We start from the raw sequence: 288,358 nt of genomic DNA on the forward strand, positions 1-288,358 counted from the left end.
TCATCCAATGCCCTTCCCTCTGAAAGCCAAACTTTGCCCCTGCCGACATACACGTCCTCCCTACCTTTCCCACTAATGTCTACTTAAAGCAGATATATGATGTGACATCCTTGCGCTGAGAATTTTTCTGCGACCCCCCACCCCGCCGGCAACCAATGTTGAGCGGGGACAAAGAAACCTTGGGTACAATGACATTATGTTGTGATTTGTGTTAACTGAACATTACCCAGAGATGTGAGTCAGAGGCATTGTAGGCAACATTATTGCTTACAGGTGTACACATTGTAGGCAACATTATTGCTTCTTTCAGGTGTACACCTAAGAAGTGTTAAGCACGAATTGGAGGTGGCTATGTTTGAGAATGCTATCACAAAGCTGTTGATTGGCTACAGCTCCCTTTGGGGTGTGTACTCAGCTTCCAAATAATATGTGAAATAGGGCTGTTGAAATTTTTTTTGTTTTAATTTGGATTCGGGGTTATGGCCTTTTTTTCAGGGAACCCCGAATTCCCGTATACCGGTTTAGGTAGGAATTCGGGTTTAAATTCGGGATTCCTGAAAACTTCGGCTATTTAAAGCCATTTAAACCCATTCGCGGATTTCTGCAGCTCTAGGGGGGGCATCATTTGAGCTGGAGGCCCCACATTTTCAGGGTAGCTTGGAGGGATCCTCCTTGCAGGAACCCCCAAATTTGGTGAAGATTGGGTCAGGGGTTCCGGAGTTATGTGGTCTGGAAGGGGTCCCCCCCATCCACCCATTGGAATGAATAGAAGCCGGTTCCATCCCATGCAAGAGGCTTGGGTTTTAAAAGGACATTTTCCTGTGTGCTTAAAGCTGGCTCAGTCTGCATATGAATCGCAAGGAGATTGCCTATTTTGCATTTGTATATGTCTCCAGGTTACTCTCTGCAACTAGCTATTGAGAAACTGCCTTCCAACTAGCTGAAGAAAGGTGAGGCAAACAGATCTCCCTGCAGTTTGAACACACTGCAACTTTTAAATCAGGAGAAGAGACCACAGGCCAGGCCTAACTCTGGCCTATGCCAACTCCAGGCCACAGCAGGGATTAGAAAGCCAGAAGTCTTATTGAGAGACCAGTGCCCACTGCCCAGCCCAGCCCACAGAAGTTCAAATCGTAAATTGCCCTGGAGGGGAGCTTTCTTTGTTTCAATTTGGCCAGTAGAAAGAACTTAACTCCCTGGTGTCAAAGAAAGCAGGAAGGCGTGGGGGATTCCCCCGAACTCGCAGAATTTAATCAGCATTTCCCCGAAGCTGCTTATTTCGGCTTCGGGAATCTCCAGTGGTTTTTGTCTTCGGTTCATCCCGAACTTGGAAGACACAAATCAAACTGGATTCGGCTGATTTCTAGTTTGGGATCAACTGAATCGACAGGCCTAATGTGAAATTGCCCCGAAGTAAATTGGGTTGTCTGAATGTGGACCACTAGCATTTGGGAATCCCCCTAACTTACAACTGAAAAAATGAAAAGCCCATGGATTCCAGGGAGCAGTCCATTTACATGGAGTGCACAGCCATGTTAGGGGCATGCACCGGATATCAATCGTTATTCATTCATTGCCTTGTAAATGGTCTTCAGCAGCCTCTCTCTTTGCATCCTGATCATTCCTTGCTTCTCTGTTGGAAAAGCCTCCCAGAAGGCAATCCCAACTCCTGATTGATACAGGAGAATGATATCCCATGAGTGGCTGTGAAGGTCCCAGGCAGTAACTATCAGGGTCTGTGGAGTCTTAAATCCAAAGCCTGGGGCCAGCAACTCCAGAACTTTAAGTATTTACCAGTTGCCCTGCCTGGTTTCAAGGAGATATGCTGGCCACCAGCATCTTCTTGTTATTAGCCAAGTGTCCACTGACTAGTGTCCAAATTTTGCACTGGCATAATGTATGACTGGACATGAACAGACGTGACTCCATGAACACTGACATAACTTCATGAAAGGTTTGTGCTGTTCATCTGCGTGGCTTCTATGCAGTCCCACATTGGGACTGCGCAGGCGCAGGCCAGCCACGGATAAGATTTGTCAGCTTCTAGCAAAAAGAAAAGTGAGAGTGCTCCCCCTCCCCTTGGGGCATGTAGCCTACTATTCCGACTCCAGACAAGCGGCGCCCACGGCCTCTCGGCACCCACGGCCTCTCGGCGACCACGGCCTCTTGGAGCCTACGGCCTCTCGGCACCCACGGCCTCTCGGAGCCTCGGCGACCTTCTCGGCGCCCACGGCCTCTTGGCGCCCATGGCTTCTCGGCGCCCACGGCCTCTTGTGGAGTTTTCCTAGGCTGTAGCCCGAGTGAGACCAATTAATCTGGCTTGCCCCACCCAGGATTCTTTCTTTCTTTCTTTCTTTCTTTCTTTCTTTCTTTCTTTCTTTCTTTCTTTCTTTCTTTCTTTCTTTCTTTCTTTCTTTCTTTCTTTCTTTCTCAGACTAGGAGCTTGTTTTTAAACAGGATAATTTTTGTTAAATAAAAAGCAGGGTGTCTGAAGCATCTTCAAGTGGAATTCTTGCAAAGCCCTTCCTCCTCTGAGTTCACCAGAACTGCCCCCACCCCAATCTCCAAGTGGATTTTTTGACAGGCTCTTTCATCCGTATCTTGCTGAAGTCAGTCTTGAAAACAAATTTCTCTTGAGTCTTCATGGCTGTGAAAAGGGTGTGTGGTCGGTTCCAATTGACACTGATGGGCATGGCATGCTCCTTATAAGTAGGTAAAAGATTTGGAACCTACAAAATAATTGTCCTTATTCAGAATTCAAAGACATTAAGATGCAGAGGATGCTGGCCTTGGTAACACAGCAGAATGAGGGGCAGAACCTGGAGGTAGTAGAATGGATTGTCCCACTTCAGGCTGCAGGAGATTACATTTATGGATGGTCCCCCAAAGTGGACCTTCCCTGTGAGTAGAAACCTAGCCAAACTGGCTGGAAACTTTCTCACAGTTGTACTTAACTTGTGCCTGTAGTGATACAGTCCACATGGTAGGGCTGGCAACCTCCTTGTGGGGCCTGAATCTCCCAGAATTACAACTGATCTCCAGTCTCCTGGAGAAAATGGCTACTCTGGAGCATGGCCTGTATAATTATAACCTGCTGAGGTTCCTCCCCAGGTTTCACCTTCAAATCTCCAGATATTTCCCAACCAGGAGGTGGCAACCCTAGTCACTCAACCACTTCATGATTTTAGTGTCTCTGCCTGCATAGGCCTGGTTTTAGTGAGAAATTCTTCTTGAGAGCCAGCATGGTGTAGTGGTTAAGAGCGGTGGGCTCTAATCTGGAGAACCGGGTTTGATTCTCCTCTCCTCCACATGAAGGGTGGGCCACTGGGTGACCTTGGGCTAGCCACAGTTCTCTCCAAACTCTCTCAACCTCACCTACTTCACAAGGTGTCTGTTGTGGGGAGAGGAAGGGAAGGAGATTATAAGCTGCTTTGAGACTCCTTAAAGGTAGAGAAAAGCACAGTATAAAAACTAACTCTTCTTCTTCTTCTTCTTCTTCTTCTTCTTCTTCTTCTTCTTCTTCCCAGTTGCATGATTTCTTTCAGATGCAAGGTGACTGGACTCCAAACCATCTGTATTTTTGATGTGAGGCTCCAAAAATCATGTGGCATTTCTCAGCGCATCCTAACGTGTTTTTGTCCTGCTTGATCTCAACATAGCTGGGGGGGGGGCATGAACATCATTTTTCTGAGGCATAGGCATAGGCCAGCTCCTAAGGACAGGAAGGGGGCTGCTGTCTCTGGAGCGCATGCCAGCGCACGAGTGCTCCTCCTTGTCACCTGCTCTCCTTGCCTCCCCCAGCTTTTTGTTGTTTACTGTTCTATCTGCTAAGACGGCTCGTGACATTCTGGCTCGGGGCACACATGGGGAGGATTGGAGATTAAAAATATACGTCGAATAAAAGGTCAACACTGTTCCAGGAAAGTATAAATTTATCATCTTTAAAAATGTGCAGTTTATGAAAAGCAAATTAACCTTTTACAACGTGAAAAATCCATTCTGACAGAAGCTGAGCTTAAAATAAAGATGCCAAAATCCCATCATCACCAGAGCCGCCCTGAATTGGCTTCTCCTGATTCAGACCTTGAGACTCTGAAGCTGAGGACGCACAGGTCGTGCTTAATCTCTGCAAAAAAGGCTGATTTGGTGAGGGTTTGGAAAGCGATGGATGAGGACTGTCAGGTCAAAGGTTTCTTTTGGATTTTAAGGAAAGAAGTAGCATTGTTTGTATGGGTAGCTTTTAAAGTTCAGACTCAGTTGGCTTGTGGAAGCCCTTCCTTGTGATGTTGAGAAAAGAATAGGGTATATATGCATTTTTAAAGGAGGTTTAGACAGAACCTCTGTCTAAACCTCTGCTGGTTCTATGACCTTAGGCAGATCATGAGAGGGAGGGCATATAGGCCATCTTCTGAAAATGGAGTAGGGGTCACTAGGGGTGTGGGGGGAGGTGGTTTTCACGGCTCTGTACAGTCTCTCTCAGGGGGGCTCGGGGGCAGGGGTGGCCGTGTGAGTGCTTTGTTCACATAAATTAGCCATCCGACCTCTCTTTTCAACAGGAGAGTTTAAGAAAGGAAAACTTTCCTCTGTGTTTTTATTTTCATGGGGGCCAGCTAAGCAAGCAGGAGTCTGAGCCCCCTCCCCCACCCTGCTGCTGCCATGCTCTAGTCTAGGGTCTCGTTCAACCACTTAGAAAAAAATAGAAGGCTCCTCCGACTATCTTGTGCCCCCCCTACCCCCGTGCACACTTGCTATGAGACTGTTTTTTTTGCAGAGATCTGTTTGGTAAAAGATAAGGAGAGAAGCCAACCCCTCCTCTCCCCCTCCCTCCCTGGGTTGGCTTTTTCCAAATACCCAACTCCGCCTCTTTGATGTATAGACCGTGTGAGCCCCCGCCTTTCTTTCTTTTGCTACACTTCTCTGCTTGGGGCAAGATCTGGTTGAACATTAGCACAAATAAACTGGGGGTGGGGGGCTCACAGCCCCCTGTCTTTGTCTTACAAATTCTCTCTCTGCAGACCGTGTCACTCTGTCTGTCTGGCTGCTAAAAAGCTTCTCAGGAAACTTTCTCTTTTCTCTCTCTGTGGCTGTCTCTCTCAGAACGCGTGGCTCTGACTCTCCAAAAGAGTGGGCGGGGGGGGGGAGAGAATAGGCTGGGCTCTCCCTACAGCCTGCCTGCCTGCCTCTTTCAAGACCCAGGACCTTGGCTGTGTATTCTATATGAGGGGGGAGGCTATTAATGTGGCTCCAGCCCCATAATCTCTCTCTCTCTCCCCACCCTCTAGTTAAAAGGAGAAAAAAGTTGCTGAAAATCTCCCCCCTGTGTGTAAGAAGCTGTAAACGGCTGTCATTTGTCTCTTGCTAATTTAGATGTTTTCTAGTTAGTCGTTACCTCTTCTACATAGCAAGCTTCCTGTTGGAGGGTAACGTAAAACTGTAGCTGTGCTAGCCACGCCTGGAAAAAAAAGTTTGGGGATTCTCAGCCCCCCTCCCTTCTCCCTCTGGGGACTAGTCCTATCAAATTCTTAAAGCCAGATCAGGTGGTAGGGCAGGGAGGCGTTTCCTCCATTTGTATAGACGCTGGGGGGCAAACACAGTTTTGCTTCCTACAGAACTTTTCGCCCCGGTAAGACCGGTTTAAACTAAACAGAGACTCTGACCACACACATTTCTCTCTCTCTCTTGCTTAAATTATGAAAAATACACGAGCACCCTCACCTCTCTCTTTCCCCCTCTAGGGGAAAGGGTCTTTCTCTGCCTCTCTGTGCAAAACGTGCCTAGAAAAGCTGCAAAAGTTTTAACTTCCCTGTGTGCCCTGCAGCCGTTGTAAGGGGAAAATATGCTCTCTCTCTCTCTCTCTCTCTCTCTCTCTCTCTCTCTCTCTCTCTCTCTCTCTCTCTCTCTCTCTCTCTCTCTCTCTCTCTCTCTCTCTCTCTCTCTCTCTCTCTCTCTCTCTCTCTCGTTGAAAAGATACTAGGTGGTGGCCAGAGACAACCGGCTCTTTTGCAGCTGGGGGAAAGGTGGAGAGGCTTTCAATGCAGAGCTTTAGCTGGGTATTCTAAGGGGGGTATAGCTAGAGGAGAGGGCACGATTTTAAAAGCAGTCTGGCTCTCTCTTTCTGTCTTGGGGGCTGAAAAAATGGCAAGCAGGTCTGACATAGAAAAAAACAGGACTTTAGGCTGCCTGTTCTGTAAGGGGGCTCTGAAACACGCTATTGCGTAAAGCACACTCTGTGCCCTAAACACAGGGTGCTAAAAAACCCCTCAGGCATGTAAAAAACAACATGTTTGGGTAATCTCCTGGCTGGAGGTGGCATAGGTTAAAATAACCACTCAGAAGTGCTCTACAACCCCACCGATTGGGGAAAACTCCCAGCCATCTTCCCCCTCCTGCACAGAGAGCTATGGCCACACACACACACACTGCCTGCCAGCAGCTGAAACACGTTGCCCCGCCCCCTCAGTCACACCAATGCACACACACACACACACTCACAAGCCTGCCTGCAAAAAATGACATGTCCTGCCCCCTGTTTGAAAGATAAGAGCTCCCCTTATATGCTACTCTGTATCCCTACCTCTCTAAACCTAGTGGTGGGGTTATTGTGTTGTGAGAACAGGAGATACTGTGCAGTGGTTAGAGAGTCAGGTGTGGTGTAGTAGTTAGAGTGTTGTACTAGGATCTGGGATGACCAGACTCGAATCTCTCTCTGGACAGGGAAGCCTGCCAGGTGACCTTGGGCTAGGGTTGCCAAACTCCAGGTGCTAGCCGAAGATCTTCTGAGATTACAAGTGATCTCCTGGTGACAGGGATCAGTTCCCCTGGAGAAAATGGCCAATGTGGAAGGTGGACTCTCTGGCATTATACTTTACTGAGGTCTCTCACCCTCCTCAGGCTCCACCCCCATAATCTTTCCCAACCCGGAGCTGGCAACCTTACCTTGGGCTAGGGTTGCCAGGTCGATCTTTGCCACCAGCGGGAGATTTTTGGGGCGGAGCCTAAGAAGGGTGGGGTTTGGAGAGGGGAGGGACTTCAATGCCATAGAGTCCAATTGCCAAAGTGTCCATTTTCTCCAGGTGAACTGATCTCTATCGGCTGGAGATCAGTTGTAATAGAAGGAGATCTCCAGCTGGTACCTGGTGGTTGGCAACCCTACCTTTGGCCCGTCACAATCTCTCAGCCTAACCTACTGTAGTGCCCACCTAAAAAGGTATTTTACCTATGGCACTGTGGAATGCTCCTGTGTAGATAAACAGAGGGCAAATACCCCAGAAAGCTTTGCTTTCCTCCATTTTCCCTGCCTGTCTGCTGTTCATTTTCTCTGTCTGCTTGTTAAATCAAACAATGTCAGCATAATCACAATATACTGTACACACATTAACTGTGCCTTAGATGTTGCAAAGCAAGGGACATTCGCTCCTCTCAGCTGCAGAGCTGGTTCCATCTAGCATTGCTTGTCTATTGTATGCTAGAAGATCATGCCATGAGAAAGGTATCAACTGAATATGCTCTGAACAGAATCGTATAAAGCTTACTGCCTGTAGAACAGAAAGTTTGATTTTTATTTTTGCAGTCTGACTTTTGTAGGTGATTTATTCTGGTAGTAGCTTTGTCTTGTAATTTTTGTTTTGTTCTTTTAACAGCTGAAGAGACTTTCTCTCAGTGTGTACTGTTAAACCTTTTGAACCTTTTGACTAGTAAACTGGTTTGAAAAGAATTCCTAATCTCCAGTGCACTATCTGTGATCTGACCTAATCTAGATAGTGTTTCCAGGCGCAACACTACCCTCACAGTGTTGTTATTGTGGGGATTAAGTGGAGGAGGGAGGAATTATGCAAAAAGTCACTTTGAGGCCCCAATCAGCGAGAAAAGTGGGAGTTAGATAAAAAAATAACCATAAAAATAATAAGTGAGATACAACTGTGTTTCACATGGACTAGGGTTGCCAGGTACCCCTGACAACCAGTGGGGAGTGGGTAGGTAGAGGGGACTTACTAGCAGGCCTGCATCGTAGTAGACAATGCAGCAACATCAATTGCAGAACTGCCTGGGAGTGATGTCTTCATGTCACTGGTGACACAGGGGGTATTTGGGCAAAAACTCTATGTTAGAAGTCATTTTTACCATAGCTATTGCCCAAATACCAGAGCATCCCTGAATCACCGGCAACATGACAACATCACTTCTGGTGCACACAGGAAGTGACATTGTTGTATTGTCAGCGATGCAGAGTGGGAGATCCCCTGCCCCGGGGAACCTGGCAACCCTACAGTGGAATTATTTACCAAAAAATGGACTGGAATTGTCTGGAATTACAACCAGAAACAAAATACTGCAAAACAACTTGTTCACAACCCAAAAGACTCGGAAGATCTTTAAAGCTACACAACAGATAACATTCCCTATTTCTCATCTAGTTACAGGGAAAATGTTGGGGGCATGGAGACCCCAGAAGAGGATGGCAAAAGTACACTTCTTCCAGTTTGCTCCACATTTTCAAAACTGGTTTTATACAAATATATACATACATTTATATAATTGCTTGTCTTTCAACTATCTCTCCTCCTGTGCCCTTTGATGTAGTAACTGAAAGCCCTGTGTATCTTGCTGCTTCACAATGCTGGAAAATTGCTGCAAAGCTGCTGTTAAGCACAGCACACTGCTAAAAACGAGCTAATATACAACAGGAGTTAAGGAAGTGTCTGGACTCTTTCTGGGGCTACTGCTGAAATGCAAAATTCGACTCCTAGTTCCTGGCCTTTTCAGGAACCTGATGCAGGGCAATTCAGCTGGCTGAACATGTGCTTAGGGCTGCTAGCTCTGGGTAGGGAAATTCCTGGTGATTTGGGGGTAGAATCTTGGAGACGGTGGAATTTGGGGATAGGCGCTCAGCAGGCATGTGATGCCATAGAGGTCACCTTCCAAAGCAGCTAATTTATCCAGGGGAACTGATTTCTGTCATTTGAAGACCAGTTGTAATTCCAGGAGATCTCCTGGAGGTTGGCAACCCTACATGCGCTACTGTGTATGGCTTCAAATAATAGAACTATGGTTGCTAACTTCCAGATAGTAGCTGGAGATCTCCCATTATTACAACTAATCTCCAGCTGATAGAGATCAGTTCACCTGGAGAAAACAGCCGCTTTGGCAATTGGACTCTATGGCATTGAAGTCCCCCCCTTCCCAAAGCCCGCCTTCCTCAGGCTCCACCCCAAAAATCTCCAGGTATTTCCCAACCCAAAGCTGGCAACCCTAAATATAGCCACATCACAACTAAGGTAAGATTGCGCATCATCTCACTCCCCAATCCAGGAGCTGTCCTCAAGATCTACTTTCAAGCTAGTCAAGCAAGCCAGTCTATGCACTAACATACAATCTATAAGTCACTGGGCTAAAAGCAAAGCAAATTGAGTGTATTGAAGCAGTCTATTTGAAGCAGGATGTTACTTTATAATTATCATGGGAATAAGCAAATGCAAGTGTGTGTCTGTTAACTGCCGTCAAGTCTCTCTTGACTCATGGCGACCCTATGAAGCAATGTCCTCCAGAACTTCCTATCGTTAACAGCCTTGCGAAGGTCTTGGAAACTGAGGGCTGTGGCTTTTTTTGAATGAATCAGTCCATCTCGTGTTGGGTCTTCCTCTTTTCCTGCTGCCTTCAACTTTTCCTAGCATTACTGTATTTTTTCAGTGAGTCTTGTCGTCTCATAATGTGACCAAAGTATGATAGCCTCAGTTTGGTCATTTTAGCTTCTAGGGAGAGTTCAGGCAGGCAGGGTTTGGAGAGGGGAGGGGTCTCAGTAGGGTATAATGCAACCATCTCCTCCAAGGGAACTGATCTTGGCAGTCTGGAAATCAGTTGCAATTCTGGAAGATCCCCAGCCCCAGGAGGTGGCAACCCTGCTCCTTACTCCCTTCCCATTGCTGTTAGGGTCTCTTTTCTGCCCTGCATGGGGAACACCATTTCAAGAGAGACAGAATGGCTGGAATCAAGTGTGCAGCAGAGGAGCTTATACCTGGAGATTTTGGGGGTGGAGCCTGAGGAGGGAGGGATTTGGGCAGGGGAGGGGCTTCAATGGGGTATAATGCCTTAGAATCCACCTTCCAAAGCATCCATTTTCTCCTGGAGAACTGATCTCTATCACCTGACAATCTGTTGTAAACCCAGGAGTCACCACCTGGAGGTTGGCAACCCAGGCCCTCCCTGTGATTCCTGGCAGAGGAAAGCTGCTTCAGCTGGTGAAGCACCACAAAACTTCTGCATTTATTGTGGCCTTTGGCCAGCCAGGGGGGATAGGCATCTCCAAGTTTCATCATAACTCTGCATTTGCAGAAAGAGCTAAAACTGCTGCTCCATCGAAATGCCCCTAAAAGTGATTGTTTCACCTTGCTTCACCAGGGGGATGATCCTGACTAGCAGGTAAGTGCACAGTGCAGCATGGGACATGGAGTTCCTGGGAAGGAGAGGCCGGCATGTCTGGGCTGACTTGGCTTTGAGCATCAGGGTGGGGTTTGGCTGCAGGATGCAGAAACTAGCAGAGAGATAGAAACAGAGGGGCCAGTGGCTCAGTGGCAGAGCATCTGCTTGGCATGCAGAGGGACCCAGGTTCAATCCCCAGCATCTCCAACTGAAAGGAGCCAGGTAGGAGGTGATGTCCAATGTCAGAGACCTCTGCCAAGACCCCGGTGAGCCGCTGCCAGTCTCAACAGACAATTCTGACCTTGATGGACCAAGGGTCTGATTTGGGGTAAGGCAGCTTCATGTGTTCACCGCCCCCACTGGTTTCCACTTTGATTTGGGAAATCCATTGATCTCTGCCTGTGCAGCAGTAAAAAGAGGGAAGTGTCCTAATGTGGTGGGTGTGTACCCTCAGCAGCTCTTTAGATGTGATACTGCAATGCATCTGTTGGACAATGAAGAAAGATGACAGGAAGAAAGTAGGTTTCTTTGAAATGTGGTGCTGGAGGAGTTTTAGAGATACCGTGGACCGCCAAAAAGACAAATCAGTGGGTTCTAGATCAAATAAAACCTGAACTCTCCCTAGAAGCTAAAATGACTAAACTGAGGCTATCGTACTTTGGTCACATTATGAGAAGACAAGAGTCATTGGAAAAGGCAAGAATGCTCGGAAAAGTGAAGGCAGTAGGAAAAGGAGATCGAAACAGGGGGGCCAGTGGCTCAGTGTAAGGCAACTTCATGAGATTCAGTCAAGGAAGCCACGACCCTCCTTTTCAAGACCTGACCAAGGCTTTTAACAAGAGGAAATTTTGGAGGTCATTAATTCATAGGGTCACCATGAGTTGGAAGCAACTTGACCATGCTTAACATACACACACACACATAGGCAGGCCACCCAAGGGTGCCAGCTTCTCTTGGGTTCTCCAGAGGATTTCCAGAAGCCCTTCCCCTTTTGATGCAGCACCTGTCATGCTATTTCACTGTTGTGTGGCTGAAGCACCAAAACTAAGAAGCGCTTGCAAACTGCATGGTGTTTGGCTGCACCAGACTGAAACAAAGATGCCTCCAACCTTGTGTAAGTCAATGGGGAAAGTGTTGGGGTGCTCAAGTAAAATACACTTCACATAGATATCTGTTCCCAGAGGAGACTGAAATCTCAGGAAGGTAGAAACATGATTGTAAATCCAACTTCCTGGACCTTCAGTCAATTCAGGAACTCAATACAAGCACATTCACAGCCGGTGTCCTGCCTTTCACATATGTGCTGAGTATGGCTCAACAACTTTTATGTGGCATGTGTGAATTTGGTCACTGATGTGGAAAGGTACTAGCTCATCCTTAAGAGTGCAAAATAGCTACACAACACAAAAGATTGCAACCTCATGTATTTGATCGTAACTCCCATTGAAATGAGTAGGATTTACTTCTGATTTTCTCTCTTTTTTATGCCATTTATACCTTTCTCCCCAGTGGGAACCCAAAGTGGTTTACATGGTTCTCTACTCCATTTTGTCCCCACAAAAGCCCTGTGACTGGGCCAAGGTCACCAAGCAAGCTTCCATGGCAGACTGGGGATTCGAACCTGGGTCTCCCTAGTTCTAGATGCTAACCTCTACACCAGAGACTGGCTATTCTGAGTGAAGATGCATTAAGAATCTTGTTCTGTCAAATGAAAGTGTGTATTTAAAATAAAGAGAAACTGAACAGATTTTATGTGACAGAAAGTGTTTGTATTTATTTTTCAAAAGCATATAGTCATAGCTTTCGATAAATTCCTGAGGTGTAATAATTGTGGGGGGTTAGTTCACATTTAGCTGTGTTAATATTTGCATCCAAGACAGAATACACAGCTGAAGATATTAAAACATTACTGTCCTGCAGTCACAAGGCTATACTTAGAATGATGTATGAAAAACAACTTGGAAAAATGAAACAGTGGGGGAAATCCTACTAGCAATACTTGGTGTTTGAGCTTTTCAAGAAACCTTGCTGTCTTTTTCTCACAGTGCAGAGAGTGAATTCACATCATCACCCAACTGCCTTGTCTTGGCCATTGATTCAAGACAGACTTGGCTAAATGTGGAGAGGACTTTTTGTTCTGGTGTGTATGCTGTGGTGTAACAGATGGCACAAAGGAGGCTCAGGCTGTATAAATATAGACTCCTCTTGTTTATTTTTTGGTTAACAATTACAATACATTTTAGACTACATAACAGAGCAGATTTTTCAGTGCATACATTCTTCGGACAAAAAAGGATGGGGCTCATCATAAATGCAGGGGTGTCGGGAGTAGAAGGTGGCATTGGCTAGCTTGCCCTCCTGGTGGACTGGGCATGCAGGCTTGTATTATGTACTTGGACAACTCAGTAATATAGGAAAAAGCAAAACACAACAATCAGTCAAGCCCTTAAAATTTCTGCTCAGTGACTTTCTAGTTAGGTTCATAACCCAGGTCTACCTGTTATCCTATTGGACTGATGTACCAAAAATTGGGGCTTAGTGGAGCGGCCAAAGAGACCTCTGCTTAGGTATGACTGATACATAATGGCTCAAAAGGCCTGGGACTATGCCAGTGTTCCTTTCCAAAGGTTTTAACCTTTTTATGAAGCCCAAATCCTCTCTTGGCTCTTCTGCTTTCATCAATACAACCATTGGTCTTGCCTGGTGAACGGCCAGATTAAAAAAAAATCCTTATACTAAATGGCATAATTTTTGAAAGAGTTTGCACACTAATTGGATTCTCTTCCTGGTTAGAAAGCACAATAAAGATCATAGGATGTGATTCGGAAATATGACAGAGGGGTTTCAAATGTAACCTGCCAAATGGGGAGTCTGTCTTTTCTATTCTTGCAACCTACTAGTTTTAAGCAACGGCTCCTTCAGTCACCACCAGTCACAGCAGCGGAAACATTTTCCAGTCACTTCCACTGAGATGGATGGGCCAAGCTAGCCCAGTCTCATCAGAGCCCTGGAAGCTCAGCAGAGTTGGCCCTGGTTAGTACTTGGATCGGAGACCTCCAAGGAAGTCCAGGGTTGCTATGCAGAGGCAGGCAATGGCAAGCCACCTCCGAACGTCTCTTGCCTTGAAAACCTTACGGGGTCGCTATAAGCTGGCTGCGACTTGATGGAGCTTTCTACCATCACCACCATTGACATCCCAGTATAATATTACTGGCAGAAGGAGGAGGAGGAGGAGCTGGGTATGTTTGGCCTAGAGAGGAGAAGACTGAGAGGAGATATGATAACCATCCTCAAGTACTTGATGGGCTGTCATACAGAGGATGGTGCCAAGCTGTTTTCTGTTGCTCCAGAAGGTTGAAATTAAATCAAAAGAGTTTCAATCTAAACATTAGGAAGAAGTTTCTAACAGAGCAGTTCCTCAGTGGAACAGGCTTCCTCGGGAGGTGGTAAGCTCTCCTTTCCTGGAGGTGTTTAAGAAGAGGCTAGATGGTCATCTGTCAGCAATGCTGATTCTATGACCTTAGGCAGATCATGAGAGGGAGGGCATCTTGGCCATCTTCTGGGCATGGAGTAGGGGTCACTGAGGGTGTTGGGGGAGGTAGTTGTGAATTTCCTGCATTGTGCAGGGGGCTGGACTAGATGACCCTAGTGGTCCCTTCCAACTGTATAATTTTAAGAAGAGTTGGTTTTTATATGCCAACTTTCTCTACCACTTAGGGAACAATCAAACCGGCTTACAATCACCTTCCCTTCCCCACAACATACACCCTGTGAGGTAGGTGGGGCTGAGAGAGCTCTTAATAGAACTGTAACTTGCCCAAGGTCACGCAGCTGGCTTCATGCATAGGAGTGGGGAAACAAATCAAGATCACAAGATTAGCATCCGCCACTCATGTGGAGGAGTGGGGAATTAAACTCCAGATCAGAGTCCAAGAAGCCAAAGGGCAACAGAACCCACCTCCATCATCCAAGGAGAGGTGAGTTCTGTTGCTCATTAGCACTTTGCAGTAGCAAAATCTTTTACATGGTTTCCCTAAAAAAAACCACACAAATTTGAAATATCCTTCAGGATGAGGTATACTTGTCAGTGGGGGTGGGGGTGGAAGACTGTTATTAGCGGTGACTCAAATGATACGCCCTGACCTGGATGGCCCAATCTCATCAGAGTCTTGGAAGCTCCACCCACCAAGGAAGGCCTGGGTTGTCATGGAGAGGCAGACAATGGCAAACCACCTATGAACGTCTCTTGCCTTGAAAACCCTACGGGGGTCGCCATAAATCAGCTGTCACTTGATGGCACTTCCACCACCACCAAGTGATACAGGGGGTTGCAGTGGGCTGATCCCCTCAGCAAGTAAATTACACTACTTCATAAGCGCTCCACACAGAACTGCTCTTAGACAGAAGCGTTTTCTGGCACATGGCAGCCATAATCTTGTCCCAGTTCAAATACTGTGGAAAGGGTTACAAACTGAGGCATCTAAAGTGCCAGCTCAGGGGAGGGAACTCATTTAAATCCTAGAGTACATTTTCTACCAAACTTTACACTTGCCTGGAGCCATTTTTCAGAGAGTTGAAGGTTGTGTGCTAGAGGAATTGTTTCACTTCCACTGGTATAAAAACTTTGTTCTTCCCTCCACTGTTATTGCTGGTTATAGAGTTCCTCTCAAGAGGTCTTTGAAGAGTTGTTCCTCAAGACTAGATGGGCACTCTCAACAATGCCTTTAAAAATACCTTTAACTTCCCCCAAGCCAAAGAGAGAAGAGAGGAGCTGGGAATTGATGTAGACGAAAGCTGTTACTGGCTGCATCTCAATGGAGGAGGATCAGGAAAGAGCGGGACAAGGAAGAGGGCCAGTCCAAGGGATTTTACCTCCCCAACCAAGGTTCTCAGATAGCTGCCAGGATCCACGCTGCTGCCAGCAAGGTCCCAGCCATATAGGGTTTCCAGCTCCGGGTTGGGAAATATCTGGAGATTTCTGAGGTGGAGCCTGAGGAGGGCGGGGTTTGGGGAGGGACTTTGATGCCATAGAGTCTAATTGTCAAAGTGGCCATTTTCTCCAGGTGAACGGATCTCTATTGGCTGGAGATCAGTTGTAATGGTAGGAGAGCTCCAGCTAGTACCTGGAGGTTGGCAGCCTTACAGCTGCAGGGCCTTGGCCTGGCCCTGACCAGCGGTGGTGCGGGTCAGGAGGGAATGCCAGTCACCTGCCATGCTGCTGATGGCGGGGAGCAAGCCAAGCCTCTGAGCTGGATCAGTGGCTTCCTCACTGTGCTGTACTTTGGTAGCTCGGTTGGAAAACCAACCTTGACCAGAAACATATTTGTGAAGAACTGGTTCAATGAAACAGTGGGTTGTGGACAGGCATGAGTTTATTCTTTTGGGAACCTATGGTCTTACTCCATAAGGGAAGAGAACACATATAAAGCTGACAGTACAGAATTCCCTTCCCTGGGAATTTGGGATTCCTAAAGGGGAGAAAAGGAGCCCCGTGGCGCAGAGTGTTAAGCTGCAGTACTGCAGTCAAAAGCTCTGCTCATGACCTGAGTTCGATCCCAACGGAAGTTGGTTTCAGGTAGTCGGCTCAAGGTTGACTCAGCCTTCCATCCTTCCGAGGTCGGTGAAATGAGAACCCAGCTTGCTGGGGGTAAAGGGAAGATGACTGGGGAAGGCAATGGCAAACCACCCCGCAAACAAAGTCTGCCTTGGAAACGTCAGGATGTGACGTCACCCCATGGGTCAGGAATGACCCGGTGCTTGCACTGGGGACCTTTACCTTTACCTAAAGGGGAGAAAAGGAGAATGTATTGCTTGGGGGAGGGGTTTGCTCTTGAAATGGGGAGTTTCCTGCTCTTTTGGACTAAGAAAGCATTATAAAGGTTGTCACATAAATGAATTTCTATACAGAGTTGCTTCTACTGAGTAAAGCCAACAAGTGCAACCTAACTCAAGTCAGGCGCCTGCAAGTCCCCTACAGGAGAATGTTTGGCACCCATGCAGCTCTCTTGCCATGAAGCGCTTCGTTTGGGATTGACTTTTCCCTGTGTATATGTTTGGATATCAACATAATTGGGAGAACATTACGGTAATTAAATTAAGGGGAAGGGAAAGGAGAGACAGAATTATTAGTAAATAAAATACAAATAGTATATATGTATGTGTATATATATCAGGCAATCCTTCTGCTGGTTAAAAAAAAATGAGCAAAATGAAAACTGCCCCTTTGGGGATGGTGGATGTGTCTGTGTGCAGGTGTACATGGCTTTGGGAGGAGCCATTCTAATTTGTTTCAAGCAAGTCCATCACAGATCCCCCAGGAAATGGTTTGATGACTGGCCACAGGAGGGCGTGCCCCCAAAGGGAGTGGGGCTATACTTTCCAACCTCCCTGAAAGAAGGGAGACATCTGGGAAAGTTCCTCTATGGGAGAAATATGGGGTAAAGATCTATCCTCATGATTTCTTGCCTTTCCAGTGAACTGAATGTAGGGACTACCATCCACATACACACAGTAGTAAAGGAAATAAGCTGCTGCTGATGTAAGCACTGCAAGGAATAACAGCTCAACTGGAAAAAGCAGGATAGTCTTCTGCAGGCCCTGAGACTTGTTAGAAGATTCTGTGTTATTGGAATTTGGTTTCAGGATTGTTGTCTCGGGCCAGAGGCAGCTTTTGCCATAGGCTGAGGTCCAATCTTGCAAAGTAGGAAGCTTGTCTCTCTCCTGGGCCTCTGGCAAGACTTATCCATCAGAGTGGCACGGTTGCCACTCCAGTAATGCACATTTCCACAGCAAGGAGCAGTGGGCAGAAGTTTCTGAAGAACTCATATACATAGAACACCTCTGACCTGCAGAAGGACCTGGGTTAGAACGCGCACACCTGAATACAGCAACCACCAGAGATGCCTGGCTCCCCCATCGACATGCAAAAAAATTGCCTTGGCCCACAGTCATGCCTTTAGCAGCCACCTGATCTGTAGGAACCAGCAGATAAAGCTGTTCACAGCACGGAGGTAAATGAGGGTCCCAGCTAATTGCCTGCAGGTCAAACTGCACTTCAAGGCACAGATATGGCAGCCAGTTCAAAAGTTGGCCACTCCAATGGCTCTTTCAGCACCCTGCCATTCTCTAGCCATGTCAGCAAAGTCTTTGCAAGGAAAGGTAGTGAAACAGGTGCTGGAGATGGGGACCATTAGCTGACAGTAGCAACATTTCCTATTTTCTCTTGCATGGGAGAGGATAAATTTCTGCACTTACAGCTTTTAAATCCCTCCTGCCCCCACCTCAAGCTTCTGGCAAATTCATTTTCACAAGCAAATGTTTCCATACACTCCTTTGTTCATAAGTTAAAAGGTAAGGCACAATATCAAAAGATGAATTCACAGCAAAGTCATCAGCAAGAGTTAATCGAACAAATTATTCATGAATGTGAAAAGCTAAGTGCTTTTAAAGCGAGCGTCTCCTGTCCTATCTATAGCTCATCTAAGCAGAGACACAAATAAATGTATACATGGTTAACTGATGCTCACTGGGTATTCTAAGGACATTTGTTATTGCATAAAGACAATTCCATTTTTTCTATATTAGCTGGTAAACCAGAATATAGAACTAGACTGGCCATTCTGAAGCTTTGTGGGGTCTTGAGTTTGCCTTCCGACGGTCCCTTCCCCCAACACAACTCTCCCTGAGGCTTCTTTTAGCTTCATTCTGACATCTTTGTAGCTAGCTATTCATTGTCATCTTATTTCCAATTTTTTCATCCATATTTAAAAGTCCTTCCTCTCTTAGCTGAATAACAAGAATGGTTGCCATCGGTTGCCAAGACTGCTTTCTTTCTTTCTAAGTAAGAAATTTAAAATAACTTTCTTTGGAGGAATGTATAGCTAGGGCAAATCTGCAGGGTACACTTGGAACTGGTTTCATAGTCATTCTGTGATCTCAGGAATCCTGGGAACTGTAGTTCTGGGAAGATGCTAGGAACCTCTAACCAAATTCTGAGTGATCTCAACCAACTCCCAGGATTCTTCGGGGGATGCCCTGCGAGTCATGCCAACTGTTATAAAATGGACAGATGTTTGTAGAATAGAGTCCTCCCCATCAGACATTTAGCTGAAAGACAGAAGGAGGGGAGACAGGATTCATCTTGGAAGAACTAATGAATTTCATTTTCCCTCAGCTTCATTTTGCTGCTGTTGATCTCCAGCCCAAATCAATTGTGCTAACTGCCACAAAATGTGTAGGGGCAAATCCAGTTCTTCCATTCATTCATTTTTCAGTAATCATAGCTGGTAACAAAAGCCAAGTTTAAAAATCTTCTTTATACCCAAAATTGTAAAGGCAATCCCTGAAGAATTTAAAAACAAACAAAACCCCTCTGCCTTTTCAGTGAGTTCTGAGCAACCAGTGAGGGAAACGAGGCGTGGCTCTGTCCCGTTAACAGCAGTGCTTTCCTCTGGAGCAAGCAGCCTTCCAGAGACACAAGCAGCTCATAGAGTAGGAGGCTCCTGGCGATGGAGAACAGGACCACCGTTAGCGGAATGGAACCGCAGGGTCTAACCCATGACTGGCATTGCAAAGCTTGGAGAGAGACACAGAAACAAGATGGTGTCTGTGCAATTGCAGCCCCTCATTTTTTCTTTTAAAAAAAATTCTGTAGCTTGGAAGGGTACAAACTATAATGCAGCTGGCTGCTCCTAGAGGATTCCCATTTGTATCAGGGATTCAGCATGGAGGACAGAGGAACCAGGACACTGTGCAGCTGCTCTGCCTCTTGAAAACTAGTTCCTTTAAGCAGGTCAGAGAAATGGGAGGCAGTGAGAATACTGAGTGGAAAAAGAGAGGCAAAGGGGTGGGTCAGCTACACAGACGGGGCAGCAGAATACTGAATGACGGAGTTGTAGTCTGGCGGGGGGCTGTGGCACTCCAGGGTCAGATCCAGGGGCAGGAGGACAGAATCTTCCAGGGGGTCTTCATCCCTCTGCGTGGCCAACTGGTACTTCACAAACCCACGTTCGTTCTCGGAGAACACAGACTCCTTGCTCTTGCTGATGGCTTTTCTCCTAGAAGGGGAGGGAATGAGGATAGCAAATCGTAAGTCTGTCCCAAATGCTTCCCATCCCACGATGAGTGTTTTGCTTGTATGTGCCAAATCAGGGAACTCCTCAAAAGGAAACCACTGGGTTAGACTGCTTTATTTTAAGCAACCGAAACACTGGAAGAACCTGCCCACAGTCAAGAGAAACGCAACAGGTGGAGACGCCTGATACTGAGGCAGTTATTTGGTCCTGCCCAGTGGTGCAGTGCTCAATAACCAAGCAAAGGTCTGGGAAGGCTCAGATATACAGGTACTGCAAAGCTGCTGAATCCAGCAACCAGAGCTGAATTTTCATCCTCCCCTATCAGAGGAAGAGATTTGTGGGGATTTGCTTCAGTATCTCTGCCATTGGCTGCTTCCCAATCACTTTGTTAAATTCTCCCTGCAGAATATTCAGTCTTCTCTGCTGTTGGTTTATGTATTTTTCCCTCTTTTTATTTGTGGATCACTTTGCTTTTTGTCAGAGGAATCCACAAATCCTCTATTAATGTATCAGGGATTCAAGCAGTCAGTGGGGATGGGGAGAAGCATGGAATAACCTGCAGAACTTGGCTCTCAGCTAGCATAAGCCTTGCAGGGCCAGAGAAAAGAACCATAACAAAGTTGAGACTGGTGCTTTTTTGTAATAAAAAGGTGTTGGTACTCATATATCCAGCAGCACCCATTTTCACCAATTCCCCCCTCAGGATTTGAGAGAGCCCTCAACAAAGGTGCCAGTACTCAGTGAGGGGTGAGGACTAGGGTTGTGGAAAAACCCCCAGTAAATTTTGGGTTCGGGTTTATTGGACCAGATTTTTTCGGTAAACTCGAAATAAGCCAAATACCTATACCGGTAAATATAGGTCTTTGGCTTATTTCCGGGCTAACCGAAAAATCTGGGTCAATTATAGTTTATGGGGATTTTTTTCGAAGCTCCTGTGGGGACATTTTTGGAGGTAGAGTCACCAAATTTGCAGCGTGGCTGCAAGGGACTCTGCTTAGATGGTCACCGACGTTTGGTGAACTTTGGGATGGGGGTCCAATTTTATGGGCCAGCAAAGAGGTCGCCCCCATCCTCCAGGCATTTGTGAGCCGAGCTGTCCACTGGTTTTCAGGTTCAGAAGTTCAGCATTGCCGAGGACTGGCAGAAAGAGCCAATTGGCAGGCTGGCGCCTTAAAGTCTGGGGGCTCCCTTAGTATCTGGGGTGCATAGCATGATGACCATGGAAATTAGCTTCTGAACTGAGGAAAAAGGCTTAAATGCAAGAAAAATAAGGCATGGGAAACATTTGTTTGGTGGCAAATGACATCCTGTGAACAGTCCTTTATTACGGTCATCAAAAATCTGATTTCAAGAGATGTTCATGGTGGGGGGGAAATGAAGCCTCTATGCTGGCCGACCTTCTTTTTGAAAGTAGTTTTTCATTTGGGGGGGGGGTGATATCGGAGCCAGCCGAAGTCTTGACCATGGTGGCTGTCTGAAGGAGCTTGCTCATCTGTGCGGGTGAGGAAGTCTCCTTCAGAAGCCTGGTGGTATGAGCAGCTGTTGAAGCTGGTTCTGTTTCAGTTGAGGGTATATTCCTCTAGACAGGACTTGGTGAGCCCCATCTTTTAAATAAGCTTATGCTTGATCCAGATTAATCCACTGAAAGGTGATGGTTGGTCAGACCAAGTTAGCTCCGATTAAATGACCCTGACCTCAAAAGGGTTGACCTTGAATGGGCCCAGTTACAGCCTCCCTCTTTGAACAAAATGGATTTCAGACCCTGATTCTGTAGTTTGCCATCAGAAATTGTGGCTTTTACTGAGATTGCAGCAATAAAGGCACCAAGTGATTGTCGTGCATTCCTTGAGAAATATCTAACCACAAATAGCTGTAAACACTGGAAAAGCACCTCTTCGTATTGAGAGGAAGCGTTTGTTAAGGAGGGCAGCTTGCCTAAAGTTGATGCACATGCATTTTTACAACAGAGGACCCCCTCCCATGAGAAGACAGGGTTATCAATTCCTGCTTGGGAAATTCCTGGAGATTTTGGGGATGGAGCCTGGGAATGGCGGGATTTGGGGAGGACAGGGATCTCAGCAGGGTATAATGCCATAGATCCCACCTTCCAGAGCAGCCACATCATGATGGGACGCTTTAGCACTGAACCCCCCTCCCCCCCAAATGGGGGTGACGTAAACCCGGAAGTGACATAATTGAGTCGCATGCAGTTGTGATCGCCGCTCCTTGCAGTCCGGAACCAGCCACCTGGCAACCCTAAACACTTGGGAGTCTGCATCTTCATTCTGATTGTCATGTACCCACCCATAAAAAAGAGAGGCCTCCTGCTTAAAGGGGACCAAATTAACACCTCGGAAAGCCACATCCATCAGCTACTATGGGGCTCTGTAGGCCAGCTCAAGTTTCACTATGCACTTCTGTCTCTATAAGCCTCTACAGTTCCTGCCTGTCTGTTCTTTTAAACCCAGCTGTGAGGGCCATCTGGCTTTGGCTCTTATCTGTTTCTATCTCTACCCCTTTGAACTCGTACAAGCAGTTCGCACCTCTGTGTATCTTCCTGAGTTCCCCACCTCGTCCTTCTTGCCCAGGTGCCACCTCTCCTCCCCTGCTGTGCTTTCTGCCTTCACTCCCTCGGGCTGAGTCCGGCCTTGAAATGCAGATAGCCCTCACTGTCTCTCTAGGACTGTTTGATGTTTTATGCTGCACCGGTTTGCCTTGTAACCTCCCATGCCTCCCATGCGTGTGAACCTTCATGCCCTGTAGTAGATAAATACTGTAACCCCGATAAGCGAGTCACTCGCAACTTTGAATCCATGAGCCTGTCTTCTCTATCTGAAGCCTTCAATAAATCTTTTGTTTCTGCATCCAAATCTGAGCAATTGATTTGGCGAAGTTTGCCCAGCTAGGTTGGGGACTCTCACATTAAGTTGCGAAGGGCTTCTGAAACCCCTGGAGATCCCCACCCGGCCATGGGAAGTGATCGCCATGGATTTTGTCACCGATCTACCCCCCAGCAGGGGCAAAACCGTACTGTGGGTTGTTACAGACCTCTTCTCCAAGCAGGTCCACTTTGTCCCCTGCGCTGGACTCCCGTCGGCGCAGGGGTTGGCCAAAATGTTTGTCACCCATGTCCTCAGGCTTCACTCGATCCCTAGGAAGGTCCTCTCCGACAGAGGGGCCCAGTTCGTTGCCAAATTCTGGCGGGCCTTCCTGAAGCTTATGGGGGTGGGGGAACAGGGTCTCTCATCTGCCTACCACCCGCAAACTGATGGCCAAACCGAACGGGTGAATGCCGTGGTCGAGTGCTACCTCCGATGTTATGTCAATTACCATCAGGACGACTGGGTGGACCTGTTACCCTTCGCCGAATACGCATACAACAACGCCCCCCACTCCTCCACGGGGTTTAGTCCTTTCCGTGTAGTATACGGAACCGATTTCGGCCCTTTCGGTGCCGCCCCCGTCTCCCCCGAACTCGAGGCAGTGCCCGAGATGCAGGAATGGGTACAGGCGGTCAGTTCCACTTGGCCCTGGCTACAGAAGAACCTTGAACGGGCCAAGCGGAAATACAAGGAACAGGCTGACAAACACCGGTCACAGGGATGGGAACTCCGGGTGGGAGAACAGGTTTATCTTTCCACGAAAAATCTGCGTTCCCTCCGACCCTGTAAAAAACTCAGTGACCGTTATGTGGGCCCCTTCCCCATTACCCGGGTGATTAACGAGGTAACTGCGGAGCTGGATCTTCCCAAAACTCTTCGCGGGGTACACCCCGTTTTTCACATCAGTCTGCTCAAACCGTTCGTCTCCGCTCCCCAGTTCCACCCCCCTTCCAAGCCAGAAGTGCCCACTGTTGTGGGTGGGGATACCCACATGGAAGTATCCAAGGTCTTGGATTCCAAGTGGAAAAAGGGAAAGCTGTTTTACTTTGTACGGTGGAAACATCTAGGCGCCGCGCACGATGAATGGGTTGCAGCCCCCCATATGGCCGCCCCCCGGCTCGTACATGAATTCCATTGCGCTTATCCCGAGAAGCCTCGACCTCCCGAACCCGCGGGAGGGGGGCCTTAAGGGGGGCAGAATGTGAGGGCCATCTGGCTTTGGCTCTTATCTGTTTCTATCTCTACCCCTTTGAACTCGTACAAGCAGTTCGCACCTCTGTGTATCTTCCTGAGTTCCCCACCTCGTCCTTCTTGCCCAGGTGCCACCTCTCCTCCCCTGCTGTGCTTTCTGCCTTCACTCCCTCGGGCTGAGTCCGGCCTTGAAATGCAGATAGCCCTCACTGTCTCTCTAGGACTGTTTGATGTTTTATGCTGCACCGGTTTGCCTTGTAACCTCCCATGCCTCCCATGCGTGTGAACCTTCATGCCCTGTAGTAGATAAATACTGTAACCCCGATAAGCGAGTCACTCGCAACTTTGAATCCATGAGCCTGTCTTCTCTATCTGAAGCCTTCAATAAATCTTTTGTTTCTGCATCCAAGTCTGAGCAATTGATTTGGCGAAGTTTGCCCAGCTAGGTTGGGGACTCTCACACCAGCAACAAGTGAGCTACTTGCAAAATATGGCCAGATTTTCTAGGAAGGGGAAAGCTACATACAGTAGACTCCTTAAAACATCAGTACATAGCCAGAATTACATCTACCATCGAGAAACCCATTTTAAAGATAAATTCCTTGCACGCTGGGGAAATCAGGGGCTAATTAAGGCAGCAGGTCACTATTGGCTTCTGACACTGAATGAGGACACAGCATGCTGTCCATGGCACTTGTCCTATCAAGTATTTTTACTACCAGCCAGCTGCATTTGTCAGAGCTACAGCAGATGTTCTTCAAAAGTGCTAGTTCAGTTCCTCTGATGCTGTGAAGCATCTTCTGTTTTCTGAATGGCTTCTTCCAGGTGAGAGACAAACTGGCTGAACTGATCCGTCCATCCTCTCCCGCTTTTGTTTCCACTTTTGCTTTGGAGCTGTGGCATCGAGATTCACACTGATTAAACAAGAAGCTGCTAAAATGGCCTTGATCCGGCCACCCCATGCACTGAAGATGGAATTTCTCCACTTTCCTCTGTGTTCCAATAACCCTTTCCTGCTCCCAGAAAGAGCATTCCCACAGTCGTGGGACCTCTGCAGAAGACCAGGCACGCAGATTGGGGGGGGGGGAAGGAGTGAGGAAGGACATGGGCTGAAATCAGTCCTCTCCTGAGGAAAGGGGTCAATGTCATCCCCTCACTCCAGCCATTGACCTACACTTCTCTTCCTCCCCATGAATCCTGCAATGCTAGGAATTATCTTTATGGGGATTGGAAAGGATGGATAGGAATGTGGGGATGGTGAACAATGCAAGAAGACTTCAATACACAGAAGGGCCACTTTTTCTGGATGGTTTCTTTCACTGGAAGAAGACTCTACAGTTAGGGCAGAGTGTGCTTAGCAGGCCCTGACCTGGATGGCCCAGACTAGCCTGATCGTGTCAGATCTCAGAAGCTAAGCAGGGTTGGCCCTGATTACTACTTGGGTAGGAGACCACCAAGGAAGTACACAGTTGCTATGCAGAGGCAGGCAATAGCAAACCACCTCTGAATGTCTCTTGCCTTGAAAACCCCATGGGGTTTGCCATAAGTTGGCTACAACTTGACAACACTTTCCACTGCCACCCATACTGATATATTTGCTCTGACCTGGATGTCCTAAGCTAGCCTGATATCATCAGATCTTAGTACCTGGATGGGAGATCACCAAGGAGGACTAGGGTTGCTATGCAGAGCCAGGCAATGGCAAGCCACCTCTGAACATCTCTTGCCTTGAAACCCCCTTGAGGGTTTGCCATAAGTTAGTTGAAACTTGATGGCACTTTCTGCCACCATGCTTAGCTGAGTGGGGAGTGTCACTCCCTCTGCACGCCCTCCTCCAATGGATTAAAGCTATAATATGAGAACTGCCCTTGACTGAGGTCACTCGATGTAATTAATTAATCACTTTATTCGATTATTATGTAGCCTCATCTAAATTGCAAAAGGTCACGCATAAGTAGCACTTTATACTTTGGTTAAGTGGGAAAGCGGTGCAATCCCCCAGTGGCACCAGAGCATAAAGCCCTGTAGAGCTCAGTCTTCTGCATACTAACTTGGTAGCAAGCCCCACTGTGTTCTATCGAGCCGCTTCCAGATAACCGTGTGCGGCTTGCAGCCATAATAGATTTCCATGGTATTTAAAAATTCTGTACACAACAAGCAGTGGCGCTTGAACAAAGACGTCCAAATCAATTTGCGGTTTGCAGCAAGATATACCTTTTGCCCAAGTCTTGTAATAATTGCATAAGTGAGCTGCAGGGGCTTGTAATGGCCTTTATAGGTGTTTAATGAGGCTTTCCCCCCCAGGGTAACAGTGTTTAAAGCCCTTGATGGTTTTAATAATGGTTATGAGCCTGAATTACAAGGCATTGTAGTGAATGTAGCTGTTGAAATAAGAGCGTTGGCTGCTTTGCGGGGCAAATAATGGGAGCGAGAAGGGATGTAAAAGATTTAGGTGCTCTTCATCTGTGTATGATGCATTACACAGGTGATGCAGAAATGGAAAGTAAACTATAATGCCATCACAACAGGCTAGATGGATGGCCAGGTACTTCCATTGATTTCAGCTGGCTTTGATTTTGGCTTCCTAGAATTAATGTGTGGTACTCAATGAGAGTCTATGTTACTATGGAAACAAGGCTAATTTTAAAAAGGAAGGAGGTGGGCAGGTTACTTAGCAAGCATTCTGTCAATGGATTATTCAGATCACCATAGGCATTTAATGGTGACAATATGTACATATCAAACAAGCTAGCCTAAGGGAAGCCAGCATGCAATGGACAGATCCAAGGACCACATGTCATGTTGCTACTAAATGCCATGTGAAAATATGACTGCATCAAACCTATCCAGCTATGGTGGAAGTAAATATTATGTGGAGATTATCAGAGGAGTCGGGTGCTAAAAGACAAATACAATTTTGAGAGGTTTTTTTTTTTTGCCATTAAGTCACAGCTGACCTGGCGACCCTGTATGGTTTTCAAGGCAGGAAAGGTGGTTTGTCATTACCTGCCTCTGTGTAGCCACCCAGGCATTTCTTGGTAGTCCCCATCCAAATACTAACCAGGATTGACCCTGCTTAGCTTCCAAAATCTGACAAGATCGGCCTAGCCTAGATTTGAGAGGTTACATTGTCAAAAAATAAAATTATAGATAAATAAATAAATGAAAATGCCCAGTCATTGACTGAATCTGCTTTCTGGCAGGGCTACTCACTGAGGAAACCAGAATAAGCTATGTCAAGAATTATTTCAAAAAACTGCACATTGGAAAAGCCCTAAAATACTATTTCGGATCTCCGTGCTACATATTCTAGAGAAACTAGCAGTGGATCTTTCCCTATCTCAGGACTGCAAAACGTGGGACCCTCCAATCAGACTCTGGTCATTTATGCATGGGTACTTTCACTCATGTTCACCCCCAGTCTGACTCAGTTGTTCCTTGGAGTTATGCGTGAGTTTTCTGTCCATTAGAGATGACCTCGCGCCCAGCCCCTACAAATCCCGGTTCCTATAATAACCCAATTCTTCAATCTCCTCTGAGATCAGCCTGGTGAAATCTCCATACATAAGCCAAAGCTCACAACAGGGGAGTGGGGGGGGGGGTTAACAGAAAGCACTACAGCCAATTACAAACAGCTTTTCAAGGGAAGGGAACTCAAATGCTTCCTGATTTCTCGGTGTTCTTTCTGAGCACCCTCACACAAGAAAGGATTTTAAAAAGACGCTTGGGTTTCTCTTCCCTTGCCCCCGTTCCTTTTAGAGAGCTCCATTTTTTGAAAAGGTTTGTAAAACGGCACTTGGGTTTCCTCCGGGGGGAGGGAGGAAATGGATGTTTCTCTCACAGAAAGCACTGCAGCCAATTACAAAGCAGCATTTCAAGGGGCAGGGACTCAAATGCTCTTTGAGTTAATCTTGGTGACTGCTGGTGCAAAGATTCCCAACAGGAAAGTGTGGGTCAAGCAACCTTCTAGCCCCAGGTAAAACTCCCATGCATACACGACCTCTGTGCCACCAGCCACATTTCGTGGCCTGCAGCTGCTTGATAACACTTCTGCTCTGCAGTCTTATGGAAGACACCCAGAAGAAGCTCCCTTAACCCATGATTGGCCACTAACCATGTTGGGCCACATATTGTGTCAGGCTGCCCTATTCTGATGAGCTTACAAGTTAGCAACTGGAAATCTAGGCAGATGGGGGTGCCATAACACAACTTACGTTTCAGTCAGGATTTCACTGTCTGTAAGACATTGGACTGGAACAAGAAGGACTACAGCTGATGAGTGACATGATTGTGTTCAAACAAAGATGTCCAAGCCAAAGGCAGTGTCCTCAGTCAACGGCCAAAGGCCAAAGCGCCTCCACTGAGGCCCCAGTGGGTAAAGTTGCGCTTCTTCAGCCTAATAAGATCTGAGCTCAACTGAATAAACAAAACTGGGCAAAGCAAACCTGTGACAGAAAAATCAGAGCTAACTGAAAAGAGTCTCCAGGATGGATTTAAAGTGGACCCAAGCCCCCCCAGGCTGTGAAATGAACCCCAACCCTGAAGTTCATAGAATCATAGGTTGGAAGGTACCACCAGGGTCATCTAGTCCAACCCCCTGCACAATGCAGGAAATTCACAACTACCTCCCCCCAATACCTAGTGACCACTCCTCCATGCCCAGAAGATGACCAAGGTGCCCTCCCTCTCATGATCTGCCTTAGGTCATAGAATCAACATTGCTGACAGATGGCTATTTAGCCTCTGCTTAAAAACCTCCAGGGAAGGACAGCTTACCGCCTCCCGAGGAAGCCTGTTCCACTGAGGAACTGCTCTAACTGTTAGAAAAGTCTTCCTAATGTCTCTAGACAGAAACTCTTTTGATTTAATTTCAACCCGTTGGTTCTGGTCCGACCTTCTGGGGCAACAGAAAACAACTTGGCACCATCCTCTATATGACAAGTATTTGAAGATGGTTATCATATCACCTCTCAGTCTTCTCTTCAGGCTAAACATACCCAGCTCCTTCAACCTTTCCTCATAGGACTTGGTCTCCAGACCCCTCACCATCTTTGCTGCCCTCCTCTGGACAAGTTAGCACCACTGAATCCTCTGCAAAGATCCCCTCTCTATCTGGCTTCTTAACTCCTCACAAAACAAATGACTGTTGGGTATCCAAGAGAATTTTCAGTCCCAGAGTCTTATATTTGTCTTCTGCAAATTTTTGACAGCAGCATTCTACACTTCAGCCTTGCCAATTTTTTTCTTTAACTCCAAAAAGGAAGGAAATACAAGAAAAATTATCAGCTAGGGATGAGAGTCTCTACGAGCTCCCTTGGCTTAGAAAACACACTCCATTTTGGGAAGGAGAACACTTGTAATGGATCCAGAATAAATGTTTTTGATAAGGACAGAGATACAATTAACAAGCGCAATTCCTTTCTCCACTGCTAGCCCCAGCAAAATACTCAAGCTATTGCTTAGCCAGTCTCCAGAATGGTTCTTCAAGCTTTTTTTCATGCTGGGATTTCTAACACCAGGGACAAATTCATGTCATATATGAAATAAGAACAGGAGCCAGGGGTTAGGCAGGTGGTTCTGGAAAGCCTAAGCAATGAATTTCTCGGTATATGAGTAAGTAGCAGGTTGGGGGGGGGGGCTGGTTAAATGATGGTAGCCCTCAGGGGAAAACTCCATGAGGAAATGGCAGCTAGGATAGGTCAGCCACTGCTCTATTCTAAAGCCAGATTTCCCAAGGAATAGTTTTGCTGTTTTTTTAAAAAAAAAAGCCACATGAGCTTTGTCACACATATTAGCTGTGGATATCCTGCAAGTCTGTTGATTAAAAAGAAGGCCACCAAAAAGCTCTCATGGATGCAAAAGATGCACCATCAATATAATTTTTCCCTAACTCCTTCTTTTGTACTTAATACCCAGGATGATGAAGATTTTTAGAGAACCTGAAAACGTATACACATTATTTGGGGCTAGTTTGGCCATGTAAACACGATTGCTGTTTTTGGATTTTGGTGAATGTTGATACCTATATGACTGACAAGGCAACCCTAAATACAGTTAATATAATACCGTATATACTCGCGTATAAGCCGAGTTTTTCAGCCCAAAAAAAGGGCTGAAAAAGCCGGCATCGGCTTATACGCAGGTCAATACGGTAGGGGAGGGGAGGGAGGAGGGAGGGGGGAACTTACCACTGCCACCGCCTTTTCCTGGCCGGGAGCGGCCTCCAGAGGCTCCCTGCGGCCGCAGGGAGCCCGCCCAGCTGCCCCCGCCGCCTTCTCCCGGTCGGGAGCGGCCTCCAGAGGCCCCCTGCGGCCATAGGGAGGCCGCGCCGCCGGGCCCGCACCACTTCCCGCCGCCAGGAGCGGCCTGGGGGGGCCTCCTGCAGCTGCAGGAAGGCTGCCCCCGCCAGATCCGCTGCTTCCCGCCGCCAGGAGCCCGCCGCCAGGTAAGCCTGCGGGGGGGGGAGGGGTTGTAAGCTGACCCTCGGCTTAAACGCGGGTGCCTAATTTTTCCCCATTTTTGGGGAGAAATTAGGCACCTCGGCTTATATGCGGGTCGGCTTATACACGGGTATATACGGTAATAACAACTGTGTTCTGTCAAGTTGCAACTGACTGATGGCAACCCCTCATGGGTTTTTTGAGGCAAAAGATGACTAGAGGTGGTTTTCTCTTGCCTTCCTCTGCATAGCAACCCCAATCTTCTTTGGTAGTCTCCCATCCAACTGCTAACCATGGCCAACTCTGCTCAACTTCCAGGCTCTGATGAGGCTGGGCTAGTCATGGCTAAAACACCCTTCAAATCCATTGAAGTCAATAGGCATAGAAGGGCATAACTCTATTTAGGATTGAAATTTAGTGGCTGAAATATAGATATCAAGATTCACCAAAGTATGTTTGAAAAGTGTGGCAACCCTTCCGGGAATGGACTCAGACACCGCGGTCTCTGCCACAATGTCAGAGTCCACCCTGGCCTTCAAAACCAATGACCCAAGCATGGAGCCTTCCTGGCTTCCTCTGCCAGCCCCTACCAGAAAACCCCAGCCCCACTTACCTGCTGGGGAGCAAGAGCAGTCACCCACAGCACCCACAGTCCAGGAGGGTCATAAAGGGGCAGCTGAAACCCTTGCCCGACAGAATCACCCCCTTCGAGCAGAGCCTTCGGTGCCCACCTCTAAGAAACAATCGTGGCATTTCCTGCACAGACCCAGCCAGCAGGTAAGTGAGGGAGGGGGTTAAAAAAAATGGCAGTTAGGCCAAAGTGACTATTCGGGATCTGCGTTTCGGCTCCCTTTTATCGCTGCTTTTTTTTCAGTATGATTCCCCCACTGAAAAATACCGAAAAAGCTAGATGGATGGATGGTGCTTCCATTGATTTCAGTTGGCTTTGATTTTGGCTTCTTAGAATTAATGTGAGGTACTCAATGAGAGTCTATGTTACTATGGTACTAAGATATTTTTCTGGGGGGATATTGTTCAGCTTTATATGATGCACACCCCTGAGCAATATAGCACTTTAGAGACTAACAAGATTTTTGCGGCATAAATTTTCAAGAGTCAAAGTGCCTTTTGTCCAAACTTTGACTCTTGAAAGCTCATACCCCCAAATTTTGTTGGTCTCTAAGGTACCAGACCTGAATGTACTGCAGACCAATACAGTGTTAGGTACTTACGCCAGAGCCATAATCCCATAGGGCCAGGAGCGGATTTCCAGCCTCTTCCGGCTTTTGATTTCATCCAAAGTCAGCACCATCCCACTATCTGACTCGCATTCCTACAGAAAGGGGAGGGGAGGAAACGAGAGCTTCAGCATCCTCACAAGAGCCCCATCCACATCAAGCTAGAAATACAACCACAAGGGAGAGAGGGAGAGTGACAGCCAGCTCAGCCTGCTGAAGACAGCCAGGGCAGACAGAAGTCAAGCTGTTCACTTTTGCTAACTCTTCTAAATGGCATTTTTATGATGCAACAGATTGTCTTTATTTATGGCTGCAGCACATCTGGCACGGCAGAACCCACAAGCCTCCCTAGCCCTATTCTGAAGGGTCTATTACTAGTGTAATATAGAGTATATGATTTAGTGCAAACCACAGTTTGTGGTTATAGCCAAACTGCCAAACTATGGTTTTGCTCCTCCTCTGAGCCAGAATTACAAATCAGAATCAAACAGTGTTTTGCAATGTGGTTTAGAAGTCAAGCACAAAATAACCATTTGGCAGTTTGCATGTAATGCCAAACTATGATTTGTACTGCAGTGGAAGTCACTAACTGGCTCTGATCACACAAGGGGATGGAGAAAGGAAAGATGGGGCACACAAGCACCTGACACATGGAACATTTCTGCATGGGTTATTTGCCCCGAGTTGGATGCTGTTGAGAAGTGGGGATTTTTCCCCCTGCTTCCACACAGCATTGTGATGCATTTGGGCACCACCAGTAGTTTCCCCAGCCTTTCTCCAATCTTTCTCAAACTTGCTTTGCTCCAAAGTTTTGGGAAAGAATGCAGAAAAGCCTGGCAGGCTGCCATGTGGGTTGAAAAGCTTGCATTGTCCTGGTCCCACCTACACAGCAGCTGTTTCACCTGCAGTAGCCATTTCTTCTCCCTAATGCAGAGGGTTTTCCAGTGATTTAATAGTATTATATTGGTAGACAGTTGTACCAAAATATACATCAGATTCTCTACGTTCCCAGATTTCATTTTTAAAAATAAAGCAAGTCTCTAGCCTTTTTCCTTGCAAACATATAAAAAAAAGTATCTCCACAAAAAACGGGCTACTGACTTACTTACGAACTGGCCCAAGAGACATTGTGAGGGGCATAAGACCAGAAATCGGGGGGGGGGAGACATTCCCCCCCCCAAAAATCTGACTGTGTCCCAGAGGGATTAAGATGGCTCTGATCTGGTAAGAATCCTGCCCATCTCTACCTTGCATTCAAGGATATTCCTCGCAGAAACCCGGGGGTGGGGAGGGGTCATGCCACCCTGCTCTGAGCCACCTGGCTTGCAGCTGCCTGCGGTTCCATTTGATGTTGCTGCTTGGTGCTCAGCTTGTAAATGATTTCCTCTGTTAGTTTTATGAAGATAAACGAGTTTTTTTATGGGGAAGTTTTAAAAATCCATATAAAATTAATATACACAGATGGTATGGCGAGGGAGGGAGAAATGTATAAAAAGCAAAGACAACTTTATCTTTTTTGTTCTCGTTCTCTCTCTCTCTCTCTCTCTCTCTCTCTCTCTCTCTCTCTCTCTCTTTTTTGATTTTCCAACATTTTAAATTCTGGATGCACCCAGCAAAGATAAGAGTCCTTTGCTTTTTAAAAAAGTCCACTGTTGAACATTAAATGCACCGAATAACTAAATTCTGTGGATAGGCGTTTATTAGCATCTATTTCATTCAGATGACTTCTGAGATGTCAACTCCACAGAGTTCTCTCTGTGCCAAGAGCAGCATTCGTGGCCAGCAACCCATGTGGGGCCAGAATCTGACAATGGGGTCACCTCATCATCAGCAATGGCAACCTCAATTTGCACAAGGGGGTTGAGAAGGTCAGGAGGCAACATGATGGTATACATTTGGCTTTCCTAGGCACCAGGCCCAAATTCAGCAACTCTTCTCTTGCTTGCCACTTCCCCTTAGTATTCTGCTTATGCCAAGTAACCTGGGGAGAGTGGGGGGGGGATCTCTAGCTTTGTGCCAAATGCCAAACAAACCTCTTTGTCCTCTGCACTTTGTCCCCTTTAAGGAACAGAAATCTGTGGCTATCAGGGCGAGAATCCTTTCTACGATGGCCCCCTCATCCTTATGGAATTGGCTACCAGTTGAAGTCAGGCCTGCCTCTTTTCTCACGTAAGCTCATGCCCTGCCAAAAAATTTGTTAGTCTTTAAGGTGGTGCTGGATTCTTGATCTTTTTTACTGCTGCAGACAAACATGGGCTACCTATTGTGATCTTTTCTCACCAGTCCAGGCAGCCAAGTGAGACTGTATCAGTTAGACAGGCCTTGTCCTTACTGGTTCTAATGGTGTTTAATTTCGTTAATGTTTTGTAATGTGTCCGGTTTCTGGTCAGTTGTAATCAACTTGCTCTGTTGCCGCTTTGAGCAGCAAGGAAAAATGGTAGATAAATTTTCATGCCTCAATACTGCCTCAAGTCCTCAGCAACACAGAGATGACTACAGTGAAGGGGAACCTTCCCCACCCCACAGATGCCTCCTTTTCTTCCAGCCTCACAACTTGGAGATGTCAACAAGTCATTGAGCTTTCATGCCAGGGAAACCTTCACCTCCTGCTATTGGTTGGTTTAAATGCTATGGGGCCTCCTGGGACAGAAATTGGCCAACTGAACTGACATGTGAAGGTTGTTTGTGAAATTGCTGTTATCTGGGGAGGCACCTTCAAAGGTTTAAAGTCATGCTGAGCTAATATGTTTATGTTGTTATTTCAAACTAGGCTGAAGGATGTGTAGCTGCCAGTGAATACAGCAGCCCTGAGTCCTCTTCCTCCTCCTCTCTCCTGGATATAACATTTAGTAGCCCTAAACACATGGGATGTCCTTTTCCTCCCAAGTTTCCTCAAGACCATTCCTTGGCTGCTGCTTGTGTGAGAGGGGAAATTTGGAGCATGATGGTTTTACATCATGCTTTTCATGTTACCTAGGTGTGAGGGATGAGCCCCGTGGTACACAGCAGTAAGCTGCAGTACTACAGTCAAAGCTCCGCTCACAACCTGAGTTTGATCCCAACGGAAATCAGTTTCAGGTAGCCAGCTTAAGGCTGACTCAGCCTTCCATCCTTCCGAGGTCAGTAAAATGAGTACCCAGCTTGCTGGGGGTAGTGTAGATGACTGGGGAAGGCCATGGCAAACCACCACACAAACATAGTCTGCCTAGTAAACATTGGGATGTGACATCACCCCATGGGTCAATTAAAGACCCGGTGCTTGTGCAGGGGACTACCTTTACCTTTAGGGGAGGGGGAGACCCAGATGCAGGGCTCCTGTTTTTGGTGGCAGCTACATGTCCAAACAAGGGCGGCAGGCTTAGATAGTAAGATTTCCATCCAAAGTTTGCTAGCGACTTGGGGAGTCTTCCTATTGACTTCACTGGGTTCTACATCAAGACTATTTTCTTGTAAGGATCATCAGATGCACTGAACACTAAATATAGCACGCACACAGGAAAAGCACTTTGAACCTTCCCAAGGAGCTCTTCGAAACAAGGATACAGAATTCTTTTGACATGTTGTACTGATACTAATCTGTGAGTAGTACTCCAAATGGTTGGTCAGAAGACTGTGCATAGCACAATGCCCTTAACACTTCAGCTTTAATTAGTAGTTCCATCATTTGAAAATGAGTCACCTTATCTAAATGTGAAGGGCTTTGGTAAAAGCTGCCTCTCTTTATGAAGAGGATAGCAGAGCCAAGCATGGCAGGACCATTTTAAATCAAGGTGTGGTAAAATGTTTTGCCCACATCCAATCTCTTAAGGAGAAGGTAAAGGCCTTGGAAGAGACAGATGGCTTTTGTCTCCTGGGCATTGCTACGTTCAAAGGTTCCATCGCTCTTGTGAAGTTGTTACCGCTCTCAGTGATACCAGTTTTAGATTCAGGACAACAAAAAAGCAAATACTTCTTTATATAATGAGTGATTAAAATGTGGAATTCACAGCCGGAGGATGTAGTGATGACCACGGGCCCAGATGGCTTTAAAAGGGGATTGGGCAGATTCATGGAGGGTAGGTCTATCAGTGGCTACTAGCCATGGTGATGAAAGGGAACCGCCATGTCCAGAGGCAGTAAACCCTCTGAATACCAGTGGCCTCCATGCCCTGCTGTTGGCCCTCCAGGGCAACTGGTGGGCCACTGTGTGACATAGGAAGATGGACTAGATGGACCACTGATGTTCTTATCCTGACCACTCAGCTTGTACGGCAAAACTTGGCTTCAGGTTTGGACTACCCCAATCTCGTCCGCAACCATTCACTGATGTTTTACTTTAGAATTTTTAATAAAGCACATTGTGGTAGAAGCAAGTTAATGTCACTTCTCCATAGCTAAATGCTCTATTTTTATTTATTGTATTTAGATATGCATATGGATAAAAGGCGGTGGGAAGCAATGCATTAGATCAAGGGTAGCCAACCTCTGCAGCATGGGTTCCAAAAGTGTCTTGCTGTACAAATGCTCCAAAAACCAACCATTCTATCAAGCCGCTCGAGCTAGGTTTCTTTTCACATGTACAGGGCTCAAGGAGAGAAGCTGTGGCTCAGTGGAAGAGCAGAGCCTTTGCTCGGCATGCAGAAGGTCCCATGTTCAATCCCTAGCATCTCCAGTTAAAAGAACCAGGTAGGAGGTGAAGTGAAAGACCTTTCTCTGCCTGAAACCCTGGAGAGCTGCTGCCAGTCAGAGTAGACAATACTGACTTTGATGGACCAAGCGTCTGACTCAGCATAAAGCAGCTACATGTGTGCATTTGTAGATGTTGTGTGCTGTAGTGAATCCACTCACCCCAATTAAAAGATCAATATTACAACCATCTTGCATCTCATTTTTAAATGGCTCATTAAATTACGTCCAAAATCACATCTCCCCAAATGCCCCCTTCCCTGAAAGAAGCTCTTGCAGGTTCCTGTGACTGCAAACCCACAAGAGGGGGGGGGGCGTCTGAAAGCAAGCAAGCGAGTGATGCTTACCTCCTGGGTAGCTTTGCCCATCTCCACGGGCACCTCATCAAATGTCTTCACGCTGAGTGGCCGATTCTTGGAGTTAATGCTGAAAACAAAATGAGGTTGGAGGCTGGTCAGTCATGATTTATCTGATTTATTGTGCTTTTTTTTTTTAATGTAAGAAAATAGATGCCATATACAAAAAATCCTGAGTGAAAATATACAAAATAGAAACGAAATGGGCCATTTATGCTTTGGAGGGTTTTCCGCTCTGCAGACGCAGTTTTCTGATCCAAACTGTCAAAACCGTATGCATGGGGACTTATAGCCCCAAAGAAATTGCAGGAGTAGCAGGAGTAAATTTTATCAATCAAGCAATCACCACAAAAATGCGGACTGTCAGAGCATCTCCTCCCCCTGAAAATGCTACTCTGATTAATTGGCTGCCAAGGGGTGCCAATAGTCAGCAGGTCGCGAGCCATGGCAGCAGTCGCCCAGCACCTCTTGTTGGCTCCTGGACAGCAGAGAGGATGCCTATGAGGTGGGGAGGGGGGGCATGGAACAGGCAGCGGCAGCCATGGGTCGAGAAGTCTCTGGTGGGGAGCCGCTGTAGTGTTTTTTTTGTTTATTCTACATTGCTGTTTTAACGATAAAATGGTTAATTTATTAAGAAGTTAGCATTTTATCACTAAAATATTAATAAATTCAGCATTATATCGTTAAAACAGCATTGTAAAACAAAACAAAACAAAAAACACAGGCTGCGGCTCGCCACCGGAGACTTCCCACCTCATGGCTGCCGTTGCTGCCTCACCAGCCCAGCAGCCTGCCCATATATCACCAGCCTCCCACCAGCCAGCAGCGGGATTCTTTCATTTGATTTCCGTAGATGTTAAGACACTGCTGTAACTGATGAGAGAGGACGCCTATGCGGGTGGGGGAGCTGGTTTCCTTCCCGAGATCTTTACACTCCAGACAAAAATGGCTTCTCTGGGAGGGCTTGAATGAGGACAAGATGATGGGAATTTTACCCTTAATAGAGGAAATGGATCGTTGAATATTAATGGAATCACCGGCAGAAGCTAATTAAGGTTGCACGCACACAAAGAAAGACACGCAGTCATTTCTCTTAGTAAAAATCACCTTTACTTACTAACTTCAGGAAAGGGTAACTTGGATGTAAAATAATAAATCTCTTTCTACATTCTAAGTTTCCTATCACATCCCAAAGTGGGAGTTCTATAGTTTACATCTTCACATGGTCAGATCTAAAGTCTAATTCTAATGGCGGAGGCTTCTTCTAGGTAAGACAAAGAAGAAGCTCCTGGTATGCAAATACCTTTACAACTGTCCTGTTTAGCCAATGGCTATTTGACACATACTGTAGGTCACATCACCTTTGATCTGGTCAGCTTGCTTACAAACAGTTTAACCCTTGAGTGACTGAAATACAATGAAACTCGCTATCCAAAACCCAACAAACCCCTTTTCGAGTTTACATAGTATTCAGGCATACAAACATAAAGCATCACGCAAATATTCAAATTGTTGCTTGTGTAGTGGCTTTGTCAAAATGTCCGCCACCATCTCTTTGCTCTCACAGTACTTCACTTTCAAAAGTCCTCTTTGTTGCTTGTCTCTCACGGAGGCAGTCTTGTATTGAAGAAATCTTCTTCCTTTCCTGGCGCTTTCGCTGCTCAGTATTGCTATGCAAGCTTGATTGTCCTCAAACATTGTTACAGGTGTCAGTCCATCTATTCCGAAGTCACGTAGTAGTTCAAGTATTTCCTCTAGTTCCGCACACGCGCTGCTGGCTGCTTCACATTCAGCATCTGTTGAAGAGGTTACAACATTTTGCTGTTTCTGGCTTGTCCAGGAGATTAGGTTTCCTTCAAAGAAGAATAAATATCCACTTGTGGATTTGCAGTCTGTTCTGTCTCCACCTAAATTAGCGTCCATGTATCCTACGAGTCTTGGTTCATCGCTTGGAGTTATCTTCAATTTCAAGTCGATTGTTTTCTTTAGGTATTTTGTCAGGTGTTTTATCGCGCTCCAATCGTGTTCTGTAGGTGCGTTGGTCTTTCTGCTCAGAATTCCAACTGCAACAGCTATATCTGGTCTACTAACATTACTCAGGTATAGTAGTTTTCCAATTGCTTCTTTGTATTTGTGATTGTCCTTCAATGGTTCACTTCCTTCCAGACTCATATATGATGGGTCAAGTGGAATATTTTTGGTTTTGCACTCCATCATATCCATAAATTGTAGGAATTTCAGTATTTTGCTCCTTTGGCTGATTGAGAATCCATTATCTTGATCTCTTTCAATTTCCATTCCAACATAATTTTTCACTTCTCCAAGTAGTTTGACTTCTACTGATTGGTTCAGTTTGTCTGCTATTTGCTTAGCAGCTGTTTCTGTATCACAACAGATTAGAATGTCGTCTACAAAAATTAAAATATATTGCCATCGATCATCTACTTTCCTGCTGAATAAACATTTCTCTATGTTTCCTTGTTTGAAGCCTTGAGCTTCCAGTAAGGTTGTAAGTTTGTGGTTCCATGCTCTTGCAGATTGTTTAAGTCCATATAAAGTCTTTTCAAGTTTACAAACTTTATTCTCCGTATTACTGTCCATTAGTCCAGGAGGTATTTCCATGTATATCTCCTCTGTTAATTCTCCATTTAGAAATGCTGTCTTGACATCCAGTTGTAAGACAATTTTGTTCTTAGATGCAGCTATACTCAGCAAAGTCTTTATAGCTGTTTGTCCACTAACAGGTGCATACGTTTCTGTGTAGTCAGTCCCATATTTCTGGGTAAATCCTTTTGCGACTAATCTTGCTTTGTACTTGTTGATCTTTCCATCAGCATTTTCCTTCAGTTTGAAAACCCATTTACATCCCACTGCCTTCTTTCCAGGTGGGAGTGTGGTTAATTTCCAAGTTTTATTTTTCTTCAGCGATTCTAGTTCATCTCGAATTGCGTCAAGCCATTTGGTCCGCTCACCATCGGGAAGCTTTTCCAGCTCTTCCCAACTTGAGGGCTCCATCTGACCTTTCACTTCCGCATAGAGATTCAGTTTAGGCGCTGGTATTCCTTTTGTAGTCCTTGTGGATCTTCTTAGGATTGGAGAGGGTGAGGTGGTTCCATCAGCACCGGGGTCATCCCCTTTTGTTCCTGCAGTCTCTGGGTTGTCTGCAGAATCAGGTGGTATGATTTCCCATGCTGTAAACGGAATCCCCTTTTCTTCCTCTTCACTGTCCTCTGGATTAGATGAGTAGCTGGTTTGCTTTCCATTCATGACATCTCTCTCATCTATGTACACTGCATTCAATGCTTGAACTTTGAATGTCTTTGGATTCATTACACGGTATCCTTTTGGGAGATATCCTACTAAGATTCCAAGTTCTGTTGTAGGACTTAGCTTTCCCCTTTTCTCTTTCGGGATGTAAGTATATACATGACTTCCAAAAGCTTTCAAATGTCTTAGACTAGGCTTTCTGCCATTCCATCTTTCATATGGAGTCATGTTAATGGTACTAGAAATTGACCTATTGTAGAGATAGGCTGCTGTACTAACACATTCTCCCCAGCAGGGGTCAGGCAATCCTGCCTGCAACAACATACATCTCGCACTTTGCATCAGAGTTCTATTAAATCTCTCTGAGAGTCCATTGTGCCGTGGGCTATATGCAACACTGGTCACATGTTCAATTCCTTCAGATTCAACAAATTCCTTCATTTGACTATTAACGTACTCAGTTCCTAGATCTGTGAATAACACTTGAATTCCTTTATTAAATTTGTTCTTCACCATGGCAGCATACATCTTAAACTTATCAACTACTTCAGTCTTTGATTTCAATAAGTAGACATATGCATATCTTGAATAACTGTCTATAAAATGCAGAACATATTTAGATCCTCCAGCAGAATCTTTGATTGGCCCAATAAGATCAGAGTGAACTTCATCAAGAATTTCTGCCTTAACATCTGTGCCTCTCTGCACGTGCTTTGGGGCAGTTCCTTTCCCTCTAATGCAAACGCTGCATCGCTCCTGGCTGGCAAAGCATTCTTTCACTGCTATATCACAATCATTCAGCAGTTGCTTCACAGATTTGAAATTTCTATGCCCTAATTTCACATGATATCCATAAACACAGTCCTTATGATCACATTCCTTAGTTTTCATCTCATTTGATTTTCCATTATATGCAGCTAAATGCTCCGTTTCTGAATCGCAGGCCTCATCCTGCGCTTCCTGCAATGCCTCATCATTGCAATCTGAATCAGAAGTGTCTATTTCATCTGCTATGTTAACCAAACAGTAATGAGATCCTTCTGCTTTAGTTGGATAAATCCGTCCTTTAGGGTCAATTAACCAACATCCATCTTTCTCCATAGTCACTTTAAAATCTGCATTATTCAGTTTCCTTACAGACATCAAACATTCTTTGGCATTAGGCACATGATAAACATCAGTCAAATTCAGTTGCATTACATTTCCACATAGGCTCTCTATATACACAGTCACAGATCCCTTTTCCTTGCAAGTGATTGACTCTCCATTGGCAACTGTAAGTTTCTCATTGCATGCTTCCATATGGTTAAAACATTCTCTGTTAGACCATAAGTGGCAATCCGCTCCTGAATCAAGAATAATGTCTCTAACATGCTTGGATTCAGTTTTAGACTTTAAATCAATACAAGAAGTCTTCTTAACCATAAGCGTGGTCATCTCATTTGGCCTTTTACTTGTACTCTGGTTCCCTCTTGTGGCTGGTTGGCGCGATTGCTGCCTTTCCGGCCTTTGTTTGGATTTCGCGGGCTTTTGGTGAGAAGAAGAAGAGGGGGAGGGGGATGAGGGGCCCCCCTTCGCCATGTTTTCTCGGCATTGAAAACTTTTGTGACCAATTTTCCCACACGTAAAGCATTTAAAAATCTTTCTTTCATGCACATTCATCACTGAGATCCCACTTGATACTTCATTTAAACGTTTCTGATCATTTTCAAACTCTTTCAGTGCACACACAAGATCATTAAGGTTCAGGTCCTTTCTCCCTAGCAAGTTTCTCCTTTCAGACTGAAATTTGGGATGAAGACTGGCTAGGAAAATTGTTATAAAGTCTCTTTCTGACACTGTTTCGCCTGCAATACGAATTTCAGCGGCCAGGGTCTGTAATTGTCTTAGATGCTCAGTCAGAGAAATATTTTCTGGCATCCTGCTTGAGAATAAGTTTCCTTTCATTGCCATGAGCTGATTTGAGGAAGTTACAGAATACTTTGCAGATAGCTCTTTCATTATATCTTTGGCCGTTTCATTATTTAACAGAATATCAGATTCACTTTGGCTTAATGCTCCCATTAAGAGGCAGACTGCTTGTGCATTTGCCCTCTTAAAATCAGGGTACTCTGGGTCATCTCTTCCTGGCTTTTCTTTATCTAAGACCCATTCAATATCCATAGCTTCAAAGGCAAACATTACATTTCTCTTCCATAAAGCAAATGGTGTTTTTGCTATGGGAGGTATAGTCACAGTTTGGGGACCTTTTGCACTCACGACTCGTGGAGTTGCGTTGGGAGCGGCTGGAGTTCCCGTGCTCGTTGTAGCTCTGTCGTCTGGGTTCGACATCCTCGCAGCTTTCCTCCTCTCAGATTACAGCACGCTGGGTCTGAGTTCCTCAGGTCTCACACGAATAAACCGCTGAGCTTTTGCAGAGAAAAAGATCCCTTCTGGCGTTTTGTAATCCGTTTGGCTTCCCTGGAAAAATCCTAACTTAAGCTGTGCGTGTTTTGGCTTCTCCAAAATCCATTAATAATTCATATTAATATTCCAAACCGTCTGATGCTACCAATTTGATGGGAATTTTACCCTTAATAGAGGAAATGGATCGTTGAATATTAATGGAATCACCGGCAGAAGCTAATTAAGGTTGCACGCACACAAAGAAAGACACGCAGTCATTTCTCTTAGTAAAAATCACCTTTACTTACTAACTTCAGGAAAGGGTAACTTGGATGTAAAATAATAAATCTCTTTCTACATTCTAAGTTTCCTATCACATCCCAAAGTGGGAGTTCTATAGTTTACATCTTCACATGGTCAGATCTAAAGTCTAATTCTAATGGCGGAGGCTTCTTCTAGGTAAGACAAAGAAGAAGCTCCTGGTATGCAAATACCTTTACAACTGTCCTGTTTAGCCAATGGCTATTTGACACATACTGTAGGTCACATCACCTTTGATCTGGTCAGCTTGCTTACAAACAGTTTAACCCTTGAGTGACTGAAATACAATGAAACTCGCTATCCAAAACCCAACACAAGACAAGCAAGAATGGGCAGGGGAAGAGAAACCCGAAGTTGAGTCTATTCAGGGAAATTGCCTCAATTAGCTCTGCTTTGGGATCGAGGCAAAATTTAAATTTGTGATAAAACAGGTTCCTGAAACCACAAGTCAAGTGCGGGGCAGCCACAAGATGACCCCTGAAGGATGGAAAAATAATGAATAACTCAAAATAAGTCCCTGGGCAGTTCCACAGGAATCACGCAGTTAATAGCATAAATAGCCATGGTCTCTATGATGGGGTTGGAGAATGTAAAAAGTGTGTGTGTGTGTGTGCATGCATGAGAGAGAGAGGAACAGACAGAGGTGGGGGAGTGGACTGGGGAGTGGACTGGGGAGAGCACTGATGCTGAGCCAAGCTCACCTCAACCTCATGGGGACCCAGAGTAGGGAAACAACGGAGATTTCTAAAAGGAACTTCATGACCCATCAAATCTACAGCTATGCAATCTGAAGCAAGAATTCTATCTAAAGTTTCCCTAGGTTGTCTCAGCACTTCTTAAAGTGACTGTGTTTGCTGTGGATACACTGATGTTGGATGATGGAGGGACTGTGGCTCAGTGGTAGAACATCTTCTTGGCTTAGCAGAAGGTCCCAGGTTCAATCCTCAGCATCTTTACTTAAAGGATCTGGCAGTAGGTGATGTGAAAGACCTCCACCTGAGACACTAGAGAGCCACTGCCAGTCTGAGAAGACAATACTGACTGTGAGGGACTGATGCTCTGATTCAGTATGACGTAAATTCATGTCTGTTCATATGACAGACACATACCTCTGACTCCAACCTGCTCTAGATGCCCCCGTGCTGTAACCTCTCCAAGCAGCCCTACCTATATTAATAAGGGTACAGAGGGAGGCAGGATCCAGAGGTGCAAACTTGCATAGAACTGCTCCACTAACTTTCTCATGCCGTGCATGATCTTTCCCTAGCTACCTCTCTATTTAGAACATTTTTATCCCGCCCTTCCTCCAAGGAGCTCAGGGTAGCGTACGGGGTTCTTCCTTCTCCATTTACGGTCACAGCAGCTGTTGTCTAGCCAGCCACCATACCGCATGCCACTCAACATGTTGTTGTGCTCTGAATTGCATGGAAATCACTGAGGGGTGTGTGTCACATGAGGTGCTCAAATCAACACAAAAACAGGCAATGCAAACAAGGCAAGTATAAATGTTGATTGTGGCTTTTTACGGAATTCTTAGCATCCCTGGCCATAAACGACTGGCAGATTGCTGGTAAAAATGAGTGCACGCTTTGCTAAGTGAAAGTGTTATATGTATGACACAGAAATATTTCAAGGGGAGCTTTGTGGGGCTCCAGGTCCAGCGGCAGCTTCTTCCAAGAGGCAAATCTCCCAAAGAGCAAATCCTTACCCTGCTTCCACTGCACTCCAGCGATTGATACAGTCGCTCAGCTTCTCTTCCAGGATGCAGATTTTAGGGTTGGAGTCCCCATCTGAGCACAGAGTAATGTTCAGTGGGATATAGTCTTTCCCGTCCTACATATTTCAAATAAAGTGGAAAATAAGAGACAAAAAGGCTCATTTTTCTTACTGGATCTGAGACCTTCATGACTCTCAAATTCTGCTGGGTCCATTTTTAGTAGGCTGCCTAGACCTGACGCTCCCCAGCAACTACTGCTTTACATGTCATCTGCCTACTACATGGATGTGAACTGCTCAGCAAAACGCCAGCATTAATAGCTTCGTCCAGACTCTTCTCTGCCTATCCTAGCACTACATAGTGAAATTCATGGTCAAGGTGAGATTTGAACTTGGAATGGTCTAGGTAATGGCCTCCTCACCACTCTCCAACAGCTCTTACACTTCTTTTCAATGCTTTGGGTTTGCAGAACTTTACGCATTGACCAAATCTCCAACCCATCTTCTCTCCCCAGGACTCAGAGTGGCAAAGATGGAGCTAAAACATTTTATTCTCACAAAAACAACCCATGAGACAGCTGGGAATAACATAAGAACAAAGGAAAGGCCATGCTGGATCAGACCAAGATCCATAAAGTCCAGCAGGCTGTTCACACAGTGGCCAACCAGGTGCCTTGAGGAATCCCACAAACAAGACAACTGCAGCTGCATCCTGCCTGTGTTCCACAGCACCTAATATAATAGGCATGCTCTTTTGATATTGGAGAGAATAGGTATGCATTATGACTAGTATTTATTTTTACTAGTAGCCATGGATAGCCCTATCCGAACATGGAGGAACTGTGACTCAGTGTCAGAGGCCTGCATAAAGCCCTACATGGCTTGGAACTGGGACATCTGAAGGTCTGTCTTCTCCCATATGTTCCTGCCCAGGTACTAAGATCACAAGGAGAGGCCTTCCTATCCTGACCATAAATCAAAAAAGTTTGCTTGGTGGATATGCAGGAGAGGGCATTTTCACCCTTTTCACACCAGGAAGGTGTGCATTTGATTAAAGCAGTCCTAAATTGTGATTTTAAAACTTTGGGTGTTATGTATTTTATGTACTTCTATGTATTTTGTTTACATTGTAAGCCACCTTGAGCTCCAAAGGAAGATAGGTGACCCTTAAATGTTTTAAATAAAATGAAATGCTTGGCATGCAGAAGAGGTGCCAGGTTCAACCCCTGGCTCCTCCAGTGAAAGACTCTTGAGAGGCAGAAGGTGAAAATGTGGGCCAGTCTGGCCCCCACATTGCCAGCCGAATAGAACCTAAACAAACTATGCTTTGGCCAAGCACACAAACCCCTCCTTCAACAGACAGAAAAATGGATTGACTTTCACGTGTATTTACTTAGCATTCAAAATGCACAATAGTTCACGATGGGTAGCCGTGTTAGTCTGTCTGTAGCAGTAGAAAAGAGCAAGAGTCCAATAACACCTTGAAGACTAACAACATTTCTGGCAGGGTAGGAGCTTTCGTGAACCACAGCTATCTGAAGAGATGAGCTGTGACTCACAAAAGCTCATACCTTGCCAGAATTTTTGTTACGACTTTAAGTTGCTACTGGACTCTTGCCCTTTAAAATGCACAATGTAAAAATAAAAATATTTCATTGATTTATTTAAAAAACGTTTTCCAGTATTCCTGCACTGTTTTACAAGTACAGTATGTGATGCTTTTGTTTATAAGAGATAATGTGCTGCGATATACACACGTGCTCACATACACACATATGCTTTGAATAAATTCACTTCCATCTAACTGGGTGCGTTGTGCCATCAAGTCGCTTCTGACTTATGGTGACTCATGTAATTAGGCACCTCTTAAATCCCGAGGCCATCGGCAGCTGCTAAGTGTGCATGTCTGCTCAGGCTGGCCCTGGGCAGAGGTGGCATGGAGTAGTCAGGCAGGCAGTGCAAGGCAGTAGTGGGCATCCAGGGAGTGAGAAGGGACAGGGGGAGGTGAAAGTTGGCTGTTGAGGGGGTGACCTCAGTTGTCACCCTTCGCTGAGCTCCCACTGGGAAGAAGTACTGCCTGAAAGTGGGTGGCGGGTAATAGGGTAGCTAGATCCGAGTCCAGGGCCACCTTAGAGACCAACAAGATTTTTGGGGTATGAGCTTTCGAGGGTCAAAGCTCCCTGCACTGGGTAACAGGGTTGTTTGGGAAACTGTCAACCTTTCATCCAAAGGAAATGCAATTTTCCTCTGTGATCTGCTTGGAGGATTTTTGCTTACTTTCCCTCTTTCTGAGGCTTCACACAGTCCCTGTCCTTTACATGTCAGCAAAATGATCTGAGAGAAGGTGAGCAGACACACTTCAGCACTTTCACAAGTCTGAATATTGCACTTCCAATGCCCTTTAGCAATGTTTGAAGGGGGATTTTGCCATTTCACACAGTAGAATCCAGTTGCAAAGTGCATTCAAAGTGGATTGAAAGTGATTTATTCAGCATGTGTGGAAGCACACTCAACTGGTAAAATGTTACCCTTGGCAGGAGAAACGGCAGGAGAGACATTTTTGAGAGAATGTTGATGCGGAACATTCACAGCTGTTCCCATCCAGAGTACGCTGCTTATTTCCAGTTCCGATTCATCACCTGCTGCTGCTTTTGTGATGAGGAATCCACCCAAGAGGCTCTGATGTCACCAAGATTTTGATATCCTCATGTCAGAACTCCTCCTTGTAAGAACCCGTCTAATTGTTTAAAAGATGGGGACTTGCATTATGGTAGATGCCAGCACCTGTAGGTATCCTAGTGGTTGTGACAAGAACACTGGCTCCAATCCAGCTCTAGCTGTGCGCCCAACAGTTGGTGGCCCTGGATGGGACTGTGCTTTGCCATCTGCATCCAAAGATGCAGCCACACACTTCAGTGGGGGGTGGGGTACGATCTCTGTATTCGGAAGGCTGCTGTCATACATGTCTGGACTTGTTGGGGCACAAAAACCTAAGGACTGGTCATTGGTGATGAATAAACGGAATGTGGTTTGGTCTTTTGTGGTTTTGTGTCAAATTAAAAAGACCCCAGTTTGCCTCCATGGGCACAACCCGGATTCATCAATCATTCCCTGAGTGCCAGAGTTCCTTGCCGCCCCTCTCTTTTGGACAGCGTTAGAGATTCTCTACTTTCCTTCTCACCAACTTTTCCCATTTCATTTTCTGTCTTTCATTTCTAATTAATGCTGTAGAATCCAGTAGTGCCCCCTCTCAAAAATCTATGAATTCTCAGGAGTAAATCCCAAAAATTAGCAGGAACCCTTCCTCACTTTATCCATGAGAAACACTTGTCATTTTTACCCTTGAGTCTACAGTTACTTGTCTTGACCCTTTATCATCATTCTTTCTTCCTTTCTTGCTCCCTTGGGCTATATTAGGAATCCCACAAATTATTCTTCATGGCAATCTAAGTCTCCTTCAATGGAGCTTCACTCATTTATTTGTTTTACCAAGTGGAATGCAAGAGGAGAAACCTGAATATGGAGGGTTATATAACTGATCTGTCCCAAAAGCGGAGAGAAAAAGTTGATTAAGCTATCATGGAACAGGCAATTATATAATTGAGTGTGTAAGTCATAAAGCCTTTCATTTTGAGTTCCTCAATGCCGTGATGAGTTTAACAAATTATACGCATCCCAATGTATGTGATGAAACTAAGTGTAAAAGGGAAGCACAATATTCCCTTTCTGGGTTACTGAAAACTAATTAAAAGTATTTGTATGTTAACGAACCTTTGTTCCTCTATGGGGCGAATGAGGTTTTCAAGCATTATTCAATGAGGCATTTTTCCTTGTTAAAGACAGATGAAAGTGGGTTTGTGAAATGAGTGTTAGACTCTTACACACACTCATTTCACTCAGTCACTTTTGTATTAAATTAATTTCCTATAACTTGGCCTTATCTCTTAGCACAGGACCCCAGAAATCATTTCTGCACTGACAGACCATCTTTCTTTACCTGTTGCACATTTGCCTGCAGGAGATCTCCTAAACGCTCCACCAGTTCTGTGAAGGTGGGTCTCTCTGTCGGAACTCCATGCCAGCAATCCAACATGGTCTGGGAGCTGTGGGCAAAGGAAAAGCAGGCTTTCAAGCATCCCAAATGTGGCTCGTCTCCAGGACTCTGTTTTTCAGCTGATGTGGATTGTTTGTAAAGTTTAATATATTTTAGAGGCTTGACATGGTCCAAAATCACTCCTCAACTCTTCTTTGCTGAAGCTCACCTGGTCCCCGTGGGTACCACGGTGCCTGCCGACATCCTTACCTGGTGCCCGTCAAGTGCTTTTACAAAGTGGGAGGGGCTAGGTGGGGCATTTGCCCAGCAGGGCTTCTGATAGGCTATGCAGATTAAAAGGCATCTTGTTAAACAAGGCTTCTGCCTAAAATGTCAAATTGTTACTATTAGTTTCATATAATCTTAACAATTTGTGGTCCTCCTGCAGCAGCCATTTTGTGATTCCCCACATCATGCAGCAGCCATTTTGTGATTGTTCCCACTACTGTGTCAGAATTGTAAAGGTGCCTGCGGACTCAAAAGGTTTGGGGACCCTTGCGCTAGAGCTTCTCTGCTCCTCTTGGCTGCAGTCTACCTATCAACACAAGTGCCTAGAAAGATGGGCAGGTTCCCTTGAGAGGGGGCAAAACAATTTGCTAAATAAATAAATACAAGAAGAAGAAGAGTTCATTTTTATACCCCAATTTTCTCTACCTTTTAGGATACTCTAACTGGCTTACAATTGCAGAGAGAACTGTGACTGGCCCAAGGTCAGCCAACAAGCTTCATGTATAGGAGTGGGGAAACTAACCTGGTTCACCAGATTAGAGTCCACTACTCATGTGGAGGAGAGGGGAATCAAACCCGGTTCTCCAGATTAGAGTCTACTGCTCTTAACTGCTACACCACACTGGAAGAGGGGGCAGGAAGGTTGGTCCCTCGGCTCTACTTGCATCTTGCTTCTTTTCATTGTCCTCTCTCTCCTTGATCCTGCAATGCCAACCAAGTCCTGGGACCCTCTATCACAGGGATGGGGAACCTCAGGCCCGGGGGCCATATGCGGCCCCCGGGGACATTTTTTGTGGCCCTTGGGAGCTCTGGGGCCCTGCCGCGGAGGCGGGGCGTTGGCGGCCCTCTCCGAGGGTGTTCCTAGGGCTGCGGCTTACAGGGGTGCTGTGGTGCCCTTTGGACCTCCTCTCGTCTACCGTTGGCTGTTGGTCAGCGAGAGGGGAGGGGGAGGGACGCTTCCCCCAAGGCTGCCTCCTACAGCTGCTGTCGGCTGTTGAGCAGCGAGAGGGAGGGGGGGGAAGAGGCAGTCGTCTCCCTTCGGCAGAGCATGCATGTGGGAGCCTATTGGGCTTCGTGGGGGGGCTATTGTGGACTCTGGGGGGGAGGGCATGGAGACTGGGGCCCGGTCACGCAGGGCTCCGTGCGCCGCCGGGTGTGGGCGGGGGAGGCTGGGGCCTGGTCGTGCGGGGCCAGTGTGCGCGGGTGTGTGTTGGGGGGGGGGGAGGAAGGCTTTTCTCTCTTTTCTTCCTCTTTTTCTGTCACTCTTTCTCCCTCTTTTTCTGTCTCTTTCTTTGTCTCCCTCTGTCCTTTTCTTTCTTTCCCTTCCTCTCTCCATTTTTTTATCCCTTTCTCTCTTTCTCCCTCCCTCCCTTTTCCTCTTTCTCTGTTTTCCTTCCTCCCTTGCCGATTGACTGTGGGCTGTGCCCCCCTGGCACCTCGTTTGCTTGGGCCCACCACTGGCTGCCCTCCTGCCTGGGAGGGGGAGCGGGGGCGCCCTGCAGGCCTTCTGTGTGGCCTCCTCTGGGGTTGCCAACCTCCAGGTGGTGGCTGGAGACCTGGCAACCCTAGCCTCTCCCCCCCACTGGGTGATCTACACCTAGTATGGCCCCTGAATGATGTCATAAATGTGCAAATGGCCCTTGGCAGGAAAAAGGTTCCCCACCCCTGCTCTATCAGAATGAACCTGCAGTTCCTGTGCTTTTGTTTTTGCTATGAGCTGCATAGATTTTTTTTAATTAAGTGGGCTTCAAACGTCTAAAAGCCATCAATTCTGAAATAGGTATTTTTTTTTTTCAAAGATCAACATGGTAGAGTTCTGACTGGTATATTACCTAGAAAGCCTTTAGATGCCATTTCGGAGGAGTGTTAGTCTGTTGCAGCAAAAAGGCTCCAGTGCCATTTTAGAAACGAATACGCTTTTGTTCTAGCGTAAGTTTTCCTGCACCCGAACAAGTGGAATCTAATCCATAAAAGTGTATGCTATAAGTATTAGTTTCTAAGGTGCCCTGAGACTCCTGTTATTTTAACTCAGTGTTTCATTAAGCTCTTTGGTTTGAGAATCAGTGAAACTCTAAACAGTGCAATCCTAGTCATATATTCTCAGCAGGTAATCCCACTGAGTTCAATGGAAGGCCATTTATGCACGGCTGTTTCCTCGTGGTCACCCTGCCGACTACTTCAGGGCTTTGCTTTGATTATGCATGCATTTCCTGACCATCAGAGGTCACCTCGCTCTCCTTGTGTGTTCCCATGTGTTTTCACCACTTTTTCTGTAGGCTGGCTAAACACAAAACCAGAAAATGTGGGCAAAATGTGCAGAAAAGCGTGGGGAGAGCTAGGCGACCTCTGACAGTCGGAAAATGCAAGCATAATCAAACCATAGCACTGAAGTAGTCAGGCAGGGTGACTGCGTGGAAAGAGCCATGCATAAATGGCTGGAGTTACTCCCTACTAAGTATATTTAGGACTCTAGTCTTAGGCAGCAATCTTAAACCCACTTTCTATGGAGTAAACCCCACTGGACTGAGCTCAGTGGAACTTACTTCTGAGTCAACTTTGTTAGGACTGCACTCTTAGCAATTCTATATGGGTCTACTCAGAATTCTACTCTGGTCTATTCAATGGCACTTACTCCCATGGAAAGTGTTTGTAGGATTGCATTGTAAAAGCTGCAACTGTACTACAGATGTAGATTGGTGTAACAGCAATTCCCTCTCCATAAAGAACTCTGGGGTTTCTAATCTAGGGGTTTCTACAGTTCCAAGGATTCCTTGGCAGAAGCATGAGAGTTACACTGGGATAAAAACAACAGCATTAGTGTCAAACAGCCTGACATTCAGATTCCTGAACGAATTACATTTTTAATGGGAGAAAGTGAGCAAAGCCACTGTGCATTTTCATCCGGCTTTGGGAGTGGGCCAAGACTTGCAAAGGTCTCATGTACCAAGGTCTGGAAAACCTAAACTGTTTTCAATCTCACAATCTCAGCATGAAAGGAAGTCTATCATAAACTGGTCACTAAATTCTCCTCTTGCAAAAGTCAAATGGTTGGTTGAGTTGACCATACTGAAAAATGACTTCTGAACTTAAATAGTGTCAGACTCAGGCGTCTGTCCCTAGCATCCCAAAAAGCACACACGCCCAGGCAGGCGATCCTAAGCAATGCTACTTTATTAGGAGCAAAAAGACAGATTAGAAGAAGCTGACTGCCTTACAAGCAGGTAAGGCTGCTAATGACTTTCGGTATGCGAGGTACAGGTTAAAAGCATTCAAGGCAGGGAAAGCAAAACAGTGAAGTTACTTCGAGATAGCGATTCCCAGGGAGAGAAGCCATAACATCAAATGACTGAGATAATCAGAGGAACCGGAACTGTACACAGGATTTATGAGTATGAGAATCAGACCTTGAGAAGCAGCCCGGCTCTGGCCTTGAACGGAAGCCAGCCCCTGGCCTGCATATGTCTTGAGCCTGTATTCCAGTAGGAAGCACGGACCTGACATTCTGCCCCCCTAAGCCCCCTCCCCGGCTACTTGTATGCGATTGAGGTTTATCGGGATAGGCCTCGTGGAACTGGCGAATTAACCGGGGGGTGTTCGGCCACCCACTCATGGTGTTCGGCCACCCACTCATCATGACTTGGACTCAAATGTTTCCAGTGCACCAAGTAGTAGAGCATTCCCCTGCGAACGCGAGAATCTAATATTTTTGACACTTCGAAATGTTGTTCCCCCTCCACCAACACCAGGACCTCCGGTGGTGATTCGGGATACCATTCTGGAGCAGGGATATGTATCTTTAAGAGACTGATATGAAATACTGGATGGATCCCTCTCAGGGACTTTGGCAGACTGAGTTCTACTGTGACTTCATTTATATGTCGGGAGACTGGGAAAGTTCCTACAAATTTTTCACTCAGCTTCTTACTCGGGCGTAAGGAGGGCAGATTCTTTGTGGACAGGTATACTTGGTCCCCCACCTGAATGTTCCATTCTGGGCAACGGTGTTTGTCTGCTTGTGTTTTATACTGGCTTTTGGCCCGTTCAAGATTCTTTTGCAACCAGGGCCAGGTGTTTCGTATCATATCCACCCAGTCAGCCACCTCAGGGAAGCCCCCCTCCCTGGAGAAATCCACATTACCAAAGGGCCCGAAGTCCTTGCCATAGACCACTTGGAACGGGCTGAAACCTGTGGATTGATGAACTGCATTATTGTAGGCATATTCTGCAAAAGGCAGGTAATCTACCCAATTGTCTTGGTGGTAATTTACATACCAACGTAAATAGCATTCTAACACAGAATTGACACGTTCAGTTTGTCCATCGGTTTGGGGGTGGTACGCACTAGATAGTCCTTGTTCCACCCCCACCAGCTTAAGGAACTCTTTCCAAAATCTAGCCACAAATTGACTACTGCGGTCCGAAATCACCTTGCGCGGAAACGAGTGATATTTGAAGACATGTGACACAAACATTTTAGCCAGTTTCTGGGCTGTAGGCAGTCCCATACAAGGAACTAAGTGCACTTGTTTAGAAAACAGATCCGTGACCACCCAAAGTATTGTCTTGCCCCGGCTGGGGGGAAGATTGGTAATGAACCTGGAATACAGGCTCAAGACATATGCAGGCCAGGGACTGGCTTCCAGTAGGAAGCACGGACCTGACAAATAGAAGGAAACCATTACAGCTGCATTACTGAAATTTTAACACAATATACCTGCTCTTGGGATGTGGAATGGTACGGTATAGCCCGATCTCATAAGACCTTGGAAGCTAAGTGGGGTTGGTCCTTGGATGGGAAAGCAGCAAGGAAGGCTCTGCAGAAGAAAGCTAATGGCAGACCACCTCTGCCTCTCACTTGCCTTGAAAGCGCCTTGCTGGGGTCGCCATATGTTGGTCGCAACTTGACAGCCCATAGATACAACTGTTCTCGCATAATCTCTGGGTTTTTAAAATTTTTGAATTCAACTTATTCTTTTAAGTTCTATTATTTAAAATGTTGACTGGTAAATGATGGATATAATTCCTTTGCCACTGCTCTTGCGCCATGCACTGGGCAAAGCAGAGGCCTTCCAGTCCTACAAGAGAGGGACTAATGGAGAAGGGTGAAAGGAAGGACAACTTCCAGTGGGGTAGATGGACTGGGGAATTACTAGAGGAGGAAGGAACAGATGGATGGCTTTCTTAATAGCACATTAATATCTAGAGAGGCTGTGAGCAAAACATGCATTCCCTGAGGAATCTGATTAATAAATTCCATCTGCCAGATGGTCAACAGAGATGGGGGGACATTCTTACATTTCTGGAGTTGAATATTCTGGCGATCTCATCCGCGTTCCTTCTTTGAGACGTCGACAGAAGTCCTCATCAATCTGCACCCCTGGGTATGGAGAGGCCCCTGCAGGTACACACGAACAATGAATGCCACATCAGGCACCCCAAGTTTTACCTTCACTTCTTGCAGTAGCAGCATAAGAAGAGGGGAGGCAGAAAGAGAGAAGAAACTCTGCATCACTGGCATGTTGCACAGCAGGGTTCCCTAATGCCCTGCCCATGGGCGTCATGGTGTCTGCCAGTGCTTCCCCTTGTGCCTGTTGAACTTTCCAGAAGGTGGGCGGGCCACTGGGCACTGGTATTGGTGAGCACCGCAGTGACGTGGACATCATGTTAAAGAACCCCATTCTAGTCACAGAGTCCATGGAGCTGGGCTGTTGTAAGAGGAGAGATACGTCTTCAGGAGTGAAAACCCACCCCCTCCTCCTCCATGCTTGTTGTCCTCTCAGAAGAAGAAGAAGGTTTTTATATGCTGACTTTCTCTACCACTGAGGGAAGAATCAAACTGGTTTACAATCACCTTCCCTTCCCCTCCCCACAACAGCCACCCTGTGAGGTGGGTGAAGCTGAGAGAATGTGACTAGCCCAAGGTCACCCAGCTGGCTTCATGTGTAGGAGTGGGTTGTTACTGTAAATGCCAATAAAGGTTCTGTATTCTGTATTCTGTGTAGGAGTGGGGAAACAAATCCAGTTCACCAGGTTAGCATTCACCACTCATGTGGAGGAGTGGAGAATCAAACCCGGTTTTCCAGATCAGAGTCCACCGCTCTTAACTACTACACCACACTGGCTCAGTGGCTGGATCATGCATCCAACCAAAATATAGATAGCTGTACCTCCTTCAGAGGCCATTTTGGGTGATGCTCACCGCTCCTTCTCAAAAATCTAAAGGTGTGCACAGGCTCAAAGACGTTGGGGATCCCTGTTGTATGGTATACAGAATCTTCCAAGTCAGCTCAATCAGATTCTCATATTGCACTAGGAATCCCGATTTTGTGTACCTGAATAGGCATTTTGAGGAATTCAATTATCATCTCACACTGATTGCTGTAAGTGCTGTGAGCTCAACTACTCTGCACTTTGGGTTGCCACTGAATTCTACCCAAAGTGGAATTTGGATCAAAATTCAGGATTCCTCTAAGGCAGAGGAAAGCAGCCTTCCTGGAATACATGTTGCTTCCACCAACTTCCAACCATTTCTCTTTGCACTCCCACAAAGTGAGAAATTACGTATTTGCTCACTTCACAAATAAATGCATTGCTTCACTTGTCTATATTTGTTACATAAGCCATGTAGTTTCACTTTCATCCATTCTTCCCTGTCCTTTGTGTATTGGGCTGCAGACAGGCTGTGTGCATGATTGTATTCTTGCATAGTATCTAATAGATTTAGGTACTTTATGAATGAATCAATAACTACAATAATACTTATTTTGTAAAAGTATGGGGTCTTGTTTATGCTGCAAACACAATACCTATGATGCAGTGTAATTGTCAAAAACACAACACCTATGATGCAGTGCAACAGTGAGCAAAGGCTGCATGTGTAAGGACATTCAGGACACATCTGAAGTGAATTTTCCATTGAACTGAAAAGCCCCAGACAAGGTAAATAAATCTTATGGTGGAATTCTGCACGGGGTGGTAGGGAAGGGATTGATTCAGATCCCTATAGTTGATCGTGCATTTAAGAGGAACAAATGCAGTTTTTCCCTTGCAGTGATGGAACAAAGTGGAGATAGTAGGAGGTGGTGTGTCCTCTAACCCCAGCTCCTAAAAATGCTCATTCAGGAACACACAAAAACTCAGAAAAGCGGCTCAAACACTTGCTTCTTGAAATGTTGAGGGATAAATAGATACGCTGAATGGACAGGACATAGAATGCAGAGGAAGGCAGCCTTCTAACCCACACCTTGTTCTCTTGAGATACCCTGCAGGGGCTTTGCCTCCTCTGAGGACATCTAAACTACTATGACAAGGAAACTGAAATGCACAAATAAATCACACAACTGTCAGAGCAAGGGAAGTACGCGGAGCAGCTCTCTAATAGACATTGATTTCCTCGAGACAGTAGACTGCACACCCGAGCAGAAAGTTCATGTGCTTCATTTGGAGAAACATGATTCTCCTAGACTCTGCTTCAGTTTTTTATCTCCTGTTTTCTTCTGCCCAGAGCCCATAGAAATGGCAGGCTGAAGACAGCCAGAGAGCCGGGTTGCCAGCCTCCAAGAAGTGGGTGGAGATATCCTGGGATTACAACTGATCTCCAGGTGACAGAGATCAGTTCACCTAGTGAAAAAGGCCACTTTGGAAGGTGGATTCCATTATACCCTACTAGGGATGCCAGCCTCCAGGTGGTACCTGGAGAACCCCCGGAATTACAGCTCATCTCCAGACTACAGAGATCAGTTCCCCTGGAGAAAATGAATGCTCTGGAGGGTGGACCCTATGGCACTGTATCCCACTGAGGTCCCTGTCCTCCCCAGGCTCCAGCCCTCAAATCTCCAGAAATTTAGGCTAGGGTGACTCCTCACCCTTCCATGGTGCACAGGTGGCTGTTTCTGGGGCTATAAGTAGCGCTCCATCAGGTTTGGCAAACAGTAGGCCTCATTTGGCCCATGGGCCACCAGTTGTTGATTCCTAGCCCAGAAGGACTTGACTCAGAAGGAATTCACTCCACATTGTGGCAGTCCTGCCTTTACGATCCTTCCCATTCTTTCTGGTCTAGCAGGAGGGTGTGCTCTGACTGGGTCCCTTCACCACACAAGGCAATAGGGCTCCCAGGTGCCCGTTAATGGTGGGCAATCTCCCGAGGATTCCTGTTGCTGCCCACTGACACTCAGTTGTGCGGCGGGTGGAAGCAGGCTGACTGAAAGGGGGGGAGCGATCGGCGTCCAGGTGCAATGACGTCACCTCTGGCGCTATGTGGAAGCGCGGCATCACACCGGGAAGACACTCTATCACTTTCCCCAAAACTATATGGAAATCATAGAGTTTGGGGGCAAGTACTAGGCGCCCCCCTGGTGTGATGCCGGCACTTCCGCATCACACCGGAAGTGATGTCATTGTGCACGGACACCAATCGCCGCCCACGGACCTGCCTCCCAACACCTCCCGCCGGTTGCCAGGAAGGACTAGAGCAGCCAGCAGTTACTGCTCTGCCACTTTGGAAGCCATTAAGGCCCTCTTAATTGCCTGTGGAGAGGGCAGCGAAGACCATCTTATTCACTCAGGCCTTCTAAAACCAAAACTGCTTTTGTGCACAGGGGCGCCTTCACGTTAGTGATCTTTTAACAATAATTCAGGAATTAACTTGTGGAAACTGCAGTAACAAGAAAGGATGAGGACTTAAATGGTTTTTAAAGGGTTAGACAAATTCATGGAAGGCTTAACTCTTCATCTATCCTGATGGCTAAATGGAGCCTTCCTGTTCAGAGGCAGTCTACCTCTGAATACCTTCTGCTGGGGAAAAAATAGCAGAGAGAAACAGCAGAGGAAAGAGCGCCAGCATGGTGTACTGGTTAGTGTCAGACTAGGATCTGGGAGACCCAGGTTCAAATCCCCATTCTGCCACATTCAAATCCTCATTCTTGCTGGGTGACCTTGGGCCAGTCACACATTTTTAGCCTAACCAACCGTTCAGGGTTGTTGTGAGGATAAAAGGAAGGAAAAGAAAATTATGTAAGCCACACTGGATTCCCACTGGGGAGAAAGGTAGAGTATAAGTGAAACAAACAAACATACGAATGAATGAATGAATGAATGAATGAATGAATAAATAAATAAATAAATGGGAATAGATACAATCATGGAAGGCTTAACTCTTTCAACAGGTATGTGTCCTGACGACTAAATTAAGCTTTCCTCTTCAGAGGCAGTCTACCTCTGAATATCTACTTGCTGGGAAACAAACAGCATGAGAGGGCTATTACCTTCACGGCCAGTTTTTGAGCTTTCCAGAGCTTCTCGCCAGTTGCTATCGGAAAGAGGAAGCTGTCTAGAGGAACATCTGGGCGGATCTAGCAGGATTCTGTTTATGTCCTTTCTGGTTTTATTTGAATTAATTTGGTAGTTGTACACTGCCTTGAGGAAGGTTACCAATATGTGGTATAAATAAATATGTAACAAACACTAAGAATTTATGGCAGAGGTCCTAGCATTGTGCCTGTGGGCCCTTAATTTTCAGGAAGGGGAGGGTGTGGGGCCAAGCACAAAATGCCTGCCATTGAGTGGGGAGGGGCAGGATCAACTCTCTGCTTTAGGGAAAGAGACACTGTTTCTTCTCAACTAGATGCGAGTCCAGTAGCCCCTTAGAGATCAACAAGAGTCTGGGGGTATAAACATTCGAGATTCAAAACTCTTTGGGAGCTTTGACTCTCGAAAGCTCATACCTTGAAAATCTTAGAATCATAGAGTTGGAAGGGACAACCACGGTCATCCAGTCCAACCCCCTGCATAATGCAGGAAATTCACAACTACCTCCCCTGCACACCCCCAGTGACTCCATGCCCAGAAGATGGCCAAGATGCCCTCCCTCTCATGATCTGCCTAAGGTCATAGAATCAGCACTGCTGACAGATGGCCATCTAGCCTCTGCTTAAAAACCTCCAGGGAAGGAGAGCTTACCACCTCCCGAGGAAGCCTGTTCCACTGAGGAACTGCTCTAACTGTTAGAAAAGTCTTCCTAACGTCTAGACGGAAACTGTTTTGATTTAACTTCAACCCGTTGGTTCTGGTCCGACCTTCTTGGGCAACAGAAAACAACTCGGCGCCCTCCTCTATATGACAGCCCTTCAAGTACTTGAAGATGGTTATCATGTCCCCTCTCAGTCTTCTCCTCTTCTGGCTAAACATACCCAGCTCCTTCAACCTTTCCTCATAGGACTTGGTCTCCAGACCCCTCACCATCTTTGTTGCCCTCCTCTGGACACGTTCCAGCTTGTCTACATCCTTTTTAAATTGGAGTGCCCAAAACTGAACACAGTACTCTAGGTGAGGTGTAACCAGAGCAGAATGAAGCGATACCATCACTTGGCATGATCTGGACACTTGGCATGATCTGGACACTGTTGATATAGCCCAAGATCACATTTGCCTTTTTAGCTACCGCATCACACTGCTGACTCATGTTCAGTGGTCTACTAAGACCCCAAGATCTTTTTCACACACACTACTGCTCAGACAAGTCTCCCCCATCCTATAATTATGCATGTAGGACTTTACATTTATCTCTACTGAAATGCATTTTATTAGTTTTAGCCCAATTCTCCAGTCTGTCAAGATCATCCTGGCTCTGTCTTCTACCATATTTGCTACCCCTCCCAATTTAGTATAATCTGCAAGTTTAATAAGTATCCCCTCTATTCCTTCATCCAAATCATATATTGAACAACACAGGGCCCAGGACAGATCCCTGAGGAACTTCACTAGTCAATCCTCTCCAAGTGGATGAGGAACCATTAACAAGCACTCTTTCGGTGCGATCTGTCAACTAGTTACAGATCCACCTAACAGCAACAGGATCTAAATCACCATTTTCCAATTTGTCAACAAATTTGGTCTCTAAGATGCCTCTGGACGTCTATCTAGCTGATCAACTCCAGACCAACATGGCTATCCTTTGAAACTGTTTCTTCTCAGCTGCCAAGAAAGGGAAAGGATTGTTCCTTGTGTGGCTACAGGGAGAGGTTGCCAGTCTGAAGGTACTTGGCTGAGACAAGCCTACCCGGAATTAGCTCAATGGTCTACTGGTCAACCTACTGTTAAAGAGCAACTGAAAGTTCCCTTTTTTGTGCCATTCAGGATCCTTTGGGCTCAACCAGCAAGCAGGTGGAGGGAAATACATTGGTGGGTGCTGTGTTAAGGATCACTGGACAGTTCCTATTTTCATTCAGAACACTTTTCTTGGGTATGCATCAAACCTTGCCTAACCCTGGTGATCGCAACTAGATCCATTTTACTTCTTTGTTTACTGAAATACATACTTTTGTGATTTGGTACCGGACAAAATATTTCTGTTGCATACATGGGGAGCTTATTCACGTGCTCCTAGAATCATAGAAACGGAACAGATTGGCTTTAGAAGGGGTTGGTCTGTCACGGACCACTGTTTAGTGCTCTCCCATCTAGCCGAGAAATATTCCTCCCCCCGAAATGGCACCCTTTATGCGGGTTTTATGGATCTTAAGGGAGCTTTTGATACCATCCCGAGGGAGAGGCTATGGTTGAAACTATCACATCCTACTATGGATAGGAGGTTACTATGGCTTATTCAGCAATTTCATACTGACCTCACAGCTCAGGTTCGCTGTGGCAACCAAGGAGAACTAACCGAGCCCTTTGAACTGGTCAAGGGAGTTAGACAAGGTTGCCTCCTTGCTCCTCTCTTGTTTAATCTATACCTGAATGATATGGCAACCAATTTCTCAGAGTTTTGCCACCCCCCCCAAAGCTTGCAAGTCATCCCACCCCAATTCTACTCTATGCTGACGATGCAGTTCTCCTGTCCCGCACAAGAATTGGTTTGAAAAGGTCTTTGCAAACTTTTTCTGAGTACTGCTCTAGGGAAGGTCTTAAAATAAACCATCATAAATCTAAGATTATGATCTTCACTAAGAGGAGAAAAATGCCTCTTTTTCGCTGGATATTAGATGGCTTTGAGGTTGACCAAGTCAAGGAGTTTGTTTACCTTGGCATTCTGTTTTCCCATAACCTAAATTGGAATGCCCATCAAAAAGCAGTGTCCAACAAAATTAAACCTGGGGTTGGTGCTATTGTCAACTTTTTTCACACCAGAGGTGGCTATTCAGGTTTTTAACCTGAAAATTACCCCAATGATCCTCTTTGGTGTTGCCATCTGGATAACAGTCATCAATGAATCTATAGATCTTCCACTGCTTCAGTTCTTACGAAAACTCCTAAATGCCCCTCGATGTGTTGCTGGCATTACTCTTCGTTCCGAGTTTGGCCAAATGTCACTTGAAGCTAGGGCGTGGTTGGCCGCCTTTAAACTACACCTTAAATTGTGCTTTAGCACTGAGGGGTTCCTAGCTTCTCTGAAGCATGACCCTTTCAAATCCTCATGGCAAAAAATCTTAGATGAGAAACTGTCGTTGTTGGGCTTCTCGCAGGATATGTTATTAGATCTTGGGAAAACTGAAGCTTTTACCAAAATTAAAAAGCGCATTAAAGAGCTTGATTATAACAGCACTACTTTTCGTGCTCGTCGCGTCTGTTCATCCCAGTTCTTCGGAATACCCCCTGGTCTGCCTGCCTATACGTATTATCTGACAACTCCTCGTCTCTGTAGAGCTTTTTGCTTGGCTAGATTGAATGCTAACCCTTCAATGGTAATGCAGGGCAGAATTCTGAATATACCATACTCAGATAGCATCTGCCCTTGCTCTTCTGGCTCTATTGACTCATTAGCCCATGCCCTTTTGGAATGCAGCTTTTACGAGGAACTTCGATAGCACTATATTTCCCCCCTTTTAATATACAAATCCAATGCCTCTGTGACTGACATAATGCCTTTTTTACTAAGCGATAGGGACCCCAAGGCTACGTTGTCAGTGGCAAGATTTGTTTCAATCCTTATATCCCTCCAACACTAGATATATGCTGCTCAAGATCAATTGATCAAGGGGCTTCTAAGGGATAAAAGGAGAATCATAGAAACAGAGAGTTAGAAACAACTTCCAGAGTAATCAAGTCCAACACCCTGCACAATACAGGAAATTCACAGCTATCCCCTCACACCCCGTGACCCCCGCTCCATGCCCAAAGATAGCAAAAAAAAAAAAAAAAAAAAAAAAAAACCCACTCCAGGATCCCTGGCCAATTTGAATGGGAGGAAAATTTCTTCCTGACCCCAAAGTGGCGATCGGCATTACCCTGGGCATGTAAGAAAGGGCCACAAGAGCCAAACACTGACGTAACCCTTCCTGCCCTTCCTCTCATGATCTGCCTAAGTTCACAGAATCAGCATTGCTAACAAGTGGCCATCTAGCCTTTTGCTTACAAACCTCCAAAGAAGGAGAGCCCACCACCTCCCAAGGAAGCCTGTTCCACTGAGGAACCGCTCTAACTGTTAGGAAGTTCTTCCTAATGAGTAGCCGAAAACTCTTTTGATTTCATCCTTTTGGTTCTGGTCCAGCTTTTGACTTGCAACTCTTCCCTGCTGCCGAGAACCTGGTGAAGCCTCGCTACAAAGCAAATCTGTTGGTGAGCTCTTGTTGAGTTCACCACAGGCCGAAGGGAAGTGGTATCATTTCAGCCTTCTTTGGAACACACATGATTTATGTGACTGCTATCTGATTAAAGCCTTTTACTTGATGCATCATCTAACAAGCTAGTTGAATAATTGTTTTTTTTAAAACACCCAAACCATCTTATCAATATTTTGAGACACTGAAGTAACGTGAACAATACGGTATTTATAATTTACTATACCAAACTTAGATTCAAGTCCAGTAGCACCAACAAGATTTTCATGTTATAAGCTTTTGAGAGTCAAAGCTCTCTTTGTCAGAGATTCGAGTCTACTGGATTCTACTCTACTGCAGACCAGCATGGTTACTCTCTGAAACTCAACCAAGCTTGTTTCCAGACTGGATGTTTCTGTGGATGCCAGGGTTGCCATCCATGGAAAGCAATTTTCTCACTTCGCCCTTCTCACAGCAGCCTGCAATACTCCTTGACGCTGTGTTTTGGGGGTTGCATCTACCCCAGGAACAGGACTTGAGGGGGGCATTTCAGGCTGCTATGGGAGTGGGGAGGCAAGAAAACCAACCCCTGTGTGCAGAATACCGCCAGTACCCATGGAAATGTTAGTCTGAATACAACCCATATTCTGCTTATCATAGGATGGAGATCCAAATAACAATGGACTTTTATCTCTTCGAGGGAGAGCTGCTAATGCATTTGTGTCCCAGAAGCCCAGGCAACCTTAGATCTTTTTGCGTCTAGCATGGTTGTCCTTAATAAGTTCTGCACAACACATCCTTTGCTCCACTGGAAGAACTGTTACAATTTGCAAACTGGCCCAGCAACACATTTTTTCACTTCCTCTATCAATTCTTCTGTTTTGTCTTTTGCTTCTCATCCAGCCTCAAAATCTTTATCACTATCTTTGAGATATTCCAGTTGACCCTACTAAAAGCATAATGGTGCTGCGTTTTGAACTTTTCTAATGGGCCAATTTCCCCCCACTTTTTATGTGTTTCAGTCATTCCACATCCTTCTTCAGAAATACTTAGCTAGATTTTGCATAAAAGCACATAAGGAGTGGGTTCAATTATCACGCTACAAGTTTCTTGATCCCTTCATTTCCCAAATGGACTGCAATGTGTAACTCTTTTTTTTTTTAGTAACTAGGCATCCTTGAAGTTTGATGAAGAATTTGAATGAACACATAGTCCAGTTTTAACATAGGGGAGTTAGTGAAATCTGAATTGCAGTCCAGGTTTCAAGGCATCTCTGTACACTACATCCTATCACATTCCTCCTTGATTTCCTATTTTGTTCAACTCTGGCATGCCAGCTTGCACTGTGCCCTTGGGAACAGAGTTATGCAATGCAGAAACTCAACTGAGTACTGAAAAAAACAACCCTTCCTTAAAACAGAGTTGGATAACTTGGGCTTGATCACTTGACCCATGTGATGCCAAGAATCCTCTCCCTTGACAAAGAAGTTTTCCAAAAATAGTGACAGGGAAGTTAAGAAATACTTTTTGGCTGTACTGTATCATTCAAAATAGGAATGTAATCTGAAATAGAGGATACAAATAAAATGTCCTCAGGGACATTATCCCAGCTCCTCTTCCTCCCTTCTTGGATAAGAATTCCCTCCCCCTCAAATCCTCCACCAGCTTTAATCATATGTTAAGGTTTACACTGATGCTAATCAGGATTTATGCTAATCCAGAGTTCCCATCTCAGCCAGGATTTGGGTTTGAAGTAGATTTGGTTTGGGGGTAACTTGATTAGTATTGATTAGAGTTAGCAGACATAAGTATAAGCCATGAATTTCAGGCCAAGAGTGTAAGGCAGAGAGGAATTTGGCCTCACAGCAGATGTAAGAGAGGTAACGAAGGCGCATCCCTTACTGAGGCCACCATCCAGTTTGCAGGACAGTTTTGCAAACCACAGTTTGCAAAGGAGCCAGCAGCATCATGTCTGCACCAGGCCGTGATCACAGATGGGTAAGTGGTTGTGTGCACACTGTCATCCCAAGCCTCAGTTGTTTACACAAATATTTTTGGTGGCTTTGCAAAGCCTTGCAGATTTAAATTCTACCTCTTTGTATTGTACAGGCTTTTTAACTTACTGGAAAATTCCTGGTGGGCTGCTGCTCTGTAGGCCATTGGCAGCCAGAAGGAAAATGAGCTGAGCAGCCCCTGTGAAGGCAAGGGAGTGGAGGTGGAGGGTGAGCTTGCCCAACACCCCCTCCCACCCTGCCACCGGCTATCTCTGAGCAGGTTGATCAGCTTCAGCCAGGAGAGGAATGGGAAATGGAAATTGCCTTGGAACAAGCCCAGGTGAGTGGCCCTTGCGGTGCTACAAACCAGGACCTTGGGGGCCCCTGAATTCTATGGCACCGACAATGGGCACTGGCTCACTTTGCACCTCATCCCTCAAAATGGCAGCAGTGCCACTGGCCCATTGGGGCTTGGCCACCAATGGCCCTCTAGCGCAGTGGCCCGCAGGGAAATTTCCCTGTAAGTGAAATGGACAATCCGCCCCAGCTTGGAACCCAGCCAGTGGCTGCATGGGAAATGGCATGGGGCAACCCTATGCTTTTGTTTTGTTTTCATTGGCCAGTAGCCCTTCCACTCAGCATGCTCTTGACTGCTTTAACATCCCCACCTGGCCCAGCACTGTTTCATGCAGCTGATTGCAAAATACACCAGGCACGACCTGGTGCCTAAATAATTGGCTATTCTCCATGTATGGGTAGCAAATTCAAGACGAAGAGCAGCAGTCTGCCAAAACCACAGAACTCTTCCTTTTCAGATACAGCTGGTATGAGGCAGAACAGCCACTGGAATTTTACCGGTTGATTTTTTTCCTCTTTTTTTGGGGACTGGACTGGTGGCTGCCCATAAAAGTGGTAATTGTGGAAAGGAACCAAAATGTGCCCTGTAGTGTATATAAATGTGTTCTCCCTCTTAATGATGCAGGTTCTCTGGCTGGTACAGCTCATTAGTTAAATATTTAGCATGTGCACTGAAGATGTACTGGTGCCAAGCCAAGGACATGCCTGGATGATCCTCCTGAAAAATCTCTCTTTGGAAGAATGAGCAATTCTTGAACCAGGGCCACTGATTGGGAAATGGGAATTCTAATCCTGTGTCATCATAAGGGTATCGGATGTTGTCCATGGGCCAGCCATGTGGTGAAATCTCACACATTCATTTGCTAAAAGAACATTCCATTGTCTCTGTTGAGCAGTTTGATTTGGAGAAAAAGCTTCCTAAATGAAAGCAATTCTGGCAGCTCATGCAGTCCATGGGGAAAAGATATATTTGCACAGAATGTTATTAATTTAAACTAAAACTGCTCTAACAAAAGGCTGGAGATGTCAATTCTGCCAGTTAACCCCTTTGGGGCTGCCTGTAATCAGAATCGGATTCTGGGATTAAATCACTCCCCTCCAGGCTGTTCTGCTGATTCCTTGTACCTGTCCAACTAGTTACTGTTAAGGTGTAACATATGCTGGCTGTGTCACAGAAGTGGTATTTTTGGAAAAAAAAGAAGGTTCACATTCTGGGCAAGTTTTTTAGGCTTTCTGCCTTCAGGGAACATCTTGCATATGTTGCCTGAAGAGAAGCCATTGAGCACTGCAGAGGATTCTGGTTGCCAGGTGGATGGATTCAGCAGGCAATTTAGGGTTGCCAGGTGGATGGATTCAGCGGAGTTGAATCTTGGACTTCTGGGGTTTAATGGAATTATTAACAGCTGATAAGCTGGTAGCTGCACGGAGAAGTCTGCAAAGACGCCAATTTCCCCTCCCCACCTCAAATAAATCATCACCATCATCATCGTCATCGTCATTATGGGGCTGACTGAGAATACCAATTGGACAAACTTCCTTAAAAGGCAGGTTGACACTCCCCCCAAATCTCCCCGCTCCTCAAGAACAGATATTTGCTGAATTCTGGCCCAATAAAAACTGAAGTGGAATCTCTAAACCCATGCAAAAATCCAAATAGCAACAAGAACCTAATTTCTTAATTAGGATCAACCAGAAGTCATAAACTAATGTGCAAGGTTTAGAGTTCCATGGAACTCTTACTCAGGCTAGATGTAAAAGAGGATAAGAGGAGAATAGATATTGATAATAAAGGGATCGTTGGAAGACCCATAGGTCAAGGTAAGATGGCAATCTGTCAGCAATGCTGATTCTATGACCTTAGGCAGATGATGAGAGGGAGGGCATCTTGGCCATCTTCTGGTCACTAGGTGTGTGTGTGGGGGGGAGGTAGTTGTGAATTTCCTGCATTGTGCAGGGGGTTGGACTTGATGGCCCTGGTGGTCCCTTCCAACTCTATGATTCTACGATTCTATGATTCTATGAAGGTGGGAATTCTGGAAAGCCTGTACAGTTTTAGGACAATCCTATGCACAAATACCCCCATTTAAGGCTGTTAAAGTCAATGCGCCAGGAAAGGCAAAACTCTGCTTAGGATAGCACTGCTCATAAATTACCTTGAGCTCAGTGTAAAGTTCTCAGGTGGCACCAAAGCATTCTGGGAGAAGACACAACAGCTAATCTCCTGTCAGAATGCAAATGAATGTGGGTTCACTTTTCCAAAATGCTCTGTAATCTAGAACTCACACAGACATGAACAGAAGGTAAATATTTTTCTTCTGTGGCTTGCATGAGCGATACAGTCAGGAAAAAGATCCCTTCTATCTGTGTCTTGCCAAAAAAGCATGCAGACAGCTCCAAAATTTCTTGCTGGGGTCTTCAGCCAACATGTGGTCTTGCGGGTGTTTTACTTTTCTAAGGGTCAGCATTTTAGATGGAATTTTCTAGGAATAAGAAGTAGCACTGCAAATATTAGCATGTAAGCAGACTACCCTGCTGCTGCTTGTAAGGGTTGGTTCTCATACTGATAGTATCAGGTACAAAAGACATCAGTGGGGGGATCTTTAGCAGGAAACCTCATGAACTGAGCTGAATTGCTCAGCCAGGGGGAAAACATTGTCTCACGGGAAAGTGTTTTTTCAGAGCAGACATGGTCAGAGTTTTCCCTTAGATTTCCTGATTACCATTGTTACAAACGTCAATTCCAGCTCTAAAAAACATTCATTCTAGTCTAGAATTTCAATTGGTTGTATCAGTGTCTATCTAAATATAATTGCTATCTTAAGCAGAGTGACACCTGATTTACATTTATCGAAGGGTAACTAGCCTCCAGAATTTTGTGAGGGGCTTAACTCACAGGTTTGCTAAGCTAAGCGCACACTTTGCCCCACAACAAGTCCGGTTGCCCTTATGCCAACTCAGCCCTCTGTTCAATCAAGATCACCACTGTTGACAATGACTGGAAGCATCTCTTCAGAGTCTCCTTAGCAAGACACCTTTCCAAGAGACCCTTTGACTAGCAACGCCAGGGATTCTACCATAGGACCTTCTACTCTGTCACTTACCTGTGCACCTTCTGAGAAAACAATAGTCCCTCCAAATCTCAGTGCACTATTTGTACTATAGAATGGTCCCATTTTATCCCCACAAATAACCCTGTGATGTAGATTAGGCTTCAGGATGGGCCCACAGTCACCATGAAGAGAGGGGATTTGAATGCAGGCCTCCATTGTCCAAGCACAACACTATCAACCACTCCCAAGCCCAAGAAAGTACTGGTTATAACCTTTAAAGCTCTACGTGGCTTGGGACCAGGGTATCTGAAGGACTGTCTTCTCACATGTTCCTGCCCAGGAATTAAGATTACAGGGAGAGGCCCTCCTGACTGTCTCAGCAATCAAAGAAGTTCATCTGGTGGACACAGGTGAGAGGGCCTTCTCAGTGGCAGCCCCACAATTATTGAACAACCTCTCCAGGGAGGTGTGCCTAACCCCTCACTTTCGATCTTCAAGAAGCAGTTGAAGATGGTTTTATTTAAGACTGCATTTGATTAATTTATTAAGAAGTCTTAAATTGTGGCTTTAAATTTTTTAATGTATATACTGTATTTTGTGTGTATGTCATCATGTTAGTCATGGGATGGGACTTGGCCAGGAGAATGAAACTGCCCCTGTTCCATCTACCCATCTCTTCCGACTGGCAGTAGTTGCCAGGAGTCCTAGCCGTTTTCTGCACACTCAACTTACTCCTGATTTTTTTGGCAGTCAATCCACAAGCACTGGAATTGGTTTCGGCATGGTTCTTCTGCACCTCTGCCCTCCCTGTACACTTTTACAGTTGTGGAATCAGTTTGTTTTTTTCCACATATGCTTTAAATAATGAAGATTTTAAAGGGATGGTGCACTCTTTTTTGGTAGCGTTAATTATCTTAAAATTCAGTCTAAAATACAGGTCAATGCAACCTTACCTAGAGAGAATATTTCCCACAGCAGCACACCAAAAGACCATACATCGCTCTGGGTGGTGTAAATTTTGTCAAAGATAGCCTCTGGAGCCATCCATTTCAGTGGAAGTCTAGCCTAAGGAATGAAGAAATTAAATTGACTTCTTTATTAAAATGCTTCCTACTCCAATGGGTGAGGATGGTTAATATCATCAGGAATACCCTCACATGGAGTCATTTTACACATCACAGCACTCAGTTGCTTGCACTTACGTCGCCTTTCCGCACATAGTCGGGATCTTTGTAAATATCCCTTGCCAGTCCAAAGTCACAGATCTTCACTACATTGTTTTCAGACAGTAGGATGTTCCTAGCTGCCAAATCCCTATGAATGCACTGGAAGAAAACACAAGGACAGAAGAAATCACTGAGTTTTCCTGGATGATTGTGAGCAACCGGAGTCAGGAAGTGCCAGCTGTCTCTACTGTGCAGATGCAGCCAACCTGGCCACACTAAGCCATGCTTTTGTAATCTCATGGTTGGACTACCTACACTATATGGGACTGCCCTTGAAGACAACTCGGAAACTATAACTGGTACGGAATGCTGCAGCCCAGTTATTGCCAGAGACTAGACAGTTACAAGGGATATCGGTCTTTCAAGTTCATTTTAAGGTGGTGGTTATTACCCTGAAAGCCCCTTCATGGCCTGGGACTTGCGTATCTGAACTACCACTTCTCTCCATATGTTCCCACAAGCCAATTGTGTTTATCAAGCCGGCTTCTTCTCTTTGTGCTCCTACTGAGGGCTGTCCACTCCTTCTCAGTGGCAGCTCCGGCTCTGTGAAAGAGGCTTCCCGGGAGGTAAGGAGGGGGCCTTCCCTGGAAGCCTTTAAGAAACTCTGCAAAGTGATGCTGTTCCCCAAGGCATTTAAAGGACCACAAGCAGTGGGGTTTTTATGGCTTCATTTGATTTTGTCGCAGCTTTTAATGGAAGGTTGTTAGCCACATTGCACCCACATGGGAAAGGCAGGGTATAAATATTTTAATAAATAATTGATAAAATAAATAAAACAAGATTACAAAAGCAGGGTAATAATATACTACATATCTCTTTGCACATGTACATATGCATGGGAGAGGATTTCCACTGGGATTCTGTTGATACCTCAATTGTCATTGGGTATCCAGTCACTCTGTCAGGTGCACATCAACCAATATCAGGAGGCTCTTTCATGTTTCAGAGAGTTGTGCAGCTGCCTTCACAGGTCGCCACAAAGAGTGTGAACATTTATTTGTTTACCTCATTTATATTCCACCTTTTTCCCCAGTGGAGACCCAAAGCAGCTTACATAGTTCCTCCTCTCCTCCATCTTTCCTCACAACATGGACATGTTCATGGAGGAGAGGGCTATCCATGACTACTAGTTAAAATGAATACTAGTCATGAGGTATGCCTATTCTCTCCAGGATCAGAGGAGCATGCCGAATATATTGGGTGCTGTGGAACACAGGGAGGACAATGCTGCTGCAATTGTCTTGTTTGTGGGCTTCCTAGAGGCACCTGGTTGGCCACTGTGTGAACAGGCTGCTGGACTTGATGGGCCTTGGTCTGATCCAGCATAGCCTTTTTTAAGTTCTTATATTCTTAACCCTGTGAGGTAAGTTAGGTTGAGTGTGCGTGTCACTGGCCCAAGGTCACCCAGCCAGTTTCCATGGCACAAGCAGGGATTTGAATCTCCCAGACACTAATCCGACAGTCTTAACCATTACACCATACTGGTTCTCAGACCTATGGAAGGGGGGAAAGCTGGGAAGGAAAGAACTGTTGGATACTGTTATGAGGGAAGGAAGTGCCTCTCTTGACTGGTAATGGCTGTATTCCCGTAACAGTTACAGTGAGGGGAAAAAGTATTTGATCCCTTGCTGAATTTGCCCGTTTGCCCTCTGACGAAGAAATGACCAGTCCATAATTTTAATGGTAGGTCTATTGTAGCTGTGAGAGACAGAATTACAACAGGAAAAACCCCAGAAACCCAGAAGACAAAAGTCAGATATTGATGTGCATTATAATGAGTGAAATAAGTATTTGATCCCTTTGCAAAAGATGACTTAGTACTTGGTGGCAAAACCCTTGTTGGCAATTACAGAGGTCAGACGTTTCTTGTAGGTGGCCACCAGGTTTGCACACATCTCAGGAGGTATTTTGTCCCACTCCTCTTCGCAGATCCTCTCCAAGTTAGTAAGATTTTGAGGCTGATGTGTAGCTACTCGAACCTTCAGCTCCCTCCACAGATTTTCGATGGGATTAAGGTCTGGAGACTGGCTAGGCCACTCCAGGACCTTAATGTACTTCTTCTTGAGCCACTCCTTTGTTGTCTTGGCCATGTGTTTTGGGTCATTGTCATGCTGGAATACCCATCCTCGACCCATTTTCAATGCCCTGGCTGAGGGAAGGAGGTGCTCACCCAAGATTTGATGATACATGGTCCTGTCCATCGTCCCTTCGATGCGGTGAAGGTGTCCTGTCCCCTTAGCAGAAAAACACCCCCAAAGCATAATATGTCCCCCTCCATGTTGGACGGTGGGGATGGTGTTCTTGGGGTTGTAGGCAGCATTCCTCCTCCTCCAAACACGGCGAGTTGAGTTGATGCCAAAGAGCTCGATTTTGGTCTCATCTGACCACAACACTTTCACCCAGTTCTCCTCTGGGTCATTCAGATGTGCATTGGCAAACTGCAGACGGGCCTGTACATGTGCTGTCTTGAGCAAGGGGACCTTGCGGGCTCTGCAAGATCTCAGTCCCTCATGGCTTAGTGTGTTACCAATTGTTTTCATGGTGACTATGGTCCCAGCTGCCCTGAGATCATTGACAAGTTCCCCCCGTGTAGTTCTGGGCTGCTTCATCACCATTCTCATGATCATTGCAACTCCACGAGATGAGATCTTGCATGGAGCCCCAGACCGAGCGAGGTTGACAGTTAGGGTTAGGGTTGTCACCTTCTCACCAAGCTGCTTGGCAATAGTCTTGTAGCCCAGTCCAGCCTTGTGCAGGTCTACAATCTTGTCCCTGACATCCTTGGACAGCTCTTTGGTCTTGGTCATGGTGGCAAGTTTGGAATCTGATGGATTGATTGCTTCTGTCGACAGCAGAACCCTAACCCTAACCCTAATCTGGCTGGTTGATAGGGGATCAAATACTTATTTCACGCATTATAATGCACATCAATCCCTGACTTTTGTCTTCTGGGTTTCTGGGGGTTTCCCTGTTGTTATTCTGTCTCTCACAGCTACAACAAACCTACCATTAAAATTATGGACTGTTCAAACGGGCAAATTTAGCAGGGGATCAAATACTTTTTCCCCTCACTGTAAGTGGATGTGTGTTGCCAGCTCCGGGTTGGGAAACACCCTGAAATTTTGAGGGTGGAGCCTAAGGAGGGCGGGGCTTGGGGAGGGACTTCAATGGGACAAAATGCCATGGAGTTCACCTTCCAAAATGGCCACTTTCTCCCGGGGAACTGACCTCTGTCACCTTGAGATCAGCTGTAATCCCAGGAGACCTCCAACCACCACCTGGAGGTTGGCAACCATAGTGTGTGTGTGTGGGGGTGAACTACAGTGATACGTAGCATCTGAGAAGTCTGCACGATCTTCAGTTCTTCTTTAAAATAAGAGAGAAACTGGTTGTTAACTAGCTCTCTGTACATGTTTCTTTATAACACAGAAGCCCATTTTAAATTTGGAAGGACTGCAATTTGCTAATGAAATGTTATTAAAACTTATGACCCCCCAAATCTTAGTCAGAAAGAGGTGGTGGTGAAAAGGTATACCCTCTGGCTTCTCCATGCTCTGTGTTTTGCAGTCGTGACCATATGTCTGTCTAGAGCAAGAGTCCCCAACATGGTGCCTGTGAGCATTATGGTACCCTCCAACACCTTTCTTGGCACCCACCAAGTGTTTTTGGAAAGTGTGCAGGGTCAGGTGGGGCTTTTGCCCAGTAAGTCTTCTGATTGGTCACTGGAGATTTGATTGGCTGTGCAGACTTTTAAAAACATTTGGCTGGAGCTTCCACCACAGCACAAGGCCTTCACTGTGTGAGTGAAGGCAAGCTGTGGCAGCCATTGTGTGCCTGGCTCCACCTCCTGTAGCAGCCATTTTGTAGTTGCGCCCACCATGCTGTGTCAGAATTCCAAAGGTGTCTGCATGCTCATAAAGGTTGGGGACCCCCGGTCCAGATCCTAAGGGCTGAGCTTTAGCCACTCAGCTGCTTCACTGAAATATTAGAGGAAAACAATTCAACAGCTGACCAATCAAGCATGGCCCTTGAGACAAGGAGCAGTGGAATTGACAATGGGCCCTCTGTATACAACTGCATTTGTATGTGGAAAAAGCAGAAACACCTCTGAGCGAGGAAGAAGCAACTTGGCCCACTTACTTTTCTTGAGGCCAGGAACTCCATGCCTTTGGCCACCTGGAAGCTGTAGCAGATCAAGTCCTCCAAGGTCAGGGGGCGCTTATATAGGTCTTCAGCATCTGGAAGAGACCAAGCAGTCACCAAGGATCTTTCCCAACACTGCAAGGAAAGGCATCTCCTTTCACTTCCCCAGCTGGGTAGGATAGTCCGAGCCAGGCCGGATTCAAACCTGATGCTTCCTTCTCACTCTGAGCACCAGAGTCTCTTCTGGTGAGCCACTTAAGACGGTAGTGAAGGGAACAGAAGAACGGAAGAGGAGTCCTGCTGGATCAGACCAATGGTCTTGTTTCCAGCTGTGGCCACACAGATGCCACAGAGAAGGCCACAAGCAGGCCTCCCAGACAACAGCCCTCCCCTGCATTCTGCTCCCCAGCAACAGGCTATGATTTTGCCTGTGAACCTGCAGGTCTCCTTCGGCTGTCATGGCAACAAGAGACCTATCTATCATCAATCTGCCCAACACCCTACAGAGGAAAAGGGGTATTGTGTGGGTGTAAAGTGCCGTCAAGTCGCAGCCGACTTATGGCTACCCCAGCAAGGAGCTTTCAAGGCAAGAGACTGACAGAGGTGGTTTTGCCATTGCCTGCCTCCACGTCACGACCCAGGTATTCCTTGGTGGTCTCCCATCCAAATACTAACCAGGACTGACTCTGCTTTGCTTCTGAGATCTGACAATATCAGGCTTGCCTGGGCCATCCAGGCAGGGTTGCCAGCTCTGGGTTGGGAAGTACCTGGAGATTTTGGGGGCGGAGCCTGAGGAGGGCGGTGTTTGGGGAGGGGAGGGACTTCAATGCCATAGAGCTGACAACGCTAACTCTGAGCTCAATCGTTCAGCAACCAGAAAGAGCAGGAAACTCAGGGAAAACTTGTATTTAGCTAATAAACTTAATCTGTATCCAGGTGTTGCAACAAACTTGTTTGTAATGGAAATGCATGCAGCTTGTTATGCTTGCTCGCTTCCTCCCCTTCCTCCCTGAAAGCTTCCTCAACCAGGGAGCCTCTGACTGAACTCCAGTTTTCCGTGACATCCAAATGAAGATGCTTTGGCTAAATGGAGTTTGTTCCCTTCTAACCAGCTAGGATTCTAAATCTATCTCCACATCCCTGCTTCAGAAAGATTAAATAATTTGGAACTCTTCCATTTAGGAAAAAACCCAGCTAACTGGAGAGTACAGTAAAAGGCTTATGAAATTATGAATGGAGTGAGCAGACCAGAATAAAGCTGCATTACCCACTCAAGTTGATTAGTAGTTGACCCAGGAAAAAAGAGGTTGTCATGGAATTCAATGCCACAAGATATTTTGGTGGCCCCTAATTTAGATGGCTTCCCAAACGGCTTAGGCAAATCCATGGCAGATAGATCTACCAAGAACCATGATTAGTGGCTGCTACATTAAAGGCAGTGTACCTGGCAATACTGGATGTTCAGAAAGGGGGAAGCCCATCCTTTTCATGACCTGCCACTGAGCTTCCAGTGGCAACTGGCTGGCCGGAGTTTAAGCAAGAAAGGGAGTAGTGGATGTGATGATCCAGCAAGGCAATTCTGCTGATAAATGAACTAAGAGACCTAGATCCTGCAGCAGCTCAATTCCTGTCTCATCAGAAACTACACAGTATCTTGAGCGAGGGCATTGAAAGCCCCACCCAGTGTGTTCCCAGAGGGGAACATGCACCTCAATCGTCCTCCTACTCTTGCAATTTTTTAGGTGGAAGCAGCAACGGCATACAATGTTGTCTCCCAAGAGGCACGGGACAGAATAGTCCAGATGGGTTCATTTACCTTCCTCCTCCTCTTCAGAATCTGTGTAACTTTTATCTTCAATGAATCCTGAGCTGGCAGAGCTTCCTGTGCTGGCCACGCTCTCCAGGCGCCTCTTGATCAGCTCCGTTAAGTCACTGATAGACTCTTCAAGGCCCTTCTCACCAGAATCGGAATGCTCCTGGGGCTTAAAAAAATGCACAGATGTCTGTCACCATTGTGCAATTTCATACATAAACACATACACACAAGTCAACCTCCTTTCAAAATTTTGGCATCAAGAAGGAAAATGCAAACTGCATGCCTAAGAGCAGAACTGTCTCTCAAAGACTGGGTTCATCAGAGGCTTGAGCTGGGTTTAACTCCCCCACCCCCAGGGTATCCCTAAATGTACCTTCCAGCTCAGCAGTCAGGGACAATGGTGACAACAGTTCTTAAAAGTAATTTGATTCAGTTCCTTAGTCCACACATAGCCAAACAGACCATCTTTTGTCACAAAGACGGGAATTCCAGCTGGTCCCAGCCACGTGGTTTGGGACCCTGTTATATGAAGGACAGTCTTCTCCCATAAGTTCTTCTCTCAGTTTGGAAGTCATTTGATGATATAATAACTCCCAGGAATTAAGATCATAGGAGCAGGCCCTCCTGACTGTCCCGCCCACATTTGGTGAGTACATGAGAGAAGGTCTTTTTGGTGGCAGCCCCATGCTTATGGAAAAACCTCCCCAGGGAGGTATGCCTGGCCCCCTCACTTTCGATTTTTAGGAGGCAGCTGGAGACTGTTTTATTTGTGACTGCATGTAATTAAAGCAGTCTTAAATTGTGGTTTTAATTTAGTTTTTATGTTTTAATATGTATTTCATCTATGTTTGTAAGCCGTCTTGAGCTCCATAAGGAAGAACATTTTAAACAAACAAAAACATTTTAAACAAACAAACAAATAAACAGTGATGTGGATTGTCCTCCACCCAAGCGCAGTTCCCCTCCTGGCCATTTGGAAGGTGGTGCAGAGTAGCAGAAGAATCCAGGCCGGCAGCAGCCCTAATGGCTTTCTGAGAAAGGCCCTGAAGGATCCACACCATGGTGCCTGACACTTCCTTCCACGAAGGCATGTCTGGCAACAGAGAGAGTGCACCTAAAAGGCCTCTGGGACCAACTCAGCCTCAGATAAGCTACCTTTAGACCACAACCTGGCTGCCACTCATTCCTAGGGGGAAGAAGCAAAGGACCGTTTTAGCTGATCCTGTTATTGTGAGAACAAAGCCTGCTCTCCAACTCCGGCAGTTGGCTGGCCTGGCCCACCCTGACAGGTAGCTCACAGGTAATTCCACCTCAACACCCCCAGCGTCAGTCCTAGATTAATAGAAGTCTTCTGTCTGCTCACGGCCAGTCATATTAGCAGGCATTTCTGAGCATGTGAGAGACTATCTCTGGATGCAAAAAGGAGAAGAAAACTCTTCCAGGATAATGAAGTAGTGATAGCTTATCCTTGATAAAACTACATGATTTAAAACTAGTGACCCTGTGTGGCAGAACAATCTTGCTGGGGGACACAATCTGAGGTTGACCGAGACAGGGAAATGAATGCTAAGCAGCGTTTGACTGAAGCAAAGAGAAAATAACGACACATAAGCTCAGGATGAGGTCATGTTGCAGACTAGGCTGCAAGCAGGAAGAGATGGTGGGATCTCGAGTCTCTGAAGATACTCTTATGGCTTGAGTGTCATTAACACAGGTGCTGATGCAGTCACAGGACTACCACCACCAGACTGGGTTTTCTGAAAGCTCAGCATTTTGTGTCCATTACTCTTCAAAAACGGGGGCTCCTGAGGATCACTGCAAGACCAGATGAGTCCAGGTGTGAGCCTTTCTTCTGCACAGGCATGACTTCTGAGTGTTGAGAGTAACCCGTGTAGTAAACACAGAGCTCGCTTCTTGGGAGCCCCCTAGTGGGTAATGCTGAGATGGCACTTGAATAATGCAGCAAGAAGGGGAAAAAATACTTGCAAATGATGACAGGTTTGGATTGAAACCAGAGGAGACGCTGCAAGGTCTGTTAACGGAATCTCCAGTGTAAACAGCAATCATGGAGAGTCCCAGTTTGGGCTGCAGCTGCATCACATAGGTGTGGGGAAGGTTTTATTCAATGCCTTCCTCTCACATTGTTTTCCTGACATCTAACGGTCCCTTTGAAACCTGTTTGAGCTGTTGGGGAGTGTACAGGTTGCCTCAGTGTTGCCTCTCTGACCTCTCCAGTGGGGCACACAGCAGATCTGGGCAGCCTGTTTGAGGTCAGGAAAACCGCCTAGGGGGAAAGAGTTAACCCTTGATACATGATGCAACCCCAGTCCAATCAGGTGAGGGAGGGTGTGGCTCAGTGGTACAGCCTCTGCTTTACATACAGAAAGTCCCAGGTTCAAGCCTTGGCATCTCTAGTTTAAAAGATCAGATAAGAGGAGATGCAAAAAACCTCTGCCTGGAACCCTGGAGAGCTGCTGCCAGACACCAGCAGTCATTACTGGGCTTGGTACACCAATGGCCTTGGTAGACCAAAGGGAGCTTCATATATTTGGAGGGCAGGAGCATTTGAGAGATGGAAATTGGGGAAAACAGAATTGCATGATGCTCTAGGAATTCCCCCACTCTCTATGGTAAAAACCATAAAGATCAGGTGAATTCCTAGAGAATTGCACAACACTGTGATGTCATTTCTGGAACTCACCCAAGCGAAGTCACAGTATTGTGTGATGTCATCCCCTCCCCCACTTTTGGTTATTATTGTTGTTAACAACAACAATTATACAAAATGTTCAATGAATCCAATATCTTAACAACAGATAGTCAACAGATAATCAACAAAGTAGCCCTCAACTGCAAAATTACAAATCAAACGTGCCTAAAATTCATTGAGCACATTTTTAATATAATCGAAAACTTTTACCTTTTTGTTCCAGTAATTTAGGAACAGTTTCCAGCAAGGTGTATATTCAAATTGAGCTACTCTCCTTCCAACCCATAACCTTTTATACACTGTAATTTTTCCATATTTATAACAAACTAAACCATACAAAGCCATATCACAACACTGTAGTTTTTCCATAGTTGTAACAAACCAAACCTTAGAAAGTCATATCACAACACTTGGTAACACAGCTTGCCTCCAATACTGTTCTACTGAAATCCTAGTCACAACTAATAACTTACTAACCATCTGTCTGTGGGCCTGGTCAGTCTAATTTTGCAATTATGATTGCAAACCTTTCAACATTTTGTCTAGATTGGCTTTTAGAAGCTGGAAGGGAATGAAAAAGTACAGACAGACACATTATTTTACTCATAGTGGTATTGTCATTTGCAAAATGAACCTGACTTTGCAAATTACATGACAGATGTCATACCACAAGGTCATATTACTTTTTCAGGCTTTAGCCTCTTTCTTTGTGCTTGTGGTGGTCTCATTGCCCTTATTTCTTTATTTTTTATTTCATTTTACAAAAAAAAACCAACCCTCAAACATGTACAAACATTTGCAACATTTCTTCAGGGATTTGGGAGAAGGAGGTGAGCAACATCACCGGTAGTAGCCAACAGGTACCTTCCACAGTTGGCTTTTCCCCATTCAAGCTGAACTGCTCAGAAAAGTGCCATATCATTTTTTCAGGAACTGGCTCTACAGAGTAAACAAATATACATATATATTTGCTTACTATAACATGGAGCTAGTAACAGACCTCCTTTGCCATTCCCAATACCCAATGTCTGTGTTCACGCAAAAGGCAATCCTACAAGAAAAGAGTTAACTTTCCAGTGGCCTTCTTTTTCTTGACAAGATACAGAAGGGCTTTTATGCTTGGCTGTTTCCCTTGTGGGAAACTTCCCATGACTTCGGATCTTTGTTTTGATTATGCATGCTGTTTCCAACCGTCAGAGATTACCTCTCTTTCCCCCTGAATTTCCCCGATTTTGCTCGAGTTTTCGAATTCGAGACAAAACAGGTCTATGAAAACGCGGGCAAAACACAGGGAAACACAGGGGGAGAGCAAGGTGACCTCTGATGGTCAAAAATGGCATGCATAATCAACACAAAGACCCTAAGTCGACAGAGGGTGACCACAAGGGAAACAGCCAAGCATAAAAGGCCAAGGACAAAACAGAATTTATGCACATCTGCAGGAAAGCGAAACCTATGTTCAGCAGGAAACAAAACCCATCAGCAAAACCTGCAATGAAGGATGCCTGATTTCCTGTGCCCCAGAAGTTCCTTATGTGTTACCTTGGAGGCAATGAAGTCCCCTCTTTTTCCTCTTAAGTAATTGGACAGATTTCCATACTTGCAGTATTCTACTATGACCATCAAAGGACCTGCAAAAATGACAGAAGAGAAATTTATAACACATTAACATATAAATAATTGCACAGGTTGTAAGGGTCAAAAGAGATGAAACGCCAGAGGATCTTCACAGCATTTTTGAAAGAGCATTTGCAATCCAGGGCTGCAATTCAGATCAAGGCCTTGAGTAGAAAGTGTGTGTGTGTGTGTGTGTGTGTGTGTGTGTGTGTATGTGTGAGGGGGTTATCCCTATCAGCCTACTAGGGTTGCCAAACTCCAAGTGGGGCCTGGAGATTTCCCAAAATTGCAACTGATCTCCAGACTGCAGGGCTGCATTGAAAATGGCTGCTTTGGAGGGTGGACTATCTGGAATCACATACCTACTGAGCTCCCCCACCTTCCCCAAACTTTGCCTTACCCAGGCTCCACTACTGAATCTCCCAGAATTGGAGCTGGCAACCCTAAGCCCCACACAATTCTGCTAATCACCACCTCCCCTCACCCTGCCTTTTTAAAAAACCACAGAGGGGTGCCTGCCTCTTTTTTTTATCTCAAGGGCTAATAACAGGACAAGGCCTCCAAGTTTTGATTACTGAAATCTTGTGGGGGGTAGAAGCGTTAAGCTCCCCCTCCCCTCCCTGCAATATCCTCGATCTGATTCAGAGCACACGTGGGCCAATCAGCTCTTGACAAGATAAAGGGAAGTCCGTGATCTCATCTAATTTTAGGCTTGCCAGGCCCCGCAGCTCCACCGGCGGGAGCTTTGCGGGGCTGTGGCAGATGTGTGTGTTGCGTGCACACGCCTGGCGCGGCACGCACACACACCACGTGCGACGCACCTACGTCACTTCCGGGTCTACCCGGAAGCGAAGCGGACGCTCTAGCGATCCTATCCAAAACTCTATGGTTTTCATAGTGTTTCAGACGAGGTTGTCAGAGCATCCGTGTTGCTTCTGGGTAAACCAGACAGTCAATGCATTTACCTGGGCTGAATAAAGACCTTGCATTCATGGCTCATTACCATTGCTGATTTCTCCACACCCATCTGTCCCCTGGACATCACAGACTCTTCTGCATACCACACCTAATCCCATCACACCTGCTATTCACATTTACATAACTGTTAACATTTACATACTAATGCTTTTCTGAATTCACTCTCCTCTACTTAAAGACAGATGGATTCACTTTCTAGCTGTATCTGAAGAAGTGAGCTGCGGCTCACGAAAGCTCATACCCTACCAGAAAATATTTTTGTTAGTCTTTAAGGTGCTACTGGACTCTTGCCCTTTTCTACTACTGCAGACAGACTAACGCGGCTACCCACTGTGAATATTCTTACCAATAAAGTGCTTATCTGTGGCAGGCCAAGGAAATATGGGTCAAGGAGTGTAATCCGAGTGTAATTTGGTTTGATTTGTACTATGGGGCTTCCCCCCCCTCCCCAAATGCACATCTTAACATCTATAAGTACAGGAAGGGCATTGCTGCAAAAACATTTGCTCTTCTGATCACAGACATAGGACAGTTTACTTCTTCCTTTATTTGGGGGCAAAGGAGGGCTCCATTTGCCATAATGGTTCCTGAAGTTGGAAGGAAGTGGGACACAATTTCAGGCATGCAAACAACTGCTTTTGTATTATAGTGAAAGTTGGAGGAGAATCAGGCATCTTCGGTTCTAAGCGGTCAGCCTGCACTTTACTGCTACTGTACAGGAAAGAAAGAAAGAGAGAAAGAATACCTTGGAAATGTATCTGGAGACGATTCAGTAGGATTCGACTGAATGTAAATTGCTGTTATTATCCATCATAAGCAGCTGGCCTTTCATATCTAGAAACACTCTTTCTTCTCGTGAAAGCTTCCATTTTATAGCTGCTTTTTATGTTTACAAAGAGGGGAGGGAGGGGAGCCAGACACTCCGCAAGGTGTGTGCTCATGTTTATTCACTGCATGTGGCCTGCAAGCAAGGCTACCAGGAGGACTATTTGGGCCCAGCTGGCAAGGAAGAAAAACACTTGGGATGTGATCAAGACCCCACAAGAACCTCTCTGAGCTGGCCTTGCCGTGGGTTCCCACGCACTGTTCTGCAGCCTTGCCTGTAACGGCTTCATCAGACTGGCAACAGGTGGTTTTTATACATCTTTCATACCACCTACTGCCTAAACCCTTTAACTTGAAGCCCTTTGCTCCTTTGCCAACAACTGTTATCACATTTAGGTCTTTTATGCAAGAACGTTTCCCCGTGGTCACCCCTGTTGACTGCATCAGGGCTTTATTTTGATTATGCAAGCCTTTTCCGTCAGTCAGAGGTCGGCTTGCTCTCCCTACACATTTTGCCCGTTTTTTCCGGATGCTATTTTAGCCACAATCTGGAAAATGTGGGCAAAATGCGTGAGGAAAGTGAGGCAACCTCTGATGGGCGGAAAAGGCATGCAGAATCAAAAGGAAGCCCCGAAGCAGTCGGTGGGGGTGACTGTGGGGAAACATCCCTGCCTTAGTCACACTACAGAAAAGGTGATCAAAATTAAGTCTAAATCAGAAAAAAAGAGGTTGACAGACTGAGTAATGAGCTATTTTATACCCAAGCAAGGGGAAGAAAAACACTGTAGGCAGGGGGAGTATGGTATTATTTATCATGAAAAGGCTGCAGTATGCTGCAAAATTGCTCCAGTACTGGGAAGAACAGAAGCTTCTACACCTTCATGTCCTCATTGGCTGTCAAAAATTGCAGCCTTGAACCATCTATTCCCACAACAGCTTTGCTCATCTGAGAAGGATCTTCCGTGGGTGCTGCCCTGCAAATGGGCAAGATTGACAACTGCCTGTACACATGCCTTGTAGAATGGTCAGTCTGAGGAGGCCAGGATGGCTCTCAAGCTTCTGTCAAAATTTGTAAAACTGGACTGTTCAGAAGGGCATTTTTAATGATCTCTGTCCTCTGAACAGCAGTTGTAATTCCAGGAAGACCTCCAGGCCCCACCTAGAGGCTGGAAACCTAGGTTGATGCACAGGCACAATGTTAAGTCAAGTGCCACCAAGTGCTTTCTTTCCGCTTCCAAGAGAAAGTATTGTGGTTTTTGAGTTCCCCAATCTAAGGAAGCACACTGCAGTATGTATGAGTGCTAACCACGGAGCCTCCGATACTCTGAGAAGGCATTCCAAGGCATCCTTGCAGAGGGAGAAGGCAGAAAGTTGTCGAAATGTTGTATCTGAATGCAGGATATGAATTTTTAGGAAGGTTTCTCAGATGTCACAAGGCAGGAGCAGACTCTGGGTTTAATGAGATCTTTTATCCTAGATCTTTGAAGCTCTAGGCTATTTTTCCCGGGCCTGCTGTCTATGACTTCAAAGGAGCCTTTAAACAAAACAAACACTGACGCTTGTTATGTCTCTGCAAATGCTGACAATGTTTTGTTTCAGAGGGGGCAGCAGATTGTGCTATATTGTATCTGCATAGCATCACGGATTCTTTTCCGGTTGGCATAAGGGAAAAGACGCTACATTCCCACCCCTTACAATCTACCCTTACTAGGTTATGAGAAACATCAGTGTCTCTGGGACGCCTGCAAAGGATGCTCTGGAGTGCACAGCTTTCCCAGTATTATTTCTTGTCTCGCAAGCATTTATGGAATGCGGGCTGGGACTAGGGTTGTCAGGCACCCACTGGCAACCAGCGGGGGAGAGGGGTGGGGTGTCTTACCAGGCGTGAAATGTTGCCAGCGCAATGACGTCACTTCCAGAAATGACATCATCATGTTGCTGACAACAAGGGAAATGCTCTGGTACTTGGGCAAAAACTCTATGATAGAAGCTGTTTTTGCCCAAATACCAGAGTGTCTCCCTCGTTATTGGTGCTGTGATGACGCCACTTCCGGAAGTGTTGTCATCAACAACATCGGGGCCTGGGCCTCATTTTATGCCTGGTAAGCCTGCCACCGGCCGGCTGAATGATACTGGGGGAAGGGGCCCAAATCAGGGGATCCCCTGCCCCGGCAGGGGTCTGGCAACCCTAGCTGGGGCACTGAAATAGCCCTGAGCGAAGTGGCCCCCACAGTGCTGGCAGTGCCGTGGGGTCTGCTTGGCTCAGCCCTGGGCCGCTGCAACCATGGCAATGAGCCAACAAAGCATAAGAAAAGCCATGCTGGATCAGACCAAGGCCCATCAAGTCCAGCAGTCCGTTCACACAGTGGCCAACCAGGTGCCTCTAGGAAGCCCCCAAACAAGACAACTGCAGCGGCATTGTCCTGCCTGTGTTCCACAGCACCTAATAGAATAGGCCTGCTCCTCTGATCCTGGAGAGAACAGGTATGCATCATGACTAGCATCCATTTTGACGAGTAGCCATGGATAGCCCTCTCCTCCATGAACATGTCCACTCCCCTTTTAAAGCCTTCCAAGCAGCCATTTGTCTCAACCTGATCCCTGCAGCTTGTGGTGCCACAGGGTAGCAGCCTGCCAAGACCTTCTAGGGACAATCCGTCCCATGTATAATCCTGTCCAACCTATGCATAGTGAACACTGAGGACCACTCATTGCACTCCAGATAGGGTTGCCAATCTCCAGGTGAGGCCTGGGGGTCTCCTGGAATGACAACCAATCTCTAGACTACAGAGGTCAGTTTCCCTGGAAAAAAATGGATGCTTTGGAGGATAGACTGAATACCCTGCTGAGGTCTCTTCTCAGGCTCCACTCCCAAAATCTCCAGGTATTTCCCAACCCTAAGTTGGCAACCCTAGCTCCAGAGCTTGAGCTATGCCATACATGGAAGAGGGCATAGATTATTTTTCTGCTAATCCAGATGGTAAGACTAAACCGAATGGGCTTAAGATACAGGAGGGTAGATTTTGATTGAACATTAGGAAAAACCTCCTTATGGAAAGAGTGGTAATGGAACCAGTTACCTTGGGCTGTGTGGGTTCTCCCTCTGTGGAGGTCTTGACATAGAAAGTGGACAGCACTTAGCTGGGATGCTCCTACATTGAGGAGTTTGGACTAGATGGCCTTTATGAACTCTTCTAAATGTAGGACTCTGTGACAAAATGAGGTGGCAGAATTCTGGACTGTCCCACATCAGAATCCAAAAGGAAAACTGAAACTTTGAGTTCTCACCTACATAAAAAATCCCATCTGCATGCAGAAAACTAGAAGTACAAGGAGAAACGCTTAGGGCAGTACTCTCCTTGATGAGCTAATTTACTGCATGCATAGAGCTTTTCGTGTGGGGAAAAGTAGAAGGCACATGGCCTGCCCTTGCAGTCTGCAGCCCTGAATCATCCCACTTAAGTTTACTGCCTTGTTCTGTATAGAGTGGTGGAAAGTGTTGCCAAGTCGCTGCCAAACCCCGTAAGGTTTTCAAGGCAAGAGATGTTCAGAGGTGGTTTGCCATTGCCTGCCTCTGTGGAGCAACCATGGACTTCCTTGGTGGTCTGATCCTACTTATCTTCCAAGATATGATGAGATCAGCCTAGCCAATGTCTTTAATTGAGGATTCAGGACCAGAGAGAACTGTTATTTCTGTTTGGCAAACTGCTAAAATACAATCAAATTCTGAAGATGATGTTTTAAACAGACCAACAAATACAACAGATCTGAATAACGAGCAGCCGCTCACCTCCCGGCTTAGTACAAGCTCCCAACAAGTTGACCACATTGAGGTGGTGTCCAATATGGATGAGGATCTTCAGTTCAGACATCAGAGCTTTGCATTCGTTGGTCGTTGCACACTCTGCTTGAGATAAATGGGACAAAGCTACTTTTACACAACAGGACCTTGTCAAAGTGGAAGACAACATCCTGTTTACACTTGGAAGGGAGGAAAAGCATCACCATAAAGAAAGGCACAAAAGACCATCTGGATCCCCTTTTGGTAAATTTGCGTTTCCATCTTCTAATCAAATATGGGATGTCTCCACCCACAGCGTCTTGACCTTCACAACACCATGGATGGAGTCTCCCTTCCTTCCTCGACAGCTGAGGTCTGGCAGAACCCTTTCCATCCACATCTCCCACTGCAGGCTGAAGAAGCCACAGCTAATCTCTGAGTGCTGCTAACAATACAGAAACAATGCATCAGTCTGTAGACATGGACTATATTTTCCCCAGGATTTCTCCAGAAATATCTAGATGGGTGATGAAGTGCGGTGCCGGGTGTTCCATATTCCAAAAGCACGAAGGATAAAATATCGCAACTGGCCCTAGGGAGGGGAACCTGAAAATGCCATCAGCCAGAGCCCAGAGTGACCAGTCTAAATGGGCCTGGGAAGGAAATGGTCCCCTACCCTCCTAAGGAGATGGGCACTCAGGAAAGGAGGCAGAGAGGAGGCTGGCCAAAGTCCATGCTAGGATCTAGGAGAAGATTTGGCATTGTGAAGCAAAAGAGACACCAAAGTCACGTGGCAAGAAGGAAAAGGGAGGAATCAATTCAGTCACTTGCAGAGTTAGAGCAAACGCATTTGTGACACCAACCAAACAATAAAAAATGGCAATCCATGCAATCAGCATGCCAGTAAAAGCCTTTTAGAAGTACCATCTGCCCCAAGTAGCTACACTGCATAGGGACTGCATTTCTTCCTTTTAATCATGACAAGCCAGTTACCCTTAATTTGCTCCCCTGGCATCTTTCCTTTTCACGCCCTTGAACTCCTCTCCATCTGGAAGTCCAAGATCAAAGGTTTATATCCAGTTTCAGACTATTAAATTCCATTGTGTCACATAATCTCTTTCCCTCCTAACCCCAGAGATGGAGAGGCTGTCACTCTGTCTCTGCTAGGAATACGAGGCGTAATTAGTGGCTGAGGACAGAGCCCATTGTTATTCCCTACACATTGATATATACACTATGCAGCTGACTTAATTGCTCCCATATGGCAAAACCTCTGTTCTCTGCATATGATGAATCTGAAATTACACATTAAAACCAACATGGAATTGCCAGCTAAAATGGTAGCCCCGGGTCTATTTCTTTCTTCCCCTTTTAAAAAATGTGGAGTCCAATTTCCTTGAAATCTGCATGCCATCACATTGTGCATCTCCCACTCCCTGTCAGTAACTTATGTGGAATAGAGGTAGGAAAATGCACACCAGAATGATCAGAAATGGACCATATTTCTGAGAGAGTGAAGATCCACCTTTACTTAGCCCTCAGTGTTGCAGAACATGTTTTGAGAGGAACCTTTGGAGTCTCAGAGGAGTGTACCTTTAAGCATTTTAACGGCAACTGTTTTGCAGGTTGAAGATTTATCTATGCCAAAAGCAGACGCTTCCACCACCTTCCCAAAAGCACCATGACCCAGAGTTTTACCTAGAGAGGCAAAAGGAAAGAGTGAGCCAGAGACAACTGACAACCGTTTGCATCAGACATAAGTCGGGCTGTGTGCTGTATGTGTAAAAAAGATTCTGCAACAAGGAAAATTGCTTTCTGTGCCTTCTATAAATTATACAAAACACATCTGCATATTGATTCTGTTTTTGGCATAATATTTTCCACTGGGTTTGCGTTTTTGCATAATGTATTCTTCTTTTGCTATTCATGGGCAGCAGCCTGGAGTTATGCAGGGCACTCCCATACAGTTTAAAGGGTATCTTTGCAACTTGCAGAGTCTGAATCCTTCCCCCAAGTACTGCAGTCTGTGGCTATTCTGCATTTGCATGTAATTGCAGCATGCACACAGCCCTGGATATAAGAGAGACATGCATTTTGTTTGCTGAGCAAAGAGAGCAAAACATCAGAGCCTTGGTCACATGCATCAGAGACAGGCAGTTCATAACAGGCTTGTATCACATGCTGAAACATATGCATAAACTGAACAGAACTTATGAACATATGTGGTGATACAAGGTTTTTAAAAATGACATCAAAGACAGCAGACACTGCAGGAAACATAAAGATTTCAGGCTAAGAGTGTGGATGTTCCAGAATGACGATTGTATTCAGAACCTTGACAAATTTGACAAAAAACAATCCACCAGGCTGCCCACTGACCCGGGTCACAAGCATTGGCTGCTACAGTTTTCTCATTCATGGAAAGAATTCTGCTTTAATCCACTCAATGCCCACTGCCAAGTAAATCTGAACTGAGACAGGAGGCGCTGTGTGCGGAGAATGATCTAAAACACCACATATCATGGGGTGGGCTTTGTAGTGGTTGACCAGAATATGGAGAAGAATGCTTCTCTGTCATCACCTGGAGTAAAATGAACATGCAGGTAAATTTTTAAGAAAGGCTAAACAATCAGGAAGTTTCCAAAGGAAGTTTAATCTCACTCACTGGCATTTTTTTCAAAACAAAAGAGCCAGACCGATATAGAGAACCAATCATGTACTGCAGACTGCGGGGCTGGATGTATCCTGAAATTCCACAGTTAGTGCAAGAATGTACTGTTTTCACAAGAAATCAGTAAGGAGGAACTGAGGGCACCGTCTTGCTGTTCCCTTCTGCAAAAGACAGGGGCTGGATCTGAAGATGCTTCAGGGGATTTTCAATCCCCATGTCAGGAGTTTAAGGGCAATGATGCAATGTCCTGCTATGCTGATCCCATCCCATTTCCCATCAAGGCACTGAGTTGGGAATCAATGAACTGTACAGTATGTCTACAAGATAGGGTTGCCAACTGCCCACGTATGGTGGGCAATCTACCACCCATCACTGCTGTTGCCCGCCAACTCTCAGCTGGTCGGTGGGCGGAAGTAGGTGGGGGAAGAGAGGGGGAGTGACCAGCGTCATCTACGTGATGGCATCACTTACAGTGTAACTGGAACTGCCAGCGTGAGGCTTTCCCTGACTTTTCCTGTTCCTATCTTAAGTTTACAACGAGCTGGTTTCGCTCCCCCCGCCCTTTGCTTTGCCTTCACGGCTTTCCTGACACCCCAGCCTGTGAGCTTTCTTTGCCGTACTCTGCCCGGTGTCCCAGGTTTCTCAGGCAGCTTTCCTTCCCGGCTGCTTTCCTCCGCGGTTTCTCGCGAGTAGCACCACTCGCTACTCGCGGGTAGCACTACTCGAAACCTCACACTGACACTTCCGGTTACACTGTAAGTGACATCATCACGTAGATGACGCTGGTTGCCGCCCCCAACCCCACCTCCCTAAATCTCCCGCCGGTTGCAAGATGGGACCTGGCAACCCTACTGCAAGACTGTTATCCTTGTGGCAGGAAGTTGGGAGTTAACAGGACGCTTAATCAGGGGTTTCTCAGTGAGAAGATCAGCAATGGCGCCTGAGACACCCATCACCACTGTTCTTCCACTACAGCATCCAGAAACAAGAGAGTTAGGAGGGTCTTCTAGGAGAATAGGGTTGCCAGCCCACTGCTGGGGATAGGGGATACCCTGATTTGTGCCCCCTCCATCTGGTGCTGTTCAGCCAGCCTGCAAGGGTCTTACCAGTCGCAAACTGAGGCCTAGGCCTTGATGCCGTCGGCATGTTGATGTCACTTCTGGAAGTGACATCATCATGTCACAAGAATGTGGGAGATGCTCTGGTACTTGGGTAAAAACAAAGAGTTTTTCTCCCATGTCCTTCCAGAAGTGATGTCAACATAGGCTTGTCAATTGCCCAGTGGGTGGGCAAAAACCAATCCACCAGGCTGCCCACTGACACTCACATCGCACATCTCCAGCCATGCCCCAGCAAAGCTCCTGCTGGTGGAGCACAAGGACCTGGCAACCTTACGTCAATGTGCCAAAGACGTCAATGCCTAGGCCTCAATTTGCACCCACACCCACCCCAGTTGCCAGGGGGTACCTGGCAACCCTATAGAAGAAAGGGCTGTGGAGGAGCACATGTTTTGCATGCAACAGGTCCCAGATTCAGCCCCTAGTGCAGGAGTCCCCAACCTGGCACCTAGGGTTGCTAGGTCTCTCTTTGTCACAGGCGGGAGGTTTTTGTGGTGGAGCCTGAGAAGGGTGGCCTTTGGGGAGAGGAGGGACTTCAGTGCCATACAGTCCAATTGCCAAAGCAGCCATTTTCTTCAGGTGAACTTGTCTCTATCGGCTGGAGATCTGTTGTAATAGCAGGAGATCTCAAGCTAGTACCTGGAGGTTGGCAAACCCACTGGCACCCGTGGTTGCCATGGCACCCACCAACACTTTCCTGGCACCCACCTAGTGTTTTTAGAAACTGGGTGGAGCCAGGAGGGACTTTTGTCCAGCAGCACTTTTGAGTGGCCACTGGAGATCTGATTGGCTGTGTGGATTTTTAAAGGACACCTGCTTCGGCAGCAACTGCCACCGCAACACAAGGATCTTCACTGCGTGACTGAAGGTATGCAAGAAAATACTTTTAAACAGTATTTTCATTTTAAAAGGCATCCTCTTAAGCAGAGCTTCTGCCTGAAATGTCGAAGAGTTACTATTAGCGTTATGCATCACCTCACTCCCTGACAGTCTGTGGGGGGGGGCTCCATCAAGTCTCCTGCAGCAGCCATTTGGGAGTGGAGTCGACCTCCCGTGGCAGCCATCTGGTGGTTGTGCTCATCACCCCGTGTCAGGATTCCAAAGGTACCCATGGGCTCTAAAAAGCTGGAATCCCCTGCGATAGTGTCTCCAATTGAAGGATCTTGGGTAACAGGCAGTAAAAAAAATCTGCCTGCCTGAGACCCTGAAAAATCACTGCCACTGAGAGAGAACCATCTTGAGTGAGATGGGCCACTCTCCATAACGCAGCTTCACATATTCATTTGGTGCCCTCTCAGTTCACAGAGGACAGCAATAAGGCCCAAAAAGTCTGGACCAGGCCTGCGTAGCGTTTCCAACCTCCAGGTGGTCGCTGGGGATCTCCTGCTATTACAACTGATCTCCAGGCGACAGAGATCAGTTCCCCTGCAGAAAATGGCCACTTTGGAAGGTGGACTTTATGGCATTATACCCCACTAAAGCCCCTTCCTTCCTCAAACCCCACCCTGCTCAGTCTCTCCCCCGAAAATCTCCAGGTATTTCCCCACCCGGAGCTGGCAACCCTAGGTCTGACTGAGCTTTGTGTATGCTTTGGAGTTTGCTGTAGGATCCTTTTGCAATGCACAGAGTAGCTGATGCAGGAACGGTTCCGTCTGCATGCATGAAGGTTGAAAACCACTTCACCAGAACATCAACCTGGTCAAAAAGTCCCAAAACTACTGTTGCCAACCGCCAGGTGCCAGCTGGAGATCTCCTGCTATTACAACTGATCTCCAGCCGATAGAGATCAGTTCATCTGGAGAAAATGGCCGCTTTGGCAATTGGACTCTGTGGCATTGAAGTCCCTCCCCTCCCCAAACCCTAGCCTCCTCAGGCTCACCCCAAAAACCTCCTGCTGGCGGCGAAGAGGCACCTGGCATCCCCACCCAAAACGTTCACCACGATGCCACCACAACTGATGCAAGGATGTGTCTCACTTACCCAGGCGCAACCTGTCTCTGGGGAATTCCCATTTGCTGCTATCATATGGGAGGCGCTCACATTGTTCATCCAGAGGCATCTCCTCAGGATCCATTATGATGGACAGGTACCCTGTTTTAATATCTGTGGCATCAGGCTGCAAGGGGGGAGGGAAGAAACTTTGTTAACAGATTTAAAACTGTGAGACCCCAAAGAACAGAGCAATTTTCTCCTGGGGAACTGATCTCTGTAGTCTGGAGATCAGTTGTAATTCTGGGAAATCTCCAGGCTCCATCGGAGCCCATATCAGTACCTGCCCGTATCCTGCCCATATCAGTAGCCACCCATATCAGTACCTGTATGTTTCTCCTGTGGCCAGGAAAACAGCATGGAAAGTTTAAAAGCCCTTCCAGCGTACCATGGATCCAGTCTGAATTGGGCACCCATGTGCCTAATTTTAAAGTGCAATCTCATATTTGCCACTTTCACACATGGAAGGAATAATTTGAATAATGAGGGGTTATGGTCAGAGACAGTGGTTTGGGCTGGCAAGAGACCTGCTTTCCTACTTATTAACTTCCCCCTGGAACTAAAGAAGCTCTTGGAACCATTGCAGAGAGGCCTAAAAGTAAATGAGCCACAGAAATGAGATGGGCTTAGTTGGCCAAGCCAAGGTCTTAAGAAACCCACAGAGTTGTTTACTCATGATAATAACACACAAGCTATGGAGGGATTTCTTTTTTTAGCTTCATAATATGTTAACTGTACCAAAAGGTGAAGAAGACTTGGGAGAGGGACATGAATGTGTAACAATGCAAAGCTAAACAGAGTCACACCCTTCTAAAACCACTTAAATCAATGGGCTTAGGAGGATGAAATTCTGTTTAGGATTGCACCATTACTTTTTAAACTAGCACAGGCTGGATCACATTGGTTTTTATCACGTTCAGATACATAGTTCATATATGCAATCCCTCTTGAAGGCAAAGGTAAAACACTGATGTCATTCGAGTGTAATTGGATGGCACTCACAATAATTTTTTAGCTATTCTGTTAGAGTGGTTGAGTCAAGACTACTTACCTATTTTTCTGTTCATTTTTTTTGTCTCAAAAAGTACCTGCTTTTTTGGAAATTTCTGACACACATTATGAACATATTCGTACAATTTTAATGCTGTTAGGTACCCTTTTACTCTGGACTGTTAGTCTTAGTCTGATAACTGGCCCTAGTAATTCTTCTAAAATGGGATATCTACACATAAACAGGCATGCTAGATACAGATGAACCTGTTTATAAAAATCTGACACCAACTGGAATTTTTCAGAGACAGTTGTGTATATAGTTAACTGTATACTTTAGCCCCATTGAGTTCAACAAGGATTAAATTAATTTATCCCTCTGGGATGTATTAATTTAAATGTTATGTAATAGTTTGAGAGGCCTTTAACTGCCTTTTAAGGGGGAAAACCTGTTAAGAAATGAAGTCTACAAAAATGTCTATTCTTTGTTCCAAGTTTTTCTAGGTACTAGAAGATTGTTGAGCTCTAATAAAAAATAAGACTAGTTACTTGTGGGAATTAATACCAGTTACTTGTCATTTCATGGGAGAAACTACGCAGATCTTCAGAAAGCCTATATCCCCGTTATGCCATGAACGTAGTTGGTAAATTACTGAAATGTGCAGAATCCCTTCACAAACCACTTTGAGGGTGACTGGAAACACACTTGATGGAGAAAGTGTGAATCCATCATTTTAAAAAATGTCTGAGATTACAGAGTAAAGCTGATGTGCCATAAGGAAAAACTGAAGGATTTGGGAATGTTCTTTCTGGAGAAGAGGAGGTTGTGGTGGAACATGATGGCTCTCTTTAATTATTTGAAAAACAGTCACTTAGAGACGGAAGGGAGCTGTTTATGTTGGCAGTAGAGAATAGGACTCACAATAATGGGTTTAAATTATGCAGTGGAATCAGCTTCCTAGGGAGGTGGTGAGCTCTCCCTCTCTGGCAGTCTTCAAGCAGTGGCTGGATAAACACTTGTCAGGGATACTCTAGGCTGATCCCGCATTGAGCAGATGACCTGTATGACCCCTTCCAGCTATAAGATTCTATGATTCTTTCCTAATCCTAATGTTGGATCAACTTCAGATTTAAGATATGAAGCCAAGCCCTACAGCAGTAATGACTAATGGGTTGCCAAGGGGTCCTTCCAAAAATGTCTTCAGGTTCTACAAAATAAAATTTCCATACTTTGATGTCATGACTCAAATGTGCATTTTTTAAGCAGTGCTGCATCTGAGCATGTGCTTCATTACAGCAAGACCTGTACTGTTAGACAGGGATGACTGTATTAAGAAGATGATAACTCTCACCTCAGACTGTTATGAGGAGAAACAAGAGGTTCCCCATGTCCACCCAAGTCCTTCCTATTCTAAACAACCTCCGTGCCCATTTTTAACATGATGGTGATCCTCTTACTTTTCTCAGCTTCCGTATAAAGAGGGTCAGGAGGAGCCAGAAGAGTGTGGCTGCTAAACCGGTGCAAACCAAAATGATGACTTCGATGTTGGATTTCTCCTCAGAGCCTGCAATGAAAGACGTGATTAGATTTCAGCCCAATGCTTTTGCGCTGAGAGCCAAGCTGGGTTCTGCAGTCCACACATCACACATCTAATCAGGACCAGGGGAGTCAGCCACAACAGTCTGTGAAAAGGCACTCAGTAGAAAAAAGAGCTCACTTACACAGAACCCGCTATGTCTAATCCAAGAGACCAGTTCTAGACTAAGGCCTTTCATATATGGCTGTTTCCCTCAGGATCACCCCTCTGGCAACTTCAGGACTTTGTTTTGATTATGCATGCTGTTCCCGACTGTTAGAGGCCGCCTCGCTCGCTCGCTGCATTTCTGCATGTTTTGCCTGCGTTTTCAGGAACCTGTTCTATCTCAAATTTGAAAAGAGGGCAAAATGCAGAGAAACACAGGGGGAGAGAGAGGCGACCTCTGACAACTGGAAATGGCATGCATAATCAAAATAAAGACCCGAAGTCGTTGGAGGGGTGATCGCGAGGGAAACAGCCAGGCATAAAAGGCCTAAGACACTCCCATCAGGGGTCAAAGCAAAGAACACCTATGGATTGGAAATCCATGAGAGTAAAAAAGAAATCTTTATACAGCACCTAGTACTTTTAGGTGCCATGGAAATCAAATATGAAGATATACCATTGGCCTTTTGAAGATGACTTTTCCACCATATGCCATCAGTTTTAGCTGTTACGGATCATATCCTGTCACTTTCCCCCTGCACATCATATGCTGTTGTGTGAAGAAAAGATTTCCTCACACCAAGCTCTAAATAGTACTTTTAGATCTCCCTCTCTACCCCCACAGCTAAAGTTGGCATTGAAATTTTGTGACAGAAAGTTTGAACGTCCATCAAAATGGAGGAGAAGAAGAACTGAAGCAGCCACCACAATAACAACGTTTTGAAAACTTTCCTGACATGGGTGTGTCAGGCAAAGAGGTCCATATATCCCTAAGCTTCACCAGAGGCAAAATTTCAAGGTGACCCTCAAAGTCCTTGCTTGGGCAAAACTTCTGATGAATTTTGAGGGAAGCACAAAGAGTTTTGATAATACTAGTAAAAATAATTTGTATGGAGTCTCTCCTATTAGGAGAGAGTATGGGTTTGGAATGACCATTTCCTTTCCCCAAAAATCCTCAGCCCCTAACAGGAACCTTCTGTTCCCTAAATATGCTGATCCCAGAAGCTACAGCTTTTTCCTTGGATCATGTCCTACAATTTCAGAGGGTAAGAAGTATTTGTTGGATGCAGCAAAACTAGACAGGAACCTTGAAGACTAACAACATTTTATTTCACCATACGCTTTTGTGGCCACTGGAGCCCACTGGGAACAATGGTATGAATGAATGAATGTTTATTAATACAGCACAAGCCAGACAACATATATATGTACTCTTATAAAATACAAAATTGTAAGCCACCTGTCAACCTTATTGTATCAATTAAAATTCCTTGCATGGTGGGAAGTTAAAAAGTTAATACTCCATAAAGGGAACAATGGTGTTCAATCCTGTACCTCAAAGATGATGTGAGAAGCCCAAGGCCACATGGAAAGAGCTGCAGGCCTCACATTACCTGGACTGTACTGGAAGAAACTGCCCAACGATGGCTTCCTCACCATCAGCATATTGTAAGATGGGGGTCCCATGTATTTCTCTTCTTCCATTGGTAATGCTTTCTGAATTATCCCCATGACTAGTTCCACAAATCCCATCAGGAGTCGAATGTTAGTTACGATGGTGGGTATCTCATTCCATGCACACAACCCAAAAGATTTCAAAGTAATTGGTGTAGGATGCCGAAAAGAAAAGGAAGAGGGAAAGGGAAAAGGAAAAGAAAAGGTGGTTTTCTCTACCTTTAAGGAGTCTCAAAGCAGATTACAATCTCCCTACAACAGGCACCTTGTGAGGCAGGTGGGGCTGAGAGACGTTCTGCGAAAACTGTGACTAGCCCAAGGTTACCCAGCAGGCTTCATGTGGAGGAGTGAGGAATTGAGCCTGGCTCTCCAGATTGGAGTCTGCCACTCTTAATTACTACACCATGCTGGCACAAGGGAAAGAGAAAAGAAAAGACAAGGGAAAATAAAAGGGCAAGGGCAAGAAAAGAAAAGGCTGTGAAAGGTTTTGCTCTGTCCATGTAGATAAGCCCTGGCTGTTCTCAGCCTGCCCTTTTTAAGGGCCTTTGGATTTGCAACCATTTTGTCCTCCTGATCAAGGGTCTTCAGAAGGTCGAGGTCTTTGGAGCTCATAAAAATGGAAGAGGCATCACATATTTTTGCAAAGAGCAGAATGAGCTGGGAGGTTTAGCATTCTTCCAGGGTACTGGCAAGGAAAAGCCTATCCTATTCCTATCAATAGGAATCCCAAAGACATGTCTGTACTGCAGAAATGGTTCACTCGGAAACGCAGACAGACGCTTATGTTAATTTGTACTACACCTAACCTTTTCCGTGTCTTTTAAAATATATACAGGATATATTTAGAATATTTTCAACCAGCTGTCTAATCAAATGCTTGTGTTTCTCCCTAGCCTCCCCCTCACCTTGGATCCTGATAAATGCCCTGGCGCTGTCTTGGCCCATTTCGTTGACTGCTTTGCACTCATAGTGACCCTCATCGTCCTTCTTCACTCGCTCAATCACCAGGGTGTTGTTCTCCATGGAAATCCCTGAGGAAAGGATTGAAAGTCAATTTAATGCAGACTGCCATGTTTGCGAGGAATCGAAGTTTCCAAAATGTAATTGGTAGCAGGGTTCCCAATTACTGACTTTGCCTCAGCTATTGTTATTATTTTAATTTTATTTATTTAAAACATTTATCTCTTGCAGAGGGCTTTAAGGGCTTGAGTCTAAATTTTATAAACTAAAACAACACGCATATAACAATAAATGGTGGTTAACAAGCCAGGCATATTCTGGAGAGAGGTTCAGCTTTAAACTCTTCTGGCCCTATTAACTGTAATCTACTGTAAGAGCACAGACTGGCCAAATGAAAAGCATTCATCTTATTCTATCTATAAAATGCCACCAGCAGGTTCCTGGAGCCTCAGTTTGTCTTGGGGCTATGAAAGGAATGGGAGAGAGGGTGTAACACTCCAACCTCTACTCAGGGTTCTTCTTTGAAGCCGGGATCTCAGTGTCACTATAAACATTTTAAAGGAGGGAATTGTATCATTCCAAAGGTCATGTCTTTTCTTCTTCCTTTCCCTTTCCTTCTTTGCTCCTATGATCCATAGGTCCTGAGCAATTATTTCTTAGCGGAAAATATGATGGAGAGATATTTGGCCACGGCCAATGTTATATTTGGAGCTCTATCCATCAGCAAAAAGGGGACTATTTTGTCTCTTGTTATGGGGGCAGGAATTCTCACCAATATGGGGGTAAAAGAGGGAACATTCCATCATCTTATGAGATAATGTGTCAATTTTCTTTGAATTGCATGGGCAAAGTCTGTCAGAATATGGTAGATTTCTCTTCTTCCGTTTAATACTGCTGAGGGTGCTGCATTTAAACGGGCAAGCATAAAGGCTCTTCGGAAGGAAGGGACATCTTTTCTTCTTCAATATGGTAGTAACTTTTTTTAAAGTGTAAGACCCAAACATGCCACCTATCCAGGAGCAAACAGTTTAGGAGACCCAGGCTCACCTGAAGCAGGGGTGATAGCATAGCCATTCTTCAGCCAAGCAATTGTGGGTTTCGGAGTTCCATTCACTTTGCACTCCAGAACGATCGTCCCACTGATATTCACCTCTAAGTCTGTAAAGTTCTCCATAATGCGAGGTGCTGTCTTCACTGCAAACAAAAAGCAAGAAGCACCCTTAAAGACATATCTTCCAACAGCCTACATTTTCACCCACATCGCAAACATTTTTTTTTCTGAAATCACGGGAAGCAAAATAAAACCCAAACAAAACCCATTAAAAAAAAAAAAAACAGCCAGGAAAAGAGGTATAAATATTGCATCAGGAAAAAAAATAGCATAACCTGAAGATTAGTGCACTTAATTACAGAAATCCAATCAAATGGGAAATGGTTTTCTAAAGTATGTACTCCATCAGGCTTCCAACAGTGAGATGAAAGCAAATCTCCAAAAACACTGCTTTTAAAAGAATGCAAAGGAAAGCTGCTAGTCCTCATGGATGCCAAGAACAGATTGGCGCATGTCTGTAGAGGATGCTAAACGCTTGTGCATTTCCTCCATTCCACAAATGCAGCCCCCAAGCCACTTTCAGTGGATGCTTTGAACAGTCCTTGGCCATGGCCGGCTCTGGCCATTTGACTCTCCCCCATCCTTGCCACCCCTGCAAAAGTGCTCAGGACCTGAATTTCAAGGATGTGCCGGGTTTTCCAGCCCTTCTGGGAGATTCAATCTCCCTATCCCAAACCTGAGACCCTGGAATGAATCCTCTTCTGGAAGCCTGACTGAGAGCTGAGTAGGACTCTTGCATGCACAGTAAACCACACCAATAAAAGCATTCAGCCAGGGATGTCGAACTCAATTGTTGCAAGGGCCAGATATGACATAAATGTCACTTGGTTGGGCCGGGCTGAGCCATGACTTGCCAGCCCAGACTGAGAGTGGGGTGGTGGTGGCAGCTGGCTTGCGGGCCGGATAAGAGCTCTCAAGGGGCTGGAGCCAGCCCTCAGGCCTTATGTTTGACACCCCTGCATTAGGCTTTATTGAAAGGAATATTAAAAGGTTCAGGTACAAATATAAGGCAAGTGAGTAGGTGCAATAAGATAAAAACGTCTAACTCCTAGAGTACACTCACATACATGAAGGTAGATAGACTGGTATAAGGGAAGCATCAAAAGGACAGCGCTGGCAATATGGTTCTGATCCTTTGCTGTGCATGATGATTCTAAGGACCCATCACAAGTGTTCTCTCTTTGTGTTCTTTCTCTCTTTGTTCATACTATTTTTATAAGAACTAGCTCCCCTACCCAATTTGACCTAGCTGTGATCAAATACTATTGACCTGTTTGTTTGATTTATCCGAGTGTGATCATCTCTTGACACTGAGCAGCAGTGTCAAGGGCGTGGGGAAGGACAACAGGGGGCTCCTCTCCCATCCTCATGCCACCACAAGCGGCTTCTTGTCCCTGACCTTTGCTCAAAATGGTGGCAGTGATGACGAGTGGTTAAACAGGTAGCTGATTCTGCCAGGTAGCAATCTGGAGTGAAAGCCACTGTTGAATACTAATTCAGATTCATTCCAGAGGGGAGTCTGTTGCGGTCCAAAAAAACAAACAAACCAGGACTCTTGTGGCATCTTAAAGACTAACATAGTCCATTCATTTATTTCTGGCATGAAAAAGAATCAGAACAGAAGAAGGTTGAGGAGGAGGTGTAAGTTTCAAGTGCCTGGGGTCAATTTTTCTCGCTCTTGTTCAGTTGTCTCCTCAAACACATTCTTGATTGCCTGTGTCTTTGGAAGTGCTATTCCCTCCCCGAATCTAACACTTTTCACCATACTACATTCTGCTCAAGGACTGAGGAGTCAGCCTGTGCTGGGGGGGACGGACCGCATTCCCCCCTGAAGGAGCAGGGGGCTCAGAACTCAAGGGTGCTGCTGGATCCTGGCCTACTGCTGGAGCTGAGTGTCATCACTCAGTGCCTTTTAACAACTTCAGCCCATTCTTGAGAAGTATGACTTGGCCACGGTGATCCATGCTCGGATCACATCCCGGCTGGACTGCTGTGATGTGCTCTATGTGGCGCTGCCTCTGAAAACTGTTCAGAAACTTCAGCTGATCCAGAGCATGACACCCAGATTATTGTGGGCACTGCATACAGGGATTGCATCACCCCTGCGCTGAAGGATCTCTACTGGCTACCCATCTGTTTCCAGGCACAATTCACAGTACTGGTTCTTACCTATTAGGCCCAAAGTCTCTTGGGATCGGGGCACTTGAAGCACTTCCTGCCTTTAATAGTATAGCTCCTAGCCAATAGGCTGTGAGCTAACCACACTGAACTGCTAAGCAGAATTTTTCAAAAATATTTCATTTTGTATAATTTATTGGATCATACTTATGTTCTTTAAATTCTCCTCATGTCTCTTAAATTCAAATAAACCCCAAATAAACTTCACTTCTGGAACTGTGATAGCTGGATCACAACCACCCAGCAGAAATTGTAGCTTATTAGCTACAGGCATCAGGAATTAATGGATTAATCTGCAGTGTTCTTAATTGCTTATATCTTCTACAATAAAATAAGACATGCTCCATGGTCCTCATCCACATAGAGTAGGGCTTTTTAGAATAGCACCCACTCAAAATGGCTGTAAGTAGTGCATTGAATCTGGCTAAAAAGAAGGCTCTTCTGTAAACTGGGATAGTTAAGAAATCAATATATGGACAACAAGAATTTGAATATGTAAACCCCCCAAAAGCAGAAGAGCACACACGGCAGGCACGGAGAGTAGTGCTATTTAGGTCCTACTGGAGCAATCTTTTTTTCACCAGACAGCAGGCATATAGTTGACATAGTTCACAAAAAGGTATTTTCCAGTCCCAGCCTCTGAAGTTTAGCATCTATATACTCAAACCAGGGATTAACATAGGAGTCCTTGGATGAAAAACTTAGAAGTCTGCCCTCAGGAAGAGCAAAGAGAAATCTTAATCAATAGCTGAAGATTAAAGGCCACACTTTTGCCTCCAGGGAACATATCCCCAACTCAGCTCTAATAGCAATCCCTGCTATGCGATAAGGAGCACCCAGTAACTTTCTTAGAAACTTATGCAGAATAGCATCAAGACGCTTGCCTACTAAAGCGGCCCACAAAGGAACAGCATAAAGAAGCTGGATAGCTTTTTTTGCTACTTGAAGCAGTGCCTTCTCCTTGACTCTCTTGTAGGGTTGCCAGGTACCCGCTGGTGGCGGGCAAACCCCTGGCAATTGACCCCTCTCCCTGCCGACCACCTGAGGGTCGGTGGGCAAATGAGCACGCACGCGTGCATACTGCGCTCGTCACTTTCTGGTTTCGAACCAGAAGTTCCGCCTCGCGAGGGGCCTTATACCTCTTAGTCTGAGTGGTAAAGGGCCACTTTACCATTCAAACTAAGAGGTAAAGGCCCTTTGCGAGGCGGAACTTCTGGTTCTAAACCGGAAAGTGACGCACATGTGTCGGCGCACACGTGCACACTTACGCAAAAAAGCCTGCCGCCGGAGGAGAAGAGGGACCTAGCAACCCTACTCTCTGGCCTACCAGTTAAGATTGTGTTCTCAGTCCTGGTCTCTGCACCAAGCCTTTATGCAGAGGTAAGGAGGGTGGAAACCAGCAACCAGCAATTGGGGTTTTTCAGCATTGGTGCTTGCCTATGTGATGCCTCCCCCTTTGAGTCTCACCAGGCACCTACCTTACTTTCTTTTAGGCGCCAGGCCAAAACATCTCTATTTACCCAAGCTTTTAAGCTAAACCCTTCAATCTTTTTAGCTGTTTTATGGTCTGCTCTAAGCCTGAGACATGTTGTATTAATATCATTTTAAACTGCTCTGTTTTATCTCCTTTCATGCCATGGCTTGACTTCTTTCTTATTGCCATGTTTTATGGATCTTGTTTGTATTTATTTATTTTATTTGTTTGGCCATTTTAAAGTCTGATTTTACTGTCCGGTTTGTTCTATTTACTTGTTTTATTGTCGTGATTGGTTTCATTTTATTGTTTGAGTTCTGAGCTGCTCCAGGCAGATCACTGGAGGTGGTAGACATATTTCCTAAATAAATAAATGTACAAATTCTAGCCTCCCGAAGAGGAGTGAGAACTAGAAGCGCTCTCATATTACCCACCAATAAGTGGGCTGATAGGATAGCCAAGCCCCCACTAGGATGGGGCATTCTCTGCCCCCCACCGCTGATCAGCTGACCAGTGGAGGGAATTACCAGCAGTGGGGGGAAGCCAGCAATGTGGCAATGTCACTTCCAGCACACACCAGTAGTGACCTCATCGTGTTGCCAGCAACATTGCTGCCACAATGGGCTAGGTTCCCTCCTGCTGCTGCTAAGTCACCCCACCCTCTGGTAATTGCCCGTGGGGACCCGACAACCCTATGAGGAACTGGGACCATCTTTACTCATCCTAGCCGGGCTGGGCCTCCAGTCGAGCTATTTAAGCGACCTCTTGGGGTGGCACAATGTGGAGGGTGTGGCTGCACCTCTGAGGCTCTGCTCACTCCAAGCCCTCAGTGGCATGGGAGGGAACAGGCACCCCTTATTGGGTCAGGTCCAGCAAGAGATGAGTTATTCATCTACACTGCTGAGCCACAGCAGCTAAAGACCTGAGCATTCAGTTTCAGATTAAGCTGTCTGGACTATTTAAATACTTTCCTCTAACAGAGGAAAGAGTCAGTACCTTTGCAACGCCTTCCACTATGCAGCTAGAATCTTGCAGACCAAGCAAATGACAGCAGTGGCTCTTTTCAGCTGAAGTGTTTTCTGCACCCTAGTTGCAGATAATAACATCCTGACAAGACAACTGCTGCTTTCTCAGCTAAAAAAATCTGAAACTGGCATTTCCGTTTGCTTTGCCGGAGTAATTCTCTCTGACCCAGAGAAAGTTACAGTAAATCCAGTGGCCGGGCTAAGAAGCTGCTCCATTTTTTACTCTGCGTTTCTTGTTTTCATCCTTGTGGTTTTCACTGTGGGGGTTTGCTTCTGACTTTCATTATCACAGTTTTGCAGTTTCAGCAGGCTTGGGGAAATTTATTTGGTAATAAAGACTCTGTGGTGATTGATAACGAACTGGGGAGAAGCATCTAATTTGCATATTCCCCACTGATTACCATAAACATGGTGGACACCAGAGGGCAACTGAGTGCACTTTCGTAATGTGCGGTTCTTGTGTGAGATTATGAGGTCCTAGATTTTCTGTGAAATCAGAGATTGCTATTTTTATATTATTTGAATATCTTTGTTCAGTAATTTAGTGCCAAGAAAGATGTTAGCATTGAAGTGTGTACCATTTCATTCCCAGGAAATTATTTTTGATATATTAGGAAGTCTGACCAACTGCCAGTTGTGCCTTCTTATATGGATTACCTAACCAAGAACATATGGTGTGGCTTTTAACTCTCACTCTTCAGAAGTCCTCTTAAAATTATAAAGTAAATATTACAGGATGTGAAAACAGAATTGATTTGGAGTTTTCTTTATCTTTGCCTTGGTTTCTTTCTTTGCCTTGATTTCTTCGGGAAATCCCACCATTGTACTTCTTCTCTTCAACCATGAGGACTCTTTTCGAAATACATCTATACTTTTCAGTAGTAATGCTTGAACACCCACCAGTTTGGCTTACATCCTGTTCACTAGTTGTGAACAGGGAGCCAATTTTTTGAAGGACTGTTCATCTATTAATAAACACATTTTTAGAAAATGAGTGGGGCTTTTGCCCAACAGAGCTTCTGATTGGCTGATTGGTTGCACCACTACACAAAGATCTTCACTGTGTGACTGAAAGTAAGCTGTACATATGCAAAATAATATAAAAGGCATCCTGTTAAGCAGAGATTCTGCCTGAAATGTAGAAGCGTTTCTGTGGGTTATGCATAAACTCAGTCCCTGACATTTTGTTGTTGGCTCTGTCTTCAGTGGCAGCCATTTTGTGGTTGTGCCCCCAAACCTGTCTCAGAATTTCCAAGGTGCCTGCAGGCTGAAAAAGGCTGGGGACTCCTGATCTATATTATATCCATGGGAGGGAAGGAGGCATGGTATAGCCCGATCTCGTCAGATCTCAGAAGCTAAGCAGAGTCAGTACTTGGAAGGAAGACCAACAGAGAAGACTGCAGAGGAAGGCCATGGCAAACCACCACTGCTTCTCACTTGCCTTGAAAGTCCCTTGCTGGAGTCACCATAAGTAAGCTGCAACTTGTCACTTAACACACACACACACACACACATCCATGGAACATTTTGAATGTTTCAATGTGCTCTGCCTCAAAACTCATTTTTTTTCAGACAGATGAGTTTGAGGTGGAATGCCAGGCTTTGTGACAAGATGCTTCAAATCACCCCAACCTGAGCACCACAAGATTTAACATTTTTATAATTTTCGCCCACTGTTTCGTCTGTTTGGGGGCCTATTTATGGCCTTTCCTGCCAACTCTACCAATGTCCTGGTGATGCAGCAGAGACAGCCAATGAGAAACAGATGATGCAGCTAGCCCATATGCCTGCTCTGGGTCAGGCTGAGCTGACCTGGACCACAGAATCATCATTAACCAACTGCATCTTCTTCCACTTATTCGGCTAGCCTTCTTGCATTGTAGCAGAGAGGAAAGCATTGGAAGGGAATGTGACTCAGTGACAGAGCATCTGCTTGGCATGCAGAAGGTCCCAGGTTCAATGCTCAGCATCTCCAGTTAAAATGACCGGGCAATAGTTGACATGAAAGGCCTCTGCCTAAGACCCTGGAGAGCCATTGCCAGTCTGAGTAGACAACAGTGACCTTGATAGACTGATGATCTGATTCAGTAGAAGGCAGCTTCATTTGTTCAAATGGAAGGTATGAAAACGAGCCTTTCAGAATGCAATAAATCTGTCTGAATATTCAGCTTGTGCAATACATCTCCAGCTGCCGTTGAAGGGCCGGTCTGCACAATCTGCAATCTATCAAGATGAACACAGCCCACAAAATGTGTACGGTGGTGCTCAGGGCTTGACAAAACTTGCCCAGAACTGGCAGGCCACACTACCATATAATCCAGCTGTCGCTATCTACCAGGGGCAGTGCCTATTTTCAGCTCCCTACACCTCTGTGCAGGAAGTGAATACATTTTGTACACATGCATATATATGTACATATGTGTTGCACACACTGCCAATTGAGCATATATTGCAAGACTATTATGTATTGCTTGTATATCTTAAGCCCCAAACAACTCCCCACCCCAGCTTTTAAATCAATGAAAGTTGGCTATTACAAAGTAAAGCAGCAGTGCAGCACAGAGCATAGAAAACAGCAGTCAGGAAGTTATTCTGTGGGGTGGGGTGGGGGTTGAGTGGTGATCCTTGGCATGAAAATGTGGGTGTTGCAAGTAGGGTTGCTAACTCCAGGTTGGGAAATTTCTGGAGATTTGGGGGTGGGGTGTGAGAAGGTGGGGTTTGGGGAGGGACTTCAGCAGTGCATAATGCCATAGATCCCACCCTCCAAAGCAGCCACGTTCTCCAGGGCAACTGTTCCTTGTTGTCTGGAGACCAGCTGTAATTCAGTAGACTTCCAGGCCCCAGTTGGAGGCTGGCAACCCTAGCTGCAACCACATTTCCCTTTTAATCTGTGAAATATTGGAGTATGTGGGACCTGGCTGGCGGGTTGCATTCAGCTTGGGGGGTGGGTGTCCCAAATACTGCAAGCCTGGGGGGCTGTTGGCTCAGCAGCCAGGATCAAGCCAAGTGGTCCTACAACAGTGGGAGGGGCCGCTCCTTGGCTCAACTTGCTCCTGGGCCTTTCCAGATCTGCCCCCGCTCCCAATCTCCCAGACTCACCTTTGATGTGGAGCAAGGTGCTTTTTTCCAGCTCCTCAGTGCTGGTCAGAAAACTTCGGGCTCTGCACTTGTACAGCCCGGCATGGGCTTGAGAAACATTCTTTATATCCAGTGTCAAGGAAATGGAATAGTTGTCGACTCTCTGCCGTGTTGAGGCGAATGGAATGGCCTGCGAGGTGGGATCATACCAAGACAGGTGGTTGTAGATGTACCTGTTGGCTTTACAAGTCATTTGGACGTTGCTTGCCACGATGGCCGTGATCTGTTCATCAGTCTGTAGCTTGGATGGCATATCTGAAGTAGGAGAAAAGGACACACAACACAGGACTTGACGTGCAACTGAGAAGATCAAAGCAGGCTCGCTTTATTGTTGGAGGTCAACAGGCTGGATTAATGTAGGCACAGGAGGTCTGAAAACATGAAGCTGCCTTCTACTGAATCAGAACCTTCATCCATCAACTCAGTATCATCTACTCAGACTGGCAGCAGCATGGTGTAGAGGTTAAGAACGGTGGAGCTGAGAGAGTTCGGGGAGAACTGTGACTAGCCCAAGGTCACCCAGCAGGCTTCATGTGGATGAATGGGGAAACCAACCCAGTTCTCCAGATTAGTGTCCTCTGCTCATGTGGAGGAGGGGGGAATCAAACCCGGTTCTCCACTCCTAACCACTACACCATGCTGGCTCTGCTGCATGTGTATGTTGCTGGGCAGCCGCAGCCCCTCTGGAGAACCTGGTTTTAACCATTTCAGGTACGTCAGCTGCCTTTTCAACGGTTGAACTGAGATGAATACATTTATACTGCAATGGAGTTTCTTCCATTACCATCTGAAAACTGCAGTAAAGTAGGGTGTTTGCCAGTCCATCTACTTGAAGCACCTTCTTTCCCTTTTTTGTTTTTGATATCCAGCCTGTAACTGAGGTATATTCACAGCTGGGTAATGCTTGGTTCACAGGAGACACTGGCCAGGCTTCAGCCTTGAGTTTCAAAGAGACAAGATGCAGATGACACATCTTCCTCTGTCCATAAAATACAAATTGCAGGTTCATGAAGCCTCAGTTTGCCTCAGGGACATGCAGGGACAGAAGAGGGAGGTTAACCCATAAACCTCCCTACACCCCAATTATTAGCATTTTAAAGGAGAAAAGATGTGTCCTTGGGACATATGGAGAGAGCCCAATTTTGACTAGCAAAACCCAGCACCTCCAATTCAAAGAATCCAGCAGTAGGAGATCTGAAAGGCCTCTTCCTAAGACCCTGAAGAGCTGCTGCCAATCTGAGTAGATAATACTGACCTTAATGGACCAAAGTACTTATTCAGTAGAACGCAGCTTCATGTATGTTCATGTGATTGAAGGATTAAACTCCCTAAACCCTTCCTGCACAGCCCCAAGGCAAACTGAGGTTGCATGAGCTGCAATTTTGATTTTATGGTCATCTAAGATTTTTTGCCATGAGGATTTAAAAGGGTCATGCTTCAGAGAAGCTAGGAGCACCTTGGTGCTAAAGCAAATTACATCTGCAAGTTCTTTGAGTATCCTTGGATGCAATTCATCTGGCCCTGAGGACTTTGTTTCATTTAAAGAAACTAGATGTTTGTTCACTACTCCACTGCCAATCCTATGCTGCAACTCCTTTCCCTCATCATGTGTTGTGTTTATGCCATGTTGAGCACAATTTCCCTCGCAAGAAAAGACTGAGGAAAAGTAGGAATTGAGCAGTTCTGCCCTCTCTTCATCTCCTATTACAATTTCACTTCCAGGTCCCTGCAATGGGCTTATCTTGTTCTTGTTCTTACTCTGTACATAGGAAAATAACCTCTTTTTTTGTGTGTGTGTTTAGCATCTCTCACAAGCCTGAGCTTTAACTTTCCTAACACTCTCCCTACAAGCACTAGTTATTTGTTTATATTCCTCTTTGGTTATAAGGTCCTCCTTCCACTTCCTAAATGAGTCTTTTTATTTCTCTAAAAAGCTGTTTATGGAGCCACCCTGGCCTCTTTAGGCTCCTCCCACTTTTCCTCATAAGAATGGTTTGGGATTGCACCTTCAGTATTTAATTTGTAAGAAACTCCCACCCTTCTTGAACTACCTTCTTAAGTATTTCTGACCATGGGAATCTACTCAGCATAAGTTTAAGTTTGTTAACATTTGATCTCCTAAAGTCCAACCTATATGTCTGACTACATACAGTTTTTCCTTTCCCCAAAATTTCAAGATTACATGGTCACTACTACCCAGAATGCCTACTACTTTAAACTCATCAACCAGTTCTTCCCTATTGGTGAGAATCAAATCTAAGGTCATTTTTTCATGAGCGGCGGACCCTAATCTGGAGAACCGGGTTGTATTCCCTACTGCTCCACATGAGCGGTGGACTCTAATCTGGAGAACTGGGTTGGTTTCCCCACTCTTCAACATGAAGTCAGCTGGTCTAGTCCTTGGGATAGTCACAGTTGGCTAGTCACCTTGGGCTAGTCACAGTTCTCTATGAACTCTCTCAGCCTCTCCTACTTCATAAGGTGTCTGTTGTTGGGAGAGGAAGGGAAGGAGACTGTAAGCCAGTTTGATTCTCCTTAAAAGGTAGAGAAAATTGGCATATGAAAAAGCCAACTCCTCTTCTTCTTCCCCTCCTTGGAGATCTTCAGGAGGCGCTGCCAGGCCTGCCTGTTTGCCAGGGGTTTTGAATTGGCAGGCATCTTTCAAGGGGGGAGGGAGGGAGGGAGAGATTAGGGGTTTGCTATTTTATTTTGGTTTTCACTGAAAATGTTTTTAACTATTATTGAAAGTCACCTTGAAGCACGAGGAAAGGAAGGATATAAATGCTTTAATAAATAAAATAAATAAATAAGATGACCCCATAAAGAATGTTACACACACAAAAGTTTTCCAATGTTGGCCATAACGGTAACTTGTATAAGAATTTAAGACCCACTCTCTTTTTTTTGATGGCATACCTGGGGAAAAATTGAGTAAATACTGTAACGATTTTTAAAAGTTCGGCCTTTGTGTAAGACCAGCCAGCTAGTCATTGCCCAGATAGGCTGTCCTCAGTCTTTCATCCCCCTAGGGCCATGATACACGGTTTCTGAGTTATGTTTTGCTAAGGAGATGGCATTATGACGCAGGTGTAATGCTCTGGGACTGGCAGCGGAAGGGGTTATATTTGGGTCTCACACTGTGACCTGACTACAAATCCTGCCATTGTTAACAGACGTTGTACGCGAACGTTTCTATGCAGGGTACTAAAATATTTACCCTTAGGTGTTCTCCCCACCACTCCAGATATTTTATTTATGTTTCTGTTGGCTGGATGAGTTACATGCTTGTCTTTCTGGAATTATTTATGAAACTTCAGCAGCTGTAAAGAGTTTCTGCCCAGATCAGCTGGACCTGAATTATAGATGATCCTTCCTCTCTCACCCAAGAAAGAAAATGAAAGAAACAGCCACTTGAGATGACTGAAAGTAACACTCCTGCATCTCCAATGATAATTCCTTGCACGTGCCACTCCATGCCCTCATACTTCCTTGGCAAAACAGGTTTGGATATATACTTTTACCAAGAGAGTATGCCATCTTCTCTGACCCTCAGCTTTTAATGAGGAATATGGGCAAGGGGTAATATCTGGCCTACCTTATGGGTAGGCTTGCCAACCTCCAGGTGTTGGCTGGAGATCTCCCGCTATTACTACTGATTTCCTTCTTTGATTGAGAGATGAGCATACTGGGTCGTGGGAACGCCATCAACATTGTTTACCTTGATTTCACTAAAGCTTTTGAACAGGGTCCCCCATAAGCTGGTGCACTGCAGACTAGACTCTAGGATAGTTAGGTGTATAGGAACTGATTAGAGAACAGCACCCAAAGAATGGTTGTCAATAGCATTTCATCTGATTGGAGGGAGGTGTCCAGTGGGGTGCCACAGGACTCAGTTCTGGGCCCGGTACTTTTCAATATTTTTATAAATGATCTGGATGAGGGGGTGGAGGGACTACTCATTAAATTTGCAGATGACACCAAATTGGGACGAGTAGTGAACATCTCAGAAGATATAGAATTCTACGAGGTCTGAACACACTAGAAAAGCGGTCAGATGTGAACAAGATACAATTCAACGATGCCACCACCAGAAAAGCCCAACCCCCAAATCCGCCAGACAGAGCAACAGAAAGAGGAGACATGGAGTCAGCAGATATCGAAGGACTTCACCGCAGGGAACAGGGGAAGGGATGCCTTAGATGTACAGGGTCCAGCATGTCTTCTCCTACAAGTGTACATAGAATGTTTTGCCTTTTTGCCCCAAAATTACAGCAACTGGTTTTTGTTTACACTAGTGATGTATGAACTCTCCTCCACCTGATCACAAATTGCAACTGACATTCCCAAACAACAACAAAATCCTCACTTTTTATCAAATGTTCTAAATTGGATTACAAATACTTGGCATACACACATTCTTGCACTTCTCATTGGGAACTGAGGTTCTGGGTATGGGCGTGAGGTATTGGTGCAATGATCTAAGTACATGTCCCATGATTCTAAGCACGTGCCAATGGCAGATGTCAACCAGTTGGCTAGCGTGATGATCAACAGTCTTGACTGCATCGATGCGACAGCGGCACATACTCTCAAAACAAATATTAGACAGATACTAGAAGAGTGATACCTCCCCAAAGAAAGGACACTGTAACATTTGCATGACTATCAATGTAGCCGCTCTATCAAGATCTTCCTGAAGATCGGAGACCAAAGACAATGACACTCCCCTTCACACCCTGAAATTAGTCTGGGAATGGGCTAATCCCACCTTTTAAATTCTTCTTCCTATCTCACCCACCTGCACCTGGCAGACTGCTGATATCAATAATTGCTCACTACTTGCCAGACACTATTATTCTCTGGATTGTCAGCTCTTGTCTTTTCACCCTGTGATATTTCTGTACTTGAGAAGCAATCATACCTTTGTGCACCCTGACCACCCATTCTGGTGAAGTAATCTTGCAGAATTTTAGTATAAATATAGCCACCCTCACATTGGCAACTTGTACTCGTTTTCCTGGATCCAAATGACTGCCCCGTGCCATAGTACGGTCTTATCGTGAAGCGCTGGTCACTCATCAATTCCGTTGCTGCAGCCTCTCTCCTTGGAACTTCTCGCAAGACCTCTGAAGATAGCTAGTCAAGTTCTTTATTGTTAAAGTCTACAACCAGTATAGGTAGCTATAACTTCCAATCACCCTATCCCAGTTAGGCATCCGCGTGTGTTTGTATTGAATTATTGTGTTCTTTCTCTCTGTGTGTGTACCCTTTTCATTCCCCTTAATAAAGAAAGCCTGTTTTACTGTTTATTTGCTTTAAGCTAGTTTATTCTTTCCGATTTGCTCATCCTTCATATACATAGGTGAAAGACCTCGCTTTAAATCAAGCCTCTCGTTAGAGCTCTAAATTTAGTCTCCAATAAGCTAATCTCCCCATCTAAATATTGGAGACCCCAGCAATCCCAGTAACAATGTTGCCAGCAATGCAGGGGGTGCTCTGGTATTTGGGGGAAACTTTATGGTAAAAAAGGCATCTACCATAGAGTTTTCACCCAAATGCCAGAGCTTACTTCATTGCCAGTATCGCAATATCCACTTTTGGTGTGTGCCAGAAGCAATGTCTCTGCGTTACTGGTGACATCACTGCGACACCAGCCTAGGCCTTCCCGCACTGCCGGTAAGCTCCCCTGCTGGGACCTGGCAACCCTACGATTTCACTAAGGAGATGACGAAGCATTTTGGGGTGGGGGACAAGAGAGCAAATTCTCTGGAGGGAGGCAGGGATTTTCACCGGGTCCTTCTCAAATGTCCTGCCCCCCCACATCTCCCCATCAATTTCCCTGGGCTCAGTCACTCTGCACGCAGACGGACTCAGCCCAGGGCCCAGATGTGATTTTTCTGGGACCTGTACAACCTTGTAACACAGCCTCCTGAACACACAAGATTCTATCATGTACCAAAAATTCAATTTTATTTCTATAGTATCATCTACGGACCATGTTTTGCTAACAGACTTGCAGGGTGGGATCCTACAGTACCTTGAGTGCTGGTAGAGTGCCACTTCTCACACCCATATCCCTTATGCATAGGGTTGCCAACCTCCAGGTGTGACCTGGAGATCTTCCAGAACTATAACTGATCTCTAGACAACAGAGATCAGTTCCCCTGGAGAAAATGGCTGCTTTGGAGGGTAGACTCTATAGCATTATACTCTGTTGAGAACCATGCCCTACCCAAACCTTGCCCTCCCCAGGCTCCACCCCCAAATCTCCAGGAATTTATCAACCTGGAGTTAGCAACCCTACTTATACAGCAGCAGGTTCCACTACAAAAGCTATAGTATGATGCAATCTAATGCCGGTTGGAGCGGATGGGGCAGTGCCATGTTAACACACTGTTGGGAACAAACGAGAGAATAAACACTGGGGCCAGAAGAGCTAGATTCGAGTCCACTAGCACCTTAGAGACCAACAAGATGCTCAAGGTAGAAGCTTTCGAGAATCAGAGCTCTTTTCATTAGATAGAGAGCTTTGACTCTTGAAAGCTCACACCCCAAAAACCTTGTTGGCCTCTAAGGTGCTACTGGGCTGGAATCCAGCTAGTCTACTGCACAACGACAATACCACCCTGAAACACTGTATGCATAGTTGTTCTGGGCCAGTTCAAGCAGAGAGGCGGTGCTCCCAAGAAGCATCACACTGCCACCGTTGGGATTAGAGAGACAATGGTGTGGTCAGGGATGTGCTCTGGGGTGGAAATCTGGGGAACAGGCCCCAGGCTCAGCAAGCAGGCCCCCAAATCAGGCTGTGGCTAGCAAGCCATATTAAGCATAGTTACTTCTGAGTAAATATACACAGGATCAGTTTGTACCAAATGTGCTTATCGGTGGGGACACTAAGATGGGAATGAGGCCAGCTTGCTAAATGTTCATTTTGTGCTTCTGACTTGAAATATATGTTACTATCGTGTGTGTGTGTGTGTGTGTGTGTGTGTGTGTGTGGTGGGAGATAAGAGAAGTAGGTTTGTTAACCTCCAGGTGGGGACTGGAAATCTCCTGGAATTGCAAGTGATCTCCAGGCAACAGATGAAAGGTCCCCTGGAGAAAGTGGCTGCTTTGGAGAATGGACTCTATAGGTGATAACACGTGGCTGTTTTGTCTTGCGATTCTCCTGCAAATGTAGCAAATCTCCATTGTCTCCCACCTGTGGGTCCAACCCATTTCCGTTGAGAAACTTTCGCTGGTTTTCCAATCCCAGTTTTGTCCCGAAAGTAAATAAAGAATTGCCACAGTTCCGAGTGCTTTGCTGGTACGTGTTTCGGCTCGCAGGTCGACGCCCCTTCCTTCTGACACTCCCCCATTGCACTTCCCCCCTCCCACTCCTCCTCTCATTTCCCTCTTGGGGGAGCTCTGGAACATGTCCACCATTGCCTGGAACGCCCGTAGATCTCCTGAGCGCTCCTTCTTTCTTAATTTTTTTAAAGGAATTTTTTTTGACAGTATGTTGGTATACCAACGAATTGGATTGGCGGGCATGTCGTGCTTCGGTTTTTGATAAAACAGCAGTAACAAGAAACTCGGAAGTGGGGCAGTGTGGCTGGGAACTTTGCCATTGCTCCCCTATACACACACACACATGCATACATCCCTCTGCTGCAGCAGCAGCTGCTGCAAAGGGACACGCAATGCGGGAAGAAACAAGAGTAGGGCTCCGCCCCCTCCTCGCCAGGAACGAAGAGGCAACCCTCCTCCAAGGTCTGTGGGACACCCCCCCCCATCGGAGCTCTTTCACTGCCCAGGGGAATCAGCGCCCACCCGCCTGCCTCTCTGGTTTCATTTTGCAAAGGCAGAGAAAAACATTTCTGAGAGGAGGGGGGGAGAGGTCTAAAACCATGCTTGCTAAAAAAAAAACTTTTTTTAATGCTGATATGATGGCATACTGGCATGCCAGTATTTTAAAAAATCACCCGTAAAAATAAGCCCTTGGTGTTAGGTCAACTCTTAACCAGCATCAGCCAATCACAATGCGGTGATGAAAATAATGACCACTCCCCTTCTATCCCTTGGCGCTGCACATGGTAACATTCCTCCCTGATCATTTGCGGGATTGATACAGGGCGGAGTTCACCACACGTTCAGTTTTTTGATCTCGGGATAGAAAAGCATGAGACATGAGAGGGACAAATCAATGGCATACTAGGCATGCGTAAACGGCCTATGGCATCATACCTTACTGAGGCCCTTCTCCCCAAAACCCTGCCCTCCACAGCCTCCACCCTCTAAATCTCCGGGAATTGACCATCCAGCATTGGCAACCCTAAACCAGAGTCTAAAATTACTTATCTGCACCACTGTAAATGGACCAAAGGTCTAAACCAGCAGGTTTTTTCCTAATGTTCTTAACATCCTAGCATGCCATGTCATTTTATCCCCAACTCAACTTTTCTAACAAATTTCCCAGTTTCTTAGCCTCAGTCTTGAAAGTGTCACGGATGCTCTTCCCTTAGGAGCACCAGCTGAGGTTTTTTTATCCTTCTGCCGAAGCTAATTTATTTATTTTGTGTTTTCATTGAGCTTTCTGCAATTTTATTCCAACTATTTTTCAAGGAAAGTCTGCTGGCTGTAACTGGGAAGAGAAAAGGTACTTCTCTCTCTATGTACTTCATTGTAAGATGAAAAATTTGCCTTTGAGAATACATTTTTATTTTGCTTGTATTTTGCATGACTTTGTTTATATGCTCTGGACATAAATGCAATTAGCATCCTTATTCTGAGCATATGCAAAACTTCTAAAAAAATCCCCTGTAAATATATGCCATGTGGCATTTTCTCTTCTGTCAACAGCCTCTGTATTTTTGTCTTTGTTTTTTATTACAACTTAAGTCATTTGAAATGGCTAGGAATTCCCTAACGCAAATGGGGAAATGCGCCGTTGGGAAAGGTAAACTGTCAGCATAAATCAAAAGGAAGTCTGGTTTCATTTGTATTTACAAGGAATTAATTGGTTTTAATTTCCTGTCCTTTGCACAATACTCTGTGTAATTTAAAACTGATGTGCTTTTGCGCGCTCCACAGCTGAGCCTGCCAGAGGAGGCTGGGTTGCTTGCAGTCAGAACAGACCGGAGAAATCCACTTGCCAATCTGAAACAACACAGGCCCTTTACATGTCCCCATAAACATGTCTGGAATGAACACACTGCCTGGGGCAACTGTTTGTAACTCCCCCTCTTTGGGAATTTGGCACCAAGTTTTATCAAGTTTCACTAAGGTATGACTTAAAAGCTTTGTATAAAGATATCCAGTTGTTCCCAAAGGGCAACATCTAGATAGAAGTTCTCTCACACAAGCACAGGCTTCTGTTTCTTTCCATGGGGTTTGTGCAGGAAAGCTTCCTGCTGGGTTGCCCTAAAGGCCCTCAAGAGCTAGAGATGGGGCTCTAATCATTATTACCAACCGATTTCTAAAAATTATTATGATGTCTCACTAAACAGTAGTGCTCTCAACAAATTAAAAATGTTGAGTAAAGTAACTGCCGTTTCGTTTCGTTTCCAGAACTGCATCAGAACCAAATAGCCTCCAGACATAAGCAAGTATCCCCTTGATTTGACTGATTCGTATTTACCACTGTTGATGAACACTGGCCCCTGCCAATTTAGCAGGCTAACGTTTTAATAGGACTGCATGAATGGCTGCAGTCCTACGAAACACATGCTGTTGCCTTGTACTAGCCTTCTGAACAGGAAATGACACATACAATTAATACAGGGGAGGGAGGAGACTGTGCCTGTTGGTCAACACACTCCCCATCACACAGGGACAAAGTAGCTCTTTAACTCACCAGGAAAGCTGCTGACCTGGAGGACTGCTGGTAGCCAAGAGCAAGCCACATGCCACTGACTGCACGGCTGGATCCACTCAGGTTGGACCCGGCTGATGCCACTGTTGGCTGGTGCCACTGCCTACACATGCAGAAGCTCACTTGAGACCAACCCATGGAGAGCAGAAGCAGAGTTCAACCACCCTCCAAATGTTAACTGTAAATGGTATATATCATCAGCACAGGGCTCCTGAACTGAACCGCTGGTCCATCTCACATACTGTAGACTGCTCTAGCAGTTCTCCAGGGTCTCAGGAGGAGAGAAGCCTTTCTCCTTTTAACTGGAGATCCTGCAAGGCAGATGCTCGGCCACTAAGGTGCCTTCAAGTGCAGTGTAGTTGTGGAGGTGCTGCACTGAAATGAGAGGTACCCAGGCTCAGCCTCCAACACTACCACCATCACGCTAATTTGGCCATAAAGCCTTCTGGGGATTCTTAGGCGAGTCCTTCTTGCTCAGCCTAGCCTATCTCATAGGATTGTTGTGAGGATAAAATACAGGACTGGAGAATCACATAGGCTGCCTTTCCTACAAAAAGACCAGGGCAGCAAAATAATGTGATTTTAAAAAGGATCCCTTTTTATGATTTTTTTTTTAAAGCTGCAACTGCCTGATACTTATACAGCAAGAACATGACACCGGCATAGGATATAGCTTTACCAGTATTAAATCAGACCTATTGTAACTACAACACTGCGAATGAAGTGTGATGCTTCTAAATCATCTGTAGATCAAGAGGGCTGGGATTGCTTCTACTGACGTATGACCTGACAAGTCCCCAAAGTCACAGAATCATAGAATCATAGAGTTGGAAGGGGCCATATAGGCCATCTAGTCCAATCCCCTGCTTAATGCAGTATCAGCCTAGAGCATCCTTGACCAGCCTCTGCTTAAACACTGCCAGTGAGGGGGGCTCACCACCTCCATAGGTAGCTGATTCCACTGTTGAACAACTCTCACTGTAAAAAATTTCCTCCCTAATATCCAGACGATACCTCTCTACCTGCAGTTTAAACCCATTATTGCGAGCCCTATGATCCTCTGCTGCTAACAGGAACAGCTCCCTGCCCTCCTGTAAGTGACAGCCCTGGATACCTTGGCCTCTGCCCTGATCTCTCTTCCCCTGAAATATCCAGAGAAACCAGTTGGCAAAGAGCTCCATTGTGGCACATGGAACACAGAAGTAGAAAATGGTCAGGAGAGCAAGTCTGTCCCACTTGGAACCCACCAAGCTGAACACAGTGTTGGGTGGCTTGCCAGGGGCTTGATAAGTTTTGAAACCAGTTTGGGACTGCCAAAAGGGGGGGAAGGCAGGTTTATTACACCTCTGGTGGACTGAGTCCTGGGTTGCACAGGCTGGCCTGTGTGCAAATAAAAGCGAAGGGCTATTGGCGCGTCACACAGGTTAAGCACATGAATGGTCAGAAACTGCACCTGACAGAAGAAACCCCCATGGGTGTCATGCAGATGTCTTACCTGAGACATAGAACTTGATGCTTCTTTCATCTGTGCCAACCTTGTTAGAAGCAATGCAGAAGTAGATCCCTGATACGTTGCTTGCAGTGATGGTCAGGATGCTTAGGATCTGTCAAGTGGGGAAAGAAGAAGACAGATGGTTGCCTATAGACAGCTGCTGGGAGGGTGGGGGCGGGGAGAAGCCTTTCTGTATATACAAAAGATGAAATTATTTGTTTTGGAATAAAACAAGAAGGGGAGCCAAGCAGACTTGCGAGGAAGGAGAAACCCCACTGCCCTCCCTGTCATCTTCTTGCCCCTGCTTCCCTCCCACCCTTGCTGTTCACTGTACCCCCAGCTCTCTGTTCCCCCTTACAGTCATCTCTTCTCTCCCTGCCTCACGCAGCCCGACATCATCTTTCTGCCTTCTCTTCCCCACCCCAACTCCACCCCCTATACCTCCTGGTTGAGGCCACGGAATGTCACACACCATTTTGGGTCGTCACAGCAACCCAAAATGCCACCCAAACATTGAAGGTCTTTGATGCACAGCTGTTTCCTTCGCCATCACCCCTCTGACAACTTAGGGTCTTTGTGTTGATTATGCATGCTGTTTCTGACTGTCAGAGGTCACCTCGCTCTCCCCCTGCCTTTCCCCATGTTTTGACCGTGTTTTCAGGGAACTGTTTTATTTCGAATTCGAAAACACAGGCAAAACATGGGAAAATGCAGGGGGAGAGCGAGACAGCCTCTGACAGGTGGAAATGGCATACATAATCAACACGAAGACCCGAAGTTTTCAGAGGGGTGACTGCGAGGGAAACAGCCATGCATAAAAGACCAGGGTTTTCACTGCAATGTCTACACAAGCAGAGACCGTTTTTACTTGGGGGGGGGGTTAACCCCCATTTTACTTTTAGTTTTCCTATTTTGGGCAAAGCTGAGGGTGTCCCGAGACAGGGCCTGGCTGGATCATCTCGAGCCCTTCCCCCTCGCCGCAGTCCTTGCTGCAGCCACTTACCTCTCAGCCGAGGGGAGAAGGGAAAGCCTTCCTCCCACGCTTCCCCTTTCCTCCGCAGGGCACGCTCCAGCTGCAGGAGGAAGATGCCAGCAGCAGGGCAACCCTAGGAGCAGCGACGGGGAAGATGGAGAAGAGCCGACGGGAAGCTGGTGAGGTGATGCTCCCATTCCGCGGCACTTCAGAGGGCCCGCCGACCAGCTGGTAGTCGGGCGGGCCCGTGTGGGGTTTGGCTGAGGCCAGTGAAACCTCAGCAGGGAGCACAAGACTGGCGTGGGCTGATGTAAGCCCTCCTACACCCTTATATGGACTCGGGGCAGTCCTAAGGGAGGGAAAGGGGTGGAGCCCAGGCCCCATCCCAGCATAAAGGCCAGTCGGAGCTGAGGCCGGGCAGGAAGAATGCCACGGGGCTGTCAGGCTGCTCCCAAAGCCGAGACCCTGGCTTCCTCTGAGGGAGAGGCTAATTCAGACTCCCCTTCAGAGTGGCCTGAGGCTGAGGAGGCTCCACTGGAAGGGCCACTCCCAGCGACTGAGGCAAAACGGGCAGGGCCCTTGGAGTCTGCAACCCACAGTGGGTTACCCCTATTTTGCAGAAAGATATACGTTAGTCCTTCCCCATAGAGGGATATTTAAAATCCATATAGTGGGGAGACCTATCTCTGTTGGATAGTTTGGATATTTGATTTGGCAAAGAACAGACTGGCTGGCGCAATGCTATCTCTTCCCATCTTTTTTATTCTTTAATACCCCTCAAGCCTGCCTGAACACTCTCTCTTTGCTGACTTCTCCGCAACCAAAAGAACTCTGCAGAACCTCTTCGATCCTAATTGCTATAAAATGTAAAATTTCCAGGGTATCAGGAAAATATACATGGAGATTAATTACCAGCTCTGAATATAATTCACAGTGGGTAGCAGTGTTAGTCTGTCTGCAGTAGTAGAAAAGGGCAAGAGTCCAGTAGCATCTTAAAGACTAACAAAATATTTTCTGGTAGGGTAGGAGCTTTCATGAGCCACAAAAGCTCATACCGTACCAGAAAATATTTTTGTTAGTCTTTAAGGTGCTACTGGACTCTTGCCCTTTTCTACAGCTCTGAATATATGAGTTTTGTGTGTGCCTTTGTCCCTTTGTCTCATTCTGGGACAAAGGAAGTTTGCTTCTGAAGCCAGAGTTAGAAAACCTTTTTGTTTAAATCTTAATTCTGAGTGATTTGATTTCCTAATAATAAATCTTCTTTATCCAATGCATTACGGTGCCTTATGGATTAGAATGTCTCTACTTAGCTTTGTGCTTAAATGCTGTGCTGCAAGACAGTGACAAATTGATACTTTGATTTCTATGGAGAGTTTTAAGGCACAACCCAAATGCCAAGGAAGCAGAAAGAAGAACAGGGATCTATTACTAACACCCATTCATAGTAGTGGCAGCTGATTAAAAAATCCCCCAAACTTGTAATTTAGAGACAACTGGCAGCAAATGCAAGGTTATGAGGCTTGGCCCTAGCACTGCCATGGAAAGAAATACATAAATATGTAACTCCCAATGTCTGAGGCAAAGAGAGGGCCATTTGTGTAAATTATCATCTTAGGTATCAACAGGGAATTGGCAACAGGGAGAGTGTCAAGAGAGGGCCGAAGAAGAGGTTGGTCCACACAAGGCAAATAGCTCATTCCGATTATTCTTTACAGATCCCCAGAAGTTTCCAGTGTAAATGCTGCAGGTCAGCTGCAAGCTGAATCTATTTCACTTAAAACACTGATATGCAGGAAGCAAGTGGTATAGAGAAGCCCTGTGTTAGGGAAACGACAAGTAGAAATCTTCCAGATGTTCTCTACTTGAAATTTTGGGTTTAGGTTTATTGGGCCCGAGTTTTTTTTGTAAACTCAGAATAAGCCAAATACCGATAAATATCGGTATTTGGCTTATTTCCAAGTTTACAAAAAAAATTCAGGTCCATCATAGACTGTGGGGATTTTTTTTGAAGCTCCTGTGGGGCCATATCTGTAGGTAGAGTCACCAAATTTGCAGTGTGACTGCAAGGGACTCTCCTTAGATGGTCAACAAAGTTTGGTGAACTTTGGGATGGGGGTCCAATTTTATGGGCCAGCAAAGGGGTCGCTCCCATCCTCCAGGCATTTGCAAGCTGTCCATCGGTTTTCAGGTTCAGAAGTTCAGCATTGCCGAGGACTGGCAGAAAGAGCTGATTGGCAGGCTGGCACCTCAAAGTCTGGGGGGTCCCTTTGTATCTGAGGCACATAGCATGATGTCCATGCAAATTAGCTTCCAAATTGAAGAAAAGGGCTTAAATGCAAGAAAAATAAGGCATGGAAAAATGGCATCCTGTGAACAGTCCTTTATTATGGTCATCAAAAATCTGATTTCAATAGATGGTCAAGGTGTGGGGAAATGAAGCCTCTACTTGGGGAGACCTTCAGTTTCAGAGCAGGTTTTTTTTTGGGGGGGGGGATGATATCAGAGCCAGTTGAAGGCTCAACCATGGGCCTGAAGGAGATTGCTCATCCTTGCAGGTGAGGAAGACTCCTTTGGAAGACTGGTGGTGTGAGCAGCTGTTGAAGCTGGTTCTTTTTAGTTGGAGGGTATATCCCTCCAGACGGGACTGGTGAGCCCCGTCTTTTAAACAACCCTTAGGCTTTATCCAAATTAACCCACTGAATGGTGATGGATGGATAGTTGTGTGGTTGGATGGTTGGTCAGACCAAGTGGGCTCTGATTACACGACTCCTACCTCAAAAGGGCCCCAACTATGGGGCCCTGACAAAACCAGTAAAAAAAAAAAAAAGACAGAAAAATGGGAGAAAGCACAGAGCCATGCCTTTGAGCAAAGGCGAATAGCTGAACCCAAAAAAGCCGAATATTTATTCAGCTTTTTCGAGAATCGCATATTTGGCTTTGGGGAGAACCCCAGGTTTTGACATTTGGTAAACCCGAAACCCAAATATTGCTGAAATGGCTAATTTCTGGTTTATTTTTGGTTCGGGTTTATCGATATGCACAATCTTACTTAAAACAAAAGGAAGTGGAAAAGGAACAGCCCACTGGTGTCTCTTATATAGGATTGCCAACCTCCAGGTGGTGGCAGGAGAACTCTTGCTATTTCAACTGATCTCAGGGTGACAGAGATCCGTTCACCTGGAGAAAATGGACATTTTGGCATTGTACCCCATTGAAGTCCCTCCCATCCCCTCACCAAACTCTGCCCTTTTCAGGCTCCACCTCTAACATCTCCAGGTATTTCCCAATCCAGAGCTGGCAACCCTACTCTTATAGATTGCTTCCAAAAGGTGTAATCTGATCAATAATTACAGCTTTTACTAAACTATGATTAGCACCTTAGAGACCATCAAGATTTTGGGTTTATAAATATGCACAACCCTACTTAAAACAATAGGAAGCAGAAAAGAAACAGGCCACTGGTGTCTCTTATATAGGATTGCCAACCTGACAAAGTGAGCTTTGACTCTCAAAAGCTTATACCCCCAAAATCTTGGTCTCTAAGGTGCTCCTGGGCTTGAATCTAACTGTTCTACTGCAGACCAACATGGCTACTGCAGACCAACATAGACCAACAGCTAGGACTGTTATGTCTAACCAGTAGACAAAAGCAGGAAAAATGTTTTAATTAACTCTAACAATGCTAATAATGCATTAAAGCAAACAACAGAAAGTTCCTGAAGGCAGTAATTAAAAAAACACACACTTATATTGCACTAGCCCAAATGGCTCACAGCAAATAGTTCTAACAGTAGAGAATCCTTGGAAATCAGAACTGCAAACAGTGCTTGGAGATGCAGAAACAAGTTAGTCTCAGAGGGACAGAAGCAACTGGTGATGCACAAGAGCCCTTTCAATTACATCAGTCCCAGAGTAGGGCTGCCAGAGTTCAGATGGAGCCTGGAGAGCTCCTAGAATTACAACGGACTTCCAGATGACAGAAATCAGTTCCCCTGGAGAAAATGGCTGCTCCAGAGGGTGGGCTCTATATCACTATTACCCTGCTGAGATCCCTCCCCTCCCTAAATCCTACCCTCCCCAGGCTCCACCCCCAAAATCTCCAGGTTGGCAACCCTCCTGAGTTGGCAACTCTATCCCAGAGGCTTCTACACATAATAAATCCTCTAGTTAAAGTGTACACAGACATAATTCCAAGAGCTAGTGCTCCAAAGAAAAGGAAAAACATTTCCTAAAAGTTACTTCATGCCCTGGTGTAGGGTTGCCAACTTCCTTGATTGTCTCACATCAAAGTTCTGATCCTGCTTAGTTTTCAAGATCTGATGAGATCGGGCTATACCGTGCTGCCTTCTCTCCCATCTCTTAAAGTAGGGTTCCCAGACATGCATAAAGAAATGCGTAAAGATGCACAGACATGAGTATATGTCTCCCACACTTTATGTGTTTGTTCATGGAAATTCCAAGGTACGCACACCAACATGCACACCACATAAAGCACGGAACTGTCCTTTCTTGGAAACTGCTTGGAGCACAGAAATTCATGGGATTTCAGTGGGGAAATGAAAAGCTCAAGTGATTATCGTTTAATACGAAGCATCCCTTGGAAGAGGTAAACCCCAGTCCTTTGCTGTAGCTGTCTTCTCTTGGGTAAATTCCTGAGATCAAGGTCAGTTTTACCTTGGCAGTGTCTCAGAATAAAAGATACAATGGCTGATTGTCCATTTCCTCCTTCAGCTTCCAAGGAAATGATGCCATATATCATCCCAAAAGCATACTGAGGTAACACATACACCTGTGTGCACAGTGTTTCCAGTCCCAGCCCCCAAGTAGTGGAGAATCAGTAGAATGGTCCAGATTCAGAACTGACAGCATGCCTGTGAGCCAGGCACTTTATTTTTACATTTATTTCATTTATACCCTGTCTTTCTCCCCAATGAGGACCCAAAGCAGCTTACACCATTCTCCTCTCTGCCATTTCATCCTCACAATAACCCTGGGTGGTAGGCTAGGCTTAGAGTGTATGGCTGGCCAGAGGACACCCAGCAAACTTCTATGGCAGAGTGGGGATTCGAACCTGGGTCTCCCAGAGTCTCTGTTCTGTCCTCCAATTATGCAGTTCAGTCTAAACAGAGGTTATGGGATTTTGTGCCATTTTGTCTTAATGAAAGGGCATCCAGGAGGCTCTCGGGACCCCAGAAGCTACCCACTAGTAAATGTGTGGGTGGGTGTAAAGTGCTGTCAAGTTGCAACCGATCTACAGTGACCCCACAGGGTTTTCAAGGCAAGAGAGGAGCAGAGGTGGTTTTGCCATTGCCTGCCTCTGCACAGAGACCCCGGGCTTCCTCGGTGGTCTCCCATCCAAGTACTAACTCAGACCAACTCTGCTTGACTTCCGATATCTGACAAAATACACATTGGTGGATGATATAGGCAAGTAGGTTATACACATTTCTTAGTTACAAGGTAATTATTGATATTCCTTTCATTTCATTGGAGCTCAACCTGGAAATGAGACAACTTCATAAGCAAGGAAGGCCGGTACGGCCCTGCCTAACCACCTTGCTGCAGATGCTCCAGACACCTACTGAAGATTTTAAAAACTGCACTCATGAGGACTACACACTTATGCAGAAAATAAAATAAAATCTGATGCCCCTACCAAGTGTGCGCGCTCAGGCTAGGTCCTGTTCTTAGAGGCCTGAGTACAGTGTAAATGTGAAGGGCTACATCCTATCACTGCAAGAAACCTACAACAAATGGTTAATTTTTTTTAAAGCCTATATGAAAACGCTGGTGTTTGATCACAAGGCGCAGCTGTGGACTAGGGGCTGATTGCTTTACATCTCATATTTTAAAACTGAAATAATCTTAAGGCACACTTTTTTAAAAAAAGGTGTCAAGAAAGATGAAAACACTAGGATAAAATTAATCAAACAAACATGTAAGACTCAATCCGTCATCTCACACTGGAAGTCCTCTTGGGGTTCCAGGGGGGATTAAGGGAAAGGTACTTGTTTGGGAGAAAGTAAGTCCAAATAAATCACTCTCGAATGTGACTTTCAGCATTGCTTCTCTGAGCTCCCTGTCAAGCCATTTTAGATGTCCCCTGAATAATTAAGATGCCAGGCTCTTTCCTGTGGCATTACATCATGAGGTCAGCCGCTCACCTGCCCTCCGCCACAGCTTGCTGTGCAGCCATTGCCAGCACTCATCCCGCTAAAACTGACCAGGAACAGTAATGGAGAGGCCCTTTGTCAGTTTGACCTGATGCCCAAACCAGGAGCCAGTCTTCAGTCTTTGTGCTGAGAATTTTGCGGGGCCCGCGACACATCAGAAAGCTTCAGGCACGAATGGCAAAGACTAGCAGAAGTTCCAGGTTCCGTCTTGGCGGCCAGGGCTAGCTCCCAGATATCCACTTCTGGAGACCTTCATTTCTGGAGCACTTCAGAGGAGATTTCTGGTTCTACCCAGAACATTTTCAGAGGAGACATGGGACTCCTTCTTTCCTATGGAACGTGCCCCTGCTTTAGGCTTTCTGGTTCACCTATGCATCCACATACACATAAACACACAAAGCTACCTTATACTGAATCAGGCCATTGGTCCATCAAGGTCAGTATTGTCTATTCCAGGGGTCCCCCAACCTTTTTGAGCCTGCGAGCACATTTGGAATTCTGACACCACGTGGTGGGCATAGCAACAAAATGGCTGCCACAAAATGGCTGCTGTGGGAGGCGGAGCCAGCCGCAATATGATTGCCACAGCTTACCTTCAGTAACACAGTGCAGATCTTTGTGCTGTGGTGGCAGCTGCTGCACAGCCAATCAAATCTCCAATAGTCAATCAGAAGCCTTGCTTGGCAAAAGCCCTACCTGGCCCCGCCCACTTCCTAAAAACATTTGGTGGGTTCCAGAAAAGATGCAAAGGTGGCCACGGGCACCACGTTGGGGACTCCTATTCAGACAGGCAGCAGCTCTCCAGAGTCTCAGGAAGAGCTCTTTCACTAGGGTTGTTGGGAAAAAAAATCGGTATAGTTCAGAGTCGGCCGAATTCAGCTCGTCTGGATTCGGGATATGCTGAAGTCCGAACTCACCCGCTTCGAGTCCATGCAATTCGGCATGAATTCAAAGTTCGGGAAAAAAAATTCCCCGAATAAAGCCATTAAAAACACAACAGCGACTTTCCGCGGCTCCGGGGGGGGCATTTTTGGGGGTAGAGGTCCCAAATTTTCAGCGGAGCTTCAAAGGACCCTTCTTGCAAGACCCCCAAGTTTTGTAGAGTTTGGGTCAGGGGGGGCTGAGATATGGGCCCCGAAAGGGGTCCCCCACCCTTAATGTGCATCTCTGAGCAGAGCTTGCCCATGCACAAAGCTCCCAGCCCCGACAAACAGCTGAGCTGCGGGGAGCAAGGGCGGGGCAGGTGCGAAGAAGTTTGCAAAGCAACACAACTGCAAAGCAACACAACCATGCAAAGCAACATGTTTGCAACCATGCAAAGCAACACCTGACACCTGGGAGTTTTGCAAACCATGGAAAGGGACAGAAGCAGCTAGCTATGCATAATGGGCAGGGCAGGTGCGAAGAAGTTTGCAAAGCAACACAACTGCAAAGCAACACAACCGCAAAGCAACACGTTTGCAACCATGCAAAGCAACACCTGACACCTGGGAGTTTGCAAACCATGGAAAGGGACAGAGGCAGCTAGCTATGCATAATGGGCGGGGCAGGTGTGAAGAAGTTTGCAAAGCAACACAACTGCAAAGCAACACAACTGCAAAGCAACACAACCATGCAAAGCAACACGTTTGCAACCATGCAAAGCAACACCTGACACCTGGGAGTTTGCAAACCATGGAAAGGGACAGAGGCAGCTAGCTATGCATAATGAGCAGGAGGGGTGGAATTTCCCCTTTTGCATCAGACTGGGGACCAGGAAAATGAATTCTTTAAGTCACCATTTGAAAACCAATTTTGAGCAAGCATCAAAATAGACCTAACCGCTCTTATGAATGAGGGAAAACCTGAGGACACACAACTGAAGCCCCCCCTCAAACCAGGGAGAGAGAGACTCGAGGGGGCACACACACCCCAGGCAGAACAGGCAAAAGCCCCCTTTGGCTTCCCCCCCACACCCACAGAAACTGCTCCCTCCCCACACACACACACAGACTCTGCTTCCCCCCCCCACACACACAGAGGAGAAAAATTATAGATTAAAGCCCCCAAAGGGGTCTTACTGTGGCTGTCTTCTGTTCCATCAGGAGGGGCTGGGAGGACTGGGTAATCCAATACGATTCTATTTAAGCATGGGAGGTTTTGCCTTGGATTTGCCACTCTGGAGATGCATACAGGATCGGGTGATCCATTCATCGCAACAGGGAAAAGGGGAAAGCCCATATCTCGGGACCCCCTGACCCAATGTTTACAAAACTTGGGGGGTCTCTTAAGAAGGCTTGTCTGAAGCTATGCTGAATGTTTGGGGGCTGCACCCCCAAAAATGCGCCCCCTGCAGCCACGGAAAGAGAAAAGGGGGGAGCCCGTATTTCTGCCTCCACTGAACCCATCTTTACAAAACTTGGGGGGCTCTTAAGAAGGGTTGTCTGAAGCTATGCTGAAAGTTTGGGGGCTGCACCCCCAAAAAAGCACCCCCTGAAGCCACGGAAATGGAAAAGGGGGAGGGAAAAGGGGTGGAGCCCATATCACGGGACCCCCTGACCCAATGTTTACAAAACGTGGGGGGTCTCTTAAGAAGGCTCGTCTGAAGCTCCGCTGAAAGTTTGGGGTCTCTACCCCAAAAAATGCGCCCCCTGCAGCCATGGAAAGGAGCGAATGTGCACACTCACCCCCCCACAAGGATTTCTCTCTTTCTCTCCCCGGCCGGGCCGCGCAGCAGCTGATTCCTCCAGTACTCAATCCTGACTGATTGGCCAGAAGAAGACCCAGCCTGGCCACCTATTGGTAGGGGGAGAATGCTGCTTACTGACGGTTATGCTGCTGCGTCCCGAATTTGCTGAATTTATTCGTGAACTCCCGAACTCGCTGAATTCGGCTCCCCTGTTTCCCCGCCATTTTTGAGTTTGGTTCGTCCCGAACTAAAAACCGCCGAATCAAGGGAAATTCGGCTGTTTTTCAGTTCGGGCCGAACCAAATCGACAGCCCTATCTTTCACATCATCTACTGCCTGGTCCTTTTAACTGGAGACACCGGAGATTTAACCTGCGACCTTCTGCATGCAAAGCAGAGACTCTTCCACTGAGCCACAACCCCTCCCCACATGATGATCACCACAACGCCCAGTGTTGGCACATTCTGTGCAAATGGCCCACTGCAGATCTAGCCTGACAGAATGTCCAGATCACCTCTGAGACAATGCTTTTTCAGTAGAGTCGGTTCTCACAATCACTGGCCAGGTACCAAGGGTACAACAGTCAGGTCGACGGAAACCCTTCTGGTATGTGTGCACACGTGAAACCCTGTGTCTTGAGACCAGTCAGTTTTAATCATCTTGTGCAAATGTCCTCGTTCCAAGACCAAGCACCCTTCTAGCGTGCTGGATGGATGCACACTTTTTTCAAAAAGATTAAGGAGGGGGGAAATGGGAGAACAGCAGCATGGCTTAGTTATCTGCCCCAAAGGAAGGCTATCCTGCCCATTACATGTGGACAGGATATCACACTCTTTTCTTTGAGAACGGGGATTTCAAGGATAACCTGGGGAAGGCAAAGAAGCGGGAGGGGGAAATCAAATCAAAAAATCAAATTTATTAATACAGTTAAAACAAATTTATTAATACAGTCAGACCAGTAAAAGGGAGGGGGAAAGCTCTGAAAATGATCTCCCAGTGAAGCTCTCAGGTACAGTACACAGCAGCCGGCGAAAATAGACGCCATTTGTGTGTCTGCCCACCCCCCTCCTTTTCTCTCACTTGTACTGAGGCAGTGTGGGTGAGGAGGTGGAAAAGGGGGAGTGGGTAGGAAACTGTTCAGCTCTTGGGAGCCTCCAGGGCTGCAATGGAGGCGTTTGTGGGAAGACTGAATTAGCAAGCCCTGCTCAATTAGACCCCAAAACGGTCAAGTGTGTGGCGACGAGCAAACGCAGATTTACGCTAAGAGATGCAAGTAAGCCACTGCGGGCAATTTATCTGTCCGCACAAATGAAGAGGAAGAAAAAAGAACTTGGGGCCCTAGGGGAGACTTTCCAAATCTGAAGGCAGCATTGCTGTCTCCCACACATCAAGTCCATAATGAACATAGTTCCAGAGGAAAGTCCCGTCGATCGGTAGTAAAACAGCTAGACAATAATGGAAAAGACAATAATACTAGGAAAAGCTGAATGCAGCAAGAACAGAGGAAGCCCCGACATGAGTTGGATTGACTCAATCAAGGAAGCCACGGCCCTCAGTCTGCAAGACCTGAGCAGGCTGTTAATGCAGGACATTTTGGAGGACATTGATCCATAAGGGTCACCATAAATCGGAAGCAACTTGAGGGCACTTAACACAAACATCGTTTCTTAGAGCACAACAAGATTTGCAGGGCATGAACTTGCGAGAGTCAAAACTCCAAAGGAGCCTACTCCCCCCAGGTTGCCAACCTCCAGGTGGTAGCTGGAGATCTCCTGGGATTACAACAATCTCCAGGAGACAGAGATCAGTTAACCTTGAGAAAACTGCTGCTTTGGAGGGTGGACTCTATGGCATTATACCACATTGAAGTCCCGCCCCTCCCCAAACCCCACCCTCCTGAGGCTCCACCCCCAATCTTCAGGTATTTCCCAACCTGGACCTGGCAACCCTACCACCCTTACATGAACAAGATCTTTGACCTAGGTGAGCATCAGAACCAGGCACAGAAGAACGGTGTGTTTTCGTGAGCACTTATCAGATTTTTTTTTTTTTTTTTTTTTGCTTCTGAGGGACACTATCTGAACAATCTGCATCATCCCTACAGCCTTCATAGATTCTGAAAGGGTGGACAACTAATGTGTGAAGCATATGCTGGAGGTTGGGGGAAATTCTTTTCGCTGGCAGATTCTGAGATGTGAAGTTTTTGGTCTAGTACAATAGACTCAGGGCACAAAGGAAAGATTATTCTGCTGAGCCAATGCCAGCATCATAACTCAGTCAACTGAAACCAGGATGTCTGAGCTGCCGACATTTTTATTGTCTCATCTGGCTAGCCAAACATCAATAAAATTCATTTGGTGGGAAAGGGATTGGTCTGTTTCCAGAATGTTCTATTTCTGGTGGGAATTATCAGTGATTTAAAAGAAAAGGGTAGTACTGTAGGCTGTAAGATTTTCACCAGGGTGTGGTTTATAAAATTATATTGCATTATGCAAAAGCTTTGCTTAACATAGACACCCACAGACTTAATTAGAGTATGGGGGTTGTTTTCACAAGTGAGACTTGGCAGGGAGAGTTTTGAAATCCCAGCCTGAGATAGTTTCATTTTAATAACAAGAATAAATCTTAATTGAAAGATACAGTTATCAAAAAGATTTTTAAAGTCAGCAGGCACAAGAAGACATGAAAATGTTATTTGTAAAAGGATACAATTTATCCACATGTTTCTAATTATGGGTTGGAGAAGAAAGATCTAGCATGTTAATCCATGAAGTGTATGTGCCAAGGAAGACTGTGGGGTTGGTGGGTGGGGGGAGTACAACTACGTTAAAATCTAGTCCAACTTCTTTGGGACAGAAGAATTCACAGTGTAGGGCTTCCAATATTTTGTGATGGGTAGCCTGTCTTAAAAGTCTGAATTTGTACTTGCAGTTTCGCTTTTCACCTGAGCATTTGAAATTACTAGCGCGCAGATTATGTGCAAAGAGAAGCATGCTTTTCTATATTAACATATCATGTAACAAAGAAATATTTCCATGTTAAGTAAGCGGGAAGTTCACATACAAATGCAGAAGTGGCACGAAGTGTGGAAACCTGTCCATAACCATCTTCAGTAAGTAATACCATTGGGCCACTTATGCTTGGCTGTTTCCCTCGCGGTCACCCCTCCGACTACTTTGGGTCTTTGTTCGGATTATGCATTCCATTTCTGACTGTCAGAGGTCGCCTTGCTCTCCCCCTGCCTTTCCCTGCGTTTTGGTGGGCAAAACGGGGGAAAACAGCAGGAAGAAGGAAGCTCAACCAACTCTTTCCCCTTCCTCCTTCCAGCAGCTTTGCTTTGGGTGAATCACACAGGGTCCCTCTCTTCATGGAACTGCAAAGGAACTTATTCTACTCATAGGGGCAAATGGTGGAGGGAGTTTTGAGCATCTTCTGTTAAGCTACTTCCCACTGAGCGTATGCCAACTGGCTTGCAGTCCAAGCTGTGGCCAGGAACAGGAGTTTGAGTACAGAATACTGCAGCCAGAGTGCAGACTGGTGTGGGTCGCAGGGACCTCATCACTCCAGTCTTGTTCTATCTACACTGGCTTCCAATTTGCTTCCAGGCTCAATTCAAGGTGCTGGTCTTGACCTTTAAAGGCCTATATAGCCTGGAACCAACCCATGAGCCACCTTCTTCCATATGAACCTCCCCACACACTCCGGTCATCCTTGGAGGCCCTACTTCGGTTGCCCCCACCCCCTATCTGAGGCTAGACGGGTGGAAACCTGAGAAAGGGCTTTCTTGGTTGTGGCACCAAAACTTTGAAACTCCCTCCCAGGGATATTGGTCTGCCTTCCTCAATCGGTGTCTTTCACCAGCAGATGAAGACTTTTTTGTTTCGTCTGACATAGCCCCATAACAGTTATTGGCCTTCCTTCTAGTGTTGTTTGTTTGTGCGTTTTTAACTGGATTTTATAATTTGCAGTTAGTATTTTTAATTGTTTAAATGTGTTAATGTTTTTGTGATCACCACCTTGTTGACCGTGATTGGGTGGAAAGGTGACATAAAACTGTTTTAAATAAATAAATAATGTAAACAACACAGCTGCAAGGGCCATAACATGTAACAGCACCCTAAAATGGGCCGTGGGCCCCTCTCCTTGGCCGATGCCACTAGGCAGCACTCACGTGGGCACACTCACACAGCGCCAGGGAAACAGGCAGAGCGGCTGGTGGGCCATGCGCAGCATGGCCAAATCAGCAGAGGCACTGCCACATTCCCTGTCCAGTTCCCTGCAAGCTTGGAAGCAGGGGCTGCCTCTGCCTTTGGGTGAAGGCGACACTTGAAGGCAAGTTCAGTGGCTCCTACTTGGGTAAATCAGAGCCAGCATGGCGTAGTGGTTAGAGCAGGGGTGTCAAACATGTGGCCTGTGGGCCAAATGCAGCCTGTGGAGCCGAGGCAGCCAGCCCCCTGTCCCTCTTTTTCTTCCTGTCTCTCCCTCTTTCATTCTCTTTTTCTTTCTCTCTTCTCACTTTCTTTCGCCCTCTTTCTCTCTTCCTCTTTCTTTTTCTCTATCCCTCTCTCCCCCTCTTCCTCTTTTTCTTTCTCTATTTCTCTCTTTCCCTCTCTTTCATTCTTTTTCTTTCTCTCCTCTCACTTTCTCTTTCTCCCTCTTTATCTTTCTTTCCTTTTATCCCCCTTTCTTTCTCTCTCTCTCTCTCTCGAGCTCTAGTGCAAGCAGAAGCGCAAGAAAAAGGCTGAGGCAGCCGCTTGTGCTAAATCAGACTTATGGTATCCCACCTGTGTTTCTGCTTGAGCCAGATCTTGTGCAACCAATTTCTGGGGACCAAATTATACAGCGAGGAAGCTGAAGGTGTTGCACAAGATCATGCACAAGCAGAACTGTGCTACATCCATTTATGTTTCCGCTGGTGTATTGATGGCTCCAAGCCGCTCTATCTATGTCCAAGGTGCCAGGGAACCTGGGCAAGCAGCATGCCCAAGGGTTCCTAGCAACTGGAAAACTGCAGGGAGAGGGAAGGAAGGGAGGTCTGCCAGCTGGCATCAGGGCCACGGCAGCCAGGTAAGGGTGGGAAGGAGGACTCCTTCTCCAGCTCAGTTAAACATTCAGGCTGGAGCTCGGCTCACAAGCCTGTGCTGCTGGCCCCACACTGGAGGAGAGGATTACCAGTCAGCCAGGCTTACTTACTTACTTGTTTTATTTAAAACGTTTATTAGCCACCTTTCTACATTGTGGAACTCAAGGTGGCTTATCATGTAAATAAAACAGTAAATTATAAAGAACACACATAAAAGACTGCAATTGAAAATATCAACAAGGACTGCCAATAAATGAAAACTAAATTAGTCAAATGCAGTCTCAAATAAAACTGTCTTCAACTGCCTCCTGAAGATTGAAAATGAGGGGGCCAGGTGCACCTTGCTGGGGAGGTTGTTCCATAATCGTGGGGCTGCCACCAAAAAGGCCCTCCCTCGTGTACCCACCAGGTGAGCTTTTTTGATTGATGGAACAGTCAGGAGGGCCTCTCCTTCTGATCTTAATTCCCAGGCAGGAACATATGGAAATACTCCGAACCAAGGGATGCTGAGCTTCAGGGATGTCCCCAGTTTATATGCAACTCTTGTCATCTTTATGGAAAATCTGTCTGATCTGTAAGGCCTTTAGTAGCTAAGGCTGGGCCAGGTTATAGAACTACTGTTGACATATTTCAAATCACTGGTGTTGCTGTGGGGTTAAAAATTATTGTTTTGTTAGCTGCCCTAAAAGAGCATAGTTTAGGTGGGTGGGTAGATGACAGAAAGAATATTCAAGGCTTCTGGAAACTGAACTGCATTTTTCTCACCTCACTTTCTTCCATAGAAACCAAGAGTTTTCACAAAGTGCAGAAAGTGGGGAGGGACTGGAAACATAATTCACATCCTGGGGAAAGCACAAAGGAGGCAGAGTGGTTGAAATGGTATACCCAGGGCAGAAAAGAGTCCCTGAAGACAGCTGAGCATTTTGATGAGATAAGAGAGTACATTCATTAGATTCCCTTGGGAGGAATTTGTATGGCTGAGCCCTTTCTATACACTTTCTCAGACTCGACACCTAAAAGGCATTTGGAGTCATGCAACTTTGGAGAGCTTGAAAAAGGACAACGTGACATCATCACCAGAGTCTAGAATTGAGATAAACAGAGGAGGTTTGAATGTGATCCCAGGGTAGAAAAATCCCAAGCATGTCAAAGATTTGGTACTCAAAGGAAATTGAGCCCTGGGAAGCTCCAGAAGAAAATTATTCCATGCACAGCAAAGTGCATGAGGTCAGAATTCCCAGCAACCTACCTTGTCTTTATCACCTTGCCGGACATTCTTTTCCTCTATGTTCTTGATTGTATTGGCTCGGGATGTGGTTTCATGGCCAGTGATCTGATTCACCTCAGTTCTTTGTCCCTGTACTCTACATCTGAAAATTAGAACAAGTAACACTGAAATTGACAAACTCACAAATCTGCACCCTTCATTCGTTCATCTGCTTCTTTTATTGTACATCTTTCTTACAGAAACCTATTTAAAAGCCTTTTTTGCAGCAGGATCCTTGAGAATGCTCCAGGTTTTCAGGGATGTCTTGCAGCCCGACAGGGCCAGCCTCAGGATTTTGGGGAATCTGGAGCAAAGCACCCTTAGTAGGCCTCCTTAAGGTGGAAGAAGTAGGGCATGCAAACAATAAGTTTCTCAAGAATACTCTCTGACTTTCTTTGGTGCTCTGTGTAAAGGAAAATGGCAACTCGGCAGGCTCTCAGGATAAGGTCTTTCACATCACCTTTTACATGAGCCTTTTTACTAAAGATGCCAGGGATTGAACCTGTGACCTTCTGCATGCCAAGCAGATGCTCTAACACTGAGCTATACCCACTACCCAGTTTACTTGGTACAGTACCTATTTTCTGGTTTCTGTACCTGGTTAGTTACTCTGTTTTGTCCATATTGTTCCCTTCGGGGGATATGCTGTCAAAAATGCGTTACCATGAGTGGCTTGAGCTGACATTCATTATGGCTTAAATCTCAAAAACGTGGATTGGATGAAGATTGTAAATGTACACAGAATTCCACCTGAGTATAGTCTTGTGAGGTTTCCCTGTTGCTGTAGCAGCTGCCAATACAATGCAGGTTTCCTTCATAGTTTCTCATCATGAGTTCTCTAGCAGTGGTCATCCCTCCCCCCCCCCAAGCCACTGGAACGTTTTCAATTTTTAAAGATTGGCAACTAAACATAATTATAACACTATAACAATATGTGTAAAAGGTTCTTTGAATTTGCAACGTCCATTAAAAAAGTAAGTCTTTAGCTCTTTCCATTGCAGAGATGTGCCTTTCCCTTTATATCTCTGCAATGGAAGGGGCTATATACCTAGTATTTTAAAAAAACATGACACCTGAGAGTTCAAGGAAACTGTTATACATTTTGCTGCAATATTCTATCAATACAATGATCATAGAATCATAGAAACATAGAGTTGGAAGGGACCACCAGGGTCATCTACTCCAGCCCCCTGCGCACTGCAGGAAATTCACAACTACCTCCCCCACACACACCCAGTGACCCCTACTGCATGTCCAGAAGATGGCCAAGATGCCCTCCCTCTCATGATCTGCCTAAGGTCATAGAATCAGCATTGCTGACAAATGGCCATCTAGCCTCTGCTTTAAAACCTCCAGGGAAGGAGCATTTACCACTTCCCGAGGAAGCCTGTTCCACTGAAGAACCGCTCTGACTGTTAGAAAATTCTTCCTAATGTCTAGACGGAAACTCTTTTGATTTAATTTCAACCCATTGGTTCTGGTCCGACCTTCTGGGGCAACAGAAAACAACTCGGCCCCATCCTCTATGTGACAGCCCTTCAAGTACTTGAAGATAGTTATCATATCCCCTCTCAGTCTTCTCCTCTTCCGGCTAAACATACCCAGCTCCTTCAACCTTTCCTCATAGGACTTAGTCTCCAGACCCCTCACCATCTTTATTGCCCTCCTCTGGACATGCTCCAGCTTGTCTGCATCCTTTTTAAATCGTGGTGCCCAAAACTGAACACAATACTCTAAGTGAGGTCTAACCAGAGCAGAGTAAAGTAATACCATCACTTCGCATGATCTGGACACTATAGCCATTTATGCTTGGTAATTAGCAGGGCGTTCTAGGCTGAAATGCCCCACATATTTTTTTTGAGTTTTTCACACTGAACCGTCATTCAGGAAGTGACTGCAAAGCTGGCACATACCTGCTTCGCATTTCTTAAGAGCCCCTTTAACGCGACCTTTTGTGTTTGTTCTGCCCCCGCCTTGAAGATTCCCCTCAAGGAAGCATGCAAAGTCACAGCGGCGCATTAGCTATGCAAACAGCGATTGCTAATGGAAGGAATGAAGGAGCAGGCGAGTTGGGGGGTGGAATTTCTCCTTTTGCATCGAGACTGTGAATAGGCATTTTAAAGGTCACATTTTTAAAAAAAGCTTTGAGCCAACATCAGAATTGACCTGCATAAATGGCTTCTGCTTTTCAGAGTGAAACGGATCCCACTACTCCTTTGTGATGATGTTTTAGACAGCAATTCAACTCTGTCCACAGAGAGTAAAAACAAAAAAAGGGAAATGGCATCCCACCCTGCCATACCATTCCCAGTATTGACCTCCAGATCAGGGGGGGGGGGGGATCCAGACAAACTTCTCCATGGCTAATTGAATTAGTGATATATCGCTATAACAAACCAGAAATTGAAAAAGAAGTAGATGAAAATCAGAAGAACAGAAAGAGGCGTGGCGAACAACGTCACAAAGACAAAATAGATGAACATGACCCATCTATCGGGAGGTTTACTGCGCAATTTGGCTGATCAAGCATAATCCCGATGAGATAAACTTCACTGAATCCCTGACCAGATGGCCCAGGCTAGCCTGATCTTGTCAGATCTCACAAGCTAAGCAGGGTCAGCCCTGGTTAGTATTTGGATGGGAGACCACCAAGGAACACCAGGGTTGCTGTGCAGAGGAAGGCACTGGCAAACCACCTCTGTTAGTCTCTTGACATGAAAACCCCCAAAAGGGGTCGCTATAAGTCGGCTGCGACTTGACTGCACTTTACACACACACACATCCCTGACAAAATCGCAATCATGAAGAACATTTTTAAAGGTGAGTTAAAATACTGTGCATCTAACCAGCGGCAACTATTCCCATGAATAAATGGCCTATACTTCTGTTGATGCAGCCCAAGATTGTATTTGCCTTTTTAGCTACCGCATCACACTGCTGACTCATGTTCAGTGTTTGGTCTTCTAAGACCCCAGGATCCTTTTCGCACACACTACTGCTCAGACAAGTCTCCCCCATCCTATAATTATGCATTTGATTTTTCCTACCTAAATGCAGAACTTTACATTTATCTTTGTTGAAATGCATTTTATTGGTTTTAGCACAATTCTCCAGCCTGTCAAGATCATCCTGTATGCTGGCTCTCTCTTCTACCAAATTTGCTACCCCCCCCCAATTTAGTATCATCTGCAGATTTAATAAGCATCCCCTCTATTCCTTCATCCAAATCATTTATAAAGATATTGAACAACACAGGGCCCAGGACAGATATTAAACTGCCGATTTTTTAAAAGAATTGAAAAGCCCCCTGAAAATGTGTGGAGGTGGGGGAGAAATGGCCCCTGAGGGGACAGTGTATGGGAAAATGGCTGCCATGTAGCCATTCTGCAGCCGTCCACGTTTTCCTGCGCTTTTTCCCAAAACTTTGCAGCAAAGCGGGTTTGAGAAACATCAGATAAATGCTGGAAAAACTCTGGGAAATGCATGGATGCACCGTGATGACGTCATTGAAACCAGGGCAGATAACTTATGTGGACATGGCCATGAATTCAAAGGAACCTAGTTCTCCCAGATCCTAGGCCAGTGATGGCGAACCTTTTAGAGACCGAGTGCCCAAACTGCAACCCAAAACCCACTTATTTATCGCCAAGTGCCAATACGACAATTTAACCTGAATATTGAGGTTTTATTGGTTCTTGTAGGTTATCCGGGCTGTGTAACCGTGGTCTTGGAATTTTCTTTCCTGACGTTTCGCCAGCAACTGTGGCAGGCATCTTCAGAGTAGTAACACTGAAGGACAGTGTCTTCAGTGTTACTACTCTGAAGATGCCTGCCACAGTTGCTGGCGAAACGTCAGGAAAGAAAATTCCAAGACCACGGTTACACAGCCCGGATAACCTACAAGAACCAATGAACTCTGACCGTGAAAGCCTTCGACAATATTGAGGTTTTAGTTTAGAAAAAACAACTCATACATTCACATATTTTGCGTTAAAAGAAAAAAGCAATAACAGAGCTTTCAATGATACAAACAACTTTTTATTGAAAGGTAAAAGTTTGCATTTGGCATGCATCTCTCCAGGACTCGTCCTCTGCTCAGCCACCGGACATTATTGTACATAAGTAAACAATTATACTGTGCCTGAACCTCCTCAAGAAGTGCTTGAAACTGTCGACAATTCAGAGCACGAGCCATGATGTAATTCACCATTTTTGTGACATCTTTGAGGACATCGTCAAATTTTTTGAACAATTAATGTGATTTTTGCTGTTGTGTGCATGCTGATAATTTGTCTACCCTTGGCTCATACTTTGTAAGTTTGAGAGCAACACATGCAGCACTCAGGTCATCTGTTAGCCTGTTTCTGGTGTCAGATTTGATATAATTCAAAGCTGAAAACAGCTGCTCACAAGCATAAGATGATCCAAACAAAGTAAGGAAAGCAATCCCAAGTGCTTTCATTGACTTAAAATTATTTGGCAGAGAATTCCACACTTTAGGGATTTCATTTTCAAAACTAACTGTGCTGTCCTTTGTCATCCCTTCTGTCTTCTCAAGTGTTTCACGCAGGTCATAGAATTTATTTTTCCAGATAGAGCTTTCTTGAAATTCTATTAGCTCCATTTCCAGATTTTCTAAATCTAACCAGTGAAGGCAGGAAAGAACAAGTTCTTCAAATTTGGCTTTATATGGAGAAGTAAGAAAACACAGGGTGGTCTCCATCTTACGGAACTGTAAAAATCTGTTACTAAAATTCAACTTTGCAAGCTGCTACAATGCTAGAAAATTCCTTGTAGATTTCCTGATGGCTTGCAGGATTGTCTGCAAATGTTGTAGAATTTTCTAAATGCTTTTTTAGAGGGGCGGGGGCCCAGACAAACTGAAGACGGGTGGGGCCCCGACAAACAGCTGAGCTGCCCCGCAGCTCAGCTGAGAGGGGGGCGTGGCAAGGTGCTCGGCTGCCTCCTTTTCCCAGATCGGCCAATTGAGCTGAGACTGCGTGAACTTCTTAGAGAAGTAAGCGCACGGACGCAGTTGGCCGTCTCCCCCTCGCTGTAGCAGCGCACCCCCCATTGCTACTTCTGAAGCATCTACTTGGACCACAAACAGTTGTTCACAATCAGGGTGTTTTAAAACCGGTTCAGAGGTAAACAGTCGTTTGAGACTGTCAAAAGCAGTTTGGCACTGGGGGGGGGGTCCAATTCACTTTAGCCGTAGGCAAGGTGGCTGCGCTTCCCTTGCCTTTAGTCTTAAGGAGGTCTGTGATGGGCAGCGCAATCTGAGCGAAGTTGGGGAGGTACCCCCTGTAGAAATTTGCGAACCTGAGAAATCTTTGAACCTGTTTACGGGTTGAGGGTGGTTCCCAATTGATTACGACTTGCACCTTCTCTGGGTCCATCGTAAGCCCTTGATGTGAAATTATATAGCCCAGAAAAGTCAACTGTTTTTGGTGGAACTCGCACTTGGACACTTTAGCATAGAGCTGATTGTCTCTGAGACGTTGCAACACTTCCCTAACCAGGGCAACATGTTCATCCATGGTTTTTGAGTAAATAAGAATGTCATCTAAGTAAACCACCACTCCCTTGAACAGCAAGTCATGTAGGATCTCGTTAATGAGTTGCATGAAGACCCCCGGAGCTCCTTTCAATCCAAAAGGCAACACCAAAAATTCAAACATACCAAAGCAACTGGAAAAGGCTGTTAAGGGCTCATCCCCTTCTCGAATTCTGATTCTATAATAGGCTTCGACCAAGTCTAATTTGGTGAAAATGCGTCCCTCCTTTAGCTGCCCCAAAAGATCTGAGATCAGAGGAATGGGGTAGGCATTGGTTTGGGTGACCACACTGAGTTTCCGAAAGTCGATGCACAAATGCAAGTCATCTGTTTTCTTATGCACGAAGAAAGCGGGGGCTGAATAAGGGGCGGTAGAGGGTCGGATGAAACCTCGAGCCAGATTCTTGTCTAAGAAATCACGGAGCACTGTCCTTTCAGATGCGCTCATGGGATAAATTTTGCTTTTTGGCAGTTTCCCATCCCCCACCACCTCAATAGCACAGTCCGTTCTGCGGTGTGTGTGGGGGGGTAGCACATCACACTCTTGTACATTAAAGACATCCGCAAAGTCCTGATACTCGGCAGGTAGTTGGGAGGAAATAATAGTGTCTGAAGCCAAGGCAGGAGTTGCTGGGAGTACGGTTTTGAAAGCTACTTCGTACCGGTGCCGTTTACAAATCGGATTGGAAAATGTTAAAGTCTTGGCCCCCCAGTCAATGGAGGGGCTGTGTCCCCTGAGCCAATTTATTCCCAACACCACAGCGTAACAAATATTGGGGGCTATAGTAAAGCCGATTTGCTCCCAATGGTGGCCTATTCCCATCGCCACTCCCCAAGTGCGACGATCCACTGGCCCACCTTTGAAATCACTGCCATCCATCTGGGCAAACTGCACAGGGGCCGGTAGAGATACCGACTTAACTTTGAGTGCCTGAAAAGTGGCCTCATTGATCAAAGAACGGGCACATCCAGAGTCTATAAGAGCTTTAACTTGTAATTGGGGGCCCTTTCTATAATGCTGTAACACTACATCCACATAAACAGTCTCTTCCACCTCACTCACCATTAAGGGAGCCTTGGGTTTTGCAGAAACATCTGTGGAGGTCTGCGGTGTCGCTCCATTCACCGCAGACCCAGTCCGTTTTTTGATTGATCCAGGGGAGACTCCAAGTTCAGAGCAGGGGGGTCCCAGTGGCTGCCTTCCTCCGATGAAGCAGAGCTGTCCCCTCCTGGGGTAATTGTAATCTGGAACCCGATGGGTCCACTGGCGAAGGCTCGTTTGCAGGCTCCTCGATGTGGAGGGCTGGGGACACTTTCCATCCTGGTGCGATGCTACAATCAGTCGCGGCTCCTCTTCTCCGAACGCATCCCCTCCCGCGAGGCGTCCCCCCCGGCCAGGGAGTGGGAGCCGGCTGCTCCGGATGTAACGGGCAGGCTGCTGCAAAGTGACCCATGGCACCGCAAATGAGGCAGGCTCCCCTTTGAAACCGCGACACTCGGTCTTGTGAGGGTTGAGCCGGTCTCCGTGAGGCAGGAGCTGCGGCCTTGGGAGGGTTTTTCTGGCCTCCCCCCTCCTTGGCCTGACGCCGGGCAAGAGAAATGAACTGGCGGCGGCTTTCCACTTCCTCCGCCAGTAGGATACACTCCTCCAGGGTGGCTGGATCCTGTTGCATATAAGCCCAGTTTAAAATCTTGGGGTGTAAGGCTTCTCGGAAGTAATGCACCCAGGTAGCCTCAGTCCAATCTACGATTTTACTAGCAAGTCTCTGAAACTCATCAGCAAACTCCCTGACCGAAGAAAATCCTTGACGGAGTTGCAGAAGGGCAGCCTTGGCTTTCTCCCCTTGGAACGGGTCTTCGAAACGCCGTCTTAACGCTCGCATAAATTCGTTGAGCGAGTGAATGGATCGGGCCTGGGTATCAAACTGCAGGATCATCCACTTTGCAGCCCTCCCAGTCAGAAGAGAAAAGACTAACCTTACCCGGCTGTCTTCCGTAGGGAATGTATGGCCTTGTTCTCTCATATAGCTGTCCACTTGGTGTAGAAAACAGAGCAGTGCGTCTGCGGAGCCGTCGAAAGTCACTCGCAGGCGGGGATGCTGCCAAGGTACAACTGGAACCACCAGTTGCAGTGGAGCCCCTGGCTGGGCAGGCAGTCCTGGGGGCAGCACTGGCGGCTGTCCAGGAACCGGCTGCTGCCCAGGTATTAGCTGTCCAGGAACCGGCTGTTGTCCCGGAACTGGCTGCTGCCCTGGGAGTGGTGGCGGTGCCTGCGCCGGTACGGGCAGGGGTACGGTTTGGGCCTGCTGCAAGCGACCGTACTCGCGCACAAGCACGTCCATTTGGTCCTGCATTTGGGCCATACGCTCTAACAGTTCCCGGTTCTGATACTTCAGAACATGTATCTCCTCCTCAGCCCCCCCAGGCCTTTGGGCTTGGCTGACCTGGAGATTTGTATTCCAGTCGTCCTCCTCCTCAGTATAATCCTCTTCCATGTACTCTCACCCCTCGGGTACAAAGGTGTAGTGGGAGGTCGCTCCGGCGAGCTGTTGCTGACGGGCCACCGTCCGTGATGGGTAGGTGTCTGGAGAGAATGAAGGAAACAATGGGAGTGAGGTCCAGTCTGCCCCGCTGCCCTTCGGTCGTGTTCCGGCCACCTGTTCCTTGGCCCGAGTCTTGGCTGCCGCCTCCGCCAGTAGTTGGCTCCGCCGCCTGTTGCTGGGCGGTTTGCACTCTGGCCGCCATTTCAGCCAAAAGTTGATCCATCGCCCGTTGCTGGGTGGCCTGTGCTTGAGCTGCCTCCAGTTTGGCAGCCCGGGCCGCCATGGCGGCCGCTACGATTGGCTCGGCCGCTTGTTGCAGCAGCAATTTCAGTTCGGGTAGTTGGCGAGCATCGGTCTAACCCGCTGGGCGAGCTCCGTGGAGGAAGGGCCATACTCTGGCTCAAATAACTTGCAGACTTCTTCCTCGGTCGCCGTTACCGGCGGTAGATCCACGAGGCACAGGAGTGTCTGAGTGGCTGCATCCTGAGCCTCCGAGGTGAATTGGCCCCGATCCGAGGGGCCTTCCCCGGCCACCATGAGGGGATGGAAAGCGGGGATCGGGAACACTCCGAAGTCAGTCCCCAGTCGCTGCAGGAGGGCAGAATCCTCTTGTGCCAGTCGCGTCGCCTCCAGCAAAGTCTTCCGCCACCAAAGTTTGTTTTGGGCACGGAGATCAGCGTCCCGCATTTCCCAGGGGGTTGCTGCCGTCAGTTGATACCACTGCTCCACGACCAACCCAGTCAGTCGATTGGACTCTGCTTGAGTCCGCTGCACCTCCTCAAGGATAGCATGTAGTAGATCCGAATCCTCTGGGAGCTGACCCAAAGCTCTAACCCGACCTCCCGGCGAACCCTCCAGGGCTCCAGCCAGGGAAAACACCCTCGGGGAGCAAGTCCTTAGCTCCAACCAAAGATCCCGGCGATCCCTCCATGGCTCCAGCCAGGGATAAAAATATAGTTGTACATTAGTGTCCAAATATAAGCTCTAGTCCTATGATAATCCCATAAACAGACATCCACAGACAAGCAGTCCAAAGAGAGTTGATTTATTGGAAAATCCACAGGTTAACAGAAGCTAAGAGTCAAATGGACACTAATGAAAACTACAAGTACAGTACAGGGCATATATGGAAGAGCATAGGGCAAATCGGGGTAGATCTGGATGCCATGGCAACCCCCCTCCCAGGAGCTGTCAGGGAGGTAGGCTTCTACCGGCATTCCCACAGAGTTCAGTCTAAACACGTTGTTTGCAGAGCTAGAGCTGGCCTTGGCCAGTATCTGGAGAAACCACAACATTCCTTTCTCAGGCCATGCCTGACATGCGGCTCAGGAACGCCCCCTTTTTTTTGGTCGATGAGGGTTGCATGGATTTTTGGCACCAGGCGCCGCCGCTGCGTTGCCTCCTAAATCCAGCGCAGGCATTCCAGTCAGGAATGCACTGTAAATGATCATCACAGACAGAGGACAACCGCCAGTGATCTGGTGCTCAGAAAGAGGCTCACTGTAACCATTTTCATATTTTGGGCTGTGAAATGTAGGACAGCATGGAAAGCCACTTTGTTCCACCTATTGAAATACCACCCCAGGCAAAGCTCTTTCCTTAGTTCATACACACTTCTCCCTCTTTTCCTTCCTGCAAGGGGCTCCGAGGAATGAACACAGCACCCTCTTCCTCCATTTTATCCTTGTAACAATATTTGTTCCATATAGGGTTGCCAGCTTTGAGGTTGGGAAATACCTGGAGATTTTGGGGGTGGAGCCTGTGGAGGGCGGGGCTTGAGAAGGGGAGGAACATCAGTGGGGTATAATGCCATAGTTCAGCTTCCAAAGCAGTCATTTTCTCCAGGTGAATTGATCTCTTTCACCTGGAGATCAGTTGTAATAGTGGGAGATTGCCAGATGCCACCTGGAGGTTGGCAACCCTAGTCCCATATGATGCGTCTTGTTAATGCTTATGCTGCACTTCACCTCTAGTCTGTTGACTGTATTGATTTATTCTATGTAATCCACCTTGAGTCCCAGTGAGAAAGGTGGACTACCAATAATATAAATAAATAAATAACAACACTGTGAGGTAAACAAGTGGGAAATGTAGCCCAGGTTCATACAATGAGCACTGTGGATAAGTGGGTACTGGTAGACTGGTCTTTCCAACCCTAATCTAACAGTCTAATCAGTACACCATACTGCCTTGCTTTTTCCTTGTGTCCTGGCCATTAGCCTGTCTCCTTGCTTTTTCTTTCTCAGGATCACTGCTTTGTTGTATCATTCATTCATTCATTCATTCAAACATTTATATCCCGCTTTTTCTCACAGTTCTCACAATAAAGTTAGACTGCTTTTGGCATAGCCTTAGCATTTCTATTTTCTATACCACACTACAAAACTGCATAAACACTAGTAATAACAAAGGTGTTAACATTATATCCTACATTTTAGTACATCATTGGGGGGGGGATCTTTCCTGTGTTACAGGAACTGGACAGACTAAAGGCAGAATACCTATTTGTGAGAACTCAAAACTGCCATTGAACTGGATGATGGGCATTTGAATCTTTACACAACATCAGCAACTGCTCATAATGGGCCCTGCTAAAATGTCTTTCCATTACTGACCAATCTGATCTGATGGTGATCTTTGTAGTTTTCTCCAGTAACAAAGCATTTCAAGACTGCCCAGAAGGCCAAACTATCTCAATGCAGACTACACAGCAGTTAATTGGGCCACTAGGAACTAAAATAAGGGATTTGGGGTAGGCAGTATGAAAAAGTTGCAGGAAATGGGGGAAGGAGTGTGTTTCCTGTAAGAATCTTTCTTGAACTTCTGGAAGGAGAGATAAGGCAGCCTTAGCGGTCAGGTAAAGGGAGACACTTACTCTGCAATTATATTTAAACTGATAGTATCACTGACGGGTTAGGTTCAGGATTTGGTTCCTTACAAACTGCTGAGATCAGCACAAGCTGTCACGAATACAATGTCACGTAAGGCCACAATCCCATTCTTCATAGAACAAAGCGTGATTTACTTCTAAGTAAGAAATGTAAATGCTCACAGCTTTGTATAACTTTGGGCGAAAATGTAAGGTCGCTTTAGCCTCCTGTATTCCCTGTTTCAGCCAGGATTCAGCCAGGATTGAACGCACGTTCAGCGAAACGCATGCGTTCGATCCTGGCTGAATCCTGGCTGAAACAGGGAATACAGGAGGCTAAAGCAACCGTGCGTTTTCGCCCTTTGTATCCCAAATGTGCCAATGTGGTGTGAAGCGAATGTAATCTAGATAAAATCAGGGTTTGGAATAGAGTTGCAAACCTCCAGGTGGCACCTGGAGATCTCCCACTATTACAATTGATCTCCAGGTGTCCACAATCCCCTGGAGAAAATGGCTTGTTTTGGAGGGTGGACTCTTTAGCATTGTACCCTGCTGAGGTCCCTCCCCTCCCCAAACCCCACCCTCCCCAGGCTCCACCCTCCAAAATCTCCAGGCATTTCTTAACCCAGAGTGGGCAACCCTATTCTGGAACTGGTTCTCCCCCTACCCTGGAGGAGCACAGAACAATGCATGCGACCCTTGGAGGAAGGGAAGGATGAAACAGAAAAAAACAAGTAAATGTTTTCACATTTGCACTGGAATGAGAATTCAGTCTTGTCTCTAATGAGTCTGGTCCCAAGTTGTGTGATTTAAAAAAACACATTCCCGAGCTTCCTGCTCAGTAGGATTGCCTGCTCTGGGTTGGGAAATACCTGGAGTTTTTAGGAGCAGAGCCTGGGAGGGCAGGGTTTGTAGAGGAGAGAGACTTCAAAAGAGTATAATGCCATAGAGTCCACCTTCCAAAGCGGCCATTTTCTCCACGTGAACTGATCTCTGTCTCCTGGAGATCAGTGGTATTTGCAGAAGATCTCCAACCACCACCTAGAGATTGGCAACACTCCTGCCCAGACCTGGCAGGGAAAGAGACTGTTGTGGACTCACTGCTGTGCACAAAGGAACTTTACTGACAAAGCCCACTGGTCCGAGCTGAAGGGAGAGGCCACACAGGCAGCATTCCACAACATAATTGCCTGAGTTCAATGCAGGATGCATTTTGCATCTTAATCTCTACCCCACTGACCTGTAGCCACACATTTACCCATGATAGAAGGAAAACAGTTCAGAGTTACACTGAAACCTGCCCGGAGTTTTCTCATAGGAAAATCATCTACAGACCCAGGTCTCATTTCACAGGATCTTGAGGCAGTGGGTACATTGTGTGCAATGCCTGGGTCCAGAGCCCTCTGAAAAGAAGCTCCTCAAAAAATCTTGTGGAAACTTTGATCTAGGTGCGCCTGGCTGCTCACCCAGTGAACTATCACCAAACATGACCTTGGACAACAAATTAAGCAGCAATCTAAACTTCAAACATTTTCCACCGATGCTTTTCAAATAACAACAACTCCCCCCCCCCCCCCGAAAAACTTCAAACAGGCTGCACATTCGGCGCTTTATATTCCTACATCTGTCCTTTGTTTGTTAGGGTGGAAAAACAGACTCCAGCTTTCTCGCTGCAGAGAAGGGCAAAAGAGCAAGCGGAGTTGTTACGCTTGGCTCCCAAACTTCCCCACTGGTGCTCACCAAGGGAAGTGTGCAACATTCAGGCTTCTCCCCATGGGTTGCTCTGCTAATGTTTCAACAGGAACAAAGGAAACTGTCTATTTGTCTAAAGACTCCTCCACAAGCACCTCGTGTTTAACTTGCCAGTGTGGCAGGTCCAGGTTTAATAATCCTCTTCCACACCCAGCTTCTCACTCAGACCACAAGGTGGGTGTGGGATCCTTACCCCTCCATCTGCCAGGCAATATTGGCAGGAGGGAGCCAAAGACAGGGATCATTTGTAACCAGCGATGATCCATTCAATGCGGCTGATCTTTGAATACAACACTAGCTATGCCAAAAGCGGTTACTATCTCCTCAACGGTCAGTAAACCCTTAACCCAAATGGCTGGGTCATGTTTTTGACTCTGGTCCTCTAGAATTTGATGCTCATCCTCTGGCCTCTTTGCCTGGCACTTCCCCATCCAAGCTTAAAAACTGATGTGGCACAAGTTGCTAGTCCCCATTATTACAGAGATTAACAACCTGACATCAGATGGAGTGTCTGGTAGACTCAGATCCGAGCCCAGTAGCACCTTAGAGACCAACAAGATTTTGGGGTATAAGCTCTTTGACTCTCGAAAGCTTAAGTCCCCAAAACCTTGTTCGTCTCTAAGGTGCTAGTGGACTCCAATCTAGCTCTTCTACTAACACGGCTACCTCTGAAACTATCTGGAAGAAACAAGCAATAGATTAGGTGCTTCTGAAGCTAGCTGAAGCAGCAGGAAAGAGCCATAGAAAGGAACGTTCATTTTAATGTGCTTTGAAATAACAAAAATGTGAGTGTTGCCTCCTTTGTAACACTGCAAGCTAATCAGTGTCCCATATACCCGCTGATTTCCATTATGTTGGCTCATTGTCCATTTTTCTTAACATCACAGCTTGTGCAGTAAAACTCAACAAAGCCAGCTTGGTTTCTGTTCCGTGTCCAGCATGAAGATCCAAGGATATACATCCCACATGGGGCATGTTTATTTGCTTCTGAGCAGCTGCTTCTACTGGAATTTTTCAAAACTTCCCAGTGAGATATGAATGTTTGTTGGTAGCTGTTCGTTCTTTAAAAAGCCTTAACCCCTTGGAGCCAAACTGGCAATTGGGGAGTGGGGATATGCTTGGAAGCCTTAGGCCACTGGTTCCCTGATTGGCATTTGGGGACAGGACTACAGATCTGCTGAGGTTCCAGCTCTGAGAGTCAGGGAACAGACTGTGGGTACTGCAGAGCCAAAGGAGAAAGCCCCACCCAAGATACAACTCATGAATGACCCACCTTGTTCACACTTAAAACACTTGGGACCTAGTCTAGACACTGCGCAGTGCTTTGTGAACATGACTGCAACAAATTCTCATGTTCTGAAAAAGTGCATAGATGGAAATCTTGCAAACGACTATCCTATGCAGACAAAACTTGTGGGGCTCCTGGCTATGTCCCTTCCCCTGCATCCTCAGAGAGGGACACTAGACTAGATGGTATTTAACTAGGTTAGATAAATTCATAGGCCTTTTATGCGGGGATGTTTCCCCACAGTCACCCCCACTGACTGCTTCGGGGCTTCCTTTTGATTATGCATGCCTTTTCCGTCCGTCAGAGGTCACCTCCCTTTCCCCACTCATTTTGCCCATATTTTCCAGATTCTGGCTGAAACAGCATATGGAAAACACAGGCAAAATGTGGGGGGAGAGTGAGGCGACCTTTGAATGCATAATCAAAAGGAAGCCCCAATGCAGTCGGTGGGGGTGACTGTAAGTAAACATCCATGCATAAAAGGCCATAGAGGATAAAACCTATCAACAGCCATAAGAGCTACATGCAACCTCCAAGTCTTGATGCAGTATACCACAGAAAAAGAGTATTAGTTGCTGGGGACAGCTGCCTTTATGTCCTGCCTATAAACTTCTCAGAAACGCCTTACTGATAATTGCTGGAAACAGAATGTCAGGAAACTTTAGCGTTGCCAGTTCCGGGTTGGGAAATGCCTGGAGATTTGAGCGTGAAGCCTGGGGATGACAGGGTTTGGGGAGAGAAGGGACCTCAGTGGGGTACAGTGCCACAGAGTCCACCCTCCAAAACAGCCATTTTCTATCCAGGGGGATTGATCTCTGTAGTCTGGAGATGAGCTATAATACTGGAAGATTTCCAGGCATCTCAATGCAATCCACAACCCAGCAGGACTCTTCTTAAATAGTCTTCAACTGTTGCCAAAATTCAGGTTTTAGGACATTTCTCTATAGGTCAAGTTTTGAAGGGACTCCATTAGAAACACATCCTTGTTTACTTCAGGCAAGCTCCAGTTCCCTTTCCAGATCTTACAAATTACCACAAAGCCGTTCTGTAACTTGACATCAGAGGCCTGTGTGAGTTTTAATATGAATGATAAAACGTGACAAGTTGCTGTTAATCCAGATCCCTATTCTACTCACGGGTTGTCTCGAGGGCTGCATGCTCCCCACGCCCAGTGTATGCTGGGAAGCGGCGTGCCACTTGCTGTGCACTGGAGGCTGTATTCTCCTCCTTTGGCGAACAGGTCTTGGTCTTTGTTCTTGCCAAAATCCATCTCCTTTTCATAAATTTTGGGTCTCTCTAGAAAGAAAAAGAACACAAGCAATTAATCAAGAAGCCACTTCTTCCAGAAAGCTTGTGAAGCACAATCTCAACATACAACACAGGGTGACAGAAAGTCCCTCAGGAGCCGTACACTCGACGTGGAGAGACAAGAAGAGCATTCAGAAACTGCAAAATGCAACAGCCAGGCCTACCACAGGTGTAAGCCTTATCACACTGTATTGTTTTCTACCAAGAAGGGTTGCCAGATCCCTCTTCGCCAACGACGGGAGGTTTTGGGGGGGGGGCGGAGCCTGAGGAGGGCGGGGTTTGGGGAGGGACATAACATAGAGTCCAATTGCCAATGTGGCCATTTTCTCCAGGTGGACTGATCTCTATCAGCTGGAGATCAGCTGGAATAGCAGGAGATATCCAGCTAGTACCTGGAGGTTGGCAACCCTACTACCAATCCATTCCCTGGTTTAATTCAAATTGTTTTTGATCACTAATATTCTGGTGTGGTCTGGGCCCTGTGATGCTTCAGAAGGAGCATCCTCTCCCATATGTGCCCGGAGGTCATGTTAGGGTTGCCAACCTCCAGTTACTAGCTGGAGATCTGCTATTACCACTGATCTCCAGCCGATAGAGATCAGTTCCCCTGGAGAAAAATGGCCGCTTTGGCAATTGGACTCTATGGCATTGAAGTCCCTTCCCCTTCCCAAATCCCACCCTCCTCAGGCTCCGCCCCCAAAACCTCCTCCTGGTGGCAAAGAGGTACCTGGCAACCCTAGGTAATGTGGAGAAGCCTTGCTGTAGGGCCCCATGTAATCTGAAGCACAGAGGGCAGAGCCAGGGCCTCCTCTGTGGTGGGACCTTCCCTTCTTGTGGAGGACCATCTGGACAGCTTGCCTCATGTTTTTCACTGCTAGAGTCAAACTAGCTAGCTGGAAGCCTCAGGCTGCTGGTTTCCTAATCTACAGCTCTGGCCTAGGGTTGCCAGCCCTACACTGCCAGTCCCCATGAGAGGAGGGGCCGGGAGCTGGGGAGACGGGGGTGGGGGAGCATCATGAACATCATGATGTCGCTTCCAGTTAAGGCGGGGGGAAAACGAGTTGGACTATTCCATAGAAGGAAAAAAAGGCACAATCTTCCCAGAGTGATTGGAAGGCCTGAAGCAGCAGGTAGCTTGCCTCAGAAGGACACCAGCATTTCTCAGTGGGTAGCCGTGTTAGTCTGTCTGCAGTAGTAGAAAAGGGCAAGAGTCCAGTAGCACCTTAAAGACTAACAAAAATATTGTCTGGTAGGGTATGAGCTTTCGTGAGCCACAGCTCACTTCTTCAGATACAGCTAGAATGTGAATCCATCTGTCTTTAAGTAGAGGAGAGTGAATTCAGACAAGCATTAGTATGTAAATGTTAACAGTATGTCAATGTGAATAGCAGGCGTGGTGGGATGAGGTGTGGTATGCAGAAGAGTCTGTGATGTCCAGGGGAGAGATGGGTGTGGAGAAATCAGCATTGGTCATGAGCCATGAATGCAAGGTCTTTATTCAGCCCAGGTAAATGCATTGACTTTAGTTTGAATAGCGACTGTAATTCAGCAGTTTCTCTTTCCAATCTCCCTTTGAAATTCCTTTGTAAGAGAACTGCTACTCTTAAATCTGCAACAGAATGTCCTGGAAGGTTGAAATGTTCTCCCATTGGTTTTTTAATATTGTGGTTTCTGATGTCAGACTTATGTCCATTTAATCTTTGTCTAAGAGACTGACCACCAATGTCAGCCATACTATCTCAGGTTCATACTCCTGCTCATCTTCTAATGTGATTTATGCCATCACATGCCAGCAATGCCCTTCCACAATCTACATTGGACAAACAGGTCAGTTTCTGAAATATGGCAACCGACACCAACCGAAGAGAAGCTGGAAGGCAGCTCCTGGCAGGGAGATGTTGAAGAGGAGGGGAGGAATACCCAGCTTTGCAAAAGCACATGCACAGACAAGGAGTAGTCCCTTTAAGAGCTGACTCGCCCCCTCCAAGTAAACTGCAACAAGGCTGCGTTTTCAGGGGGAGGGACTCAGAAGCTCTGTGATTCACTGGGGATGCATAATTAATCACAAGGTACTCCTGGCATTTCTTGGGTTGCGGGGATGGGGGGAAAGCCCTCATGCATATGTTTGAGAATTCGGATCAGAAACCTGTGCAGCAAACCAAACACAAACATCCCCTGCATAAATGACCTGAGACTCTGGTCTGCTTCAGCACAACAGGCTTGAACTGTTACACATTAATAATTACTGTTTTCCATACTTAAGTATTCTATATGCTATGTCTTATTGTGAACAAAAGAAAGAAGAAATGTGAAGTTTGCTTACTATTATTTTCACAAGGTGGGACCACACTAAAAGATGTGAACTCCCTCAGTTCTTTAACTGAAAAAAAACACAACTTATTTTGGTATCCCTCTTTAAGTTTGAATTGAATAGAAGTTACACCTGGAAGCGGCATCAAAGCACCCTTGCCACTCTAGGAATTCACCAACCTCTATGATAAATACCACAGAGATTGGGAAGCTTCCTAGAGTGTCACAGACACTGTGGTGTCACCCTTGGTGCTCAACCACAAGGTTGCCAGCTCCAGGTTGGGAAATACCTGGAGATTTTTGGGGCGGAGCCTGAGGAAGGTGGGGTTTGGGGAGGGACTTCAATGTCATAAAGTCCAATTGCCAAAACGGCCATTTTCTCCAGGTGAAGTGATCTCTACCGGCTGGATATCAGTTGTAATAGCAGGAGATCTCTAGCTAGTAACTGGAGCTAGTAACTTGATTTTTTTCCTCCTGTTCCACCGACTAAGGGAGGGAGCCAGAACACAGGGGTGGAAGGCTGCTTGCTGCAGCAACCTGGCAAGGCTCAGCTCTGTATCAGGAGTAAAACTACAGGTCTGTTGAGGCTCCAACCCTGAGAGTCAGGGAACGAGTTGTGGGAATTCACGAATGCAGACTGGCAAACTAGCAAGCCCCACCCAAGACACAATCTGTAATCAAGGCCTTCATTTTAGATCTAGACCTTCGTTTTTAGAAAAGCATTTACGCTGTAGACTGCGCTGCTCAAAATGCTTGAGGGATTTCTTTATGTGCTTAACCCCTCTTCTGCTGTAGTTGCTCTTGTCACGGCCCTGTACTTATAGGCCATATAGAAACCTATAAGAACATACGGAACAGATGAATTTGTAGAATTTTCCTATTTTTCTATTTAAGGTTCTTTATAAAGTCATTCAGAGGTTTGATTCCCTTTAACCAGGCCTAGACATGCCTGGACAAGAGACTCTTTTTGAGGACGTAGTTACACTCTCTTTTGGATATTTACGCTTTTGGATATATTGCAGATCTGCTGTGCCTTGGTGTGTTGTCTGTTCTTTCTTTTCAGGAGTTTCTTGTATCCCTCGAATATAAATATGTAGTTTTACAGAAATGCTGGTGTCCTTCTGAGGCAAGCTACCTGCTGCTTCAGGCCTTCCAATCACTCTGGGAAGATTGTGCCTTTTTTTCCTTCTATGGAATAGTCCAACTCGTTACCCCCCCCCTTAACTGGAAGCGACATCATGATGTTCATGATGCTCCCCCCTCTCCCCAGCTCCCTGCCTCCAAATTCAATGTCCTCCCAAAAAAAATGTAGGTTCATACATCAATGTCCTCCAAAAATGTAGGTCTGCCACTGCCCACTCCTCCACATGAAGCCTGCTGGGTGACTTTGGGCTAGTCAGAGTTCTCTCAGTCCCACCTATCTCACAAAGTGTGGGGAGGGGAAGGGAAGGTGATTGTAAGCCGCTTTGAGACTCCTTGAAGGTAAAGGTAAAGGTCCCCTGTGCAAGCACCAGGTAATTACTGACCCATGGGGTGACGTCACATCCCGATGTTTACTAAGCAGACTTTGTTTGCGGGGTGGTTTGCCAGTGCCTTCCCCAGTCATCTTCCCTTTACCCCCAGCAAGCTGGGTACTAATTTCACCGGCCTCGGAAGGATGGAAGGCTGAGTCAGCCTTGAGCCGGCTACCTGAAACCCACTTCCACTGGGATCAAACTCAGGTCGTGAGCAGAGCTTGGACTGCAGTACTGCAGCTGACCACTCTGCGCCACGGGGCTCTTATTGAGACTCCTTACTGTAGAGAAAAGCAGGGTATAAAAACCAACTCTTTTTCTTCTTGATGTTCAGTTATAGTCCTGCTTTGACACTTTCTGCTTTAACTTGCACCAGTAGTTGTTTCAAGTCTTGGCTGTTTTCTGCCAGTAATGTGGTATCATCAGCATATCTCAAATTGTTAAGTGCTCCTCGCAGAAATTTTCACTCCACCTTCATCTAAATCTAATCCATCTTTCCTTATGATATGTTCTGCATTTAAATTGAAGAGATGGGGAGATAAAATACAACCTTTTCTGATACCTTTGCCAATTGGAAACCATTCTGTTTCTCCATATTCTGTCCCAACAATAGTTTCTTGTTCAGAGGACAGGTTGCATATCAAAACAAGCAGATGCGGTGGCACACCCATTTCCTTTAAAACCAGCCATAGCTTTTCATGATCCACAGTCAAAAGCTTTGTTTTAATCTATGAAACACAAGCTGATTTTTTTCTCAGATTCTCTCATATGCTCCAGCATCCACTCTAAATTTGGAATATGATCTCTAGTGCATCTTCCTTTTCTGAATCCAGCATGAACATCTGGCCTTTCTTGTTCCATATATGGTAACAGTCTTTGTTGTAAGATCTATATGCCATTAAAGGTTTATGAATGAATGAATGAATGAATTGTAAGATTTTGAGCATCACTTTACTCCCGTGAGAAATTAATGCAATGGTCCAATAGTTGCTGCAGCCTTTGGCATCTCCTTTTTTTTAAAATTGGAATGTAAATTGACTGTTTCCAGTCTGTGGGACATTGTTTTGTTTTTCCATATTTGTTGGCATATTCTTGTCAAGATTTTGATGGACTCCATTTCTGTGGCTTGGAATAGATATCCCATCTGCTCCTGGTTATTTGTTTCTCCCAATTGCTTTCAGTGCAGCTTTCACTTCACTTTCTAAAACTTTAGGTTCTTCTTTAAAATATTCTTCTTGGAAGGAATCTGTCATCCTTTTGTCTCTTCTCTATAGTTCTTCAGTGTATTGTTCCCACCTTTTCTTTATTTTCTCCTGTTCAGTTAATATATTTTGACAGCAATGTGTACCAGAAGTCTTCAAGAACAGCTTCAGAGGTCATTCTCAACATGTTCCTTCTTTTTTCCAGCAAACTCAGTCTACACGACTTTCTCAGAAGTGGTCCTTGAGTTGGCTTGCTTTCACATCTTTAAAAACTTTATTCCAAAGAATGCATTAATGTTTTCAATGGACCTGTCAATGATACTTATGGAAGCCCATTGTTTAAAATGCTGCTTTGTATGATTGTTCATATCTTGAAGCCACCATTGTAAAATCTGGGTGCCTCTCTGGGTGCCTCCTTGCCATTTCAGTTTCACTCTACATCCCGCAGGAACCCATAATGGGGTTAAATTCTGTAGTAACAACCATCTTGGCACACTGCAAGGAAGAAGGCATCTGCTAAATGCCTTTAGGACCCTGGGTCCTAAAACTTCCTTTCGGCTTCTAGATTTTGAATAGCACCGTAAAAGAGAGCCGCACAGTCCTAACGGCACTGCCTTGTAGCAGCCTTTTGGGGGAAATGCCTCATTTTCTAATTGACCTAGCCACAGTGGAAAACAGCCCCCCCCCCATAAATGAATGTCTATTATCAATCATCGTTATCATCACACAATGAATAACTGGATTTGTTAGAACCTCAAGTCATCTGGTTACCTCCTGAGAGTCCTAATCACTCCCTGGGTAGTAATTACCTCCAAGTTAAGAATGCAGGTCCTAGCTCCTCTGATAGATTTGCCAACTGTGGGCTAGGAAAGTCCTGAAAATTTGGGGATGGAGTCTGGGGAGGGCAAAGTTTGGGGCGGAACCTCTGCAAGGTATAATGCCATACATCCCACTCTCCAAAGCAGCCATTTTCTCCAGGGGAACCAATTTCTGTTTACTTTAAATTCCAGGGGATCTTTAGGCCCTACCTCAAGGTTGGCAGCCCTCTACCTCTGATAGGGAGTCATAAGAGACAAGAAGCTTTTATTAGCAGCTAAGACTGGCCTTTTCTGCACAAATGGTTTACAACATTTCCTGCTGTCAAAGCTACATTGTATTTTTTCATGTCCGCATGTTTTTTCCTCCATTTGGGGTTGGAATGGTTTTCTCGTCATTTAATCTCCTTTGTTTTCCTGAGCACTTTTGCGGCAATGTTGTTTTTCCTGTTTCTGAGCCAGCTTCCCTTGAGTATGTGATCATCTTCAAAAAGTGTTTATTTCTCCACCCCACCAAACACCCTTCCCATGTTCACACCCACTGCTTTGCTCGTTTACCTCCCCTACCCCCCTTAATTTTTTTTAAAAAAAATACGCTGCTGGATTGAATGTAGCATGAACACGAGAATCCCCCCTTCTGCATTCAATCTAAGGGAATGCAAAAAAGGGGGATTCTTGTGTTCGAGAATAATTATTTAAAAACTTGAATAATTATTTAGCTATGCATATTAAATATACCAATGTATAAACATTGGTATATTTAATATGCATTTATACATTGGTATATTTAATATGCACAGCTAAATAATTATTCCAATGAGGAAATTGAAATTGTTGAAGACTTTCTATTCCTTGGCTCCACCATCAACCAAAAGGGAGACTGCAGCCAAGAAATCAGAAGGAGATTGAGACTGGGAAGGGCAGCCATGAAGGAGCTAGAAAATATTTTGAAGTGTAAGGATGTGTCACTGGCCACCAAGACTAGATTAATTCATTCCACAGTATTCCCTATTACTATGTATGGGTGTGAAAGCTGGACGGTGAAGAAAGCTGATAGGAAGAAAATAGATTCCTTTGAAATGTGGTGTTGGAGGAGAGTGTTACGGATACCGTGGACTGCCAAAAAAACAAATCAGTGGGTTATAGATCAAATCAAGCCTGAACTGACCCTAGAAGCTAAAATGACTAAACTGAGGCTATCATATTTTGGTCACGTCATGAGACGACAAGAGTCACTGGAAAAGACAGTCATGCTAGGAAAAGTTGAGGGCAGCAGGAAAAGAGGAAGACCCAACAAGAGATGGATTGACTCAATAAAGGAAGCCACAGCCTTCAATTTGCAAGATCTGAGCAAGGCTGTCAAAGATAGGACATTTTGGAGCACTTTCATTCATAGGGTCACCATGAGTCAGAAGCGACTTGACGGCACTTAACACACACACACAAATAATTATTCAAGTTAGATTAATAATGAACTGAGGATTCCAATCTGTATAATTATGTTTTACAGTATTACAACAAGAACCTATTATACCAGATGTTTAAGTAATTGAGAATAGAATTTACAACATATACACATGCCTGGTTGGGTTTGAACTGTTTGTATTTGTATTTGTATTCATTAAGGTATTTCTGTAAATGTGTGCAGGTTTACAAAGGGTTTTAATTAACCACTGATGAAGGCCCCATAGGCCGAAACGCGTTTGGTATGCGGTTATAGTTATCAATCTCAGGAAATGCCATTGTGCTATTTTAATGCTTTTAAATAATTTTAACTTTTATATAGCACGTCTAATAAATTATACTTTAAGTATTTATACATAGACTTATATATATTTTCCTTTCACCCAACCTTGGGTACCCAGGAATGAAGACATGCAACCCTATTTAAATTATCTAATTGTAAGTATTTCCTTACTTTAGATCTAATTAAAATGACAGCTTACATGCATGCTCAATGAATTTCTAATAATTTCTAAGTGCAGTGAATATTACTTAAACAAGCCAACATATTTAATTGAAGAATGCAATTTCTGGGGAACAAAAGGGCAATTATTCCCTTTAAACTGAAAGACAGCTCTGATGAAAACACTTATTTTTTTAAAAAAAAAATACTACCGTATGTGTACATGTAATCATTGTAAGAGACAAATTAACAATAGTCTGAGAATTAATTATTAGAGAAGACTTGTTTGAGTCGCCATGTTCAGGTCTCTTCACTTATCTGCTATACAGAAGTGATTATTTACAGCCATCCTCCTGAAATGATAAAGAGGTTAGCAGGGCAACAAATTGTTCAAGCCCCTTAAGGCCCTGGGTAGAACTAAATGCTACAATAGACATGGTTGCCACTCTCCAGGGTCTCAGGTGGAGGTCTTTCACATCACTTCCTACCTGATTCTTTTAGCTGGAGATGCCAGGGACTGAACCAGGAACCTTATGTATACCAAGCAGATGCTATATCACTGAGCCATGTCTCACAGTGAGCTTAATGGCAGAGTAAACATTTAACTCTGGGTCTGTAGGGGGAGGAGGAAATTAATCCGATCCCTTCTTGTGGGGCAATATCCCAGCACTCACTCGGTACAGGATATTCCACCTGTTTCAAGCAGCAGAGTTTCAAGCAGCAGAGTTCGCAAACAGCCAATACTATATGTATTAAAATGGAAGAAAACTGTTCTTAATAAATGTTTATAAAATCTTTTAAAACAAACAACATTTTCCTTAAGAGGTTCCTGTAACATTTACCTCATCTTAACTGAAACAGTGTGACATCTTGAGAGAGTGTGAGGCAGAGAAGGACAGAGCAGTTGGCAGCATCAGTTGGTTACAAGTAACTGTCACCAGAAGGGAGGGGCTGATTCTAGAGGAGCACGGAGCCCACTGTCAATCAAATTAGGCTCCAGCGTTTAATCCAACAGGGTCTCCCTTGTGTCCTGGTTCAGGCAGGCACCTGGGGCAAGAGGAATAATCCAAACGCAAGCCGGGATCAAAATACAACTATCCAGAAGTCCAAGCATCAAACCGGAACAGCAAATCCAAAGAGCATAAGCCAGGTCACCATCCAGAAGGTCAAACACACTGAAGTCTAGAGCAGGGCACCGCCCACCAGCAGGCATGCAAAGGTTGCTTCCAAGCTGGTTCAACCTTTTCCGGCTGCTTTTATCAGGAAAACCCTGATCAGGAGCAGGTGCAACTCCTCTGCCTGCTGAATCACCCAAGGACAGGTGCAACTCCAGGATGGCTCAGCAGCCTGTGTGGCTGTCACCCCATATCCTGTAGTGACGCAAGCTCACAGGTCAAAGTTGACCAGTGCTGGGCTACCAACTGCGTGCTCTGGCACTGCTCCTGCGCATCCCTCCTGGCCTGCTTCTTTGGCATCCCAAGGGCTCTGGGGATCCCAGAGGTATGGCTGGTGGCTGCAGCACTTCTACTTCAGCTTCGGATCCCATACTGTGAGACTGAGGGTGTGGTGTGCTGACTTTGGCCTGAGATGCCCCCTTGGCACCTGATGGAGTCTGCCTTGACTGGTGGGTCTTCATGCGGCATCCAAGGATTGGGGCCAGCTTCCTCCATCTCTTCTTCATCCGGGGAGGCATTGGCAGTCTGACCCATGATACCTTGTCCTAGTCTAATATTCTAGCCATTACACCACACTGTTCCATCATGTGTTCTCCAAATGCGCCCAGGATCCTTTCTCCAAAAGATAGCAGCCAGGTGATTCCTCCCCTGCAGCTAGGCAACAGATTCAGGAACACTCTCCCTGCCCCCACCCCAGCTGTTAGCATCCATAGATATTTTATTTCTCAAAAGGGTGGCTAATGAACAGCAAAGATTTGCCATGAATACGGTGAAGCGGGTCGTGCTGTTCAGATGACAGGCTCTTAGAATGTATCACTTAATGAGAAGTGAAGTTATCTTATTCAGCCAGTCATCGAGTAAGCAGGACTCAACAACTTTACTTACTTTTAAAAAGCAAGTCTTTTTATTGACATCTGTCTAGTAAAATATGTATAAATGCAGATTATCAAGTCTTTAACACTTCTATAAAAACTCTTGTCAAAGTACAATGTATGTATTTACAATGTATGAAATAAAAGCAAGCAAGTCTTACATACTATTCAGTTTCAAAATCCAACTTCTAAAATATAACACTCAAATTATTCTGATTCAGTTCAAAGTATCTAATTCACAAAGTCTAGAGTAATATATTTAAGCCATACATACCATTCAGCCTTTTCTTGAGAGCCTTTTGGAAGGTTCTGATTCTCTAGCCTTACTGTGGCTGTATTTATACTGTTTTAGACTCATTAAGAGTGAAGGGGGATTTTTATTGCCACTTTCAGACAACATTTTTATCCATCAAAAGGGATACCTTTTATTCCCTCTTTCAGATAACATGAGCAGTGCAGTAATGTCTTAGTTGCAGCTGTTCAGTTCCCCATGACCATAGATGGGCTTCCTTTCCTTTCAGTCTATTTTGCTTATAGTATAAACAATCATTTCTGAGTTTCATAATCACACCATATACTCAATTTTCATATCATTCTCATCGTTATTACAATACGCATTAAATGAGACCATTTAGAAGTCTATAACACAATATATAACTATATAAAGCATAAAACACAATTATTGCTTACACTGCAATTTGTAACCAGCTGGTTAGTAGAAAATATAGCCTTTAGCAAGATTTACAAAAAGTAAAGATTTCTTTGCTCTTGAGATATGAGGCTATAAGATAGCAGGATTTTTCTGCTCTTGAAATATGAGCAACTGACAGCTGGCAGATGAGTCAGGAAGGGAAATTCCAGATACATCTTTCTTAGTAGATGGTAAAGGGTAACTCTGTTCTTTTCCCTTTAAGGATAAGACCAGGGTAAAATAGTTATTTCCTGAAAGGATTCAGTCAGCTTATTTTAAAGATTTGCATTACACAGGCTTTTCATTACACAATCCTCTGCAGTTTTGTGGTTCAATTTGTATGCTGTGTTCAAGCTCTACATGGAATTAATTCTGCACATGTACACAAAATACCATAAGTATGTCAGAGACTGTGACAACGGAGACTATTGGTCACTTTCTCTTTCAATTTAACTTGCCTCATGGGGTAGTTGTATGGACAAAATTGGGGCAGTGAAAAAGAACCATGTATACTGCTCAGAACTCTTTGGAAGAAAGTCCAGATAAATACTTATTTACTTATCCATTTAATTCGTTGATATCCTGCCTTTCTCCCCAAAGGGGACCCAAAGCAGCTCATATCATTCTTCTCTCCTCCACAGGCTCCAGGTCACCCAGCAAGTTTCCATGGCAGAGTATTGATTTGAATCTGGATTTTCCAGATCCAAAAATGAAACTGTAACAGCTACACCATACTACCAATCCTATTTTTATCCTACCCATCCTGTAAGGAACTCAGAACAGCATTCATGATTACCTGCCTCCTCTTCCATTTTATTCTTATAATGTTCTTGTGAAGGATGTAAGACTGGGCAAGTATGACTGGCCCAAGGTCAGCCAGTCAGTTTTATGGTTTAAAAGGCTCTAATGTTAGAAAAACAAGAAATACATAAGAACATCAGAAAAAGACCTGCTGGATCAAACTAATGGCACAACTAGCACAGCATCCTGTTTCCTATAGGGGCAGCCCAGAAGAAGGCCCACTGAGGGAGCACAGAGGTCCAAACATCTCTTGCTGTTGCCCCTGGCAACTGGCGTTCAGAGGAACCCTGCCACTCAACATGGTTAATACCCACTGGTACGCCTTGCCCTGAGAAATTTATCCAGCTGCCTTGCAAAGCCATCTAAACTAGAGAAATTCACCGCTTCCCATGGTGGCAATTTCCACTACTTAATAAACATGCAACAGCCATTTTTTATAACAGAAGTCACTTGGGTATAGGGCTGCTAACCTCTAGGTGCAAGCTGGAGAATCATAGCCAGAATCATAACTGATCACAAAATGACAGCGATCAGCTGTCCTGGAGAAAGTGGCTGCTTTGGAGGGTGGACTGTATGGCCTGGTACCCAATTGAGGTCCCTCCCCTCCCTAAACCCTGCCCTGCCCAGGCTCCACCCCCAAATCTCCAGGTATTTCCCAACCCTTACAAGTGTAACACCAGTGAGTTGACCAGTACTTTGGGTACTACTGAGGAATTATAACATTATTTGAAATAGTGGGGTTGGAGAGGCCTTGGGACTGTTCCCTTGTCATTCTTCAGCGGCACCCTCAGGTGCTGGGACAGAAACCCACAATTTTAGTACATGTGCTGCCGAAGCGAGCACAGAAACCCACAGAGAATCTCAGCTGGCCTCCCATTGCCAGTTACCTATTGTTGGGATGATGAAGTCAATTAAACTTTTAAAAATACTTCTGGATTAAGAAGCATAATTTGAAACTGCCTCCCCAAGCAGAAAGGATCTGGAATTCTGAGCTCCTTGTCTCTATGTATGTGTGAGGAATGACACAACCTTTTTAAAAAAAAAACAAATGTCAGAGTCTAAATATAACTCCGGTCACACTTTAAATCAAGCATCTCTAAAACAGGCTTAAAAAACAAGGACCGTGAAGCAAAACTGATTTTACAAAAATAAAGACTCAGGTCATGTCATGAGACAACAAGAGTCACTGGAAAAGACCGTCATGATAGGAAAAGTTGAGGGCAGCAGGAAAAGAGGAAGACCCAACAAGAGATGGATTGACTCAATAAAGGAAGCCACAGCCTTCAATTTGCAAGATCTGAGAAGACTGTCAAAGATAGGACATTTTGGAGGACTTTCATTCATAGGGTCGCCATGAGTCGGAAGCGACTTGACGGCACTTAACACACACAAAGACTCAGGGACACAGGGGGAAAACCCCCATTTAGTTATTGTGAATTTGGAATGGGCCAAAGTAATACACTGTCCTTCAGTGTTACTCCTCTGAAGATGCCTGCCACAGCTGCTGGCAAAACGTCAGGAAAGAAAATACCAAGACCACGGTTACACAGCCCGGATAACCTACAAGAACCAATACACTAACTGTGCAGAGGACGTGAATAGGGATGTAAGCTTCCTGTCTCAGTGGGATAATGTACCACTATGAACAAGCCATTATTCACAAATGAGAAGGCATGATGGGGTTACAGCACCAATAGCACAGCACATGCATCTTCAGCACTGCAACATAAAAAAGGGGGCATGGAGAGGGCATAGGGGGGAAATGATCATGAAATACAATTGTACAGCTAATTTTGAACTTGGCTGTGGATCAAAAAAAATCCACACAAGAAGGCCAGGTATGTGTGCGTACTTAAAGAGATGTGCACGTAAAGTGTCATCAGGTAGCAGCCAACTAATGGTGACCTTGTAGGGTTTTCAAGGCAAGAGATGCACAGAGGTGGTTTGCCATTGCCTTCCTCTGTATAGCAGTCCTGGACTTCCTTGGTGGTCTCCTATCCAAATACTAACCAGGGCCAATCCTGCTTAGCAGCCAAGATCTGATGAGATCAGGCTAGCCTGGGCATGTCAAGAGATGTTTATAATTTCCAAAACTAAACAAATCCCTTCCAAGACCTTGTGAGATCATATCAGCATTATGGAATTGCCTACAGTGCAGCATTTTTAGAAGCAGTGGCTGAAGGGAGAAACCAGAGATGGGGAGAAAAGTGCAGATGGGATGGATAGATGAAAGGAGATAAAGCCTTGAACGGGGGTGGCAACAGGGAGCAAGCAAAAGGGAATGAAGTCGGAGGCAGCAGGATAGTGGTGGCATCTTCTCTCCTCCCACATCTTTACAGACCCCGCTCTTGTAAATGCTGCACATAAAAAACTTGTTCTATGTTAACTGATGTGAAATTCCTATGTTTTATATCGGGGAGGGGGAAAGCAGCTGAGAGTTACTTTGCAAGTGGGTGACAAAGGGGGTCCCACTTCAAAAAGTCTGAGAACTATTTTAGCCCAACAAAGATCTCCAGCAACACAGCTGAGCACTGAAGTTACCAACTTTTTAACCAACCTCTGCAGCTGCCCCTTTAACAACAGTGGCTGAAGCTTTTCATGGGAGGGAGGCACCTGCTACTACCTGCATATCAACATGCTGTTAAAAGCATAGGAATAACTCAAGCTGTTTTTCCCATTGGCAACCCTACTTGAGTCCCCCTTCCCCTCCCTGCCCATCACAGGAGAAAGAAAATCCTCAAAGTCTGTCTAACAGCAGCCTCATTTCAAAGGTGTGGAAGCTGACCTGAATTGTTAAAAGACTCCCCACCGCTACACCAAGGAGCATTTCCCCTCTTGCTCAGGCTTTCCAATTGATTAGAGTTATACCGATTTCCCCTTCTTTGCCTGGAGTGCTTCAGCAATCATAACAGAGAGGATTCCCAAACATTCCCTGTCCTTAAAACCCTGAGAACAATTATAATGCCGTTCAAAGCATTGCTGCACCCTTCTAAGTTCTGCTTATGACACTGCAACTGTAACGAGGCACAAATGCTCCAGAGCTCAGAACCAATTGTGCAGAGTCCTCCTCAGCTTTAAGGAGCTTCTGGCTAGGAAACAGGCCTCAATGTCTGGCCTAGAAGTGACCTGGTGGCACCCCAAAACTCCTTTTAAATGAAACCGTCTTCTTGCTAACAAAGACTTTAAAATATTAATTTTATGCATAGCACTTGTATCCTGTCTCTCAGCAGTGGACCTTTTGGTAAAAAGCATGAAGAATGATACAATAAAACCTTAAAACTGCTTTGAAATGGCCTGTCACTGTACCAGCGACAGTGTGTACCAGCACAAAAACGGCAAAGCTAATAATACCATCACACTAAATCATAACAAAAACGATAAAACACACAGCGGTTCTTTGTGGCAGGGGAAAGTGCCACCATTAGTGGAACAAATCCACAAGATCCACCTGATAGACTAGCCAAAGGTTTGAGTTATCCAACAAAAGGATTATTTGCCTGAGTAAAAATTGCAATTTTTGTCACGTTTAACCCTCTTTTTGGGTCATTTCTGTTCTCTGTGAAGGAGACTGGCTATTGTTCCAGCACCCATCTTCCCAGGCCATAAACTGTTACGTAGTCTACTTTCTCTGGCTTAATTAAATATCTCTCCCACCCATTTACATAAAGCATCCAACAGCAGAGAAAAAGCCCACTTTTTCTGTATTTACTTTCTTGAATGTTCATTTGTAATCCACAATTAAGTTGTATAAAGGCTTCCCAAAACCAGCCCAATAATAATTTAAAAAATTTCTTCTTGTAAATTGTTTTGCTATAATTGATGATGAATAGTGAATGTTCTGTTATAAAACAGCCTGATCTCTGTCATTATGTCCAGCCTTTAAAAGATTTCAGTCTTAAGGGAAGCTGATGGCTCCTTTTGCTTTCTTCCCCCCCCCTTTGTAAATGGAGGGGTACCTGTCAACCTGCAGGTGTCTGTAAGATGTCAGGTAGCCTCATATGTCACCTGACATCTTTTCCCAGATCTCACTCAAGAGGTGTCTGAGACTTGTCATGCCCTCCTCGCTAAATGTTCTGCCTGATCCCACAAAATGAATTCACCCTTAATGATATTTTCAATAACAGAGAACATGGATAATTCAGGGATGATTGGCTTGCAAAGCCAGGAAGATGGATGGAAAAGGGCAGGAGCCAGGAGGTGAACAGAGCAACTTGCCAGGAAGTTGCTAACAACTGCTCCGCACCAGCCCAACCTCTGCAGCACCCACCCATGGCTGTGCTTACTCATTTTCACACTCGGCTTTAAAAATACTAGCAAGAGCTTCCTTTGAAAGCCTACATTTCCTTCTGCAGCAGGCAACTGAGATCCTAAAACTTTGATGCCAGTCAGCTTGTGACCCATGTTCTTCATCAATAGCTCCAAAACAAGTCCCCTTCTAAGAGCAGACTGGGCCCTGTACAATTTAAAATAAATGAAGCCTTCCTGCCTGAGCAGAGGGAAGCAGGATAGTGACTTCTGGCCCTACCCCTGGTGTCTGGGTGTTCAGCCAATGAAATGTTCCTTTAATGGTGTTTGAACATGTGCCCTTTCAGTTGCAAAGAGGGAACTAATCGTTTGGCAAGCTCTTGGAACATGTTCAAGCCAATTCAGATGGGTCTGTTTAAATGATCAGATGGGTTTTTCATACAATTAGATGGCTTTCTTAAAGCAGCCCCCCCACTGACAACTGCTGCTATAATCCAATTACTTATTTATTTATATTATTTATATTCTGCCTTTCTCAAAGGGACTCACTTCTATGGCCTGGAGATCTTCTTGTATTACAATTGATCTCCATACTACAGTGATCAGTTCCCCTGGAGAAAACAGCTGGTTTGAAGGGCAGTAGAGCCCTGACCTGGATAGCCCCAGGCTAGCCTGATCTCTTAGATCTCAGAAGCTAAGCAGGGTTGGATGAGAGACTTCCAAGGAATACCAGGGGCATGAGGCGGAGGCAGACACTGGCAAACCACCTGTGAACATCTCTTGCCTTGAAAACCCTATGGGGGTCATCATAAATCAGCTGTCACTTGACGGCAAAAACAACAACAACACCCCACTGAGGTCTCTCCTCTCCCCAAACCCTGCTCTCCCCTGGCTCCACCCCACAAATTTCCAGGCATTTCCCAAACCAGAACTGGCAACCCTAAGGGAGGGGCATGGCTGCCAGTCTATGGTGAAGGGAGCACGCAGCAAGACAGCTGCTGTGTTTGTCCCGTTTGGTAAATCAGCTCAATCCCGTCTCCAACTGGCTGTAACGGAAGTACCACTGTTGGATAAAAGATTCTGAAAAGACCTGATGAATTCTGTTTATTTGTTCTAGCCTGAAAATGAAAACTACCCTCACTTGACCGTAAGTAGTTTTAAAATTATGCCCCTTTCCCCCCCTCCCCCCATTTGTACTCAAGCCTGGAATAACTATTTTCTCCCACATTTTCCATTCTTGGCTAGCTGGAACATGTAGTCGCCAGCTGTTTCCTAAATTTACCCTTTGCTCTCCCCACCTCCTCTGCTCAAACCCTTCAAGACTTTTGCCTCTTGGCTCTAGACAAGACAGGAATATACAAAAACAAAAACAGAGCAACCCACCAGCATCTTGGACAGCCCTGGGTGTGCACACACACGCGCAGAAGGAACTTTTCTTTGTTGTGGTCAGCCACCTCCCGGAGACCCAAGAAGTTCCCCCTGCGCAAAGGCAGCAAGAGCCGGCTAGAGGGTCCGGCTGTTCTTGCCAAATTAAACTCCAGGGGCAGGGTAGCCAGCTGGGTGGCCCAAATGATCCACACACCAAAGGGACATTGGCCAGAATCCATACCTATCATAAATGCATTCATAGAGGACTGTGAAATAGGCTTCACGCGTAGCCCCACAGTTTGGGTTGCCAACATCCAGGTCTCCTTCTATTACATCTGATATCCAGCCAATAAAGATCAATTCACCTGGAGAAAATGGCTGTTTTGGCAATTGGACTCTATGGAATTGAAGTCCCTTCCCACACCAAGCTCCGCCCTCCACAGGCTCCACCCCAGAAATCTCCAGGTATTTTCCAACTTGGAGCTGGCAACCCCACCCAAAGTGGGGGCATATATCTAAGGTTGATGATCTCCAGGTGGGGCCTGAAGTTCCCCCCAGAATTACAGCTGATCTCCAGACTACAGAAATCCCTTCCCCTAGAGAAAATGGCTGCTTTGGAGGGTAGACTCCTAATGGCATAAACCCACTAAGGCCCCTCATGTCCCCAAACCCCACCGTCCTCAGGCTTCACCCTAGGGTTGCCAGGTCCCTCTTTGCCACCAATGGAAGGTTTTTGGGGCGGAGCCTGAGACGAGTGGGGTTGGGGGAGGGGAGGGACTTCAATGTCATAGAGTCCAATTGCCAAAGCGACCATTTTCTCCAGGTGAACTGATCTCTATCAGTTGGAGATCAGTTGCAATAGCAGGAGATCTCCGGCTAGTACCAGGAGGTTGGCAACCCTATTCCACCCTCAAATATCCAAGCATTTCCCAACCCTGAGCTGGAATACCTATGACATCAGGAATGTTTTGCGTTGGGAAAATGACATGGGAAGGGGAGGTTGAAGACCCTTCTCCCCTCACGCCACAATCCTGATCTGAATTGGGGGCCCGTGCACTTGGAGAACAAGTCTCCCCACTCCTGACAGGCAGAGTCAAAGTCAAGTCAGGGGAACCCAGCCCCCACCTGTGACGAATGGCAGCGTGTTGTTCAGCCCTTCATGATTACCTCCGAGTACCCATTCAGAGAGAAGGGTGCATTTCTGAGCATTGCTTTGTCGCTGGCCTGATCTTAATGCAGAATGCGCAAGTTGCAAACCCAGCCCCCACCTGTAGTATAGGCTACTCCCCCCATCCCAGGAACATGTTAAATCTCTTATTTCCATTGTCCACCTGGGACTGCGGAAGCATAGGGTAGGGATTGCCAAGCATATGGCAAGAGTCACTACTGGTACATGGCAGAGCATAATGCTTTCCTCCTCCTGAGTACTAATTTTTCTCATCTGTTCTATTTATTGTATTAAGAAACTTTTCTTTTTCATGTTGCTAAGTTATTGCCTTGAACTGGACAGCCCCAGGCTAGCCTGATCTCTCAGATCTCAGAAGCTAAGCAGGGTTGGCCCTGGCTAATATTTGGATGGGAGACCTCTAAGGAATACCTGGGGCCTGACGGGGAGGCAGGCAATGGCAAACCACCTCCAAATGTCTCCTACCTTGAAAACCCTACAGGGTTGCCATAAGTCAGCTGTGACTTGATGGCAAAAACGTTATTTTACAATCTAATTTTTTTTGTTTTATGTGTGATATTATATTTAATGGTTTGCAGACCCAAGGGCCTAGAGCTGAGGGGTGGCATATAAAATGCTCTACAATAACCAAACACAGCTCCTTTTCTCAGTGCAACACCACAAGGGCTCGTCAAACACCTGGCAATACTCAGTGAAGACTGCTGGACTAGGAGAAGAGGCTGTGGAGGAGCAGCAGAGCACAGGCTCCCATCCCACATGGCTTTTGTCCACCCAGATCCCATGATCCCTAGGATAATTCTGAAGTTGATAAAAGGTTACCTCCTCCTTTCACCAGCCCCAAATCTAGTTAGTAGTAATAATAGGGAGCTTCCATCACACACAGTCTCAGCAGCTGTCAAAAATTGTAGGTTTCTGTGTGTGTGTGTGTGCGCGCGCGCGCATTGGGAGACCATGAGGGGGTGGGGCAAAGTGTGTGCGGGGGGATGGTGGTTCCAGCTGCTGCCAGGCAGGGTGTGTGCATCTTGCCCTCCCTTTTTAAGCCCGTTTGCCAGGCCTCCCACCCCGCCCTCCGCAGTTTGGGCCGCACCCTTCTCTGTCTATCGAGCCTCGGCACATCTCCCACCCCGTGTCAGAACCTTATTTTGATTGGGGGGCATTTTGCGCCCCCCTTCCTCCCTTCCTCCCCTCCCCTAGACGCTTTCGGCGATAGATCACTTGCCACCCTCCCGCTGACACGCTCCCGGCACAGCACCCCCCAGTGGTCGTCAGTTAAACCAGCTTGGAATTCCACGAAAATCGGCGGGGTGCCTAGGCTTGCCGCCCCTGACCTCTGTGCCAAAATCAGCGTTCTGCCCTGCTCTCCCAGCGAGTTGGGTCAGAAAGGTCTGCCTGGCAGGGTCGGCGTTAGGTGTTTTTTTAAAAAACAGCAACACACACATGTGGGCCAAAAACAGGAGGCTCTGTACGGTCTCTCTCAGGGCTCGGTGGCAGGGGTGCCTGTGTGAGTGTTTTGTTCACATGAATTAGCCAATCCAACCTCTCTTTTCAACAGGAGAGTTTAAGAAAGGAAAACTTTCCTCTGTGTTTTATTTTCATGGGGGCCAGCTAAGCAAGCAGGAGTCTGAGCCCCCTCCCCCACCCTGCTGCTGCTATGCTCTAGTCTAGGGTCTCGTTCAACCACTTAGAAAAAATAGAAGGCTCCTCCGACCATCTTACCCTCCCTCCCTTGCACGCTTGCCGTAGAAGGTCCAAAGCCCTGTCCCTCTTTTCCCCGCCCCTGCTGCCTTAGGGTTGTCAATCACTCCCTTGTAGCGTGTCTGCTTTCTAGGTCTGCCCCTCTGTGCGATACCCCCTCTTTCCATAGAAAACATAGAAAGTTTTCTCCAGAGATAGCCGATGTGCCATGAGATGGCAGTTTTTTGCACAGAGGCATTTAGAAAAAAAAGATAAGGTATCTGTCAGTCAGGGCTGCCCCCTAAAACTCCGCTCCTTCCACACCGTGTGCTTCAGACACCCCGTCTGTTAGAAGCTTAAAACTGGTGTGTTGTGTTTCAAAAGATAAGGAGAAAGCTCCCTTCTCCCCCCTCCCTTCTCCCCTCCCTCCTCTCTTTGCGTGTCTCTGTGTGAAACCAGTTGGCTAAGCTGCATACTTCCTCCTACCACTTCTCCCCCCCCCCCCCGGGACTAGCCTATCAAATTCTTAAAGCCAGATCAGGTGGTAGGGAACGGAGGCGTTTCCTTGTATAGACGGGGCTGGAGCACCGCTTTTAACTTACTTTTTGCTACACTTCTCTGCTTGGTAAGATCTGTTTGAACATTAACACACCTTAAAAACACAAAACCCCTGACTCTGGCTGCTCTCTCTGTCTGGCTCCCTGCCTGCCTGCCCCACTGCAGCTGTACAAATGGGGAAGGAAGCGTGGGGGTTTGCATTCTTTGTTTAAATCCTTCTCACTCGCTCACTTGCTCGCTCGCTCTCCTCTCCCCACAGTCTCTGCCTCTAATTTAACATAGTTGGTCAGACTGGTTTTGCCAGTCTGCTGCTGCTGCTGCTAAAGGGGGCTGATCTGCATTTTTCAGAACTTGGCTGGAAAAGCAGGAAAAAAACCCCGTGCCGTTTTCCCCTTCATCCTCTCTCTCTCTCTGTACATAGCAGGAAAAAAAGATACTAGCCGGGGGCCAGAGATAAATAGCTCTTTTTCGGTTGGGGGAGGTCTGGAAGCTTTCTTTCTGTGGCGGGGGTGGGGTGGATTTACAAACCCCTCTAGCGTAAGGATTTTTATAGTGGGCATGCTGCAGATAGTCTTACAAGATTCTCTTCACCACGCATAGGGCTGGAATGAAGGGAGGCAGAGGACAGCCCTCATGTGCTTTTTCCATGCACTCCCCTTGGCTCCTCTCGAGAGGAAAACGCCGTTTTCAAAGCAGAGGGGTTTTTTTGCTGTGTAGTCTAAAAGGAGAGGAAGGGAGTTTCTCTGTCCACAGCAGACTTTGCACAAAAATCTGCTCAGGACCTTGGCTCTGACTCTCCAAAAGACTGGGGGGAGAATAGGCTGGGCTCTCCCTACAGCCTGCCTGCCAGCCTGCCTGCTTTCTTCTATGTCTCTAGAGCTCTGTAAGCTTCTAACATGTTTTGGGTAATCTCCAGCCCTGGATTCTGGCAACCTAACCATATGCTCTTGAACCCCCTGCAGGCTGGAGGATAAAGTGCATGCTAAAAAAAAATACACTGGGAATCACACACACACACACACACACACACACCCTGCCTGGCAGCAGCTGGAACCACCATCCCCCTGCACACACGTTGCCCCGCCCCCTCACGGTCTCCCAATGCACACACACACACAGACACACACAGACACACACACACACACACATATCTGCAATTTTTGACAGCTGCTGAGACTGTGTGTGATGAAAGCTCCCTATTATTACTACTCTAGTTGGATCCAACCCTATGCATTTAGTTCATGAAACATTCCTCCGCAAACACAATTTTAATGTCAAGTGGCCTCAGCCAGGTTCCCTGATTCTGCTCCTAATGGGGAAAGGGTTTCACATCAGATTAAGCCCCACCACCTCCCACTGCAGGAAAAAAAAATCAAGTCTTTGGGAGAATTTAAACAAATCTGAGCCAAGAATAATCCATTTTTTGAATGAACATGTGCAGAGTGCTTTTCCACAATGGCTGCCCACACATCTGCCTACTTACTATGAGGGGATAATTTCTAGGTTGGAAGCAGTGATTTCCAGGCAGATGAAACTCATGATTTCAGTGATCAAAGAACTTATTAATCGCCATCTCTCCTATCCTTCAGCTTTCCTGAATGATTTTTGAATTGTAACCCCCTGGTCTTGAGGGGAGAATGTAGGACCACAATCAACAAAACACTCCTAGTATGATCATAACTAAACCACTTTTCCCTGGATAGCTGGCGGGGAGCCACACTGCAGGTGTATGTCTTCTTCTAAGATTTCCACTTGTGCCTGCTTTCAGCATCTACTGTGCACATAGGTCTTTTATGCACGGGTTGTTTCTGTGGCCATCACCTTCTCCAACTACTTCAGGACTTTCCTGACCTTTAGAAGTCACTTTACTCTCTCCCCACGTTTTCCCCACATTTTCTGGGATGCTGCCAGAAACAGCATCCAGAAAATGCAGGGAAAATCAAGGAGAGAGCGAAGTGACTTCTAAAGGTCGGAAAAGATGTGCATAATGAAAACAAAGCCCTGAAGCAGTCTGGGGGTGAGAGTGATCGTCACAGAAACAAACCATGCATAAAAGGCCCTAGAAAGGAGACAGGAGGTAATAATCAAGACTAAAAGATCAGGTACATTTTACATTTAGCACACAATTAATTTTCATATAATTTTGTATGGACTGTTAAGCAGCCCACCTCTTCAAAGCTACGTGATTGTGACTACCCACAGATACCAGGCAGTACATGCTACTATTAAACCTGCTATTCAATGAGGCATGACCAAATTGCATCCCATAATATCAGTCTCCTTTGCCCATGGCATCCTCAATCCTAATGTGTCCAATGTGTTTCTGGGGTGGGATGACAGGGACTTGAGGGCCCCTGTTGCCCCTTGTGTAGGGCTGCCAACTTCCTCCAGACAACAGAGATCAGTTCCTCTGGAGAAATAACTACTTTGGAGGGTAGACTCTATGGCATTATACCCCAAATCCCATCCTCCTCAGGCTTCACCTTTAACCTTTAGGAAGTTTCCAACCCAGAGTTGGCAACTCTAAAAGTTCAACTACCCCACACCCAAACATTTCTGGATATAGGCCTGTGGACAGCCTGATGAGCCATTTGTGTGTGTGTTAAGTGCCGTCAAGTCGCTTCCGACTCATGGCGACCCTATGAATGAAAGTCCTCCAAAAGGACAAAAGGATGAGCCATTTACCCCTCCCCAAAAACCCCTGAAATCACATTCCTGGAAGAGAAGAGACACATTTTCACTGTCAAGTTTCTCCAGCTGCTTCTGCTTGGAGTTCTATCTTTTTCTTTCTGATCTATGATTTCCTGAAGAGGGCTGGTGAAAGTAATCATTCCTTTTCATTCATCACGTTAATGTAGCAAGCAGGGCAAGTTTCTTGTATGGGGAAATTGATGTACAGGGGATTGGTTGCAGCATGCATGCCCCCCCACTCACCATACCATGTCAATTTTCTTCTTCTTTTTGCCATGGGTCCAGGGCCAGTCACATGATCAGCATCACATTTACTTGGGCTCTTAGACAAAGGTGGGTTTAGAGCCACAGCAAGATAATTTCCCTCAATCTTTGAAGTCAGATAATTGGGGGGAAACCATACAGATTTCTTGGCAGACCATCCTTCTTTAGAGGTCAGATATCTGGGGGGAAGGCATAGAGATTTTTTGGCAGATCTTCCTTTTAGAGGGAGTCATCCTCTGTTACGAAAAATGAAACACCTGCTGTTTACTTCCCTTCTGCTCTCCTCATGGATTAATATTTCTTCTCTTTATGAATCATCAGCATTCTTGGAGCTGGTATGCTTGAGATAAATGACATATTTACAATAATTGCAATAATTATTCCTGATTAATTCCTTCTGCTGAACTGATGTGTGACAAAGGAACACCAGAGAGCATTTGTGCATGAAATTATACACAAATACAAAGATGAAAAGCTTGCAAAATCATTAACAGAAATGAACTGAATGGACAGGATCAAGCATGCCAACCCTTTTGTTAGCCGCCCATGATTTTTATGTCACATGTTTTTCGTTGGACAGTCCTTTCTTTCAATGAGCACTCATTCTGTCTCAAAGACAAGAGTATTTGTGCTCACACAAAAGTATCCATTAACTATATGCCACATACCATCCAATCAGGCAATTCTAACAATACCACATGACAAATTGATGACATACAGCAAAGAAAAGGAACCAATTGGAGCATAAACTAATTTGTTCCCATACATTCTTCTCTGCAAGTTCTAATGTCAAATATTCTCCAGGTACTTTCCAGATATTAAAATATTTACTGAATATTTGCTGACTGGTTTCATATGGTGTTTGATTTCAGTATTCCTCAAGTGACATGCAATATTATGAAGTATCTGATAGTCCTTCAGGGTTGACATGTAATGGTATTTAACAGTATTTGATACAGTTCGCAAGTAAAGTTTGTGGCACAGATGAAGTTTGGACTGTGGACTCCTATAACTCTTCATTTCTGCTCTCTATGTTTGACACTTCAGTTACATGTCTTCACCTGTTGCTGAATTTGTGACACAAATCAGCCCCATCTCCTCTTTGCTCAGTCATTTCCAAGGCATGACTTAACTGAGGAACACGTGAAGCAAAAAAGAGACAACATTGTCTCTGAGCAGGTGGAGTGTGCAGAGTATCACTGAAAAAGTACAAAGAGGCCTTACCTACAGGGAATACTGGGAAACTGCCTCCAGATCAGAAGGTGATATTTCCAAACTGACTTGGAGTCCTGGCATCACTTTTTCTATAAATTAAGCATGAACTCCAAAACTTCACCCTTCCCAGATGATTCCTTCCTGCTCTCCCTGCGGTACAGAAGCCTAGAAACCAGTCAGTATCTGCTTGGTTCTACCTCACACACATTTTCTCCTTCCCTGCACACCTGTAGATAATTCTGCTACACAAGGGGCCTTCATCCCACCCCTGGCATATCCATCAACTATCAATTTCATCCTTCAGAACAGAGACACAGCTGATGCTTTGTTTTTCTATCACATGCAACCTGTGACTGAAGCAGTCCTGCAGGAGTCATAACCATCATCCTTTCCATCTGTATACCTATCGTACTTCTGTGTATCAGGTAAACAAACCACCTGGCCTGTATCAGCACACTATTCTTGGTTTGCTTGAAAAATGGATGCAGAAAAACAAGCGGTAGAGTTACCCAGATGTAACATATGCTTACCCAACACAACCAGATGACTGGTGAGGTTTTCATAGAGGCCATGTTTAGTATTGCTTAGGGATATGGTGTAGTTCCCAGCATGCTTTGCTCTCAGATCCCTTATGACCAGTCTGTATTTCAGAGGATCCAGTTCATAGAAGGAGCTGTTCTCAGCAATCAGCTTGCCATCCTTGTACCTATTTTGAACAGCAAAGAAGGTTAATCAAAGATGGTTGAGACAGGCCATGCAGCAAAGTCCAGCCAGAAGATAACCATTTACATTCTCCTTCAACTTAGAGCTGAGTTAGATTTCACTTTCACTGAGGGGATTCGCGTCACCTTGGAAAACATGCCACCACCTGGTGGTAGCAGAACTCCACCACGAGTAGGACCCACCATGAAGCTAGGCCCCATGCTCCCATCGTGGTGGCCGACATTTCCATGGCTGGGGAGGATCAGTGAAGAAGAAGAAGAGTTGGTTTTTATATGCCAACTTTCTCTACCTTTTAAGGAAACTCAAACCAGCTTACAATCTCCTTCCCTTCCTATCTCCACAACAGACACCTTGTGAGGTAGGTGTGGCTGAGAGAGTTCAGAGAGAACTGTGACTAGCCCAAGGTCACCAAGCTGGCTTCAAGTGTAGGTGGGGAAACCAATCCAGTTCACCAGATTAGAGTCCGCTGCTCATGTGGAGGAGTGGGGAATCAAACCAGTTCTCCAGATTAGAGTTCGCCACTCTCAACCACTCTCAACTACACTACACCAGCCCTCACTGCACAGTGGCCCAGGCTCCCTCAGTGAGGTGAGGTGAATGCCAGTGCAGGAGGTGAGGAAACAAAGCACCACCGAGATGCCAGTCCCCAGGACAAGTCACATGCAGAGTCAGTCTTATACAGAAGTCCTCCAATCCGGTGATTTTTGTACACATAGTTGCAAGGGTGGGGGGCTTAGGCAAGATGCTGTCTAGCGGCCCCCTCAGTAAACATAAAATAACTACTAAGAGAGAGGAGCTGGGACACAAAATTCTCCAGGCCCGGGTGTTCTGGAGGACCTAAGAAGTCCCCCTGCCTCCTTTTCCACTCATGCTCTTATGCAGCTTGATGCCCACAGTGACCAGGTTCACCAACGTCTAGAAACCTCTCTAGAGAACCGTAACTACTCATTTTAATCCTGTACCTGACACAAAACCATGGAAAATGTTCTCCTGCAGAAAAAGAGTACTTGCTTTGCTTTCCATGGTGCTATGTTTTTGCTATGCAAAGTTAAATGAGCAATTACAGATTCTTACAAAGGGTTTCGTTCCGCTGAGTTCTTTCCCTCCCCTGTCTCTCCTTTAAATGTGAGTAGGAGGGACACAGGCAATATTTCTCTTTCAGAGGCCCGTGGAGAATTTCAGTAGCATTGCCCCCCCCCCCCATTGTACATACGCAGCACCCTGGTCATGCTCCCTCCAGATGTCTCTCCCAGCAAGGAAGTGGAGATTATCCCTTAGGGCTTGTGACATCTCTGAGGCTACTTCCCACTCCTGGTGGAAGCAGAGGGTCTCAGGGCCTCTGGTGGGCAGGGAGCCTGGCATGTGGGCCTGCAGAGATGCTATACCGGGTTGAACTTTGTTCCCAGACCTGCACAAGGGACACTTTGCCTTTTCCTTCTCCAGGATTTCCCTGCTCATTTTAACAGAGGAGACAGCTGTGTATACACAATGCAGATGGATATTAGTGAGATAGACTTTTCTGTGTACATGTAGGTAGGTGTTGCCAGCTCTGGGTTGAAAAATTCCTGGACATTTGGGGGGAAGAGCCCTAGGAGGGCATGGTTTGGGGAGGGGAGGTACCTCATCAGGGTACAGTCCACCTTTCAAAGCAGCCATTTTCTCCAAGGGAATTGATCTCTATAGATTGGAGATCAATTGTAATTCTGGGAGATGTCTAACCACCAGGAGGTTGGCAACCCTACATGTAGGGCATGCAACAAAGCAACAAAATACATGAGGTTTCCAGTACCATTTAGGAATAAAGTCTCACACAATAGCACCACACCTTAAATTATTTGCCCTTCTGCTCATGGTTGTAGAAAGACAAAAAAGAAAGGTGAAGACAGACAATATTTTGAATGTGGTGGAGGAAGCGGTCTACATTTCACAGTTCATGAACATACATTCAGTCCATCCCCACCCCACTGACGAGAGTGACATCCATTTTCACTCTGCCTTTTCCTCATCGGTCCAAAGGACCACCTTAATACTGACCAGGTCACGTTAGGGCGTGGGAAAGCGTCGACCTTCCAAGCCAGTCTCAGCATCTTCTGCCCTGCTTTAGCCTCGTAGTTCTGTTCTTTCTTGTAGAAAACCTTGAGGAAAGGTTCCCCTTAGGTAAAGAAGAGAAAGAGCCAGTGTTGGTTTGCGGTTTATTTTGCAAAAGAATCTTGGTCACAGATCAAAGCAGTGGGATAACAAGTGCTCTTCCCAATGCTAGCACAGCATTGGGAAGGACAGCAGCCAATCCGGAGATAGCAGAAGGCAAAAGAGGCAAAATGGGCCAGCTGTCAGAACCTTTCAGCTGTCTCTGCTTCAGTGCTTCGCTTGTGTGCAGCTGTATGTGCACAAAGAATGGATTTGCATCTGGATATCCATCTACGTAACTGCAAGAGACAAACAGAGGTGGTGTGCCATTGCCTGCCTCTGCATAATGACTCAGGTATTCCTTGTTGGTCTCCCATCTAAGTACAAACTAGAGCCAACCCTGCTTAGCTTCGAGATCTGATGAAATCAGGCTAACCTGGGCGATCCAGGTCAGGGCCAGTTAGGTAATAGCTACATTCTAAAACAACGACTAGGGTACCTTATTGGCCTTGTCGCATTGTCTGATTTTTCACGCAGTCCATGCTAATAGTGGCCTGAGTGAAACTAGGAAGAGATGCATTGCAAATTCCCAGAAAGCAGCCATCATCCAAATGATGGATTTCTCCAGCTCTAGTCCAGCCTAGCTACAGTGCATGCATCCCTGCTGTTTTGGGCTTGTCTACTGACTGGAAGGAGGCAAGCCAAAGCAATGACTCATGCAGATGCACAGCGGACCACCTCCTCTGAAGGTGAGACCCACCTTGAGCTTCTTGGAGGAAAGAGGTGATAAAGCATTTGTCTCTTCCCTCTTCCAAAGGTAGGTTAGGCTGAGATGACTGGCCCAGAATTACCCAATTCACAACATGGTCCAGCAGGGATCTGAACCCAGATCTCCCCCAATCCTAGTCTGACACGCTAACTTGCATGCCACACTTTTGCTCAGCATGACCTGCCTCCAAGGGTCATCATGAAGAGAAAATGGAAGATAAAGCCAGGTAAGCTCTCCTGATCTCCATGGAGAAATGGGGAACAAATGCCCCTGCCATCTAGAGTGGAACACTCACGAAGCTGCTGTTTATACATTACAGAATACATAGGTTGGGTCTGGGGTCCCCACCTTGTGTCCTGGGTAACAGTTGGGCATGAGTTGCCGGTTCTCCTCAGTTCCCACGTGTGGTGCCCAATTCAGATCGTGGAAAAGGCCTTCCTCCCAGACCCTTTGTTTCAGGATGAAATGGCCCGGGGGGGTGGGCTATTTGGCCCACTAGGGAAACCCAATATTTTCTACTCAGACTGGCAACAGCTCTCCAGGATCTCTGGCAGAGGTCTTTCACATCACCTGCTACTTGATCCTTTTAACTGGTGGTGCCGGGGACTGGACCTGGGACCTCCTGCATGCCAAGCACTGAGGCACAGCCCTGACTCTAGAGAGATAAGAGGCACCACAGAGGCCAGGGCAGCCTGCACAGCAAATATTTCTGACCATCACTGCTTTCCAATCTAGTTACGTTGCAATATGTAGAGTTCCATCTTACTGTATACTGTGACTGTAATGTTGACCTCTAACGCCCTCCTTGTGTTATTGGCGACTTGTCCTCTGCATATGTACAGGCCTTTGTCTTCCATTGAAACATTTGGGATGGTCACATTGCTGGTGCCTTTATACACCGGCTGACTTTGGTCCAAATCTTTTATAGGTTTATGCACCTAAAAGGGAGACAAGAATGCAGTGTCAAACCTGCTGCAAAGAGCATCCCTAAACCTGCCTTGGGCAGAGACTGAGAAAGGCAGGATACAGTTTGCTGAAGATTCCAATCTGTATAATTATGTTTTACAGTATTACAACAAGAACCTATTGTACCAGATGTCTGAGTAATTGGGAATAGAATTTACAACATATACACATGCCTGGTTGGGTTTGAACTGTTTGTATTTGTATTTGTATTCATTAATGTATTTCTGTAAATGTGTGCAGGTTTACAAAGGGTTTTAATTAACCACTGATGAAGGCCCCATAGGCCGAAACGTGTTTGGTATGTGGTTATAGTTATCAACCTCAGGAAATGCCATTGTGCTATTTTAATGCTTTTAAATAATTTTAACTTTTATATAGCGCTTCTAATAAATTATACTTTCAGTATTTATACATAGACTTATATATATTTTCTTTTCACCCAACCTTGGGTATCCAGTGTCAGTTATCAGCAATCATAGTCCCATTAAGATTTGAGCTCAGTTCTAATCCAATTAAAATTTGAGATGGAACTAAATGTTCTGACTGGGGTGGAAACCTTTTCAGAATGGACATGCTATTGTGTGTGTTAAGTGCTGTCAAGTCACTTCTTACTCATGGCGAGTTGGCGACCCTATGAATCAATGACCTCCAAAATGTCCTATTGTTAACAGCCTTGCTCAGGTCTTGCAAACTGAGGGCAGTGGCTTCCTTGCTGTTACCGCATTAGGTATTCCCAGCGATGTATCAAGAGTTTGGAAATGTTATAAAAAATTCTGTTCGCACTTTCAATGTATTCCCACCAATGTATTAAGAGTTTGAAACTGTTATAAAAAATACTGTTCGCACTTAGTTTGGCCCCTTTAGCTGTGAAGACGTCTTCCAACCTTTTTTTAGCTGTGGCATCCAAAAACCCTTTTAAAGTGATGTTTTTAATAACATTTTCAAACTCTTGATACATCGCTGGGAATACCTAGTGCGGTAACAGCCCATGATTGAGTCAATCCATCTCATGTTGGGTCTTCCTCTTTTCTTGATGCCTTCTTCTTTTCCTAGCATCATTGTCTTGTCCAGTGAGACTTGTCTTCTCGTGACCAAAGCATAATGGCCTCTGTTTAGTTATTTTAGCTTCTATGGGCAGTTTGGGCTTGATTTGATCTAGAACCCATTTATTTGATGTTTTGGTGGTCCACAGTATCCGTAAAACTCTCCTCCAACACCACAATTCAAAGAAATTCCTGGTGAGAACTGGGCCTGTTGCAGAAACATGAAACAGGCAGAGGCCTTTCAGTGCACCAGACCCCCTGGAGGTAGGAGACAGCCAGTGCAACAGTGACCTCTTCACAGTGCCACAGCAGATGAGGAAAAGCCTAGTACAGCGTAGGGACAGCCCTGCGATTCTTGCAAGACACCGAGTGGATTGTCAAAGCCATTCCAGCTTCTGCAATCCATTATAGACATTTGATGGAAGAGCTGCCATCATTCCTCTTGCCATCAAAACTGGAGTAGAACTAACAGCGCATTCCTGAAATGCGCCAGCGGACTGACCCAAAGGCCTTTAGGAGGCTGACGAAGGCCTCCGCCGGTGCAAGGGCCCATACCGCCAGCGGCCAGAAGGAGCACGCCGGCATTAGTGGCCCCAGCGCTGGCGTGCAGGCCCAGATGCTGGTTCCTGGCCGCTGCCGAGGCAGCACTGGGCCTGGCTGCCGCCACAGCCTCCCGCCAGCATCTGGCTGCGGCGGCGCCCGGGAGGCGTTCCGGTGCCCCGGGAGGCGTTCACGGGGTGTTCCGGCTTGGGAACGCCCCTTTTTTTTGCGAGATACACCACCTTTTAGCTGGCGTATCTCCCGTGCAACCCTATGAGGCTTAGACTTCCTTGGTGGTCACCCATCCAAGTACTAATCAGGCCCGACTCTGCTGAGCTTCTGAGATCTGACAAGACTGGGCTGGCCTGGGGTTATCCAGGTCAGGACATAATCATTCTTAAAATGCTTAAATGATCTTGGGGGGAAAAGAATTCCCCCTTAGCTTCCCTGTGAGCATCTCTTCAAAGAGGCAAAAACAATCTTATGGCAGTTATATGTCTGTAAAAAAAGTGTTAATGATAGGCAAAAGCTACTGAACTTAAAACTACTTGTTGATATATAACAGTCCCATGAGTTTGAGTAAAAGCACGTCTACATCAGGGCTTGGTGAGAGGGTTCCAGAAATTCCTGTTGGCAAATTTCTGGTTTTCCTTTCATTTCTTTGAAGCACCACTAGGGAATGTAGCCATTCCAGCTAGTGAAGGTAGGTGGCTATGACTCTTCCCTAGGTTGCACTTCAGTATTTGAATGCTGCTCAGAATGCTTCTTACAGTCAAATCCTGATGATATACTCAAGAGTGGAGGTCACAGAGCACTAAGAAACAAAGTGAGAAGCATCCTCTTTCTGTCCCCAGCCAAGGGAAATATTACAATAACTCACTTTCCCCCTTGGAAATTTCCAGTCAAACACAATCCGCCCATTGAAGAACGTTTCGGCCGTGCACATTAGATGCAGAGTTTCTCCAACCAGCAGTTTCTGTGGCGTGGCTTTCAAAGCCAGGTTCTGTATCCGATCCTCTGAAAGATATCAAAGTCAAATATCAAGTGAATGGTATTTTATGAATAGCTGTTTCATGTGCCATCACCCCTCCAACGACTTCAGGTCTTTGTGTTGATTATGCATGCCGTTTCTGACCATCAGAGGTCGCCTCACTCTCATCCTACATTTCCCTGCATTTTTCCTACATTTTTAGTTTTCAAATTTGAGATAAAACATGTCTCTGAAAACACGGGCAAAATGTGGGGAAACGCAGGGAGAGAGCGAGGCGACCTCCGACGGTCGGAAACAGCAGGCATAGTCAGCACAAAGGCAGGTCATTGGAGGGATGACGGCGAGTGACACAGCCATGCATAAAAGACCAAAATTAAAACAACAGACCTTGAAATGCCAATACAAAATTCTTAGAGAATGTTTGGGAAATATCCAAGATATTCTCTGAGAATTCTCTGAGGATTTTTAAGGCACAGTCACACAAGCAAATTCATTGCAGATCTAGCAGGAATCAGACATAGCTCCAGTGATGGGAGTTATGACAGGAAGCCTCATCCATGCTGGCCTTGAGCACACACAGCACATGCAAGTCACTCACCCACTTTCTGTGGCCAGTAGAAGGACGTGTAGGTGACTCCATCAACAACAGCAACACACTTGAGCATGGCACTGAAGAACTCAAAGGAGGGTGAAGTGACCAGGAATCCTTTCTTGGGATCCCAATCCCTCCGCTTCTGGCTGAAAACAGGGGTGGGCGAGTGCTAGGCAAGAAAGAAAGAGATATGAAAAAACAAGTAACCCAGAGGATTGGAGGGCTGTGGCAGGTTAGGTGCAACGGAGTGAAGTAGATTTCCAGTCTAAGCAAGAAAAAGACAGAGATGGGTCACTAGCTGGGAAATTGTAATCATGCAAAACACAACTCTATATTTGTGTCAGTGAAATGTTTTTATGCCCACTGATGCTTCCTGCAGCCATCCAAGTAAATGGGGCACAGTGTAAAAGAGAGGTGGTCTCTCAGAAGAAAATGCTCACCCTTGTCTTTCGTTTTGGTGTAAGGAATGGAAAATGGCGGAGTGGAGGGGAATTGGGAAAAGCTAGGCATGGAGAACACGGACACAGCAAGGCAAAAGGGTCCTTGTTGGGTAGAGACCCTTCTGGGAATGCCATCTGAATTTGAAGGACATGCTGATCTTCTGAGGTGGCTGCATATTCTGAAAAGTTGGGGCAATTCCATGCTGCCAGGGGCAGCATTTTTTGTAGTCCCGGCTGGTTAAGAAACCACTGTTTGCATGCTGCTTTTCCATCTAACTAACGTGCTTTGGAGTCTATTCCTTGTGCTGCCCAGGGGTCCCCAGCTTTTGTGAGCCTGTGGACACCTTTGGAACTCTGACACAGGATGTCACTCACCCACTTTCTGTGGCCAGTAGAAGGACATGTAGGTGACTCTGTCCACAACAGCAACACACTTGAGCATGGCACTGAAGAATTCAAAGGAGGCAAAATGGCTTGCCTTCAGTCACAGAGTGAAGATCCTTGTGCTGGGGAGGCAGCTGCCACCAAAGCAACGTTTGTTTGTTTTTTTAAAAAAAAAAATCTGCACAGCTATTCAGAGGTCTTTCTGGAGAAAAGCCCCACCTGGCCTTGCTCACTTTCTAAAAACACTTGGTGGGCACCAGAAAAGATAAGGTGTCAGAGGGCACCATGGCGCCTATAGGAACCATGTTGGGGACCCCTGGCCTGGCCATGCCATTCCAGATGGGTTAAAAGCAGCACAGGAAGCACTTTGGCCCACCTGGCAGGTACCCCTTGAGAGAGAAGTGAAAAGATCTTCCTTTCCCCACTTTCAATGCCTCAACTGGTGCAGGTTAGCGAGGGGGAAGAGCAAACAGCAGAAGATGCAGAGTGTGGATCCCCAATTGGCCACCCGATTTACAGTGTCACCTTTTCTATTTTGTAAGACCAACAGAGGACCAGCTTGGTACATGTAGGATGATGCCATAACAGTCACATCCAAGATGCTATGGCGACTGACCCAGCATTACTTCTGCGCACAAAAAAAGCCACAGCGGACTGCCCCCAGAGCAGTTCACTGCGACTGTGTGCATCACATCCTTCTGTTGGTCCCTCTTTGGTGAACAAATCAGCCTCCACAGCGATGATTTACCCGCCCTCCCCACCCCCAGTATTAGCTTTATATTAGGGAGTAAAATGTCGAAAGCTTCAATTTCGGGCTCAGCCCTGGGAACTAATCTGATTCAGCTGACTTGTGGAGTTAGGATCTTTTCAGCATTAGCAGTCTGTACACTTCCCCATAAATATTTAAAGGGTATGGAGTGCAGTCATTTCAAAGTATAATGGAAACATAAGAAATGTAATTTGTGATGGAAAAGTACATTTGCTACAGGAATAATAATACTGAATAAAGTTGAATATTATGACTTTGTGGTGGAGTGTGTCTGATGGTCAGAAAAATGGGGAGGAAAAATGCTTTTAGACCTACAGGTTTAAATTCTTCATGACAGCATTAAAAATATGTAAGTGCTTACACAGGAAGAAAAGCAAGGCAGGTATCTAGCCATCACTTGAAAAGATATTATGGTATTTCACCTCTCCACTGTAGTTTATCACTGGTCAGTGATTAATTTGGGAAGAGGATGTTCTAAATTTGTCTGATCACTGGACTCCTTCCTTCCCTGCCCCCTCAACTTCCCCTGAGTACAGGAAACAGCCAGAATGGCTCCACATAACATTCCCAGACAAGGCAAAACAACAAATAGTATTTCCTTAAATGGCAACAGCATGACGGGGGCCCACAGTAAACACACACACCTCCAGCAGGAGCTTCAGCCCCTTCGACCGAGTCTTCTTTGTGGCCAAGAGATACCTTCCTTTTGACCTGAGCTCCCCACCCCCGCCCCCATTTGTTTCCTTTCTTTGGCCCAGATTTTTAGTAGCTTGGAATGGAAACATTCATTCATCCATCTGAAAAGCTCCTAGAAAGACAGGGGCCTACCATTCAGTACCAAGAAATGACCGGAAAGGAAGTTTGATGCAAAGCCAGGTGGGAAAAGATCATGACCTTACAAGGCTGAGGTTGGGAAACTATCTCAAGGTTCCAGAGAGGCTGCAAGGCCAATATTTGCCCTTAGTGCAGACTTTCCCACTGTATTCCAGTGGTAAGAGGCAACATCTATGCGCTGCTTGTTGACCCAGCAGATGAACTGGTTGGCCACTATATGAAACAGAGTGCTGGACAAACCACTCCTCTGACCCAGCAAGGCACTTCTTATATTTTCATGCTACCTTTAATGGTTTGAACATTTAGTGGAAGAGCCAAAGTTGGAAGAAGTCCCCCCAGACTTCCAACTTGGCCAAGTGGAGCTGTTGTATTCTGGCCAGCAACTATGACTGAAAAAAAGGACCCCCTAAAAAGTAACACTCACCAGCCACAGGTCCGGTATAACATCTGGCGAGGTGACACGGCAAGGCACAATGACCACTTCAGTGGCATTATGGATATAGATCACTTCAGGATGTTTTGGGTGGGGGTCAACAAAAGGTTTCTTGTTATCTGCAGGACATAGAAAGAGAACAACACAGACGGGCAGACAGATGGGTTTAGTTATTGCTCAATAATTGGGGGGGGGGGGGGCTCGCTCAGACAGAGGTATTAAGCTTAGATAGGAATAAGCCCTGCCAGGGAAGGATCAGCATGGCTTCTGTCCAACGGAGTCCTGCCTCAACATGTATTTCCTTGGGATTCTTCTGTGACCCTGGTCATACCCAACAGTGCCTAAGCCATTAATTCTTATAATGGACATTGAATAGGGAGGAGCTGGTTTCCTTACTTAGGAGGGATCTATCTGAGATGCAAAGATGAGCCCCTGCTACGGAGGCACCAGCCAGCAGAGCAGGAGCGGGTGGGAATGGTGTCTGCACATATCTGCTGCTGCTGTGCTCACTGCTCCCACAGCCCCACCTCTGCTCCTCCCCCTTCCTCCATGGCACCTGTGCATATGCACTTTGGCCCTGCTCACAGCCCAGAAACCAGCCTTTCCCTTTACTCTTCCTTCTCCAACTGAGCTGTGCTATAATGCTACAGGGCAACCCAGTAGAGCAAGGAAACAACTCTTTCAAGGACCAAAATGGGAGGGGGGACAGTGTGGGCCCCTGCCGTTTTGACAACGGGGCTTACCTTGACCCCCTCCCCACTGTGGCTTCAGAGGAGCATCCCAACCAGCAGTTTCCCCTTTCAACCAGATGGAAGTAGGATTATCTTTAAGCAAATTTAATGGGGAAAGAAATAAGAGTTGGTTAGTAGACATCACACCCCTATTGTCTAAACTGCAGAATACCCTTCTTTTAGTACCCTTCAGTTTTCAATGGGTTTTTGTAACCCCTGAAGTGGTAGAACTCTTGCTGGTGGATTAACTTTTCCAAGCCCTGCAATATATCATGCTACTGGTGTATTAAATAGTCTTACAGCCAGTGTGGTGTACTGGTTAAGGTGTCGAACTAGGACCTGGGAAACCCAGGTTCAAATCCCCACTAGTGCCATGGAAACTTGCTGGGTGACCTTGGGCCAGTCACACACTCTCAGCCTCGACCCTGGCAAGTATTTGGATGGGAGACCTCCAAAGAATACCAGGGGCATGACGCAGAGACAGGCAGTGGCAAAGCACCTCCAAACGTCTCTTGCCTTGAAAACCCTACAGGGTCACCATAAGTCAGTGTGACTTGATGGCAAAAAAAAGCAGCAATTATCACAAAAAAATGGCACACTGACTTACAGAAAAGCTCCCCCACTGCCCACCTCCACATCAAACAATGCAGAGAAGAGAAAACAGCCATTCTGGTTGCTTGCTTTCTGCCCACGCTATGTACATTCAACAACGGGCCTTTCAGGCATGAAGCTACCCAAATGGTTTCAGGAGCTGCTCTGCTGGACAGTTCCCCAAAAGCAAGCCTCAACAGCGTGGAAAGCCTGAACCGCTTGCCTCAAAGATGCAAGATGTTACGATTCCCAACAGCCAAATTATCCAATGCCTCTTCCCTCTCATGCCCCGGACTCCAAGCATGTGTGTTCCAATCCCATTCAAAGATGCCACACCACCCCTGGCTTTGCTGCACCTGGCTCACAGATTAGGCGTCAGGAACAGGAAGGGGAAGTGAGTGGCTGATTAATCCGCCACCATCAATACCAAATCTCAAGGCATCACATCCAAAAGGAACAGAAGCCTGTAGCTCAGTGGCAGAGCATCTGCTTTGAATGCAGAAAGCCCCTGACTCAATTTTCGGCACCTTCATTTAAAGGCTGTCACACAGCATGATGATGAGAGGCAGCATGGTGTAGAGGTTAAGAGAGGCAGACTCTAATCTGGAGAACCGAGTTCAATTCTGCGCTCCTCCACATGAAACCTGCTGGGTGACCTTGGGCTAGTCACAGTTCTCTTAGAGCTCTATCAGCCCCACCTACCTCACAGGTTGTCTGTTGTGGGGAGGGGAAGGGAAGGTGATTGTAGGCTGCATTGGGACTCCTTAAAGGTAGAGAAAAGTGGGGTATAAAAACCAACTCTTCTTTTTCTCAAGAGTTGGAGAAGATTGAGGAGAGGCCACTGCCATTCAGAATAGGGGCATCAGATAACACAATGGCTGCCAGTCTGTTGGCGTTCCTGTGACCCAGCAAGTGTCGAGCCTATCATGTATTTTGGCCCTGTGACTCCCATTAAGTTGTATTGGACAGAATAAACAAGATGCAACCTGAGTTTCAATTGGGTGGGGCCAAACACAACCTGCTTTTCATGCTTTTCCCCCTGGTGTCATCCACTCCTAACTGGAAATGTAACAGCCTGTTCTTAGCAACAAAGTTGTGAAGGGGAGAAACCTGCTCAGTACCCCTGATGCTGGGATACCCTAATGCAGGGGTGCCCAGCCCCTTGAGAGCCCTTATCTGGCCTGCAAGCCAGCTGAGGCAGCTGCCACCCCCCAGCCCGACTTTAGGCTGACAAGCCTGCTGCAGGCTTGCCAGCCAAAGCAGCCACCTCCCCCCAAGTCCCGAAGTGTCAATGATCAAACACTGTTAAATAAAATAAAATACTGTAATTGTGTTATGCATGTTTGTATTTTGAGTAAAAAATAAAGTAAAAAAATAATATCATTATTTGGCTTTGCCTGTGTCTTCTCTAAAGTTTGTACCTCCGGTACCTGGCATTAAATTTTATGGTACACATGGCCCGGCCCGACCAAGTGACATTTATATCATATCCAGCCCTTGTAACAAATGAGTTCAACTCCCCTTCCCTAATGGGTGTCACGGGCAGGGAGGAATGCACCTCTACCTTCAAAGCCAGCTACCCAGCCCAGCCGCTGGATTTATCATGTATTTACTAATAATATTTATATTCTCCTTTTTAACAATCTCTCCCCAAACAGTTTATTGGGGAAAGGAGAATTTAATGCAAAACTAGAAAAAATATCAAAAACAGAAGAGGGAACAGGAAGAGTGTCAATCTCACTTTCAGCTAACAAGACCTTAATTTTCAAACCACATTGGGGGGGGGGGAGCCCTGGTTTATCTCTGGAAGGAGGGAAGTGATGAAGTCAGATGAGCTTCTGGGGCACTGTTCCCCAACACCGTGCCAGTGGGCGACCTGGTGCTCACTGAGGTGTTTCACGGTGCTCACTTGCTTCTTCTCCAGAGCATCTCTTCCTAAAAGCAAGGAGCCAATCCTGGCTTTCCTCCAGCTCACAGGAGCAGGGGCACTTCAGAAGGCCTCAGGAGCCATTGTCTTTGGCCGCCCCATCACAGAAGGATGTTTAGCTTAGGACCTTCCCACCCCCTGGGCAATTACCCTGATGGTAGACATCTTGTAGTGATTCTCATTACTTTTTTTCAAACCTCCTAAGGACCCCACAGGCACCCCTCTTTTTTATTTTTACTCTAAAAAATATTGGGCCCTACTCTTATCTTGCTTCCACAGAAGAGACTACACTAAACTAAGCCTCATTGTCAGATCTTAATGCCTGAATTCTAGAGAAAAATGGAAGGGGAGAAACAAGAAGCCCTAGAAGAAATATTACCTCCCCTTCAGGGCTTGGAGGGTGTAATTGGTACAGAAGAACCAAGTGCAGGCCCAGTTCTTGAAAAACAGTCCGTGTGCTCACTTTTGCTCAAAGGTAGTGGCTGCAGGCTCTGACCTGGATGGCCCAGGCTAGCCTGATCTCATCAGATCTCAGAAGCTAAGCAGGGTCAGCCCTGGTTTGTATTTGGATGGGAGACCACCAAGGAAGTCCAGGGTTGCTGTGCAGAGGAAGGCATTGGCAAACCACCTCTGTTAGTCTCCTGCCATGAAAATCCCAAAAGGAGTCACCATAAGTCGGCTGCGACTTGACGGCACTTTACACACACACACACACACACACACACACACACACACACACACACACACACACAGTGGCTGCAGTGATTCATGGGAGTTACGGTGGAGAAGTTGTAGAGAAATGGGGGCCTTCCTTTCTGCCATTCCAACTAAACTTCATTTAGTTACTTTGTGAAATAAAAATTAGTTCACAATTTCAAGCTTCTACTAGGGCAGCAGTCTGTGCAGCAGATCACAAAAGCCTTCCGCATTCAGTTGCCTGAATGCAGTTGGCCCGTCACAACCATGTTCGTATTATCTGGAAAGGTCGGAGGCATCAAGATGATGCTTCACAAAAGGTCGTTGGAATCTTGGTGCAATGACAAATGGAACACTGAAGGAAGGGGCAACCATATATAGCTCCCCATAAGCACGTTGGAGCTCTGGATGCCAGCGTGCTCTTCTCTCTACCCCAGGTTAACTAAATGAAAGAGAAGGGAAATAGAAACCAAAAGAGACAAAGGACATCTCCTAAGATGCCCTTTTATCTTTGCCCACATGAGTAACAAATCTGGCTTCTCCTTCCTACCACCCTCTTTAAACAGTACCCCATCTTTCATCCGAATGGTTGAGGGAAATACCTTGCAATAAGAGCATCAGTCACTCATGCGACTGTGGAGCCAGGTGGAGATGGAAGGGCTGAAGGCACCATAGCGTTTTGGTTTGTGGGTTTGTTTTTGGCCGTCAAGTCACAGCTGACTTATTGCAACCCCTGGGGGTTTCCAAGGCAAGAGACATTCAGAGGTGGTTTGCCATTGCCTGCCTCTGCGTAGCGACCCTGGACTTCCTTGGTGGTCTCCCATTCAAATACTGACCAGGGCCAACCCTGCTTAGCTTCCGAGATCTGACAAGATTGAGCTAGTCTGGGCCATTCTGTTCAGGGTTCTCCAGTGTTGGTTACTACCATTCTAACCTTGGTGGGTTCCAGCAATCCCGCTATGAGGTGGCTGACAAATCACAGGTGGTTTAATATGAAAAATCAAAGAGGGATGCTTGCAGAACCTTTATAACAGGAAAGTGTATCATTCATGTCTTTAACCCAGTGAGCAGCAGATCCGCACAGGCTCAGTGGTGAATCAGAGCCTTTCTAGGGCCTTCCCAGCGCACTCACTCAGTTGGTGTAACAACCCCAAAGCGGCCTCTGATTTCAATCGGTTCATGGAAATCTTCCCCTCCAGACCTCCTAGTCCACAGTGATGCTTCCCCCACCCTCACTGATCCACTCGGACCTATCTCAGACTCTGCCTCAGTTTCCCTCATTTCGTTCCTGCCTCTCTCCTCCCATCTGACAGACAGCAACTCTGTTTTCCAGGTCAAAACCCAAAGGCGAGGGCTGTTGGGAAACAATGACCCTGTACCTAGCTTTCCTCCCATCACAGTCCAAACTAGTAGGACAGGTCAGACGAAAGGTCATTGCATCATATCAGATTTTAAAACTTGCCCTATACCTGAGGTTGACAGTGAGGAAATTGATATTGTTAAAAGATTTTCTATTCCTTGGCTCCATCATCAACCAAAAGGGAAAATGCAACCAAAAAATGAGAAGGAGATTGAGACTCAAAAGGGCAGCCATGAAGGAACTAGAAAATATCCTTGAGTTATTGAGTGTCACTGGAGACCAAGGTCAAGGTAACTCATATTATAGTATTCCCCAATACTGTGTATGGATGTGAACTTTGGACAATGAAGAAAGCTTGACAGGAAGAAAATTTATTCCCTTGAAATGTGGAGGACAGTTTTATTGGACCACCAAAAAGACAAATCAGTGGGTTCTCGATGAAATAAAGCCTGTACTTTCCCTAAAACGACAACTGAGGCTATTGTACTTTGGTCACATCATGAGAAGACAAGACTCCCTGGAAAAGACAATAATGCTAGGAAAAGTTGTAGGCAACAGGAAATGACGAAGACCCAACACGAGATGGATTGACTCACTCAATAACAGAAGCCATGGCCCTCAGTTTGCAAGGCCTGATCAAAGTTTTTAATGATAGGACATTTTGGAGGCCATTAATTCATAGGATAGCCATAAGTCAGAAGCGCCTTGAAAGCACTTAACATCCCTGAGAGCTCATTAAATGTAAAATATGCTAGTTGTTTACTTTTTTAAAAAAGCAATAACTGTGGTGAACACAAAAAACCAACTGTTGCTTCATCCTTAGCTATAAAAAACCTGCTTGAATAAAACCGAGAATCCATGCAGTGTAGTGGCTGAGTGCAAGATGAGGTCGCAGGAAACCGGAGTACAAATCTCTGCTCAGCCCTAAGGTGGCCCTGCGCCAGTCATGCTTAGTCAGTCTAACCTTCATAAGGCGGTGGGAAGGCAGAAGTGCATATGCTGCTCTGGGCATAGTAAATATGTACGTATGCCTTATATACTGCTGCACTCAACAGCTAGTCTCTTCCCACCTTCACAAACCAGCTGAGGCATCTCCTGGCTCGACAGCATAGGGTGTCCCACCCTAAGACCTACCTGGGCCAACCTAGCAAGAAGACCACACTGGCTGTACGCTGCAATGTTTGGACAAGGTTCTTTTACTAATCAGATCAATGGCGATTCTGCTGCATTTACATACTACTGGAGTATGAGATGTATTACAGGAGGCATCCTTAAAATAACAACAACAACAATAGCAAAGTGTTCTTTTCATGCTTGCAAGGTGAATAATCATCAGCAATGAGATAGAAAACTATTCCTTGTTCCTTCCCTCTATGGCTGTTCTCAGGGAGGATTTATTCACATACTCCTAAGAGATCACAAACCCACTGTAGTGTCTTAGGGAGTGATCTCTCAAGGCTGCTGTTCCCATACACAGCAAGGGCTATTTGGCAGACACCAGGGTAGTCATTTATACTTCCCTGGCACAAAATGTATCTTGTCAGATCCATGACAATGCCCCACACCTCTGAACTCATCTCTTCCTTCTTCTCCTGAACTTTTTTTGAGACAGCATCTAGACTTGGAGAGGGAGGGGACAATATATTGGAGCCCTGCAACAATTCACCAGGGAAGCAGGCCTCTCTATCCCCTAGTGCTGCTGTTCCTTGCAAAGTATCAGTGGATTTGTGAGGCTCAGTGGCTGAGTGGAAGCGCCTACGCTTTGCATACAGAAGGTCCTGGGTTCAATCCCCAGCACCTCCAGTTAAAAGAACCAGGCCGCAGGAGATGTGAAAGACCTCTGCCTGAGACCCTGGAGAGCTGCTGCCAGTCAAGTAGACAATACTGACTTTTAATGAACCAAAGCTCTGATTCAGTATAAGCTTTACGTGTGTCTGCAGCCACAATACCAATCTGTCCCCTCATGTTGCCTGAACATTTTCCTCCGCAGGCCAAACGGTGGCTCCACAGGACCAATCAAGGTCAGAAACATGGCATGGGGGGAAGGGTTCATCCCATGTCCTACACCATGGTTCCAATCAAAACTGAGGCCTTGAACATCTGCCATTTAAAAAGACAAAAGATTTGGGAGTGTCAGTCATAGACCTCCCAGCCTCATACCTGGTTGGCCCTGGAGGGAGGAGGACAGGATGAAGAGGTAGGCCTGGTTCTCAGCCACACTTCATAAGTATGCTATGGATATGTTTCTACACACCTCTCCCCACCACACACAATGTGCTTTGAAGGCACCTGACAGGAACCTTGCTCGTGAGTCCAGACTTCATTCAAGGCTGTCTACTTCAGATCTTTCATTTCCTGCAAGTCCTTTCCTGGCTATGCAAGTCCTTTCTGTCGACTCACAAACATCACATCCTTAGAGGCAACAGATTTCAAGTTAACCATTGTAGGAAACTTCAGGTGATTTCTCACGGTTGCTGTTTTAAATAGGCCACTTGAGTAGCCATTTCTAAGCAATCAAGTAGCCAGAAGCCAGAATTAAATCCCTCTTGAGCTTGAAACCAAAGCTGGTCGTTCAAATCCGTTAAGCCTCTCTGGTGAGCCAAGGGCCATTTCCAACTCATAATACCATCTGCTGATTTCACAACAGAGCACTAGGGGGTGACCTTGGCAGAAAAATGCTGCCAGCATTTAATGCCCAGCTGTGATAAATGGATGAGTTTTGGCAAGATCAATATTATAGTCGGAAAAAAGGATGGTTCCTGCTCTTGCTTACAGGAAACCTGCCAAAGGCCTGTGAAATTTCCTGGCTCACAGGGAAGATGGAGCACCCGATTTCCCCACCATGTTCTTTTCAGCTCTCTTTCTCTCCTTCGCCATCCAGTCAGTCCCCCCTTTTTCTCATTTTCTTCCCCCCTCCATGTAACTTTAGCTTCTCCCCCTTCACCACACTGTTTCTCCATCTCTTTCTTTCCACCCCAATGCCACGAAAAGTCATGAATAAAAGAGGGGTTTGATCTGTGTTGGGGGCCCAGTGCTGAGGAAGGGAGGTGGATTTCCTATTTCCCTAATCATGGGAGGAAAGATTGACCCAGGAGCTGAAGGATCTCCTGTCCAGGATGGGGTTGCACTCCCCCTAAGGGAGCAGATTTGTAGCTTGGAGGGGGTACTAGACCTTGGCCTCCTGTAGAGGAAGAGGCCAAGAGCGCCTTTCCTCATCTTTGGCTGGGGAGCCAGCGGTGGCTTTCCTGGGGCAAAAAAAGATCTGGCTGCTGTGCTACATGCCCCGGTAACATCCACATTAGACTACTGTGATGCACTCTATGGGGGGCTGCCCTTGAAGAGGCTCCGGAAGCTTCAATTGGTGCAGAACGCAGCAGTCAGAATTCTGGCTGGACTGAGTCCGAGGGACTATAACACTCCAGTATTTTTCCACCTACACTGGCTCCCAATTGGATTCTGGGCCCAATTCAAGGTGCTGATATTGAGCTTAAAAGCCCTATATGGTTTGGGGCCAGCATACAAACTTTAAGAACCACCTACTCTGATGTAAACCTACCTGACCATTATGATCCTCTTTAGGGTCCTGCTTTGGGTGCATCCACCAGTCTGAGGTTAGACAGATGGCAACACAAGAAAGGGCCTTCTCAAAGGTGGCACCAAAAGTATGGAATTCCCTCTCCAAGGAGATTCCTCTGCGCCCTTCTTCTACCCTTGACTTCTGCCAGTGGGTGAAGGCTTTTCTGTTCTGTCTGACATTCCCTCACTGACCCTTCCTACCATTCATATGTTTATCTGTTTTAATTGTTTTTATAAGTGTTTTCCAATTGTGTTTTAATGTTGTTATTGCTTGTCACCTTGAAAAACCTAAGCTGGGTGGAAAGGTCGTTTAAAAATGTTTTTAATAAATACATTTAAATGAAATAAAGTTATCAAGAATGCAGGAATGGATGGTTCACCAATGTTAAAAACAACAGGTATAATAAAGGCACCTGTCTCTTCCCCTCCTGGGGCTTCAGGTGTCAGGGGAGGAGGAGGGGGCATTTTCAGTGAGGGAAATAGCTGGAAGGAAAAAGCTAACTCTCTCCTTCCCCAGTGTCAGGCAGGCCTTAATTTGTGTCAGCCTCTCTCTGCAGCTAAACAACATAGTAGGGACAGTACTCATGGATTCCCAAGGCCCTGTTGGGTCACAAGCTAAATCCAGGGCAGACAAGCCCTTTAACATACTGGGAACAGGCCACAGTGGCCAAAGTCAAGTTGAGCCATGCAACTGAACCCTATAGGATTGCCAAGGTGGGGCCTGGAGATTTCCCAGAATTACAACAGATCTCTAGACAACAGAGAGCAGCTCGCCTGGAGAGGTGAATTTTAGGAGGGTGAAATTTGTGGCATTACACCATGATGAGCCCCCCTCCCCAAATCCCACCCTTCCCAGGCTTCACCTCCCAAATCTCCAGGAATTTCCCTGCCCAGAGTTGACAACCCAAGAACCCTTGCTGCTATACAGCAGGGGGGGAATACCGGTGGGGCTGAGCACCTTTTAGGTCAGTTCTGTGCAGGAAATAAATAAGGTGCCAGCAACTCCTGTAAAAAGGCAGGGAGTCAAGCCCAGCAGCCCCTGTGGTACCCATACCCATTGCTACAGTAGCCGCACCTTGGATCTGAGCCAAGGGACGATGCCACATTACAGGGGCCACTGGGCTGAGGGGTTGTGGCTCAGTGGAAGATCATCTGCTTGGCATGCAGAAGGTCCCAGGTTCAGCCCCGGTATCTCCAGTTAAAAGACCAGGTGGTAGGTGATGGGAAAGACCCTTATCTGCCCAAGACCATGAAGAGCCTCTGCCAGTCTGAGTAGAAAACAGTGACCATGATGGACCATGGGTTTGATTCAGTAGAAGGCAACTTCATATGTGTTCATGTGACTGCTGTAAGGCCCCCTCCTGCTCTTTCCTTCCTGGTGACCCCTCACAAAGTGATTGCCTTTCTGCATTACCTCATCCCAGGGGTTTTTTCTTGGTCTCTGTCAAGTTTGATGGACAGAACTAGCTCACTTGTCAAACACAGATGGGGCGCTGGGTGCAGGGTCGGGTCCTGCAAGGAGTTTTGCTTCCTCCAGTACACAGAGATGTTTCTCGATTGGTTAAAGGAATGAACAGTTGGTTTTAACTGTCACATCCTATCAGATCCTGACCTCCACTATCAGATAAAGAAAGGCTGGCCTCGGGTGCTGACAGAAGGGCGACTCAGCACCCAGGGCCCAGCCAGGAATGGAGGCCATTCCCACGTTCTCTGCTCCGAAGGCCACACCTTCCCATACACCTGAATACCCCCACGCTGTTCCCTGAAGGAAAGAAATGGCTATGAGTCGGAAAACACGTCGCACCTGGAGACAGGCAGGCCCAACAAAGTGTTTGGGCTTATCAGCTGTCAGAGAAGCCTGAGAGATGGGAAAGGGCTCTTTTCCTAGCTCCTGCAGACAGAAAGTCTGGCTTGGCAGGTCAGTGGGAGTTTGCAGGAAGGGTGGGGTGCCAACAGTTGACCTCCGACACAGCACCAGAACGCACGCACACGCAAACACACATACCCACTCACACATGGAGCAGCTGAAGAAGTCATAGATGGGCAGGAAGAGGACAGAAGAGGCATAACTGAGAAGAAACGCTAGTTTCCATATCAGAGGAACAAAATCCAGCTAAAGGGTCCTGGGAGTTTTGAGAGGCAAAGTAAACTATGGCATTGTTTAGGTTTCTTTATTGCTGTACCGGGTCTCTTAAAGCACTTGCGGGTTTGAAAATATTCCAAATGGTTTATAGGGTTGCCAATTCTGGGTGGGGAAAGACCTTCGGATTTTGGAGGCAGACCCTGGGGAAGGTGGGGTTTGGGCAGGGGAGGGACCTCAGCAGTGTATAATGCCATAGAATCCACCTTCCAAATCAGCCATCTCTTCCAGAAGTTGCCAGCCATCTCCTCTGCAGCCTGGAGATCAGTTGTAATTCCAGGAGATCTCCCACCTAGAGGCTGGCAACATGATTTACAAAGTATAAGATTGAAAGAGCTTACGCAGGCAGCCACCGACAACAGTGCCAGCTGCTGTCAATCAGAACATTAAGGCCACTTCACTGTTTGCATTTCCCCTGGATGCCGCGTGCAGGGTGCTCATGATTGTGACGGGCTCACTATGCATTCAAACCACAGGACCTCACAATAAACACAACTCTGAGGGCCTAACGTTTTCCCAGTCATTGTTTCCATGCTTATGCTTGCTGTCGTTTCAGAGAGAGAGAGAGGGTGTGTGTTTTCCCCTCAGGAGCAAAGGAACAAGAAATGTCACTGAAGAAAAGCTGTCAGTTCACATGAGACACCAGAGGAGGCCGCTTTACTCCCGGGAGAAAAAGATCAGGATTGCAGCCTTCTCTTTCCCCATGACACAGGAGTGTTACAGAGAAGAAAAATGAAGCTATGAGGTGCCTCACTTTGAACCTGGGCTGCAGCAACACCAGTCGAGCAGCTGACACGCACGCTCAACGTCGCCACAGCCGAGCAGCCCCTGAGGTTCTAACCGGCACTGCTGGGACCAACTGCTTGGTTAAAATTGCCCCGGAGCTATTTTAACCTCTCTATCCACAAACACTCTGTCCCCTCAGTCCTCCCTGACAGGAGGCAAGCAGGGCAATACCAAACTTTTCCCAGGATGCCCAAGAAGTGAGAGAGTGACTGCGCTTCCTCCCGTCTTGGGAGGTGAACATTCACTTTTTGCATGAACATTCACTTCTGTGAGGCGCTTTGTCAGGCAGGGGAGCAGGCGGCAGTGGTGAATGTGACTCGGAACGGTAAATGTGACCTGGTGCAGCAGTGGTAAATGTGACCTGGAAACAAAGGGAGCTCAGGGCTACATACTGCACATAGTTTTCCTCCCCTCCATGTTTTTCCTCACATCAACCCTGCAAGATAGCAACCCTCAAGAGAGAGCAGGACTGGCCTGAGGTCACCCAATGAGCTTCATGGTCAAGTGCAGAGATGTCCCCAGTCCTTGTCTGACACCACATGGAATTTTAGTGGACGGGAGTCAAAGGTAGATATTTTTACAGAAGTTTCCTCATTCCCGGCTGGTGGCAGGAGCAAAAAGTAACAGTCTGCCCTCCCAACCTGCTGCCTGGGGTGGTCTGAATGGGCTTCATTCTTTGCCAGAGCCCAGAGTAGAGTTACCAATTCAGGGTTGGGAAATTCCTGGAGACTGGGGGTGGCGATTGGGGAGGGGAGGGACTTCTGTGGTGTATAATGCCCTAGAGTCCACCCTCCAAAGCAGACATTTTCTCCAGAGGAACTAATATATGTCATCTGGAGATCAGCTGTAATTCCAGGAGATCTTTAGGCACTACCTGGAGGTTGGCAACCATAGCCCAAAGAGTGGTAAGCCTCACTAACATCAACACACACAGATTTTGTCACTGCAACTTGAGTTCCAAGTGCACAGAATGCTTTCCTGGCTATCTCAGTCAATTGTGAGCATTTGGCATTGAGCGCAGCTGTCTGAGGGGCTCCGATCCCAACCCCAACCAACAGCCAAGGCTGTCCTCTCAGCCCCCACATTCCTTCTTCCTGCAATTAGACTATTTGAACAAACTGTTATGAGGCTCTGGAAGGCAAAACTTGGCTTTAAAGAACCAGTAAAGGGGGGAGAAGATGAGCGAATGAAAAATGCTCTCTTGTGCAACATTGTCCTGTCCAGAGACAGGAGAAGGGAACTAGAGCTCCTTTACCCTGACTGGGGGAAGGAAAATCAGCAGCAGATTGGGACCTTAGGTCATCTCTGGGGCAAGCTTTGCCAAGGGGCTGGCGCCTGTGGTGCTGCTAAGGTTGCCAGGTGTTCCCGGCAACCGGTGGGGGATGGGAGGTAGGGTTGCCAGATCCAGCCTGGGAAACTCCTGGAGATTTGGGGTTGGAACCTGGGAGGGCAGGGACCTCAGCGGAGTACAATGCCATAGAGTCTAGCCTCCAAACCAGCCATTTTCTCCAAGGGAACTGACCCTTGTAGACTGGACATGAGCTGTAATTCCGGAAGGCTGGCATCCCTAGGTGTTGTAGGGCCCACTTGGCTTGGATCTGGGATGTGGCAACAAAGGCTAGGGTTGCAGTGGCCTCCTAAGACCGTGGCCCACCAGAAACTTCCTCAGTAAATTCAAGGGCCAATTCATCCCTGGCAAAAAAAATAAAAAAATAAATGAAGGGGACATGTCCATTTGGAAGGACATGGAGTTTGGGAGTCTGGGGCCCAGTGTCACTGCTGATGCTTATCCCTCCTCTTTCCCAGTTCACCATGCTGGGAGTGTGGGAGCGTTTCTTTTTCTTTTGAATTCCTAAGCAGCGGCAACTGCCACAGCTGGAGCCACGTGGCTTGTGGAAGGCAGGAGATGCTGTGAGCTGTCCTTCTGGGTGGGAAACTTGAGACATTCCATTGAGAAGCTGTTCTCTGTTGCATATGGTGAAAAAGGGCAAGAGTCCAGTAGCACCTTAAAGACTAACAAAAATATTTTCTGGTAGGGTATGAGCTTTCGTGAGCCACAGCTCACTTCTTCAGATACAGCTAGAATGTGAATCCCTTGGTCTTTAAGTAGAGGAACAGTATGTAAATGTGAATAGCAGGCTTGATTGGATTAGGTGTGATATGCAAAAGAGTCTGTGATGTCCAGGGGAGAGATGGGTGTGGAGAAATCAGCATTGGTAATGGGCCATGAATGCAAGGTCTTTATTCAGCCCAGGTAAATGCATTGACTTTAGTTTGAATATCAACTGTAATTCAGCAGTTTCTCTTTCCAATCTCCCTTTAAAATTCCTTTGTAAGAGAACTGCTACTCTTAAATCTGCAACAGAATGTCCTGGAAGGTTGAAATGTTCACCCACTGGTTTTTGAATATTGTGGTTTCTGATGTCAGACTTATGTCCATTTAATCTTTGTCTAAGAGACTGACCTGTTTGTCCAATGTAGATTGTGGAAGGGCAGATTTAAGAGTAGCAGTTCTCTTACAAAGGAATTTTAAAGGGAGATTGGAAAGAGAAACTGCTGAATTACAGTTGATATTCAAACTAAAGTCAATGCATTTACCTGGGCTGAATAAAGACCTTGCATTCATGGCCCATTACCAATGCTGATTTCTCCACACCCATCTCTCCCCTGGACATCACAGACTCTTTTGCATATCACACCTAATCCAATCAAGCCTGCTATTCACATTTACATACTGTTCCTCTACTTAAAGACAGATGGATTCACATTCTAGCTGTATCTGAAGAAGTGAGCTGTGGCTCACGAAAGCTCATACCCTACCAGAAAATATTTTTGTTAGTCTTTAAGGTGCTACTGGACTCTTGCCCTTTTTGACTACTACAAACAGACTAACACGGCTACCCACTGTGAATTATCTTCGCATATGGTGAAGTTTATGTGCTATTGAAATCTGCAAGGAGTTGCAAAGAGGAGGAAAAAGGGGCGGACTGGCTGGTTGTGAGGGCTGTGGTTGTGTTTTTTTTTTTAAATGAAAAGTTGAGGGAGCAAAAGAAACCCACTTAAAATTCAGCTGATGGAAATTATTTGAACATTAAGCTCCCAGTCCCAGCAGCAAATGGAAAACAAACAGATTGTCCCTCTCAGTCGATACCAAATCCATCTTGCTCATTTTAAAAACTAAGGGCAGGTTTGTCCTGCTGAAGTCACAGACTTGGCCTGAAGCAAGAAAGCTACAGTCGGGCCAGAATTATTTCCTTCATTTTGGAGAGGGTCAATAATCCTATTTTTGGCACTCATTGTGAACTTTAAGCAGAGGCTAGATGGCCATCTGATAGCAATGCTGATTCTAGGCACATCATGAGAGGGAGGGCATCTTGGCCATCTTCTGGGCATGGAGTAGTGGTCACTGGGGGTGGGGTGGGGAGGTAGTTGTGAATTTCCTGCATTGTGCAGGGGGTTGGATTAGATGACCCTAATGGTCCCTTCCAACTCTATGATTGTGCACTCTTTCCATGCTGTTCTTCTGAGTCCCATTTTCTTTGCCCTCTCTTGCCTTGCCATCACTTGCCCCCACTTCAATTAGCTCTGTTGGCTAATAGCAACGCACGTTATTTTGCTGCTGGCATCGCAGCACTATCTGATGTGACAACATCACAGCTACTCATAACCAAAGTCACATGGGCCACCTCAGCAATCATATTTCATGACAGTGAAGACACAATGGGGGTGAAGGCAGTGAGGGCAAAGGAGAAGAAACTGCCACAGGGTCAAAAGGGCACCAGAAAGCAGTGGAACAACATGAATGTTCAGCAAGATGAGTATAGACTCATAGAATTGGAAGGGTGACCACCAAGGTCATCTAGTCCAACCCCCTGCACAATGCAGGAAATTCACAACTATTCTTTGGAAATGCAGTTAGTTTCATCAGATGGTGCTACCTTGCAAGCAAGAATCAACATTAAATATTTTGGTTTAGGCATTAAGGCCTTGAATGAATGATATGAGAGGGTCCCCTGTCTTCTGCCCCCAATGCCAGTCCATGTGCATCACTAATTAATTAATTTTAAGTACATTAGTTTAAGAATTCAGCAGGCTCTGTGAGTGAACTTCCTGCTATTATGCTTTTGACATTACATAGCACTTACAGCTTAATTAATAAAACATCATGTAAGTAATTTCCAGATTCAGTGAAAACTGTTGCATATCACAAGGGATCTATTGCTTTTGTTTAACCCTGTGGCTTCCCACCACAACTGGGGCCTTAAGGTCACCAAAACAATCAAAGCTGATGTGAAATCTACCAGAAAGTAAATAGCATATGGTTCCTCAGAGAGTCCACTGGGGGATTATTCATTAGCCTGGGCAAACTGAATGATGGGGAGGTCCACATTCAATGATCCTGTAGCGCTGACACATGCCATGAGACTCACAGTCCTATGGACCTCTACAAAGGAGGCTGAGAAAACAACAGCAAGGTCAGGAAACAGAGGCGGAGAAGCAAGACTTCCCCCCAGATCATGTTCAGTGATTTCAGCAATTAGCCTGGACTGAGGAGGGAAAACGCTATTATTCTTCATCTCCTGGAAGAATGGCCTTATGCTCTCAGAGGAGAAGTGCTTGACTCACCCATTCTCACATCCCACCTGCCTGGGGACCATAAATCACAACATCACCTGGGCACACTTCAAAAACAATAGCTCCAAACACAATTGGTAAGCCAATTGCTCTACTCTTGATGCAAACCCCTAAACTGATTTGAAGCCAAGCTGCTAGAAGAGTTTAACAATGCAATCCTAAACAGAGCTATACCCTTCTAAAACCACTGACTTCAGTGGACTTAGAAAGGTGTAACTCTACTTGGGACTGCACTGCACATTTCTTAGTATAAGCCGCAGACAGGGCTAGTTCTTGCAAGATGAGAACTAGGGGATAGTCCCTGTGTACTGTTAGCACAACTGCCCTATGAAACTTTCTCACCTCTCTGCTCCTGCTACAGCCTGCCACGCAGCTTGAAACTGTGCTCAAGGCCCTCAAGAACGAGAGGAGAGGGACTGCGAGGGAAGGGGTCTGCAGCAGGAGAGGAATCAGCAGAAATCTTGCCCAAGTGGAAATGCTACCTGAGCAAGCAGAGTACAGCCCAGGATCCAACCCTGGGATTCTGAGCATTAATTGGTTGATACACCAACAGAATGTTTTGCTGATTAATTAGCAGGACTTCTTTTAATTGGCCACTGTATATTTTAATAAGTGGGGTTGCAAGTAGAAGGCATGCCTTCATTCGTTTATTTATTTCAGACTACTTTGGCTGTAGTGTGTTGCTGTAAAATATAAATTATTACAGATGGCCTTTCCGCCCAGAATATTAACGCCCAACCACCCATGATTTGACTGTAGTTTCCAGTTGTGCTTTAGAGACAAACTACACCCATTGTGCAGTTTTTATATGCAACTGATATGCAGCATTTATACATAAAATGTATACCGGTTATACATATACTGTAATGTATAATGCTGATTTATTGACGCACAAATCATGTTGGAAAATGTCTAGTTTATGGAGAGAATCCAGTGCATGGGAACAGCTGGTGAAAATCAAGGTGGAGGGGTGTGTGGAGACTGATGTTTTCTCTCTGGCCCCTTTCCCAGCTCAGATTTACCCTCACCAAGCTGCTTTCTTAACTCTGGAAGAAAGCTGTAGGGGGCTCCTTTCTTTTCTCCCCCAAGTGAAAAGGCAATTTGCTGAGTGTGCCTTTGGGGCAGAGCGTAAAGGGTTAATTGATCTCTTTCCCCCCATCTGTTTCTTGATGCAGCTAGTTTGAGTAAAAATAAATATACATGCGGAAGAAGAATTATGTAAGTCTCCCTAGCCTTGCTTAAGAGATTTAGAGATATTTGTTGTTGGAATCGAACATTTCTAGATTCCTCTGCATATACTTATGTATATGTAATGTTAGGATATAAATTGTATTTTCAAAAGATTTATATTACTTTTTATTTCCAATTTTTTCCTGTCCTAGATAGATTTATATGTAAGGCTTCCTGCTATGCAAAATTTTAATACTTAAAAAAAATCACTTAGCATCAGTCATATGCAAGACTGATTTCATTCTGCACAACCAGTGACTAGATGGTCCACAGGCATCCAAGCATTTACAGAGATTAAATCTGTGATTGGTGTTCTCCCACTATAGGGAAGGTTTTTGTGATACTGATTTGTGTTTTTAAAGCAGAGTTTGACGGCCGTCCTGAGTGGGTCTTGAAGCCCTTGCAGAGGAATAATTGCAAAAACAGTTCAGACTGAGGGAGAGTTTAATTAATCAAAGACATAGTACGTGAGCAGGAAGCTGAATTTGGGAGTGCCTCGCAATTGACATCCTCAAAGTGTATAAGATGCAGCCACTTGAGCAATATGCAATGGGAAAAGCTCAGTGCCCTGATGATCACCAGGGTACTGAATTTCCAGGAAAGAAGAAGAAGGAGTTGGTTTTTATATGCCGATTTTCTCTACATTTTAAGGAGAATCAAACTGACTTACAATCTCCTTCCCTTCCTCTCCCCACAACAGACACCTTGTGAGGTAGGTGGGGCTGAGAGAGCTTGAACAGAACTGTGACTAGCCCAAGGTCACCCAGCTGGCTTCATGTGTAGCAGTGAGGAATCAAACCTGGTTTGCCAGATTAGCATCCACAGCTCTTAACCACTACACCATGCTGGTGGCAGCAGCGCACAAAAGGAAAAAGTGGAAAGATGCTATATGGAATTGCTCCCTACAATACTTTGGTAGGTGAAAAGTGCTCCTGAATTTGGGGAGGGCATCAAGTCACAGCTGACTTATGGCGACCCCATTGGGTTTTTGAGACAAGAGACATTCAGAGGTGGTTTGCCCTTGCCTGCCTCTACATAACAACCATGGACCTCCTTGGTGGTTTCCCATCCAATTACTAACCAGGGCCGCCCTTGCTTAGTTTCCAAGATTTGACAGGATCAGTCTAGACTGGGCTATCTATGTCAGGGCACTCCTGAATATAGAAACAAAAAAAAAATGATCAAGGCATCTGAGAGACCTAGGAATAGCAAAGATACACCAAATAATCAAAAGTATTGGAGCATGGTGGCTTTCTTTAGTCATCTGCGGATGATAATACTGGTCTACCCAACAGGGTTGATGGCCTATAATTTCTACTGTAGTCAAATCCTGTCCAATATTCTGTGTAGGGCTGACAACCTCCAAATGGGTCCTGGAGATCTCCCAGAATTACAACAGATCTCCAGGCCACAGAGATCAGTTCCCCTGGAGAACATGGCTGCTTTGGAGGGTAGACTCTATGGCATTGTACCCTGCTGAGATACTTTCCCCTTCACAAACCCTCCCTCCCTAGGCTCTACCCCCAAATCTTCAGGAATTTCTCAAGCTGGAGTTGGCAAACCTGATTCTATGAAGCCAGGAATGCCAAGAATGTCACCACGGTGGTGGCAGCTTCCTTCGCCCTGCAGCCGTCAGGAGCCAACCTAACAGTATAGCAAGGGTGCATCTCCCACAAATGCAAGCTCATCCTCAATGGATTAGGCACATTCATTGTTTGCGTGTATTAAGTGCCATCAAGTTGCTTGCACCTCATGGGGACCCTATGAATTAATGTCCTCCAAAACATCCTAATGTTAACAGCCTCACTCAGGCCTTGCAAACTGAGGACCGTGGCTTCCTTGATTGAGTCAATCCATCTTGTTGGGTCTTCCTCTTTTCCTGCTGCCTTCCACTTTTCCTAGCATTATTGTCTTTTCCAGTGACTCTTGTCTTCTTATAATGTGACCAGAGTATGATAGCCTCAGTTTAGTCATTTTAGCTTCTAGGGAGAGTTTAGGCTTGATTTCATTACAGTGGTTAAAAAAGTTGATTTCATTGTTTTACAGTAACAGCTAACGTTTAAAAATCAGCATGAGCATTAAATGTCAGCATGATTCAAGTCACTTCTGTTGTGCCAATAAACATAATGATTTAAAATAATAAAAGCCCTCCTTCGCTTGGCATTTGACCAATCAAATGTGGTCAAGTAATGGGCAAGTAATTTGACCATATTTGACTGCTAAATTATGGGATGCGGTTGTAGTCAGACCGAGGGTCTATGCATACCCTAAAGCTACCAAGTACTTCTACCGTCATCTCCTAAGGGAGGCTTACTCCAAACTTTGAAAGTCTGTAAAGCTGGGGGAGGGGGGGACTGACAATCCTCTGGCAGGATGCCTTGTGCTGACAGGGCAAGTCTCCCACGATCCAAGTCTGCTCTTCTTCCCAGCCGGGCTTGCATGCTTCCTTGACTCCCTCTCCCTGAGCCATCCGGTTTCTTAAGCAAAGATGTTCAATCTTTGTAATGAACTAGGAATGGAAGAGTAAACTAGCAGAGGATGCAGTGGTGGCAAGGCTGGCAAACCAAGTGAATAAAAGACCAAGTGAAGAATTTGAAAACAACTGGGAGCTTGAGTACTCACTTGTTTGTTAAAATGTTGTATAAGCAAAATTGAGTTTGGGTAGATATATGCTTATGTGAAGGAAGAAAGCATTAGATATTAAATTAAAAATAAGAATGTCAATGGTACAATGTTAGCAATATAGAGAATAAGCTAGCAATTAGAAAACAAAGAGGGCCATATATTAAGAGGGTGGAGATATGACATAATATACTCCCTAAGTAGGATAGAATAATAATAATCATGAGGTAGTTTTATCAAAATTTTGTATTTCCACCCAGAACATTTCTGTATTATTTTCTGTTTTTCTGTATTTCTGTTTTTGTATATACTGAAATGAAAAATAAAATATTTTAAGAAATTGATCAAATTTATTTATTTATTTTTAGATTTGTACCCTGCCCTCTATCCAAATCCACGTCACCTTGTCGCTCTGCTGCAGCAGTTCCCCTTTTCCTTCTTTAGCTCCCGCCTTCTCGTTGCCCTGATCTCAGAGTGGCATTATTCGGTGGGGGGAGCCGGGGGGAACCAAAGTGCTCACCTTTGACAAACACGTAGATCTTGGCCTTGAGCTCTTCATTCGAACGGAACCGGCTGTAAAGGCAGGTGAAGTAGCCAGTGTCGCCGGCAGAAGCTTGGTCCGTCGCGAGCGTGCTGCAGGTCAGCCACGGCCTGTCCGAACACTTCTGCTCGTAGACACGCCACCTCTTGCCATCTTTGGAGGCGTCATTTCCCCAGAGCCACATCAAACCGGGCAAACCCCTATTAACAGAACAAATGGGGTACACAATGAAATTCAGGCATAAGAACATAAGAAAGGCCATGCTGGATCAGACCAAGGTCCAACCAGTCCAGCAGTCTGTTCACACAGTGGCCAACCAGGGTTCCACAGCACCTCAAATCATAGGCATGCTCCTCTGATCCTGGAGAGAATAGGTATGCATCACGACTAGTATCCATTTTTACTAGTAGCCATGAATAGCCCTCTCCTCCATGAACACGTCCACTCCCCTCTTAAAGCCTTCCAAGTTGGCAGCCATCACCACATCCTGGGGCAGGGAGTTCCACAATTTAACTATGCATTGTGAGAAGAAATACTTCCTTTAGTCTGTTTTGAATCTCTCACCCTCCAGCTTCAGCAGATGACCCCACGTTCTAGTATTATGAGAGAGGGAGAAAAGCTTCTCCTTGTCCACTCTCTCCATAACTTACATAATTTTATAGACCTCTATCATGCCTCCCCTTAACCACCTCCTTTCCAAGCTAAACAGCCCTAGGCATTCCCCATAGGGCAGTTGCTCTAGCCTCCTGATCATTTTGGTTGCTCTTTTCTGCACCTTCTCAAGCTCTGCAATATCCTTTTTTAGGTTTGCTGACGAGAACCGCAAACGGTATTCCAAGTGTGCTCTCACCATAGATTTGTGCAAGGGCAGTATAACTGAGGGGGTCACTGTCTGCCTGGGGGGCATGAGAGACAAGCTGCCTGGGACATTAAAGCAGCCCTGGAGTCATGCAGCTTCTGTGGTCTTCTCAACTCAGACCTGGGCCACAGCAACAAAGAAGGGGGGTTTGGGGTGAAGACACAAGAATCTTCTGATTTCCCCTGACTCATGCACAATTCTCAGAGTTAGGGTTGCCAACCTCCAGGTAGGGACTAAAGAGCTCCTGGTATTACAACTGATCTCCAGACAATGGACATCAGTTTCCTGGGGGAAATGGCTGCTTTGGAAGGTGGACTCTATGGCATTATACCATGTTGAGGTTCTTCCTCTTCCCCAAACCCACCCTACGCAGGCTCCACACCCAAATCTCCAGGAATTTTCCAACCCAAAGTTGGCAATCTGACTCAGAGTATTGCCTGGAACAGAAAGACAATGCAGGGGACACATGCAACTCCACCAGCATCTCAGCTCATCTGCCAACAAAGTAGAAGCAGGACTTCTTATTTTGGATTTTTCAGGTCTCCCCCCCCCCCCACTCGAAAACCAAGTTTGGAAGACAAACATTTGGCTGCCGATATTATTTCACATGTTGTCGTTACCGGGGGTGGGGGTTTCCTCCTGATGTTATGGACAACAGTCTTGCTTTTTATGAGGTCAGGGTATCTTTCATTGAGACCACATATTGGATTGGGCAGCTCTTTCAAACATACTACATAACGGATGCAATTTATTTCTCTTCCTCACAGGTTAGACGCTGGGGAAAAGAAGGGCAGGTTTTAAAAGCAAAGAGGGAAGATGGCATGCTTATTCCATACATCTCAGAAATGAAGCAAGGGACTTGTAACAACTCTCCTGTTACCACTCTTCTACTCACACCAAGGGCACTGCAACATTCTGGCCTAAGGCCCCCCCTATGGCTGGAGGCTCTTCTATGCTGGCTTTGTTATCATCCTAGAGCAGCCGGAGGGGGGGGGGATTGCCCATTCCACATAATAAATTGCAAAATATGAACAAGTTGGCATATTTTAAAGTATCCTCTGTTTGACTGCTGCAACGCACAACCTGCTCTGAGACCCCCAAAACCACTTCTACTATTTGAGGGCAGAACTCCTCAATTCCTACTTTTCCTCAGTCTTTTCTCTAAATGTGGTTTAGATCCTATTATTGTTAGGTGGATTTGCAACTGGTTGACAGATCGTACCCAAAGAGGGCTAGTTAATGTTTCCTCATCCTCTTGGAGAGAAGTGACTAGTGGAGTTCCTCAGGGATCAGTGCTGGGCCCTGTGTTGTTCAACATCTTTATAAATGATTTGGATGAAGGAATAGAGGGGATGCTTATTAAATTTCCAGATGATACTAAATTGGGAGGGGTAGCAAATACGGTAGAATCAGAGCCAAGATGCAGGATGATCTTGACAGGCTGGAGAAGTGGGCTAGAACTAATAAAATGCACTTCAACAAAGACAAATGTAAAGTTCTGCATTTAGGTAGGAAAAATCAAATGCATAATTATAGGATGGGGGAGACTTGTCTGAGCAGTTGTGTGTGTGAAAAGGATCTTGGGGTCTTAGTAGACCAAACACTGAACATGAGTCAGCAGTGTGATGTGGTAGCTAAAAAGGCAAATGCAGTCTTGGGCTGCATCAACAGCAATACTGCATCAAGTATAGTGTCCAGATCACGTGAAGTGAAGGTATCGCTTTACTCAGCTCTGGTTAGACCTCAACTAGAGTACTGTGTTCAGTTTTGGGCACCACAATTTAAAAAAGATGTAGACAAGCTGGAACGTGTTGAGACGAGGGCAACAAAGATGGTGAGGGGTCTGGAGACCAAGTCCTATGAGGAAAGGTTGAAGGTGCTGGGTATGTTTAGCCTGAAGAGGAGAAGACTGAGAGGGGATATGATAACCATGTTCAAGTACTTGAGGGGCTGTCATATAGAGGAGGGTGCCGAGTTGTTTTCTGTTGCCCAAGAAGGTCGGACCAGAACCAACGAGTTGAAACTCAAAAGAGTTTCCGTCTAGACATTAGGAAGAATTTTCTAACAGAGCGGTTCCTCAGTGGAACAGGCTTCCTCGGGAGGTGGTAAGCTCTCCTTCCCTGGAGGTTTTTAAGAAGAGGTTAGATGGCCATCTGTCAGCAATGCTGATTCTGGGACCTTAGGCAGATGATGAGAGGGAGGGCATCTTGGCCATCTTCTGGTCACTAGGTGTATGTGGGGGAGAGGTAGTTGTGAATTTCCTGCATTGTGCAGGGGGTTGGACTTGATGACCCTGGTGGCCCCTTCCAACTCTATGATTCTATGATTTATTGTGTGTTGCCCATAGGTGCATGGCTTGTATACCTTTGGATTTGGAAAGGGGGATATAAAAGCCTGAATTCAGAAAGAGATTAGTTTGTGCAGCAGATGCCAAACCTTCCCACTCCTGAATCAACTCATGTAGGGCCTTCTTTGGAGGGGAGGGAGGTCTTCTTTGCCCCTTGGCTCATACTGCAGGAGGCTCAGTTTTTTCACAAATTCCACGACAGAACTCTGGCCCTTAACGAGGGTAAATCTACATGAGTCCTGTCCAGTTCATGAGATATTGGTTACCTGCAAGTTATGGTGAAGGGCTCTCCCGCATGGACAATAATGTGCTCTCTGGCAAAGCTCAGCTCTGGTTTCATCAGCCTCTCTTCCTTCGCAAGCCCTGAGCCAAAACAAGCACACAAATGAACAAGATATATTAGGTGCAAATGTTTTTCCTTCAAAAAATGGAACCAACAGAGTGATTTTTGAATGCTAACACATCTACAGCAACCTAGTTCACTTCCATCTATTCCCCATTTAAAAAGATAAAGTGATGCCAGGCTGGAAAGTGTGTGTGTAAAGGACCAGAGATTAGACTGTAAGAATGGAATCAGCAATACTGTTCACTTGCCATTTGCTCCATCACTTTGTCTAATGACTAAATGTGCCTCTGTATTCATCTTCCATTCCCACGCCATGAATTGAACCATAACTTTTTCATTCCATTGCCTTTCAGCATGTTTCGCCAATGTAAATATTTCATGACACAGAAGCAGAGATAAAATATATTATCTCCAAATATTCAATATTTGCTTGAATTTCCAGTCATCCTTCCTAACTTTTCAATGCCATTTGAAATAAGAGATGTTTACCTCAACATCTGAAATCTATAGGGAGATGAAATTTTAGATATCACTGGTTGACTTGATTGTTTTAATTTGGGCACAGATCAAATAGGAACGGTAACAAGCACTGCCATTGAACATCCACTAACAAATATTGTCAAATACTAGATATCACAGGGTGGGGAGGGGCTGAGTTCACACTAGGGGGGGGGGTGAGCCATCAGGTGATGGCATTACATCACTTCCAGGGTTTCCCTGGAATGTAATGCCATAACCCTGAATGTAATGTAATTCCTGGATGTAATATAATTCCATTACATGGAATGTAATGCCATTCCCTGAATGTAATGCCATAACCTGATGGCTCACTGCCCCCTCCCCCCGGACTTCTTCTGGTTGCCACTGCTGGCTAGCAACCCTACCGGTGGAGCAACATTGAGCAACATTGTGTTGCTCTAGGAATCGCTGGAAATTCTATTACAGGGGTCCCCAGACTCTTTGAGCCTGCAGGCACTTCTGGACTTCTGACATAGGGTGGTGGGCACAACAAAGTGGCTGGTCTAGGAGGTGGAGCCAACCACAAAATGTCAGGAGCGAAGTCACCCATAGCTCTAATAGATGACGATGGGTAGCTGGGTTAGTCTGTCTGTGGCAGTAGAAAAGAGCAAGAGTCCAGTAGCACCTAATAAATTTTCTAGCAGGGTATAAGCTTTCATGAGCCACAGCTCTGAAGAAGTGTATCTGAAGAAGTGAGCTGTGACTCATAAAAGCTCCTACCCTGCCAGAAATTCTGTTAGTCTTAAAGGTGCTACTGAACTCTTGCTCTTTTCTATTGCATCTATAGCATTTCTATAGCATTTTGGGCAGAAGCTCTGTTAACATGATGCCTTTGAAGATGAGCATATTGTTTAAAAATATTTTCTTGTGTGTGTGTGTGTGTTAAGTGCCGTCAAGTCGCTTCCGACTCATGGCGACCCTATGAATCAATGTCCCCCAAAATGTCCTATCTTTGACAGCCTTGCTCAGGTCTTGCTCAGGTCTTGCTTCCTTTATTGAGTCAATCCATCTCTTGTTGGGTCTTCCTCTTTTCCTGCTGCCCTCAACTTTTCCCAGCATGACTGTCTTTTCTAGTGACTCTTGCCTTCTCATAATGTGACCAAAATATGACAGCCTCAGTTTACTCATTTTAGCTTCTAGGGTCAGTTCAGGCTTGATTTGATCTATAACCCACTGATTTGTTTTTTTGGCAGCCCATGGTATCTGTAACACTCTCCTCCAACACCACATTTCAAAGGAGTCTACTTTCTTCCTGTCACCTTTCTTCATTGCCAACTTTCACACCCATACATAGTAATAGGGAATACGATGGCATGAATTAACCTGATCTTGGTTGCCAGTGACACATCCTTACACTTCAGAATCTTTTCTAGCCCCTTCCCAGTCTCAATCTCCTTCTGATTTCTTGGCTGCAGTCTCCCTTTTGGTTGATGATGGAGCCAAGGAATAGAAAGTCTTCAACAATTTCAATTTCCTCATTGTCAGCCTTAAAGTTGTGTAATTCTCCTGTAGTCATTACTTTTGTCTTCTTGATGTTCACCTTTTCTTGCATACAAACAGCTTATCTTCAGTCACACAATAAAGATCCTTGTGCTATGGTGGGAGCTGCTGCTGAAGCAGTGTTTTAAAAATCTGCACAGCACAGCCAATTAAATCTCCAATGACATATCAGAAAACCCTGCTGGGCAAAATCTTTAGCTGGCCATGCCCGCTTTCTCAAAACACTTGGTGGGAAGCAGGAAAGGGGATTTCCCAGTAATTCCTAGAGCAACATCACTTCTGGTTATTTCCCATAAGTTATGTCATAACACTGTTGCTCAACTACAATTTTTTAATCTTTCCTCCCACTGGCTGCGGGAGTGCCAATGGGTAACAGGAGCTGGGGGCAAGCCTATCCTCAGGTCCCCGTTATCCCAAACCCGGAGACTCTTTGGATGGGGCTGGATGATGTAAAGGGCAGAGGACACTGATATGGTGACTTTCAATGTAGCCATGTGACACTGAACAGCAGTTTTAATAGCAGTAGTTTTGTACACCCCTAGGTATGTACCATGTGGTATCTGTATGTAGTCACCATCAGGCAGCTTTGAAGATATGGGCTGTTATTCAACGTCTTCTCTCAACAGATCCTAATTTACAGGCATAAGACTGCAGGGCAGGATACAAAACTGTTGGGAAAGCTGGGCGTGTAATTACTTCCTTAATTGCTAAAATGGGAGATTCCTAAATTACACCTACCTGCAAATCACTCCCTAGAAGTGACATCATCATGCGGGTGACACCCCCCCCACACACACACACGATTTCTCTGCCCCCCCCCCCCGACAGTTGCCTGGAAACTCTAGGTTCACATGCTGTTGTTCTCTAACAGCTACTGAGTAGGTGAGTGTGATTACTATTTACTAAGGGAAAAACACTATGTATGTGTGCAAAGTTCTTGCAGTTTCAGCATTCAGAGAAAGGATTAAACATAGCTCAGATTTATTTGTATCTTCCCAATCACCTTGCTTTTCTGCCATCAGAGGTAGCAGGCCTTAAGACTGCCCCCCTCAGGCTTTTGGCCTTCTACAGGTTTTTTTCCTACTGTGGAAATGAGTTATGGATAGGGATACCAGCTCTGGGTTAGGGAATTCCTGGAGATTTGGGGGTAGAACCTGGGGAGGGTGGGAAGGGGAAGGGGCTCAGTAGGGCTGTGATGCCACAGAGTCCACCCTCCAAAGCAGCCATTTTCTCCAGGGGAAGCCAGGTTCATATTTTTGTTTAATACCCTGGCACCCAACGGCCTCAATTCCTCTCTAGATTTAACCTGCTTTCTTTGAGCAATTTATTACTGTACCTTTAAGAGCCCCGTTGACACACACCTGTATGCAATTAGCAGATATAAGGGGGTCTTGGCAGTCACAGTCATTGAGACAGGCTACTATGCTGTCCGTTCAGAGTGACTGACACTGGATTCTCTACTTTACTGGCATGGCAGAACTTATTTTTTATGAGTATGATTGGTTCTGTTATATGATGGAGTGAGATACCGGTATGTTTGTATACCCGATTGTGTTTACAGCATTTCACGCTAGTTTATGGTTTTGAGTGGAAGACCAGGACCAGGACTGAAGAAACCTCAATGGAAAGGGACTTTTTATCAGAACCCCTTCTCTTCGCTAGTTGGTCTCACCACAATTTTTTCTAGGTGCTTCTACTTCCAATTTAGGATGTTTATATAGCGCTGGTTACCAACTATCAGGTTACCAACTGTACTCTTTGCGACTTTGTCATGCCATTTGCAGTTTGCAAAGTTCTTTGCTATGTTGTTGTTGGTGTAGTTTTGATATACTTGTGTGTTATTTGTTGTAACGTTGCATAACAGTGTGATTCTCTAAGAGCATATATATATATTGCATGTTGAGATAAAATCAATATACACAACCGTGGTTTGGTTATACATTTATTGTTATAATCATTGTTTGAACAGTTTCCATTTAGTTATCAGTGCTACTTTTTTGCACATTCCCACCTGGAGGTTGGCAACCCTAGTTCTGGCAATTAATCCTGCCTGATCATTATGCCTCTCTCAACCTTTACCCTGAATCCCAGCTGGGGAGGGGGCATAGGGGCTTAATAGTGGTTATTCACCTGTGAGTAGGCTTGACAGGTTCCTACTCTCCTCTGGCGGGAGGTTTTTGGAGTGGAACCATGCACATGCGATCCCCGCCCCTCACAGGGTTGTCAACCTCCAGGTACTAGCTGGAGATCTGCTTTGGCCATTGGACTCTATAGCATTGAAGTCCCTCCCCTCCCCAAACCCCACCCTCCTCAGGCTCCACCCCAAAAACCTCCATCCGGTGGCGAAGGAGGACCTGCAAAACCTAGCCCCTGAGCCAGCCAATTGCTCGCCAATCCAAGCGACCTGGCAACCCTATCTGTGAGTAAACATGCACAGAGGCTGGGCTGGCGTCAGCATACCCTGAAATGGGGCGGCTGCCAGGGCCCAAGGCTTCTGGTGGGGCCCACTGCTGCTGACTCCCAACTCGAACATCTCCTCTGGTGCCTCAACTCACACCTTTCCATGGCTGGCTTGTGACTGCTCTGTCACTTGCGCTCCCAGCTGCACATCACAGCACTGCTGGAGAAGGGCATATGCGTAGTGCATAAAGTATCAGCTTTCCTGGTGACCTATCTGCACCCACAACTAGGGTTGCCAATCCCACCCTCCTTAGGCTCCACCCCAAAAACCTCCAGATATTTCCCAACCTGGAGCTGGCAACTCTATACTAGGCTGAATGAAACTGGGTGTTTGATTTTCTGCTCCTTCGCATGGGCAAACTTCCCACAGCAAATAAAGGAGGGGAACCTAAAGTAGTACAACCACTCATGCTGACTTTCTGCCCATTTATCACTCTGGACAAAAAGGAGGACAGAAACTACTATACAGAGCAGGAACAAAGCTTAATTTCTTAAAAACATACATAGAGCCCCTGTTGGATCAAATCAGCAATCCATCTAGCATCTTGGGAAACCCAAAGCCAACAAATTTGACCCAAAGGGGGAAAAATAACGAATCCCTGATTTTGCCTGTGTTTGAATAGCTTATGCAGGGGACCAGCTCCCCCCGCCACACACACACACACAGACACACATTCTCATACAAGACCAGCCAACACCAAGGCCATCTGGTTTGCCTATTAAAGAAGTACATAAAGGTGTTTTTTTTTAAAAAAAATAAAGCAGATGGGATAAATCGAGTCAATAAAGGGTTAACCGACTCAGCTCCAACCCACTTGTAGCTTCCCCGCTCCTCCCCAGGCAACCAGGGCAAAAATGCTTGCACATTTCCCTTATATCACTGCAGCAGAAAAGGCTGGAAGCTTCTTTTTTTACAGAAACTGGGAATGTAGGCAGGCAAATGCCTGTATCCAGGGTATGATTGGAGGGTGCAGGATCCCGAGCTTAGCAGTTCTGCATCTGATCAATGCCTGGATCTCCCTGCTTGAGTCTATGATGGAAGAAATAAACAGTCTCCATTGATTTAGGCTAGAAACTGATGCCAGATTTCTCCTTTCCAGAAAGCTGAGGGTGACCTGGAAGAGGGATTGGGGCTTATGAGACGTGTATTCACCCTATTTTTAACTTTGGTCAAACACTTTGGTCAAGTGTTATTCTGTGTGTATTGTTTAACTCTTCCCCAGGACCTAAGCACAGCGGCTAGATATGGGTACACAACCAGAACCATGAGGGTCTGGGAAAGAGCGGGGAGGATACTGTGCTATGAGCTCACCCCCACCACCACCACCACATTGTCTGCTTATGGCATTTCAGAAATGAAACAGAAATATTTCTTTGATGACTCATGAAATTGCATGTCAGGAATGGGATCACAGGGAATGGAGCTTGCGCTACAAGTCTGTACTGAGAGAAATTATGCTTCTGCCCATCCCTTTCCAAGCCTTCCAGCCCTCCCCACCCCCATGGTTTCTGGATGGGCAGGAGGAAGTTGTATTTGTAGTGGAGAACTGGTAGACAGATAGGGTTGCCAAGTGCCAGGTGGTGGCGGGCAAACCCCCGCCAATCCACCTGGCTGCCCGCCAACCAACTGAGGGTCAGTGGGCAACGCATGCACCAGTTTGAGTGGTAAAGGCCCCGTTGCAGTGCAACACTTCCGGGTGTAAACTGGAGGTGCTGTGATCACGTCGGCACAGCCACGCATGATCTCACTCACTTCCACCCGAAAAACTTCCCGCTTGAGCAGAGGAGGGACCTGGTAAGCCTATAGACAGAGGAAGGGTTCAGGGCCCTGTGCATTATGCTCATTCTCATTCTTCTCTGCAATTTCCACCTCCCACTGCTCCCATTAGACTCATGAAACAAAATGCAGGTGCAGGATGGGGCCGCTGGAGTTGACTCTCGCCCTGCTTTCTCTTTGGACAGGGTCCTCTACAGGAATTACCCTCCTGTGTTGTGGGGCAACAGAAAGAATGGAGAATCTCCCTGTGAGGATCCTTGCTGCCGCGAATGCCTCTGTAGGGCAATCAGAGCACAAGGTGGAATTGACCCCAACAGAACACCACTCGACACTTTCCAGGCTCTTTGAGTGGTTAGGGCAGTAGGATTGTCAACTCTGGACTGGTAAATTCCTGGAGATTTGGGGGGAGGGGTGCAGCCTGAGAAGGGACCTCAGCAGAGTACAGTGCCATAGAACCCAGCCTCCAAAGCAGCCACTTTCTCCAAGGGAACTACCTTTGTCTTCTGGAGATGAGTTGTAATTCTGGGAGATCTCCACCCCCCCACCCCCCCCGGAGGCTGGCAACGCTAGCCAGGAGTCCCCAAGCTTTTAAAGCCTGGAATTCTGACCAAATGGCTGCCACAATTTACCTTTAGTCACAAAGCAAAGATGCTCCTATTGAGGTGGCCGCTGCTGCCAAAGCAACGTTTTTAAAACCTGCAGAAGCATCAAATCTCCAATTGCCAATCCAAAGACTGGCAGGGCAAAAGCTCCGCCTTGCCTTGCCTACTTTCTAAAAACACTTGGAAAGTGCCAAGAAAGATGTCAGCGGGTGCCATGGTGTTAGATTGCAGGACTAGGATCTGGAGGGATCCAGTTCAAACCCCCATTTTGCTGTGGAAGCTGTCTGGGTAATGTTGGGCCAGTCACACGCTCTCAGCCTAGCCAACCTCACCGGGTTGCCGTGAGGATAAAATGGAGGCGAGGAGGAGGATGTAGCCACTTTGGGTCCCCATGAAGGAGAAAGACGGTATAAGTGAACTAAAAATAAAATTAAAACTTCCTTGGGGTCTTCGGCTGGTACTGTTTGCAATGGGCGTGTTGATCTCTGCGTGTTGATCCAGTGCGGGACTCGGGTTTTGTGGTAGAGTTCCAGCACTTCATTGTGCCGTCTTTTAGCCCAGGGCTAGGATTTGGCAGATGATCACTGAGCCCCACATTGAAGCAGGATCATGCTGTGGACACAGGCTGGGCTAAAGCTGCCAAATGCAGGGTAGGAAATTTGTTGGGAATTGGTCTGCGAGTTTTGTCTCTGCCAGGATTGCAAAGAGGGCTGAATGTTTATGTTTTGTTGACGTGGTCTCCGGGGCTGGTGCTGGCCACTTGGTCAGGGTTGACGGGTCAGATCAAGAGCGACAGGTCATGTGATGTTCAGGTGCATTCCAAGAAGCTGGAGCTGAACTGCCGTTTTTGTTAAGAGAAGACTTAAAAAAAAAAAGGTAATGGTCCCCTGTGCAAGCACCGGGTCATTCCTGACCCATGGGGTGACATCACATCCCGACGTTTCCTAGGCAGACTTTGTTTACGAGGTGGTTTGCCAGTGCCTTCCCCAGTCGTCTTCCCTTTAGTATAGTAAACTTCTATGTTTTGTTAAGGAAAGCAACGTGCCTTGAGTCTTTATCACAATCTATCTCAACAAAAAATTCCTGGAGATTTGGAGGCAGAGCCTGGGGAGGGGAAGAACCTGAGTTGGGTAGAATACCACAGAAGCTTTTTATGCAGGGATGTTTCCCCATGGTCACCCCCACCGATTGCTTCGGGGCTTCCTTTTGCTTATGCATGCATTTTCTGCCCATCAGAGGTGGGCTAGCTCCCCCGCCCCCAAGTTTTGCCTGTGTTTTCCAGATGCTGTTTCAGCCAGAACAGACGATGCAGGCAAAATGCGTAGGGAGTGCAAGGCGACCTCTGGGAAACGCCCCTACATAAAAGGCCGGAATCCACCCTCAAAAGCATTTTCTCCAGGACAGAGGATCTCTTTGGTCTGGAGATCAGTTGTAATTCTAGATCTGGAAGATGGCAACACTAGTGAGGGCTGGAAAGCTGCTATTTAACTGGAGAAGTGGGCAGCAGCACTTCCATAATCTTGCAAACCACTCAGCACAGGAGACGATTGACCGTGCTTTTCAATTATAGCTTTCCTCTTGCAGAACAATTTCTTTCACAGAGATTGCCTGGGCTTCATGAAGCGGACAGGACATTAGATAACCTGAGTGCACTCTAGAAGTCCCCCCAGCCAACAAGGTTGTGAAAGGGGGGACGGAAAGGCTACCAAACTTTACGGAGATAGCTCTTTAGACTGCTGGCAGGGGTGAGGTGTAGTTATAAATATTATGCTGCAATGTTCGGGGGCAGGGGAGTCACATGAAGCTGCCTTATACTGAATCAGACCCTTGGTCCACCAAAGTCAGCATTGTCTACTCAGACCGGCAGCGGCTCTCCAGGGTCTCAGGCAGGGGTCTGTTCACATCACCTACTTCTAGTCTGTTTTACTGGAGATGCCGAGGATTGAACCTGAGCCCTTCTGCATGTAAAGCAGAGGCTCTACCACTGAGCCACAGCCCCTCCCCTTAGTCCTGCTTCTATACATGAATTCAGAATATTAGTTTTATTACACCAAAAAGAATCAGAGTTAAAACTCTTTGGGTTTTAACTCCCTGAGCGAGTTGGGTCTCTCCATGTACAGACCTGTGCATGAAAAGCCCACATCACACATAACCTGAGGCGAGGGTCCCCCATGTGGTGACTGTGGGCACCACAATGCCCGCCGACACCTTTTCTGGTGCCCACGGAGTGTTTTTAGGAAGAGGGTGGGGCCAGGTAGGGCTTCTGCCCAGCAAAGCTTCTGATTGACAACTGGAGATTTGATCGGCTGTGCAGATTTTTTAGAACGTCGCTTTGGCAGCAGCTGCCACCACAGCACAGGGATCTGCACCATGCGACTGAAGTTAAGCTGTGCCAGCCTTTTTGTGACTGGCTTTGCCTCCTGCAGCTAGGGTTGCCAGGTCCCTCATCGCCACTGACAGGAGGCTTTTGGGGTGGAGTCTGAGGAGGGTGGGGTTTGGGGAGGGACTTCAATGCCATAAAGTCCAATTGCCAAAGCAGCCATTTTCTCCTGGTGAACTGATCTCTATAGGCTGGACATCCCCAGTTAGTACCTGGAGGTTGGCAACCCTACCTGCAGCAGCCATTTTGTTGCAGGCACTTTGTTGCTGCGTCCACCATGCCAGGTTGGGGACCCCGGCCTGAGGTGTCTGGTGCATAGGGTGTGTGCCAAGTCCTGCACCTTACAGGGCCTGGCTGGAGTTCTCCCAGGGTTACAACTGATCTCCAGACTACAGCCCTTGGAGAATATGGCAGCTCTGCAGGGTGGACTCTATGGCATCACATCCTTGGTGCGCTCCCTCCCAAACTCCACACGACCCCCAAATAATACTGTATTTATAAACAGCCTTAGCGCCTTTGAATTCTGTAGCTTTGCATTGTCAGTACTGTCCCTACCACCAACACCAAGAAAAAAAAATCCCGATAAGTTTGGTGAAATGTTATATAGAAAAAACAAAAAGCAGTCTTTCTTTTCTCTACATTACTGACACAACCCTGGAAAAAAGCAATATCGATGCAACTGATATGTGATGCTCAAGATTCTTTTTTTGGTGGTGTTTTACTCATGTGCAAGAGAGCCTGGGTGTATCAGTAAAACACCACACAAACAGAATCCGTATGCAATCACATCACAGAATGCTTTTTTTGCATTACACATCAGTGACTCAAAGGGGAAAAGAGGTGCAAGCAAATTTGCATGTGGCAAATTACAATTCTGTAAATCATTTTACAAATGTTAATAGTTCATCTGAAAGTAAGGAGTGGATCCAGTGCAGGGAGAAAACATCTGAAGCAATAAACAGAACAGCTGATCTCTGGTTTACCCTGCATGCCTGGGATTGCAAAGGAGTGAGGCTGTCAAACACCTGCTAGGCCCCAATCCATGGGTGGTGTGTGGTTTTCATCTTGCTGTGATCAGAAGGGCCGGTGTGGATCGACCCCTGCTCAACTTGGTGGTTCCCTGATTAAAATGGCTTCTGTTGATCTACCCAGCAGATGGATGTTCGCACAGGGCATTGAGTAAGTGGGAGCTAAATTCTTTGACAGCCAGAGAGCCTTCAAGCATTTTAAAAAGGAGGTTGTTTGCTTAATATTCCTTTGCTGCTCCAGAAACCCAGCAGGCTCATGAAATGAAAGGAGAGTGAACTGCTAAAAAGACAATGCAAGTGAGGAAAAGTGTGCGTGGAAGAGACAGCAAACATTTCAACGCTCTTTCAGTTACAAGGGCCAAAGACAACATTTGTGACACAGGTAGGAGAACATTTTTGAATCACACTTTTTAAAAAGGCAATTTTCAGTGAATATTTCCTAAAAAAATAAATCTGGGTTGAAAGAAACACACACACACTTTGAAGTGTTGAATACTGAAGTTATGTTTCTATGGTACAGAGCTACAGCTGATGTTATTTTGGTGGCATCCAAGCATCGACTGATATTGTGCAGTCAATGCATTGTAGGAATCATTCACAACTAAACCTTTTCGCCCACACAGGAAAATGCAGGTGTGAATTGCTGCATTTGCCCAATAGTCGTGCACCGTCCCATGTTCTGTGGATGCAGCCCATGGCTTCTGCATAAAAAAATACCTGGGATATTGTAGGCAAGAGACTTGCTAAGCCCACTGAGTCAGTATGAGAAGAGGTGTTGAATCTGCCTCCCCTTATCAAAACATCTTTTTTAATCCAGAGTTCCAGCAGGCTTTCAGCAAGCATCCAACAAACCTTAAGCACAGACGTCTCAACGTTCTGTTCTGGCGCAGGGCCCAACTACACAGAACTCCAGATAGATTTGCCAGCTTCAGGTTAGGAAATTTCTGGAGATTTGTGTGTGGAGCCTGAGGAGGGTATAATGCCACAGAGCCCACCCTCTAAAGCAGCCATTTTATCCAGGGGAACTCATCTCTGCAGTCTGGAGATCAGTTGTAATTTCAGGAGATCTCCAGGCCCCACCTGGAGGTTGGCAACCCTAACTCCAAACGTGTGAACAAGCCACTGGGGGGATTCAGAGGAAAAAATATGGATCAAAACCATGAAGCTGGGGCAGAGAGGATTGTGTAAAAACTCACAAATTCACGAGTGACTTCTTTCACCTTACTGTGGAAGGCAACCACCTGAAACATTGGAGCCTTAGGACAATAGGAAACCGTGAAAGTCAGCCTAATGGTTAGTCTAGGAAGAGTAGGATTCAGATCCCTGTTGAAAATTGCTGCTTTGGAGGGTGGACTCTACAGCATTATACCCCTCTGAGATCCCTCTCCTCTGCAAACCCCACCCTCCCTAGGTTCCACCCCAAAATCTCCAGGAATTTCCCAACCCAGAGTTGGCAACCCTGAGATTCCAGGAGCTGCTCTGCACCCTACCTGGCAACCCAGACTGTGGCATGATATGAATACAATAAATTGCATTCATGAATCTGGGCAACCTGACTGGGCAAGGATTCCTAAACGTCAAAAGAGGCATGGACAAGGCCAATTCTCAGGCCGAGACACCGAGCAACTGCTTAGGGTGGTACAGTCAAGGATGCGTTAGTACAACAGGGGAGCTCGGCTCACTCCCAGGCATGAGTAGCATGTGGAAGCAAGCAGCCTCACCTGGGCACATGCCACCCTTTGCATGGGCCACACAAAACCCCTATGTCATGCAGGGGGGGGGCAGTGTGGACCCAGAAGAGGGCGGGTGTACCTTGCTTTAGGCAGCAAAACATTTTGAATGAGATCCTGCATTTACACTGATGTGTTATGTCCAGTTCACCCGGAAAAATATGCTGTAGCCTCATTTGCTATGCGGAGCTGCCATTAAATTATGAGCCAGGATGAACGGTTTAATTCGGGCCAGAAGAGGAATGGGAAAAGCTGGGTTAGTTTTGCATTGAAACAGCATTGAGCTTCCAAGGAATGAGGTATCGTGCATACTGAAAAATTTAATCCTGGCTGAAACGGGGAATAAAGGAGGTTAAAGCGACCGTGCATAAATAACCCCTGGCTCATTCCGGAGTCACAGAGCGTGCATACTCCGTTCTCGGGTTGAGCTTCCCCACGCCATCACGCCCCACCCTTTTCCAACCCCCTCCTCAAAGCAGCAAAGTGGCTAAACAGGGGAAAACAGAAGATGGCTTCTCTCACAGCCAGTCACAAAGCAGTGTGTAAAGAGGTGGGGATTCAAGTGCTTCCTGCTACCTCGGAGCTCTTTCTGAGCAAAAGAATGGTTTTTTAAAACGAGGCTTGGATTTCTCCCCACCTTTCACATTGCTCCTTTTTTTGTTGTTTGTTCTTAAAATGCTTTTTTATGCTGCAGTTGTGTCTGGGGGGAAGGAAATCTTCTCTCATGTGGAGAACTGTGAAGTAAGCCAATTACAGAGCAGCATTTAAAGGGGTGGGACTTGATTTGAGCTTGGGAGACTGCTTTTCTGTATTCATGGTTCGATTAGCACACTGTTTCGTCCCTGATCATTCAAGCCAATGCATACAGTTTTCCCCGGGTTACTTTAATGTGTGATGAACCCAGGTCCACGCAGGGAGCTCCAACCCATGCATAAAAGACCAAAGACAGGAAGTTGAGCCAAGTTTACCAGCACTAGAAATGGTCCATATTGACTGTAGTTTGCAGTTGTGGGGCTGAAGACTAGGTTCCAAACATACAGCCACTACACATGCCGGTATGCTGTAGTGGTTAAGAGCGTTGGACAAGTATCTGGAAGACCTAGGTTTAAATCCCTACTTGTGTCATGGAAGCTCACTGGGTGACCTTGGGCCAGTCACATTCTCTCAACCTAACCTACCTCACAGGGTTGTTGTGAGGATAAAATAGAGGAGAGGAGAACAATGTTAACCGCCTTGGGTCCCCATTGGGGAGAAAGATGGGGGGTATAACTGAAGTAAATACATAAACGTATTAAATTGTTCATCGCAAAAGCCAATACTCCTTCCTTCTCCTCCTTCACAATTCGGACACTTGCTTGGGGGAGGGGGGATTTATACTTTTAGTCACAATTATCTATTCACAGAGGTGCCTTCCTAATTTTGTGGGCTGGAGGAAGCTATTTCACAATCTCATCTGGTTGTTCCATGATTTTAGAAATCTAGGGACAGTGCAAATCCCATATTGCCGGGGACAAAGGCAGGTTGGTCACCATTTTTGTAGGCATTACCCCGAGTTCTTTGACATCTGGCTTGATCCACTGGCTTGATCCACTATGGCTCAGTGGTTGCCCCAGTCCCCTTTGGTACGGTACCCATCGTCCCTCCTCTGAATTGTTGCTCCGTTTACTGAGGCTCCCAGAAGTGCCCCAGAGAGACTCAGGTAAATTAGGTTAGAATCCAGAAGGGAAAGGAGAGCCATAGTTTCCTCCATTCACAACACCCGAGAATGCTGCTGTGTGCTGAGGGTGCAGAGATAGTGGGAACCACAGGATCAAATCTGGATCCAACCCAGAATCTGGATTAATTTTGTAGTTGGCCAGGATATTAATCCATTTACACCAGACTATGATGAGTTTGTCTCCCTCTACAGAATTTTCATGCCATCTTTTTTTCTCAAATGAGCATGTGAACTGTATATTCTGTGTTAGTAGCAATCACATATTAATGGAGATGGGTTCAAAGGTAATCTGAACATCAGGTGCAAAAATGCCCTTAAATCACTGTCAAGCCTTTCTCCTGTATAGTTATGTCAATGTCTGCTTGCTATTTAATATGGAAGAGAAAACGAACGAGAGGAATTTGTAATGCAAATGAGCATTTCTGCCACAAAAGACTTTATATACAAATATAATTTTGAAACAAAAACCTCTTTTAGCTTCAGCTTTAAGCCCTAAGAATAAATTCCCCAAATGGCAGGCTCTTCTTGCTGTCAGTCAGAAGTTGGTGCAATTTGATTCCTGGCACAAAATAATCTTTCCTGGTCAGTTACGAAAACCAACTGCTAATACACAGTGAGAAGTCTGTCTGTGTAAATGGCTCTCCATTCCTTGCTGCATTATGGTGCACGCAGCCAGTGCAGCTCTGGAAGAGAGTCTGTGCAAATGAACACAACCTCCAATACAGTTTTCCTCAAGGCAGACGATTACACCGGCCCTGCACTCTGCCCAAAATGATCCCCTCTTGCAAACCACGCTGTACATCTGCCCATGTTTCATCCAAGCACAATGCTGAAAAAAGACACAGACGTAACAATTAAACAAAGAGGTCTCTAGACACCTCTGGGAGCAAACACACACACAACCTACCCAGCCAAGCAATCAGCCCCCAAAGGAGATATTTTCTGCACATTTGAATCTTAGCCACTTGGTTCAACCACAAGTTGAAGTAGCAGTGGTGTGCCAAGGACAATACAGGCAGGGCTGATATTTATTGACTTTGCCAAAAATGGCTTGGCTACAGCAGAAAACTTGCAAGGGAAATGGTTGATAAACGTACACTGTGGAAAAACCATAAAGGAAGACGTGCAGAACAGAGGGAGATTGTCAGAGACTTTGGGGCTTGAGCCAGCAATCTGAGGTTGGAGCCTGGCCTAGAGAGCAACCTGGGATGGGGCGGCACACATCCAGCCCTCTGTGCCTGATTCAGGCACGAATGAGTCTCTTGATCAATACTGAAACTGAGCAAAACCATGCATTAAGAAAGCATAACCTTGGTTTGGCATGATGTTTCTGTTAACAAACCATAGCTTGCAATTTGCAAAACAGAATCAGAAACTACCATTTGGAAAGGGGTTGCATTGTCATGGTTTGTACTAACCATGGTTTGGTGTCATGTTTGAATTGAGAAACCAGTTACAGTCATTGCTCTGCCACACTACAGAGACACGAACGTACTTATGACCACAGGAAAATGAAAACAGACAAGCCATTCTAAATCCTGAGTGTCCCGTTGCATTTTTGAAAGCCCCAGTCACTGGTGTGGGATCATGTCTGAATGAAGGGTTATTTCCCTCAATAGCATTTCTCCCACTTGTAACACAGGAACGAACGACACCCATCTTCCCACTAGGGATTAACAAAAGAAGGAAATCGTCTGTTGTGTATCTGCCAGTTAGCCCATGTCAGTTTGCAAGTCTATCCATTCCATAGTTTCGTAATCTGACTACACAGTTCAGTATACCCAAGGGACTGCAAGTGACAGAACTGGGAAAGGTGAGGATGGGAGTGAAGGAAATTAGTTAAGGGAATTAAGTACATTTCTTTTGTAATCGTGTCTGGTTTGTCCTCCTTGCAAAGAGAGAATTGCAGAGGTTAAATCTGAATAAACAATATAAATATACTAGAGTCCTATAACTTTTGTTCACCCCAAGGTCCATGCTGACAGACATATTTTACTTATACAGACTGCTTTATGGTCTCAGGAAATATTAGAAATCCATTCACAGTGTGGGACTGAGCTTGTGCTAGTGATGACTGAGACAGAAGAGTTAGCTACACGCACAGTAGACATGATCCACCTGGAAGTTTTCCTGTGCAGCTACCACATATTTCCACTTGGGCCTGTGCAGAAGAACTTCAGAATGCCCCGTGTCCACTCACGCCATTAACTTCAGCAATGGGCCAGAAAAGTAAAGTCACTGTGGCCTGCATCGGGTGTTTTCCCAGAACTATGTTTATGGTCAACAGCAACGCTCACAAGAAAGAATGGAGCCAAGTTCTCACCAGTTAACTTCCTTTGCTTTGTACAAAGCAGATGCTGCACACAGGCACTGGGACCTAGGTGTGAACCCACAGAGTGTCCTCAAACATCACTCCCCCATCCTTCATCTACCACGTCACACTCAAAACTGGTGAGGAAGGCCAAGGTTTAAAGATAAGATAGTGCAGCTTCCCTTGGGATTTATGCCCCCTGAGAGGTTCCTGCTTTGTGGCCCTAGCCAGTTATTAAGCTGCTTTTCATGTCAAGCTGCTGAGAGGGTCATGCTCACTTCCTCCCCATATCAGTCAGCAACCTTTTGCGGGGGTCACCCACTTGCCCTTACTCCCTGCTTGCACATTTGAATTACCAAGAGCTCTTTCCATGATTTCTTTTTCGAATTTGAAAGCCAGCCTCTGATTTCTGTCGACACCCTCTTTAAGCACAGCCCTTCAGGCAGGCGACGCCGTTTGCTTTCCTGGTTCTGGCTCCCAAGTATCAGCTGCAGATTTGTGGAAATGGACCCATGGGGAGCTTTGGGAGGCCAAGAATATTCTCCCCCACCACACACACACACACACACACACACACACACACACACACACACACATACTTGACATCTAACCATTGGTTTGGGCAGTTGCACAAGTGAATAGTGCTAAAACAACACCCTCCACACCCTGTGCCAAAGGATGAACAAAGATAATAATGTCTTGCTGCATCAGAGTAAGGACCACCTATGCCAATCTCATCCAAAACACCAAGAATCACCTGGCCCCTGATCTTCCTCCAATAGTTCCAACTATGAGTTGGGAAATTCCTGGAGATTTGAGGGTAGAGCCTGGGGAGGGCAGACGTTAGGGAGGGGAGGGATTTCAGCAGGGTACAAATGCCATGGAGTCTACTCTCTGGTTGCCATTTTCTCCAGGGGAACTGATCTCTGCAGTCTGTATATCAGTTAAAATTCTAGGAGAACTCCAGGTCCCACCTGGAGATTGGCATCCTGCCCCTCAGTTAAAGCCTCTCCTTTCCTACTGGAAAATCTCACTTGAGGATCATCTCCTCTTGGCTGCTGTTGATCTGGTTTCCAGTGAATTGCCTTTGTAAAGGCACAAATGAGGGCCAAAAGAGACACAACACCGGGAACTTTAGACCTTTCATTTGGATTTTGAAAATAACCATGGGGGGAGAGAATATGGATTGAAGTCCCATCCTGGTTGCTGGAGAAGGGAGTCCTGAGCCATTCGCCCAGTAGGAAATGGCTGTCCTGGGCTGTTTTTTTATCCCCGAGCATAAAATAACGGCAGGCACAACACCTCAGCACAGGTGGCCAAATCAATGAGGGAAGCAGCCATTTTGTTCCCTGCTTCCCTCCCAACAGCACGAGGAGGATGGCACAATTCTCCTCCAGCTGCACGCATGCATGGCTTCCTTAATTTTGATAAAATCTTGGCGAGTCTTGCTGACATGGCCACAAATTTGCCCAGCCTTCCTTGGGCTGATGACAGGAGTTTTGACTGGAAACAAGGAATCTCTTGTTCCATTCCTAGTTGTTACTGTTTGCCTCAGCTGAACAGAGTGTTGTTTCTGACTCTCGGAGACAATTTCCTGAAAAAGCTGGCTGTTGAAGCTTGGGGTCCACCAGGAGCTCTCTTTCAGACGGGGCCACCTGAAATTTGTCCGATGGTGTGATCTTTCTTCCAAAGGAAGCCATGAGCACCTGGAGCTCAGCAGCTGCATAACCTTGAGCCAAGAGATCAAGCCAAACCCAGATACCTATATTACCTCAGAACAGCCAGTGTGGTGGAGTGGTTAGGTGTAGGGACAAGGAGACCTGGGTTTGAGTCCCCACTCTGCCATGAAGCTCCCTTGCGGGTGACCTTGGGCCATTCGAGCTCACCTATCCAAGAAGGTTGTTCTGGGGATAACATGGAGAAGAGGAGAATTACGTATGCTGCTGCTGTTAATCCAGTACTTTTTTGGGCCCTGTGGACTGAGTTTCTTGGGATAAACAGTGGAAAAAACAACAAGAATCCTCCTGAGCTACAAGTTTTATCCATTAATAAAGTACCAGTAATCTTTTCTCTGGTACATCCGCTTGACACTCTTACATGGGTGCAGACAACAGTCAAATTGAAACCGTATGTGGAAGCTTTCCATTTGCCAAATGCCCCCCCTCTTTTGTTCATCCACGTTAATTTAATCAACCACATTGAAAGAGATCATTTTTTATTTCATGCATAGTTACTTTGGACAGTTCTGGAACCTGAAAGAGAGCCTGTTTTAGAAACTACTGGACTCAACCGCCATATGATTATGAGCATCTCACTCATTTCTCAAAAGATGACACGCAAAGCCGAGGAACAAGCAGCCCCGGCAGCCTGTGATCTTGCTGCACATTGTTCCCGCAGCCCTCAACATTGTGTTTGCTCACACATCGCGCTCACATCCCTCTTGGCACCCCCTCCTGCATTTCTTCCAGACCTATTTGTTCTGTGCAGCTGCAGACAAATGAAAGCAATTTTTGGACCGACTCTGGTCCCAGGAGCCTTCTCCAACCTGTTAGCATGTAGAAAAAGAACTCCTCATTATCAGACTTGATCCTGATACACGCACAGGCCTCCTATGTAACAAGAGCAGCCACATATCGGGATCTGCCAGGAGAATGATTTCTTACCCATTCCAATCTTAGTTGTTTTTTTTAATGCATCTATTGGACCATTAACCTTAAACAGAGAAAAGCTAGCTTAGTGAAATGATCAACCATTTCTACAAAGCTGAGGGCAGGGGGAAATAGCTCCTCAGGAGCTTTTTGAAACGAATACATGGCTGGAATTGGTTGCAGAAAGGGGGCACTTTTCTAGCTTTTATTACAGAGACTCAACTCACCCCCTTACAGTTGCTGCCGTGTTTGAGTCCTGATGCCATCATGCAAGGTTGCCAATCTCCACGTGAGGCCTGGAGATCTCCCAGTATTACAACTGATCTCCAGATGACAGGGATGAGTTACCCTGGAGAAAATGGCTGCTTGGGGGGGGGGTGGATTCTATGGAATTATAGCCCACTGGGCCCCCTCTCCTTTCCAAACTCCATCCTCCCCAGGCTCTACCCACGTATCTCCAGGAATTTCCCAACACCTCCATCCCCCTCAGGTTATCATTTTTGCAATCAGGTTATCATTTTTGCGCAGTCTTGTTCACTACAGCCCAGATTAGGAGACATCAACACCCAGCAGTCCTGTCTGAAATCGTAGCACACGGAATTCATCCTGGGTCTAGAAAACAGCTCTCTAATGCTACTGTGAAATGAGTTCCAAATGGTATTTAAGAGCCGAGTTATATGGTTCTTAGCTATATCTGTTCTATAGTATAGTGTAGCTGATGCTAGTGGTTGATTAGGAGAGGTGTTTGATAACTAGGGTTGCCAGCTCCGGGTTGGGAATACCTGGAGATTTTGGGGGTGGAGCCTGAGGAGGGCGGGGTTTTGGGAGGGGAGGGACTTCAATGCCATAGAGTCCAGTTGCCAAAGTGGCCATTTTCTCCAGGTGAACTGATCTCTATCGGCTGAAGATCAGTTGTAATAGCAGGAGATCCCCAGCCACCACCTGGAGGTTGGCAACCCTATCGATAACTCCAAGAGGCCTGTCAGGGACTCCGAGAGTGCCGCCATTCTCACTTCAGAAGGCCAGGAGTGTAAATGTGGATCTTGGCCTGATGCAGAGTGAGTCCATCCCAGAGGACTCCACAGTGTCGTCTTAATATATCTCCTTTCCATCTGTTTTACCTCTTGACAAGGGCCACTGAGGGGGTGGGGTAGGGGACAAAATTTCAGAGATATACGTCTTCCCCCCTTATATCACCTCAACAGAAGGGGCAAGAGGCTTACTTAAAAAAATGGAAATTCAGAGAACCTGGTGCACACATTTGTTATAACATCATATCAATATAATGATATTCTAGTGCCAATTTTTAAAAATGTCCTGGGTTTTCTTGAAGATAAAGTAGTTGGAGAGGTCGTGTTGGCATTTTCAGGGGATCAGAGCTACCAAAAAGAGGAGACCAGAGGGGAGTTGTTATGATGTGTCCCTGGGACAGCTGGTATCTCTCAACTGAGCCTACCTTACAGGGTTGTTATGAGAATGAAATGGGGAGACCATATATACTCCTTGGAGGATGAGAGGGATATGGAAAAGAGAGAATTGTATGGGGCCCATATAGAAAAACCGTAAACTTTGACTCTTGTACAGATACAAAAACTGTGGGTTACATTCTTGACAACTATGTGACATAAACTGGCTAATGTGGTGTAGTGGTTAAGAGTGTCAGACTAGGATCTGGAAGACCCAGGTTCAAATCACCACTTGTGCCATGGAAGCTGGCTGGGTGACCTTGGGCCAGTCACACACTCTCAGCCTACCCTACCTCACATGGTTGTTGTGAGGATAAAATGGAGGGGAGAAGAAAGATGTAAGCTGCTTTGGGTCCCCATATAAATGAATTAAAGAAAGAAAGAAATACTTTGAAAATCAATAGATGGGCCACACAAACATCCTTTGTGTCCTATTTAAATTCTCTTCTGGACAAGGATTAAAATGGTGAAAATTATTTTCATGTGGTTTGGAGAATTTTTAAAAACGGTATTTAGAGAGGGCCAGCCTACAAATTTGGCTGCTGGTCTTTGATCCCACAACCTGGCTACAGAAAAGATCTTCTCCTTGAGATGAATCTCTGGATTTGTGTTTTGATGTCGTTCTTTGGCTTGGAGAAGCCCCACCACAGCAATGGAGACCCAAGAAAATCTGGAAATCAAATTACATTCTTGAACTTCATCGCGGCCCAGATGTACCCACAATTAGCTTTGGAACACAGTTGTTATGATTCTGCTGCAAGTTAAGAAAAAACAGAAGCAAATGAGCCAAACCCTGCAGTGATCAGTGGAAGAATTAACTGCCTTCTCTGAATTTAGAGACATTTCTTTGAACCATATGGATTACATGTGTTGGAAACGAGAAAATGCTCGCTGACAAAAACATGACACGATGGGAAATTCTTTTTAGAGGTTATGCAGTGGGTGTCCCTTATTTTAAAAAGGATGCCTTGTAGGATCAAATTGGATGGGGTGCTGCCTGAGCATTTTCACTGGAAAATTGCCAACCTAAGGGGAGGCTCCCATTGGCATCCAGAGGACTATGGCAGAGGGCTAACCCTTTCTCCTTTAACTGTGCTTGTGCTCTCAGCTCAGTTGTCCCAGAGCTGCTGTTTGCCCACATGTTTCCCACAATGCCATTTGGTGTCAGGAAACTGTGCAAGGCAAAAGCGTTAAAGGCCTACCCACTAGGGTTGTTGGTTCTGGGCCGGGAAATTCCTGAAGATTTGGGAGTTGAGTCTAGGGAGGGCAGGGTGTGGGGAGGGGAAGGACCTCAGCAGGGTATAATGCCACAGAGTCTACTTTCCAAAGCAGCCTTTTTTCTCTGTGGGAACTGATCTCTGTCATCTGGAGATAAGTTGTCATTCCAGGAGATCTCCAGGCCCCACCTGGAGGTTGGCAATCCTGCCTACTCAAACTGGAAGTTTGATTCCTAATTCGGAAACAAACAAACCAAAAACACCCCACAAACCTCCCCAAAAAAACTCCTAACTCTGATGAAAACCCACTGGGCATGGGCTGAGAATCCCCTGTTACGGTACTTTCTGGAACTGAGCTTTGGAACCAGCAGCAAATTCTGTACTGAAGAAGACTGAATGAATTCTTGGGGGTGGGGGGAAGCGGAGACTCCAGAACCACCAGAAACAGTTTTCCTATTGGTTTTAATACACATTTAACTGTCCCCGAAGCATCCTGGGAATTATAGTCTGGCAAAGCTGCTGGGAATTTTTTGTGAGACTCTCAGCCCAGGCATAGAACCACAGTCCTCAGCGTTCCCAGTGGAGAGGGAATGACGGAAGCAATTTCAATTGATGATGTCGGCAAGCCTGTTTTCAAAAGAAAAAGAAATTCCCCAAGCTGCAGGTCGCTTCTTACTTCTTATCTGAATTACTCTTGGGTAGTTCCATAGGACTGCACCCCAACACCCACTGGCCATTGCAGGTGGAAATGCTGAATTCCAAATGGGGGTCCAGGGACCAATTCCCCCCACCCCCACTCGCAAAGCAGCCCTTTCCACTCTCCGCCACAACATTACCCTTACACGACCCCACCTTCTCCCCTGTTTGCTTGGCTGCTCCTCAGCTGTGACATAATGTTTTTGATGACTGGCTCTGGAAGAATCCTGCTTGTGGCAAAGCTGTGCAGAATCTGCTTCGCATTAGCACTCCACATATTGATGGAGTCTTTGTGCAGCGAACAACCATTTCCTTTTCTCCCCTCCGCACCCCCCCCCCCCAGCCGTTTACTGGCTGTCTAGAGCTCTGCTTCATGCAGACGGACACTGCAGTGAGTCTCTCAGGAAGCCACGGGCCCTGTGGCAGATCTGGGCATTATGCACACTAAGGTGGTCAAATGCTGAACGGTTCCAAATGCTCAGGCTGTGCGAGTGATGTTTTTGAACCATCCGCCATTTAAAAAAGGAAGCAAGGCTCCTTGCAGGTAATGCATCACAGAGGGGGCTTACTTTTAGGATTGCCAACCTCCAGGTTAGGGTTGCCAGGTCTCTCTTTGCCACCGGAGGGAGGTTTTTGGGGTGCAGCCTGAGGAGGGCGGGGTTTGGGGAGGGGAGGGACTTCAATGCCATAGAGTCCAATTGCCAAAGCGGCCATTTTTTCCAGGTAAACTGATCTCTATCGGCCGGAGATCAGTTGAAACAGCAGGAGATCTTCTGCCGCTACCTGGAAGTTGGCACCCCTACTCCAGGTTGAGCCTGGAGATCTCCCAGAATCACAGCCAATCTCCAGATGACAAGATCAGTTCCCCTGGAGAAAATGGCTGTTTCGGAGGGGGACTCTATTTCATTATACCCTGCTGAGGTCCCTCCCCAACTCCCCCCACAGACTCTAAACCGATATCTGCAAGAATTTCCCAACCTGGAGCTGGCAACCTTACCTACTTCCCCACTGAAAGTGGTACATTCTGCCTAATGGTAAAATTGTGGTGATTGCTAAAACTTTGGTCCCGTTGTACTTCACCGTGCCACTGACAGCCCCACACGAAGGAGTCAACCTCCACTCCACTAGTGATTATGGTCATATAGGGATGCCAGCCTCCTGGTGGGACTTGGGGACCCCCCTGAATTACAGCTACTCTCCAGACTACAAAGATCACTTCCCCTGAAGAAAATGGATGCTTTGGAAGGTGGACTCTATGGCATTATACCCCATTGAAGTCCCTCCCCTCCCCAACCCCCACCCTCCTCAGGCTCCACCCCCAAAATCTCCAGGTATTTCCCCACCCAGAACTGGCAACCTTATATACCATAGATGTAATGTCACCCCAAACTCCCCCTACAACCACTCCTGAAATAACCAGGCATTTCCCAAATCGCAGTTGGTAACCCTGGTACTAACCTTGACTGACCTTGTTTTAAGGATTGCAATAAGAATATGCATGTGAAACACTCTGGATACTCAAAAGCACAATGGAAGTGCTAAGACTGAATTCATGCATGGTACTTTTTGGCCCATCTTATACAGCGTAATTTTTTAAAAAACATATTATTACTATTACTACTACTACTACTTCTACTACTACTTTTATTTTGTATGCTGCGTCAGACTGGTTCCTGGACAAGCAGCATAAAAGTAATCCTAATGACAAATACATATGTACAAAACAGAAAGGCAGCTAAAAAAACAACAATGAAATTTTATCAGGTATGGAACTAATTGATGGCCGTACAGGGAGACAGGCTTGTAATTGCCAGGGTTGCCAACTCTACATTGGGAAAGTCCTGGAGATTTGGGGGCAGAGCATGGGAAGGGTGGCATTTGGGGAGGGGAAAAGAGCTGAACAGGGATGGGGTGCCATAAAGTTCACCCTCCAGAGCAGCCATTTTCTCCAGGGGAACTGATCTCTATTGCCTGGAGATCAGTTGTAATTCTGGGAGATCTCCAGTCCTCACCTGGAGGCTGGCAACCCCTGCAATTGCATTCCCACCTTTAAGTCTCTAGAGCCTTAGAAGGGTCAGAGGAAAGTATGATATGTTACCAGCACCCTCCATTAAGTGCTTCAAATTCTACCATTTAAAGCCCGAGGAAGGAGAAGTAGCTAACGTCAAGTAACAATCCAGAAATAGATTTTTGCGGGTAGTAACGTGTGTGTAAAGTTTCATTCCATTTCCTCTCGGATGGTATCCTGAATCTTGTGATCACCTCGCATAGCATGGGGGAGGTCAATAAGGAAAGGAATGTATCTCCTCAGGCATTTTCAGCCACAAGGGCTGCCTTTGAGTTTCCCCAGCTGTTCCAGCGCCTTGGATGGATATGGGTTATGCGAGCAGCCACAGTTCTACTGGCTGTATGAGCAACCGCAGTCGAGCAATTCTGCTGGACCTGAACTGGGCAGCCTTACTAAAAGGCCCTGGGTCTGCTCACGTAAGCCCCAGGCTTGAAGTCCACGGGGGAGGTGGATGGAGTTGTGCTTCTCTGCATGTAAAGTTTGTTTTATTGTTCCAAATACTTCTTTCCTACCTTCCAGGTGGACCCCAGCCTTAGGGTTGCCAGCTCCAGGTTCAGGGCATAAAAAGAGCCCTGCTGGATGAGACCAAAGGTCCAGCTAGTCCAGTATCCTGTCTCACACAGTGGCCAACCTGGTTGGAAAATTCCTGAAGATTTGGGGGCAGAGCCTGGGGGAGGTGAAGTTTTGGGAAGAGAGGGAACTCAGCAGGGATATGGTGCCATAAAGTCCACCCTCCAAAGGGGCCATTTTCTCCAGGGAAACTGATCTCTGTAGCCTGGAGATCACTTGTAACTAAGGTTGCCTTCTCTGGGTTGGGATATTCCTGGAGATTTGGGAGTGGGACTTGGGGAGGGTGGGGTTTGGGGAGGGGAGGAACCTCAGCAAGGTACAGAATGCCATAGAGTCCACCCTCCAAAGCAGGCATTTTCTCCAGGGGAACTTATTTCTGTTGTCTAAAGATCAGTTATAGTTCTGGGAGATTTCCAGGCTGGCAACCCTAAGAATCTTTGCTTTGTGGTGTTGCTAGGCCTCCAGCATGCCACAACAGCTGCTCAGAATCATAGAGTTGGAAGGGGCCACCAGGGTCATCTAGTCCAACCCCCTGCACAATGCAGGAAATTCACAACTACCTCCCCACCACACCTAGTGACCGGAAGATGGCCAAGATGCCCTCCCTCTCATCATCTGCCTAAGGTCACAGAACTAGCATTGCTGACAGATGGCCATCTAACCTCTTCTTAAAAACCTCCAGGGAAGGAGAGCTTACCACCTCCTAAGGAAGCCTGTTCCACTGAGGAACCGCTCTGTTAGAAAATTCTTCCTAATGTCTAGACGGAAACTCTTTTGATTTAATTTCAACCTGTTGGTTCTGGTCCGACCTTCTTGGGCAACAGAAAACAACTCGGCACCATCCTCAATATGACAGCCCCTCAAGTACTTGAAGATGGTTATCATATCCCCTCTCAGTCTTCTCCTCTTCAGGCTAAATATACCCAGCTCCTTCAACCTTTCCTCATAGGACTTGGTCTCCAGACCCCTCACCATCTTTGTTGCCCTTGTCTGGACAAGTTCCAGCTTGTCTACATCCTTCTTGTGGTGCCCAAAACTGAACACAATACTCTAGGTGAGGTCTAACCAGAGTGGAGTAAAGCGATACCATCACTTCGCGTGAGCTGGACACTTCCTGCCTATCTTCCAAATCTCCTTTTTCTGCTGACCAAAGCCTGCCACCACTGAGTTCACTTGTAACTACAAATCTTGGTCAATGGCCCTGAATGCTCCTTAGTGCCCACAAATAGGGTTGCCAACCTCCAGGTACTAGCTGGAGATCTTCTGCTATTACAACTGATCTCCAGCCGATAGAGTTCACCTGGAGAAAATGGCCACTTTGGCAATTGGAATCTATGGCATTGAAGCCCCTCCCCAAACCCCACCCCCCTCAGGCCCCACCCCCAAATCCTCCCACCAGTGGTGAAGAGGGACCTGGCAACCCGGGAGCCCACGTGGCTAATTTGAATTGAATGGCTGATGCGGCTTAGGGTGGGCCTGCCTTCCTGCCCTCCTGGGGGCATCATTTCCGGGCCCTGAAGATGGTCCAGCCATTTGTGCGTCATACCGTGGGGCACCGTATGCCGCACTGGGGAGACAAAAGGGCCCACTGCTCTAAAGTTCTAGAGCAAATGCTGGCTTGATTTTTCTTTTCTTTTTTTCTTTGAAAAAAACATGGCTCATTTTAACTCGTGGATGTAATTCTTTGTCGTGATTTTCCCCCCACAGCAGATGAGCTTAAAGTCTTTAGTCTTGTTCTTTTACAAGTATGTCAGAAAATAGAATTCCTGAGGCAAAAAGCCTTTTAACTCCGATGAAGAAAATAGGATTCAGTTCACAAATGCATGAGACGGGGTTTTTTTAAAGCCACAACGCATGCAAACCCCTGCCAGTTCGTTACTTTTATTGACCAGATCACCATTTCAGATTGCTGTTTACATGGCTCGTATCTCTACTGACGACTGGGGATTTTCTCCTGAAACCAAAATTAGCACTTGGCCATCTGCTAATCCTTAGCATGCCTACAAAATCTCCGTTGCAAACCCAATCTGCTTACAATTTCAACATGCTCTCTGACTCATTTCATCTCCTTACAATTTTCTCATTCTGATTGCATTTGGGAGGTACGATGTTTCTGTCATATTTGTGTAACACAGTAATTACCAACTTGTATGTCTTTAAAGAAGTGCTCGAGTGCTGCAGGAAATGGCATTTAATAATGAAGTGCTCCTGCACTCACTTTGCACAGGAGGCTGCCCGCTGCTTCCCTGCATGAGTCACTGCTCTGGTCTGGCTTCCTCCCAGTAGGCTTTCAGAGGGGTAGGGTAATTCTGATGCATCTCTGCTTTGGGTATTATTATGATCATTCAATTGCCCTTGATGCAGACAAGCAGTAGAATCTCCTGCCTTCAGAGAAGACATGCCTAATTTATAGAGTTGCCAACTGTCAGGTAGTAGCAGGAGATCTCCTGCTAATAAAACTGATCTCCAGCTGATAGAGATCAGATCACCTGGAGAAAAATGGCTGCTTTGGCAATTGAACTCTATGGCATTGAAGTCCCTCCCCTACCCAAACCCCGCCCTCCTCAGGCTCTGCCCCCAAAATCTCCCGCTGGTGATGAAGAGGGACCTGGCAACCCTACTAATTTAGGGTTGCCAACTCCAGGTTGGGAAATTCCTGTAGATTTGGGGGTGAAGCCTGAGGAGGGCATGGTTTGGGGACCTATGTGGAGTATAATGCCATAGAGTCCACCCTCCAAAGCAGCTATTTTCTTCAGAGGAACTGATCTGTGTGGTTTGTGTTAAGTCTGCGTGGGGAGGACACACGAGGTCGAGACGGAGTTCCAACAACAACGCTTAATTGTAGTACAGAACAGAACTGGAGAACTCAGGGCAAACGGCCCTGCTTATATGCTCCCTAGTCCGGCCCGCACCACTCCCCCCGATCTGTGATAGGGGGGAAACAACCCCGGGTTACCAATGGCGTGTGCCGGCTTAGGGCCAATGGTGCAAGCCGGTTTGGACCAATGGCGCATGCAGGACTTAGGATCCTTCGTCCAGGACTCAAGCTCCTAAATTTTCCCCTGCATATCGCCTAACTATTTACATACATTACAGTTTGGAAATCAGTTCTAATTTCAGGAGAACTCCAGCCGCCACCTGGAGGTTGACAAAGACTGACTTGCAATAAAAACAGGGAAGCATTTGTGACAAGAGCCAAAAATTTCACACTAATGGCAAAGAGGATTAGCAGCGCTGAAAAATATTGCACAGTTTCAAAATCTGGTAGTTTTTCACATTTTCAAATCCAGACTTTGTAACTTAAGTGTGACATATACATTTCAGAATGTTCATTTTCTCTTTTCGTTGATTAAAACAGTGAAGTTGATATAAACTGTACTAAACCTTGTATTGTAAGTCATTTATAGTAGCAAGCTGCAATCCTTGCTAACAGTATTGTGGTACAGGTTAACATACAGAGCCTATCAAATGATAAGTGATGTTTGAGCAATGTTTTGATGTTAAATATGGATTGAAGGAGGAAAATTTGAAGGAGCACATTTGTTTTGACTTTAAAGAGTACTTTTGGAATGCGGGTTGACTTTTCCTTTAGTGGCAGTGAGATTTCATCTCCTCTCCTTCCTCAGAACCAGCTTTTACACAACAGCCTCCAGCCTATTTACTGCTTGGCAAAGGAAGTCCCTATCGCAAGGAAGAATGGGCGGAATTCCTTTATCTGTGACTGCTCCTGGTGCTCAGGCCCCTTCCCGTCTCCTGAGTATACACAAAGGGCCCCCTTTTCCTTTTGTTGAGCCAGCGGCCCTAGCTTCTCAAGATGCTTTATTATTTAAGAAAAAGATCCTGCCAGGGTAGGATTAAAGAACAATCCCGATCTTTTAAAAAAATGCTCTTTGGTGTTCAAGGTGAAAAGTTAACAATAAAGAATAAGGAAAATGAATCACTGGTTCTTGCCCTTCATAGTAAATTTGACCTCCACTGTTTTTCAAGCCCGCATTCATGTTTCTAATTGAATAAGGGAAACGCATCAGCATCTTGATTGCTCCTTTGTGGTCATTCTACATTTCTGTTACTATTTTGATTTGGCTTTTATTTTTCCTGATCTGAAGGTTACTTCCCCTCTGCCTTTAAGATAAGGAAACCCAAAAAGAAGGTGTTTTAGAATACATCAGGGGTCTCAACATGGTGCCCATGGGTGCCATGGTGCCTGCCGACACCTTTTCTAGTGCCTGCCAAGTGATTTTTAGGAAGTGGGTGGGGTCAAGAAGGGCATTTAACCAACAAGGATTCTGATTAGCTGTTGGAACTTTGATTGGCTGTGCAATTTTTTTAAATTAATGTTGCTTTGGCAGCAGCTGCTGCCACCACACAAGGATCTACATTGTGTTACTGAAGTTAAGCTGGAGGGGGAGAGAGAAAAGAAGGTGGAGGCGTCACAAGAGTACCAGGGAGGGGCAAAGAGGAGCGGACGGGGGAGTGGAAAGGGAGGAATGGACAAGATGGCCAAGGCAATGGCAGGGTGCAGGAGGAAGGAGGAAGCGACAGCAGAGGGAAGAGACAAAGCAGGGAGGGCTAGGATTTCCCCTTGACCACAGCCACCCTTCATGGTCAAAGGATGAGGGCTGCTGGGAACACTCTTTAAACCCCAAGGAGGGCCGCAAAGGCAAAAACAGACACACCTTTGGACCATTTGAAACACTCCACAGCTTTCTGTTGCAGGTCCCCAACTGTGGTGGTGGTGGTGGTGGTGGTGGAAAGTGCTGTCAAGTTGCAGCTGACTTATGGTTACCTCATAAGGTTTTCAAGGCAAGACTTGGGCTTTTTATGCTTGTCTGTTTCCCTTGTAGTCACCCCTCTGACAACTTTGGGTCTTTGTGTTGATCAGGCATGCTATTTCTGACCGTCAGAGGTCGCCTCACTCTCCCCCTGCCTTTCCCCGTGCTTTGCCTGCGTTTTTTCAGAGACCTGTTTAATCTCAAATTTGAAAACACGGGCAAAATGCGGGGTAATGCATGGGGAGAGTGAGGCAACTCTGACAGCCGAAAATGGCATGCATAATCAACACAAAGACCCAAAGTCATTGGAGGGGTGACCGCGAGGGAAACAGCCAAGCATAAAAGGCCACAAACAGAGCTGGTTTGCCTTTGCCTGCCTCGGCTTAGGGACCCTGGACTTCCTTGGTGGCCTCCGATCCAAGCACTAACCAGGGCCAACCCTGCTTAACTTCTGAGATCTAATGAGATTGGGCTAGCCTGGGCCACCCAACGAAGTTCTGTTGGCCTACTTTGGGTTGAACTGGAGGTGTCTTTAACCTTCCCCCAATGTCTCGGCTCACTTTGACATACCATTTGAATCATCAGTGCCTTGTTCACGTAATTCTTAAAATTAATCAGTGGTAAAAAAAAAACACATAGTAGCCAAGAGAAGGCAGTTCCTTCCTTAGCAGTATCTTTAAATATGGTGAAGAAATCAGATGTCACTTCGGGACGTACTGGAAGTCACTCTTTATCAAAGACACAGGAAGTCAGCAAATGAGGTGAGGCAGATTGTCAAAGCACTTCTTTTCCTAAGTGGAATATACAGGGGGGAAATGTGAATTTGTAAATTAAACAAGTTCTATAGCTAATATTTGTCCCATACCACAGAGGGAATATTCAAACAAGCAACCCAAACATGGTTCCAGGAAAGCTTGATTCTGTCCATTGTATCTACTGGCTCTAATATGTCATTCGAAATTCCAAAGGAGTGATTGTTCCAGTCCATTCACCCAAAGGGAACAATCCTCCCAGGAACAGGAGTGTATTGTGTAAGAGGATTCCAGGAAAGTCTGCTTTTAGAACTGCTGTTACCGAGACTCTAAAAATTCCTGTGCTATTAAATTTTTTTGGTTGTCATTAAAAACATTTTGTTCAAATTACCTAAGGGTGTCTTAGGCTTACTAGTACATTTAAAAAATGTCGGCATTTCCTCTTTCCCTTTCTGGCCAATATCTAAGATGGATAGGATACTCTTCCCAAAAGAAGTGAAATTTCCCATAGATCTGGACAAAGACATGATCAGTACGAAAGGGGGAAGGCCAGGTTTGGGACCTTAAAACAGCCCTGGGGCAAGGGTGCCAAGTGGACAAGCTGACTTCCATTTATTTATTTTCTTTTATTAATTCATTTGTATCCCGCCAAAGTGGCTTATATAGTTCTCTCCTCCATTTTATCCTCACAACAACCCTAGGATGAGAGAGTGTGACTTGCCCAAGGTCACCCAGAGAGCTTCCATGGCATGAGTGGGGATTCGAACCCAGGTCTCCCGGGTACTAGTTCATAACTCTTAACCACTACACTACACTTAACATTCACTGTTTTTATTGACCATCTGGACTGAGAAGACCCTGGCAGGCAGCCTCCAGAGGAGCAGCACACTGGAATTTTCCCAGTTAAGGGGCCAATCTACACCTGGAAAGGCCTATAATGGGAGAGCTTTATACCTTCCATGCTGATGGTCCTAGACTCATCCCCTGACTGCCCTAGGTGAAAAGATATTAAGGTGGAAAAATGTTTCAGGCCCTTGAGAGCCCCCAACAGTCAGAAAGCACACTTCTAGCTTTGCTTGGCCAACAGTTTAATCTGGTATAAAGACATCTTTGTGAGATGAATGGTCAACGGTGTGTGGACAGTGATATCAAATCTGTGAGCTCTGACCACAACCTACAAGGATTTTTGCTTTCCCAACTGACAAATCCTGTAGTTGTCCAGAATGACACCCACTTTTACAAAGTTATTTAATCAAAAGCCAGCAGCATGCATGTCAAACCAAGCTAATTCATGCTAATTTATTTCAGATAGATTAAAGTCAGCCGGAGTCTATTTCACTGATAGAAATCTGTTCATTCAACATAGTAACTTTGTCTCTTTCAAACTGAGTGGTCTGGTATTACAGGTTCCTTCACATCTGACCAAAGGGTTGCCATTCTCCAGGTGGGGCCTGGAGATCTCCCAGAATTACAACTGATCCCCATGGTCGGTTCCTCTGGAGTAGACAGCTGCCTTGGAGGGTGGAATCTATAGAACTTCCATTGTGGGAAAGAGCAGCAGGGGGCAGATCCCAGTAGTCATTCTGGCCAAAGTTCAACATTGCTGTAACTACCTTACAGGGTGGATTGGCCATTAAGGCCACCCGGGAAAGTCCCAGTGGGCTGGGCCATCTCAGGGCAGCCCCTGCAAAGTCAGCAGCACCCACAAGACCTTCCGCTGTCAGCCAGTGGCCCCCGCCTCCTGGGAGTCAGCAGCCCCCCACACAAAGCAGCCAGGAGTCAGCTGTTGTAGCTGTTGTAGAAACTTTTTTGGTTACTTTCAGTGGCAGCTTTGTTTGTCTGGCATTTGTCAGAGGAGCTGGACAGTGATGGCTTCTAGAGGGTATGTTCCACTGGTTCTGCTGTTGTGTTCAGAGGTCCATGTTAAGTGTGCCAACTCCAGGCTGGGAAATTCTTGGAGATTCGAGGTTGAAGCCTGGAGATGACAGGGTATGGGGAGGGGGAGGGCCTCAGCAGGGTAATAATGCCAAAAAGTCCACCCTCCAAAGAAGCTATTTAACTAACCTCTGTTATCCGGAGATCAGGTGTAATTCCAGAGGATCTCTCCTCCTTTTGATTGGCAGTCCTGGCCCACATCCAATGGTTCTAATGTAGTCCTACCCTAAAGAATCCTATCCCAGGAAGCTCTCCTAAACTGGAATTCAAACAATTTCCCCTTTCCCTCCCTCACATGTTATCAGCACAATATGAATGGAGTTGAATTTGTTGCCCAAGTTCTGCCGTCAAAGATAGGGTCGCCAAGTGCCAGGTGATGGTGGGCAAACCCCCGCCAATCCACCTGGCTGCCCGCTGACCAGCTGAGGGTTGGCGGGCAATGCGTGCAAGCGCACCTGCCCACTGCACCACGTCACTTCTGGTTTACACCCCGAAGCATCACATTGCAACAGGCCTTTTACCACTCAAACTCCCAGTTTGAGTGGTAAAAGGCACATTGTGATGCGGCACTTCCCAATCTAAATGCATCTCAAGGAGCCGTTTACCACTCAAACTCTCAGTTTGAATGGTAAAAGGCCCCTCGCAATGTGGCACTTCCCGGTCTAAACACATTGCAAGGGGCCATTTACCACTCAAACCCAGTTTGAACGATAAAAGGCTTCTTGCGATGCGGCACTTCTGGGTATAAACCGGAAGTGATGTGATCGCGTTGGCACGGCCGCGCACGTGCGCAATCTTTGCCTCACCTCCGCCCCAAAAACCTCCCGCCGGAGGAGAAGGGGGGACCTGGCAACCCTAATCAAAGATGGCAGTATTTCTGCAGGAAGCAATGAGCATTTGGGCCAATTTGGCAATTCTAGTCCAGTGAGGGCCCAGATGATGCCCTACACGTCTCTTAAAGGCCCAAGACATAAACAGGGATTGGGAATGGGTATCAAAGGAAAGGTCTGCCACCCTGGCAGATGTTTAGTGAGAGAAACCCATTTAGCAGAGTTGGAAATTAACGCGGCTAATTTCATTCTAATTAGAATTGCGACTGGAAGATAACAGAGGCCTTGCTGGAATGAGTCCACAAACGAAGCAGTTCTGCTTCCCCTTCCATCTTGCATTCCCTGCTCAATGCACAATATTCATTGTCCCTCCTAGGAAATTAGGAAATCTCATTGTGTTTGTGGCCAAAGGTCCATGTGTGGGGGTTGAAGTCAAAAATAGAAGCCAGGAGAGTTTGTAGACCAAATCTAGTCAGCACTTTGTAAAGAAGATGGCCGTTTGGGAGGGGAAAGGAAGGGATGCTAACCAGAATGGCCGCTGGTGGTGGGCAAACCCCCAGCAATTTACCCCTCTGCCCACTGACCATGTGAGGGTTGGGGGGCAAACGTGTACGTGCGCGTGCATACTGTGCACGTCACTTCTGGTTTAGAACAGGAAGTTCCGCCTTGCGAGGGGCCTTATACCTCTTAGTTTGAGTGGTAAAGGGCCGCTTTACCACTCAAATTAAGAGGTAAAGGCCCCTTGCGAGGTGGCACTTACAAGGTGGCACATGTGTGCCACCCTACTACAGGGTGTAGAACCCTACTACAGGCACTGTACATTTAGCTATTATCAAAGAACATAAGAAAAACCATGCTGGATCAGACCAAGGCCCATCCAGTCCAGCAGTCTGTTCACACAGTGGCCAACCAGGTGCCTCTAGGAAGCCCCCAAACAAGATGACTGCAGCAGCATTGTCCTGACTATGTTCCAAAGCACCTAATATCATAGGCCTGCTCCTCTGATCCTGGAGAGAACAGGTATGCATCATGACTAGTATCCTTTTTGACTAGTAGCCATGAATAGCCCTCTCCTCTATGAACATGTTCACTCCCCTCTTAAAGCCTTCCAAGTTGGCAGCCATCACCACATCCTGGGGCAGGGAGTTCCACAATTTAACTATGTGTTATGTGAAGAAATAATTTTTTTATCAGTTTTGAATCTCTTACCCTCCATCTTCAGCAGATGACCCCGTGTTCTAGTATTACGAAAGAGGAAGAAAAGCTTCTCCCTGTCCACTCTTTCCATACCATGCATAATTTTATAGACCTCTATCATGTCTTCCTTTGACAGCTAAATTGAACCTCCATGTTCAGAAGCAGTATGGCCCTGAATAGCCAGCATTAGGGATTAGGATTGCCAGCCTCCAGGTATTATCTGGAGATCTGCTGTTAGCTATCAGTTCCCCTGGAGAAAATGGCTGCGTTGGCAATGGAACCCTATGGCATTGAAGTCCCTCCCCTCCCCAAATCCCACCCTCCTCAGGGTCTGCCCCAAAAACCTCCTGCCAGTGGACTTGGTAACCCTACTAGGGACACACAACAAGGAAAAGAAGCTGCCTGATTGGAATCTAACACATTTTTATTTCACCCTTCCTCCTGGGGACTCAGCCATCCATTTCACCCTCAGAATATCCCTGAGGGCTGGAAAAGAGAGATGGGCACAAGGTTACCCAGGGAGACTCCTGGCCAACAGCCAAGTATAATACAATTCCTCTTGGCGTCATGGGGGGGATAAATAGGCCAACAGGAGAGTGCTGTGGCCTCCAGGCAGGATAATTCTCTTCCTACTATTTAAGACAGAACAATGTCAACAAACTGTAAACAAAAATGGTCACTTTTAAGCATATTAAGTTGCCAGGGAAGGACTGTGTGTGTGTGTGTGGGTGTGTGTGTGTAAAGTGCTGTCAAGTCACAACTGACTTTTGGCAACTCCATAAGGTTTTCAAGGCAAGAGGTGGTTTTGCCATTGCCTGCCTCTGTATGGCCTGAGAGTGTTCTGAGAGAACTGTGACTGGCCCAAGGTCACCCAGCAGGCTTCATGAGTGGGGAATCGAACCTGGTTCTCCAGGTTAGAGTCCGCCACTCTTAACCCTACACCGCGCTGGCTCTCGGGGAAGGACTAGGACATTTAAAAGCCCAGAAACAAGCGGAGCGGAGCGGCACTGGTGGTTAGGAGAGGTGGAGGCTAATCTGGAGAACCGGGTTGGTTTCCCCACTCCTACACATGAAGCCAGCTGGGTGACCTTGGGCCAGTCACAGTTCTCTTCGAGCTCCCTCAGCCCCACCTACCTCACAGGGTGTCTGTTGTGGGGGAGGGGGAGGGAAGGTGATAGTAAGCTGGTTTGAGTCTTCCTTAAGTGGTAGAGAAAGTCAGCATATAAAAACCAACTCTTCTTTTTCATCTTCTTTTTCCTCGCCACCAGCAGGCCCACTGTGAACTCTCCCAGTACGTTAAAGAGCCAATCTGCCTAGGAAGGACACCCAGTCAGACCCTTTGTCTATTTGACCACTACAGTTCTGCTTTGAATTGGGGTTGACAAAACATCCCAGTAGAGAGCTGGTATGGAGCAGTGGTTAGAGTGTTGGAGAATAATCTGGGAGACCCAGGTTTGAATCTCTACTCTGCCTAGGAAGCCCTGGAGGCTGCTCATTAGGATCTTCTCAGTCCAGGTTGTCATGAAAACCATGGGTGTAGAGCCAGTATGGTGTAGTGGTTAAGAGTGCCGGACTAGCATCTGGAAAAGCCGGGTTCAAATCCCTACTTGTGCCATGGAAGCTGGCTGGGTGACCTTGGGCCAGTCACACTATCTCAGCCTCACCTACCTCACAGAATAGAATCATAGAGTTGGAAGGGACCACCAGGGTCATCTAGTCCAACCCCCTCACAATGCAGGAAATTCACAACTACCTCCCCCCCTACACCCCCAGTGACCCCTACTCCATGCTCAGAAGATTGCCAAGATGCCCTCCCTCTCATGATCTGCCTATGGCCATCCAAATCAGATGTTGAACAACACAGGGCCCAGGACAGATCCCTGAGGCACTCTACTAGTCACTTCTCTCCAAGAGGATGAAGAACCATTAATAAGCATTCTTTGGGTGCGATCTGTCAACCAGTTACAGATCCACCTCACAGTAATAGGATCTAAACCACATTTTCCCAATTTGTCCACAAGAATATTATGGGGAACCTTCTCAAAAGCCTTACTGAAATCTAGATAAACTATGTCTACAGCATTCCCCTGATCCAGCAAGGTAGTAATTCCCCTGATGCAGCAAGGACCAGAACCAACGGGTTGAAATTATATCAAAAGAGTTTCCGTCTAGACATTAGGAAGAATTTTCTAACGGTTAGAGCAGTTCCTCAGTGGAACAGGCTTCCTCGGGAGGTGGCAAACTCTCCTTCCCTGGAGGTTTTCAAGAAGAGGTTAGATGGCCATCTGTCAGCAATGCTGATTCTGTGACCTTAGGCAGATGATGAGAGGGAGGGCATCTTAGCCATCTTCTGGTCCCTAGGGGTGTGGAGGGGGGAGGTAGTTGTGAATTTCCTGCATTATGCAGGGGGTTGGACTTGATGGCCCTGGTGGTCCCTTCCAACTCTGTGATTCTATGATTCTAACTATCTCAAAAAAAGAGATAAGATTAGTCTGACATGACTTGTTCTTGAGAAACCGTGCTGGCTCTTAGTAATCAGAGCCATCATTTCTAAATGCTCAAGGACTGACTGATTATTTGTTTGAAAATTTTTTCGACAACAACCCTCAAAGGGTTGTTGGGCACATAAATGAAGGAGAGGAGAACAATATTGTGAACAGTTGCAGCCAGCCTATTTTCATTGCTGCTGCTGATTATTTGGTTGTTCCTTTTACAGATTTTTAAATATAGAATTCATGTAGTTTGTACAATATTTATACAATGTGTGTGTGTGTTAAGTGCTGTCAAGTCACTTCCAGGGTGTGGCATATCTTGCGTAGGGTGACTAATTACCTTTAGTTGGCCTGGGAATGGGTAGGTTTGAGGACAAAGCAACTTGGGAGAGCGATGTAGGAAAGATAAGAGGGGACAAAGGAGATGGTTGAAATTTCCCTTTTCTGCCTTGCATTTCTCCTCTGCAATATGCCTCTCCTGCTTGACAAATGCCCCAGATGCCCTGCAGATAAGGATGCCAACCTCCAGGTGGCACCAAGAGATCTCCCACTATTGCAGTTGATCTCCAGATGACCAAGATAAGTTCCCCTGGATAAAATAGCTGCTTTGGAGGGTGGACTCCATGGCATTATATCCTGCTGAGGTGTCTCCCCTCCCCAAACCCTGACTTCCCCAGGCTCCACCCCAAAAATCTCCAGGTATTCCTCAACCGAGAGCTTGCAACCCTACCTGCAGACCCAGTTTCCCAGAATGTGTGGGTCTAGTGTAAGTGCTAAAAGGCACAACCTAGTCCTAAGCACACACATTTCTCTCTATCAGTGTTACATTGCAAACCGTAGCAGACAAGAAAAGCCCCCCCCCCACACACACACACACACAAGCCAACATTTTGTGTTTATTTTCACTGACTGAGTAGGGAAACTTCTAAGTTGTAAAGAAAGACAGGGTAGTTTTGTGTGGTGGTACTTTGGTCAAAAAGACTGGTCAAACAGCGGGAGCTGAGTCAGGGCTTTTACTGAGTCATGAGCTGCTGTTGCTTTAAGAAGCACAAAAGCTGCAGCTCCTGTGTGAATTTTTGTGAGGGAGGAAAGAAGGTCAGCAGATAAGAATCGGCCCAGTTGTCTTTCACCACAAAGCATCTGGTCAACGCAAGGGAAACTCATCCTTGCTTGACCAAAGATGCAGATTTTCGGGCTTTCTAGAAGAGCTTGGGATGCAGAGAAGGTAGGCTTGCCAGGCCCCGTAGCTCCACCGGCGGGAGCTTTGCGGGGCCGTGGCCGAGGTGCGCGATGCACATTCGCACCTGTCGCGGCATGCACGTGCACCCCTCGCAATGTGGATGCTCTAGCGATCTCATCTGAAACTCTATGGTTTCCGTAGAGTTTTAGCTGAGGTTGTCAGAGTGTCCACGTCGCTTCCGGGTAAACCCTAATGTGAAGCGCGCGCTGCGTGCATGCGCACATGCACACAGTGCCCACCGGCCCTCAGCTGGTTGGCGGGCAGCCCGGTGGATTGGCGGGATTTTACCCACCACCGTTGGACTCTTGGCCACCCTAAGAGAGGGAGATGCAAAGAATATGATTTTTTTGGGGGGGGGAAGGGGCATGGAATGCCCACCCCTCAGGGTTACCAAACTCTAGGTTGATCCTGGAGATCTCCCGGAATTACAGGTGATCTCCAGACTACAGAGTAGGGTTTCCAGGTCCCCCCTGGCCACCAGCAGGGGTGGAGGGGGAGGGCAGGGTTGCCAGATCCAGGTTGGGAAAATCTTGGAGCTTTGAGGATGGAGCCTGAGGAGGACAGGGACTTCAGTGGGGTACAATGCCATAGAGTCCACCCTCCAATGCAGCCATTTTCTCCAGGGGAGCTGATATCTGTAGTCTGGAGATGAGCTGTAATTCTGGGGGATCCACAAGTTCCACCTGGAGGCTGGCATCTCTACCAGAGATCACTTCCCTTGGAAAAAAATGGCTGCTTTGGAGCATTATCTGCACAATCCTAACAGGGAGGGTCAAAAGGAGATAGGAGCCGGTGTGACCCCTGCACCGGTGTTAATGCCACTTGCCGGCTAAACTGGCACTAATGCCAGCTCCGAGGAGCAGCACAGCAGCACAAGCTGTGGGTGCCAGCACAGCCTCATCATCTGTGCTTTCCTGGCGCAAGGGCTCACACTGGCATCAAAGGGGGGCGTTCCCAAGGGCGGAGATGACTTAAGTCAGCTCCCAAAGCCTTTTCGGCCCAGGAGTGCCCCTTTTTGCAGGTGCTGAGTTACCCCTGAAAAAAGGCAGGTGTAGCCCCGTGAAACTAAGTATTGTAACTTTAGCCACATTATTCTATGTGCTTCATCAAGCAATTCATCAAGCAGTTCTGTAATCCTGTTTAACTTGATGGTCTATGACTGTAAATAAATATTACAAATGAGCCCCATGAAACTCTATGGAGGCGTTTCATAGGGCTCGGGGGGGGGGATTTCATTTTATTTTAGCTTCTGCACCACTGCAAGCCGCTCTCTCCTCTCGATAGTGGTCCCCAAATCAGATTATTTCCACTTAGCCATGATCCTGGAAAGGCTTATACCATAGGATGGCTGCATCACCGCAGTTTGGCATGCCCATAATCAATGAAACTGTAGCTTGTTATCTGCCCATAGTTGACATCAGGCTGATCCTTGTCCCTTCTTTCACCAGGCTTCTGTGTCCTTACTCAGAAGTAAATTCAGTTACTGTTAGCAAGGCTGCCTCCTTTTAAGACCCACCATAGGAGCCGTGCTCTGACGATCAGCCTCTTGCATCCATACATAGGCTTGTCACGAGACTTCTGTGCCCAGAGCAACTTAACAAGCACCCTCCCGCAAGAGGAGGCAGAGCCACACCCAAAATGACTGCCTCAGAAGGCAGCAGCAAATGGAATATCTCCCTCTTTACACTTCCAAGGAAAAAGGAAACCTTTGAGGAGTGAAGACACATACTGACTAGGGAAAGCCCAGGAATTTACATCCTCCTGATTCTCCAACAGAAAACCCTTTCGTTTGAAAGCAGGAAGCCAATAAGAAGCCCTGCATTACAATGCCCCCACCCACTTTGTGCAAAGCTCAGTGGACGCCAAGGGAGGCACAGGTGGGCACCCTGTTGGGGAACCCTGGCCTATATAGTTACAGTCGCTGCTGGTACCACCGTCCTCCTTTCTCCCTGACTGTTCCAGGGGCGAAGTCTGAGCCGGGAACCCGGCTGCTGCCATTGCCAACAGATTGCCCTTGCAAAGCGCTGTCCACTATCATGGGCATCCTCCTCAGCTTAGCCAAGAGGAAAGGCCAAGCCATGCTGATTTCCTGAGAACCTTTCCCTCATGCTTAGGAGCGAGGGACACTCAAACCAGGCAGCTAAGCTGACAGCAAGATCCCAAACGTGAAAGGGGGGGGGCAGCTGCATCCCCCAAGTTTCCCCTTGAGAGTTACTATTATTTATTTGCAGATTTGGAAGCCACGCTGAAATAAAAATAAATGTTTCAAAGGAATTCCTAGACTTAGGAAAGAATGCGGAAGGTAGAAATCAAATTCTCAAGATCACAAGCTGTAAAGGACAACTGGTACAAAATGTTCTATAGATGGTATTATGCCCCAAAAGACTTACAAAAGATGTATAAATCCAATCAAGCCAACTGTTGGAAAAGTTCAGAGACAGAAGGAACTTTTTTTCACCAATGGTGGAGGTGTAAGAAAACCGGAAGTTAATACATAAAGAAATATTTATCTGGCCAAGGGCCGCAAATAAACAATCTATCTATCTATCTACATAAAGAAATACAAGAACTGACACAAACGAATTTTGAATGTGAGGCCAAGTATTTGCTGGGAATAATTCCAACTGAAATTCAACCAACATACAAGGAACTATATCAATATGCGATGACGGCAGCGAGAACGGTGTTCGCAATGAAATGGAAGGACAGGGAGATACCTGAACTAACTATGTGGATTACAAAAATGCAAGAATATGCATCTATGTCAAGACTCTCAGCTCTGCTCCAATACAAGATGAGATGAACATAAACAAAGATGGCAACCTTTTTATGATAGATATTCATGATTTAATAGAATCCTTTCCTTTCCTTTTATCCCTTAGAAGCTCCTTGATCCATTGATCTTGAGCAGCATATATCTGATGTTTGAGGGATATAAGGACTAAAACAAATCTTGCCACTGACAATGTAGCCTTGGGATCCCTATCGCTTAGTAGAAAAGGCATTATGTCAGACACAGAGGCATTAGATTTGTATGTTAAAAGGGGGGAACCTTTTTATGGTAGATATTCATGATTTAATAGAATCATAGAGTTGGAAGGGACCACCAGGACAGAATAGAATAGAAATTTTATTACAGTCAATGACCAGCACAAGTAAAACAGGTAAGTTACGGACCACCAGGATCATCTAGTCCAACCCCCTGCACAATGCAGGAAATTCACAATGTCTCTTCTCTTTGTTATAGGCAATAGTTTTGAAATATATAGGATAAGTAAAAATAGTAGTAAATGATAAACGAAATACAATTGAACAAACGTAGTGGTAACAACTATTGGATGAAGGTTCTATCCAAGAAAATAATCTGGGCTTAAATTAAGAAAGTGGTGAGGGTTGCAGTTGTGCTAGAGGTGGGCAAGAAGTGATGTATATTCTTTTTTTCCTGTTTTTCCCCATTTCCCATATTTTTATCTTCTGTAAACTAAAATGTCTAATAAAAAATTACTCCAAAAAAAGAAGAAGGCATTTTTCCTTTTAAGGCTCTCCCCTGAGAGTTGCTATTCAGATTTCAGGATTTCATTATGCTTCAGGGTTTAAAACGTGCTCCTTTGGGTTCACACAAATCTTTCCTCTGCATTTGAAAATAATACACATGATGTCATGATGCCGTCGCGCCTGTCCCTGCCCCTATTTCCCCCTTTGCAGTTGCTGGCTGCAGCTGGCAACCCTGGTCTCAGCCTGCATCAGCTGTACTAACCCTGGTCAGGACAAGTCTGGGCCTGGAGCGGCAGCAACCAGGAACAGGCTCAGTTAAAGATCTGCTGCATTTCCCCCCTCAAGTCAAGGTGTCTGCCCTAGATTTCCCAATGGTGTTAAAAATGAGCCACTAGGTTGGAAGCAGTTGGGCATTTGCTGTTGCTTCACTATCTGGCAGATGTTATTCAGACGGACCAATAAAAGTCCACTCTGAACAATGTGGGGGCCTCAGGACTAGGTCCAGCAGTTGCACTCCTCTGGAACGGTCTAGAATCGGGGCCAAGTACCATTTCTCTGGGTCCAGATGCAGTACAAACTTGTAACATCCCTCCCATGAGTTACACAAGAAAAATTTCTATTATATTTCTGAATCTGAATGGGCATTCACAGATTGTGTAATGGCAATGGGTTTGTGGCCTTGGCCAACTCTCAGCCTTATGTTTGCCAACTCTGGCTTTGAAATTCCTGGAAGGACTTCTGTTTCTCCTATACTCTACGGTATACCATAGAATCTGCCCTCCAAAGCTGCCCTTTTCTCCGGGGAACTGATCTCTGTTGTTAGGTTGCCAGCTCTGGGTTGGGGAATTGCTGGGCATTTGGGGCCTGGGGGAGGGTGGAATTTGGGGAGAGGGGAGGAGGGAGGAGGGAGCTCAGCAGGGATGTGATGTCATAGAGTCCACCCTCCAAAATTGAGATCAGTTGCATTACTGGAAAATGCCCAGGCCCCATCTGGTGGTTTGCAACCCTACTCAGCCCCCATTATGGTGTCCCTGTCCCTGCCCCCTTGCTTGTGGCCTGTCCAAAATTCTACCCCCTCATTCTTGGATTCTCATATTACAGAACAGCCTGAGGGAGCCTGGTGCAGAAATTCAACAGACTCAGGCCAAGCTAGGAAGAGTGGCTGTGACCCCCCGCCCTCGTATACTGCCCTGAGAAGGGCGGGATCCTGTTGCTGCAGATAAAAATGCATCCTAATGTACAAAAATACATTCCCCAAAATAGCCACATCTGCTTAAAAATGAAAACTATTCTAAGGACTAAAAGGTTAGATGATTCTCTTGGCCTCTGTTCATGCAATCACTCAAAAATGTGTTTATAAAAGATCCTGGGGTGACACAATTTGTTTACGTTCACTTGCATGTTTTCTGGTTGTAATAGCAGAAAAATCCTCTAAACCAGCCAAATCCCGTCTCTCCCCACCAGTGTCATGCCCAGATAAAGCCATTTAAACGTCTGGCTTTCCAAATATCCAAGGGAGGGGTGTGTGATCCAGACAAGTCCCATGTATCTCAGTGCTTGATGCTCCCTTCTAGAAATCAACAGGAATTAGGGAAGTTGTGCCCATTACGATTCCCACAGCAAACACAAAGAAAAAAGGGCCTGTGCGCTTGCACCCGGCAACTCTGACCCAGCGCAAGCTGCACTGTGCCTACAGTGATCAAGTACCGCATTAACTTGTGAGTGTTACACACTTCCATGTTCCACTGCAAGAATGTCTAAGAACAGGACTTCCTTCCAGAGAGCACTGGAGACCTGCAGCAGCTTTATGGTAGCTGCTTATTTGCACATGAAGGCGTGGGAGCGGAGGTGGCCGGCCCACTAGGAGGCCCTGGGCAATTTCCTAGGGTGCCAAAGGACTGAGGGCGCCAGGGGTACCAAAAGCAGGAAGCCCCACCGTGCCCCTGGCCCAGGTGCTTCTGCCCGGACGGCCAGGCCTACCTAGAGTTGCCAGCTCTGGGTTGGGAAATTCCTGGAGGATCCTAGGGTTGCCAACTGGTTGGCACCTGGAGATCGCCTGCTGTTACAATTGACCTCCAATGACTAAGATCAGTTCCCCTGGAGAAAATGGCTGCTTTGGAGGGTGGATTGTATGGCATTATACCCTGCTGAGGTCCCTCCCCTACCTCAGCTCCGCTCTCCCCAGGCTCCAGCCCAAAAACCTCCAGATATTTTCCACCCAAAGCTGGCAACCCTAGTGGATCCTGGGGAGTGGAGCTCACAGGGATGTGATGTCATTCTAGGACTTCCATTTCTCCTAGATACGATGAGATGTCATAGAGTCCACCCTCCGAAGCTGCCATTCCCTCCCACTGTGGTGGCACGAGCCCAGGAGGGGTGGGGGTCAGTCTGTGCCACTGATGGCTGGGAGGCAGCCGAGACCCTGAAGTACCATCAGTACCCTTCTTCCCCACTAGGGTTGCCAGCACTGGGTAGGGGGATTTTGGGGGTGGAGCCTGGGATGAGGGGAGGGACTTCAGCAGGGTACAGCACCCTAGAGCCCACCCTCCAAAGCAGCCATTTTATCTAGGGAAACTGATCTTTATTGCCTAGAGACAGGGTTGCCAGGTCCCTCTTCGCCATCGGCAGGAGGTTTTTGGGGAGGAGCCTAAGGAGGGTGGGGTTTGGGGAGGGGAGGGACTTCAATGCCATGAAGTCCAATTGCCAAAGCGGCCATTTTCTCCAGGCAAACTGATCTCTATTGGCTGGAGATAAGTTGTAATAGCAGGAGATCTTCTGCCACCACCTGGAGGTTGGCAACCCTACCTGGAGATCAAATGTAATAGCGGGAGAACTTCAGGCTCCACCTGGAAGTTGGCAACCCTTCCACCCACAGAACTAGAGCTGCCAACTGCTGGCTGGGAAATTCCATGGGCAGCTTGGCTGGAGACCCAGACCAGCATGGGGGTTTTGCCCCGCAGCATGGAAAGGGGTTGTTTTCTCATTCCTCTTTGGCCTCTTCAGCCTTCTCCTGTCACGCGGAAAACAGCATGTGCACGCGTGTGCGGAAGGGTGAACTTCCTATTATCTCTGTCAGTAAACCCTTCATCAGCAGCTCCAACCGACTTCCTTTGCTCGAGCTAGTTTTACCATTGCTTACTTGATACATTTCTCTTTGATTTTTAAAAAATGAAACACAATGTTTTGTTTCGAGTAAGAATTTGAACTTGGGTTTCCTGGTGCAATGCTGCAGGTAACCATTTTGCCACCCTGGCTTACTGCCCTGTTGTATTCCTTGCCACCAGGTACATGTGAAATGTTTTGGACACTTGAAAGTGCTTTATGCAAAAGAGAAACGTCTACAGAACATTTTTCCAGTGGAACTAGGGTTGCCAGGTCCTTCTTTGCCACCGGCAGGAGGTTTTTGGGGCAGAGCCTGGGGAGGGCGGGGTTTGGGGAGGGGAGGGACTTCAATGCCATAGAGTTCAATTGCCAAAGCGGACATTTTTCTCCAGCTGATCTGATCTTGATCAGCTGGAGATCAGTTGTAATAGAGGGAGATCTCCAGCTAGTACCTAGAGGTTGGCAACCCTAAGTGGAACTCCCTGCATGCAGAAGTTTGCCTATTGGTCTTCGGGCAGCAGGGTTGTTGTTTTTTAAAAGCTTTTATTTCAAATACATTTGAATGGCATTCAGGTTTTAGCTAGTGTTTTTGTCAAGTATTTCTCAGCAATATCAGGCGCTTATTGAATTTTCCCACAAACTGCTCAGAGATCCTCCCTGCTGTGGAGTGAACAATGGGGCAGAATGGGATAAAAATGTAATACATTCATGAAATAAATACTCATTATTATTATTATTTTGAAAGGACAAAAAGATACCACCACAAACCAGGACAAGGGCCAGCATTTATTTATTTATTGCCTGCATGAGCCCAAAGCTGGTGAGTGAAGCCACAGGAAATCCTGTGACCACACAACCACCCGTAGAGAACATCTCACCAGTTCACACCAGTAAAGAAAGGCAACAAAGATTTTACACGGAGGGACATCGTTCAGTGAAAGATGCCCCCCCCCATTAAATCCCTACCACACTATCTTCACAAACTGACTCCTTTCTTGATCCCTCTGACAATTCGTGAGGAATCTTGCAGGGGAAGGAAAGAGTTCCTCGTGCGCTAAGAAGACCTTGGAGGCAAGGACGGGAATTTGTTTGACAACAAACCCACAACATATCCCTGGATGGGAACCTTCAGCAGAAAGACTCAGGAAGAGGAAAAGGATATTTTGGTTACCTCTGGAGAATACAAATAAAGCATAAAAAGCGGTGCCAAAGAATCAAGGTGAGAAGCCCATCCTGACAAATCTGTCCCTCAGCTGAGGCAACAGAGTTCTGTCTGACCCTTCGGACTGAAAGTGAGAAAGCCATGTTTCTAAAAAGATTCCTTTGGAGGAAAAAGAAGACTGGATATCAGAGAGAGAAGTTCAGGATGCGCTTCAGGATGTTCAAGTGGACCACGTGCAAAGAGTTCTAGCCATGAGGGAACCATTCAGAGGTAACATCTCCTCCCATTTCCAGCAGCGCTCTCTCGAATTCTGCCCTCTTCACGTGCAACGCAGGAAGCTGCCTGACACCCAGTCAGACCTGGGAGTGTGGACTGGACATTGAGCTTACCTTACTGGGAAGCTTCCCATGGGGCTGCTGACCTGGAAGGTTGCTGGTGGCCAGGGGGCAAGCTGAGGCCTGGGGCCCAGGCAGCACTCTATGTTGATCGAGCTTAGGGTTGACAACCTCCAGGTGGCGGCTGGAGATCTCTAGCTATTACAACTGATCTCCAGGCGACAGAGATCAGTTCACCTGGAGAAAATGGCCGTTTTGGAAAGTGGACTCTATGGCATTATATACCACTGAAGTTCCTCTGCTCCCCCAACCCTCCCATCCTCCCCCAAAATCTCCAGGTATTCCCAACCCGGAGCTGGCAACCCTAGGTGAGCTAACACTCATTGTAATTGTGTGTGATTTGCTACTAATCATCTCATTTATTCAGTGAGACTCACACCAGGCTGGGTTCATGAGGAAGCATGTTCCAGTCTAGCTAGTAACAAACACAGTAAGCAGAATTAGTAAGTATGACAGATTCACATGGTTGCCAGGTCCCTGTTTGCCACCGGCAGGAGGTTTTTGGGGTGGAGCCTGAGGAGGTAGGGGTTTGGGAAGGGGAGGGACTTCAATGCCATAGAGTCCAATTGCCAAAGCGGCCATTTTCACTGGGTGAACTGATCTCTATCAGCTGGAGATCAGTTGTAATAGTAGGAGATCTCCAGCTATTACCTGGAGGTTGGCATCCCTACAGATTCAACATTACTGCTAAGTGAAACATAACTGCTAGATTCACTTATGCCCATTCAAATGTAGAACAGCCACCGTTGCTGTGGCCAGAGTCTCAGTCCAGCAGACTCCGCAGCATTACCAGCCCTGCAGCAGTTCCTTGACTCAGCTCGCCCCAGTCCACTTCCACATCAGACCATGGGTCCAACACAGTAATGACTACTCAGAGTGGCAGGAGCGTTCCCAGGGCTTGGAATGAGAATGCAGGTACTCTGTCACTGAGCTGCATGCCCTCTCAGCACAACACGTGGCCCAACCTGCATTTGTGTGGGAGCCTAATTCAGCTTGCCAACCTCCAGGTGGCAGCTGGAGATCTTCTGGGATTACATCTGATCTCCAGACTACAGAGATTGGTTGCCCTGGAGAAAATGGCAGTTTCAAAGGGCAAACTCCATGATATACCATAGATTTTAGGTGATATGACTCCCCAAATTCTCTCCTCCAGGAGCTCCACTCCCAAATCTCCAGGAATTTCCCAGGCTGGATTTGGCAACCCTAAACTCAGTTTAATCTCATGCTATTTTCAGAGAAGCTCAAAGAATCGATAAAATTCAAGAAAAAAGCTAGACTCCAGTTTTCCTTCTCAAAGAAAGAGAATATTAATAGCCACTATGATTTGCAATGTTTTAAAGACAAGAGGCTTTTAAGAGTAAGCAAACAAACTTGGGCAGGTAATGGTGGGTCAGGCTTCCTTGACCCACAAAACACAGAACAATCCCAGTGATCCTGAAAAACTCCTCTCTCCACTTCCTCAGCAATATTTTTCCCACACTTAAGAAAAAACACAGGAAGATCTAAGGAAGCATATATGGAAACACACAAGACAAAGGCACAGGATCTGAAAATAGAAGGACCCTCCATACATTTCCTTTACATACTGCAGCCCAATCCAGATTGTTTGGCTACACTTTGAAATCTTTGGGACCATATGCTTTCACCATTCCCGATATGCCTTAAAAGGAAGCAGAGCAGGGGGAGGGAAACCTTTTATCAGTAAAGTGCTCAAACAATCCTGTTCTCCCCCCCTCCAATATTATTTTCAAGAATCCTTTTGCAGTGCTAAAAGATTTCCCATTTCAAAAACACAACTAAACCTCTGCTCTGCGCACACCCCAGCTGCTAACTGAAAATCCCATTGCCTTTGGGTGCACAGATAAGAACGGCAAGAAAAGCCATGTCTCATAAAGTTCAGCAAAGAATGAAGACCTGCTGAGATTCCCTCACCAGAATGAACTGGGGCGAGGCGGAGGAGAGAGATTTGAGGCAACACAACTCTGCCTTTCCCAGTGTTTAAAAGTAACATACAAACCAGACCTGTTGCCAGAGGTTTTAGGGTGAGCGGGGTGTATGGATTGAAGGAAGGGCATGTGGATGCCAGGTTTCCACCATCCCAAACCTTGGGACTCAATGGTTGTGATGTCATGGGCAGGGTCCAGTGAAGTCATAGGATGATATCACATAGAATAACAGTATTAATACTATATACACAGATACACACACACACTAGTTATTGCACCACATGGTATCTGTGTGCAGTCATGCAGCTTTCCATGCACAGACTGAATAAAATGGTAATGAACTGTGTGCTAAATGTAAAATGTAGCACAACTGTTCATGCCACAGTGCTACTTTCCATCTCCAGTTTCCATGTGAAGCAGTTGCCTGAAGGAGGCGTGCATACTAGAAGCCTGAGAAGATGCCCCAGAGCCGAAGCCTGGGTCCTGGTGATCCAGGAAGGGGATGGCGTGGACTATGATAAATCAGCTTACACATAACCGAATTTGCCATTCCTGAATATCCCGCTTTCCACTGCTCCTGTGGAGGCATTTTTGCAAGTAGAGGTCCCAAATTTAAAGGGTAGCTAGAAGGGACACTCCTTGCAAGAACCCCCAAGTTTGGTAAAGATTGGGTCAGGGGGTCCAGAGCTATGGGGTCTGGAAGGGGTTGCCCCCATCTGACTCCATTGAAATGCATTGGGAAAGTGGCTGTGTTCAGACTCTTTAATGTGACCTTAGCAATGTATCTCAATGGGGAAGCTGGGCTTTAAATGGTGGGAAGGTTCACCCCGCACCACCATAGAGACAAAATGTATCACATAGTATCTCTATGGAGGCAACGAGCGAACTTTCCCACCCACCGTTTAAAGCCCGGCTTCCCCATAAAGTACATTAGATCAGGTTAAAGAGTCACACAGCCACTTTGCCAATGCATTTCCAAGGGGGAGGATGGGGGCAACCCCTTCCAGACCCCATAACCTCGGACCCCCTGACCCAATCTTAACCAAACTTGGGGGTTCTTGCAAGGAGAGTCCCTTCAAGCTACCCTGAAAATTTGGGACCTCTACCTGCAAAAATGTCCCCCCAGAGCCGTGGAAAGCCGCGAACGTGTTTAAATGGCTGAATTATTCGGGTCGGGAATCCCGAATTTAAACCCGAATTCCTACCTATACCGGTCGGTATAGGGGGATTCTGGATTTCCTTGGGGGGTGGGGAAAGGCCATTTAAACCCAAATCTGAATTATACCGAATTTTTACAATTCAACAGCCCTACTGTTTGTCTTTTCCCCTGAAAGCCCTACAGGGTCGGCTGCAACTTGATGATACTTTACACACACAAATAAACTAAGAGACAATTTGAAGCTTGAAAGAATGAACCCATATCAGAAAATGGATATAGTATGAAGTAACAATATCATACCATTTCTTTACTGATGTCTTTCTCTCCAAAGGGGACACAACTCAGCTTACAGAATTCTCCTCTCTTCCAACTTACTTACTACAAACCTGAAAGGTAGGTTAGGCTTTCAAAGTGGTGTGGGGATTCAGACTTGGGTCTCCTAGATCCTAGTCAAATCACTCTGCCACGTTGGCTCATAGTCAACAGAGCACACAGTTCCTACGCCTGCAATGTGGCACACCATCAGCAGCTAACCAGGGAGAAGCGATTCGGTCACAATCATACAAAGAATCCTCTGTTGATTTTATTTGAAGTGCTGCATGGCTTAAGACTGGGGTGTGTCTGTGAAGGTTCAAAACTGTGTTGGGAAAATGTGGGGGTATGGGGCAATTAATCAGCATCTTGATTTAGGGCTGCCTGCAAATCAGTCCCTCCTACGGAGAAATTAAATCCTTAATACCAGGTAGGTAGATTTACCTGGTGGTTATGGTGTTAGTAAAGGAATAGCAGGAAGAGGTGTGAAAAGAAAGAAGGGCACTGCTGTTCACATGGCAGTAACAAAAGAATCCATTGCCTCAGTAGGGATTCCAGCCTCCAGGTGGGACCTGGGGATCCCTTGGAATTACAGCTCATTTCCAGACTACAGAGATCGGTTCCCCTGGAAATGAGGGTGGACTCTATGGCATTGAACCCCACTGAGGTCCCTGTCCTCCCCAGGCTCCATCCTCAAATCTCCAGCAGTTTCCCAGCCTGGATCTGGCAACTCTATCCCCGCACTTAGTCTGGAGCTTCTCCATGCAACTTTCCTCAGGCACAGCAGCAACCCGAGAAAATCTCTTAGGCTTCCCTCCTGAACAAGACCCACAAGGATGGCCACTGCACCAGGTGAGTCTGTACAGGTGCTTTGCCCAGGTTGCAGCAAGGCAGGCTCTTCGGCCCAATTCTATCATGTACATTTCTGACACACTTCCTCGGCTGGCTCTCCCGTCTTGCCCCCTTTCCCAGCTTACTGCAGCTGAAATGGGTGAGCTTTTTCATGCGTCATCTGCCAAGCAAAAATGACTCCCCCTGGAAACTGTCTTGCTCCTTGGTAGATGAGGCCTTCTCTTGCTGCACCAAAAGCTCCCTGCGTTAGCTTGTGCTTATAGGAAGAAGTGTTCCCAGATAATCATTGGGCCGTGTTGGTTTTGGCAAGTCCTGCTGTTTTCTCTGTTTGCCTGGCAGGGAAATAAATACATTGTGGGTAAAATATTCAACCAGCCAGTGAGCAAGGACTGTTTCACCTACTGAAGGGGGCATCTTTCTGCCAGGAGGTCAGCTTGGCCAGAGCACTTTGAAGATGGAGCAGGGCTTTGTGCTCCATTTCTTTCCAAGGCCCAAAGGATTATCTTCAGCAGAATTTAACATTCTGTCAGTCACCTCTTCTTATAGGGTGCAAAACCAGGGAGGAGAATAAAGACTGATTCTCCCTCCCCCCACAGATGCTAGAAGAAAAGGGAACACGATGAGTTAAGGCTATTTACAATTTCCATTTGACTCCAAAAGGGAGGGGGGACAGCTAGCTATTTGTAGGGGGAGCACAGAGGAACTGCAGGAACTGAAAACTTGGGCACACACACTATGCTTTATTCTAATGTTGGAAATAAAACATGGGACAATTCCCAAGGCATTGGTTCCACTCCAGCAACAAGACCAGATAATTTGGAACCCCAAAATCCAGGCACAAATTTGGATAGGGAGACTTTTGGATAAAGAGAATGCCACGTTTGTTATACCCAGCGATGCCCTGGTGGTCTAGGGTTGCCAACTCCGGGTTTAGAAATACCTGGAGATTTGAGGGCGGAGCCTGAGAGGATGGGTTTAGGGAGGGAAGGGACCTTGTTCTGGTATAATGCCATGCAGTCCACCTTCCAAATCAGGGATTTTCTCCAGAAGAAGTGGAATAAAAGTTATAAATAAATAAGCAAGCAAACACACCATTTATTTAGTCTGGAGATCAGATGCAATTTCGAAAGATCACCAGCCCCCACCTGAACGCTGGCAACTCTACTGGCTTTGTAGTAGCCCCTGTGATAAACAGACCCTTCCTCCATGCATGTGCATGTCCTTTTCTGGACATTTCACAAGGATGGCCACTTTTATTGGAATATGACATCATTTCTTGCTCTTTAAAACAGAATTCAGCAGTGTGGCAATTTGGAGGTGACAGTCCGCTTGCCCGCTTCACCCAGCCATGGAAGAATAACGGCAAAGATTAGGTTTCAAACCATTCCAAGGGAAATCACATTCAGTTTGTAGGCAGGGTTTTCCTCTGCAAATTTTGGCCTCCCTTCCTTCTTTTGATGAATGACAAGAGAAAGATTTGTGTTGTTTTAAACAACAAGCAGACACAGTAAGAGTGATTTGGAGCAAGAAGGATACTCCCAAGTGGCTCCAGCAGCGTGCTCCTCACACTCTTGACAAAGTAAATATATATATCTTGCAGTTCTAGACATGCTGTTTTGGGATTAAGTCCCAGGACATCCGACTGCCACTTATGTTCAAGTAAGCCTGCACTGGATTCGGTTGCATGAAGGCCTAAGCAAGTGGAAAATGAGAAGATTCAAAGAAATAGAAGAGTTTGTTTTTATATACTTACTTTCATACCACCTAAGGAAGAATCAAACCAGCTTACAATCACCTTCCCTTCCCCTCCCCACAACAGAAACCCTGTGAGGTAGGTGGGGCTGAGAGAGTTCAGAGAGAACTGTGACTAGCCCAAGGTCACCCAGCTGGCTTCATGTGTAGGAGTGGGGAAACCAATCCAGTTCACCAGATTACACATGAACACATGAAGCTGTCTTATACTGAATCGGACCCTTGGTCCATCAAAGTCAGTATTGTCTACTCAGACCAGCAGTGGCTCTCCAGGGTCTCAGGCTGAGGTCTTTTACATCACCTACTTGCCTAGTCCCTATCACCGGAGATGCTGGAGATTGAACTGGACATGCTGGGGACTGATTAGCATCCACCACTCATGTGGAGGAGTGGGGAATTGAACTCAGTTCTCCAGATTAGAGTCTACTGCTCCAAACCACCACTCTTAACCACTACACCACACTGGCTCTCAAAGCCAAGATCAACATGGCTGGTATGGAAGCAGCTCATTTGGGGTAGGAAGCCCCACCAGTGATTGGCAAAATTACCCCTCAGGATTCAAGTAGGGGCTAAAGATGTGAATATGGCCCACCCCCAGGCCATTCTTCTAACTGCCTAAAATGTTTTCAAGTAGAGATTCCTTGTTCACTTTGAAGCTTGCAGGTAGCATGGAAACGAACATCTTTTACTGCGCCTAGCTCACCAGCTCCCAAACGGATTGCTTGATAAAGTCATCTTTATTATAAAGAGGACCATTTCCAGCTCCTGGGTGGCTGTGCGGAGAATGCAGATCCCCCCACCCTGGACACAAGCACAGACTACACCAGTTGGCCACCCTTTCTTAAGAGATAAATTGGGATAGCTGTCTATGATTACTCTGCGTGGCAGAGCCCTGAGCTGTGTATCTAGCTCCCAGATTCAAGGCTGAGGCAGCTGGGCTGTGAGTCAGAGCAGGAGCCAGAGCTTCTAGAGAGTTGTTGCTGAGTGAGGAGGGCTGGTGTGACTGAAGTTCACTGCTGGCCCTGCCCTCTGCTGTTGGCTGTTGAGGGGTGGAGCTAAGAGCCTGTAATTAAGAAGGCTCCTCTCACCAGAGGAACAGCTGAGGCAGCTGGGCTGTGAGTCAGAACAAGAGCCAGAGCTTCTAGAGAGGGAGTCTTGAGAGGCAGTTTATCAGGGGAAGTGCAGGAAAGAAACTGAACCACTTCAGCAATGGATCACAGTTGTGTGGCTAGTGAGGGAGCTGAGGCAGTAACATGCAATGTCTGTGGCCTGTTTGTATTCTTACCTGAGCTTAACAGTAATTACACTTGCAGCAAGTGTAAGTTGGTAGCCCTGCTGGAGGAGAAGATACAGGGAACTGAGACACTCTTGTCCACACTCCATTTTATAAAGGAAGGTGAGTTCATGGACAGAACGGATGAAGCACACTTTAGGGGGCAACAGGAGGAGGAAAGAAAGGTATATTAACAAATGGAGGCACAACCAATACAGAAGGGGGGTGCATGGAAAAATGTGACCCCAGGGGCAGGAAAATCAGGAGTCATTCTGATCCTCTGTTGCTCAGCAATTGGTTCCAGGATCTCCCATAGTTACTGATTCTAGACCACTAGAATAAGGGCTACCCCCCCCAAGCTTAAAAGAAATTTCTCAGGCTCCTGCAAATGACAGGACTCGAGCTTCCGCTCCCCAATTTAGGAAGAAGCATGTTCTGGTAATTGGGGATTTCCTACTGAGAGGGGTAGAGTCTAAAGTGTACCAACTGGACTTGTTGTCTAAGTAGGTATGCTGTCTACCAGGAGCACGCATCCAGGATGTGGCAGAAAGGGTAGGAAGACTCATCAAGCTCACAGATTATTACCCTTTCTTACTCATTCATGTGGGAACAAATGATATTGCCCGACACAGCCCAGAACGTATTAAAAGAGACTACGCAGCTTGGGTAAGAAGGCAAAGGACGTGGGGATGCAGGTTGTGTTTTTGTCTGTTCTTCCTGTCAAAGGCTGTGGCTTAGGAAGGGAAAGAAGAATACTACAAATTAATGACTGGGTGCATAGATGGTGTTGTCAAAAAAGGTTTGGATTCTTGGACCATGGATTACACTTTCAAGATGAAGTTCTTCTATTGGGAGATGGCTTGCACCTCATGAGGGTAGGAAAAAGTGTGTTTGGTGAGAGCCTTGCAAACTTGATAAGGAGAACTTTAAACTAAATCCTATGGGGGAGCGAGACAAACTTAAATCCTAGTATGATGACAATAACTGGAGATGAGAACAATTAACATTTGAGGGGAATGGCATGTATGCGAGGAAACTTAAACATGCGGGTAAGTTCAGAAACAAAAACCTCAGGGCACATAAACCATGGATTCCAGTGACTGTAAACTAATGTGCAGAGTATGGGAAACAAGCAGGAGGGATTCGAAGCCCTAATACAGGAAGGGGATTTTGACCTAATTGGCATGAATGAAACTTGGTGGGATATCACTCACGATTGAAAAATTAAGACTGAGGGGTACAATTTGTTTAAAAGACAGACAAGGAAGGGGGAAGAGTAGCATTATATGTCAAAGATGTGTATACTTGTGAAAAAATACATGAATCTGAGCATGGAAGTTCAGTCGAGAGAGTACAGGTAAAAATAAAAGGAGTAAGAAATAATAGTGATATTATGGTGGGGGTCTGCTATTGACCACCAAACCAGGCAGAGGAATTGGATGAGACACTCCTAAACCAGATTACAAAGTTCTCAAAGAGATGGGACGTGGTAATCATGGGAGATTTGAATTACCCGGATATCTGCTAAACTCTACTAAATGCAAGGTCCAATAAATTCCTGACTTGTCTTGCTGACAACTTCATATTCCAGAAAGTGGAGAGGGTAACAAGGGGATCTGGTATCTTAGACTTGATTCACACCAACAGGGAAGAACTGGTTGATGAGGTTAAAGTAGCAGGCACTCTGGGTAGTAGTGATCATGTAATCTTGGAATTTACAATCTTGGGGAAAGGAAAAACTGTATGTAGTCAGACATATAGGTTGTTCTTTAGGAAAGCAAATTTAACAAACTTAAACTTATGTTGGGTAGAATCCCATGGTCAGAAATACTTAATGAGAAGGGAGTTCAAAAAGGGTGGGAGTTTCTTAAAAAATGAAATACTGAAGGTGCAATCACAAACCATTCCTATGAAAAGGAAAAATGGGAGGATCCTAAAGAGGCCATCATAGAACATTGTAAAGTAATTATATGTTTTGAACACAAAATCAAAAATGTAACACATGAAAGCCAAGGCAATTCTAAGGTGGAAAACACCCCCACCTCCCAAACATTCTGCAGCTCCCATAGCCCAGAACTAAAATGAAGTTCCCTAGTTCTGAGTGTAGTTAAGCATCTTCATAAGCAGCCATTGAAGACTGAAGATCCAGGCCACCAGATGGGACCCCGCAGATAGACCAACCCCCTCGCATCTTCCACTCAGAGTCACATCAAAGGTGTTCCACAAAGGGCATTCCATGCTCTCACAACTCTTACACTGGACTTAATAGGCAAATGTCAAACAATGCATTGCATAACCTCTGCACAATTTTAACTATGGGTTCTATACCATCATGATTTAAGGGGTCATAATTCAGATATTCAAACATCTGCAGACTTCACCCACTGAAACTTTCCTAATTCCCCTTCTGCTGTAGCCCAGTGAGCTCTCTGAAGTTTCATTCCTGGTTAGGTAGGATGTCAGCAGACTTTCCAAAATAGCATAGGGAGCAAAGTGGGGCTCTCCAACTAGCGGGAAGGGGAAAAAAGCGATCACCACCCAGATTGATGAAAATGCTCTCAGAAGCAGGGTACAAACTGAACACAAACCAGTGTTTCTACGTTTCTCAATCTGGACTCAACTGGGAGGCCAATCAAAATGGTTATTTCTAAACACCAGAGCACTTTCTGCGCTGTGAATGGAACGATCCCCTGTCCATCCATGGCAGAGTACAGCGGCAGGCAGCTCACCCCAGTCTTGCGTGTGAGCCTGCCAGAGATTGGCAGGTGTTGAATGATCAAATAAAAATGGTCTTGACAAGAGACAAAGTAACACAACTAAGGCTTGCAAGTTGTGGCCTTTCAACTAAGTGTCTGCTGACACCTCAAGGGGACAAGCAGTGTGCAAAGCACCTTTCAAGGGCGAGGAACTTCAAGGAAATCCCCTCCCACCCAAAGATGGAGCTTTCGTGACTTTTCAGTCTCTGCTATTGAGGTCAGTGGCCCCTTAGGAAGGAGGCTAACCGGAGCCGCTACTGCTGTGGGTCGAAAGGTCTGATCGCAGGCAAAGCAAGGTCTCACCAGCGCAGCTCTCAACTCATGGGCTGCTGGCCAATTGGCTTGTCCTCTGGGACCCTGTGGCTTGCACGCTGGAAGAAGGCTCGGCTGACGGAAATGGCGGGTAAGGATGTGTCGAAGGTTAGGAGAAGCCTTACACAGCTCTGCAGCAAATTTCAGAGGATGCTCCAGGCACGCGTCTTTCATCCTTTGTTACTCCTGCTGTCCCTTCCCCTGTTGTTAAAGTGTAGATTGGAAGCTCCTTTGGGCACAGATGGAGCTTTATGTGATTCTAAAGAATCATCTTTATTCTTGCCACCTAAGAGCTACCACATGGGGATGTTCTTTCTATCATGGAAACCAGCCAGAGCCTGGCCACGGATGCAGCCTTGACGTGCTTTATGCCCTGTTTAGATCGCAGGTGCAAATTCCTGAACCCATTTACAAAATTAATTCAAGAATCTATATCCCTGCATCCTGGTACCTGCCCCCTTTTCTTCCAGTTACTTTAAACCAATTGATGTAACGGCCTGGATAGCCCAGGACAGCCTGATCTTGTCAGATCTCAGCTGCTAAGCAGGGTTGGTCATAGTTAGTATTTGGATGGGAGATCCCCCTGGAGGTCCAGGGTTGCTACGCAGAGGCAGTCATTGGCAGACCACCTCTGAATGTCTCTTGCCTTGAAAACCCCATGAGGGGGTCACCATAAGTCAGCAGCGACTTGACAGCCCTTTCTACCACCAATAGCCAATGACAGCTGCATCTTCTACAAGTGTAGGGTAAATAAATAAATAATTTTTTATTTGCTGCTAATATGCCAGATAAAACAGATAAAATGAAACTGACCATACAGAGAAAAGTGTAGAGTATTTACCGTCCACTCTAACTTGGATGGGCCAGGCTAGCCTGATCTCATCAGATCTTGGAAGCTCAGCAGGGTCAGTCCTGGTCAGTAGTTAGACAGGAGACCACCAAAGGAAGTCCAGGGTTGCTACACAGAGGCAGGCAATGGCAAACCCCCTCTGCTTATCTGCCTTGAAAACACCGTAAGTCGGTTGTGACTTGATGGCACTTCATTAACAGACCAATCCATGGAGGATCAATGGCTATTAGCCATGGCACCTAGAGGGAACCTCTATGTTTAGAGGCAGTAAATCTCTGAATATTGTTTGGGGAGGAGTCACTATTGCCTTCGGGCCTTGCTTCTATGGTTCCCCAAAGCCCGGTACTGGCTGTCATTGTCGTTACACTGACCAAGTCTGAGCCAAACAGCCCCACTGTGGGGCTCGGCTTAACTCGCTCCTGGCTGCCAGTAGCCCACCAGGAACTTCCCATGGATGCCGAACGGTCAGTCCGCTCCTCACTGCAGCGTTACCCCTGGGAGAGGAGGCACACAAGCCGTCCGCAGTGTGCAGCAGGAATCGCCATCTAGTGGCAGTCCCTCGCTTGACTCCTTCTCCCACTCAACAATTCTCCTGTCTCAACACAAGAGTGTAAAAAAACAACATTGTAATTGGAACCATATCTAGGAAAATCCCAAACAATTAAGCCGACAACATTTTTGAAATAGCTGGTGTCTATAAAGGAAACCAAAATGAACTCTACAAACAGGTCACCTCTTGGCTGAATGATCTGCTCACCCACCCACCCCCGCCCCAGCAGTGCCCAACAAGTGCAGGTCACCCTTTTTTGCCGTTACAGTGCCCCTGCCACAAATCCCCCCCCCCGTCTGCTGTGATGAGCCCAGGCACAGCTAGGCCATAGGACCTATCGAACAGAGGCTTCCACATGAGAATTCCCACCGCCTCCCACTTACGCTAACTGATCCTGAATACCTGCTTCTGCTGTCACCACTGTAAACGGGTATGAGGGCCTTTGCTTAGGGGAGATTTAAACCTCCATTATTCTGATTCTAGTTGCGCCAAGGTCTGTTTATTCTTAATGCAGAAGAAACAGTGGAGGATCGGAGTATGCAATGCCAGGGCAAATTTTACAGCGGTGTCAGAAGTGGACTGTAGCAAAAGATGCTTAAAGCTTTGTGGTGGGGGGCAGAGTGGCCTTATGTTCACCAGTCCATACTTAAGCATGCTTTGGTTAAACCTGTGGGAGAAAGGGTGATTACTTTTTACACCCATGTCTCCCTCAACAAACTATCCAGATCATTTCATATGGACTAGATCCTTCTTAACTATGTGCTTACTGCACGTCGGTGTTCACAACCAAAGGAGCTCAATGCATGGCTAAAAATCAGTTAGGGTTCATTCAGCGCTCACTTTAGAGGCAAAGAATCTAGTCTGTGTTAACCATTGGGAAGGGGCATAAGGAAGCAGGCAACAGTACTTTAAAAACAGATTACCCCAGGAGCATCTTTGTAGATGCCTGGAAGGGAAACTGATCCAAATTTAAAACACTTCCAGACTTGGGGAGAAGGATTCAGGGGTCACAGGAATTCTGCAGGTGATGGGTTCCAGCCGCAGCTGCAGCAAGAACCCAAAGGAGCTTTGGGGCCTTTGTTAGTCTTACAGAAGTCACAAGCCCCCTGGGGGAGAGGGGCTTGTGTGATTCCTGAGCAGATTCTGATAGGTTGGCTGAGTCTGGATCAGAGCACAATCTAAAGAGAAAGCTGGTGGGGGAAGAGGGAACAGGGCTGTCATATAATGGACACCTCTGTAGAAAAGAAACAGGGCGGTAGTCTCCTCCAACTTTTATTGTACGTTTTATCCTGCTTTTATTGTATGTTTTATCCTGCTCCTGTGGCATCTTCCTATTTTAAAATTACATTGTCTGCATTACTCATACCATGTCTGATACCTTTTTCTTTTTGCATCCCCTCTTCCACTTTGTGATCCCAGTCCTCCTGCATTGCTTATTGGGTGTCTTTAAAAAGTAAAGATGCAAGCACCGGGTCATTACCGACCCATGGGGGTGACATCACATCCTGACGTTTACTAGGCAGACTATGGCCATTTACGCAGGGTCAATTTTGATGCTCGCTCAAAGCTCTTTTTTAAATGCAACCTTTAAAATGCCTATTCACGGTCCTTCCATTAGCAACCACCATTTGCATAGCTAATGCGTAGCTGTGATTTTGCATGCTTTCAAGTTGAGGGGATTCTTTGAGGCGGGGGTGGAGCAAACACAAAAGGTTTCGTTAAAGGGGCTCTTAAGAAATGCGAAGCAGGTATGTGCCAGCTTCACAGTCACTTCCTGAATGACGGTTCAGCGTGAAAAATGCAAAAAATTTGCGGGGCACTTCAGCCTGGAAAGCGCTGCTAATGACCAAGCATAAATGGCCTATGTTTTCGGGGTGGTTTGCCATTGCCTTCCCCAGTTGTCTACACTTTACCCCCAGCAAGCTGGGTACTCATTTTACCGACCTCGGAAGGATGGAAGGCTACCTGAAACCGACTAGCTCAGGTTGTGACTGCAGTACTGCAGCTGACCACTCTGTGCTATGGGGCTCCCTTATCCTGTCTTATCCTGTCCAATTACATTGTTTCTATCGTACGCTCCACCTTGAGAATCAGCAAGAAAGGCTAGCCATAAATAAAGGCAATACATCAATAAATAGGAAAGGCACTTATTTGCTAGAAAAAGTGGTACAGGTGGCAAACCACTCTGTTTGGCGCTCTTGTCCCCTGACTTGCTTATCCCCACAATCTCTGCTTCGCAAGGATTCTCATTACTCAGAGGAGAGGAAAGCACAAGCCACACCTACTTCGCCATTGGGCTTGTGGAATTCCCTGCCACAGGATGTAGTGTTTGGCCACTGGCTTATGTGTGTGTGTAAAGTGCCATCAAGTTGCGGCTGACTTACGGCATCCCCTAATGTGTGAGACAGGATGCTGGACTAGATGGACCACTGATCTGAACTAGCAGGGCTACTCTTAGGTTCTGATTACAAGGGCTGGAACATTTCCTCAATTAACTAGTTAGATGGCTTGGTTAAAGGCTTGTTAACTAGATGAATTATGCAGTAGCAGATTGGGAAAACTTAAATGATTTATAAAATACAAGTGCTTCTAGAAACTGCAGATGGCAAAGGCCATCTGAGGAGAGGCATTCCATGCTGCGTGAGAGAAAGGGGCATGCCTCTTCTGAGACTTGTATTGTGTGACAAATGCTGGTTTACAAACCAGCTGCAATGTATGAAGGTGGCTTCCATTGATCCAGCTAGTTCAATGCTATGACCTCTGCCAGAGCCTGAGACAGAGCCTTTCCCACTCCCTGCTTCTTAGGGTTGCCAACTTGGGTTAGGAAATTCCTGGAGATTTGGGGGTAGAGTGCAGAGTTTGGGGGGGGGAGGGGACCTCAGCTGGGTATAATACTACAGAGTCCACCCTCCAATTCAGCCATTTTCTCCAGCAGGGGAACTGATCTCTGTTGTCTGGGGATTAGTTTTAATTTCAGAAGATCTCCAGGCCCTACCTGGAGGTTGGAAAGCCTACTGCTGCTTGAGACTCTTTCCCTGGGAACTTCGACACACACAGCAGCCTCAGTTCCTCCTCCTCCTCTTGCTTCTTTGATTTCTACTATTACATGCAAATAGTATCAATCAAGTGATCCACTAAAAGTCATAAATCCATCAACTAACACTTGTTTGATCAGATAATATTTTTTACTGCATCTTTTCCAAGGGCTAAAGGAAGTTTGTGAAAAGGATTACTGCATAAACTCTTCTTGGTCCACCTCCTTGCTTGTATTGTGTTTGTATATCGATAGGTTTTTATTGCTTGATAAAATACTTTACATATACATTTTAAATGCTGATTGAAATGTTTTAATTATTTAGTGTTCGCTGCCTTGCTGACCCTATTTGGGTGGAAAGGTGGCATAAAATGTTATTAATACTATAATAACTTGGTAGGCTTGCCAACATCCCTGACTTGGATGGCCCAGACTAGCCTGATCTTGTCAGATCTTGGAAGCTAAGCAGGGTCAGCCCTGTGTTAGTACTTGGACAGGAGACCACCAAGGAATGCCATGGTTCATGTGCAGAGGCAGACAATGGCAAAGCACCTCTGTTAGTCTCTTGCCTTGAAAACTCTATGGGTTGCCATCAGTCAGCTGCGACTTGATGGCACTTCACACACACACACACACACACACACACACACACACACACACACACACGGTTGCCAACTCTGGGTTGGGAAATTCTCGGAGATTTGAGGGCAGAGTAGAGTTTGGGAAGAGGAGGGAGTTCAGCAGAGATCTGATGCCACACACTTCACCCTCTGAAGGGGCCATTTTCTCCAGGGGAACTGATCTCGGTGGTCTGGAGATCAGTTTTGGTAGCTTCAGATGTTATGCTGGACAGACCACACAGATGCATGAGTGACTTGCAGATTTCCTTGGTGCCTCCAGGAGAATACCCTCAACACAGGGAAGAGTTCCCCAACGCAATGTCATGCTTAGGCAGACTCTGGGGCCAGTTCTCTGGGGCCAGTGGCTACTCTGGGTGGCACAATAAAGAGGGCACCAATGTGCCATGAGGGCTCTGCTCACTCCCAAACATCAGCAACACAGGATTACTTCCTGGGCCCATTTTGCCACCAGCCAGATCCAGGCTTTGGTTTGGACTCTGCCAGCAGTGGGAGAGGCTCAGTAGGTGATACGCATGCCTTGCTTGGAGAAGGCTGATGCCTTGAACTGGCCTCCGCTGGCTCCAACTGCCAAGATGGCTCACCTAACATCTCCCCCTCAGAGACTGTACTAGAAAGGCAAACAACTGCACCGATTCATGCTTGTGCACAGGTTGAAGTGAGAGACAGCTACCTGCCCAAGATAACTAAGCAAGCTTCAGGACAGTGGAGGAATTTGAACCTGGATCTTCCAGACACTCTAACCATTACACCACACTGGCTTGCAGGTGTCAGCTGTGCTGATTTAATCTGCCATTGACAGCCCAAATGTCTGAACTTGTGCACAAAGCTTGTACAAAAAGCAGCATGTCTGAACAGCATGCCTAATGCCTTGTTTTGTTGTTTTTTGAGTCTTTCCAAACATTGTGTACCCACGTGTGGGAACCCTCAAGGAAGAGGAACTTCCTTGCATTGATGGTCAGCGTTACCAAAGCTTGGTTTTGTGCCGCCCACGTAGAGCCGCTGGCCTGCCTGACTAAGCGGCAAGGCTCAATCAGTAGCTAGAGCGCTGAACTTTGATCGGAGAGATCTGGACTCAAACCTCAGCTCTGAAGCTCAGTGGGGTGACTGTGGATCAGTCCCTCGCCTGCTTTCAGGCCAGCCCCTTTCTTGATGTGTTATTCTGGGGATAAAACGGAGGGAGACCCTCAGGATGCACCTTGGACGAAAGGCAGAATAACAAGGTAGAGAGATGAATAAGTTGCTCTCCCCGGGTTGAGTTGAGGCCCATTTTCTGTCCAGCACATCTTTATTTCTGCCCTCTTCCAAGCAGCACAGAGCAGCGCTGACATTTCTCCCTGCCATTATCTGATCCTCACCACAACCTTGTGAAGTAGGTTGAAGTGAGAGACAGCTATGTGCCCAAGATCACCAAGCAAGCTTCAGGACAGTGGATGAATTTGAACCTGGATCTTCCAAACACTCTAACCATTATTCCACACTGGCTTGCAGGTGTCAGCTGTGATGATTTAATCTGCCATTGACAGCCCAAATCCTGCCCCTAGAAGCACTCTGTTCATACATAAATGCGAGCCTTCCTTCCCAGATGAAACACAGACAGAACATCTTAAACTATCCCAAAGGACGCAGTCAGCTTGTATCCAGTTTTACTGGTGCTTAACCCTAAGAAATGTTCTAATATTCCCCTTTTAGACTTTGGGAAAGTTTGGGAGAGAAATGCCTTTAAAACACACACACACACACAAATAATTTCTGCAGTTTCTGCCACCTCCTCCAGGTTTTAACTTTCTTAGGGATGAGGGAGGTGAGTCTCACTCAGCTCTGGTCATGCACAGGTGAATGCATGCCACATCATGGAATGACCAGGGTGTGTTCTCCGTCTACTTGCCGCCTATCCAGATTAACAAAACGTAATATAAATCTTTGAGCTACTCTTCTTAGAGAATCCTGGAGATTTGGGGATCTTAGAGAATCCTGGAGAATGCAACCTGATACACTGCACGGTTAAGTGTTCTCATTCTCATTTTTGGGGGGGAAGCTAACTTTCTCCCCAGTTTGCTAACATGTGCTGCTTTGGGAGGCAGCGCAAGGTAGAATAAATGAGCACAGCAAGAGGAAACCAGCTGAAAGCAAAGGGAAATCAGGGACGGGGTCCCAGGCAGTGGTTCCAGATGGCAGGATAGGGTGCGCGCGGGTGCTTCCCGCGGCAGCCACCCGGTTTCTATTTCTTTATGAAATGTTGGCAAAGTCAGTCCCATTTTCAGCTGCAGTCGATCAGGGGATGGCCACTCTGGCGATGCGTGTTCATGTGTGAACGGCCCCATGTGTTGGCACTCATCGACAGGAAAGACCGCGCGAGAAACAGAAACGGAGCGCGAGGAGAGCAAACACACGGAATATTTGTGCCCTCCGTTTCTCCAGCCATATCCCGGAGTGTGTGTGTTTTGGCCCAGCCAGTGGGCCTTGAAGCCAGACCCAAAAAAACCAGGAGCCGAAAACAAAGCCGCAGTTGAAAGGAGCCTTTCCCAAGATCAACACGTCGCTTCCCATGAATTTGGTCCGGTCCAGTCCCACCCAGGGGCTCCTTAGGTCAAGCGCCTCCTCAGCCTGGGCTCTCAGCAGGCACGCTGGCCGGCCGGCCCTGGCATGGGTGGCTGGCGCTCAGGTGGCTCCTGGGGAAAGTGGCGCTCAGGGGGAGGGGAGGGAGGGGAAGCAGGCATGCGGGCAGAAGTGCCCCAAAGGGAGACCCAGGAGGGATGCCCGGCTTTTCCAGGGGCTCGTGTTGGTTCTTAGATAGCGAGATTCCTCCCTGCCCTTGAGATTAGTTAGTAAAGAATGGCTTTGGTTAAGAAAACGACTCCGTGGTATTTTTGGGGGGGACTGACCTTTATTTTCAATAAGCCCAAACCAAGACCCATCCCCCGGAAGGGGAGCAGATTAATTAAGCGAGTTTCAGATCCGGGCAGCTCGTTGCCTTGGGCAGAGGCCAGCGACCCAACCAAGCTCCCGACGCAGCAGGTCCTCTTACCTTGCAGCCCGGGCGCTGCGTGCAGGAGGAGCAGAGCCCACGCAGCCCAGCGGCCGGGGGCGGCTTGCAGGCGCAGGTGGGGCCCGGAGGAGGGGCCCATGCTGCCCCAGGGGGCGCGGGGGGGGGATGCTGTGCGAGGGTCTCCTGCCCTGGGAGCCGAGGCGCCTCCTCTGCAGGGCTGGCGGGGGGCGCGGGCGGCTGCGGGGGTGCAAGGCAGGGGGGCCTGCCGCAGGAGCGCGCCGGGGGTCCCCGGGGAAGCCCCGAGGGCCTCGTGGGCGGAACTGGCCGCTGGGCTGGGGCCACAAGCGCCTGGGCAGCCTGCTCGCCCGCCGCTGGACTGGACGGCACTGGACGGCACTGGCCGGGCCGGGGCGGGGGGCGCGGGACGGGCCGTCTTTATGGGGGAGGGAAGGAGGAAGGAGGGACGTCAGCCGCCCGGGGGGGGGCGGCCGGCTCTGCCCCCCTCCTCTCGGGCTCTGGCTCGGGCTCGGTGCGGGTCACTGGTCGTCGGGGCTCCGGCGGGCTGCGGCGCTCCAGGAGACGGGGGTGGGTGGGCTCCCTTGGCGGCGGCGGCCGCTCGGCAGGCTGGCCTCTCTGGCGCGGGGGTCCCCGTCCTGCCAGGCTCTCCCCCCCCCCCAAATCGCCGGGTCTTTCCCGGCGCGGATGGGAGCAGGCAACCCTAAGGGTGGCCCTAGGAGTGGCCAACCCCCCGGTGGCACCTGGAGGCCTCCCACTATGACAGCTCTTCTTCCGACGACAGGGATCATTTCCCCTGGGGGAAACGGCTGCTTTGGCATTGTGCCCTGCTGAGCTCCCTCCTCTGCCCTCCCCAGGCTCCACCCCCAAACCCTCCAGGTTTTCCCCAACCCAGAGCTGACAACCCTCGATCTTACCCATCACCTACTAACTGATCTTTTAAAGTGGAGGTGCCGGGGATTGCACCTGGGTCCCTATGCACACCAAGCGGATGCTCCGCCACCAAACCCTCCATGAAGTCTTCAGGGAACTGGAGAGGGGGACGGGGAGGACATGGCTTGGGTGGTGTGCTACTGGCTTCACCACACGGACCTTCTTCACACCAAAGAGCATGGCTGGTGTGCTACAGGCAGCTGCAGAAAGGCGAGTGAAGACCTTAAGGGGCATTTAAGCTTTTGATGGTGCTAAGTTTGCAGATGCATGCCTTGGGAGAGGCAGCAATGCTCTCAAATAAGCATCACTTGGGAGCATGGGGTCAGTGTCTGCGCATAGAATAATTTCAACAAATAATACAACCGTATCATACCCACACACAGAGAGAGTCTTCCCTGGGGTAATTTTTGTAAGTGGATTAGTCTGGATTCTTGCAGATGCTCCTGTGTGTCTATTTGTCTCTCAGCCCCTAAAGGTATTTGTTTACATTTAGGGTTAAATTGAATGTCATAAGAAATACCCGGCTGCTGATGAAAACTCCAACTTCCTGCCTAATTCACGGTCCTTTCATGTTTTCCTAGCCTATTCCATGGGGGATACCATATAAAAGAGCAAGTCAAACTAAGTTTTATGGCACACTAAATTGAACTAGATTTTACTGGGGGGGGGGGGGGCTTTATCTAAGACTGCTATTTTCTGCAGCAGCCCAGAGATGAACTGTCTGCTGTTTGGATTTTAAAAGATATAACTTGAGGTTAAGATATAGTTTGAAATGAAATAAAGTAAAAGGGCACGTATTGTGTTCTGTGTGGCTCAACGTTTCTGGATAATAAATATCATGTCCCACCTGCCATGCAGCTGTCCTCTCAATCAATAATTTGAATGAGCACCATTTTACCACTATCGGAAAGAGGATTTGCAGAATTATTGCAGAGAGGCTAAAATGTTGTGGGTGTCTCTGGCTGATTACGCAGAGAGACCCCCTAAGACCAAATTAAACTATTATTTTGACACAAATGACCAGGATGGGCCCAGAAAACAGTCAGACCCAAGCAACAGTTTGGACAGGCATGAAATGGGCATTAAAATCCATGTAAAATGAAATATTTGGTATTTTTCAAACACTTTCAGGGTGGTGTAGGTGAAAAAATAGCTAGCAGCTTGGCTAGAGGCTTAGTGAGGGCAGCAGACCAGGCAGAGTGGCAGCCTATTGCCCTACCATCTTCTTCTTGGTTTGTGCCTGCAGATTAACACAGCAAAGCTCATTTGGTTACTCAGTGTAACTGGTGAAAGAGTTTTAAAAAACAGAAGCCATTTTCTCCAAGGGAACTTATCTCTGTCTTCTGGAGAGGAGCATATTTCCAGGGGATCCCCAGGTCCCACCTGGAGGCTGGAATCCCTACCTTAAACCACAGAGATAGAAAATCCAGAGTGAATAGAATAGAAAGTCCACAGCCTGGACTTTCAGCAACATCTCTGGGCGTAGAGTGGCATTATGTTGTTCTTTGGTGCTGTATGGTGAAAACGCTGAAGTTGGAAAAACCAGTTCAGGATTAGTCCAGAAGTGCCAATAAGGTCTATGATGGAGTGTTGTTTTATTCTGTTTTCTGTAAGGCCTGAACAAGGCAGAGTGTTGGACACTCTATAAAAGAAGCCCCACAGCTCTGGCTACAGCTGGGGTCAGATGGAAGCAGTTTGCAGAGAGATGAATCAGTGCAGCAGATGCATAGCTACTTATAGGGAGGAAACTCAAACGGTGAATGTCTCTGTTCACAGGTTTCTCTGGGAGGGGGCATGGCTCAGTGGTGGAGCATCTGCCTGGCATGCAACAGGTCCCAGGTTCAAACCCTGGCATCTCCAGTTAAAAGGATCAGGCAGCAGGTGATGTGAAAGACCTCTACCTTGAGACCTTGGAGAGACACCGCCAGTCTGAACAGACAATACTGACTTTGGTGGACCAAGGGTTTAGTTCAGTTTAAGGCAGCTTAATGTGTTCATGTGTGTGTGTTCCCTCAGGCCATGAACCTCTTTGACTAGAGATGCTACCAGGAGCCAAAAGAAATTAGTGCGGGCACCATGGGCCACGAGGACTCTGCCATACTGACTAACTAGCAGCCCCCCAACTCAAAACAGAAAAAGAAGAGGAAGAGTTGGTTTTTATATGCTGATTTTCTCTACCACTTAAGGGAGAATCAAATTGGCTTACCATCGCCGTCCCTTCCTCTCCCCACAACAGACACCTTGTGAGGTAGGTGAGGCTGAGAGAATTCAGAGAGAACTGTGACTAGCCCAGGGTCACCCAGCAGGCTTCACGTGGAGGAGGGGAGAACCAAACCTGGTTCTCCAGATTAGAGTCCACTGCTCTGTCTTAACCGCTACACCATGGGGGTTACCGCACTTTGTATTCCCAGCGATGTATTAAGAGTTTGAAAAAGTTATAAAAAACATCGCTTTAAAAGGGGTTTTTGGATACCGTGGCTTATAAATGGTTGGAAGACGTCTGCACAGCTAAAGGGGCCAAACAAAGTGCGAACAGTATTTTTTATAACGTTTTCAAACTCTTAATACATCGCTGGGAATACAAGTGCGGTAACCCCCCATGCTGGCTTCTCACCAACCACCATGGACGACCTAACAGAGACACAAACCCAGGAACCTAACTGAGCAACCTAGAGGCCAGCTTTGTCCCCAATATACACTCAAGCAACCCTGTTACAGGCCCTAATACCATCAGCTATGTGTCAAAAATGCCATTCTGCTGTATACATTGGACAAATGGGTCAATCTCTAAATGAGAATCAATGAACACAAAATCAAGCATTCAGTAACAAGTAGGGGGATATTTTAGTCTCCCCAGATATACTATTACAGACCTGAAAGTCACTGGCCTGCTTTAAAAAAACCTCTTCAAAGTACTAAATTTGAACTCATCCAAAATTAAACACTACATTTCATTCTGGTTTAAAGAAAGACTTAGCTTTCCTCAGTCACTACTACCTCTAATACTGCGACAGGACCCACTTATGAGAAATTTTAATTGGCTGTTCTTAACATGTTTTATCTGACTATAACCTTGTACCAATACAAGTTGATTTCCACTTAAACCATTTGCTTATCTGTTTGAACCCCTGACTTCCCTCGCCGTCCAGTATGTGTAGCTGCTACTTTCATTGATTCATGGCAGGACTGGCACCTCATCTCTCTACATCAACTCCTCCCTTTTCTCCTTACATTGGGAGTGTATACTCGTGATGTCATTCACACTAAGCCTTGGCTCTTCCCCATCAACCTTCCCCATAATATCTCTAAGTACAATTTCCCCTTCACAGAGCTCTCTGAAGAAGTGAGCTGTGACTCACAAAAGCTTGCAGTGACATAAAAGTTAGCCTTGAAGGTGCATCTGGAGTTTTGTTTTATTCAATCATATTAGCTTCAGTCAAGTTGTGGGAAGCCAGGAGGTATTCTGAACACCTTCTAGGAATGTGCTGAATGTATATGCACCACATATGCTTTCAGTGTTTTCTCTCCTATTTTCTTCAACTTTACTATATTATCTACCAGAGGTAGATAGAAATCAGAAGGAGATTGAGACTGGGAAGGGCAGCCATGAAGGAGCTAGAAAATATTTTGAAGTGCAAGGATGTGTCACTGGCAACCAAGATCAGGTTAATTCATGCCATCGTATTCCCTATTACTGTGTATGGGTGTGAAAGCTGGACGGTGAAGAAAGCTGATAGGAAGAAAATAGATTCCTTTGAAATGTGGTGTTGGAGGAGAGTGTTACGGATACCGTGGACTGCCCAAAAAACAAATCAGTGGGTTATAGATCAAATCAAGCCTGAACTGACCCTAGAAGCTAAAATGACTAAACTGAGGCTGTCGTATTTTGGTCATGTCATGAGAAGACGAGAGTCACTGGAAAAGACAGTCATGCTAGGAAAAGTTGAGGGCAGCATGAAAAGAGGAAGACCCAACAAGAGATGGATTGACTCAATAAAGGAAGCCACAGCCTTCAATTTGCAAGATCTGAGCAAGGCTGTCAAAGATAGGACATTTTGGAGGACTTTCATTCATAGGGTCGCCATGAGTCGGAAGCGACTTGACAGCACTTAACACACACACACACACACACACTACCAGAGGTGCCCAACTTTGTTGAGCTTGTGGGTACCTTTGCAATTTTGACATAGGGTAGTGGGTGTAACTATAAAATGGCTGCCACATAGGCTTGCCAGTCCCCCGGTTAGCACAGGGCATCCCCTGTGCCCCCGGCTCCCATTGCCAGCCACTGCTCCAAGTGGCAGCAGGAGCAAAATTAAATGAACCAGCAGCAGTGCATTTCACTTGTGGTGAAAACCCCAAAGGGATGGAGAATAACTCTAGGAATGATCAGAAGCTTGAAGGTTTTACCATAGAGTTTCCAGGAATTCCTAGAGCTACCCTATCTCAATTCCAGGTTTTCACCCAAAGTGCCGTAACAGTGCCTGTGAAATTGTGCGCCCTCCCAATGACCTTGCCCCCCAAACCTTCCACTGGCACAGCCTGACAACCCTACTGCAGGACGCAGAGCCAACCAAAATATGTCCGTGAACAATAATTTTAATATTAATTTTTCAACATTTCAGACAGAAGCTCTGTTTAACAAAATGCCTTTTAAAGTGAGAGTGTTGTTTAAAGGTGTTTTCTTGCATACACCTTCTCTTGTGCAGTGAAGATCCTTCTGCTGTGGAGCTATTGCTGAAGCAACTTTTAAAAATCTACACAGCCAATTAGATCTCCAATGGCCAATCAGAAGCCTTGCTGTGCAAAAGCCCCATCTGGCCCCTCCCACTTTGTAAAAATACCTGATGGGTGGCAGAAAAGGTGTCACTGGGTGTCATGGCTCCCATGGGCGTCACATCGGACAACCCTGTTATAGTCTATTATTGCTGAAGTTGGTTTTCCCGGTAAGACTGTGTCTACACAACTGGAATGTGTTTGCTGTTCCGGTTATTAGTAAGGTCTTTGCTCTCAAGCATATAATTATTGTAGGGCTGGATATCCCAGCGCTTCCATTCTTAACCAGCGATAAACGTGTCATTCTGCATTGCAAAAGCCACATCGAACCACATAAATGGTGAAAATACAAAATGTTACAGGAAGATGTCAAAGAACAGTTTGGGGCCAGCATAGGGTTGCCAACCTCCAGGTAATGGCTGGAGCTCTCCCACTATTACAAGTGATCTCCAGGTGATATAAATCAGTTCCCCTGGAGAAAATGGCTACTTTGGCAATTGAACTCTATGGCATTGAAGTCCCTCCCAGCTCCAAACTCCACCCTTAGGGTTGCCAACCTCCAGGTGGTAAACTAGAAAAAAGGAACCTATGCTGGAAACAATATAAATTTCTAACAAAAAAAACAAAAAAACAGCACGATGGCTCAATATAAATGGTATGTAATAAACAACAATAATAAACATAGGTAAAAGTCAACAACCACATACAAATAAACACCATAACTGCATACATCAAGTGCAATGACCAATAGTCCGCAAGAGTCCAAGATAATTATGAAATATCCGAAAACTTCGGCTTGTAAATTGCACAATGGCAGCCAGGAAGCCTTCTACCGAAGAGATTGAAGATCACCAATCGAAGGAATCAAAGAGGACTTGCCTTCCAGATCTGGATACACGTTTCACAATTATTAGCTTCATCAGCCTACTATAAACATAAGAAATTACACAAACGATCTAATCTATGCACTAAAAAACAATATATAAGTGCCAGAAATATGGCACTAAAAAGCCTACCTGTAAACCGTAAGAGTTATCATAAGACCACTGAGGGTTCAAAAGAGATGCTGCTAGCTTTGATAGTGAAGACACAAGAACAATGGGGTTAAATAACACACAGGTGAAAGTGTGACTGTAATTGGTGGCTAGAAATCTCCCACTATTACAACTGATCTCCAGACTATAGAGATCAGTTCCCCTGGAGAAAATGGCTGCTTTGGCCACTGAACTCTATGGCATTGAAGTCCCTCCCCTCTCCAAACCCCATTCTCCTCAGGCTCCACCCCCCAAATCTCTAGGTAATTTCCAACCCAGAGCTGGCAACCCTAGGCCAGCAGAAGTGGCAGAAGGCCAGCAGGAGGGCGAGGGAGGCCTCTGTGACCACTGATTCTCCCACCCCCATCTTGAAGAAACAACAGCAGCTGTGCCTTTTTCTGTCCGGTCAGAAGGCCGGGTGGGGCTTTGTGGTTGCTTCCCTTGGGGACTGCTTTGGTAGGAACTCCATCCTTACTCACAGTTACAGGAAACTGTAAGAACAGCTCAGTGCCGGAGGCGGCACGTTGGCGCTGTGCGTTGGAAGCAAACATGGACGTGAAGGCGTTGGGGGCATTCCAGTGGAACAGACCACTGGATCTGGCCTTCGTTCCCACGGAGGTGGCCACCCTCCCTGCTTTTATTCATACTGCAGTCTCCAGTGACTGAATACTGCATATTGCAGGGGGGGGGTCTTCCTCTGCTCATAGTAACCTGTGGTGTTTGACTGCACCGTTTCCTGGCTACAGAAATTCTGGCAGCTGCTAATCCATTCCAGATCAGGGGAGAGACTGTGGCTCAGTGGAAAAGCTTCTGCTTGGCATACAGAAGGTCCCAAGTTCAATCCCCAACATCTCCAGTTAAAAGGAGCAGGTAGTAGGTGATGTGAAAGATCTTTCTCTGCCTGAGACCCTGGAGAGCTGTTGCTAGTCTGAGAAGAGAGTACTGACCTTGATGGACCAATGGTCTGATTCAGTATAAGGCAACCTCATGTGTGTTCATCTTACCCACTGTATGCTTTGAGCTGTCACCTACAGCCTGTCACCTACAGCCTGAGCCAACCAACCAACATTCACCTTTGGTTCTAACCTGCCCAATGGGACTCCCTTTTAATTTTAACTGCATCAGTCTATCTCTGCCCTTCTCTTTGCTTGCATTTTATCCTCTCCTCTCTCCATTATTATTTTTTTGATTAAGAAAGATTGGAAATGTGGCTGCTACTGTTGCAACCGACCTGAGGTTGGGATGTGACTGGGGTTGCCAATCTCCAGGTGGTGGCTGGAGATCTCCTGGGATTACAGCTGATCTCCAGGCAACAGAGATCAGTTCACCTAGAGAAAATGGCCGCTTTGGACTCTATGGCATTATACCCCATTGAGGTCCCTGTCCTCCCCAAACCCTGCCTTCCTCAGGCTCCACTTCCAAAATCTCCAGGTATTTTCCAATCCACAGCTGGATTGAAAAATACCTAGTAACCCTAGATGTGACCCACGTGCAGGTTCTGACTCACCAGTCAAAGACTAATAGCTCAACAGAATGCAAGCCTAAACAGAGATGACACCTTCCGAAACCTATTAAAATCTCTGCATTCAGTGACCATCAAATTTTTAATAAAGTTACATACTCTGGAGCCTCTCCCTGATCTGGCTAAATACATAGCCCTGCTCTTATGAAATCAAAGGGAACTCTACTGAATTCAATCATGGAAAAAAAAGTACAGGACATGTTTGCTAAATATTCTGAGGCGACAATTAAACAATTAAAACAGATTTCTACACAGATGGCTCAATTGATTTCAGTGATGATGACTCTTGACCAATCATCACTGGTATGTAATCAGAAGTTGAATCTGGTTACAGAAGACATAAAAGTCTTGAAAATTCAAATGATGACTACAAATATGGACATACAAGCAATGGATTCTTCTGCCCAAAAAGTCACGGAAGAATATCAGGATATAAAGAAGAAGACAGAAGTTCAAGAAAGTAACCAGCCGGCGACAAAGAGACCAGACATACAAGAAATGGACTTTTCATTTAAAAAAGACATGGAAGGACGTGTGGATACAAGGAAGAAGAGAGCAGATCAAGGAACACAGATTGAAGCCACGATGGGGATTAAGCCCAGAAAGAATTATTTTTGGATATGCACCTTGCCTGAGGAAATGAGAGAAAACAAAGAAATCTTGTTCCCATACCTGACTGACTTATTTCAGTTACAGAAGGAAGTATTAGACCATGGTTAAAGGATTGACTTAAATATGATTGCTGGATTGGAAGGCTTTGACAGTGTGGACGGGTGGCATGGCTATTTTAAATTTATGTTAAATGGAAAGGGACAAAGGTTTCAGAATAAAGGGATTAAATCATTTTAACGCTAGAACTGGTGGAGTTGCAGAAACTGGGGAAAAGGGGAGTATTGAAGGAATCATTGTGATAATGTACAAGATCTGGGAATAATGGAAGGCTACTTTTTATTTTGATCCAGAATGTAAAACTTTATAAAACATGAAACTTTAGAATGAAATTAATGCTAGGATCAGTATATGTTAACGAAGGCTAATAATACTTTATTAAGAGGTAGATGGAGGTGATGGGGAAGTTGTCATATTTTTTATGTTTAATGGTAATTAAGACAACAATCAATATAATTGCGATTGTGATATTATTTTTACGCTGTTGTCAGAATTATGGAGAATTTATAGCTTTAAAAAATCAATAAAAATTTATAAAAAAAAAAATCTCTGCATTCAGAAGGGTGTAACTCTGTTTAGGATTGCACTGTGAGTGACCTAATGAGTATGGATTGGATTAAAGAAGATGCAGCTGGACTAGACAGAATGGGTTTATGTTCAGAAGATCCCACCACACCTCCATTGAAAATTCTGTTTGTGTGTCAAATACTGACAGCACAATCTCGTATAATTATTTTTCTCCTTTCTCAGTTTTTCTTCTTTTAATTATTTTTTTCTTTTGATGATACAGTGGAACATTGAGCACAGGTAGAACACCATATTTGCACAATTATAGACTCCCAGCATTTTGTTCCACAGAAGCTTAGAATGATGATGTCATGAAGAATTGACATTTTTAGACAGAAACCCTTTAATGCTTGCTTATTAATGACTGGAAGGCAAAGTTGCAGTTAAAATACTGAACCTTATCTTATTTGAAAAATACAGAACTGTTGTGGATTGTCATTAATTTGTCATTTTCATTTTGATTTGATTGACATGCACTGTTCTTAAAATCACACTGAAGTCCATTTTTCTGCTCTAATGCCATGAGAAAAAACTAACTACACACCCACAGACACGAACACGTGAAGTTGCCTCTTATGCTGTATCAGACCCCTGGAGGGCCGCTACCAGGCTGCCAGAGGCCCTCCAGGGTTCCAGTTCCAGTGCAAAAAGGGCGCCTGCGTGCGGATGAGCATTGAGGTGTAACTTGGTTATAACTTTCGGCAAATCTTCAAGGCAGCTGTTAAGTAATAAACTACAGATAAAGTAACAGCCTTATCTTTACCAGAGAGAAGATAAATTAAATGATAATCACGAGAACAAACAGGAAAGTGTGAAATCAATGGAGTGATAAAAGACGACCTTAAAGAAGAATATAAAACACAACTGAATAAAAAATGGGTACGTGTTTCTGTCTTTGACTTTCCACATGGGCAGACTCTCTGACTATTTGGATTGTCTAAGAATCTGCTAAATAATTTGTTGAGAGGTAAGGCATTATGTCTGGCCAAGAAGAAAGTCTTTGAAAGGTTGGAATAGTTAGGAATTTTAGATAGTCTGGATGCACTGGGAAAGATGTGGTAATCTGTCCCCAGGAAGAGGGAGCACATTTCCTTTTGGCATCACCACATAGTTCAAGATGGCCCCTACATTCTAAATCTGTGAGTATCTTGTTCATTATAAGAGGAAGGTCTGAGGGAAAACTTGGGTAGGAAATCTGTAAGCTAGAAAGTCTTTTGCCTACTGTCTTGGTCCAAAAAAATACAAAAGGGTCAAACTCAGTCCTTTTTAAAAGATCATGAAGAAAATCCTGATCTGATAGGAAAAATCTGAATTTTACCACAGCTTTCCATGCTAGCAGGAAGATGGAACCAAGGCCGGCCTCTAAATATAAGTTGGAGTTTGGAATATAATTAGGCACTTGAAAGAAGGCACGTAAGAACTTTGATTGTACCGATTCAGTTTTAGAGGAAAGTGCAGGAAACCAGATTGGTGCTCCAGGGTTCCAGGTGGAGTTCTTTCACATCACCCTCTACTTGACAGAAGCACAGGCAGCTACAGAGAAATGAAAAGGAAGCCAGGGTGTCCACTTGACTATTTAACCTCCAGAAAACTGGTGGGAGGGGGGGAGTTAACATTAGAGAACTGTAACGCATGTCTGTGCACACTAAAGCTTTTTCAAAACACATCCACAACAGCTTCCAAAAAAAGGCAAAACGGGGATAGTGTTATAGGGACAGATGAGAGAACCTGAGAGCCAGCGCGGTATAGTGGTTAAGGAGTCGGACTAGGATCTGGGAAACCCAGGTTTGAATCCCTACTCTGCCATGGAAGCTTGCTGGATGTTCTTGGGCCACTAACACACTCTCAGCCCCGACCCTAGCAAGTGTTTGAATGGGAGACCTCCAAGTAGGGTTGCCAGGTCCCTCTTCCAGTTTAGAAGGGGCCTTATACCTCTTAGTTTGAGTGACAAAGCGGCCCCTAACCACTCAAACTAAGAGGTATAAGGCCCCTGGCGAGGCGGAACTTCCGGTTCTAAACCGGAAGTGACGCATGCGGTATGCATGTACGTGTGCATGTTTTCCCGCCGACCCTCAGGTGGTCGGCGGGCAGAGGGGTCAATTGCAGGGGGTTTGCCTGCCACCAGCGGGCACCTGGCAACCCTACCTCCAAGGCCATTACGTGGAGGCAGGCAATGACAAACCACCTTCCAACATCTCCTGCCTTGAAAACCCTACGGGGTCACCTTAAGTCAGTTGTGACCTTGATGGCAAAACACTCACATACAAGAGCACCTCAGGACTCTACTAGCTAACTGTCATTTTTGTTTGAGAAGGGATCCCTGTTAATGAGGGATGGGCCAGACCAGACGTTCCTGATGGGCCTCTGCCCTGGACTGCTAACTTCCAGGTGGGGCCGGAAGGTCTCCCAGAATGACAACTGTTCTCCAGACTACAGAGCTCAGTTCCCCTGGAGAAAATGGCTGCTTTGGAGGGCGGGCTCTGTGGCATTGCACCCCACTGAGGTCCCGGTTCCCCCCCAAAGCTACACCTTCCCCAAGCTTTGCCCCCAAATCACTAGGAATTTCCCATGCTGGAGCTGGCAACCCTACTGCCTATCCAAGGAGCAAATACTGCTGAATGTTTCTTTGAAAAGCAGCCATTATCCAGTCAGATTAGGGTCCCTCTTCACCACCGGCAGGAGGTTTTTGGGGCAGAGCCTGAGGAGGCATGTGACTGAGAGCCATGAAAACAGCATCTCTGCCAGGTGATGGATGATGTGCCCGTCTCCTCCCCACCCTCAGAAGGGAACATGCCTGCCTCCGCTGCCACCCTGTCCAAGCATGCTCAGGGCAGGCAGGCTTTTCTAAGCCACCTACGGCGGTGCTTCCCCTTTTGCTCCCCAGAGCTCCAAAGACACTTGAGAGTTGAGTGGGCAGAACAAAAGGCATATACATCAACGGAAGAAACAGTTACCTTTCCCCTAAAATCTCAGCTTCCATTTCTTTTGACAAGTTGTGACCAGGAGACGCCTCTACCTGGCTGAATCCCTAAGTTCCTCAGCCTTAGACAAGCAGCCAACAGATTTCTCCAGTCACCTTGGATGGAGACATCATGGATGTGCTTTTGGGCAGGTGTGATGAAGAAAGGGGGGAGGTGCAAGGGGGGTGACAACAGCAACACAGCAAGAGAATGGGGTGTGCATGGATGCTGTTTAGGGCTGCCACCTTCTGGTGAGACCTAGGGATCCCCCGAAATTATAGCTCATCTCCAGACTACAGAGAGCAATTCCCCTGGAGAAAATGGATGCTTTGGAGGGCGGACTCTGTGGCACTGAACCCCACTGAGGTCCCTGCCCTCCCCTGGCTGCATCACCAGATCTCCAGGAATTTCCCAATCTGGATCTGGCAACCCTACACCCATCCCCCGTCATTGGCCAGGGGGGACCTGGCAGCTATCGCTGTCATGTTACTACCTGAGAGCCTAGCAGTATGCATCCTGCAATAAACCTCTTTAAAAGCCAGTACCAAGAAATGCAGAAATCTAGCCCCTTCATAAATTATATGAATCAGTCAAACTTGTACCCCTGTTTTGCCTTCACCAGAGATCCCCAACCCTTTTGAGCCTGCAGGCACCTTTGGCATTTTCGCATGGAGTGGTGGGAGAGAGGTGGGGCCAACCAGAAAACTGATGCCACAGGAGGTGGAGCCAACCAAAGAAAGTCAGGGAGTTAGATTATGTATAACTCTAATAGTAACTCTTCAACATTTCAGGTAGAATATCAGTTTAACAGGATGCCTTTTAAAACTAACATACTGATTTTCTTTAATACATAGAGGTACCTTCAGTCACACAGTGGGATTCTACATTTATACTAGCAGAAGATGTTCATGGTGGTGCATCCTTTCTCCCAACAGCCATCTGTAAGCACCAAAAAGGCAATGGTGGTGGTGGGGGGTAGGGTTGCCAGCTCTGGGTTGGGCAATACCTGGAGATTTTGGGGGCGGAGCCGGAGGAGGGTGGGGTTTGGGAAAAGGAGGGACTTCAATGCCATAGAGTCCAATTGCCAAAGTGGCCAATTTCTCCAGGGGAACTGATCTCTGTTGCCTGGAAATCAGTTGTAATAGCGGGAGATCTCCAGCCACCACCTGGAGGTTAAGCCCAAAAACACACAGAGAATCACTAACATGAACATAGCCCAATATATAATTGGAATCAAAATACAAAAGTACCAAATATTCAACGTCAATTCTCCAAAATTGGTGTTTCACAGTAATATTACAATCATATATTAACAAAGGTAAGTATATTCAATCAGAAATTCTCATACTAATATGATACAAATTTTGTCTTTTTACAGGAACAACATTCCTTGTATTCAACACATGTCAGGTTGAAGATGAAGACGGCCATTTCTGTTCTTATGTCTTCATCAGTTCCTCTTCAATTACCTGTTATCAACATGAATTACAAAAATAAAACTCCCATCCACCTGACTCGTTTTCCTGTATGTACACCAAACAAAAAACCACCAAAACGATGGAGATTGTCAGGATCAGGCGTCTGTCCCTAGCATCCCATAAGCAAACTCGTCCAGACAGGTAGTCCTGAAGCAGTAATACTTTATTAGGAGCAAAAGACAGATTAAAAGAACTGACTGTCATCAAACAGAAGAAGGCTGCTAATGGCACCACATAGACAGGATACATGTTTAAAAGCACTCTAGCCTGTGAAAGTAAAACAAAGCGAGGTAAACCCAAGATAAGGGATTCCCAGGAAGCGTAGACTAAATATTACACAGCTGTGGAAAACAGGATGGACGAAATTGTACACAGAGTTTACAGGCATGAGAACGAAGGTCTTGACATGGAGCCAGAGGCTGGCCTACTCATGTCAAGCAACCAGCAAAGGCCTGACAGAGATAAAATCTTACATATATTCATTCTTAGAATATCATCTGTGTCTTGCAGCCTTTAGGTTGGCACAGTCTCCTATTAGATAGGTACTAGTCCTAGAATACAGGAAGACGAGTCAGGTGGATGGGAGTTTTATTATTGCAATTCATGTTGATTTGTTGATTTGTTTGGATTCTGCATGCCGTTTTTGACCATCAGAGGTCACCTCACTCTCCCCTTGCATTTCCCTGCATTTTGCCTATGTGTTTTATCTTGAATTTGAAAATGCGGGCAAAATGCTCGGAAATGCATGGGGAGAGCAAGGCGACCTCTGGTTGGAAATGGCATGCCTAATCAGACCAAAGACCCTAAGTCGTCCAAGGGGTAACCGTGAGCAATGCATAAAAGGCCTCTGTGGTAGTCATGAGAACGTACAGGAAAGGTGTGAAATCAGTGGAGTAATAAAATATGATCTCATAGAAGAATATAAACCCCAACTGGATAAAAAATGGGTGTTTCTGTCTTTGTCTTTCCAAGCGATCCCTTACAATGGTACAAGCAGCATTGGTGGGACAGAGGCCTAAAATGTACCCCGTTATATTTCTTGAGATTCTGAGATATGTGGAACAGAAAAATCATAGCCTGTGCAAAAAAAAAAACATCTTGAAAAGAGACTTCTATGTAAGTATAAAACAGGCTTATTTGTATGGCTGTCAAGCAATATACTTCACACTGAAGGCAGAACTAAAGATCCCAAGGGAAATATAGGTGTCTGTTGTGGTGTTTTCCTCTCAGTACTAGTACAGGGATGGGGCAGGGGAGAAAAATGGTGAGTGGGATGAGGTAGCAGCATGAGAGAACCTGGAGCCTTTACATGATCAAACCTATTTAAGAGTTAGATGCAGCAAACATGGACATGTGACTGATCCTATTAGAACTTACAGAGGAGTCAGACAAGGTTGCCTACTTGCACCCATGCTATTTGCTTACTATATAAATGATATGGTAAGTCACCTCCAAAACCTTGATCGCCTCCCCCCTCCAAACTTGCAGAAAGTCCTGGTTGTTATATGCCGATGCTGCAGTGATTCTCTTGAAAAACCCCTTAGGTATGAGGAGAGCTCTTGAGAGGTTAGCTAAGTATTGTGATGATGAATTAATTACCAGAAAACTAAAATCATGGCATTTGGGAGAAATAAAAAAAATAGGTCTTGGGTGATCAAGGGTCACCAGATAGCACAGTTGAATAGTTTTAAATATCTAGGAGTGGTGGTTCAAGCATCTGGCTCTAGAATCAACCATAGTAAATATGCTGCTGATCAGGGGGAAAGATCCGCAAACAGTATAATTAGATTCCTGCAATCACAAGGTGGTCATTTAGTGCCTGCAGCCTTGAAGCTGTTCAAAGCTAAATCTTTAGCACAACTCCAATATGGCTCCCTTTTGGGCCTGCCCCCTTCTAGTTCTGCTCGACTAGAGAGAGTACAATGCAAGTTTTTAAGTGCTGTCTTACAGGTTCCCAAATATGTTTCTAATGCCTGGATTAGACTAGAAACAGGAATGCTGAAGATGCAGGCTAGTGTCTATATTTCATCTACTCAGCTATGGTTGAAAGGAAACCTGAACCCTCAGGGTCTCCTTGCTCTGATATTCCAGGATAGTTATCAGTCAAGTTGGTTGACGGCAGTCAGGAAAAGTATTAACAACATAGGTTTATCCCACCCAGGTCCTCCTGAAAAGCGGGTACAATCTTGGGAAAAACCTTACCCAAAAGAGGGTCGAAGATATTGAACGTCAATCTGAGATCTCCAGAACACCAGATTTAAATGCTCATTGAGTGCAAAATATGTGGTTGCCCCAGCAGCCTGTCCTTGCTAGAGCACTAGAAGAACATTTACCTTTGCAAAGTGTGCGGCACTTCCCTCTGCGGTGCTGGAAGGTAGATTTAAGCAAAATAAGGAGTACTGATGGGAATAGATGGTTCCGGTTCTTACCCGGAGCCAGGGTTGCGGGTCCAGGTGGAGGGGAAGGATAGGAAGGCATCCGGAGGTCCGGCGGCCCCAGCCAGGACCTCACGTGGCAACCCGTGTGCGGGGAGGCACATGGAGGGATGCCTGATGCCCCAGGAGGGTCCCGCCAATCAGCTGGCCCGGAATTTGAACGGGCCAGTGAGAGAAACCCCCCTTGTTCAAAAAGGGGAGAGGGCGGGGTGCCGGTCCAGCAAGGGGAGGCTTCACTCTGGTCTGGCACCAGGGGGTAAAAGGGGAGCGGGGCTTCGGCAGCCCTCAGTCTGTCTTCGGCCGGCACTCCAGACGGAACGCAGGAGCAAAGCAAAGAAAAACGGCGGCAACCAGCAAGGATCAGGAGGCGAGCGCTGTCGGCGCAGGAAAAAAGAGCTGTCAGCCCTGGTGGGACGGGGATCCCTCGGGCTGCTCGGAAGAGCCGTTGAAATCACTGCCTGCTTGCAGGCTCGAGCTGAATCACTGGAAAAAAAAAAACCCTTGCATGGGGGAGCGTTCCAAAGGGCATGAGGCATTGAGGCCAGGCGAGCCTGGTGCCATGCCGCCAAAACCAACAGCCCAAACGAGCAGGGCTCCGGCAACACTGCCTCAGATGAGGAGCGGGGCTGGGGCGGCCAGAAGATCTTGGGAGCACCCGAGCTGTGGGAGGTTGAGGGGGGAGCAGAGACGCCGGGTCCTTCGACTAGGTCTGGTCGAACAGGGTGGGAAGCAACCACTGGGGTGTGGCTGCGGAGGTGGCCCGTGGCTGCTTTGGCAGCAGCACCTAGAGGTGCGACCAGGGATACCCCAGCTCAAAGGGAGGCAACTCTGCAAGGGTTGTCTGCTGCTGTAGATCAACTGGCACAACAAGTTGATCAGCTCAGCTCCCCAGTAGGGGCAAACTCTGAGGTGGCAGGTCCCAGTGGAGAAGCAGCTCCAGGGCTCAGCAGGCGCAGCAGAGCCCCCAGCAGGTGAAGGAGAGAGGAGTCTTCATCAGAATCCTCCAGTCCGGCTCGGAA

The 288,358-nt window shown here is 46.2% G+C and overlaps 1 protein-coding gene across 1 annotated transcript; it reads right to left on the reverse strand.

The window, feature by feature from the left end:
• Positions 1 to 19,234: 19,234 nt before the first annotated feature.
• LOC130486469 (vascular endothelial growth factor receptor kdr-like) lies at positions 19,235 to 213,540 on the reverse strand. The gene is made up of 30 exons (XM_056859739.1): positions 213,492 to 213,540; positions 206,387 to 206,483; positions 202,894 to 203,114; positions 182,071 to 182,198; positions 179,226 to 179,388; positions 178,517 to 178,653; positions 175,854 to 176,025; positions 174,226 to 174,343; positions 171,999 to 172,174; positions 146,810 to 146,969; positions 131,647 to 131,767; positions 115,504 to 115,612; positions 104,117 to 104,410; positions 96,277 to 96,423; positions 95,175 to 95,300; positions 92,531 to 92,637; positions 90,074 to 90,209; positions 85,898 to 86,002; positions 84,314 to 84,430; positions 78,646 to 78,734; positions 74,394 to 74,559; positions 72,575 to 72,672; positions 68,411 to 68,533; positions 68,162 to 68,273; positions 53,568 to 53,667; positions 47,949 to 48,054; positions 43,944 to 44,068; positions 36,254 to 36,332; positions 31,236 to 31,336; positions 19,235 to 19,472 (listed from the first exon to the last, which is right to left on the reverse strand). Exons 1-30 carry the CDS (start codon positions 213,538 to 213,540, stop codon positions 19,271 to 19,273), a joined length of 3,984 nt encoding a protein of 1,327 aa, XP_056715717.1. The 3' UTR covers positions 19,235 to 19,270.
• Positions 213,541 to 288,358: the final 74,818 nt, after the last annotated feature.

This window comes from Euleptes europaea, chromosome 13 (genome assembly GCF_029931775.1).
Source record: "Euleptes europaea isolate rEulEur1 chromosome 13, rEulEur1.hap1, whole genome shotgun sequence".
NCBI classification, from domain to species: Eukaryota; Metazoa; Chordata; class Lepidosauria; order Squamata; family Sphaerodactylidae; genus Euleptes; species Euleptes europaea.

Excerpts from the sequence above, each read along its gene's own strand:
- LOC130486469 (XM_056859739.1), bottom strand. The coding sequence starts at position 213,540 with ATGGCACCCGCTGACATCTTTCTTGGCACTTTCCAAGTGTTTTTAGAA. Across the intron at positions 206,484-213,491 it reads TTTCCAAGTGTTTTTAGAAA|GGCTTGCGAAGGAAGAGAGG; the intron begins GTAGGCAAGGCA and ends GTTTTGGCTCAG. Across the intron at positions 92,638-95,174 it reads GGCATTTATCAGGATCCAAG|GCTCTGAGGAGAAATCCAAC; the intron begins GTGAGGGGGAGG and ends CTTTCATTGCAG.